Source organism: Phocoena phocoena, chromosome 13 (genome assembly GCF_963924675.1).
Source record: "Phocoena phocoena chromosome 13, mPhoPho1.1, whole genome shotgun sequence".
Taxonomy (NCBI): domain Eukaryota; kingdom Metazoa; phylum Chordata; class Mammalia; order Artiodactyla; family Phocoenidae; genus Phocoena; species Phocoena phocoena.
In genome coordinates this window covers 72,436,029-72,722,694 of record NC_089231.1, presented here as the reverse complement: position 1 = coordinate 72,722,694, position 286,666 = coordinate 72,436,029, and the positions used below count along the sequence as shown (strand labels likewise).

General features: G+C 47.7%; 6 protein-coding genes, 1 non-coding gene and 1 pseudogene across 8 annotated transcripts; 4 read left to right on the top strand and 4 right to left on the bottom strand.

Moving 5' to 3' along the window:
• Window positions 1-33,305: 33,305 nt before the first annotated feature.
• On the bottom strand, window positions 33,306-44,638 carry UNG (uracil DNA glycosylase). Its single transcript, XM_065890435.1, has 7 exons — window positions 44,442-44,638; window positions 43,567-43,773; window positions 42,764-42,859; window positions 40,113-40,210; window positions 39,375-39,463; window positions 37,613-37,791; window positions 33,306-33,446 (listed from the first exon to the last, which is right to left on the bottom strand). The coding sequence occupies exons 1-7, from the start codon at window positions 44,568-44,570 to the stop codon at window positions 33,306-33,308; spliced, it is 939 nt and encodes a 312-aa protein (XP_065746507.1). The 5' UTR covers window positions 44,571-44,638.
• A 4,025-nt stretch (window positions 44,639-48,663) lies between these two features.
• On the top strand, window positions 48,664-51,783 carry ALKBH2 (alkB homolog 2, alpha-ketoglutarate dependent dioxygenase). The gene is made up of 3 exons (XM_065890492.1): window positions 48,664-48,940; window positions 49,731-49,929; window positions 51,477-51,783. The coding sequence occupies exons 1-3, from the start codon at window positions 48,664-48,666 to the stop codon at window positions 51,781-51,783; spliced, it is 783 nt and encodes a 260-aa protein (XP_065746564.1).
• Window positions 51,784-53,686: 1,903 nt separating this feature from the next.
• Window positions 53,687-80,075, bottom strand: USP30 (ubiquitin specific peptidase 30). The gene is made up of 14 exons (XM_065889994.1): window positions 79,900-80,075; window positions 77,041-77,150; window positions 75,715-75,897; window positions 69,932-70,035; window positions 65,403-65,501; window positions 64,610-64,655; window positions 63,413-63,507; window positions 58,673-58,732; window positions 58,088-58,174; window positions 57,214-57,294; window positions 56,899-57,118; window positions 55,319-55,439; window positions 54,014-54,414; window positions 53,687-53,934 (listed from the first exon to the last, which is right to left on the bottom strand). Exons 1-13 carry the CDS (start codon window positions 79,980-79,982, stop codon window positions 54,150-54,152), a joined length of 1,554 nt encoding a protein of 517 aa, XP_065746066.1. The 5' UTR covers window positions 79,983-80,075; the 3' UTR covers window positions 53,687-53,934; window positions 54,014-54,149.
• An 8,217-nt stretch (window positions 80,076-88,292) lies between these two features.
• SVOP (SV2 related protein) lies at window positions 88,293-173,746 on the top strand. Its single transcript, XM_065889762.1, has 16 exons — window positions 88,293-88,501; window positions 109,098-109,258; window positions 112,151-112,236; window positions 113,683-113,781; window positions 118,160-118,231; window positions 124,939-125,063; window positions 138,224-138,287; window positions 141,653-141,778; window positions 143,578-143,706; window positions 147,031-147,104; window positions 159,139-159,215; window positions 162,687-162,794; window positions 166,797-166,908; window positions 167,815-167,896; window positions 170,739-170,828; window positions 172,121-173,746. Exons 1-16 carry the CDS (start codon window positions 88,467-88,469, stop codon window positions 172,325-172,327), a joined length of 1,647 nt encoding a protein of 548 aa, XP_065745834.1. The 5' UTR covers window positions 88,293-88,466; the 3' UTR covers window positions 172,328-173,746.
• Window positions 148,458-149,995, top strand: LOC136133150 (guanine nucleotide-binding protein subunit alpha-12 pseudogene; annotated as a pseudogene).
• A 5,326-nt stretch (window positions 173,747-179,072) lies between the features above and the next one.
• DAO (D-amino acid oxidase) lies at window positions 179,073-197,354 on the bottom strand. Of its 2 annotated transcripts, none has more exons than XM_065889950.1 (11): window positions 197,171-197,354; window positions 192,785-192,987; window positions 191,318-191,432; window positions 190,002-190,078; window positions 189,290-189,355; window positions 187,488-187,542; window positions 185,853-185,957; window positions 184,830-184,912; window positions 181,332-181,449; window positions 180,556-180,654; window positions 179,073-179,361 (listed from the first exon to the last, which is right to left on the bottom strand). In XM_065889950.1, the coding sequence occupies exons 2-11, from the start codon at window positions 192,976-192,978 to the stop codon at window positions 179,230-179,232; spliced, it is 1,044 nt and encodes a 347-aa protein (XP_065746022.1). In that variant the 5' UTR covers window positions 192,979-192,987; window positions 197,171-197,354; the 3' UTR covers window positions 179,073-179,229. The 2 variants fall into 2 exon arrangements, with proteins under 2 accessions (XP_065746022.1, XP_065746021.1); XM_065889949.1 differs by having other exon boundaries at window positions 197,281-197,354.
• A 14,710-nt stretch (window positions 197,355-212,064) lies between these two features.
• SSH1 (slingshot protein phosphatase 1) lies at window positions 212,065-268,895 on the top strand. Its single transcript, XM_065889871.1, has 15 exons — window positions 212,065-212,133; window positions 216,856-216,896; window positions 240,464-240,567; window positions 244,387-244,451; window positions 244,897-245,018; window positions 249,641-249,709; window positions 250,802-250,867; window positions 253,397-253,591; window positions 254,808-254,901; window positions 255,627-255,755; window positions 258,154-258,200; window positions 259,876-260,022; window positions 261,570-261,770; window positions 263,849-264,392; window positions 267,669-268,895. The coding sequence occupies exons 1-15, from the start codon at window positions 212,065-212,067 to the stop codon at window positions 268,893-268,895; spliced, it is 3,120 nt and encodes a 1,039-aa protein (XP_065745943.1).
• A 17,370-nt stretch (window positions 268,896-286,265) lies between these two features.
• On the bottom strand, window positions 286,266-286,338 carry TRNAR-CCU (transfer RNA arginine (anticodon CCU)). Its single transcript has one exon. It is a non-coding gene; the product is annotated as a tRNA-Arg (tRNA).
• Window positions 286,339-286,666: the final 328 nt, after the last annotated feature.

The following is a 286,666-nucleotide window of genomic DNA, read 5'->3' as shown; positions in this document are numbered from 1 at the left end:
TGAGAGCTTAACCATGGACAAAACTTCATTTTGTTGAATACATGAATTCAGATATTCCGATTTCTAATCCATGCCTCTGACCGCCACACTAACTCTACCCTATTAATGAACAGATAATTATTATTTGCAGGAAATAGTTTAAAAAGCAAACAAATGAAAACGCAACCTGAACGTATTGAGATTTCTGACCCAATTTTGCCATAATTATACAGTAGAAGCATTAATAAAGCGGGACCAGGGCTTCCCTGGTGGTGCAGTGGTTAAGAATCTGCCTGCCAATGCAGGGGACACGGGTTTGAGCGCTGGTCCGGGAAGATCCCACATGCCGCGGAGCAACTAAGCCCGTGTACCACAACTACTGAGCCTGTGCTCTAGAGCCCGCGAGCCACAACTACTGAACCCACGTGCCACAACTACTGAAGCCCACGCGCTCTAGAGCCCGTGCTCCGCAACAAGAGAAGCCACGCAATGAGAAGGCTGCACACCGCAACGAAGAGTAGCCCCCACTCACCACAACTAGAGAAAGTGCGCGCGCAGCAACAAAGACCCAACGCAGCCAAAAATAAATAAATTTTTTTAAAAAAAGGAGGACCACAAAACTCAAGCTTATCACTTTAGTATCTAAAAGGCATTTTCTTTTTATTTATTTATCTATTTATTTAGTTGCACCGGTCTTAGTTACGGCAGGCGGGCTCCTTAGTTGTGGCATGCAAACTCTTAGTTCCAGCATGTGAACTCTTAGTTGCGGCATGCACGTGGGATCTAGTTCCCTGACCAGGGATCAAACCCAGGCCCCCTGTATTGGGAACACAGAGTCTTAACCACTGTGCCACCAGGGAAGTCCTGCATTTTCTTTTTAAATTTCAATACAACACTCTTAAGGGAAGTGGAAAAGTTCTCAAGATTTCCCAGAACTACATGATCCAAGTACTTCTTGCACAGTTTGGGCAACAGAATTTGCTGAAATGTTGTCAGGGGTATTTTCTAGGTAATACACAGGGTCAGGAGATTTTTTTCTTTTAAGATCATCAAGTTTCCTTTTAAAAAAAAGTCAGTCAAGGGTTTGTTCAGTATCAATGAACAAACCACATTAATAGAACAAAAGGTCAGGAGATTTTTTTCTTTTGAGATCATCAAGTTTCCTTTTAAAAAAAGTTAGTCGAGGGGTTGTTCAATATCAATGAACAAACCATATTAATAGAACAAAGGGAAAAAACACATGATCCTCTCAAAGAACACAGAAAAAGCATTTGACAAAAATCCAACACCCTTGGGAATTCCCTGATGGACCAGTGGCTAGGAACCTGCGGTTTCACAGCCAAGGACCCGGGTTCAATCCCTGGTTGGGGAACTAAGATCCCACAAGCTGCACAGCACAGCCAAAAAAAAAAAAAAAAAAAATCCAACATCCATTAATAACAACATTCAGAAAAGTAGGAATAGGAAAGAACTTCAAAAGAATAAGGCACATTAATGAAGAAAAACCACAGAAAATATATACTCAATGTTGAAAGATGGGAAGCTTTCCCCTAAGATCTGGAACAAGACAAGGATGCCCACTTTCACCACTGCTATTCAACATCATACTGAAAGTCCTAGCCAGAGCAATTAAACAAGAAAAAGAAATAAAACGCATCCAAATTGAAAAGACATAAAATCATTTCTATTCACAGGTGACATGATTCTTTATATAGAAAATCCTAAAGGACCACCAAAAAACACTAATAGAGGTAATAAATTAAGTAGTTGGTGGCTACAAGATCAATATGCAAAAATCAGTTGTTTCTATACACCAACAACGAACAATCTGAAAAGGAAATTAAGAAAATAACTCCATTTATAATCACATCCAGAAGAATAAAATATCTAGGAATAAATTTAATCAAGAAGGTGAAAGACCTATAGACTGAAAACTATGAAACATTGCTGAAAGAAATTAAAGAAGACCTAAATAGGGGCTTCCCTGGTGGTGCAGTGGTTGAGAGTCCGCCTGCCGATGCAGGGGACACGGGTTCGTGCCCCGGTCTGGGAAGATCCCACATGCCGCGGAGCGGCTGGGCCAGTGAGCCATGGCCACTGAGCCTGCGCGTCCGGAGCCTGTGCTCCGCAACGAGAGAGGCCACAGCGCTGAGAGGCCCGCGTACCGCAAAAAAAAAAAAAAAAAAAAAAAAAAAAGACCTAAATAAATGGCAAGACATTCCATCCTCATGGATTGGAAGACTTCCTATTGCTAGGATGGCCACGCTACCCAAAGCAATCTACAGATTCATATGGAACTGCAAGGGGCCCCAAATAGCCAAAGCAATGTTAAAAAAAAGCAAAACAGGGGCTTCCCTGGTGGCGCAGTGGTTGAGAGTCCACCTGCCGATGCAGGGGACACGGGTTCGTACCCCGGTCCGGGAAGATCCCACATGCCGCGGAGCGGCTGGGCCCGTGAGCCATGGCCTCTGGGCCTGCGCGTCCGGTGCCTGTACTCTGCAACGGGAGAGGCCACAACAGTGAGAGGCCTGCATACCGCAAAAAAAAAAAAATGGATCAACGACCTAAATACAAGAGCTAAAACCATAAAACGCTTAGAAGAAAACACAGGGGTAAATCTTCATGACCTTGGAGTTGGCAATGGATTCTTAGATATGATACCAAAAGCATGAGCAACAAACTTAAAAATAGATAAATCAGACTCATCAAAATTAAAAACTTCTGTGCACCAAAGGGCATTTTCAATAAAGTGAAAAAACAATATACAGAATGGGAGAAGATTTTTACAAACCATATATCTGGTAAGGGTCTAGTATCCAGAACACATAAAGAACTCTTACAATTCAGCAACCAAAAGACAGACAACCTGATTTTAAAACGAGCAAAGAACTTGAATTGAAATTTCTCCCAAGAAGATATACAAAGAGCTCATGAAAACATGAATCCTTAGTAATTATGGAAATGCAAATCAAAACTACAATGTACCACTTCACACCCACTAGGATGAAAGAAGCAAGGGAGGGAGGGAGGGAGGGAGCTAGGGAGGAAGGAAGGAAAAGAAAGAGGGAGGGAGGGGGGAGGGAGGGAAGAAGGGAGAAAGAAAGGAGGAAAGACAATATCAAGTGTTGGTGAGAATGTGGAGAAGTTGTAAGTTACTAGGGGGAATGTAAAATAATTCAACTGCTATGGAAAATGGTTTGGGGGTTCCTCAAAAAGTTGAACATAGAATTACTACACAACCCGGGGATTTTACTCCTAGGCATATCCCAAAAGAATTGAAAACAAGGACAAACAAATATATAAACACACGTGTTCACAGCGGCACCCCAACTTTCCGATGCTCAAGCCTTGTTCCTACTTCTGGGTTTCTCAGTGCACTACTGACATTTGGGGCTGGATAACTCTTTGTGGTGGGGGCTATCCTGTGCATTGTTGGATATCGAGCAGCATCCCTGGCCTCTACCCACTTGATGCCAGTAGCACCCTCCTCCCTCTCAGCTGTGACAACCAAAACTACCTCCAGACATTGACAAATGTCCCTGGGGTGTAAAATTGCCCTCACGTGAGAACCCCTGGTCTTAACTCCTATACCTCTGCACTCCTTCCCCCCTGCTTCTAGACTGTGAGACGGAAGCTTCTGGGGAAAAGGTGTATTTCTTACTCATCTCTTGCATACAGTAAGTTCTCAAGACAAGTTTAAAAAGCACCAGCAAGAAAGGTCAGAGTCCTGAAATTACTGACTCACACGTGTTCTCTGGTAATTGACAGATGGCATTGCCAAAAATGGTGCAAAGGTTATCCTGGCTTTACTGGAAGTTCGACAGCTTAAAGCCCTACATCCTCCCCAAGCAGGAGGTTATGGTAGTGGATAAAGTTATTCAAGACTGTGCCGACTGGCCACTTCCCCCCTCACACCCTCTGCTGGCCACATGGGCCAAGTGCTTTCACAGCTCCACTGCCCACCCCCTGCAAGTCAGCCAGTGGGTACAGACCTCCACCATGGAAACAGCCTGTTCACTGGTCTTCCCTGGCCAACTCAGAGACCTTTGGAAACACAGACCAATTGTCACTCATTTCTGGATCCTTGTGCCCAGGCTGGTAGTGTTTGGTGCATAGTAGGTGCTCAAAAAGTATGTACTGAATGAATGATAAATCCATGCACACCCACTGAGCACCAACAGATGGCTTGAGGCAGGCAGGAATTTTGGTTTCAGGATCTCATTTCTGAAGCTGCGTTCAGGAACACCAGGGGAACGAGCTGGGTGTCTCCACGGCAGTTCTGACGTAGAGTGCCAAGCAGAAGACCTCATACAAATGTGGCCAATTTTAGGTACACTTTAAATGCACACGTTGGAAATTCTGAGAAATAAGAAATACTAAGGGCATTACATTGAAATGCTGAGCTTCCCCCTACCCTAAATAGAAAAATACTTGAGTTATTGCTGAGGAAATAAAAGAGAAGAAATATGCTACAATGGTTCAGAGTTTGGGAACCCTGAGAATGAATACTTTACATTGATTTCCATTGGAAAACCAATCAAACTATGCGATTTTGCGTAACACGAGCACTTTGGGAACTTGCTGGCTGGATGAACGGATGGCGGATGGGGACTGTGGGTGGAAGGATCGATAGGTGGTGCTTGGAGAGGGGTTGAGTGGATGGCCAGGTGGGCAAGATGGCGAGACACGTGCATGGTAAGCAACTGAGGGTTGGTGGGTGAAGTTACCAAGCTCTAAATTGGAAGTTCTAATGAATGGAGGGACCGGCAATTCTCCCCAGTTCAGCCCCCTCCCTCACTCGACAAATCCTTTATGATCTGCTGTTATTCTGATAGGAGCCAGTGGGTCAAACATCCCAAACCTACCTTGCAGAGGTTACCCGCACAAAAAACCTCAGGGTCTTTCCCTTTTCTTGGCAGTGTGATGATGGTGGACCCACAGGCCACCACATGAAAACTTTTCCCAAGTAAGTACATAGAGACAAATGGGGAACTCTCTGAGGAAGCTCCCAAAGAAACCCTCTGAGCCTCAGTTTCCTCGTCTGTAAAATGGGGATGCTGAGTCTTGCCCCCTTTACCTGTCTCACAGTTGCTCTTCAAATAACCTATATAGCATTGTGTCAATGCTATCAGAAGCATCAAAAAGCCACCAAGCATGTACAGTGCCTTCAAGCTTCCAATCCTCAGAACAACTTGGCGGATCTTACGATTGCCATGGTCTTTATTACAGTCCCATTTTACAGTTCGGTAAACTGTGGCTCAGGGAAGTTCGGTTCCTTGACTTTGCTCACATCCAGGCCCAGTGCTCATACCTTTCCCACTGCTCCACCATTGAAACTGGATAAAAATAAATTCCATAAAGCGGAGGGTGTTCCCACAAGCACCTGGCTACGACCCTAAAATCAGATACCTGGCTGTGTACCTGGAGGGTGGAGCCAGATGTGCACAGTGGTCTAGAAGGAGCACTGCGTGTGGTTCAAATCCACAGACAGTCAAGGCCAGAGAAGTCCTTCCAGTGAACCCTGTGGACATGCCATGCTGAGCTGCTGCCCTTTGCTGAAACAACCCAGCTGACCTGAAAACCCAGCGAGGGCCGAAGCTATTTTTGTTTGTTGCAAACCGAACTCAAGCAACAGCTGCCTGGTGCCAGAGCAGTCGTGGCCCTGACGGTAACGAATGCAGGAAACTGCTCGCTTCCAGCAGGTGCTGGCTGGCAGCCAAGCAAGGGCTGGAGAGGGATGGGGGTCGGGAGTTTGCTCTCCAGCCACCCGCCTCCAACACAGCCACCCATACCTGGCCTGGCCTTTGAGGGGCAGAGGAGGGCAGAATGTCAGCATTAAACCAGCCATCCTGTTCCCCACTCGGACGTTTCCTCCCGCCAAGATGAACTCCCGATTGCTCGCTGCCACTTACCGCCCCTGTGGTCACGGCCACCGGCTCCATTCTCATGTGGGTCTGACAGGCTCCCACAGGGTGCCTGACGGAACTGGGGCCGTGGAGTGTCACCTTTCAGCAGGAGGCTGGTGTCATGCATCAGTCCATGGGGAGGAGTTTGGACCAGCTCACGCTGGACACGAGTGAGTTTTCCCCCAAGTCAGGCGCCCTTATCTGTCATCCACAAATATAAGCCATTTGCCAAGGTCCTCGCCCTCCCCCCTCCCCCAGCTTCAAGCTCAAGTACTTAAGAGGCTGTGTATACTCTCTGGCCCACAGGGCCACCTCCCTCTGGCTTGCCACACTCCTGGACTTAGAGCCTACTTAGCTGCTCGTGTGATCAGCCACCCCCTTGCCCAACGCTGAGCCTCTAGAGTTTGTTTGTTTTTAAACATCTTCATTGGAGTGTAACTGCTTTACAATGATGTGTTAGTCTCTGCTGTATAACAAAGTGAATCAGCCACATGCATACATATGTCCCCATATCCCCTCCCTCTTGCGTCTCCCTCCCACCCTCCCTATCCCACCCCTCTAGGTGGTCACAAGGCACTGTGCTGATCTCACTGTGCTATGCATAGAGTTTTAAACACTCTATGAGTTTTAAACACTCCCATAATCACGCCAGCCTCCTGTTCCCATGTGTTCATCTGTAAGACACCTGCTAGAAGGGGAGCATGAGTCCCAGCAGAACCTGGGTTTGGCCAAGGTGATATTGATGGAAAGAGAAGCAAAAGCATCAGGACGAAGTTCGAGGACCCTCTGGCTGGCAGGCGACGGTGCAACGACGTTTTGCAAATTCAGAGATCATTAACATGATAGAGGAAGCTATGCCGGGCCGCCAGTGTGGTCAAAGCTGCCAGGTGGATACTTCAACCTGCACTCCAGTCCACAGGGCAGGGGGCATCACAGGTCACCCTGCGTTTCCCAAAAAGCCACTTAGCCTCCAACCTGCAGCCTAAGAGGGGGACACTTGGCGTGTCCAGTGTCCTTGCTTTGTAGGTGAGCAGAGGCCAGAGGTCACATGTGAAGTTAACGACACAGCCGTGACTAGCACCAAGGTCCCCTGCTCCAGGCCTGTGTGGGGTGATATTCACAGTAAAGAGCCACTGTCGGGCTTCCCTGGTGGTGCAGTGGTTGAGAGTCCGCCTGCCGATGCAGGGGACACGGGTTCGTGCCCCGGTCCGGGAAGATCCCACATGCCGCGGAGCGGCTGGGCCCGTGAGCCATGGCCGCTGAGCCTGTGCGTCCGGAGCCTGTGCTCGGCAACGGGAGAGGCCACAGCAACGAGAGGCCCGCGTACCGCAAAAAAAAAAAAGAGCCACTGTCCTTGGGTACCTTGTTGGGTGCCCTGATCTGGGTTCTCACGTCAACTCTGCTGCAGCGCCGGGATGGAGTTCTATGCTATGCAAAGCAGCATAAGGACGCAGCTCCAAGATGGAGTTCTCGACAGTCCAAAGTGGCCACCCATGCAGGGCGCCGAGCACAGGGCCAGGCGCAGGTCATCTTAGCGATCGTCATTAGCGATCTGAGCTGAGAGCCTCAGGCAGGATAAGTCACCGCGTGGTGACACCCTGCTACCCACAGAGTGTTGCCTCGGCTAAATCATGTCCCCTCTCTGAACCTCAGTTTCCCCATCTACTGGGTTGGCCAAAAAGTTCATTCAGGTTTTTCCGTAAGATGTTAGAAGAGGAGGGAGAATCCCCAGCCTCACCCACCTCATAGGATTACTGGCAGGATCAACCAAGATCTGTTTGGTCGCTAAACACCACCTTCCCCTTCCTGGTGAGCCAGAACGGAAAAGCGGCTGGTGATGGTGAGTAAGGGTCCTCTTCCACCAAGGGACAGAAATGGATTCACGTGGGTGGGGGCACCCGTCCGACACTGGTCAGGTGCCTGGATGGGACAGGCAGATACATCAGAAACAGTCCTTGGACTCACTTCAGCTTTTCAGCCCCGCAGGGCAGGTGCTTTCCCAAAGGGGAGGCATCTCTGGGGCTTCAGCAGCCTGCGTCAGGCTGAATTAAATTCTGTAAATTAAATTCTGTCTGTTTCCTGATCAGTGGAGATGGTCCTGAGAAGTGTGTGTGTGTGTGTGTGTGTGTGACTTTTTATGTTATTCAGAGAGAAGATATTCTTAAATGCCAATACAGGGGTTAAAAAATGGAAGAAAGGGGACTTCCCTGGTGGTGCAGTGGTTAAGAATCCACCTGCCAATGCAAGGAACACGGGTTCGAGCTCTGGTCTGGGAAGATCCCACATGCCATGGAGCAACTAAGCCCATGCACCACAACTACTGAGCCTGCGCTCTAGAGCCTGCGAACCACAACTACTGAAGCCTGCGTGCCTAGAGCCCATGCTCTGCAACAAGAGAAGCCACCGCAATGAGAAGCCCATGCACCGCATCGAAGAGTAGTCCCCATGCGCCACAACTAGAGAAAATCCGCACGCAGCAACGAAGACTCAATGCAGCCAAATAAGTAAATAAATAAATTTTTAAAAATTTTTAAAAAGGAAGAAAGGAATAGAATCTATACGAAAAAATAAAACTAATAAATGAGTTCAGAAAAAAAACAGGGGGAAGAAAGGATAAGTTAAGGAGAGGAGGGTGGTAGGGGAAGGAGGTTATCCCTCTAATAAATCAGAGGGAGTGTTTTCCTGTCACCAGCATTTTCTGGAGCTAAGAGCTTCACACACATGATCTCATCAACTCCCTGCAGCCCCTGCAAGAGGTCCCGCTTCTTCCTCCCCTGTTATAGGCTCCATCACTCCCCAGGTTCACACTTTTAGGACCCAGGTGTCCTCCCTTTGTAGCCCACACTCCTAATCTTCACGCCCTCCGCTCTCTGTGCAGAATTTCCTTCTATAAACCCTGAGAAAGGTCCTAAATCAGCGGACCTGAGAAGTGAGTGTCAGGGGGTACTGCTTGGTTTCTTAGAGCCACCGGTTTGTTTTTAAATCTCTGAGTCCACTCCCCGAAGAAACTAAAATGCAAACAAGAAGTAAGTAACAAAACTACTTCTCTAGCCTTGGGGTTTTTCTCCTGGGAAAGGCTTTGGGGGAAACAGGAGAGTTCAATCCAAAGGGAAAAAAAAAAAGCTTTTCAAATCACGATTTAGCCACCACGCAGTGGTTAAGAATCCACCTGCCAATTCAGGGGACACAGGTTCGAGCTGTGGACCGGGAAAATCCCACATGCTACAGAGCAACTAAGCCCGTGAGGCACACCTGCTGAGCCTGCTACTAGAGCCCGCGAGCCACAACTACTGAGCCCACGTGCTGCAACTACTGAAACCCGCATGCCTAGAGTCCGTGCTCCACAACAAGAGAAGCCACCGCAGTGAGAAGCCCGCGCACCGCAGCGAAGAGTGGCCCACGCTCGCCGTAACTAGAGAAATCCCACGCGCAGCAACAAAGACCCAACACAGACATAAATAAATAAATAAAATAAAGATAGGGATCTGGCCAAAGTTACTAAACCAGGAGCAGCGATTAGCAAATTGGTTCTATTGTGAAGGATAGTCATTTGTTTTCTTTAGTATTTTGGCATCTGAAGAAGAAATATGACAACATTTCGGGTGACAGGAGAGGGAGGTGTAGCTCCCTAAAAACTGAGAGACTCGAGAGGTCACACACCCCGTGTAATCTAAAAACGTCACCTTCCCCTGCAATTATGGCTGAGGGCATTGGTACAAGGTCATGTTTCCTTACCCCAGAGGAACCAATCAATGCTCAGAGACAGGAAGAGAATTGCAACCCTCACCTCTAAGAACAGATTCTGTTCTCTGTTATTCTTTAACTACAAACATTAACTAATAAATAACAACAAATACACCTCCCATTATAATGAGCACCTTGCATTCAGGATCTCATTTACTCCTCACAGCATCCCTACAAGGGAAGTACTATTCTTATCCTGTTTCACAGACCAGGCATGAGAATCCAACCAGGTGTTGAGAATCCAATGCCCAGAGAGGGGAAGTGAATTTCCCAAAGTCACACAGCTTTGGAGGTAGATAGAATCCAGCCCTGCTCTGCCTGGCTCCAAAGCCTAGATTGATAAGAGGTGGACGTGAGTGGACTATTGATTCAATTGATTAACCGGCTACCGTCTTGGATGGGGGGAATCAGAAGCCTGAAAGAGACCCAGGGAGGGTCAGCAGTTCTGAGACTTATCACCTGTCAGAACATCTAGGTCTCTGGAAAATTTTCAGCGAATACTGAAAAGCCTAAAGTAAGCCTAAAATAAAAGCCTTTAGAGTAAGCCTAAAATATCTACAACCACTTGATCCTAGAATCGAGCAGGTATGCAGCCTCAGGGGCCACCGATTTGAGAACAGCTTCCAGTAGGAAAACACATTTGAGAAAAGTCTGTGAATTTCAGTTCTCCCCCGTTCAGAAAAGGTTCAGATACCACAAGTCCCAGGGTCCTCCAGGACTGCTGACCTAGAAAGGGGCACTTCCTCGGTGCCTGTCGCATTGCAGGTGCTTGATTAACACCTGGGGAGCCAAGCCAAGCTTTTGATAGGGTTGACCTGTGCGGGGGCCCAGGCAAACCTAGCCCGAACGGTTCCAGATTGGCCCCTGCCTCGAAGAAATGTAAGAGGAGCGGGTCCCCCGCCTCCAATGGAAAACTTACTCTGCTGTCTCAAAGGCCTATAGGGCTCATGTGTTCCGAGCCTGTCTCACTTGAGTCATCCCTGTAGAAACTGCCGAAGTCAAGTGTCCCACACGCCTGAGGTCCTGGTCCCCTGCCACCTTCGCAGATGGAATTCTACCCTCCTTCCCCTCTATTCTTTCTGTGCCGGGAATTTGCGTTCTTCAACCATCACTCGTTCACCGGTGGGTAATTACTGGGCACCTGCCAGGCATGGTGCTGACTGCCATAGATACGGGACAAACAGTGCAGGAATGGTCCTGCCCACGCAGGGTTTACAGTCTCACGGGGAAGCAAGTAAGATCATGGAGGACTGTAAGGGCACGACCAGGAGAATCACCACAAAGGAGAAGCGCTTGAAGAGCCAGTAACAGAGGCCCCGGTCTGGGTCCGCAAGGGAAAGCTTTCTCAGGAGTATCTCTGCTGAGACGGAGGGAGTGTGATTTCATCAGGCGAAGGTGCCAGGGCAGGAAGGAGGAGGAATAGTGTTAGAGACAGACGGAGCAGGAGATACCGAAGCCTGGAATTGGGAGGAGACAGAACCTCTCCAAGAACCCCACAGTCGGCCTGGCCCTGAGAAAACAGTGAGGTGGGTGTGGGGCAGCAGACAGGGATGGAGACTGAGGCAGGGCCATGAGATGCTTAAGGGAGTCAAAGCTCCTTCTTGGAGCTATGGAGGGACAGCTACAGCGTGGGAGCCGAGAGTACATGCTACAGTCCGGCCACCTGGGGTGGGATCTTGGCTGTGCCACCTACAAGCAGAGCGGTTAACCCGAGCCTTAGTTTCCCCAGCCCCAGCAGCCCAACGGGGCGATTAAATGCACTCACACAGGTAGATTGCTTAGGCTGGCATACATGAAGCAGGCAACCGGGAGGAGCTGCCGTGATTGCTAGAGCAGCAGTGCTGACGGTCCCTGCCTTGGGGACCAGGGATCTTAGGCAACACTTTCCCCTGATGTCGAGCTGTTATGTGATGGGCACCTCTTCCACCTGTTGCCCTGGCTCTGCCGGCTGAGGGCCTCCACCCGGGCTAGTCCAGGGCAGGGCCATTGCAGCATCCAGACTGAGAGGCAGTGGTGTAACTCAGGAGGAGGCGTCCTCCTCCCCATTGGAGCCATACACCACCCTGGGGATAGCGGCTCTCCTCAAAGGCTGCCCCAGAGCTTCCTGCCAGCTTTGGAAATCTGGTTGCAAACGTCGGAGCAGAATCGACTGAGCCCCAAGGGTGATTTGCTCCCTAGAAAGAAGCAACCTTTCCTCTGTCCAGACGGAAAAGCAAAAACGGCTGTAGATACAGAATCAGAGAATCTGGGGATTCAAGCCCTGGTGCCATCACGAGGAAAATCTTTAATGGTTTGTATTTGACTCTTGGGACCTCAACTTCCCAGTTTTGAAACATGCCAACCTCATGGGGCTCCTGCAAAGACTAAATAATGAGAACGCTTGGGCGAGCTCGTAGGTTGCGTGGAGAGCAGTAGCAGTAGCAGTCTCGAGGGCCACTTCCTGCTAAGGTACAGCGACACAGAAAGGTCAAGGGGCAGGGAGAGGGTCTGAGGGATGGCCCAGCCCTTGGGACGCCCCCACACACCGGAATCTCAGTTTACAGTCTCATGAAGTGTAAGCAGGTCGGCCTCACTGATGGATCAGGTTTTGTGCCAACAATTAATCTAGGTCATTTTTTTTTTTTTTTTTTTTTGCGGTACGCGGGCCTCTCACTGTTGTGGTCTCTCCCGTTGCGGAGCAACAGGCTCCGGATGCGCAGGCTCAGCGGCCATGGCTCACGGGCCCAGCCGCTCCGCGGCATGTGGGATCTTCCCGGACCGGGGCACGAACCCGCGTCCCCTGCATCGGCAAGCAGACTCTCAACCACTGCGCCACCAGGGAAGCCCAATCTAGGTCATTTTTGAGTTTGAAACTAAGACCCCTATGGGCAGCACAGTGTATTGGTTGGAGCACAGGATCTGGAGGCGCTAGATTCTGCATTTCCTGTGTGACCTTGAGCAACTTTCCTCGCCTCTCTGAGCCTTGGTTTTCTTGAGGATTCAGTGGGGATGGTAAGAATGCCTTCCTCATAGTTTTGGTGAGGTTTCAATTCACTAATACATAAACAATGCAAATCATGAAAGAACGTTTCTTTTATTCATTTAACATTGGTTGCACTTTCCATGATGTATCAAGCCTTGTGCTAAGGGCTTTACCTAAGATCAAGTTCAAGCCACTGTTATCTCTCACATGGACCATTGCACCAGCCTCCTAACCCATCTGGCTGCCCGTGTCATGTCCCTCCAGTCCACTGTGCACAGAGAAACCGCAGGGAGCGTGTAAAATGTTCACAGGCTTCCCTAGTGTCCGGATTATGATTTCTAAGTATATTTCCTACTAAAAGGAACCAAGACCCCTTGGAGAAATGGCTGACTCCAGGGCTGGGGCAGAAATGGAAACACAGAAGGCACCACGTGAATGGGCTTCCCTGCCAAAGAAAAGATATTTGGGGCCGAAAAAAGATGACAACTGCAGTGGATTGAAATACATCAAATATATTTTCGAAATCACGAGGTCATAATGTTACTGAAAACAAACACAAAAACGACCTCATTGACACATTGGAAGGTTGCCATGGCACCACTTATTACTTTGGAAACTGACTTACAAAATAAGCGGTGTAATCAAGCATTTATCCTGCCTTTCCTATAGGAAAAGACCCTGTATATTTCAAGGTTACCAAACGGTGGGTGAAAGTTTTAAGTTATAGCTAATAAACGCAGAAGGATTGGTAGAGGTAGAAAACCACCATACACAATCAGCAATGAAATAAAATGTTTTAGGCTCCGACCATCAGTGGCTTGTAAAACCATCTGGTGAAAGGTTGATGGGGATTTTCGCAGTGGAGATCAGGCTGCCATCCCCAAACTCAGTGATGAGTCAACATCACTAAAAGTGGGATGACTATGGAGAGGGTGTGGAGAAAAGGGAACCCTCTTGCACTGTTGGTGGGAATGTAAACTGATACAGCTACTATGGAGAACAGTGTGGAGGTTCCTTAAAAAACTAAAAATAGAATTACCATATGACCCAGCAACCCCACTACTGGGCATATACCCAGAGAAAACCATAATTCAAAAAGACACATGCACCCCAGTGTTCACTGCAGCACTATTTACAATAGCCAGGTCACGGAAGCAACCTAAATGCTCATCGACAGACGAACAGATAAAGAAGATGTGGTACATATATACAGTGGAATATTACTCAGTCATAAAAAGGAACGAAATTGGGTCATTTGTAGAGACATGGATGGATCTAGAGACTGTCATACAGAGTGAAGTCAGTCAGAAAGAGAAAAACAAATATCGTATATTAACACATATATGTGGAATCTAGAAAAATGGTACAGATGAACTGGTTTACAAGGCAGAAATAGAGACGCAGATGTAGAGAACAAATATATCGACACCAAGGGAGGAAAGCTGGGGCGGGGGGGATGAATTGCGAGATTGAGACTGACATATATACACTAATATGTATAAAATAGATAACTAATAAGAACATGCTCTATAAAAAAAATAAATAAAATAAAAATTTTAAAAAAAAGTGGGATGACTAGACATTCTGTTCTAGTCATGTGACATGACACAATGCACTGGATTTGGACCTGAGTTGATTCAAACCTCTAGACTTAATACTTATTAAGAGGGACAGAGGATGAGCTCCCTGGTAGCCTAGTGGTTGGATTCCGGGCTTTCACTACCATGGCCTGGGCTCAATCCCTGGTCGGGGAACTGAAATCCCGCAAGCCGCATAGTGCGGCCAAAAAAAAAAAAAGAGGGACAGAGGAACACACTAAAAGACACTTGGAGGAAGCTCAATCAGCCAAATCCAGGATGGGGAGAATTCTACAGGACAAATGACTCCATTTCTTCAATAGGTTACTGGCATTTAATAATGGTGAAAAAAATAGATAAATAATGGTGGTGATTATTATAGATTAAAAGAGACAATAGGACGTTTTGTGGGTCCCAGTTTGAACAAAACAACCTCGAAGACACCTTTGAGACAACTGGAAGACTCTGAGCATGAGCTGGATACTAGATTAAGGAAATAGCATTAATTGTGCTGGAGGTACGGGACTTCCCTGGTGGTCCAGTGGGTAAGACTGCGCTCCCAATGCAGGGGGCCTGGGTTTGATCCCTGGTCGGGGAACTAGATCCCACTTGCATGCTGCAACTAAGAGTCCGTATGCCCCAACTAAGAAGCCCGCATGCTGCAACTAAAAGATGCCGCATGCCACAACTAAAAAGACCCTGTGTGCTGCAGCTAAGACCCAGCACAGCCTAAATAAATAAATAAATAATGGTGCTGGAGGTAGATAATCATGGCAATGGCTTTTTAAAAAAGTCCTTATAGGGCTACCCTGGTGGCACGGTGGTTAAGAATCCGCCTGCCAATGCAGGGTACACCGGTTCGAGCCCCGGTCCGCGAAGATCCCACATGCCATGGAGCAACTAAGCCTGTGCACCACAACTACTGAGCCTGCGCTCTAGAGCCCACGAGCCACGACTACGGAGCCCACGTGCCACAACTACTGAAGCCCGCACGCCTAGAGCCTGTTGCTCCATGACAAGAGAAGCCACCGCAATGAGAAGACCGTGCACCGCAACAAAGAGTAGTCCCCGCTCGACGAAACTAGAGAAAGCCTGCGCACAGCAACGAAGACCCAACGCAGCCACAAATAAATAAATAAATAAATTTTAGAAGTCTTCATCTCTTTTAGAGATATGTACTAAGTATTTATCTGGCTCTGAGATTTGCTTGAAAATACTCCAGAAAAACAGAACTCGAGCTACTGATATGTATACTGAAGTATTCAGGGGGAAAGGTACTGATGTTTGCAATTTATAAGAAATGTGAAAAAAAAAAAAAAAAGAAATGTGTAATTCCCTGATCGGGGAACTAAGATCCCTTATGCCGCGTGGTGTGGCCAAAAAGAAAAAAAAAAGAAATGTGTAAAAAGTGTAGGTAGAGGGCTTCCCTGGTGGCGCAGTGGTTGAGTCCACCTGCTGATGCAGGGGACACGGGTTCGTGCCCCGGTCTGGGAAGATCCCACATGCCGCGGAGCGGCTGGGCCCGTGAGCCATGGCCATTGAGCCTGCGCATCCAGAGCCTGTGCTCCGCAACGGGAGAGGCCACAACAGCTAGAGGCCCACGTACCGCAAAAAAAAAAAAAAAAAAAGTGTAGGTAGAGAAACAGACATGTGACCAAGCAAATAGAGTAAATTGGGTTTAAAAAAATTTTTTTTTTATTTATTTTATTTTTGGCTGTGTTGGATCTCTGTTTTTGTGCATGGGCTTCCTCTAGTTGCGGCGAGTGGGGGCTACTCTTCGTTGCAGTGCTCGGGCTTCTCATTGCGGTGGCTTCTCTTGTTGTGGAGCACGGGCTCTAGGCACGCAGGCTTCAGTAGTTGTGGCTTGCGGGCTCTAGAGCACAGGCTCAGTAGTTGTGGTGTAGGGGCTTAGTTGCTCCGCGTCATGTGAGATCTTCCCGGACCAGGGCTCGAACCTGTGTCCCCTGCACTGGCAGGCGGATTCTTAGCCACTGAGCCACCAGGGAAGTCCTGAGTAAGTTGTTAATGGCAGAATCTAAGTGGTGGGTTTATGGGTGCTTGCTGTAAAATTCTTTCAACGTTGTTGTATGTCTGAAAATGTTCATAATAAAATGTTGGGAGGAAAAATACAGGGGAAAAGGTGTATGTGTGACTAGGAGAAACTAGAAGAGCAGAAAGTCAATAGTTATTTTTTTTTTTTTTTTGAAAGTCAATAGTTATTGAAGGTGGGTGGTGAATATGTAGCAGCTTGTTGTGCTATTCACTCTACCTCTGAATGTGTTTTTCAAAAAGGTTAATTTTCTATACTAAAAAGTTTAAAAACGCATAAAGCAAGATGTAAGGCACCCAGCCTGCTGGTTAGAACCTCAATACCAGTAGTTAATACTTACTAATACTATGTGTCAGGTTCTGTACTGAGCATTTTCTTTCATTTTTTTTTTCTTTTCTTTTTTTTTAATTGAAGTGTAGTTGATTTACAATGTTGTGTTAGTTTCCGGTGTACAGCAAAGTGAATTGGTTATATATATATATAAACTGATTATATATAATCAGTTTTTATATACATATATATATATATATATATATATATACAGACATAAGGGAAGGGATGTCAATTATATAATCAGTTATATATATATTCCTTTTCAGATTCTTTTTTATTAAAGGTTATTACAAGATATTGAATATACTTCCCTGTGCTGTACAGTAGGCCCTTGTTCTTTATTTATTCTCTATATAGTACATATCCCAAACTCTTAATTTATCCCTCCCCCATCTTTCCCCTTTGGTAACCGTGTTTTCTATGTCTGTGAGCCTATTTGTTTTGTAAATAAGTTCATTTGTATCATTCTTTCAGATTCCACATATAAGTGATATCATATGATATTTGTCTTCGTCTGACTTACTTCACTTAGTTTTAAAATCTCTAGGTCCATCTGTATTGCTGCAGATGGCATTATTTCACTCTTTTTATAGGTACCACATCTTTTATTTTTTAATAGATCTTTATTGGAGTATAACTGCTTCACAATACTGTGTTAGTTTCTGTTGTACACCGAAGTGAATCAGCCGTAGGCATACACATGTCCCCATATCCCCTCCCTCTTGTGTCTCCCTCCCTCCCACCCTCCCTATCCCACCCCTCCAGGCGGTCACAAAGCACCCAGCTGATATCCCTGTGCTATGTGGCTGCTTCCCACTAGCTAACTATTTACAATAGCCAGGACATGGAACCAACCTAAATGTACCACATCTTCTTTATCCAACCTTTGTCAGTGAACATTTAGGTTGCTTCCATGTCTTAGCTATTGTAAATAGTGCTGCTTCAAACATTGGGGTGCATGGATCTTTTTGAATTAGAGTTTTCATCTTTTCTGGATATATGCCTTGTACTGGGCATTTTCTAATCATGACCTCACTCTGCCCTGTGAGATCAGTGTCACCAGAAGCCATATTTTATTGAGGAAGAAACTCAGGGTTAGAGAAGTTAGGCTCACCCAAGGGGACTTCCCCAGTGGCACAGTGGTTAAGAATCCGCCTGCCAATGCAGGAGCCACGGGTTCGAGCCCTGGTCCGGGAAGATCCCACATGCCACAGAGCAACTAAGCCTGTGTGCCACAACTACTGAGCCTGCATGCCACAACTACTGAGCACACATGCCACAACTACTGAAGCCCATGCTCCGCAACAAGAGAAGTCACCACAATGAGAAGCCCGCGCACCGCAACGAAGAGTAGCCCCCGCTTGCCGCAACTAGAGAAAGCCTGTGCACAGCAACGAAGACCCAAGCCAAAAAACAAAAAAAAAACTCACCCAAGGTCATGCTGGCAGTGAGCAGCTGAACTGAACTTGCACTGCTTCCCATGGTCCACATGGTCCTGGTGATCTGGCCACAGTGGTCCCCTTCAGTCCCAGAGTCGTTGGCCCATGTTCTGGAATGCTCTTCCCTTCCCTGCCTCCTTCCGCCTCCTGGCATGGTTATCTCTTGCTCCTTTATTTTTGTCTTTGGCTCCAGCGTTCCCCCGCTAGACTTGCCCTGACCCCCTATGGGTCTGTCTTATTCTCTATGACACATCCCTTCCCTTGTCAATTATCACCTGCTGAAATGATACCATATTTTCACTCATACTCTCATCCATCTGCCCCAGTGGCATGTAAGCTTCCTGAGGACAAGGACCAGCTTTGTCTTGCTCTCCGCTCCCCAGTGCAGTGCCTCACACACGGAAGGATCAGTAAGTACCTCTTGGACGCATGGATACCCGCACCTGGCTCAGGTGTGTCTGGTCGTCCAGCCCTCCTGCCTCCCAGCCCAGTCCTCCTGCCTCAAGGGTGTGAGTGCCAAGTTGAGGCGCGGGGCAACCACCTGGACAGGCACCCTGCTCCCCCTCCCTGTGATATAAGGGACTGCAGGAGATAGAACACCTAGAATGCCCAGCATCTGCTCTGCGCCCTCACGGCTCCCTGCCCTCGCCCTCCCGGCACTCATCACAGCGTGCAGTTGTGTGTGAGGTCACTGGTACGTGCATACCTGTCTCCCCGCCTTGAAAGTCAATTCTGGGAGGGTAGCCGGGGCCTGAAACCCAAGTCTACCCAGGTTTAATCTTTCCCCACCCACCCCTTTCCTAGCAAGCAGGCATCTGAAAAAATGACTCTGGAAATAGGGCTCTTCGGTAGATCCGGTGTAGACACAGCAGGAGGAACGTAAGCAGTTCTTCGAGAAACCAATGAAATTGTTGAATAATAATAAAGGCTAAATTTGTTGCACACTTACTACCTCCCAGGCATTATGCTGCATAGTTTACATTTGTCATCCCTTTAAAGGTCTGCAAAAACTCTATGAAGGATGCACTCCTGCCTTGCGAATGGAGACGAGGTGCAGAGCGGGAGTCTGTTGCCCAAGGTCACGTCATCAAGTGGCAGGTCGGGGACCCGAGTTGGGCTGTCCAGCTGCTGTGTGTGCGTGTCTGTGTGTGTGTGCACGCGCACATGTGTTTTCTCCATCCCTTCTCCTATACCCAGCTCCACCCAAAGCTGAGTTAGTGCAATCATCTGTTAGCAGATCTCCCTGTTCCAATCCATCCAGAGCCCTGGGAGCCTGAGCTCCGTATACTCAAACACACACACACATACACACACACACACACACACACACACACACACACACACACACACAGCCTTTGAACCCTGCTTAGGAGTTCAAGCCTGGAATCTTATCCTTCCACGATCCTGCCTCCCAGGATTCTTGAAAGGAAGGGAGGAAGGCATTAAATTGTTCCATGCTTCTCAAGAGGTGGCTGTGCAGTACAAAAGACAGTCCCCATCCTTGTCAAATCCCAAAGTCACATCCTGGAGGGTCCCACTGCAGGTGAGCCCAGGAAAGGCTCTGACAAGTCCTGCTGGAAAGGGTCTGGGTTCCCCACAGGCAGCCCAATGTTTCCTGAACTGCTTGGAACCAGAGGAGTTTTTCCACGTGGCACCGGTTACTCCACAGCAGGAGGGCTCCGAAAGCCCCACTTTACTGGGAGTGTGGAAATAAGAGAGCACAGCTTTCCTTATAACAGAGTGGAGGAAGCCTGCTAAGAGAGGCGTTTCCAACAACCGATTATTCTAGTTAGTACTGGAGCCTGCGACTGATTTACTTCTAAATAGAAAGGAGGCTGCATTCAAGGTTTCCCTCTAATATCACTGCCACTCGTGATTTAATTTGATTTGAACAGGTGGCACTTTAGTGAGTCCAACAGGACTGGCACAAAACCCCGGAAGAGTGTGCTTGTTTTCCTGGGACCCCAGCACAGGTCGGGGTGGCTAAATGTGTGCTGGGTGCCCCAGGGGGGCAGAGAGCGGGACTTCTGATGTGGGAGTGACCTGGGTGGAGGCTCTGACATTTGTCATCTGACTGACCTGAGCCTGTCACCAAAATTCTCCAAACCTTGGTTTCCTGCTGTGAAAAGGAGTAAATAATATCTCCTTACCAGGAGTGTCCTTGTGGGTAAACACCTGGCACATGCCAACCACTCAGTAATCCATACGTCGGTTTCCTTGCTCTACTCAGCAGCCCTGGATCCCTAGAATAATGGAACATAGACTATCTTCCTGGAGAACCATCTTACTCTATGGTCATAAGCTTACTGTTATAATAACAAAGAGATCTACTAAAACAGAATGTGAACTGTACATGATGTTTTCAGATAAAATGCAAGATTTCTGACCATGCTTCCAGGCTTCCCCAAGGAACAGATAACACTCTCCTCCGAAGTAAGATCCCTGAGTCAAAATGCGGAGGAAGCTTTAGAATAAGGTATCCCAACGTTTCTATGGGGATAAGACTTTGAGGAAACTCCATTTCAAAAGATTAAAATGTTTATTTCCCCATAAAGATCAAGTATCTCGGAATTCCTTGGTGGTGCAGTGGTTAAGAATCCACCTGCCGATGCAGGAGCCACAGGTTCGAGCCCTGGTTCGGGAAGATCCCACATGCCACAGAGCAACTACGCTTGTGTGCCACAACTACTGAGCCTGCGCTCTAGAGCCCACGAGCCACAACTACTGAGCCCGTGTACCATAACTACTGAAGCCTGTGTGCCTAGAGCCCGTGCTCCACAACAAGAGAAGCCACCGCAATGAGAAGCCCGTGCACCGCAACGAAGAGTAGCCCCCGCTCGCTGCAACTAGAGAAGGCCCGTGCACAGAAACAAAGACCCAACACAGCCAAAAATAAATAAATAAATTTATTTCTTTAAAAAGATCAAGTATCTCGTATAACGTCATAGTATAAATTCTGTCTCAGATCTGAAGGTCATTAGAGTCTGAGGGAGTTTACGTGACACCAGAGCAGGAGCAAATAAACCTCTTTTGCATGAATATAAAAAGCCTTCCGAGAGCTCTTCAAATAACGTCACGATTTGGGGATGTTTGCACCTCTGATCACCTGACTTAGGATTGGCTGGGTATTTCCATTTAAAATCTGGAGAAGTCAGTAAAGAAATCACATCTTGTAAAGATCCCCCAAGACACTGTTGGAAGGAAAAATTATTTAGAAAACAATGTCTATACCTTTCAGCTTTTAAACTGAAAGACCTGCTTCCCGGGAACTCCCCCTCAGCCCTGCTTGTTTATGTTAAAATAACAGTAATGATTGACGTGAGAGATATGATTACACAGTGAATGCCCAGAACAAAACACCTGAAGGAAACAAGTCCTGGGAAGCTTTATACCAAACTGTGCCTTGTAAAAGGTGAGGGGATAGTGCCTCCCGGGAGGAGGAGGGACAGACAGAGGACGGTTCACGAAGACGCCTCATTTTACTTTGTGCTGCTTCAAGGCTTTTACTCTGTACTACGCTTTTTAAAAATGAAAGAAAATTGTCTTTCTAGCAACAGAGGACCACCAGAAATGCTTTACTCTCAGAGTCTGCTTTTTTTAAAAAAAATGAACAACAGTCTGAGAGATTGGACATCTATAAGAAACAGAATTCTCTTTTTTTTTTTTTTTTTTTTTTTTGCGGTACGCGGACCTCTCACTGCTGTGGCCTCTCCCGTTGCGGAGCACAGGCTCTGGACGCGCAGGCTCAGTGGCCATGGCTCACGGGCCCAGCCGCCCCGCGGCATGTGGGATCCTCCCGGACCGGGGCACGAACCCGCGTCCCCTGCATCGGCAGGCGGACTCTCAAACACTGCGCCACCAGGGAAGCCCCAGAATTCTCTTCTTGAAGACAGAAGCTTTGGGGGCCAAAATCTCCCAGAATTGCCTTGTAGGTAAAACTAAAGCCTAAACTATTTTGGTGTGTGGAGCTGATGAAAGTTTGCACAGGGATCCCCAGCAACATAACCATTTACAGAAGCAAAGAAAAGGTCCTTCATCTACATTACATTTCGAGCCCTTTACGTCAGCTTCCCGCAAACAGCCGTGCCTCTGTGCCCGCATGCAAGCCTCTGTCCAGGGGCTGCCCTCACTATGTGTTAAGTTCCTATTCACATGGATGCTGGCTGAATGATCAGTGACCCCAGGGAGGGGGGGAACTCACTTACCACTATCTCTCCACCTTTTCTTTCCCCGTATCCTCTCAATTGTGCGTTCAGGCTGAGGTTTTCCGGGTTCCCTGTCAGCCGAGGGCCTGCATCTCAGCCAGCTAGTTGCTCACTGCCGTGACTGTAAATGTCACTTTTAGATTAACTGGCCCCTGCCATTTAAAAATATCCCCAGAGCGCTTAACTTTCAAGACTCTGAAGAGGAGGCATAACCCAGGTGAAGTGGGAGCAGTTCTGCCTCCCTCCTTTTAATCCCATCACTCGCTTTATTTCAAAATCCCTAGATATCTAAGCCACGGCGCAGCTAAAGTCCAAAGTCATTCTGGCCCTCCTGTGACATGCTGAAAATTAACCCCATGCAGGTTGTTGGGTGTTTGAGAAATGGCTTCTGGAAAAAGCCCACAGTGAAGGCTCGAATGGGTTAAGATGATCGTTATCAAAAACTCTTCTGGCTCCTCTCCCCGGAAGAGATTTTGTAAAACCCTGTCCAGGAAGATGCCACTTGATGAAATGTTTCCTATTTTTCGGGACTTGTGGGGGAAAAAGAAACAAAACAGCTCCGTTCCCAGCCAGGGTCAGCTGGCTCCCGCTCGGGCTGGCGGGAAAGACAGAAATCCAGCCTATGCCACAGTGACAGAGTGTTCTACAGCTCGAGGAGAGCCCGAGGCACGTAGGATAAAGGTCACGTCCAGGTCCAAGCCAGAGCAGGGAAAGCAGAGGCCACACACAAGGGCATTGCAACAACCGATGGGAACATACTGTATATCACAGGGAACTCTACCTAATGCACTGTGGTAACCTAAATGGGAGGCAAGTCCAAAAGGGAGGGGATATCTGTACGTGTATGGCTGATGAATTCTGTTGTGCAGTGGAGGCTAACACAACATTGTAAAGCAACCATACTCCAATAAAAATTTTTTTTGAAGTGGGGGTGGCATTGCATTGTGCTCCAAGAAAAGCTAAGGGGACCGCAGTTCAGTGGCTTGGCAAGTGGGCAAATCTGTAAGGGCCCTGAACTGATGAAAAAATGATTTCAACAGTGACTGTGCAGGTGCAGCCTTCACCATGCCAGAGCAGCTTCATTTCTGGGCTTGTTTTCCAAGAAGGAAGAGTTATCAAATAGTGGACTTCTTGGAATTTTCTTCATTGGACTTGTAAGCGGGAAGCATATTTCTCACCTGCTGCCGTGTCCTCTTGGAGCCTGGGTATCACAGCGGGAGCCTGGGAGAGCAGCACATGTGTTTTATAGGAGCTGGGGAGGAAATAATGCAGCTCGAGGACTCAGCCGATGATGGTGCTTAGATTATTTATCAAGCCTACTTCACTCTAGAGTAGCTCATACAATCCTTCGGAAGAAACATCTCTCGAAACATAGACGTGGTCTCCTATGTCTCTGGGGAGAGCCATCTGTGACTCAGGGAAATTTCGTTAACACTCCATTGAAAATCCCTCCTTGATGACTCCAAATAATTGTGATCTGGGCAGAGTGTCAGGAGTGGTAAGGCTATTGGGCTTTGAAATCAGGTTGACTTGAGTTTGAATCCTTGCTCTGTCACCTGTGGCTTTGGGCAAATAGCCAAGCCTGTTTCTTCATCTAATTACTTTACCACGTGGTTGAGAAAATTAAACGAAATGGTGTGCACTGAACTTCTAGCATGGTGGCTTGCTCATAAGAGGCACTTAATATTTTTTTTTTATGAAATTCCTTATTCTCAAAAGACTAGAAACACTTCCCCCTCCTGTTCCACACACACAAAGAACTCTTTCTGTGGCTCATTTCTCCCTGGACACTCTGTTTATGGCATAGCATTTTCTAGAAGCCAGATCCCCCCTTCATCACCCCAAATACCACTAACTGAGAGGGACACAAGGACACAGGGAGTACACAATTGAGGAGCAATGTATTGATCTCTGGGGATGCCCCTCTCACGAATATCTGCATTTCCAAACATACTTCAGAAATTTAAAAACTGGTTCCCACTGAGATCAAACAAGGTCATTTACCAGGACCCTCCTTCAAGTAGCCCAGAGCCCCCACCAGTTCTTTCTTGTACGCCTTGAAGCTTTGACAAGGATGAAAAGCCACTGTCACACACACAGACACCAAAAAATTTGCTTCTCCAATCCAAAACTCTTAAGGCTTTTTATACCAGGAGCAAACTGAAGCTGAAGAGGAATTTTAAGAGGGAGAGAATGTATTGTCTAATAATGAAAGCATACCCACAACATGCTACAGTTTAAAAAAAAAAATCCCCACTCCTCGTCCTTGCCCCACTGGACTTAAGTCACAAACAAGATAGTAGCTTTCACACGATTAATTTATAACTTAGGGTTCCCAGAACAACGTTTTGCATAACTGAATGTCTAGTGTTTCCAAAAGCCCTCAGCAGATAGATACTACTCTCCTTGCCTGAGAAGGGAATCATTTGTTGGCTGGGCTCTCACAGGCTCCCACAGCAAGCCACGCGGAACTGGCCAGGCAGTGGGAGGACGCAACAGATGGGCCCCATCACTGCTGCCATCTGAGTGGAAGTACTAGAGCAGGGAGCCAAAATCTACGGCCCGTGTTGCCTGTTTTCCTATGGCTCCCGGGCTAAGAGTGGTTTTTACATTTGTTAAATGCTTTATAAAAAAAATCAAAAGATTGTGACACTCACAAATCATATTAAATGCCAACTGCAGTGTCCATAAAGTTTTATTGGAACACAGCCGCACCATTCATTTACATTTTGTACGTGTAAATGAAGAGTTGAGTATTTCCCAGAGACGGGATGACTGCAAAGCCTAAAATATTTACTATCTGACCCTTCATAGAAAAAGTATGCTGATCCCTGCTCTACAAAGCCAAGAGTGCCTTTGTGAAAATTAGTAAGAGGAAACCGCAACTGAAATTGGAAGGCCTGTAGAGGGAGCTCTCACACCCTCCCATTCCTCATCAATTACCCCAAACAGGAAGACATCAATTACAGATCCCAACCAGAAGAGACATACCTAGCACTCCCAAATACAACTGCTTTACTACTCCAGCAGGAGGAAGATTTTCTTCCCGCCCGGTAACAAGCCCAGCCAATGGAAATGGCCACAGCTCAGCCAATGAGAAGCTGTTATCACCTGAACTTTTACTTTCCTCCAATGAACTTTCACTTTTCTCGTGTTGATTTCCTTGTCCCACCCTCCTTTCTATAAAAACCGGCCGTTTTGCACAACTTAAGTTCTCTCTCTGCTTGCTAGATGAGATGCTGCCCGATTTGTGAATCATTTAATAAAGCCAATTAGATCTTCAAATTTACTCAGTTTAAATTTGTTTTATAACAGATTGGTGGCAGTGAGGGGATCCAAAGCAAACTCCTGATGACATTCGGGGACAATGAGCAATGGTTTGCGTTCACTGTCTTTCTTGCGGTTTGCGAGGGCCATTGGTAAGTTCCCCTCTGTTTGGGCTCCACCCTCTTTGCGTTCAAGCTCGCAACCCCATTGGCTTTCCTTTACAGGGCAGGTCATCTTGAGCTGGCAGATGGTTCTACCTGAAGCTAAGTCCCTAGCCTTTAAGACCACAATTTCCCAGATGGAAAAATCCCAGCCCTTCAACTCCCTTCTGGATTCCACTTTGGGAACTGCTAACAGTTTAGTCTAGAATTCCCCATTTATTTGGAATCCTCCCCCAGATTCCACCTTGGGAACTCCTGGTAGCAGCTGCAGCTCATTTGTTTGGAATCAACCCACAGTCCTCATTCTTTGGGGCCTGGAGGTTAAACCCTTTCCCCACTCCCCAGATTATTAGTGAGGCTCCAAGAAACCCAAAGACTTAGCTAAAAGAAACAGATCCTTTATATCCAAAGAGGTGAGCTCACCACCTTCCAACACACCTGCTTATTTTGTCTAAGAACTGTGGTCCCAGAAGCTGTAGATATCTACAAAAATGGCAAAGTCTTAATAAAGACTACATAAATTACAATGGCCATCCTGGGGAATGTTCCAGTCAGACAAGATTGTTCATTTAAGAAATACGCTAGATAAAAAAAAAAAAGAAAGAAATACGCTAGAGAGAAAGGGATCCCAAGTTGAACAAACAGATGAGACACCTATTTCAAATGGTATGCGGAAGCTACCAAAATGCTTCAGGATTCCAAAATAGTTTCACTGGAAGATTCATTGCAAAAGGATAATTAAAACAATTAAAGATGCAAAAGTATCTAAAACAACACCTAGGCCTCCCCCTTTTCACCCTCTTAGCAGTTAATTATCAAAACATTGGCCCAGGGACTTCCCTGGTGGTCCAGTGGTTAAGACTCCAAGCTCCCAACGCAGGGGGCCCAGGTTCACTTCCCTGGTCAGGGAACTAGATCCCGCATGCCGCAACAAAGCTCCCGAGTACCCCAAATAAATAAATATATAAATATTAAAAAGAAAAAACACTGGCAGAGAGCTTGATGTCTCAGTTGTAATCACCTGGGACAGTGGGAAAGTGGTTGTCCTTAAAACTTTATGCAAATTCTTCAACATCAACTTAAATGCCCCCATATGGGCGCCTACCAAAGTTGACGGGACGCTGAGGGATTTTCTGGTAAACTGCTGTGTTATTCCCTTTAACAGCCAAGGGGAAACTACAAATACAACTCATGTTCGCACTGCCAGTAGTATTTACTGTTTGCCCTGGCTAAATCTTGACAAGATGTTTGAAAGGATTCAATAACTTTATGATCAGAAAAGTGGAAGCTGATATTCAGAGCCTGATGTAATTTTTTTAGGCTCCTCCCCTAAGTTAAAATGAACTGTGTACCCAGAGAGAAAGAAACAGTCCAACAATAAGTGGAGGGGTCTGTCCATCCTTTTTGCCAATCCCCAAACCTCCCCTATTGTAATAGATCAGGACATTATAGAACTGTCCTGCACAAAAGAAGGAAAACTTATAATCTGTTTCCATCTGTTTATATATTTGTGTACATGTATATAAAGGTATCTAGATAGATATATAGAGATAAGTAGGTAGATAGATAGATATAGATATTAAATGTGAGATATTTTTCTACTTCCAGATGGTATTGCTAAAATTATTTTGTAAAACAGCTCTAGTTGGTTTGAAGGTCAAGCACTTTTAAAGACTGGGCATTCTAAATTCTCAGAAAAATAGAAACTAACCCAAATGCCTCATGTGATCTGGGATAATCTTCAGTAAATAAAAGCTAGTTTAGAAAAAAAAAAAAAAAGCTAGTTTAAGTTTGTTGGCTTAAATAAAACAGGCATGTCTTTAGAGTTTTTAGCATTAAATATAATACTTTTATTCTACCTAGGCTTACAAATTTGTCAAGAAAAATAACTCGGTATGATGAAATTTTCATAAGTAATCTAAACATAACTGCTAAGGGCAAGTAAATTAAATAAATGTAAGATAAAAGGTTTTTTAGGTGAACTTTTCAGATAAGTTTCACAAATCTTTCCGGCAACCTGAAACTTTAGAATTTTGCTAAGTTAGATGATAGAAACTTATTGAATATTTGGATCATTCCCGTGTAAGGTAAAATATTGAATATTAATTATTGATCATAGGTTTATCTGCTTTTGAATTCCCACTGCAGAGAAACGAAGTGGATCTATTAGTAAACGTGTTTTAAGCCACACCAAAAAGCATCTTTCTATAAACTATTAAAAGTATTTATAAATTTGCCAAGCCACAGAATGCTAATATTAAAGACGGTTCATAATTACTTGCTTCTTAGTTTTCACTAAAAATTAAAGATTTCTCAGGGCTAAAAATTCTAACATATGTTATTGAAACTACTAGAAATAATAAGGGAAACAACCCTGTATGCAAGGAAAGGATGTGTTTTGGGTAAGAAAAGGCATGAAGAATAAAGATGCATTTCTGTTAAGGGAACTGAGAGTAATTTTGTCTGAACTAGAACTTCTGCTTATGAAGGACAAATTTACCTTCTGTATACAGTCAAGTGGTTTAAAATTTGGATTGCTACCAGAAGGGTTCTGGAAATAGGCTTCAATATTATGTAAAATTAAAGCTTAATTTTCTTTCATCTGCTGAAAGAACAAGTTTTCTGGGATTGTTGATCTGCTCCTGATAAAAGATTGTAAAATCTTTCTCTTTAAAAGTAATTTGCCTAGAAAGCAAAGATTTTGTGTTTTACCACAGTGATCTCCTGTGCTCTTTGTCATCAGGTCCTTGGTTACTCAGGAAAACTGAGTCTTCTTAATATTAAAAGAGCTAAAGTTTTGCTAACACCTGTATAACCTTCTATATTTTCCTGTTAATTTTATTTTTGTCACTTTGGTTAAATAGATAACTAAGTAATGTTTGACAGTAACCTGTGATCCTATCTATGCAGTGTTTTTAAACCTTTTTTTTTTTTTCATATTTTTAACAAGCTTCCCCAAATCAAATTCTAAATGAAGTCTTTTTGACCTGGAAGAAACTTTGGGATTTTCCCACAGGGCCCCTGGAACTTACCAAAATATTTGTTAAACTAATTAGGCTTATTTGATATGTTAAATTACACAAGAAGCACTGTCAAACAAGAAATAGTACTAAACCTTTTTTTAAAAAAATATTTATTTGGCTGCGCCAGGTCTTAATGGCGGCATTAGGGATCTTCATTGCCGCGTGTGGGATCTTCGTCGTGGCGTGTAGGATCTTTAGTTGCGGCATGCAGGCTCTTAGGTGCGGCATGCGGGATCTAGTTCCCTGACCAGAGATCAAACCTAGGCCCCATGCATTGGGAGTGCAGGGTCTTAACTGCTGGACCACCAGGCAAGTCCCCACTAAGCTTTTTCTATGTTGTGTTTTTACAGGTATGTAAGTGTTCCAGAAATTGTGTGAAATTCCTAGAAATCTGATAGGACCTGGTACAATGATTATCACTTGTAATTCTAGTTATTATCTTAAAATGTTGTATGACATCCTCTGGGACCCCAATAGAAAATGGGCAACAAGTAAACGATCTTCTTACTGCTCTTCTCTTACTTTCTGAAATTGCTGTCATCAAAATTAAGACTCACACTAAAAGGACTGAACCTGAGTATCAGGGAAATGTCCTGGATGACTCATTCAAAGGCAACAGCAACAGAATCTATAAAGATTGTTAACACATGTGGATGCAATCCGTTCTGCATCTGCAAAAAATCACCCCTCACTGCCAGACCTCTGCCATCCTGATGTCCTTGTAAAATGGCAACGGTCTGCTCCTGAATCAGAGAAATTAAGGTGGGTAAACAATGGCTGTAAACTAAATGAATGGTCAGGGCTCTTGGAAACCCAAGATGGCTGCCTGGTTCTTCCTGGAACCCTGGCAAATCCCTTTTTTTGTTTTTCGTTTGTGTTTACATTCCTTCATCCACCATTGTACATTTAAGATGACTCAAATTATGAATCACCATTGGTGGGGAGACGTCTACAAAACTGCAAAAAACAGACTACCAACGATTCTGATCTGCCAGGTCCATAATCCTGGAAAAAATACTCTTGCTCCTGGAGCCCTGAGACCCTTGAACACCTGCAGCTGGACTTCATTCAACTGCCACTTGGCCTGGCTCCACCCTAGAAGTAATTTCAATGGAATCCCAAATGCCACTGTGTTTAAACTGTTCCAAGGGCCCGTTTTATAAAGTGAGGGTACTAAGCCCACCTAACCTTGTTCTTTGCTTCAATCTAACCCGACCCTGGGATGGGAAAATGAGGTCTCTCGAGTATCTATATAAGAAACTCTGTGGGGCAGCCAATGTAATCAGGCCATTTGTAAGCTTACTGACATACCCATGTATCGACAGCCTTTCAATGTGTAATACTACAGTGTATGAGCCTTGGCTGAATGATGCTAATGCCTCTGTAACAATGAACGGGTCCATAGATACTGTCACTTATGCAGGAGCCTTATGCACACCTCCTGGCTACATCTTTGTATGTGCAGGTTTTGGTTTAGAACCATCTTTATGGTTCTGTGTAAAGATGGTTTTGTTATGTTGTTTTAAATTCTGCTCTGCGTACTTGTTCAGTTTTCTACCTCCTGTTTGTTGGACCTCAGTGAAAATGATGTGCTTAATGAGGTGATGCTAGCTCAGCACTTTGAGATGATTTCCAACGCTTACAACCTTGACAAAATACAGACTTGGGATAAGAAATGCCTGCGAGTTCTCCCTACTACTGTCTCTTGTTACTCAAATGTGGCCTCAGGCAGTTTCTGGTCGGTGCACTTTCCCTCCAGCGTGGGACATGACACCCAGAAAAGGTCTTTCCTGGCACCGAGGAGTGAAGGCTGAATTTGGAAAGCCTGTCTCTGGATCAGCGATGCTTTTCGAGGAAGATCTTGATCAAAAGGCGGTAACTGAAAATTAATAAAAGGAAACCTCAACTAAAACTGGAGTTGGGAGGGCCTGGAGAGGAAGCTCTTATGCCCTCTGGTAACTGACTCTGGTCAGTTACCCCAAAGTGTCAATCACAAACCCCAATGAGAAGCCACTGTCACTTGAACTGACTCTCTTCCAATGAACTTTCATTTTTTTCGATGATTTCCTTGTTCCACTCTCCTTTCTACAAATGCCTTCCACCCCTCAGAGTGTCTCTGCTAGATGAGATGGTGCTTGACTCATGAATCTTTTAATGACGCCAATTAGATCGTCATTTACTCAGCTGAACTTTTTAACACCTTTTACATATCTCTGCATACCCAGTGACCCAGTGCTATAATCATAGCAAATCTGAAAACACGTGAAAAAAAGTTACAACTACACAGCTAGAAGTTCATCAAAATTAACCTTGTTTCTAAAAAATCAGTGATCGAATTTGTATTTCTTTTTCGGGGGCGGGGGTGGTCATAGACCGTTTAAGATGCTGCTCTGTGTTCTGTTTAAAGTGTCACTACACTTCCAAGGTTCAATATAATTTCTTAAAAAAATAGTTTGCAGGGCCTTCCCTGGTGGCACAGTGGTTGAGTCCGCCTGCCGATGAAGGGAACTCGGGTTTGTGCCCCGGTCCAGGAAGATCCCACATGCCACAGAGCGGCTGGGCCCGTGAGCCATGGACGCTAAGCCTGCGCGTCCGGAGCCTGTGCTCCGCAACGGAAGGGGCCCCAGCAGTGAGGGGCCCGCGTAACTCAAAAAAAAAAAAAAAAATTACTTTGCTTTTCAATTATCTGTGGTACCTCAGAGCTTTCTGCTTCCTCCCTACTCACAGCACTGCATTAGGAAATCGGTGTTAAAACCTCACTGATAAACATTCTTCTCCCTTCTTCTTTGGATAAAGGGAATCCGTTGGAACGCTTAGTGGAGGACCCCAAAGTTACCAGAGGGAAAACTGCAAATGCATCTTCGTGCTGATTTTGCACAATGTGGGATCATAAACCCTTCTTTTCAGACATGAGAAAACTGAGGCCCAGAGGGGAAGTAATCTTCTCAAGCAAATTTCCAAATCCCTGCCCTCCTAAGAAACGTGTTAGACTGGACATTCTCACTGGATGCGGCCCTTCTTGCCCACTTAAACACGAGCACCCGCGATCCCAAGACTTCTTTATTCTTTTTGCTCCCTTCATCAGACAGCAGGGGACACCGACCTTTTCTCTGGATGTTCCACCCCAGCTACTGGAGCCAAGTGCTGCCAGGTCAGTGGGCCACCATCAGGGGGTCTTCCCAGTGCCTTGGCCTCACACCTCAAGCCCAGAGAAGAGTCTGGAAAACTAGCTGAGGGAGGGTGGGGGGAAGCTGCCCTCGCACTGTCGCAGGGCTTGGCAGGACACGCAGCCATGGTGAGCATGCCAAGATCCGTGGAGAAATGCTTTTTCCAGTCCGAAGTGGCTCCTTTAGGGTCCCAGCAGACCCCGACCCCGTTCAGCCCCCATACCCCCTCCACAGCGCCCTCGCCGACTCCTGCGCGCGCTCCTCCCGGGAACCCGGCCCAGGGCTTACCGAGGCCTGACGCGGAGGGGCGGGGGGAGAGGGAAAGGAGGAAGGGCAGCACGGAGGCGGCCCTTCCGGCCCACACTGGTTGTCATGGCGACCGCGGGCCGCCCCAAGCCAAGAGCAGCCTGAAGGGCGTCCGCCCAGGGCCCAGAAGGACCAGGCACCCAGCGAAACTTCAACAATCTTTATTACCAAACTCTCGCGGGGTTAACCCTTTAACCCAGCTAACAGCAAAACAGCGCTCTAACAGCATCTGGGGTGGAGGTGCACACCTAATAAAGACTGCCTCTTAAAAAATATATATATATATATGTACACATCTGCGTTAAGTATCTTTTTTAAAAAAGCAAAATTCACCAGTGTTGCCGAAAAAAAATCCCAAAGTGATTTCAGTCTAACCGCACCCCTACCCCCCACACACGAAAAAACATTGGCAGTGTATGCTGGCACAAACCCCAGACGAGATGCAGCTAGGAAAAAAAGCATCTTTCCTCTTAAAAAAAAACAAAAACTTTTCTCCTCCTTTCTGTTCAACCTCCATACCTTATTCCCAGAAACACCCAAAGAATTACATAACTAATTGCATAGACTAGACCCAGTTCACTTTCCCCAGCCTCCAGAAGTAAAAGTTCACACCAAGGATGGTTCCTTAGCAATTTTTGCCAGTACGACGGTCAGGAACTTGATCCCTAATTTCTGGGAACTTGCAAAAACCTGAGGCTTCCTGAGGGCTCCGTGAAAGATCACGGGCCAGTGTACCTGACCAAGACTGGAACGCCAGGCTGGGTAAAGAAAGGGGGCCTTTCCAAATAAAAACACCCAACACAACAAAACCTAAAGTCTAACCTGCCAGGTAAAAACAAGTAGAAGCTGGCTGTACCAAAAAGGTGCTTATCTCCTCCCTGCTTGAAAGTAATAACAAAGGGGAACAGAGTCCAGAGTATTTGACCTCATCTCCCTTCCAAGAACCTTGACCCACAGGCAGCATATTCCAGGCCAGAGGTCCCAGGGAGATTTTTGTGCTTCTGGCCAGGTAAAGCTGCTCCCAGGCTGCCTTCACTGCTGCTCCTCAGAAAATGTGTGCCCTTGTGCAGGGTGCTGAAGAATTAGGAGGGAAATTGTTTTTTGACTTTGACTTCGTAAATGACAGATACTTCAATCACAGCTTCTAGAAAACCACTCAAAGACCCCTGACCCCCAAGGGTCAAGGTCACAGATCCTTCCAGTTGATGGGCTCTTTGCCGGACTTCTGCAGCAGCTCATTGGTTTTAGAGAAATGCCTGCATCCGAAGAACCCCCTGTACACCGAAAACGGCGAGGGATGCGCGGTCTGCAGCACGTGGTGCCGCTTCTGAAAGAGGAGGAGACGGGGAGTGAGATTGTGGGGACACTCTCAGGACTTTAAAAAAAACCCACTCTGGCTGTGGCGCTTTCTGTCAGCTCTGCCGCTCCCCTGTGACAGCTCTAAATTCGCCCACTTTCCTCACGGTGTTGGTTTACTTGCAGCATCCACACAGGTCCGTGCGTTCATCCTCCACTGGTTGGTAGAGCCACTACCTGGGCTAGGCCCTAAGGATGCAGAGCACCCGTCTCTGCCCTCCACTGGGCACTCTCGATAGGACTCGTAGGTGCCCTTGTCCTATGACCCAGCAGTCCCACTGCTGAGACTGTTACTTGGTAAAGGACACCATGATGCACACATCTCCATAGAGATGCAGGCATGAGGAGGTGCACGGCTCCCATCAGGTAAAACCTACTATAAATCCAGTGTTATGCAACAGATTACAAATATTTTTCTAAAGTTCTGTTAACGCAACACCACACAGCTACTAGAAGAACAAGATCAAGCTACATATGCTGACACAGGGAGACCTCTAAAATATGTCAAGTGGGGGAAAAAAAGCAAGAAAAAGTGATAAGTGCATTAAATTAAAAAAAATTCTTTGGTAGGGGGGATAAGACCCAAGACACTATTTATAGTAGTTCCTTTAGGTGAAAGATTGTACCTTTCTATGCTGTTTGCATTATCTCACCACCAAAATAGAATACTTAAAATTTTTTTAAATGTCAACTGTAGTTAACTTAGTAGGAAGATTCTGGACCATTTTTGTTTTCTTCTTTATTCTTTCCTGTATTTAAATAAAAATCACCCAACAGGGCTTCCCTGGTGGTGCAGTGGTTAAGAATCTGCCTGCCAATGCAGGGGACACAGGTTCGAGCCCTGGTCCAGGAAGATCCCACATGCCGTGGAGCAGCTAAACCCGAGCGCCACAACTACTGAGCCTGCACTCTAGAGCCCACAAGCCACAACTAGAGAAAACCCGCACGCAGCAATGAAGACCCAACGCAGCCAAATATAAATAAAAATTAAAAAAAAAAAATCACCCAACAAATAATCGTCTTTCAAGATACCCCTGCCTTCAAGGCTGGGTTGAGGAGGGGCCATCAGTGAAGCCGGGCAGCCCAGTGTGGGTCAGGGCATGGAACCCCTGGCCCTGCCACTCAGCAGTGGCGCAGCCCCAGGGAAGTCACTGACCCTCCCTAGGCCACAGGTCACTTTTCACCTGTGGACTGGAAGTTAACAGCAGTGCCAGCTCAGGAAGATCCCATGAAGAACAAAAGATGGGTCGTGCGCGCAGAGCATCCCGGGAAGGGATGCAGGCCAGATGCTCAGCACAGGGTACAGCATATGGGGCAGGCCCCTGAACAGGAGAGCTGTGTGCATTATAAAGGACCAGTCAGCCAGCCTCCAGGGAAGGAAAAGACCTCTACATGCTGGACAGAGGAAGCAGGACGTTCAAAGGCAGGCAAGGGAGTAGGGGGCGGGGAGAAGTCCAGGTGGTTCAGGGGGCCTGGAGTTCACAGAGGGTGACAGGCAGGCCGGGGCCATGCCCAGACCCCAGCTCATGAGCCCAGGTCGAGGACTTCCAAGGAGAAGGCGTCTGTACGCTCTGCTCTGGGCAAGATGAGATGGGGCTGACCTGAGGCTAAGTTGGGCAGGTGGTGGTGTGGCTGAGAGAAGAAAGTCTATGTATGACTGGTTGCAGGAGGTGGGGATAGATACAAAGGGCGGAGAGGGGGAAGGAGAGGGGGAAAGAAAGGGAGGGGTCAAGAATGATATGCGATTTCTGGTTGGGCAACTGGGTAGACAGCGGTCCTTTTTATCCTTGGGCATCCAGGGGCCCAAGTTTAGTGAGGGATGGACGAGGAAAGGAGAATGGGAAAATGTTGCATTTGATGTGCTTCCAGGTCCCTAGTAAGGCAGCAGCTGAATATATAGGTCTAGTGCTCAGGAGACACCCCGGGTTACAGATGTGCAACTTGGTTTTTAATGGTCAATCTACCAGTTTTTTTTTTTTTTTGGTTGCGCCATGCAGCATGCAGGATCCTAGTTCCCCAACCAGGGATCGAACCCAGGCCCTCTGCAATGGAAGCACGGAGTCCCAACCGCTGGACCGCCAGGGAAGTCTGGTTTTTAATGGTCAAGCTACTTTAACAACTGTTTACTTTCAAACTGAACCATTATTAAGATTACAGATACACTGAGTAAGGGCGCTTCTGACCACAAACCTCCCTAAGACACAGACTGGAAATCACTCCCACACACACTTCATTACCGAGATAATCAGATCTTAGCAGTTAGTTCGTTCATGCCAGGTTTTATTCCTACTATTCCCTTCACGAAAAGAAAAACACCTCAAAACATCCTGCTCATTCACAGAGAACCTTTATAGAGAAAGCAGCTCTTCCATCTGACCTACACGCCCCCTTGCTGCTTGCATCCATGTGTATAAAGACACTGGACGGGGCTTCCCTGGTGGCACAGTGGTTGAGAGTCCGCCTGCCGATGCAGGGGACACGGGTTCATGCCCCCGTCCGGGAAGATCCCACATGCCACGGAGTGGCTGGGCCCGTGAGCCATGGCCACCGAGCCTGCGCCCCGCAACGGGAGAGGCCACAGCAGTGAGAGGCCCACGTACCGCAAAAAAAAAAAAAAAAAAAAAGACACTGGCCGGAGATGTCAGACAGTAAAGCCCAGTGCCTACCCGAGGCCAAGAAGAGTCGGAACGGATGGGGACTGGGAGGGGAGGCCTTGAAATCCTTTAATTTCTAACCATGTGAATCTACTACCTTAAAAAAGGAAAAAAGGCCTCAATTATGAAATAAAGGTAGAACTCCACTTAAGAGAAAATGGAGGAGATAACTGACATGTGAGTCAAGTCTCTAAAGCTGATGGCTGGCTTGGAACCCTGCCACCCTTGCCCGTGGGCTGGGCAGGCCTCCCCACGGGCCCGCCCAGGTGAGCTGGCTGCTCGGATCGGAGTCCGAAGCTCCATTCACCCCAAGTGGGCAAGTGACCTCGCCTCCCTGAGCCCCAGTACAAAGCGGGGTCAGCGTATCCCTCCCACCCCCAACAGCCTGCGTCGAGGTCAGGAGAGATGCTGTGTGAAAAGTGCTGGACTTGCTCCTGACACCTGTTTGCACGTATCTGATACACTATAAGCTACTGCCATGTCGCCTTGGTTCATCCCTTTACCTCACTTATGACGTGTTTATGCTATGATTTCTCCCCCACCCTCACTGCCCAATTCAGTGCCTCCCAGTAGCCCAAGCTAAACACTCCTCCTTCCTGTCTCCCTCCCTCCCAGCCCCATGCCCCCTCCTCCCCTTGCCAGTCTCCTTCATACCAGCATCTCCTCCAGTCCGGTCACAGGCATCCCAGAGAGAAATGCCAGTGCTCAGCACAGAGGAGGAAGGATTAGGATGGTTTTAGGACGGGGTTTAAGGGGATGAGGGAGGGCATTCAAGGATGACTTCCGGTTTTTAATCTCAGCAACCAAGTATACGCAGGTGGGTCGGGGGAGGATGCGGTGGGGTGGGCAGAGACTGAAGAGCTGGGTTGATGTCGGGGACCAGCAACCAGGGCCCAGGTTTAATAATTATCGCTGACGGTGTTTTCACGGGGGGAGGTTACATTTGCGATTAAGTGGAACTCTTCATGTTTTCCATATACCCTCAAACTTGTTGAAAGCAAGAGACTTACCTCGCTCATCATCTACTGCATCGTTTGTTACATGAATGCCTGGGGACGTGTGTTATCTTTCTGCGTATGCAGCAAGTTTATGCCAGTGTTACCAACTGCATCTAAGCAGAAGCTGGCCAGCTGCTCTCCTCATACACAACTAATCATTTCGTCTGAGTTCTGTTCAATTTTCTTTCTTTCCTTTTTTTTTTTTGGCTGCGCTGTGTGGCATGCAGGATCTTAGTTCCCTGACCAGGGATAGAACCTGTGCCCCTGCGTTGGGAGCACGGACTCTTAACCCCTGGACCGCCAGGGAAGTCCCTGAATTCTGTTCAGTTTTCGATGGGAAACCTAATCCTAATTATCACAGTTTTAAGGGAAAATAAGCTTCATTTTAGGACATGAACTTTCTAGGACCACATAAAGGGACTGCTAGAATTCTCTAACCTGTTTAAAAAAAAAAAAAAAAAAAAAAAAACAAACCCAAAACATACCCTATCAATGGCACTGCCTTTCTTCTGAGCATAAGAGCCCCAGAGCAGGAAGACAAGACCGTTCGAGTTCTGATTGAGCCAGGACACAACAGCATCGGTGAACTGCTCCCAACCTCTCTCTTTATGAGAATTGGCCTGATGCGCCCGGACGGTGAGGACGGCGTTGAGCAGGAGAACACCTGCGAGCACACAGCGAAGGCGGTTCAAGGGGGGCTGAAACGTGGAATCTAAAATTCGACACAAGTGAACATATCTACGCAACAAACTGACTCACAGATAACAGAGAACAGAGCTGTGCTTGTCATGGGGGGGATGAGGGAGGGATGGACTGGAAGTTTGGGGTTAAGAGATGCAAACTATTATATATAGGATGTACAGCACAGAAAACTCTTCAATATCCTTTGATAAACCGTAATTAAAAAGAATATGAAAAAGTATATGTATATGTATAATGGAATCACTTTGCTGTACAGCAGAAATTAACGTTGTAAATCAACTATATACTTCAATAAAATTAAAAGAGAAAAGAAGGGGGAGGCTGAAACGAGTGGGCCTAAACACCCAATAATGGGCTCAACGCATGACGAAACCACCCCGAGATGTAAGCTGGTGCAGCCACCTGAAATCAGGTGGTGGAGAAAGCATTAGGACGTGACCAGCTGGTGCCTCTGTGTGAGATTCATTCTCACCTCTGCACTTTCAAGACCGAACTTCTGAGTTTGCAACAGTGACCGTGCAATTATCCATCATCAGAAAGAATTGTTTAAAAAAATATACCCTGGGCTTCCCTGGTGGCGCAGTGGTTGAGAGTCCGCCTGCCAATGCAGGGGATACGGGTTCGTGCCCCGGTCCGGGAAGATCCCACATGCCGCGGAGCGGCTGGGCCCGTGAGCCATGGCCGCTGAGCCTGCATGTCCGGAGCCTGTGCTCCGTAACAGGAGAGGCCACAACAGTGAGACGCCCGCATACCACAAAAAAAAAAAGAAAAAATACCCTAACTGATATGAAATAACCCTGGAAAGTAACACAAGGAGGCCAAGACGTTTCACTGAAACAAAAACCTCACTGCAAGGAAAGAGCAGATATTCTTTCCTTATCCTGATTATAGTTTGTTAAAAAATGAGAAAGACGTCCCACAGATAGGTATTAAACACACACAACATAACCCGTGTGTCAAAATGAGAAAACTTGAGGCCACCTTCTGAATGGTCGAAGTTGAGTGGTTCAACGTAAAATATGAATGACGAGGAACCAACTTTTCCCTTTCATGCTATGATTAAAACATGAAAAACACTGGCTGCAGGATCAAAGCGAGATACATTTATTTCCACTAGGTTAGATTACTGGTTTATTACAAAGGATATTAAAGGATGCAGTCAAGTCGGGTGAAGAGGTGCAAAGGGCAAGACAGAGGGAAGGGCACGTGGCTTCCACGCCCTGTCTCAGCTTGCCTCTCTCCAATCTCCATGCGTGCACCAACCCAGAAGCTCTCCAAGTATCATCCTTTGGGGGCTTTATGGAGGCTTCATTACATAAGCATGATTGATTAAATCACTGGCCACTGGCAATGGATTCAACCTCCAGCCCATCTCCTCTCCCTGGATAGCAGGGGGTGGTGAGATACATTCTTTGACTTACATAACCTTAGCCATTTTATTAGAGCTCTCTGGTTCTTCACGGGTATCTTTTAAAAATATAAGCAAGCTAGACAGAAAAGACAGTTGAAATCCATCCAAAACACATCTAGCAGTGGCTGGTTTACCTTGCCTGGCCCATCCGGATAAATCTCCATGACCAGGATGAACAAAACCATCTATGTCTGTAGACAGTTCTTTATAAATGTTTTCCAAACTGAAAGCAAGCCAGAAGAAAAACAAACAAACAAAAAAACAGAATCTTAAGCACAATTCGGAAAGTCCAGGACCCTCCAGCACACACGCGAGTTAGTCTGCAAAGCCAGCCCTTGGGGCGGACAACAGGCGCACTGCACTGATTCATGGGAAACGCTGCCCTTCCTTTAGACAGGCACACCTGCCAAACGCCTTTACTTCGGTCAGTGCTTGGGTTTAAGGAAGAGAACTTTGGAAAACCTAAGCAAATTAGCCCAGGAGTTACCACCCCACTCCCAAGTGATGGATTTAGTTTATACCTTTAATGTTCATTATTTGTAAATGATATGTAAAATCCTCCAAGGCAGGGGTTCTTAACCAGGCATGATGTGGCCCCACAAGGGACTGCTGAAAACGTCTGAAGACATTTTTCATTGTCACAAATGGGGTGGGGGTGGGGCGTGCTGCTGGTATCTTGAGGCCAAGGGTGCTGCTAAACATCTTACCACGCACACGGCAGCCCCCCGACCACAAAGACCCAGCCCCACGTGTCAGTAGTGCAGAAACTGAGAAATCCCGCTCCAAAGGCTAGTGACGGTCCCACAAACAGGTGCACCTGTAATTTGAAAGTGATCACAATTGGAGCTGAGCCACCTGTAAAGCCTGCGTACCTGGGCGGGGGTGGCACGGGCCTTTGAACACTAAAGCAGAGCCCATGAGCTTGATTGGGTCCGTGATATGGATCCTGTCCCAGGACGACAACCTTCACCTGTGAACACCAGATGGCGAGGATCAAACACTATAGTACAGTCTGAACGGACACCTTGGCTGGCTGATAACTTATACAAAGGACTCCTTATACTATGAGGACAAGGGCAGGCCCCCACTCCCGGCCCAACTAAGAGCCCCCAGAAGGGAGCAGGTGACTTGAAACCATCACTGCATTACCCAGTTATCCTTCCCTCAGTCACCTGCTGCAGTGCCTCCTCCCTTCTCTGACCCACGTGTCTGAAACAAGCTGGGGTCAACTTTGCTTTCATCCCCTTCGTTTTTCAATTACAAAAGGAAATACGCCCTTGTCACAAGTACGTCCATCCAGAAATATATCAAGATCTCCTGGTCATCCCTACCCCGTCCTGATCCAACCATTTATAATCACCTATTGATATATAATGAGGGCCATTGTACTCATCACCCTACATTTTTGTGTTTCTCGCATCATACACTGTAGGCCTCCTTTAAGTCAACAGAGCTCAGTTGTTGATGGGCAGTCAGCTGGTTTCCCAGTTTTTTCCCTTAAAAAAATAACGCAGTAAACATCCTACTACATGTATCTTTACATACTGCTGCTTTCATTTCTATGGAATAGATTCAGAAGAGTGGAGTTGCTGGTCACAGTATTAAGTGTATTTAAAATTTTCATCGACATATGCCAAATTGCTTTTCCACGAGCTGAAGAAACTCCAGTTGCCCAGCAGCAGCACATGAAGGAGCCTGCTCCCCTGGACCGGTACGCCGCGGAGACACCGTGGGTTCAGCTCCAGACTGTCTCATTAAGCAAACATCGCGATAAAACAAGTGACATAAACTTTTTGGTCTCCTAGCGCATACACGATATGGTAGTCTATTAAGTGTGCAATTGCATGTCAAAAAAAAGTACGTATCTTAATTAGAAAGTACTTTATTGCTTAAAAAATGCTAACCAAATAAAAAAAAAAAAAAAATGCTAACCATCATCTGACAATGAAAGGTTGCCACAAACCTTCGATTTGTAAAAATCGCTGGACCTGCGGAGCGCAATAAAACAAGGTCTGCCTGTGTCCTCTTAAGGGATGGAACCAGAGGAGAATGAGGTCACTGTCACCGTCAGTGGTGTGAAAATACTACTAGGCCTTTTGATCGGGTGCCCGCCCACCCACCTCTCTTCATTCCCACACTTTTGCCGTGTTCCTTCTTAAGACTCTCCTTCCGTAGCCAACATACACTTTATCCTTCAAAATCCAGCTTCAGACGTTCCCACAATCAGGCAGCTTTCATGGGCCTCTCCATTCCTCCGGTTGGTACTCACACTGCCCCTGGCATATTCCCCAACATGAAGCAACCTGTCCGAGCGGGGAAGCTTTCTGGTTCTGGTCCCGGATAAGGATCTCAGAGGAGCCAGGTAATATCCCCTACCCTCCACATGCTCATTGGCAAAGAAGCCCCACCGGGCCATCTGATCCTCAGAAGTCTCATGCACTTTTCTTAGTCTTTCTTTACAATATTGCTCATTGGTACTCAAAACAGGACATACTTCAAACAAGGGGCAAACTAGTACTGAATTTAATGACTTGGTTTTTTTTTAACTTCATAAACAAGGAAGTGCGTTCGAAGTGCTTGCTCTGAAATGAAAATTGTGAAGTCTGCTAAGTATTAGGAGTGTCAGCCTTATCACGATGGCTTCTTCAACAATTTCACTTCTCTTTGATTTAACAGGTGCTTATTAAATCACGGGATTCCTACCCTCAGCTTACAAAATCAGTAAGGCAAAAGGAGAACAAAAAAATGGAACACCTCCAATGCAAGCAGATACTAAAACCCCACATCACAAAGGAAACCCACATCACAAATATAGTGGGGGACAGGCCTCCTTCCGGGAGGTGCCAGAGATGCCTCTAGTTGGTTTTCAAAAGACAGAAGTGAGGAGAGGGTCACCGCCCTGTCCAGCTCCAAAGGAGGAGAATGGAAGGTGGAGGTGAGGCTGGAAGCAGGAGGTGGCCGTATTCACCCTCAGCTTTCATAGTTTGCACCGTGGGAAGCCACAAACAAGCTTCTGACAGCGAGCAGCCATTGTATATACACTGAACCAAAGCAAAGGAATCTGTTAACAGGAGATGTGTTCAGGCCACAAGTCAAGAGTTTGAAAGCATCAACGGTAAAGGATGGTGTGGTCAGACAGAAAGAACACTGAGACGCAAGTCAAGGTGGGACCCCAGACAACCACTTGAAAAAGACTTAACTGCTTCGTGCCTCAGTTTCCTCACCACCACACTTTACCTCTCACGGGCATGGGGTCGGTTTAAGGATAAAATAAAATACAAGTGAGAGCATACAGACCCACGGTTTACGTACATACTTTTCTTTTTTTGCTTTATGAACGGCACACAGTAAAAGTTAAACAGGGTATGTACAGGCTAAAATACGGCCCGCCAAACCTCACAATCTCAGTATTTTATTTATTACTGAAATATGGACAGTGGCTTAACTCCAGTGTCCCTAATTAAAAACTACCATTTGAGTCCTACTCCCCTTTTAGTAAAATTCATCCACAACTTGTACTTACATCTCTTATGTCACACATTTGGGTCCATGTGAAGACTTGCTGCGGGGGTGGGTAAACAGTGTAATGTTTTCTTTCTTCTGCAACAAATCCCATAAGCTAATGTAAAGATAAACTAGATTTACAATCAGATTCTCACTGGAAAGCATAAGAATTCAATAAGAAAGCTTCTAATGCAAGCTACTGGAAGAGCTTTTAGCTAGCTCTTTGCCAAGTTTTATATCCAAATTCTGCGTAAAAATCAAGTTCCCCTCCCGACATTTTAATTCCCTTCTCCTTTCTTTGGGCTGCGTCAAAGTTGATTGGCCTGACAGCCTTGATTTCCTGCGGGTGCTAACCCCTCCCTCTTTTGTTTAAAGGGCAGGTTTCATTCAGTCGGGTTTGTGGTTTTACCAGGCCACTCTTTCCTTGGGAGCAGACTAAACAAACGGGTTAAAAGAAGCTATGAGGGCTTCCCTGGTGGCGCAGTGGTTGAGAGTCCGCCTGCCGATGCAGGGGACACGGGTTCGTGCCCCGATCCTGAAAGATCCCACATGCCGCGGAGCGGCTGGGCCCGTGAGCCATGGCCGCTGAGCCTGCGCTCCGCGATGGCAGAGGCCACAACAGTGAGAGGCCCGCGTACCGAAAAAAAAAAAAAAAAAAGCTATGATATCACCTCATAGTCTTTAAAAAATCTTAAACTGGGCAGATTCAAAACATCATGGCTGTATGTTGAAGGAGGGAAAGTAGGAGCTCACGAAAGCAATATCCTATAAACGTGGGCTTGGCCTGCTATATTTACAAGTGCCCGCAGTCTCCAACTTTACCTTAATAAAATATGGTTTCCCGAACTCCCCGCTGAGGTGCTTCTTCCAACTCTCACCAAAACCTACAGGCACATTGCGCGCTGCGAGTCTGAGCAGTGCGGCGGCTTTGTTCCTCTGGATGCGGACCAACTGCTCGGGGCTCAGTGGCGACGAGGGCGGCGTGCCGGGCTCCTCCTGCCCGGCCCGGATCTTCTTGGCGGGGCTGGCCTGCAAGTGGTCCCCGCAGAAACGGGTCACGAGCTGCAGCGGACCTCTCCCGGGAGCCCGCAGCTTCCGTCCCCAACCCAACAGCCCAGGGTAGAGGACACCCATTCTTGGGGTTTCAGCCCCGCTCGGCAGGTACGTACAAAACCGGACTCTGGAAACCCAGGGCTGATCCCAGTCCGGCACTAACAGGCCGCTGCCCCAATTTCGAGTTTGGTACCAAAACAGGGCAGGAAAAAGGTCTGTGAGCAAGGCCCGCAGCGCCTCGCTAGGGGTTCGCGGAGAAGGGGCCCAGCACCCAGGGCCCCGCCCCGCGGGTCCCGCCACTAGCGTCCCCACGTGGTCTTTTCGCGGCAAAAACCCTCCCCTCCAGGACCCACCCCCTCCCTCCTCTGATTGGAGGGTGGGCCGGGCCCCTCGCCTCTGATTGGCGCCGTGGGCCCCGAGGTTCGCCTCCATTGGCTGACCCCTCAGCATGGCCGCCGATGAGGCGCCACGGCGGCTGTTTTGAACACGTGGAGGCCCCAGTTTACTCAGTCAGCCCCATGTTCCTGCAACCCCTCGGTCGCGCGGGGTCCGCCGCCCTCCTCGCCCTCGTCGCCCTCTTCGCCCTCCTCACCCTCCCTTCCCCCTGACCCCCGGCCCCACGAGCGGTCCCCGCCGCGCCTTACCGCCTCATCCCCTCTCTCAGCTACCGCCGCCACGCCGTTCCACTGCTCGGCCGGCTCGGAGCTGCAGGCACGTCGCTTCCTGGAGGGGCTCGGGGAGAAGAAGGAGTAGAGGGTCTTCTGGCCAATCATCCTGGAGCCGAGGAGGGAGCGAACGCGCGCTGCCCGGGGACCCGCGAGCTTGGCGCTAGCCGCGGCGGTCAGCAATTGGCGCCAAGCAACCCGCGCATGCTCCGACCGGGGGGGGTGTGGGCGAGGGGGCAGCGGAGGTCCTAGTGCGCATGTGTGGGAGGGGCCGCTGGGCAAGGTCCCTGAGGCGAAGTGGGGCTCAGAAAAGTCTTTAGAGCGGGCGGGGTCCCTTAGGTCGGTTCACTCAGATGTTTACTCTTTCATTCATTCTTCTCACCCATCATACCTCTGCCTTGGGCAAGTCCCTCCACCTCTCAGCCGGTGAAAGAACTTAAAAGTACCCGCCCCGTGGGGTTTTTTGTGGGAGTGAAATTAGCTTTAAAATAGTAATTGTTAAAAAAAAAAAGTAATCGTTTTGCTTTTAGTTGTCCAATTTTCACGACCTGTTTTACTGACGACAAAACCAAGGCCTAGAAGCCTAACCTGTAAGGTCTGGGGGAGACTTTAACAGAGGTCATTAAGGTTAAACTCCAAACTAGTCATCCTCTGAAAGGCATCCCCATACACCTGGGATTCTTCCCCTCTCCCTCCCTCCCCACATCCAAACTGTGGACAGGTCCTCTTGGGTTCATCTCCATAATAAAGCCCAAATTCAAATGCTGTTCTCCATCTCTGGTCTACTAACTACAGTCCCAGCAGGTCTTCTCTTTTCCTACCTAATCATCTTTTTGAAATGTAAATTACACCATAATAATCCCCAGGTTAAAATCCTATAGTTTCCAAATATGTTTGGAATAAAATCCTTGCTTCTACATACATACAGATGGTCAACAGGCACAGGAAAAGATGCTCAACATCTCTAATTATTAGAGAAATGCAAATTAAAACTACAATGAGGTATCACACCAGTCAGAATGGCCATCATTAAAGTGTCTACAAGTAGTAAATGCTGGAGATGGTGTGGAGAAAAAGGACCCCTCCTACACTGTTGGTGGGAATGTAAATTGGTGCAGCCACTATTGGAGACCAGTATGGAGGTTCCCTAAAGAAACTAAAAATAAAGTTATCATATGATCCAACAATCCCACTCCTGGGCATATATAGGGAAAAAACTCTAATTCGAAAAGGTATATGTGCCCTAATGTTCATAGCAGCACTATTTACAATAGCCAAGACATGGAAGCAACCTAAACGTCCATTGACAGATAAATGGATAAAGAAGCTGTGGTATATACACAAATGGAATATTAGCCGTAACAAAGAACAAAATAATGCCATCTGCAGCAACATGGATGGACCTAGAGATTATCATACTAAGTGAAGTCAGAGAAAGACAAATATCATATCACTTATATGTGGAATCTAAAAACATGATAGAAATAAACGTATTTACAAAACAGAAATAGATTCACAGACATAAAAAACAAATTTATGGTTACCAGAGGGGATGGGGCAGAGATAAATTGGGAGTTTGGGGTTAACATGTACACAGTACTATATATGAAATAGATAAACAACAAGGATCTACTGTATAGCACAGGGAACTATATTCAATGGAACCTGTAATGGAAAATAATCTGAAAAAAGAATATATGTATATATGTATAACTGAATCACTTTGCGGTACACCTGAAACTAACACAACATTGTAAATTAACTATACTTCAACTTTTAAAAATGGTTTTTAAAAAAATCCCTGCTTCTTACCAGTTGGCAAGGCTGCTTCACCCTCTCACGGAAGCCCAGCTGCTGTGACATGATGAGTCTGGTTCTCAGCACAGTCACCAGGCATACCCAGCTGTCCCTTGTGTGGTCTTACACCTTGCACGCACTGTCCCCCTGCCTGGAAAACCTCAGGTCTCAGCTCGAGACCCTGCCTCTGAAGGGCCTTCTCCTCCTGCCCCACTTTCTAGCAGGTCACTCTATTTACAGCTTCTGTACTATCTAAGATGATCTTATTGGGACTTCCCTGGAGGTCCAGTGATTAAGGCTCTGCGCTTCCACTGCAGGGCACATGGGTTTGACCCCTGGTCAGGGAACTAAGATCCCGCATGCCTTGTGGTGTGGCCAAAATAAAATAATCTTATTTATTCTCTCCTTGTTTATTTCTGTCTCATCTCCAACACGTAACCTGGGTGAGGGCAGGGACTTGATTCTTGTTACTGTTGTGTTCCAGTGCCTAGGACAAGGAGCTTGATGTGTAAGAAGAAGAGATGTTCATAATTTAAAATTATTTTTAAAATAAGAAAATAAAAGCCACTGTGAAAAAGTTTGGCAGCTTTGTATAAAGTGACACATACTCTTACCATGTGCCCCTGCGATCCCACTCCTACGTATTTACCCAAGTGAAATTGGACTCTATATTCACATGAGAGCTTGTACATGAATAGATATAGTGACCTTATTTGTATTTTCCCCAAACTGGAAACAACCCAAATGCCCCTCAAGTGGCAAGCGGGTGGACAAATTGTAGGGCATGAGTACAAGGGCAGCTTACTCAGCAATAAAAAGGAGTAAACTGATACGAACAACATGGATACATCTTAAAAGCATTAGGCTAAGTGAAAGAAGCCAGACACAAAGCCTATATATTGTATCATTTCATTTACAAGAAATTCTGGAAAAGGTGAAACTCTAGGGACAGAAAACACATCAGTGGTTGCCAGGGGCTGGGTAAGGGGGCGAGTTGATAACTAGGAGATTTGGGGGAATTTTATGGGATGATAGAATTCTAGATCTTGATTGTGGTGTGGTCACACAACTGTTTACCTTTGTCAAAATCTGCAGAGCTGGACGCTAAGAAAATTCAAAACAAAGCCCCCAACCCCTTTTCATTCCATTGGCCAAGAGAGAGAGTAAATAAAAATTGGTGATAATAAAAGCTGACATTTGTTTGAAGCACAGAAGCCCTTCTCACACATCCTCTCATTTACTCCTCATGGTGTTCTCATGGCATAGGTTTTGTAGTCCCCACTGTTTAGAGAAGGCAGTTCAAGCCCAGAAGGGTTAAGTGACCTGTAGGAGCCACACAGCTACAGTTGAGGAGACAGAAATGGAAGTTACGTGGTCTGATTGCAGAATTCGTGCTCCTATCTGCGACAATATGCTGGTTGGCCCAACTCCCTGTCAGGAAACGAAATTAATCCCCAGGGAGAGATGATACCGAACAACAGCTGCCAAACCACCGGGGACCCTGCACTGCTGCGGAACAAATAACGTTACCCAGAAATACGGCGGTGCTTGCAACGCGCCCGGAGGGCCAACAGGTGGCGCCCGGAGGCCGCCCACCGCTTTGTTTTGCAGATTTACCTGGATTTTCTCCAGTTCGCGGCTGAAATCTACCCGGAAGCAGTTCTGTGGAGGGGGTAAGTGTTTCCTCTTTCCCGCAGGACCTTTCTCCAGTGTCTGGGAGAAGCGGAGCTTCGCGGGAGCTGAGATTTTAAAGAGACCCCTAGGCACCACCCACCCCCCGCACGTGTTACAATTCTTATTTTCTATCAGAATTCGGCGTGCTGGTGTATGACCACGTTTAACCGTTGTTACATTTAGATTCAGAATCTTGTCCGTGTAAGGATCGCAATACTGTTTTAATACTTGCGTGGGAGGCCGGCCAGTTATCTACCCCCCACCCCCCCCAGCCTGTCCTTTGCAGGGTGGAGGGGAGAGAGGGACATGCTTTTCTGGGTGACTTTGAGGAAACCTCTCCGCGTCTCAGTGTGTCAGTTTCCCCATGTGTAAAGTGAGGGTTTGGGTTGCAGTTTCCAAGTTTGCCATTGGCGTGCGAATTCCGGGGGGTGGGTGTTTCTTTAAAAATTCGGATATTTGCGGGTGGAGGGCAGGTACACGTGGGTGTTGCAAGCTAGGCAGCTGATTCTAATACCTACCCAGGTGTGGGAGGGATCCTTCCAGCTTTAACCTCCTCTTACTTCCTTTATGGGACATGGTGTTAAACTTTAAAATGGGAACTTAAAAACTGGAGGAATGCCACTGTGAGACCACTTTGCAGAGTGGATTTTGGCATTTGGGACAGAGCCTGGGCAATCTCTCTCTCTCGGCCTGGCCACTGGCTACCAGGTGTTTGCTTTGTGGAGACTAGATGGACAGATTCCTGGTGAAGGGGGCTGTCAGGGGCCTTATGGGAAAGAGGGGGCAAGAGCAGACCGGAGGAGGCCCAGCAGGGTTGGCAGAAGAGGAGGGGACCAGCAGGAAAAAGCCCAGGACAGCAGCCCCGGGGAATGGAGTCCACTCGGCAGGCCTCAGCTGGAGGCACATTGCAGCCGAGGGCCTGGACTGCGATTACACAGTCCTGTTTGGCAAAGCCGAAGCAGATGAGATTTTCCAAGAGTTGGAGAAAGAAGTGGAATATTTTACAGGTAAGCAGGGGACGGTGGGGTGTGTGTGGAAGGCTTGTTGGATAAAACTAGTGGTCCGTGTTTAGGGAAATCTGAACCCAGGAGCCATTAATTACAGATGAGTTTGTTAATTGACTGAACACATATTCCGGGCACCTCTGGGCCAAGCGACTTGCTGGGTGCTTGGGATACAGACTTAATAACAGGGATCTCCTGTCCGCTGAGAGCGGAGAGATGGTAAATTACCAGGTAATTCCTATGCACGAGGTTCTCAGCATCACCTAGAGGACTTTGTTGCTTGTGAGAACACCGTGGCTTGCCCTGCCCCTGCAGTCTAGTGTCTAGAGTTTCCGGGTGCTACTGATCCGGGGACCACACACTGAGAACCGCTGCAATGTGGCAGAGCACAGGGACGGGGAGATGTAGAAATGCCCACGGGAGACCCAGCCTCCATCCCAAGCTGAATTAGCACCAGCTTCCATCGATGCCCTTTGTCCCCACAGTTGGCAAAATCACCGTGCTAGCGTGTAACCTGGCTTCATTCTGCTCCAATTTCAGCCTCTATATTACGGTTCTAGTGAGCAATTGAGTTAGGGTGTTTTTATAAAAAACTTGGACTAGGGCTGTGTATCTCCAAGTGTCGGACAAGAATCACTGTCCTTACATGAACGTTTTGGACGAGCCACAATGATTTTTGAGGAGGGGGTCCCTGGTCGGGGTATTAGATGTTATTCCTCTTTTACTTCCTTTTCTGAATACTCAGGGAGTGAGTGTGGATTGTCTGAGGCGCTGCCATGTTTCCCCTGCACAGGTGCGCTGGCCAGGATCCAGGTGTTTGGGAAGTGGCACAATGTCCCAAGGAAGCAGGCGACATATGGTGACACTGGGCTGACCTACACCTTTTCAGGCCTTACTCTGTCTCCAAAGCCCTGGGTCCCTGTCCTAGAGCGCATCCGGGATCGCGTTTCTGTGGTGACTGGACAGCACTTCAACTTCGTGCTTGTCAACAGGTGACCCCCTAACTGTTGGTACCTTTTACTTTTTAGGACGGTGGACTGAATTTTATAAACCTGTCTCTTCCAAAAAGAAGAGTTTAGGATTCCACCGTACTTTACTCATTTGTACAACAAATAACTCTTCAGTGTAGTTAGGGGAGTAGTAGTGGAACATAAGCAATTAGTCTTTATGGAGCTCTCACCATGGCGGGAGTGAGAGGCCGCAAACTGATGAACAGGTGAACAAGATAACTTCAGACGTTGATAAGTGTCTCGTAGAAAGTTAAACAGGCTGATCTAAGAACGGCTGGGAGGAAGGAGTCTGGGTTTCTCAACAGCAACGCTCCTGATGCTTTGGGCCAGATGATCCTCTTTCTGGGGCTGACCTGTGCATTGCAGGATGTTGGGGAGCATCCCTAGCCTCCAGCCACCAGAGGCCAGTACCACCCTGTGAATGAAAAACGTTGCCTGCCATATCATCCAACAGAGGATGCGGGGCCATCAAGCCACTGTAGCCCTGAGGGAACTCAGGATGGAGACATACCCATTGCCAAGCCCTCAGCCCCTGCAGCCACCACCAGTGTGCCCCCTGAGGGGACTCAGGATGGGAAAGGACAGGATACTGGCCCCAGAGAGCTGAGGTGCATCTCAAAGGAATGATTTCAGTGAGCCCAGACTGTCCCACACACAGAAAGGCTCTAAATTAATTAGCTCGAGATGTCTGGTTTTCTTTTAATTATCAGTAATCTTTTGATGTTCTAATGACCGTGTTTTGTCGGCTCCCCCCTTACCTCTTCGGAGCAGTCCCCCAGAGCTGGCTGAGAGGCTGCCTCCTTTTAGACTGTGCATTCTTTTCGGGGGTCCCTTTGGTCAGAGCAACCAGAATGTCTCCAGACATCGCCTAGTGCCCCGTGGGGGGCAGAGTCACCCTGGTTGAGAACTCTGGGTTTAAGGGAAGATGGTTAGAGGAGGGTTCACGGAGGGGTGACGTACGAGCTGATAGCTAAACCAAGAGAGTGGGAGCCACACAGGCACCTGGAGGGAGAGCAGAGGGAGCTTGGAGTGTCTCGAGTGGAAATCCCGCTGGTGGTGCTGGAAAGCAGTGATGAGTTCAGAGGCTGGTGGGGGCCAGACTGTGCGAGGAATACGGGTTCTAAGTGTAGGAAGAAACCGTCTTACGCGATGAAGGTTTACACATACGAACCCTGCGGGAGAACTCTAAGACTCGTGTTTGGCCTCTGTTGGTGTGCTTTGTTTGTTTGATGGCTTGTGGGATCTTAGTTTCCTGACCAGGGATCAAACCTGGGCCCCCTGCAGTGGAAGCGCAGAGTCCTAACCATTGGACCGCCAGGGAATTCCCTATTGGTTTTAAAGCGTGTGATCAAAGAGGGCTGATGACAAAGTGAAAGGCTTGCCTCATCTGTGGACCAGATGTAGCCCTCCAGCCCCTGCAGAAACCTGTGCTCGTGGCACTGTTTCCCTGCAGGCAAACGAGGGCTCTGGGTGTGGGCGTGTTTCCACAGAGGGCTGTTCTGCGAACTCTGCTTGTTTTCTCACTGCAGGTACAAAGACGGCCGTGACCACATTGGTGAGCACAGAGATGATGAGAGAGAGCTGGCTCCTGGGAGCCCCATCGCCTCTGTCTCCTTTGGGGCTTGCAGAGACTTCTTCTTCCGGCATAAGGATTCCCGGGGGAAGCACCCCTCCCGGAGGTTGGGGGTGGTCAGGCTCCAGCTGGCCCACGGAAGCTTACTTATGATGAACCACCCAACCAACACTCACTGGTACCACAGTCTCCCCGTCCGAAAGAATGTTCTGGCTCCCCGGGTCAACCTGACATTTCGGAAAATCCTGCCTATTACAAAGTAAAAACGTTTTTAACAGCTAGTACTTCTGTTAGTTCCTTCCTTCTCTACTCCAAGAGGGAGCTGGCATTTCCTTTACCAACAGGGAACATGGAAAAGGTTGAACCCAAGCGCAGGGCTTCTTACATACAATGCTGAACTCAGAAAGAGGATGTTTGTATCGAGTCGGTGAATTATGAAAGAAGACCAGTTGATTTTTTTCCTAACAAAATGATTCTTTTATTGCTATAATACACAGCAGATACAAAAGGTACCTTTAGCAAAAACATACATCAGCAGTTATTATGGCATAAACTACGAGTTTAACTTCGGTTTTTGCAAAAAGAAGCGACTTTGTAAATAACTTAAAGCTAGAAGTAAGAGTGTTTGGCTGCTACTTAATGCCTAATGATTTACAAAAAATGAGAAAGTCACCTTTAAGTCGGGGGAAGAGACTTTGCACAGAGATCATTCACATTTACAACTGTGGCTCAATCCCTCCGACCAAAGATCTGCTTCCAACTGAACGCTAAAAGGATGAGCCCCGTTCATCTCTCTTTAACGGCAGATTGCAAAGCGTACGCAGCGGCAGAGCAGCAGTTGCTCCAAGCTACGACTTTGCCAGGCAGGTTAAGGTCACGTGATTGGGCATTTGTTTCCCCCAGACCGCGGGTACCACGGGGACGTGCCTTTCACCGTCAAAGCCGGGGTCTGTAAGAAGTCGGGAAGGGACGTCTGCCCTGAACAGACCAGAAGCTTGGTGCGGCTCCTTTCTCCCTGAGGTGTGTGGCCTGGAGAACTTCACAGTCCGTTCTGTCAATAGCGAGAGTTCCGAGTCCTCAGGATGCACGCTGGGCCTGGGGAATGGGGATCACCTGGGCCTCTAGCGCTTTCGGCTGACACCAAGGCCTTGTCTGGAAGTGTCTGCCAGCTGGTCCCCACCAGGGGAAGCACAGTCCTCAGCCTGACCTCAGGTGACCTTTTGGACGCATCTGATTCCAAATCTTATCTCTGAAGAGTCAGTCTGCATTTGTTTTTTGTTTTAAATAAAAGAGCCTAGCTAAAACATAGATACCCCTGTGTCATCAAAATTCCTTCGGCCCTGGGCTGCCTTCATTAGACTTACCTGAAGAGAGGGGAGGATGCCCAAGAGAGGCCTTTTGTATGAGGCTACTGGAAACGAATACATTTAGAATATGGACCTAGAACAGAATGACAGTACTAGATATCAGCCATAATTTTATGTTCAAAAAGTTTTTTAAACTTCATTTTTGTGGGAAGGGCTGGACTTGGATGGTCATGGAATCTAACTCATCACTTTACAGATGAGGAAACTGAGGTCCAGAGAGACAGCAGCCCCAAGGTCAGTGCCCTTCTTTCAGAATCCAGCTCTCAAATGGAGGCCAGGATTGTCTTTCGGACACAGCCCCCGGCTCCACCTGTAAACCTCAGGAGCTCTTCATGGGCAATAAATAAATAGATGAGAATAGGTGTCCACCGTGGGGTCCTTGTGTGAGAAAGGGTTTTCTACAGAGCGGAGGAGTCCTAGGTGTGGCACACAGGCCACCGAGTTCTGGCTGTTCACACAGTTATAGAATACGCGATAATCGCACCTCGGAGTCCAGGATACAAAAGATAACAGCAAAGAGAAAGCTGGTCACCTGTAACTGACAAAGCAGAGAGAGAATTTCCCCGAGGGGCGGATTTGGCACATGAGCTGTTACTACATATAAAGAATCGAAAGGTTAGAAAAAGACATATAAAAAGGGAAGGCGGGTGTGCATCAGGCGTCTTTTAACTGTTCTGTTGCTCTCTATTCGGTAACTTTGGAAGGTACAGAGCTTCTCAAAAATTGTTTAGATGATTCCCAGATGAGGTGTGTTTTCCAGAAGGGACATGCTACGAAAGCAATTGAGAATGAAAGGCACTTTTTCTTCAAAGTTGTTGCCTTTAGTAATTTCACTAATTCAACCATTTTTATGGGACTGCTTATTAAAAATAAAAGATCTATGCTGAAACTCTGGAGGATCAGACAAAGTTAACTCCCCTCTGAGAACACCTAATGTATCAATCTAAAAAAGGTGGCTTTTGGAGTCTGGTTTCTTTTAATTACCTGGATCAGGTGAGTGACAAGACACGCTCTAGACACAATGACTGTTTTCCTAGCCCGGCACCGCTGCCCTGGTACGCACGGGCAGAGCTGTGCGGGGAGCCTGACCTCGTTTGAATCGGGGCCACCAGCTCCTGTGTGGAGCCTGCTCTTAGAACACGCCAGAAGGCTGCAGGACTCTAGTGGGGCTGCTTGCACATACACACCACAGCACACACGCACACGCACACACACACAGCTTGGACGGAGCCATCAGCTCTAGCTTCGGGGCCAGGGCAGAGTCATTCTTCAGACTTGCACTCCTGACTCTGATGCTGCATCTTGGAAAGAACACGCTCGTAAAACAGCAGGTAGGCGCTGGAGGACAGCACCTCCTGCAGGCTGGCCTTGCGGACGGTGTCGTCAGAAATCCACAGCCACTGGTTGCTGGTGGAGAGAGGGTTCTTGGCCGAAGGCGGGGACCGTCGGTAGGTCACGAAGTGTCCCGAGTGCATGTCTCCGTGGTGGACAACAACTGCCACCAGCTGGAAGAGGTACGTGGAGGAGCTGAACGGTAGGAACAAATGCCAGTGGTTTACAAATACAACAAGGCAGGTTTAGAGGCAAAGCAAAGAGGAGGTCTTCCCTGGTGGTGCAGTGGATGAGCGTCCGCCTGTCGATGCAGGGGACACGGGTTTGTGCCCCGGTCCGGGAGGATCCCACATGCCGCGGAGCGGCTGGGCCCGTGAGCCATGGCCGCTGGGCCTGCGCGTCCGGAGCCTGTGCTCCGCAACGGGAGAGGCCACAACAGTGAGAGGCCCGCGTACCGCAAAAAAAAAAAAAAAAAAAAAGCAAAGAGTAAAAAATCCTAGATGTTCAACAATAGGGGCCCGACACAATGGTACAGCTATACAACTGAATACTATGCAACCACTGAAATAGAGACCTGTATTTACTGGCCTGGTAAACTGTCCATTCTGTGAGTGTATGTATGTTGTGTAGTATATGCATGCATACACACACACACACACACACACACACACACACACACACACAGCTTTACAGAGTGGAAGACAAAGATTTAACTGGTGATCTATCTTTAGGTGGTGTCCCCAAAATTTTTTAAATTTCTTTCTTTATATTCTATGTACATACTTTCATACATATGTACATGTATACACACATACACATAACATTTACATTTTATGGACTTTATAATTCTTATTTTTTTTTTTTTTGCGGTACGCGGGCCTCTTACTGCTGTGGTCTCTCCAGACGCACAGGCTCAGCAGCCATGGCTCACGGGCCCAGCCGCTCCGCGGCATGTGGGATCTTCCTGGACCGGGGCACGAACCCATGTCCCCTGCATTAGCAGGCAGACTCTCAATCACTGCGCCACCAGGGAAGCCCTATAATTCTTATTTTTAAAGCCATCAGTGAATGAGGCATATGCGTCTAAAAAGTGGCTCACCTGTAGTCAGGAACAGCTGGGAGGGGGAAGGGCATCGGGGTTGGCAGCGTGGGCAAGAAAGATGGGGAGCAGGTGCCGTTCATGAAAATCTGTGTTTTGGGGCCCCCCGGGTGACTCTGAACTGCAAGAGAAAAAGGTCGAAGGCAATGAAAGTGAGCGGCAGCTTCGGGTAAACAAGACATGGTTTGGATTAGCTTGAAATTTAACTCCCCAGTAAGGCTACAGAGGAAAAACAGATACGTGATTTTGTCCTATGCTGATTCATAAAACTTCCTTTTTGTCTCTGCCTGTTTTAATCCCCAAATAGGAAAAATGTACCCAGCTCCTAGCCTCCTGCTCACTTTGACAACTCTGTGTGTCTTTGAGATTCCCAGCCCTGTTTGCTAAAGACCTGCACCCCTGCCAGGGAGAAGAGGAAGCCAGGGCAAGGAGGTCCTGGATTTAAAACTGGGCCCTCTTCCCACCCCAGCTGCTCCCAATGTTAAACTATTGACGTTTTGAGAAAGGACAAAGCTCGGTCTCCCTGTGAATGATGTCCTGCCAGGCCACACAAATGGATGTAGGAAAGAATAATGGTAGTAAGGGGTGTTAGGTGGGGAAAGTCTGGGGTGCAGGGAAGACAGTCCTGGCACACGGGTGGCGAGTTCAGGCTCGGAGCCTTGAAAGTCGGTGAGTTTTCCTCATTTACAAAGAACTGAACATATTACATACAACACCTTTACAAAACTGTCCCAACGGGGCTTCCCTGGTGGCACAGTGGTTAAGAATCTGCCTGCCAATGCAGCGGACACAGGTTCGAGCCCTGGTCTGGGAAGATCCCACATGCCGCAGAGCAACTAGGCCTGTGAGCCACAACTACCGAGCCCGCGCGTCTGGAGCCTGTGCTCCACAACAAGAGAGGCCGCAACAGTGAGTGGCCCCCGCTCGCCACAACTAGAGAAAGCCCTCGCACAGAAACGAAGACCCAACACAGCCAAAAACAAATAAATTTAAAAAAAAAACAAAAAAAACTGTCCCAACACTTCATTCCAGTACCAGATCCCCCATCTGTTGTTTGCCCCTGGACCAATCAGCCTCTGGGAGCCTCGGTTTTCTCTTCAGTGAGACAGAGTGATAATAGCTACCTGGCTTCACTGGGACCCGATCAATAATTAGCTTCAAGGGAGGATGGTAATGGGATCAGACAAAAAGCAATTCAGCAAAGAAGTATCAACCCAAATAAGATGTTCAGGGATCTTCAGCCAGGACATTCCTCCCCACAGTTCCTGTCTAAACGAGGTGACTGTACTGGGGAGAAGAAAAGAGAAGAAATTCACTGGAATGAGTTGAGCCCATTATTGTCTAGTCAGAAGACCAGAAAGCAGCCTTTTGCTTTCCTGCCTATAGTCTTTCATTTGTCAGAGAGTTCTTAAAAACTAGACATCTCACGACCGTATCGTTTAAACCTCGTTTACAAAACCTTTCCTCTCCCACCCCCAATCCTGCTGTTCTCAAGAATTTAAGCAGCCGTCGGGTGAGCCTGGCCCTTGTGGCACAAGGAACCCGCAAATTCCAGCTGCGTGGGCCCCTCGGGCAGGCACCTGGCTTGGGGGCTGCCGGCCCGTCCTGCAGCTCCAGCGCGGGCCCCGCCTCCTCCTGCAGCTCGGGGCCGCGGCGAGCGGGCTCGTGTCCGAGCAGGCGATACTTGTAGATGTCCATCGTCAGGAACTCGCTGAACCGCACGTGCTCGTGGCGCTTCAGGGGTGTGCCGTGGCTGGACCAGCTCAGCCGCTGGAGGTGGATGCACAGACACTGGGGGAGCTGCGGGTGGGAGAGACGGAAGGAGCCGCGGGTCGGGAGCGGGACCCGGGGGGCCCTCGGGAGCAGAGCCGGCCAGGCATGCGGCATGGGCTCACCTTCCCTAGTTTTAACTGTTTGACAAACGTGGTCCTCTGGTGTTCCACCTTCTCCCCATTCAGCGTCCCTTTCGCTTCGATCTGAAATACAGGAAACATCTCTCTGCAGCAATTCTTTTCGGTTTGTTTGTTTTTTTTGGGGGGGGGGGCAGCGTTGCGCAGCTTGCAGGATCTTAGTTCCCCGACCAGGGATCGAACCCACACCCTCGGCAATGAAAGCGCCGAGTCCTAACCACTGGACCGCTAGGGAAGTCCCTCTGCAGAAATTCTTGAAACAGGACCCCTAGGGACAGCTGTGGGTCAGGCTGGCGTTACAAGTGCATTCACTGGGCACTCGACGTCCACCTGCTGAAGGAACTCAGCTGCCCACTTATCTGTGAGTTGTCTTCACTCTTTTAGTCATTAACTAGTGGCGACCGTGGAGGCAAAAGAAGTAAAGAGGCCGCACTGAAGCTGACACTAGCATGTCATTTGTTTCGTTCTGTGTCTTCAAAATTCCTGGCCCCCACAGTTCCTCTTAATTCAGGGGGTGATGTTTAATTGCTCGGGGGAGCCGGGCAGGTCGCTCAGCTGGGGCAGATGTGAAACAGGCGGGTGCGGAGGGAACTGCAGTGAATTGGAGCGGGCCTGTCCCACCTCAAAACATGGCATTCAAATTTTTTTCTTTAAACATTTTGTGGATGAAACCAAACTCATCTGGGAAAAAGATTTGGTCCGTGGGCTGCCAATTTCCTCAGCAACTTAGATGGACGTGGCTGTGGCTGCAGAGAGCCTCTGGGGGTAGTCGGCAGAGCTCAGGGCCGACGGTGTGGGAGGCGCTGTATCAGGACACGTGGGCCGGCTCAGGAAATGGCACTTGGGGTTAAAGCCATACCTTCGTACAGTTGTCACATACGACATCCCGCACGGATTCCGACGAGATGAAGTGGTGAAGGCAGTGGTCCAGGGTCAGTGGATGACCCTACAGCACAAGAAGAACATTCATGGTTACAATTCAAGGAGAGCTAGACTGAAACTGTTAACAGTGTGAAGCCCAGAGCTTTATTCTGCCTAGGCAGGCAGTGAAGCTTCACAGACACAACTGGGTGTTTCCTGAACAAATGGGGAGCCCAGAGCATCTTGGATTTGCTCTTATGGATAGATTCAAGGGTATGAGGACATAACACTGCAGAAAATTATGGGCTTCCATGTTCTTGTAGATAGCTTTGAATTTGAGATTAATGTGTGTGTGTGTGTGTGTGTGTGTTCAAAAAAGCCAAAATTTCTGCAGCAAGAGAGAAAATGCCCACCTCCTCCCCCAAAGACAGGCCATGGTACCACAGATTAAAACTAAGATGGGTTCAACCAACCATGTGTCTGAGTCATGTGTAGTAGCTGAGCTACACGAAATGTCTCAAAGCCCTTGCAGATTCAAATGTCTCCAAAACAGACCCCAAGTAAACCACAGATCAGTACATACCCATGTGGCAGCTGGAATACTTAGTGAAAGGCTATCGAAGGTATCAAATCGAACGGGACTCTGAAACACATATTGCAGAAAAACCAGAAAGGACTTAGGTTCAATTCAAAGCTTTATAGATGGGAAGACATATGCCTATAAAACAGTTTAATATTTACATGCCCAACAGTAACATAGTCAAACATAATGTACTTACCTAGACGCAAATTCTATTAAGAACAACCTTGTAAACGTAAGAACTACAATAATACTAAAGGATATCTTGGAAACACTATCCAATAGCATACCTGTCCCAGCAATTTTGGGATTTTTATCCTAAGGAAATAACCATGGATAATAAAACTACAAGGATGTGGTTATCACAGCATCACTTATGATGGCAAAATGTGAATGGGTGAAAATTCTAGGGGGTGATTAAATAAATTATATCATGTCCATATATTATAAAATGGAATACTACATTAAAAATAGTGTAGTAGAGGGGCTTCCCTGGTGGCGCAGTGGTTGAGAGTCCGCCTGCCGATGCAGGGGACGCGGGTTCGTGCCCCGGTCCGGGAAGATCCCACATGCCGCGGAGCGGCTGGGCCCGTGAGCCATGGCTGCTGAGCCTGCGCATGTGCTCCGCAATGGGAGAGGCCACAGCAGTGAGAGGCCCACGTACCACAAAAAAAAAAAAAATAGTGTAGTAGAACTACACATAATTATATGGAAAGATGTGCATGTTATATGCATGTTATATTATTAACTGCAAAAAAAGCCCCAAAACAACAAATGATAAAACAGGGTTAAGAGGTCCTGCTTTCGGACTTCCCTGGTGGTGCAGTGGTTAAGAATCTGTCTGCCAATGCAGGGGACACAGGTTCAAGCCCTGGTCCGGGAAGATCACACAGGCCGTGGAGTAACTAAGCCCATGTGCCACATCTACTAAGCCTGCGCTGTAGAGCCCGTGCTCCACAACAAGAGAAGCCACCGCAATGAGAAGCCCGCACACTGCAACGAAGAGTAGCCCCCACTCACCACAACTAGAGAAAGCCCGCACGCAGCAACGAAGACCCAACACAGCCAAAAATAAATACATAAGTAAATAAATTTATTTTAAAAAAAAAAGAGTTCCTGCTTTCGATTACGGCACAGTAGGTTGGCTAGACTAACTCTCCTTGACATAACAATTGTAAAATCTGGACCAAAACAAAACAAATTGAATAGCTGGAGGGCTACCAAAAGCAGGCGGAAATGGAGAAGTCAATTCGTGGAGAAAAAGGACCTCGGTGGGGGAGATTTGCTATGTGTGGCTTCTTTGCCTGAGGGTCCCCCCTAATCCATGCAGTTCGGTGTTGGGTGGGAAAAAGCAGCAGTCTTACTGCTGAATTAAGGTATCAGAATTAAGGTATCAGGAGACAGAGTTCAGGGCTGGTACAGAGGCTGGAGGAAATCCCAGAAAGAGAGGAGCCAGGAGAGGATAGGCCCTACAATCTGTGTATAAGCCCTGCCTGATTCCATGGCTGATCCCTAAAGCGCACAGACACGGAAGAGACTCCAGGGACTCAGCAAGAAGCTGCGGCTGGAGGCTGAGAAAACTGAGCAGAGATTATGCCGCCCAATGTTGGAGAGGGGGGGTTTGGAGTTCAAGCTCAGCCAAGGCAACTGCCTGCTAGAACAGAATTCAGTATTTCTCAGAGAGACATACCAGAATCCAGAGTCTCTTCTACAATGTCAATATTAAAAAATTACTAGACATACAGTACAAAGAAAGAAGAAAAGTGTGACCCATGGTGTGTAGGGAAGAGGAGGTGAGGACCTGGATGGTGCAATTAGCACAAGGACCCTAAAGGAGTATATTATAAATATGCCCAAGGACATAAAGGAAGAGAGAGTTATTCAGATCTAGCGGAGGACAAATAGAGGATCTCAGCAGAGAAATGGAAATTATAGAGAACCGAAAGAAATCTATAATTAAAAGGAACAATAACTAAAATGAAAAATTCACTGGACAAGCAAACAGAGATTGAAGATGGGAAAGACAGTCAGGAAATTTGAAGATAGTCAATAGAAATTATCTAAATTGAAGGACACGGAGGAGAAAGACTGAAGAAAAAAGAACCAGGCCTCAGTGACCTGTGGGACGATATCAAATGGACTAACAAGTCGAGAAAGGGGCATACATTTTTTTGAAAAACATAGTGGCCAAAAAAATGTTCAAAGTTGGTGACAAGCATAAATGTACATGAATGTAACCAAACCAAAACAACAGCAACACTGTCAACCCCAAATTCTATACACAGCCGAACCAGTCTTCAAAAAGAAGGGCAAAACAAAACCATTTTTATATAAATGAAATCTACGTGAATTTGTCAACAGACCTGCAAGAAATGTTAAAGGAATATTTTTAGACTGAAGGGAAAAAAACATCAAATGGACCTGGATCTACAGAAGGCACTGAGGAATACTGAAAATGGTAAACGTGAAATTTTTTTCTTTTAATTTCTTTTAAACACATATAACTGTTTAGAGTAAAAATTTTTATGACAGTGTTGTGGGGTTTATAATGTACGTATATGTAAATAATATATATGACAAAGCACAAAAGATGGGGTAACAGAACTATACTTTCATAATGTTCCTACATTTTACACAAAGGAATATGATATTAACTCTAAATAAACTGTGATAAGTTAACACTGCATGATGTAATCACACACACACAAAGGTAAAAAAAATGTAGCTAAAAAGCTAACAGAGGAATTACAATGGAATACTAAAAAGTATTCAATTAACCCAAAAGAAGGGAGGAATGGAGGTACAGAGAAACAAAAACTATATGAGACAAGTAGAAAACCAACGGTAAAACAGCAGACCTAAATCCACCCTATAAATACCTACGTTAAATGTAAATGGACTAAACACACCGAATAAAAGGCAGATAGGAAGCTGGATAAAAAGGCAAGACCTGATTATATGCCCTCTACAAAAGCTACACTTTAAATACAAAGACAAAAGATAGGTCAAAAATAAGAGCACAGAAAGAGACATACCATAGAAACACTAGTTAGATGGAAACTAAACAGACAAAATAGACTTCCAGACAAGGAGTCTTACTAGAGATAAAGAGGGACATTTTATGACGACAATAAGAGTCAACTCATCATAATTAATTCATGTGTATGTGCCTAATAGCAAAGTCTCAAAAGAAATTCAGCAAAAATAGAACTAAAGAAAGAAAAAGAAACAAATTCTAGCAAACACTTAAGGAAAAAGCAATACCAATATTACCCAAAGACCTTGAGGAAATAGAGGCAGGAATACTTCCCAGCTTATTTTATGAGGCTAGCATAACCCTTATAATAAAACCTGAGAAAGACATTACAAGAAAATCATAAACATAAAACACGAATAGCCTTCAGAAAATGTTAGCAAACCAAATCTAGTAATATATAAAAAGAATGACATCACAATAAAATGAAATTTATCCCAGAAACACAAGGTAGTTTAACATTAGAAAAATCAATCACTGTAATTCACCATATTAACAGAATAAAAGAAAAAGAAAGATCATCTCAATATATGTACAAAAAGCAAGACAAAATCCAATTATTAGTCATGATAAAAACTCTCAGCAAACTAGGAATAAAAAGAACTTTCTCAGTGTGATAAAAGGAGAATATAAAAACTCAAAGATAACATACTTAATTACGAAACACCAAATATTTGTTTCTTAAGATTTGAAACAAGGCAAAAGTGGAAACAACCCGATGTCCATCCGCTGATGAATGGATAAACAAAATGTGATCTATCCATACAATGGAATATTATTTGGTAATATTTGGTAATAAACAGGAATGAAGTACTGATACATGATACAACATGTGGAAGAACCCTGAAAACATTATGCTGAGTGAAAGAAGCTAGTCTCAAAGCACCATATGATTCCATTTATATGAAATGTCCAGAATAGACAAACTATATAGAGACAGAAAGTAGATTAGTGGTTTCCTAGGGCTGACAGAGTGTGGGGAGAAATGAGAAATGACTGCTAACGGGTACAGGGGTGGTTTTTTTGTGTGTGCGGGAGCAAGGGGTGGGTGATGAAAAATATTCTAAAACTGACTGAGGTGACAGTTGTACAATTCTCTATTTTTGCATCATGCTCAAAATTTTGCATAATAAAAATTTTAAATCTCAAAAGCAAAACACACACACACACACACACACACACACACCCCAAAAAACCAGCCCTAGAATCTGTTGTGTTCATCATGGGTATAGACCCAACCTTAGGACTCAAAACCCTGCCAATCACAATGGGTCTGCTGCTCTTGGTACAGAAGATGCCATCTGAGAATCAACTGATATGTCAGTACTGACCAAGGGGGGGCAGTGGGTCCACCAAGCCTACAGACCCCAGAAAAATCACAGAAGCCAGACACCAATGTCAGTCTTCATGCTCTGGATCCTTCATGAATCTTTTTTTTTTTTTTTTTTTTTTTTTTGCGGTACGCGGGCCTCTCACTGTTGTGGCCTCTCCCGTTGCGGAGCACAGGTTCTGGAGGCGCAGGCTCAGCGGCCATGGCTCACGGGTCCAGCTGCTCCGCGGCATGTGGGATCTTCCCGGACTGGGGCAGGAACCCGTGTCCCCTGCATCGGCAGGCGGACTCTCAACCACTGCGCCACCAGGGAAGCCCCATGAATCTTAACTTAAATAAAACCTTGCCAGAAAATGTCAAGTATTGGTATAGTATTTACCTGGTGCTCACAGTGTTTGCAGACCATGTTACTAGTAAGTCTTCCATGAAAAGGATGCTGGGACTTCCAGTGGCTGGATGTGGGATGAGGTGACCCTGGAATACAGAACACCTTTGGATAGGCCACCTCTAGCCCTCTGGCACCAACCTCAAAATTCACCCCCTTCTTAGTATGTGGTAGACACACCTTCTTTAGAAAAAAAAAAAAAGTTCCTGAAAAGGACACTGAAAGAGGTTCCCTTATTGAAATCCATCAAAAACACAACCAGTTCCCTTCACAGGAGAATTTACACAGGTCCTTAAATGTGGTTTCTATATAATAGGTACAGCCACATTTAAAAAGAAATGTGTTTGATAATGTCTTTTTACAAACATTGTTTCAAATGTTTGAGATGTCACAAGAATGATACCACTGGTGAACATTCCATAAAGTGAGATAAACTTCTGAAATCATCAGAATAAGCAAGTTCTGAAAAACGCGAGCTTTGCGGGGGATAGGATGGGGGCTAGCGGAATAAACACAGCAGTGTGGTGTGCTAGTCGGAACCACGGGCTCCAGGTCAGGCCAGCCTGGGCCGGGTCCTGGCTTTGCTTATTAGCCATGTGACCAGAGCCAGAGACTTCATCCCGGTAAGCCTCAGTTTGCTGGAAATGGGGATAATTATGACGCCACTATCCTCCATACCGCCAACTCCATAGAGCTGTTGGGAGGCTTAAATGGGATATTACAGTGCCTGGACCCAAAAGAGAATTGTTCTCATTACTACCAGTGTGCGAAGGAATTGATATGTCATTTTTTTTTAAGTGTTAAGAAAACAATAATTTCCTTCCAAGGAGGAAGGGATCATTTGCAGGAATAGTTGGCCAAAGTGTAAACGCTGAGGACACAGCAGTTTCCGCTTATTAAGTGCACCAGAGGACCAATTCAAGAAGGTAAAGAAAAACCCTAGTTTGAGGGAGAAATAAGTCCGCTCAGAGGAAACTGAGCAGGGCTCGGGTGTGATGGAGCAATTGAAAATGTTCACCAGGGGGACAGTTTAAAACTGTTCCCAAAACACAGGTTCCTTTCAAGTACACACACTCCAAGTCAGAATGGGTGTCACCAGAAAAACATTATTTTTAGAAAACATAAAGCAAATTATTGTCATTTCTAAAAAGTACACATCTCACGTGTTACAGTTCAATGGAAAATGACTACCTCTGGTGTGGCAGGTGATCTGTCTGGGAGTCATTTCTGACTGCTGCTGTAGGGGACGAAAAAGAGAGAGGCTGAAAACCCTACTGCAATCTCTCTGATCACCCACCCTCACCCCACTCCTAAATCTCACAAGTTTCTGTGCTGACTGCACAGTTCAAAATCAACTTTATTTATTTACATATTTCTTTACTTTTAGGCCATGCCGCTCGGCACGTGGGATCTTAGCTCCCCGACCAGGGATCGAACCCGAGCCCTCTGCCTTAGGAGCATGGAGGCTTAACCACTGGACCACCAGGGAAGTCCCTCAAAGTCAACTTTAAACCAAGCTTCCTAAAAGGGGCCTTAATTATGCTCTCTGGTTGGTTACTGTACCTGTTCCTTCACCAAATGCAATTGAACATACTGCCTCTCCGGAATACTCCCCCCCTTTTACTAATTAACTTTTATCAACTCCCTAACATTTATAATGTGCCAGAGAAATAAGATTCATTTAGCATTCCTGTGGCTCCTTGTTCTCCTGTATTAAATAGGGGTGGGGGGAAATACATTCTTTCATCTCAAGCCCAACACAGATTGCAGCAGGGAATCGTTTTTAAGAGCTCGACATCCCTAACCAAAGTCACCAACTGCCAAGTGTGACGTTTAAGACCCTCCCCCAGCCTCATCCCACTACTGGGTTTTTATCGAATCTTACTTTTGAGTTTAAAGTTACACGAAAATTACATTTGTATTCCCTGTACCTGTTCGATATGCACAGACCGCATTCATTGTATCGAGAGTGTTAATGGTTTACCTCTAGGGAATGCACGTCAAACAGATGTGTGACCCGGGGCTGGTGGTCCCGCTCATCCTCCAAAGACGAGGTAATGACATGGAATAACTCATGAGCGTCCTGTCAAAGGGCAAAGCATTCTTCAGAGTGGCCCGAAGAGGCCACGGCAACGTCAGAACCACCCCTGTGTGGACCACCAGGAAGACTCCCTATGGCTAAGGTGGGCAGAATTTGCTTCCCACCATCTCAAGGCCCAGTGCGTTAAATGGAAATGGTTACATCCTAGACATTTTCACCAGTAAAGGCCCTCAAGTGAGAGGCCCAAGGAGAGAGAGAAGGAACGAATGCTGGGTGGGCAGGCTTCACGCTGATCCAAGCCATCTCTGAGCCTGTTTTAGCTTTGCTGAGAGGGCTCTGACCTCTGCTCTACCTGACTACTGTTTTGTTTTCACTGTGGTAGAACACTCATCCAATTTAAGCTTTTTAAGTGTACAGCTCATTGGCACTAAGCACATTCACACTTGTGCTACCATCACCACCGTCCATCTTCAGAACTCTTTTCGTCTTCCCAAATGGAAACTCCACGCCCACTAAACACTAACTCCCCAATCCCCCGCACCCCTCGGCACCCACTGTTCTACTCTGCTGTCTATGAATTCCGCGTATCCTCAGATAAGCGGAATCATACAGCATCTGTCCTTTTGTGACTGACTTGTTTCACTCAGCACCATTTGCCGATTCATCTATGACGTAGCACAGAATTTCCTTCCTTTCAAAGGCTGAGTAATACTCCACTATGCACACCTATCACATCTTGTTTATCCATCAGCCATCGATGGGCAGGTGAGCTGCTTCCGCCTTTCAGCTGTCGTGAATGATGCAGCTGTGAACCGGGCTACACAAAATATCTGAGTCCCTGCTTTCAGCTCTTACGGGCGTACACCCAGAGCAGAATTGCTGCCTCATGTGGCAGGGGACTATTTTTTAAGGATCAACTCAAACGCCCCTCTCCCCAAAAGCCAAAGCCACCCCGACTCTCCTGGGATGGGCAGCCCGTCCCCCCTGAACTCTGATGCGGCTGATACTCATTGGGCTGCCACTCTTGGCTCCGTCCACAGTCACCAGAGCGATCTGTTTCTAAAGGCAAATGACTTTTCTCTTCTGCTTTCAACCTCCCGATGGCCTCCACTGCTGCAGTGAACGGCTCCCTTCTTAGCTGGCTGGCCAGCCCTGACACGCCCCGGCCCTAGAACCTTCTCCCCTCCCCGCCGCGCCCCAGCCCCCAGCCTTCTCTTGCTCCCTGAATGTGCCAAGCCGGCTCCTACCTCAGACCTGGGTCTTTCCCGCGCCCGGGTCTTCACGCCTTCACGCGGCCGCCTCTCTCTCATCCTTCAGGGCTCCTCAGGGAACCCTCCGTCACCAGCCCTCCCTGACCTAACCTCACCCCCGGCCATTCAGCAGCGGCCCCGCAGGCTCTCCCTCCAAACCACCCGCTGAATCCCTGAGGTCTCTCCACTGCCCTGCCTCAGCCCCAGCCTGAGCTGGACCCTCCCCGGCCTGGGTGTCTGCACGCCGCCAGCTTTCTTCTCTGCTCCCGTCCTGCCCCCCTGCACCCCTCCTGTACACAGAGGCCGGCGTGGTCCTGTTCACATGTTAGGTCGGGCCAAAGCGGTCCCCTGCCAATGCTCCGAGTGGCTCCCCCTGCACGCAGAGCAGAAGCCCAGCTCCAGCCCTCGGCCTCCCAGGCCCTGCAGTCCCCACAGCCCCCTCTCCTCCACTGCTTGCCCTGCCCTTCCTGCCCTTCTCAACTCTGTGTCCTTGCAGCTGCTCGAGGCTTTTGCCCCGGCTCTGCTCCTCCGGCTGGCACGCTGCGCCCACAGCACCCCGGGCCTCGCTCCTCTTTAGACTCCAGGTCTCAGCTGAAACCTCAGGTCTCTAGAGAAGCCGCCCCCTCTAAAGGAGTCCCCTTGCCGCTTTCCTCTCACCGCCCGTCCTCCCGCACTTTCTCACATCACCTTCTTAGCACATGTTAAAGTTACCTGTGAATGGTCTGCAGCCCCACCCTCACTACACCCCGAGCTCCTTGAGCACAGGGCCCCTGCAAGTCACGCTTGATACTACCACCCAGCGCCCTCAGCAGGCCCTTCCCGAGGTCGGCGTTCAATAAGCATTTGTTGCACATATAAATGAATCCCCTCTGAGGCTGTGACCAGCAGTTGGCGAGAGAGTGATGGAGTCCAAGGTAAGTAAGGCAAGGCTCTTGCCCTCAGGGACTCACAACCCAGACATGGCAGGGGCAGACATGGCAGCCTTGCTACTATCTAGCAGTGCAATGCTATGGCCCTGTTATGACCAGTGAGCCCTGGACATGGAGCTGAGGGAGGATCATCTCTTCCTGCAAGGCTCGGGGAGCCTTGACAGACCAGGCATCTGGGCCAGCCCATGAAGCATGAGCAAGGGTTCACCACAGAGAAAAATCCCAAGACAGGATGGAGTCGGATCCAAAACCTATTCTGTCACCGTCAGCCATGTGATTACTTGGCCTTGAGAAAAGGAACGGTATCGCAGAAGAGCTGAAGAGCAGCCACTTTAGCGCCAGACTGGCTTGAATCCTGGCTCTGTCACTCAAATAGCTGTGTGACTTTGGGCAAATCACTTGACTGCTCTGAACCTCAGTGTTCTCATCTGTAAAATGGGGATAGTAACAGTAACTCCTTACAGGGCTGTGGTGAGGATTCAATCAGATAATTCACATACCTGGCCCAAAGCACCCCACAGCTCTAGCTTTAGACACTGAAAAGTGGTTGGATGACCAGATCATTAATAGTGAAGGTGTGGACAAGGCCCCATGCTAGATGCTCTGGGTACCTTCAAAGAGGAACAGAACCAGAGACAGACATGCTTTCTCCTTCCCATACATACTACGGCACTCTGCGGCTCAGTGTCAGACACTGGAAATACTCCCCAGGAGCAACTGGGACTTAAGTGGGTCCTTGACAGAAGAGCAGGACTTAGAAAAGGAATGTGGGCAAAGAATGTCGCCTGTCATATCAGTAAACAAAGGACGTTGCTGGCCACCAAAGCATCAGCTCCTGCAGCCGCCCCCTACTGTGTCCTCTGAGGGGATTCAAGATGGAGAAAAGCAGGATACCGGCCCTAGACAGCTAAGGGGCATCTCGAAGGAATGATTTCAATGAACTCAGACACTTGCATCTTCCCTCACACAGAAAAATGCTGAATTCATTAACTTGACATGTCTGTTTTTTCTTTAATTAACAGTAATCTTCTTTTGTTCTGACTACCTGTTTTTGTTTTTGCTGATTTTGCAAACACTTGATATATCCTGCTCCTCCCTTACCTCTTGGGAGCAGTCCCTCAGAGCTATCTGAGAGGCTGCCTCCCGGGCTTAAGTCCTCAGGACGTCTGTCAAATAAAACCTAATTCTCAACTTGGAGGTTGTGCATTTTTTTTTCAGCTGACAGGTATCTGATGTTAAGGACTAAATCTCAGTCACTGTCTCAGTTTAGAGAAATGTAAAATGTAGCTAAATAATTCCAGTTACCAGAGGAGGATTTAAAAAGTATTCTCTAAATGGAAAAATATTTCAACATATAATGGATCAATCGAGAAGCACTGTTAAGAAAGTATAGGATACTCTCAACGTCGTGTTTAAGAAGTAACACATACATGGCTTCAGATGGAAGTAGAAACAGAGATCTCTAAAGAAGAGGGGAGAGAGGAAGCCTTCCCGCCTCACTTCTCCATTTTTACATGCCTCCTGCTTCAGCCCCACAGTTTTGGGAGCCCAGGGGCTCTGGTCCAGGGGCTCCCTGGGGGAGGCAGAAGCAGCCAACCCAACGCTGGCCAGGGCCAGCCTGGAAATGTGGCGGTGGGGATGGACCGCCGGAAGTGTACACCAACGGAAGTGGAAGTTTTGGTCCCTAGAGCTTCACTCCCTCAGCCTCAGCCTCGTCCTCTGGGGAAGAGGAGGAGGGTGGCCAGTACCAAAGAAGACAAGGAAGCTGTAGTCGTGGAAAAGGGGGGTGGGAGTGGCTGGAGGAAGGCCCTGGGACTGCATATGACAGCTGCTCAAGGTTTGCGGCCACTTTAAGCCAGCCTCCGAAGACTGATTTTTTTTTTTAATGAAGGTATAGTCTAAAAAAGAGTCTCACCCAAACCTCTGAGCCTCTAAGGTAAAGCCACCTGCTTCTCTCGAATAGGCCCCAGATGTCCCCACCATCCACTGAAATGCAAAGTCACTCAGGAACTAAAAAGATTTTCCCTCTTTGGCAGCTGTGTGCTCACGCTCTATCTTGTGAACCTTCCCTCTCCCCTGATTGCGAGAGCAGGAATAAAGTTCACAATCTGGTCTCGGGACACTAAGGCTGTCTAAAATGTCACAGAAATGTCCACGCAGGTCAGACAACAGCAAGGTCAATGCTGGCGTTTATTCTTCCCGCTGCAGCAATGCAGCTGTTTCTGGAGCTCAGGCCCCACCTCATTAGTGGGAAAGATTCTCCAAGGAAACCTGCTTTGAATGTTGTGTTCACCTGCTCTTCAAACGAAGAGATCTGCCATCTGTACATTCTTAAGACGTCCAACAAGCAGCTTGCATCCAAGACCTCTTCATCAGTGACTTCTTGGCAGGATAAAGCTGGCAACAAAAAAGGTAGCACAGTTATTAAGTGAACCAGCATGACAACGAACCAGAAAAGCTGCACAGCACAACGTGTCAAAGCTAATTAATAATGTAAGGACTGTAAAATTCACCTTGGAATTGTATCTCTTTCATTATTCTTCCTTGTAGTCTTACCCAATGCTTAGTACACTAGTAGACACTTCGTGTTTGTCGAATGAATGTAATTTTTCATGAGGCTGCACCATTTAAATGAAGTAACTGACTTTCAGATATCTGAATTACTATCATCAATACAAATTTACTGTTGCAAGATTTGTAGTGAATAAAATGATTTTAACTCACAACTCTGAGGGACAGGAGGGCCTTTAAACAACCATCTGGTCCAACCCTACACTCACTGCCCTAACTCCTCTCTACAGGACTCTCTCCTGTGGCCGTAAGGCCTTCTCTTGGATTTGTTTGCATTTGAGTTTCTGATTATCACTGCAAAGCATCAAGCTCTATGAGGCAGCCTGAAATGGTCTTCTGAGTGGTTTACTTTTCAATCAAGGTAGAATCAAGCCTAATAGACAAAAATAAAAGTCTGATGGGCTTATGAATTTATATTACAATTACATCTAGATGGGGGTTGGCAAACTTTTTCTGTAAGGGGTCAGCTAGTAAACATTTTAGGCTTTGCAGGTGTCTGTAGCAACTACTCATCTCTGCCCATGTAGCACAAAAAGCAGCCATAGACGACAGATAAGTAATATTACATGTTACATATTACATAAATAATATGTAATATTACATATTACATAGATAATATGTAAACAAATGACCATGGCTGTGTTTCAATAAAACTTTATTCACAAAAACAGGCGGTGGGACTTCCCTGGTGGTGCAGTGGTTAAGAATCCGCCTGCCAATGCAGGGGACATGGGTTCGAGCCCCGGTCCGGGAAGATCCCACATGCCACGGAACAACTAAGCCCGTGAGCCACAACTACTGAAGTCCGCGCACCTAGAGCCTGCGCTCCACAACGAGAAGCCACTGCAATGAGAAGCCCGCGCACTGCAACTAAGAGTAGCCCCCGCTCGCCGCAACTATAGAAAGCCCATGCGCAGCAACAAAGACCCAATGCAGCCAAAAATAAATAAATAAAGTTATTTTAAAAAAAAACAGGCGGTAGGCCAAATTTGGCCCAAGGGCCATAGCTTGTTAATTCCTGATCTTGACCACCCCCCGTCCCACAGCATATTATTATGGACCAGTATATCACACTGGGCCAGTACTGCTAGTGCAGAGGAGACAAAAATACAGGAGCCTGCCCTCTCAATGCAGTTTCTGGGAGCTCAGTGATTCTCCAGATAAACTAAGCCAGCCTGTTTCTCCTCCTTGATTTGCAGTCAGGGAACTTGAGAGATAGCTCTGAATACTTCAGACTCTGACTCTGGAGGGTCTGAACACTGCCAACGCCACCCCTCTCAGAACATGGCTGGTGCCGTGGGTGGTGACCTGTGGTGGAGAAGCACCAGCGTTGGCAGCCAGTAGCCAGTCATCAGTGAAAATAAACCCTGAGGTCAGACCTTTACCCTCCAGTATGAAGGAGACCCGTCAGGAGAGGTCCTGTTCCTTCCTTCTTCCTCCTACATTCCGAGGCAGCCCTTCTGTTAGCTTTTACCCTCCCAAGGAAAATCTGAATGTCCCCTTCAGCCCAATTTTGCGTAAAATGCTGTGTGGCAATGTGGCAATGTCTACGAATTTTCATATCCTACAATCCAGCAGTATGACTTTCCCAGGATCTACCTCAGGGAAAGAGGTGCCTATCTGCACGATGGGCATGTACAAGGATGTTCACTGCAGCCTGTTTATGTAGACAAGGCACCGGAAGCAAATGGCTAATTAAACCGGGATATCTTGCGATTATGGATGCTATGCAGCTGTAAAGGTGTGTGACGTTTGTAAATCACATGTTTGATAAGGGCTTGAGTCCCAAAATATATAAGGAACTCCTAAAACTCAACAACAACAAAAATACAGAAAACCAAATTAAAAAATGGACAAAAGATCTGCGTAGACGTTTCATAAAAAAAACACAAAAACTCCTAGAAATGGCCAATAAACACATGAAAAGATGCTCAACATAACCTATGATTAGGGAAATGCAAATCAAGACCACAATGAGATATCACTTTCACACTCATCAAAAAGACAAGGGGCTTCCCTGGTGGCGCAGTGGTTCAGAGTCCGCCTGCCAATGCAGGGGACATGGGTTCATGCCCCGGTCCGGGAAGAACCCACATGCCGTGGAGCGGGCTGGGCCCGTGAGCCATGGCCGCTGAGCCTGCGCGTCCAGAGCCTGTGCTCCGCAACGGGAGAGGCCACAACAGTGTGAGGCCCGCGTACCGCAAAAAAAAAAAAAAGACAATAACAAGTGCTGGTGAGGATGTGGAGAGCTGGAACATCTGTGCACTGCTGGTGGGAATGTAACATGCCAAGGCTGCTGTGGAATGCAGTATGGTGATTCCTCAAAATAGTAAACAGAATTACCATTTGATCCAGCAATTCCACTTCTGGGTCTACACCCCCCAAAATTAAAAGCACGGGCTTGAACAGATATCTGTACACCAGTCTCCACAGCAGCATTATTCACAATGGCCAAAAGGTGGAAACAACCCAAGCATCCACTGACCTATAAATGGATAAACAAAATGTAGTGTGTATATACATACATATACACACACAGCGGAATATTACTCACATCCAGCCTTAAAAAGGAGTGAAATTCTGACACATGCTACAATGTGGATGAACCTCAAGGACATTATGCTAAGTGAAACAAACCAGACATAGAAGGACAAATATTGTATGATTCCACTTAAATAGGGTACATAGTCAAACTCATAGAGACAGAAAATAGAATAGTAGTTACCAGGGTCTGGGGGTAGTGGAAACTGGAAAGTTATTGTTTAATGGATACAGAGTTGCAACATGGGAAGATGCAAGCTTTCCGGAGATGAATAGTGGTCATGGTTGCACAACAATGTGAATATACTTAATACTACAGAGCTGTTTACTTGAAAATGGTTATGGTGGTAAGTTTTACATTATGAATATTTTACCTCAAATATTTATTTATTTATTTATTTATTATTTATTTATTTTATTTTTGGCTGCATGTGGCCTTCGTTTCTGCGCACGGGCTTTCTCTAGTTGTGGAGAGCGGGGGCTACTCTTCGTTGCGGTGCGCGGGTTTCTCATCACAGTGGCTTCTCTTGTTGCGGAGCACGGGCTCTAGGCACGCGGGCTTCAGTAGTTGTGGTGCACAGGCTTAGTTGCTCTGTGGCATGTGGGATCTTTCCGGACCAGGGCTCGAACCCGTGTCCCCTGCTTTGGCAGGCAGATTCTTAATCACTGCGCCACCAGGGAAGCCCCTTCACCTCAATTTTTAAAAATGGGCAAAGGATATGAGTTGGCAGTTCACAGAAGACAAAATACATGAGACCAGTAAACTCACAAAAGGAAAAAAAAAACGGTGAATGAGGCAGAGCTACAAGTAATGAAATGGCCATTTTTCTAATACATATCATGTTATTTGGTCATGAAAAAACAAACAAAACAATATATCATTTCCGTGGGTATTTAGAAACATAGTTAAATGCACAGAAAGTGGATTGGAAGGTTACACTTATCTTTTACTTTTGGGAAGGAAGGAAGGGAGCGGGTAGTGATAAAGAGAATTTTAGCCTTATTTGTAATGCTTTAATTTTTCAACAAGAAGAATTTACTCATGAATTACTTATATAATGAAAAACTATTTCTAAAAACCAAAATAAAAGACACTGAGAAGCAGAAGCAGAGAAGGAAGAATATAATGGGAGGACAACACCTAACCCTACATTATGACACCTATGTGGACGTGTCAGTTCTTCACACAGTCTTTGGGATGGTATGTTTTTTTTTTTCAACAGGGCAGTAAAAGAAATTACTTTCAAGTTGCCTCTTTTTTTTTTTTCAAGTTGCCTCTTATACAGAAGAGCAGAACTTACTTTTCATACAGGTTTCTGTGTCAAGCTGAGATCATACCTCAGTGAAGCAATATTTAGTTGAGTGTTTTTAAAATCCAATTTTTTTTCTGACTATGTAATACACACTTATTGAAAGTTTTTTTTTTCATGTTTTTAAACTGTCACCTGCACCATGCCAAAATAGCCATGGCTAACATTTTGGCTTTTTCTGTCCAGCCTTTATCTGTGGAAATTTTTGCTTTGGCTGAAGTAAAATTATACCGTATTTCGTACCCCACTCTTTCAAACTTAATAGGATAGCCTATGCCCTCTCCCAAATTAAAAACAAAACAAACATTTCATAACGATGATTCTTAATGGCTCTGCAACATTCCACTGATTGCTTAATCATTCTACTGCTGGATAACCATATTCTTTCCTTTTCCCCCCATTACCACTAGGTGTTGGAGATCTTTGCACATATAGTCGGCCATCCATACCCACTGGTTCAGCATCCTCAGATTCAACCAAGGATTGAAAATACTAAGGAAGGGAATTCCCTGGCGGTCCACTGGTTAAGACTCCGTGCTTCCACTGCCAGGGGCCCAGGTTCAATTCCCAGTCGGGGAACTAAGATCCCGCTGCACAGTGCAGCCCCCAAAAAAGAAAATACTCAGGAAAACAAATTCCAGAAAGCTCCCCAAAGCAAAAGTTGAATTTGCCAGGCACCGGCAACTATTGACATAGCATTTACATTGGATCAGGTATTATAAGTAGCATAGAGATGATTTAAAGCTTATGGGAGGATGTACATAGGTTATACACAAACACTACACCATTTCATATAAGGGACTTGAGCATCTGCAGATTTTGGTATCTGCGTGTGGGGTTGTCCAGATGCTACAGGAGGAAACCCAGCTCTACAGTCAAAAAAAGCGGTTTCAAAATGAAGTTAGATTGGTGGCTTCCTAAAACCTTTACCAAGCCCGTGTACACTGTGACTCTCCAAGCTCGGGGCCAGTATTGGGCCATTCCCACACTTGTTTGCCCTGAGAACTCCACTGCAGGCTAGTGTAGATCATCGTCCACCAATTACTTGGTCAAACGGTACTCAACATTTTGCAAGCTATTACTATGTGGTTCCACTGTTTTCCAGAAAGGCTGCCCCAAGTTACACCACCACCAGCATTTATGAACATGTCACCCAACAGCTAGCTGGTCAGGATTGTGGATTTTCCAATCTTTGCTGACAGGCCAAAAAACGGTACCTCACTATTATGTTATTTGTATTTCTTTGATAATGGCCAAATTGCTTATTTTGTTTGTTAGATGCATTCTGTATCTATCTCAGTACAGTCTGTATTATGTCTTTTGTGAATTACCTTATTTCCTAGGCTAAGACACTTTTTGTTTTTAAACTTTGATGTTTGTGAAACCAGGGTACTTCCTACAGTCAAAATGCTTAAATGGAAGTGGATTTTTCTCCTTCCCTAAAAAGCTGTTACTAAACTGACAAGTTTTAAAACAAACGATTACAGCTTTGATTTAAAAAAAAACACCTGTCTCTAACTATTGGGCCCTTAGTGCTTTTATCATAATGATAGGTATGATCTTCTTCTACATAAAGGCTATTAACCTTTTGTCTGCCATCTGGGCTGCTGCTCTGAAAATGCACAGCACGCCCTTTACATTTCCAGGTAGGTACCTTTCAAGAGATGCAACAGTGTCAAGGACAAGCACTGGTGTTGGGGGGACTCCTCCTGACCCCTGGTGTACTGTGTGGTGAACTCTTCCAGCCACTTGATGAAGGTGGGGCAGGCAGACAGGCCTTGCAGCAGGGAGTTCATGAAGCAGGTGTTCCCCAGGTTGACAAGGCCAGGCACAAGCCCTAAAAAAGTGGGGGGAACAAGAGAACAGCGCATCGCATTGGACCATCTCCTTTATCTTCTCCCATTTGGGACCCAGAATTCCTGCACCGTGGCCTTGGATTGAAAACCCCTACCTCAGAAAGTCCTCATCCACAGAGAGCTGGGGGCCAGGCATCCTGTCCTAGCCGAGGCCCAGTCCTACCACTGCTCCTTCAGGAGACCGTAAGCCGCAGAAGGACAAGTCCGGGCCGCGTGTGACTACTGAAATGCACCAGAGTGTCTGGCACAGCCTGGTTTCCATTGAATGTTCAGAAACACTTAGTAACCTCTCTCTCTCTTTCTCTCCCTCACTCTCTCTCTTCTTTGTTAAGAAAGCAATGTTTCTCACAACAGAAGAAAACAATTGTTCTGTTCCTGTTCCCCAGGACAATGATTTTGTTCTTATAATCAGTGGGAAAGACACCACTACTGCCATTCTGATCAGTCCTTCTGCAAAGAGATCAACAAAATCTGACATACTTCCCTCTTCCGCTGAAATTAAAAAACAAAAACAAACAAAAAAAACTTTTTATTATGAGAGTTCTCAAACATGCACAAAAGAAGCGTAGATATCTAATGAACCCCAGTTACAAACATCCCCAGAATTAACAGTGATCAACATTTTGCTACACCTGTCCCTTTTATGTATTTATTTATTTTGGCTGAATTTTAATCCATATAAGTAGAGCAACATTGACAAAGGGGGGCATTTTTAAAAATAAGGAAATAGATTTTTGTGTTAGTGAAGAAACAAACTTGAAACATTTACTAGTGACTAGCAGCTATTCAGTGAAAGCACAAAGGCGTCACTCGATTAGGCAGCTGTACAACTGGAAACACAATGGCCATAGCAACGAGAACACTTAGACAACCAAGCCACTTGAAATTTTTCATTACGAAGCATGTCTCAAACTCATGACCTTAGTGCGGGTGAAATATAAATCTTTTTACTACGGGGTATAACATAATGAGTCATTAAAATTAACTTCTGTTTAAAAGAAAGTACTACTGACAAAATTGAAGATACAAGAGAACCAAAAATGTCTTCCCCTTTCCGTACTGTTTTTAAACAATAAGAGTTTGGGTCCAGTCTATAGACCATGATCCAAAGGCTTCATTCTTACCTTTTCTACGCTTCTTTCTTTCTGTAATGGGACCCCAAATAACATAGATTCCTGCTGCTAGCGCAGCGGCAATTCCACCTATAACACCCCAGTTCTTCATGAGTTTATATCTAAAAAAGAAAATAAGTTTACTGTCTTTCCTCATCACAAATGCAATATGTGTATATACAGGTACAGGTACACAGAAATAACATTTCATCAAAATAACCACTGGCCTGCCAAATACCTAGCTTTCAGATTAAAGTAATATACAGTATAGGATTATGTCTTGAAAATCACACATTTAGACATTAGGATTTGAAACCTAAGTCAGAGCACAACCTCCCCAGAGCGCCACCGGCCAGGGCTTTCCTCCTGCTCTGCCTCTCATTCTGCTGCCATACCGGCCACCACCCCGGCCACAGCCAAGCTCCCACCCCAGGGCCTCTGCACTGCGCTCCCTCTGCCTCAGATGCTGTTTCCCCAGGTCCCACTGCTTGGCTCACTCCCTCCCCATCCCTTCACTTCTAACAAACTACTAGAACCTGCACTCGTGGCCCTTTTACCCAGTTCCATGTTTTCTTTTTACCACAGAGCTCACCACCTTCCAACCTAACTTTCATTTATTCACCACGTTTATTTTCGGTCTCCCGCAACTGAAATGCAAAGTCCCCACGGGCAGGGATCTTTGTTTTACACACTAACATATCCCAAGTGTTTCCAAGTATTTAGATCACATAGTAGGTTCTTGATAATACTTATTGAATGATTGGGACCTGGAGAAATATAGAAATGGATTTATCTTTTAGGTTATTAAACGGGGTAAGGGAGAGGCATACAATAGTATAAAAGATCTTCTAAATATTTATTATATTACAGTTTTCTTCATTTGAGGCTTGACTCGAATACTGAAGTTATTCTTTTACTACAAATAAAGAAATTTCACCAGTAACTTAAAACACTGTCTTCATACATAGTTATGTATTTCCACTAAATAAGGCAACCAATATATGTACCTACATATATCTGTGCAATATATACCTATATATATGTGTTAGCTACATATATGTGTGTGTGTGTGTTTAAAATATTCTTATCCCCATGTGTGGATCATGTGAATATTGTTTTGACCTCAACTCAGTCAACATTAACTCAGGGAAGAGCCACTGGTAATACTAGTAACTCTGTCTACAACCACCAACATTTTTCCAATGTCATGGCTGATGTGATACACAACTGATGACTGAATTTCAGATAAATCTTTGTTCTCCCAAGACAGTGTCGGTAGAATGTGCACAGAACTTGGTTAAGAAAGTGGAATTCCATAATCTGGTTCACTTCTGGTTCTGCTATTCCCTATGGTGTCACTGCACCTTCTAAGCCTCAGCTTCCTCATCTGTACAATGGGGACAATTGTGAGACCCACCTTACAGAATTATTGTAAAGACTGAATAAGTGCTAATGCATGGGGTGCACAGTAAGAGCTTAACAAATATTAGCTGCTGCAATTATCAAGTATTATAGTCTCAGCTTCATTCATGAAAGTTATTCTTGAAGTTTCTTAATGCAACATTGTGCTGATTTTTACACAATAGGTATATTCACGTGAGGCCACGTGGATCTGAACTCATGTCTGTTGGGCTGCCAAGTCTGTGCTTCAAACCAGGAAGCTCATGGGGAAATTGAAGGACAGAATGTCAAAAGGATGGGAGAGAGGGCCTGCCTAGGTCCTAAGTAGGGCATGGATAAAAAACCCAGGGCCAACTCTGGAAACTCCACAACACGAGGAGAGTAGTGGGGCCTGGGAGTGAAAAGATCTGGCTTCTCCCCGCAGCTCTGCTATCAGCTCAGCTGTAGGACCACAGGCATGGCCACTGCAAGGCCCGTGTCCCAACTACAGAATGGGGGCACTGGACAGGATCGCCACTGAGGACTTCCAACCCTGGGATGATAAGCTCTTTAGACTGCTCCAGTTCCAGAGGGAGGAAGCTGACCTGAGCAATGGGTCTCAGTCATTTAGGGTCACGAAGGGGGCTTGGGGGCAGGGACGGAGCCACACTGCTCAGCTCTGAAGCCTAGAGCCCGAGGGAGGGTGGATAAGACAAGGGACATAGGGACACTGACAGGGTTGAGAACCCGTACTATTGGGGGTCCTAGCAGGAATGTGGGATCTTAACAGGACTGGGAGCCTTAACAGGTTAAGGGGTCCTGATTGGTTTAGGTGCCCTTGCAAGATAAGAAGCCACTAATTAGATTAGGGACCCATACAGACTAAGGGATCCCTGGCAAAAGTGTGTGTGGGGGGGTGTGACAGGAAGACGGGTACTGACAAAGTGCGGGTGGGGGGCGCTAGCAAGCCCGGGGCACTTTACAGGGTTGTGAGAACCATGGCAGGACTGGGGAGCTTGACAGGTTGGGGAACCCTAGCAGGCCAGGTACTGACATGACTAGGGAGCCCAGAAGGATTGGGGGTATCTTGAAAGGATGAAGGGGTACGGTAAAGCCTGCGAGGCGCTGAGAGCTCCGAGGGGGCCATTGACAAGGCTGAGGATCCCTGCAAATTCTGGGGACAATGACAGGATTACAGGAGGCACTGGCAGGCGGAGGAGGGGGGTGGAGGGGGCAGTGATAAAACTGGGAGCGCCAGCACAATTGGGGAGTGCCGACAGAATCGCCGTTGCCTGGAGGCCCTGGAGGCCCGTCGCCCTTCCCGTCCCAAGGCCTGGGCCTCCAACACTTCGGGACGCAGAAACCTCTGTAATGCTCACTCCGGCCCCTGGGGACCCTTACTGGGGCGTGAAAGGGCCGCCACAGGCCAGCCTCGGTACCCTGGTTCCTCTGGTCCCGGCCTCCCCGGCCGTCCCGCCCCCCAAAGCTCACCTGACTGCCGCCCCGGTCCGTAGGAATCGTTGGATGGCCCTGTCGGCCGCGGTCATCGCCGCCTCAGCCCGGCAGCTCAGCATCGCGGCTGCGCGGGAGGCCTGCCGCCACCCCCGCCGCGATCTCCGCGGCCGGACCCAGGGCTCCGGGGGCTCCCAACACGGCGGAACCCGCGGCCAAAGTCCCAGCTCCTCCGGGGAAGGTACACAGAAGGACGGGCTCCCTGAAGAAACGGAAGTGGTTCTCGCCGGAGGACTGGAGTCGACGGACCACCGCCTTGTTTTTCCTTTTCCCCCTTAGTCACGGGCGTCTTCGGCGGTTACTAAGGGAGACCGTGCGGCCCGGGGTCGTTTGGTTTTCAAGTTTTGCTCGGGCCCTGTTCATAGTTACACATATCCCATTTGCAGAAGGGGCCCTGGGTCATTTTTATTTTTCGGTGTAAAGAGGGCGACCCCCGCCTGAAAACGGGACCACAACTTGGCCACCGTTAGTTATAATTGTCGTCGGAGTGGAAATGGATCGCAGAGGAAGGGCCTTTAATGGGCATGTGGCACATGTCTGACGACACCTATAGAGAAACCGAGACCTTTAATAATAGCCACCAAACTTATTGTTTACTTAAATGCATTGCTAAGTACGTCACATGCATTATTCATATTCAGTCTTAACAGTTTTTACATCCCAGGAAATACAAGAAATTTAGAGAAAAAGTCTTTTGACACAACTTGTAAGTGGTGGAAACAAGTTTGGCAGGCAAGTCTGTGTGTCTCCAGAATAACAGTGTCCGATAGAAATATATGGAAGTAAACATTTTAAATTTTCTAGTAGCCACATTAAAGTGAAAAACAACAGATAAAATTAATTTTATCAATATCTTTTACTTGACCCAATGTGTCCAAAATATTGTCATTTATATGGAAAAATTATTAATGAGATAATTTACATTCTTCTTCTGTACTAAGTACTTCTCAATTTGAACCAGCCGTTTTTCATGTACTCTATAGTCACAAGTGGCCAGCAGCAGCTACTGCACTGGACAGCACTGGAGCCAGAGAGGATTTGCCCTCCCTTTTAATCACTTCCCCCAACTCCAGAGCAAGTAGTTGCAACTGCTTTAGTAAGGAAATCAAAGTTCTAGCTCAGTGGTTCTGAGTTTTTGGTCTCAGGACCCCTTTATACGCTTATAAATTATAGAGAGTTTTGTTTAAGTGGATTATACCTAACTATACTTATACTATTAAAAATTAAAATTGAGGAATATGGAGAATCCTGACTCATACACTGGGTTTCACACTTTCCTTGCTGTAAACATAATAATTGAAACCGCTTGCCAAACACTTGCTAGCAGCTAGATCCCTGTGCTAAGTACCTACGTGCACTGGCCTATTTCATCCTCTCCACAACCCCACCAAGTAGGTTCTATTAAAATCTCCACTTCTGGGGCTTCCCTGGTGGTGCAGTGGTTGAGAATCTGCCTGCCAATGCAGGGAACACGGGTTTGAGCCCTGGTCCGGGAAGATCCCACATGCTGCAGAACAACTAAGCCCGTGTGCCACAACTACTGAAGCCCGCGTGCCTAGACCCTGTGCACCACAACAAGAGAAACCACCGCAATGAGAAGCCCGCACACCACAATGAAGAGTAGCCCTTGCTCGCCACAACTAGAGAAAGCCCACGCACAGCAACGAAGACCCAACACAGCCAAAAATAAAAACAAATAATTTTTAAAAAAGATGACTTGCTAGAAAGTTGTGTTACATGTGCATAAAGTATTAAAAAAAAATCTCCACTTCACAGAATAGGAAAGCCCAGAGAAGTAAAATGACTTGGCCAAGGTCACACAACTGGTTTGTGACCAGACAGGATGTCAGGCAGATCTGTGTGGATCTAAGGTCTGTGTCTTAGGCTGGACACTTCTGCCTCAGACTAGAGTCCATCAAGATGGGACCATTACTACCCCACACTATGATCAGTATTCCACATTGTGTTGGTTTCAAGTACCCACTTGGGCACATGGTCTTGATTCCAGCTGGGGTAGTTAGGAAGGAAGCATAACTGGTTCTTACACCTTTGAAAAGATGCTCCACTTTACTTGGTAATGAAAGAAATGCAAATTAAAACTCCAATCAGAAAACATTTTTTTCCACCCATCAGATTGACAAAGCATGAAAAATACAATACACAGTGATGGTAAGTATATGGGGAAACAGACACTCTTGGGCATCCCTGTGGGAGAGTAAATGGGTGCCATCTTCACCCTGGGCAATTTGGACAATTTACAAAAATGACAAATCTTCATACTCTGTGACCTACATATTTATCACACACACATAAGAATAAAGATATTTATTGCAGCATTGCTGCTAATAATAAAAGACTAGAAGCATCTAAATACCTAGAAAAATTATAGTAATCCCGTGTAGTGGAGTACTATGTGCTATGAAAATAATGCACCAGCTCTTGTGTACTAATAAGGGAGATTCTAAGATGTGTTGTTAAGGGAAAACAGTAAGGTGCAGGGCAATGGAAGAGAATGCTATTATTTGTGTGAGAATAAGATTAAGTGCTTATAAATATAGAGATAATTAAGAGACTGGGGACACTGCTGGCCTCTGGTAAGGGAACTGTGTGACTGAGGCCACCTTTTGTCCTTTGAGAATTTTGTGCTATGTGCATGCATTATTATTCAAAAAATAATTAAAATTTTTCAACTTGAAAAGCATCATCAAAACACAGGGGAAATATAGCATCAACATTGTTACTCCTTCTGGTAAAAAATGCTCATTAGAAGCTCATTAAAAGTGAAAAAACAGGCCACCTAATAGGATAAATATGATTCCAAATTTGTAAGAAGACGTCTGTGTATGTGTCCCTGCATCAAAAAATGGCTGGAAAGCTATACCCCCCAAACGGTAACTCTGGTTATCTCTTTGTGGTAGATTAGTAGTAAGTTTTAGTTTCTTCTGAATGCTTTTCTATGTTATCTGAGTTTCTACCGTGATCATTTATTTCTTTCATAATTAGAAACATTTTTAAGAGATGACTATATAAGTCTATCTTTCTTTATGCAGTAGTTCTGAATTGTTGCAGCCTTTGTAACTCAAACCCTCCTTTTCTGATTGATCTCCAATCTCCAGAGAGATCCTAAAATCAGCTTTTAAGCTTGCTTTACCTCTCAGATCCTCACAATAAACCCGCATTTAAGCCTTCTGGGGAGCTCTTCAATACAAATCCTTTATAAAAATAATTGATTTGCAATAAGTAATTGTGGGAATTATTACCTAATTTATATGGCTGATCAGTTCATATTTCACATACATTCGTTTTCTTAAATCAGCAAGCCCATGCAAGTTTCCAAGAACTTCGATATGGTTTTTTGCATGTCTCCTCCTATTTGATGTTACTTTTTATGTTGTCAAACAGTGCCTGGATTCCTTTTTTACTTTCCAGTAAGAATGAGATTAGCTTAAAAGTCACTTCCTCCTGTTCAAACAGAAGCCCTGTAAGACTTTAGCCCATTGCTTCCCAGAACATCTTATCATAACATCTTAAAAGTCACAATTATTTATTTTTCTAATCAGGAAGGACCTTAACCGAAGAGGCCATGAGAGGCCAGCTCATCTGACTCGTGAGGAAACTGAGGCCCAGAAGAGTTAATTGATAACAGAATTAACTTCTGCCATCAGTTAAACTAGTCACCCCATTTCCTGGCAGAGACTCTTGTGTTTTTTCTCTAGTGTCTTTTCTGAGAGTTTCAAACATGGGGAACAATACAGAAGGGAAGCTGAGTGTAGTAGCCAGCCTCCAAGATATGCCCCAAAGACCCCCTTATATCCTGGATTCATATCCCACATCAAATAAGGCTGACATGTGTAACCAAAAGATTATTGTGATAAGGGCAGTATGTGAATTTCAAGGCCAGGTCATAAAAGACATTCTCACATCAACTTTGCTTTCTCCTGGACCACTTACTTTGGGAGAAGCCACTGACCATGTTAGCTGTGAAGATGCTCAGGAGAGGATCTTCTCATGGAGTCTACTTGTCAAAGAACTGAGGCCTCCTGCCAACAGTCATCACCAACTTACTAACCATGTGAGTCCGCCATCTTGAAAGTGGACCTTCCTGTCTCATTCGAGTCTTCATATGAGACTGCAGCCCTGGCTGATATCTGTCTGCAACCTCATGAGAGACCCTGAGCTACAACCACCCAGATAACCTGCTTTTGGATTCCCGACCTACAGAAACTGTGCAAGATAATAATTGTTAATATTTTTCGAAGATGCTAAATTTTGGGGTAATTTGTTATGCAGCTATAGATAACTAAGACACTAGGAGCAATGTTCCTCAAAATGTGGGCCTTACACGGCTTAGCTCAAAAATCCCCTGACTTCCTGGTTAAAAGTGTAGGCTCCTGGCTCCATCCCAGCCAAATGGATCAGAATGTATCAGTGTGATGCCCATAAATCTGCATTTTGACAAGCTTCAGCTATTTGGATAGCATCCTAAATTTTTTTGGCCATATCCAGATGTCACCTTTACTTTTAATTTAATTTTCTTTTTGTCTGTAGAAATCACTTTATTTTCTTTTCATTTTATTTTTTTATTGGCGTATAATTGCTTTACAATGTTGTGTTAGTTTCTGCTGTACAATGAAGTAAATCAGCTGTATGTATACATATATCCCCTCCCTTTTGAACCTCCCTCACATTGCCCCCATCCCACCCGTCCAGGTCATCACAGAGCACCGAGCTGAGCTTCCTGTGCTTTATAGCAGGTTCCCACCAGCTACCTATTGTACACATGGTAGTGTATATATGTCCACCCTAATCTCCCAATTTGTTTAATTAGTTTAGTTTAGTTTTTTAATCTATATCACATAAATATTTTAAAATTTCTTTTGTTTTTAGATTGTTTTCACATTTGGAAAAAAACATATTTTTCTAATATACATAAAAATAAGTATCTGTATTTGATCATTTAAGTAGGCTAAATGTTTATCCCATGTATCACCTAAAGTCATCTTCATTACACCCAAAAGTAAACACTCTATACTTGGTAGAACACTGAGACAGAGGAACAGAGATCATTTGGAAATGATGAGAGTTATAGCACCCCACATGTTCTCTGGGACTGGACCAGTTCTAAGCGCTGGCATCTGTAGCATCTCCTTCCATTCTCACCACACTCTTGGACAGCAGGCAGGGTAATGTATGATTAGTGCCACTTTTACAGATGAGAACACAGCCACATACAGGTGGAGAGGCCGGTCTAAGGTCACAATGCTTGAATGCAAGCCCTGTCTCCTGTCTTGCTGCTCGAACTTTTTTGCAAGATACACTATTCCTCCGTGGCCAAATAACCCATAGAGATCTAGAGAAAGGGAAGGACACCTAAAAATATAGAGGGCATACTATTGTGAACGAATGTTACGAAACACACAAATTTACTGGAACTCCATCATAGACCTAAGTGTAAAAGCGAAAACGATAAAACTCTCTGAGGAGTTTTTTCATAGGAGAAAAATCTTTGCAACCTTGGGGTAAACAAAGATTTCTATGTCACAAAAAGCACAAATCATAAAAGGAAAACAATCTGATAACCTCAATTTTATCAAAATTAAAATTTTTCCTCTTTGAAAGATACTGTTAAGAAAATGAAAAAGTATGCCACAAATTTCAGAAAAATTTATAATACATATATCTAACAAAGACCTGTAATCCATAACGTGTAAAGAACTCTTACAATTTAGTAAGAAGACACACAATTCCCCTCAAACTGTCAAGATATTTGGACAGACACTGCACAAGAAAGAGATATAAATGGCCAATAGGCACATGAAAATATGGTCAAAATAATTTGTCATGAGAGAAACAAAAATGAACACCACAATGCCATACCACTATACACCTATTAGAATGGTGACAGTTAAAGAAACTATCAATGCTGTGTGTTAGTGAGGATTTGGAGCAACTGGAATTCTCATACATCACTGATGGGAATGTAAAATGATACATACACTTTGGAAATGTTAAAAATAAACATAATCTTACCTCAATGACCCAGCCATTTCACTCTTCCGTATTTATTTATTTATTTATTTATTTTATTATTATTTTTTTTTCTCGCGGTACACGAGCCTCTCACTGCTGTGGCCTCTCCCGCTGCGGAGCACAGGCTCCAGACACGCAGGCTCAGCGGCCATGGCTCACCGGCCCAGCCACTCCACAGCATGTGGGATCTTCCCGGACCGGGGCGCGAACCCGTGTCCCCTGCACTGGCAGGCAGACTCTCAACCACTGCGCCACCAGGGAAGCCCCTTCCGTATTTATTTGTCCAAGAGAAATGAAAATGAAAATCTACACAAAGACTTGTACATGAATGTTCACAGCTACTTCATTCATAATAACTCCAAATTTAGAAAATCCAAAATGGTCATTAATTGATGGATAGGTAAATAAAATGTGGCATATCCATACAATAGAATATTACTCAGTGATAAGAATGCACTACTAAAACAACACAGTAACACTTATGAATCTCAAAGCCATGCTGAGTGAAAGAAGTTGAGACACAAAAGAATATGTACTTTATGCTTCTGTTTATATAAATTCTAGAAAATGCAAATTAATCTATAGTAATAAAAGCAGCTTAGTGGCTGTCTGGAGGCAGAGATGAACTTTTGGGGTGATGGAAACATTCTGTATCTTGATTGCGGTGTTGTTACACTTTTTCTTTGCAAGGGCATACGGGCTATTTATACATCTTCTTTGAAGAAATGTCTATTCATATCCTTTGCCCACGTTTAAATTGGGTTATTTGTCTTTTACTGAGTTGTAAGAGTTCTTTACATATTTTGAATGTAAATCTCTTATTAGTTATATGATTTTCAAATATTTCTCTCATTTGGTGGGTTGTCTTTTCACTTTCTCCATGGTATCATTTGCAGTATAAAAGCATTAACTTGGATATGGTCCAATATATCTGTTTTTTGTTTTTTCTGTGTCCCTTATGCTTTTTGATGTCATGTCTATGAAACCACTGCCTAATTCCAAGTCACAAAGACTTATTCCTATGAGTCTTAGAGTTTTACCTAAGAGTTGTATAGTTTGAAATCTTGCACTTAAAAGTATTCAAAACCTTTTAGGCATCTCTATGTTGGATCTGGCTTTCGGTTTGTATGGAGTTGAGTAACCAACTGTCAAGGTTTGCTTGGAGCCCAGCACTTTCCAGGACATGGAACTTTCAGTGCTATAACTCAAGTCCTGAACAAACCAGGGTGAGTTGGATCCATTACCAATAGACCTCCAACTTGCCAACCCTGATATAAATTATCCCTACTCTCTGGGGCTTAAAATAGATACTGAGTCTCCTCACTTGAATGAAAGATGTTTTCAGTTTACCAATCATTTATTGAGTGCTCAAAATGCAAAGCCCTGGGGTGGAGTGTAGCTAGGAATATAAAATTCCAATTTCAGTGTCCATAAATAAATTTTATTGTTCCAGGCCCTTGGGGTACATCAACAAACCTTTATGGAGCTTAAATGCAAAAGTGGGGGGAGACATTCTAGTGGAAGGGGGATGGGAGAGCCATTAAACAACATGAAGAGGATTTTGAAGGCAGGGATTTGGTTTTATTAATCTTTGATTCCCCAGAACTGTAGAAATCACTCACTAATGCTTGTTGAATGAATGAATGAGTAGCTTTCTCCTACTCAACGTACATTTTTTTTTTTTTGTGATTCATTTCACAAGACCTCAGCTCTGTGGGACTTCCCTGGTGGTCCAGTGGGTAAGACTCTGTGCTTCCAATGCTGGGGGCCTGGATTCCATCCCTGGTCAGGGAAGTAGATCCCGCATGCATGCCGCAACTAAGAGTCCGCATGCCACAACTAAGAAGCCTGTATGCTGCAACTAAGACCTGGCGCAGCCAAAATAAATAAATATGTAAAATAAAATAAAAGACCTCAGCTCTGTGATGACAATGTCATTTCTAACTTGTTCTCTGTCATATGCCCGGTGAGTCTTACAGTGCCTGGCACACAGTAGGTGCTCAATAAACAATGCTTCAATGCATGAGTACGTATACAATTTTTTCATTCCCTGCATTTGTTATAGCAGCCTGGGTTGCAAGAATATTATACCAGTAACAACCTTAATGAATCCCTACAAATAAACATTTAGAGAGGCTTTGTCAAGCAAAGAGTGCTCATTGGTACCTAGACAGCCATTTCACAGGCTGGTGTGCCCCACAGGCATCTCAGTAAAACACCACCAGCCACAGACAGCCTGTAAATTCCGCTAACCAGAAGGGCTCTCCCCGCCCCCTCTCCCCGCGCAGCTAGCCCTGCCCTTCACCTCCTCCTCTCCGCCCACTCTCGCCGCGGTCTCCTGGCGGCGGCGGCTTTGTCTCTTGGGCTGGCCTCTGGCGGCTCCCTCCCCGGAACAGCTGCCACCGAGGGAGGAAGCCGCGCGGTCCAGAGCCCTAGTGCTGAAGCCCCCGAGCCCTCGTCATCCACCACCACCATGTAAGGGCCATGAGAAGGGCTCGTCCTGGCGCAGCGCGGACATGGAGGAGGACTTATTCCAGCTAAGGCAGCTGCCGTGAGTATCCTGGGGGCGAGTGAGACGCAGACAGGTTTTCCTTTAAAAAAGGAAAACCTGCAGAGGGGCGTCTCAGCGTGGCTTCCTGAATTTAAAGGGAACTGTTTCAGAGGAGAGAATTAGGCCTGGAGGAGACAAGCCATTTTCCTACCCCCATCAGCTCAGCATCTGTATCTCTGACTCAGTTCGATTTTTCAGATCCGTCGGAATCTTATGGGGACCTACCCATGTTATGTTTTCCCTTATAATGGCTCTCAATCCTAAAGGCATTTTGAGGTCTGTGTTTTAAGAAAGCATTAGCTGCTGTTTTGAAATGCGGACTGAATTGATGAGTCCGTGCAATGACATCGGTCCTTTCCAGTCCTTCTCCTATGCTGTGAAATTCCTAATTTTCCTGCAAGGTCTTTTAGAAGGGAATGATACTGATGTTGCAAACTGGTTTCTAAAAAGCAGGGATTCCTTCCTAGAGAGGAGGCTTCTGCAAAGTCTTGTTGTTTATGAAGTGTGTGAATGAGAGGGCTGTGCATCGTTGCTGAAACCTCTTGCCTTCTGAATGAACGGCTTTTGTAACAGCTAGCTAGAGTGAGACTCACTGTCGGCTATCCTTGGGAACTCAGGAATACACTGCTTAGAGGATTGGAATTTTTCAGGGATGCCAAATTTGCTCTGAAAATCTTGGGGGAATACAATCAAGCGTGGCAAGTATAGGGAGCTTGTAAAGGGGCTTCCAAATGTCTCCTACCACAAGCTGATGGTGATTTGTTAAGCAAATTCCAAGAGTATGAGATGGGGCATTAAAAAGAACATTAATGGGGGTTTTGTTTTAATTTTTAGAAGTACTGGCCATTTGGATGGTAAAACTAGACACCATTTGGAATTGTTGGAAAGGATACATTGTTGTTAGTATGTGTGTATTTTCTTGACTTAAATGTTTTTTTCTGTCTAAGCCACTGAGGAATTCTCCCAAGTGACTTTTAGCGTGACTGATACAGCTCTCTGAAGCTATAAGTACTGAAGGGTATTGTAGTGTCTGCTTCTCAATCAGTATAAAATTAATTTTCATTAATATTTTTAATTAATTAAATTTTTACTTTTAAGCTTTTATTAATTGATCCTCAAATAGCATATCTTATGTAACACAGCATTATTTCACAAATGCTAAAGGACACTCAGTTATAATATCCAAACTGATGTATGAATACATAAAAATGTACATATCTGAGTGCAGATATCTCAAGGAAAACATACCACGTTCATTGAAAATAAATATCATGTTTAATATTATCATATTATATATGATAATAATATTATAATATTATCTCTAAATAAAAAATAATTCAGAAAGTAAAATATGAAATTTGGTACTCAGAATAAGAATACATATTGGAACTGCAGTTTTACTGGGATAAATTTTCAAATGCTGTCAGAGCATGTGAACTTTGCAAATTACTCAAAGATTCATGTATATTTAATCTAACATATAGACATGACACTAGAATGACAATTCCTTCCTTAATTTAAAAAAGTAAAATTAATTAGAATTTTTTACTTCAGCTTTAAATTAATTTGGTTTTTATACTAATATATAATATAATGTACTAATATAATATATAGATAGGGAAAATAGAGTTCAAAAAGAAGCACAAAAATGAAAGTAAGTCTCTCTCTTCCCAAACCCCAGTATTAAGTTTCTTGATTATTTTTCTGATCTTTATACACATAAATACATATAATATCTATTAGAGAGGCCAAATTGTGTGCTGGTTAAGAGCACTGACTCTTGAGAAGACAGACTTGGCTTCAAATCCTGACTGTGCCACTTCCTGGCTGTGTGACTTCGAGCAAGTGACTTAACCTTTCTGAGACTCAGTTTCCTTAGCCATAAAATGGGAATCATAATAGTACTTGATTCAGAGGGTTATGGGGAAGATCAAATGAGATAATGTGTGCTAATGCCTTGCACATACAAAGAAGTCACACATATTAACTATTATTATTATGACATCTGAAAAAGAATTTATAAAAACAAAATCTGTAGACTCCTTATGCTGGACTCCCCCAAAATGTAATCTGCAAACCCCAAAGTACATTTGAATGATGTCAAAATTAACCCTGAAATATGTTAACCTCCATTTATAAAAAAGAATAGAAGAAAAGGAGCAGCCATGTGAATCTGAGTGGGTTACACATCACGACATAGGTGTTTTTTAAACCACACCCTATATATATTATTCACAGATTGCTGGCAACAGACTGCCTGAGAGCAATATGGATTTTTAAAAAATCAGAGTGCCTTGTAGAGGGTGGGCAAGAGTGGACCTTGGAACAGGCTCAGTCCCACAGGAGGCCAAGTGTTAATAGATTATAAGCTGCTAAGTAGTTTGCAGGGTCAGGGGAGGGGGAAGAGGGATGAGGGTGTCTAAGAAATAGTCCTTTCCTGCTGTTAGAGGCACCTTCACACAGCTCTAGGATGGGTCATCTGAGACCACAAACAACCTCTGCTTTTCACCTGCTGTCCACTCAGGCGCAGCACCACGTACAGGAGATTCAGAAAGCTGAGATTTTATATCTAGTTCTGCCTTACTGTGAGATCTTATGCAAGTCAGATTGTCCTGGGTCTCTCCTTTCTAGGATGGTTTCTTGAAAGCAGGTTATGCAGACTACATTGATTGATTGATTGATTCATTCATTCAGTGATTTTCCAGGGTACCATCCTAGGTCAAGGGATTCTACAACCAAGTAAGATACGTGGTCTTTGCCCTCAAGGAGCTCACAGTCTAGAGCTTCAATGTCCAATACAGTAGCCACTAGCCACATGTGGCTATTTAAATTTAAATTATGTAATTAGTGTGTGAAATAATTTTCATGTATAATACACAATATAGAATTTGACTTATAAGTAAAGTAGGTGATGTTTGAAAACTCCGTTCCGTAGCTGCCTTAGCCACGTTTCAAGTGCTCAGTAGCTACATGTGGCCAGTGGCTGCTGTGGTTGCCTTGTGACAGCATGGGTCCAAAACATTTCCGGAACTGCAGAAGGTTCTCTTGGACAGCACTGGTTCGATGGGAGAAGCGGATGTAGAACACACAATTGCACAATAATTATGAGAATTGTTTTAAGGGCTACAAAGGACAAGTGCATAATGCAAGAGTAGTTCTAGACGGCGGAGGGGAGGGTCAGAGAAGGCTTCCTTGAGGAAGTGACCTTGGAGCTGAACCCCCAGACATGTGTAGGAGTCAGCCAGAAAAAGAGGTAGGATGGAGCATTTCAAATAGAGGGAATTGTGTGGGGGAAAAGCTCGAAATCAGGCCAGTGGAGCTTCACGAGCAAGTGGTGTGAGGGAAGGATGCAGAGGATGGCAGGGACCCGGCCACACAGGGCCCTGGGGTGGGGACAAGAAGTTGGAACTTCATCCTGTGTTTGCTCAATCCACTCTCTCTCCTTTCTTACCAACCCCGTCTTTCAAGACTGAGCTTAAGTCCATCACCTCCATGAATCTCCTGACATCTCCTGGGCTTCAGAAGCAGCAGGGGTAAAAGTGTGGACTCTTGAGTCAGACAGATCTGGGTTCAAACCCTGGCTCTGCCGCTTGGCATCTGGGTGGCCTTGGACTAACGACTTCATCGCCCCAAGGTTGGGTGCTCATTGGTAAAGGTGGGATAATGGCGGTATCTGCATGGCAGGGCTGTTGTGAGAATGGGGGAGGTCACCACTGGGAAGCTCCCAGTACAGTGGGTGGCTCGACGTAAGGGCTCAATCAGTGGTGCTGGTGTTATTTGTCTTCCTGACTCTGGACTTGTCTCCCTTATCCTCCAGCTTGTTCAGGTAGCAGAGTACCTAGAAGCCATGGTCTCCTTTTCAGAATACTAAGGAATGTCCTAATGCTAGCTCATGGAAGCACATGTCCAAACTTGAACTCCTGATCTCTCCTGCACTCTGCTCCTCTTTCAGCCTCACCCATACCAGTTGATGGTAACTCTGTCCATCCCATTTGGAGTCAATTTTGACCCCTCTTTCCCTCTCATATTTCACTTCAATCCATCGGGAGATTCTACTGGTCCTGCCTTTGAGCTACATCTAAACTCCTACCACTTCTCTCCACCTCCACTGCTAGTCCTTGGTTCAAGCCTCCATCACCTCTCACCTGGGTTGATTCCAGTGGTCATCTTTCTGGTCCTCCTGTTCCTGCCCTTGTCTCCCTACAGCCCATGCTCAACACAGCACCAGGGGGATTCTTTAAAAGTCAGGTCACATCCCTCCTCTGTTCAAAACCCTCCAGGGCCCTTCTCCTCTCCCACCCCCTCATGCAGCCATTCTGTCTCCTTGTTTTACCTCAAGCATACCAGGTAGGCTTCTGCCCCAGGACCCACTGTTCTCTCTGCCTAGAAAGCTCTTCTGCAGAGTATCTGCTTCACCTTTGTCAAGTCTCAAATGCCACCATCTCACCAAAGCCTACCCTGACCACCTCCTTAAAATTTGCAGCCCTCTCTCACAGCCATTAGGATGGCAACTACCAAAAATAAGTAAAAATAACAGGTGTTGGTGAGGATGTGGGCAAATTGGAATTCTTACACACTGACTGTTGGCGAGAGTCACAAATGGTGCAGCCTCCATGGAAAACAGTATGGTGGTTCCTCAAAAAATTAAAAATAGAATTACCATATGACCCAGCAATTCTACTTCTGGCTATATACCCACAAAAGAATTGAAAGCAGAGTACTGAGGAGATATTTGTACAGCCAATGTCATAGCAGCATTATTTGCAATAGCCAAAAGGTGGAAGCAGCCCAAGCGTCCCTTCATGGGGGAGTGGATAAACAAATGTGGTCTATCCATACAGCGGAATATTGTTTAGTCTGAAAAAGGAAGGAAATGCTGACACGTGCTACAACATGGATAAACCTTGAGGACATTATGCTAAGTGAAATAAGCCAGACACCAAAGGACAGCTGGTGTATGATTCCACTATATGAGGTGCCTAAAGTAATCAAATTCGTAGAGACGTAAAGTCGAATGGCAGTTGCCAGGGGCTGGCGAAGTGGAGTAGGGGGATCTGCGTAGTGGGGACAGAGCTTCAGTTTTACAAGAGGAGAAGAGTTCTGTGGATGGACAGTGGGAATTGTTGTGCAACATTGTAAGTATAGTTAATACCAGTGAGCTGTACTCTTTAAAAACATGGTTAAAATGATAAATTTTATCTTATGTGTATTTTACCATAATTGGAAAAAATTGCAGCCCGTTTCCCCCATCTTCCAGACCGTGTTCAGCTTTTTCTTTTTTTATAGCACTTATCACCTACTAACGTACCATGTAATTTGCTTACTTATTGTTTAGTGTCTGTCTTTACTTACTAGTGTGAAAGCTTCACACACGGCGGGGGTCTAATGTATCCCAAGAAGGTGGGGCATTGCCTAGATTCCATCTGATACTGGATTTCAGTATAGACCAGGCCAAAGGATTAAATAAAAACTGTATGAGGGCTTTCCTGGTGGCTCAGTGGTTGAGAGTCCGCCTGCCGATGCAGGCGACGCGGGTTCGTGCCCCGGTCCGGGAGGATCCCACATGCCGCGGAGCGGCTGGGCCCGTGAGCCATGGCCACTGAGCCTGTGCGTCCGGAGCCTGTGCTCCGCAGCGGGGGAGGCTGCAACAGTGAGAGGCCCGCGTACCGCAAAAAAACAAAACAACAACAACAAAAAAAACTGTATGAATGAAAAAATCAGAAAAATCTGTCCATCAGCTTAATCATTCTCCTTAACAGTGGGGGCCACCATTATTAAGTTTTAGCAGCTAAAGCACTGAGTCCCCATGGAAAGATCACACATAACCTTGTTTCATCCTATTTGCCATTCTGCTTCCCCATCCCCTTCCATTAAATCAGGGAGGTTGAGAGAATGCAGTTTGACTTACTGATTACATGACTACGTTCTTGAAATCGTCCCAGGCAGGTTCTTTGTGCCCATAAGGATTCATTCTTGTTCTAGGGAAGGAACTGGAAGCAGGTTTTGTTTCCTCTAAATGAGGAGACTGCTGCACAGAGACAGGACCAGAGTAGGCGGCTAAGGCACATGTGGGACTTCATGTTGGCTCCCATCCCCCTGAGGCTCATCGGGGCAAAAGGAAAGGATTCCTGGCCAAGGAGGAGAGATGGGAGTTTCATTGTCACCCACCTCAGGCAAAAAGTAGGGAGTGATTGTAATAGCCTAGGAATCCTCAAGGTTAACCCACCACAGGTTTTTAAAAACTCAAGCTCCATACAACTCAGTAACAAAAAACCAAACAACCCAATCCAAAAATGGGCAGAAGACCTAAATAGACATTCCTCCAAAGAAGACATACAGATGGCCAATAGGCACATGAAAAGATGCTCAGCATTGCTAATTAGTAGAGAAATGCAAATCAAAACTACGATGAGGGGACTTCCCTGGCAGTCCAGTGGTTAAGACTCCGAGCTTCCAATACAGGGGGCATGGGTTCGATCCCTGGTCGGGGAACTAAGATCCCACATGCTGAGCAGCAAAATAAATAAATAAATGAAAATAAAGATAATACTAAGTTTCTTAAAGCAAAACAAAACAAAACAAAAAAACTACAGTGAGGTATTCACACGGTCAGAATGGCCATCAAAAAGTCTACAAATAAAAAAAAAAAAAGTCTACAAATAACAAATGCTGGAGAGGGTGTGGAGAAAAGGGAACCCTCCTACATTGTTGGTAGGACTATACATTGGTGCAGCCACTCTGGAGAACAGTATGGAGGTTCCTTAAAAAACTAAAAATAGAGTTACCATATGATCCTGCAATCCCACTCCTGGGCATATACACAGAGAAAACCATAATTCGAAAAGATATATGCACCCCAATGTTCATAGCAGCACTATTTCCAATAGCCAAGGCATGGAAATAACTTAAGTGTCCATCGATAGATGAATGGATAAAGAAGATGTGGTGTATATATACAAATTGGAATATTACTCGGGCATTAAAAAGGAATGAAATAATGCCATTTGCAGCAACGTGGATGGACCTAGAGATTATCATACTAAGCAAAGTAAGTCAGAAGGAGAAAGACAGATACCATATGATAGCACTTACATGTGGAATCTAAAATATGATAGAAATGAACTTATTTGCAAAACAAAAACAGACTCAGAGACATAGAAAACAAACTTCCGGTTACCAAAGGGGAAAGGGAGTGGGGGAGGCATAAGTTAGGAGTTTGGCATTAGCACATACACACTATTGTGTATGAAATAGATAAACAAGGTCCTACTGTATAGCACAGGGAACTCTATTCAATGTCCTGTAGTGAACCGTAATGGAAAAAATATGAAAAAGAATATGTATATATATGTGTAACTGAATCACTTTGCTGTACACCAGAAACTAACACAACATTGTAAATCAACTATACTTCAATTTTTAAAAAAATAAAAAACAACTCTCGGGCTCAAAGCTGCTCACACCCCATCATTTCAAACACATGCCGGCCAGCTTCACCTCTAGGGAATATGTGTTTCAGTGACTTAAGTGGAACAGTCTGGAGGCCAAAGAAAGAAAATCTCCTTGCAAAGAGGCCATTGCTTAGGTGGTCTTAGGCCTTAGAGAGGGTTGTTCAAGGGCCTGCTGACCCTGACAGTGGCCTTACAGCCCAGCCAAGCTCTTCTCTGGGCTGTCTAAAAGAATAACAGATCTGAATGTGAATCATTATGTGATCTTGGGCAATTCATTTAACTTCCCTGAGACATAAGAGTGTTCCTGGGCCACCTTCAAGGGCATTTTTGGCTTTTTAAAAAAATATTTATTTATTTAATTTTATTTTGGCTGCGGCTGGTCTTAGTTGCAGCACACGGGATCTTCGTTGAGGCATGCGGACTTCTTAGTTGTGGCATGCATGCAGGATCTAGTTCCCCGACCAGGGATCAAACCCAGGCCCCCTGCACTGGGAGCGTGGAGTCTTACCCACTGGACCACCAGGGAAGTCCCCATTTTTGGCTTTCAAAGACTGTGATCCTAAGCTCTCTAGATGGATGTGTCTGGTACCATCTGGCTTATGGTGATTATTCTGGTGTCATTATTAAGAGCATCTCTTTCTTAAACATGGGGTTTTTAACCTCAGCACTATTCACATTTTAGACCAGATGACACTTTGTCACGAGGGGCTGTCCTAGACATTATAGGATGTTTAGCAGCATCCCTGGCCTCTACCCACAGGATGTCACAACCACCAACTGCCCCTCCAAGTTGTGACAATCAAAACTGTCTCCAGACATTGCCGGTGTCTCCTGGGAGACTGAATGGCTGCCCCATTGAGAACCACTGCTTGTTGAATGAAGGAGTGGATAAATAAGTTGCAAAGACAAACTGCCTGGAAAGTTGTCCCCCAGGCTTTCAGTTCCCCCAGTTAGAAGTTACCCATCCCCCCCACTGAGGCCACATCACAGAATGATTAAGTGCGTGGCCTCTCTGCTCAAGTAGACCTGGATTTGAATTCTGACTTTCCTGCTGACTTGGAAGGTAACCTTGGGCAAGTTACTTTTCTTCTCCGGGCCTCAGTTTCATCATCTGTAGAGTGGGGATAGTAATAGCGTCCACCTCACAGGGCATAAGGCTCATAAAATACTTAGTGGAGCTCCCAGCACGTGGTGAGGGCTTAACAAATTTTAACTATTATTTATTTGTGTTCATAGCCTTTTGTCTAGAATATAAGCTATTGGTCCATTATCCAGGGAACAAGCTCAATGCTATTCAGGTCAATGGGGGGTGGCAGGAAAATACAAAAAAATAAAATCCACAGAGAACTATATTTTCCATTAATTATAGACTTCTAGACATTCAGGAACGGAAAGGACCTTAAAAGTCATCACTCCAACCCCTTATACCTCATATTCTCAATTCCACGCAAGAGGGGATCCAAGTGGTGGCTTCTAAACATCTGTGGCCACCATCAACATCTTATTAAAATTCAGATTCATGGGCCCTGCTCTGCAGAGATGCAAAAGCTTTACGTCTGGAGAATGGCCAGGAATCGGCATTGTAATTGGTTCCCTAGGGGGTACTCTTGGCCTCAGAGAAGCATCTGCTACTGGTTAAGATCATGGGTTCTGGAGCTACTCAGGCCAGGAACCTAGGATACTATATATACTCTAGGGGACTTGGACCAGAGCCTCAGTTTACTTGTCTATAAACTGGGGATATTAATAACCCTCCCTCCTAGGGTTGCTGAAGAGATTATATAAGCTATACATATGCTAGGGACTTCCCTGGCGGTCCAGTGGTTATGACTCCATGCTTCCAATGGAGGTGGTGTGGGTTCGATCCCTGGTCGGGGAACTGAGGTCCCATATGCCATGCAGCGGCAGGCAAAAAATAAACAATAACAATGTGACTAAACCAGCCAAGATGACTAAATATAAGGCCACAAAAACTCAAAAAAAAAGATATATATGCTATCTATATATTTACTGTATATAAATATATACAGCATTTAGGCTTGCCCTTGGCATGCTGAGTGCTACGTATTAAACATCATTACTCCTGAGTCCATACACGTGGACACCTGCCTTTCCTAGACCTTTCATGAAGGGGAGCCCACTACCATCTAAAGTCCTTTCTCATCTCTGGACTTCTCTACCTGAGAAGCCTCCTTATATTTTGTTGAAATCTGTTTCCCTCTTTATATCCAGCAGTTCAAGCTCTATCCTCAGAGTCCAACTTGCACAAGCACCTTCTTTCACATGCCAGAAGTTCAAATATTGGAAGACAGAGGTTCAGCCCCTGAGAAGACTCTAACCAAATCAGACAGATCAGCGAGTCCCCAGGTCTTATCCTGAAGGAGACAAAGCAAGTCCATTTGTCAGTGACCCTGGCAGTTTCTCTGCTCCAGGCCCACAGCATCTAACCCCATTTGTCAGTAGGTTTCAGATTCCAAAGAAGTCCCAGTGTGATGTAGCTGAGTACCTGGGACGGAGCTAAGGGGCGCTGGTCATCAGTTGTTGTTTTTTTTTGCGGTACGCGGGCCTCTCACTGTTGTGGCCTCTCCCGTTGCGGAGCACAGGCTCTGGACGCGCAGGCTCAGCGGCCATGGCTCACGGGCCCAGCCGCTCCGCGGCATGTGGGATCTTCCCGGACCGGGACACGAACGCGCGTCCCCTGCATCAGCAGGCGGACTCTTAACCACTGCGCCACCAGGGAAGCCCTGGTCATCAGTTTTGTTGACTGAGTTCCCCAAACCTGAGGACACTTGTTATAACTCGGCCCTTTGCTGTTTAGCTTTGCAGATGGGCCTCCCTGTGTGGCTGTTTTCCTCTACTGATTGGAAGAGTGGGGGGGTCAGGGTGGGGAGGTGAATAATGAAAGCTTCAGCACCCCACTGCCCACCCATCCTGCTGTACCCCCTGGTCCGAGCCACCATCACTTCTCACTCAGCTGACCACACAGTCTGCCTGCTTTCTCTCCCCATCTTGTGTGTTAATCAGTCTTTTTATTTTCCATGTTCTGATGTTTTGACATCTTAGGGCTTCAAAGGTCCTGGAGGGCACTCCCCTCCCAGGGTTAATTAGTAAATAACTCACCTGCCAGTGTACTTTTCGTGTGCAAACCAAGCAATCCAGACCCATTAATCCACCTGCCCTAATCACTCCACAGCCAAATCCCAGACAACTGGAGACAGTCCCTACGCTCAGAGCCTGGAGAAATTACTCAGGCGAGCCAATCCTCAGCCTGGTGACTCTGTGTCACCTTTTCCTTCCTATGGAAACCACAATAAAGACTCTTGCCCACATTTTCCCCTCACTCTTGCCTCGTTATTGACCCTGGTGCTTTCCCATTTGGCTTCCCAGGTGTGGTGTACCCCCTCTTCTTGGAATCTGTGAGTATAACAGAGTCTAATCTTTTCAAAGGCAGTTGTCTCCTGATCTGTTTGCCTTGCCACACCTAAATAATAATAAAACCTGTATTTTAGGGACTTCCCTGGCAGTGCAGTGGTTAAGACTGTGCCCTTCCAGTTCAGGGGGCACGGGTTCGATCACTGGTCAGGGAACTAAGATCCCACATACTGCGGGGCCAATAAATAAATAAAAGTGTGACACACACAAAAAGTTTTTAAAACCTATATTTTAAAACAGTCTCCCCAGTCTATTCCTCTTCTTGTAGAAAAATGTGCCTGAATGATCTTCCCTAAATCAACTCTGATCATCTTCCACTGTGTCACCCCTACTTGAAACCTTTCAGTGGCATCCCATTGGTCTTAGGATAGCATGAAAAATCCTCCCTGTGGTCTCCAGAGCTCTCTATAATTCAGCCTGTTTCTCTGACCTCTACTCCTTCGTCCTACCTCTGGGTCTTTGCACTGGCTGTTCTCTCTCCTCCTCCCCTGTCTGTGTGGGACTCTCCTGGTTCTCAGACCTCAGGGAAGTCTAACCTGACTACTCTTCCCTCCAATCATTCGCTATTCCCTGTCTGTTTCCCTCTCAAGATTCATTGATTTACAGATGTATAATGATTTCTTGTTACTAGTACATTAACCATCTTCCCAGCTAGGGCGTCTACTTCAGGAGGGCAGGTGTATTTTATCTCCTATTGTATCCCAGCCTTCAGCACATAGTCAGCACTCAATAAACTTATTAAAATACTGAAGAATGATGTTGCCAGGCTCTTTGAGATGTTCTGTTAACGCCTTTAGTCTCCATGGCAACCCCGTGAGATAGGAATTACCATTTCCCTTCTACCAGCAGGAAACTGAGACCCAGAGAAGTAAAGTAGCCTAACCTCGTAGCTGCTGAATGGGGTGGGCAGGGGATTCACACCCAAATCAGTCTGTTTGCAGAGTGGGGCTCCTCTTTCTATGACAATCCCCCTCTCTTCAGACATTAAATGCTACCCTGTAATAGTCACACTTAGGTACAAGCTTCCTTTTCAGTCTGATAGATTCACGAACTCAGGGGATAAGTATCCAGAAGCTGAGATGAAAAGAAAGCAAGCCTTTACCCTAATCAAGTCTCAGACCCTAAATGAAGGTACGGAGGTGAATTACATCATGGTACAAGCGAGATCTTTGGGTTGACAGCTATTTCCTCAAGCTCTTATCTTCTTTCAATAGCAAAATTATGTAAAACAAATGTTCCCTGCTATTTTGGTAAATGATATGCTATATATACACAATAAATGCCAAGAAATTAGCCAGCTTGTTTCGAAGCCCTCATATATTTAACATATGCCACTGCTATTTTCTTTTTCTGTCATTACTTTTTTTTTTCCCTTGGGAAATCTTGGCTCCTGTAGCTGATAACTGCTTTCAGGAACCCAGCCGATTCAAAATGTAGTCTGGCTTTCGGACTATAATTTCATGTCAGAGGTCTCTCTTTACATTCGTCTTAAAACAAGTTGTAATAAATAAAGGGCCCTGGCTTCTAGTGAATTGCCAGAGAAGGAAGGTGAACACATCCTGGTTTAAAACTCCAGGGAGCTAAGCCATTTTCTCAAAGTCGAATTTCACAAAGGTCAGTGTACTCCACGCTCAAGGCAGAAAGGTGACTTGAACCAAGCTGGGTTGGAGGAAAGCCAATATTGACACCATGCCCCTCAGTTTCCCCTTCATCAATCTCAGTTAATCTTCACGGCCGTCCTGCAAGCCTGTCCTCATCCCATTTCACAGCCGAACGAGTCTGTAACATGCTTAGCTGATGTTACAAGACCAACAAGAGCTCTGTGAATAGTCGCTCTTGTGATTTATATCGATTATTTAACTAATAGATGTGCAGGTTAAAAAATGTACATATTGCAGCGGGATCCAAAATGAAAAGTTTTAAAAAAAAATTTCTTTTCCTTAAAACTCCCCATTCCCATCCAATCCTCCTTCCCAGAAGCAACCAGTCTTAGGCTTCTTAAGTATCCTTCCAGAATGTTCGACTGTAGAAGCAAAAATATTCTTGAGCCCACTTGACCATGCACACAGATTCACTAGGGACCTGGTTAAAAGGTAGATGCTGATTCAGTAGATCTGGGTCAGGGCCCGAGACTGAGCATTTCTACCACGTCCCTAGGGGAGGCTGGGGCCTCTGGTTCGAGACCACACTTAAGTCTTAGTACCGAGGACCTAGATCACGGGACCATAGTCTAGCACATTTCATAAGGAGCCCCAGTGGGAATTCCCTGGTGGTCCAGGGATTAGGACTCAGCACTCACTGCCGGAAGCCCAGGTTTGATACCCGGCTGAGGAACTAAGATCCCGCAAGCTGCATGGTGCAACCAAATAAAAGTTACCCTTTCAGCAATTTAAATTGTACAGTTAGCGGTATGAATTACGTTCACAATGTTGTGTTACCTTTCCCGCCATCCGTCTCCAGAATTTTCTTATCTTTCGCAACTGAAACTCTGTACCCGTTAACCGCTAACTCCCCATTCCCCTCCGCACCAACCCCCATCGCCTGGTGACCACTGTTGAACTTTCTCTCTCTGTGAATTTGACTATTCTAGGCCCTCTCAGATAGGTGGGCTCGTACAATGATTGTCCTTTCGTGCTGGGCTTATTTCATTTAGCACTATGTCTTCAAAGTACATCCATGTTGTAGCACGGGTCAGAATTTCCATCCTTTTTAAGACTGAATAATATTCCATTGTATGGAGGGACCACACTTTGTTTCTCCATTCATCCACTGATGACCACTTAAGTTGTTTCCACCTTCGGCTAATGTGGTACAGATCAATATAAATAAATTTTTTTTTAACATTTTCTTTAGTGGATGTGCCATCGTCTATCTAATTACTCCTTTCCTGAAGATTGCTTCTGGTTTGGTATCACCGCAGCAAAGCTGCACGGAGTGTGCTAGCACCAGAAGAGACTACAGCAGAGTGGCTGGGAGCAGGGATACTGAAATCCAATGGCTTTGCCAAAGCCTAGACACTTACTGTGTGACATTGGGCAAGCTCCCAGCCCCTCTGTGCTTGAGTGTCCTCATCTGTCAAAAGGGGACAATGAAAGTGGGAATAAATAAGATAATCTATGCACAGTGCAAACACTAGACTTGACACACGCAAGCCAGCAATCCATATCTGCCGTTATTCGTACGGTAGATCATTGCCTACTGTGCCTGTCCCCACAGTGAACTGCCTGCAGAACGCATTCTGGGTGGGAGCTCAAAGCACTGAAAAATTTGAAAGATAATGCGGATTACCTTCCCAGAGGGTTGCAGTGGTCGCTATTAGTCACAGAAGGAAGCACAGAGCCTTGGATGGTCCTGGAGGAGAGGATGTGATGAGAGGGAGAGTGTCAGGCCACATAGCCATCTCTTTCTGTGACGTTACCTGCAGAGTCAAGGGCGAGCCATGCGCCTTCCCCTCACCCCTGAAAAGCCATTGATAATGCACATAAATGTTCATTTCCTTACTGCGCTTAATAATTCTCTACATTTCTATCTTCTACAAATACTTTGGGGGACTGTTTATGTTTTTGATTTGGGAGGTTGCTTCCTGGGGACAGGGTGTCCTACTCCTTTGTTGTTCCCTCCCTGGAACCCACTTCGCACCACCCCTTCCTTGGTGGCTTGCAGAGTTGAAATGTCACCCTCCGACCCCGCTAGCCTCTCACTGCATCAGGTTCGTTTTATTTGCAGCTTTTCTCACAATGTGCAGGAATATCTATGTAGTAATATATACATCCACATGTATTATATTTATTTATTTATTTATTTATTTTTAAAAATTTATTTATTTTATTTATTTATTTTTGGCTGCGTTGGGTCCTTGCGGGCTTTCTCTAGCTGCAGCGAGCGGGGGCCACTCTTGGTTGCGGGTTTCTCATTGCAGTGGCCTCTCCCACTGCAGAGCACGGGCTCTAGGCACGTGGGCGTCAGTAGTTGTAGCACACTGGCTTAGTTGCTCCACAGCATGTGGGATCCTCCCGGACCAGGGCTCAAACCCATGTGCCCTACATTGGCAGGCGGACTCCCAACCACTGCGCCACCAGGGAAGTCCCCACATGTATTATATTTAAATACATATTTATATTTACAAATTATTTAGAAACATTAATTTATATATTGATCTATAAATGTATAAAATAATGTATAAATATTATATATACATTTATAACTATATACAAATATATATTTATATACGTATGTAATTATTTACATATAAAAATTACAAAATACATGTGGATATATACATAAAATTTTTTATTGAGGTATCGTTGATTTACAATATTATGTTGGTTTCAGGTGTACAACATAGTGATTCACAACCTTTAAAGATTAGACTCCATTTATATTATTATAAAATATTGGCTGTATTCCCTGTGCTGTATAATATATCCTTGTTGCTTATCTGTTTTATACATAGCAGTTTATATCTCAATCCCATACCCCTGTCTTGTCCCTACCCCCTTCCCTCTCCCCACTGGTAACCACTTGTTTGTTCTCTATATCCACAGGTCTGTTTCTTTTTTGTTACATTCACTAGTTTGTTTCATCTTTTAGATTCCACATATAAGTGATAACATACAGTATTTGTCTTTCTCTGTCAGATTTATTTCACTAGGAAGTAATAATATCCATGGCAGTGCTAAGGGTTGAGGGTTTGGGGCTTTTGGGGGGAGGGGAATGGCAAAATACACATAAGATAAAATTTACCATTTTAACCATTTTTAAGAGCACAGTTCTGTGGCATTAAGTGCTACACATCGTTGCGCAGCCATCACTACCGTCCATCTCCGCAAAGTTTTCATCTTCCCCAACTGAAACTGTACCTATTAAACACTAAGTCCCCATTCCTTCCTCTCCCAACCCCTGATGAGCACCATTCTACTTTCTGTCTCTGAATTTGACTCCTCTAAGTATCTCATATAAGTGGAATCATGCAGTATTTGTCTTTTGGGGACTGGCATATTTCACTTATTAACATGTCTTCAAGGTTCATCCATATTATAGCATGTGTCAGAATTTCCTTCCTTTTTTGTTTCTGTTTTTTGTTTGTTTTTTGGCTGTGCAGCTTGTAAGATCTCAGTTCCCTCACCAGGGATTGAACCTGGGCCCTTGACAGTGAAAGCACGGAGACCTAACCACTGGACCACCAGGGAATTCCCCTTTCCCTTCCTTTTTGAAACTGAATAATATTCCATTTTATGTATAGACTGTATTTCGCTTGTCCACTCATCCACTGATGGACACCTGGGTTGTTTTCACCTTTGGGCTGTTGTGAATAGTGCTGCTGTGAACATGGACGTTGTACAACCTTCACCTCTATCTAATTCCGGAACATTTTCATCACCGCAAAAGGAAATTCTGTACCCATTAGGCAGTCATTCCCCTTCCCTCTTTCCCCAGCCCCTGGCAACCACTGATCTGTTTTCTGTCTCTATGAAGTTGCTTCACATAAATGGAATCATACATGTGTGACTCTCTGTGTCTGGCTTCTTTCACTCAGCATCGTGTTTCAAGGTTCATCTGTGTTGTAGCTTGTGACAGCGATTTGAGGACTTTTTACAGTAGTTATGCTGGAGGCTGCTCACAGAAGCTCTAGTGAGCAGATTGTGAAATATTCAGAACATCTCAGAGCCTGTTATTTAACCACTGAGAGCTTAAAATCGGTCACAGTGGGAGTATTTACCCCACAGATATTGGCAAATGCTACACATCAGTATGGTTTGGGGGCTTTGAGACTCAGTTTGTAGGCACTGGCTTCAGAGCATCCCCATAATCCCCATCAGCATCCCTCCAGAGCTACCCCCAAATAAATTTTGGGGTGGCCAAAAAACTTCGTTCGGATTCCCCCATATTCTGCAAAGAACCCGAACGAACGTTTTGGCCAACACAATACATACTGTGAATAAAATGGTGCTCTTGCTGTAAAAGTGTTGCTTAAATGAAGCCCCAGATTCCAACTTCATGCCAGATATCTAAGCCTAAGGCATTCTGTCTCCTGGCCTTTGCTCCCAGGTGACACCTGCCTTCCAGCTGCAAAGGAAGCCCCAGCTCTGGACTGCAGGGATATTTGTCTGAGTCCCGTGCCACAGGGGTTCTGGGCCTCTCGGGTGAGGAGCGTAAGCTGCAGGCACCCAGCTCGGCCAACAGAGTAGGAGCCTCCGCCCCTCAGCACTAGGGGTGGGGAAGGTGGGGTGGGCAGAATTGTTTGCCTGCCTCTAACACGCTAATTCGGTCGCTGGATCAGCCAGAGCAGCACCACCTGGGAACGTGCTGGAAATGCAAAATCTCAGTCTCCAACCGAGACTTTCTGAGTCACACCCTCTTGGAGTGGGGCCCCGACTTCTGTGTTGTGACCAGCCCCGCAGGGATTTCGAGGCTCCATCCAGCTCAAGAGCCCCTGCACAAATGTGACAACCTGAAGAGCTGTCAGCCAGGCTGGAATCGAGCTGTGCCTTTCGATTCCTGCTCCAGGTCACGTCGTTATCCACCCTCTGGCAAGCCCACCCACACAGGGCAGCTGAGTTCGGGCTTCACATTCATTCCCCAGACACAGGTGAATGCTCACGAGAGGCGCTGATGCTTAGTGATTAGGACCCAGGGCTCTAATACCAAAGACATCCAGGCTGAAGCCTCAGTTCCTTCAAGCTGTGTGACCTCAGGCAAGTGTCTTAACCTCTCTGAGCATTTGTTTTCTCATCTGTACAATGGGAATAATAACATTAACTCATTCGTAGGTTGATCATCAGGGTAACTAACAGGAGATAATGTAAAAGGCATAGCTCTTAGCATTTAGTAAGGGCTCAATAAATAGCTGTATGGTTGGAGGGCTATTATTTGTAGCAGATACCTTTGGTGCCTGTCCCAGATTCCCTTTACCAGATTGATCATCCCCCAACTGCTGCCAATCATGGGTGCTCACAGCTCACAGCTGCAGTCACCTCTGGAGGGTTTCCCTCGACTGAGGGGAGCCACTTCACCTGGGGATACCTGGGAAGTTATGCCTTCCATCCCTGGGGTGGCATGACCAGTGATTGACTGATTCGAGCCAAGCCCCCAGACCTCTGGGTGGGACAATCTCCATGGTACAATTCACACTCCAGAGCTCCCTGTGGATCACATTTCATACAATGGAACATTATCCAGCCTTTAAAAAGGATGGAAATTCTGACACATGTAACAACATGAATGAACCTTGAAGATGTTAAGTGAAATAAGCCAATCACGAAAAGACAACTACTGTATGATTCCACTTATGTAGGGTCCCTAGAGTAGTCAAATTCATAGAGGTAAAAAGTGGAATCGTTCTTGCCAGGGGCTGGTGGGGAAAGGGGATTGGAAGTTAGTGTTTAGTGGCTACAGAGTTTCAGTTTGGGAAGATAAAAAAAAGTTCTGGAAATGGACAGTGGTGATGGTTGCACAATATGTAAATGTATTTAATGCCACAGAACTCTACACTTAAACAGGGTTACGATGTTGAATTCAATGTTATGTGTATTTTACCACAGGTGAAAAAAAGAGAATCCCATTTTAGGGTCTGCTTCTAAGGAATTCGACCTATGACAAAACTATTACACCTAATTTATAGCAAGGTAAACTGAGGCTCAGAGTGACTATAGGTATATTTATGCTGTGGGGATGGTAATGGTCACCACCTCTCAGGGTTATTGAGAGGGTGAAGTCCAATAACGATGCCTGTAAAGAGCACTGATCAAGGAAGAGTATTAACGATGAAAATGTGAGAGAGAGAGACTGGAAAAGAGACATGGTGGCTTCAACTGAATTATGGTCAAATGTTGGCAATTTCATATGGTTCAACCTACTAGCAGTGTCTAGTCTTTAAGCTGGACAGCAGAATCAAAGACATTTCTCTCATTGTTATCTATTCAATCTTATATTCTTTAAATATTTCAAAATAAAAGATTTTGGATGGGGGGAATGGAGTAAATGGGGAGTAATGGAAGGGTTTGAATGGTATCCTGTCTTTGGCCAGAAACACGAGGTTTTGATCAGACAGACCTGGGGGTGAACCCTGGCTCCATGCCTTTTTAGCTCTGTGACCAGGGGTAAGTACTGTGACTTCTGGGGCCTCAGTTTTCTTATCTGTAAAATGGTGATAATAATACCAACCTAATAGAGCTGTCGTGCAGAGCGAGTGCATGGAAAGCAACACCTAGAACGAGGCACAGGTGCTGCTAGACGGTGGTGGGTGTGGTGGAGAGTGCAGTGGTGGTAGTGGATGGGATGGAGTGTTTGCTCCAAGCTTCAATCCCAGCCGATCCGCCTGCAAACCCTGTGCTCTACGCTCTGCCGCGTATTTCCAACACAAGATGAGATTAACAGCTGGAGCTTTCCAAGCCCAGCCTTGCCATCAAATGGAGTTTCAGGTATTTACAAAACTGCCGTGATTTCATCTGTCTTTTCTCCAAATTCACAAGCAGGGAATGTTGCCCAGCCTTCTGGAATCTGAAGATTTACCCTTTCTATGCCAGAGTACCAGTTATTCTTGGTGAAATGTATGGAATAATGCAATAATTAATTGATGATAATGTTGATAGCAATACTTTTTACTTAGAAATGTCTCCATTTTTACCTTTTAAAAACGTTGCCCAGATTTGCCCTCCAGTCCCTCATCAGCCCTCTGCCCTTCATGCCCATGTCATTGCAGACTCCGTTTTTCAAAGCTCTGGGAGAAATGGGCATTACTCATTCCATGTGACTCTCTCCTGGGAGGGTAGGGACTCATCTCTCCTGTTGCTGCTGTCACCCTGAAACTCACCACAGGGCTGGCAGAGAGCAGGAGTTTTGTGTTTGGGGGTGAGGAAGTTGGAGGAGACATGTATTTTTGCCTCTGAGTCCCAGGTTAAGAAGTTGCTGCTCAGAGAAGTCAAGGCGTTTCCGAGTAACAAGAAGGAGCACAGTGTGAAGGAATGTATTGTGTCGAGAGTGGAGTCCACGGGGTCTCAAACTCAAATGGCTACAGAGCCAGACAAAGGGGACAAAGTGCCAAGTGAGTGGAACACAAAGCAAGTATAAAGATAAGTGGCAGGAGACTGTCAGGGCTGGAGGTTATTTGGAGAGGACAAGACTGTGGTCACCTGTGCATCGTGTGTCCCATCTAGCCCTGGTCTAGCCATGTTGGTCCCTTATTAGAATGTGTGCCCCAGGTGGCCAGATAGTCTACTTTTGAAAGAGATGTCGGGAATCTGGATTTTTATGTGAATTCTCCTAATTTTAAAACATTGGCATCCACTTTAAATTAAAAAAAAAAATACTGCGTGGGCAACTTTTGGTGGGCATAATGTTACCCTTAGGTGACCAAATTGTTACTTCCATTAGATGTAGATAGAGGAACGTAAATTCTGAAACACATGTACTTCCAACCAGTTTTTAGGTCTAGCGCAAGGATATCCTCATTCACATAACTTACCATGTGAACAGGGCTCCCCCTGGAGTTGTGCAGTGCCCAACCCATCCAACTGTACTAGGCAGCCCTTAAAGTTGTCACCCTCCCCACAGTCCAACTCAACAGAAATGCCCACCCCCACCTCTCCTCCACCCATTCAACTCTCTAGACCATGAGAGAAAAGCTTGTCACCTGTCTTGGACACAACAGCTATACAGCAAGGCCATTGAGGAGGAGTTCTAGCCATCATGACCAGATTTGCTCTGTCCTCTAGGGTGGTGAAATTCCGTCGCACAGGCGAGAGTGCAAGGTCAGAGGACGACACGGCTTCGGGAGAGCATGAGGTCCAGATTGAAGGGGTCCGTGCAGGCCTAGAGGCCGTCGAGCTGGATGATGGGGCAGCTGTGCCTAAGGAGTTTGCCAATCCCACTGACGGTGAGGGGACCCTGAATTTGGGGCATCGGCCCAGGCCACAGTCAGGGGCTCTGAGGTACCAGGGTTGCCTCTCCAGGTGGTATGCTCAGAGGGATCTTGTGAAGGGGCAGGTAGGAGGGCCTGGAGGCCAGGGGTGACACTGGAAGTGTGGGGCTGGACCTACATGGCTTTCTTCAGCAGGCAAGGTTATATCATAATCCCTGACGGTCAACAACATTGACTAACACTTGGCTGAGGATGGCAGCCACAATGATGATGATGATGATGGTGATAGAGATGATAATGATGATGATGATGAGATGGTGATGGTGATGGTGATGGTGATGGTGATAGAGATGATGATGACGATGATGAGATGGTGATGATGATGGTGATGATGATGGTGATGGTGATAGAGATGATGATGACGATGGTGATGATGGTGATGATGGTGATGATGATGAGGGTGGTGGAGGTGATGGTGATGGTGATGGTGATAGAGATGATGATGATGAGATGGTGATGGTGATGGTGATGGTGATAATGAGGGTGGTGATGGTGATGGTGATGATGATGGTGATAGAGATGATGATGACGATGATGAGATGGTGATGATGGTGATGATGGTGATGATGATGAGGGTGGTGGAGGTGATGGTGATGGTGATGGTGATAGAGATGATGATGATGAGATGGTGATGGTGATGGTGATGGTGATGGTGATAATGAGGGTGGTGATGGTGATGGTGATGATGATGGTGATGGTGATGAGATGGTGATGGTGATGGTGATGATGATGATGATGGTGATGGTGATGGTGATGGTGATGAGATGGTGATGGTGATGGTGATGATGATGGTGATGGTGATGGTGATGGTGATGGTGATGGTGATGATGAGATGATGATGGTGCTGATGATAATGTAATGATGATGGTGGCAGTGGTGATTGTGAAGATGACAGAAGTGGTTAGAGCAGCAGACACAGGCTGAGGATTACCTCTGTGCCAGGCACTGTTCTAAGCACTTTACACATATTACCCATTTGATCTTCACAACAGTTCCAACTGGAAGTATTACGATTACCTTTCCCATTTTCCAGGAGAGGACACGGAAGTACAGAAGGTTAAGTATCTTGCCCAGGGTCACACAGCTAGAACTTAGCCAAGCTGGATTTACACCCAGGAAATCTGGCCTCAGAGACCACATTCCTACCCATGACCCTGTGCTCCCTCTGCATACAGATGGTCAAACAAGAGACTTGAAGCCGTGCTAGGGGACCTGGTCTCCCCTCACCACCTGACGATGCTGATGGCTGAAAACATTCTATGCATTCCTGAAAGCGATTCCCAACGAGAGGATTAATGGCTTGAGCCCAAGGCCTGTTGTTGGCAGATCTAAGGAGGCAATGACTGGGGAGGAAGGGGAGGCAGAGGTTAGAAGCAGTGGCTTCAGGCTCAGGCTGATGTGGGCTCAATTCCCAGATCTCAGTGTGCCAGCTACGTTAACAGTGGGCAAGTTCATGTCCTCCTCTGTAAAATGGGGCTAAGACTGAGCCTTAACTAGTAGTTGTGACAGGGAGTAAATGAGATAATGTACATCAAGCTCTTAGGGCAGTGCCTGACCCACAGGGAGCACTCCATAAAGACACCATTATATTATTACTATTACTGTTCTTATTATTGATGATGTTATAGAACTCACTCTGCTTTCTCCTCAGTATTTTTACTGAAGGAAACCAGACCCCGCTGGGGTGATAAACACCAGCTCATACTTCTAGAGAAAATTATGATTGCTATAAGGGGCCCATGATTGAAATTCTAATAAGATGACAACTCCCAGCAGAGGCTGATGTGATCCTCAGAGGCCCCACAGGAAGGCCACCCAGCATGCTCCTTTAGTATTTTTATTTTTTAGTTAACTTTTTATTTTGGACTTTTTTTTTTGGCTTTGCTGTGCAGCATGCGAACCTTAGTTCCCCGACCAGGGATTGAACCTGTGCCCCCTGCATTGGGAGCGCAGAGTCTTAACCACTGGACTGTCAGGGAAGTCCCTGGATTATTTTAAATTTACAGAAAAGTTGCAAAGATAGCACAGAGAGTTCTCGTATACTCTTTTTGTCTTTCTCAAAATCTTTTTTGTCTGTTTGTTATTTTTTCATATACTCTTCACGCAGCTTCCCCTAAAGTTAACATCTTACTTAACCATGGCACACTTGTCAAAACTAAGAAATTAACACCGGTGCAGTACTATCCAGGAAACTCCAGACTTCATTCAGATTTCACCAGTTTTCCCAGCAGTGCTGTTACAGGAACCAGTCCAGCACACCACATTGCATTTAGTCTTTTCGTCTTTCTCAAAGCACTTATGAGCTTCTAAATTATATCCTTATTTTTTTCTGAGTATACAAATAATATGTGTTTATTTAGGAAGCATTCAGACATGATCGAAATGTACAAAAAAGTGAATGCTGATAGATAACCCTGTTGACAGTCTGTGGACACTTAATCTTGCTCCCCGTGGTCCATCTTGCTTTGTTTTCTTAAAATTAGCAATATATACTGTATGCATCTTTCTATATCTGCCCATTTTTAAACAGATGGGTTGTATTTCATAATGTAGATATATAAACATTTAAATATAATATAGAAAATAATTTAACCAATTCCCTGTTGATAGACATTCTGGGTTGTCCAGTTTTTCCTTTTGTAGAAACAATGTTGCGTTGGACTTTGCAGCAAGATATACCTTCTTGCTTGCTGGAAGGTTTTTCTAGGATAAGTTCTAGAAGCAGCATGCACTGCCTTTAAAGAGCTTGGCCAGGGACCCCCCCCCCGCCCCCACCTAGGCCCCACACACTAGGACAACTGCAAGGTGCACTGACTCCTTCCTCCCCCTCCCCCTTCTCCTTCCCAGATACTTTCATGGTGGAAGATGCGGTGGAAGCCATTGGTTTTGGAAAATTTCAATGGAAGCTCTCTGTTCTCACCGGCTTGGCTTGGGCAAGTATCTCTGGGGACAGTAACCTCACCTTCAGTTTCCAAGGAACACCTGTGCTGCTCAACTGGCTTTCCATGGTCTACATGGAAGGACACAGCTCCTTCCACATAGAGCCTTTGCTTGAATCAGCAGAGTTTGGGTTGAGTGACCCTGGGTGATAATGAAGGTCTGGGGGTTGGGGGCTGCGGAGGTTAGGTGTGGTTGACAATTGTCCTCAAGGAGAAGTTGAAGCTTCTGGTTAATTAAGTGGTTCTCAACCCTTTGAGGCTCAGGGCTTCTATAAGATTCTGATGTCATCTGTGAGGCTCACCCTAGAAAAACATGCACAGATCAAAATGTGCCTTCGTTTTAAGGGGCTCATGAGCCCTCGTCAAACTCCCTTAATCTACCTAAAGCAAATAATGCATCTAGACCGTTAATACAATTGAAATTGATTTTTTGTAACTAGTGCAAGACTGAGATTTAACTACATAGTTTACCAAACAGTCATCAATTTCCCCACATCATTTTTCCCACTAATTTGCAGAGCCGCCTTTATCATCCACCACATTCCCACGGCTACATGGGTTTGCTTCTTGACTCTCATTTCTGTGCCATTGCTCTGTCTGTTTAATCCAGTAAAGGTACCACTATATTTAACTACCAGGGCTTCCCAGTATGTTTTAATAATGTTAAAAGGTCACTCATTAACTATACTGACAATTCTACATGAACGATGACCAAAGAGAAACTAGTTTTTAATTGAGCTATAAGACAAAAAGGTCATTGTCTCTCTACCTCTATAAAAATGTTTTTCTGATTTTTGAAATATGATATCTTACCACTTCATTCGGGGAGTGCCCCTAAGTTTTTCCAAACATGGGAGAACACACACACACAAAGAATATTGAATGTCTAGTTGTCAATTCCTGCATGGCACCACACTGTTTTAACTACTGGAGCTTTCAGTGTTTTTTTTTTTTTTTTTTAACATCTTTATTGGGGTATAATTGCTTTACAATGGTGTATTAGTTTCTGCTTTATAACAAAGTGAATCAGTTATACATATACGTATGTTCCCATATCTCTTCCCTCTTGCATCTCCCTCCCTCCCACCCTCCCTATCCCACCCTTCCAGGCGGTGCTTTATTTCAGTGTGTTTTTAAAATTTAATTTATCTATTGTATTTTTGACCACTCTGCAGCGGCACGCGGGATCGGCATGCAGGATCTTACTTCCCCGCCCTGGTCAAACCCGTGCCCCCTGCATTGGGAGGGTGGAGTCTTAACCACTGGACCTCCAGGGAAGTCCCAACTTCCAGAGTGTTTTGATGTGTGATAGGGCACTCAGCAGAAGGTAGAAGAGGGATCTTTGTACACACTTGCTTGGGGTCGTGGACTTGGCGAGGGGCCAGCCGGCCCTGGCCCAGGCAGCATCCTGGCCTCATGATGTTTGCTTGCTCCCTGCAGATGGCTGACGCCATGGAGATGATGATCCTGAGCATCCTTGCGCCGCAGCTGCACTGCGAGTGGCGGCTGCCCAGCTGGCAGGTGGCGTTGCTGACCTCGGTAGGCAGCCCAGCAGCTCTTTCCTTTTGTGCACATTTCTGGTCTCCCCGGGGGGAGGGGTGGTTTCTGTAGGATGTCCGCCTCCTCCTTCTGCTGCCAAGGACTCAACAGAAAAGACTTAAACCCTGAATGGAAACACCATTACCTCAGATTCCTCCTCCCTTCTCCATCTCACATATCCTGGCAGCTTTGCAGCCAACTCTAACCTCTCCTGAGGGTTCCAGCTACCTGGGGGCCCCAGATATCCTGCTCAATTGCCAGGAAGCTGGAACGCACCTGATCGTATCACTTAAACCTTATAAGCCTCACTCTTCCAAAAAGATGCCAGTTCCTCCCACATGAGGGTGACTTGAGGATTGGAAACAACATAGTACATGTTCAGTAAATCATAGGAGCTGCTGCTCCCTGGAACTAAGGCTTGGAGGAGCATGAGTCAGACGCTTAATTTTTGTCAGAGATAGTTCAACGGCAATCTTCTAAAAGGGAGGGGAATGGCCAGGCTGGATAAGAGGATAAAAATAATGATACCCACAAAAGCTAATGTTTATTGAGCATTTACAGTGCAAATGGCTTTATATACACTGTATACAATATATGTGCAATATACATTGTGCTTTTTAATCCTCACAATGCTATGAGGTAGGTACTGTTATGAGCTGAGGAAGATGAGTGCAGAGAGGTTAAGTCACTCACAAAAGGTCACACAGCCTAGCTAGTGGCAGAGTCATTGCTGACTAGGAATGCCTCCCAGAATGCTGTTTTTCTATGGACAGCTGTTCAAGAATGGCCTGAGTGCCTTTGGCCTTTGGCAACAAGGCAATAAGGAACTTCATAAGCGCATACATCTGGATTTTTGTGGTTTAGTTACCTTGAGATGTGTGACCTTGAATGAGACACTTTCGGCTCTATTTCATCATCTGCAAAATAGGGGTGATAACGCCTGTTTGACTTCGGATGGTCAACAAAATCCCTAGAGTGCCTAGCACATGGTAGAGGTCGGGTAAATGATGCTTCTTTCTTTCTTCATTCTCACTAATACCTCCTAAGGAATAATCACAGGTCTGTGTTTTTGTGATGCGAGGCCTTTTTGATCCCTTGTCATTGGTTCCTAACAGCCACCATTTATCAACGAGCACTTATATGCCAGCATCTGTGCTAGGGGTTTTCCATGCTTTACCTCTTTAACCCTCTCAACCTATGAAAGAGTTGCTGTTATTACTCCTCCCATTTCTACAGGTAAGGACACTAAGTCTCAGACAGGTGCGATGACTTGCCCAAACTCACACAGCCTATCAGAGGCAGAGGCAGGATTGAAATCAAGGCCAGGCAGACTCAGAGCCCCTGCCCCCAGCTTACTGCCCTGGATCACTTTCCTATGGTATCAGGTTTGGACTCATGGGCTAGTAAAGCAGTGAAGTTCCATGGCCAAGTTTTCTTCAGAAAAGGGCACTGCAGGAGCTGCTTCAGCTGCATAAAGTACATAAGAAGGATGAGACTGACCATCGTTGCTGTCACAGGCAATACTGTGTGAGATTACCGTAATTACTGTGATATATAACCAGTACTCTGCGGTGCCTAGGTCTCCCCTGGGAGAGTGAGAATGGGGGAAAACGGGTGTTTACAGGGATGCTTGACTCTTTCGGGATGTAAGGATATCATTTAGCACATGACTAAGGCCACACTTTACCCCAAGACAGTAATCATCAAACACTTTTGCTCTCGCTAATCTAGAAAAGAATTGTGTAAAAACTATGCAGCCCCCAGGAGTCTCACAAGTTTTTAAATTGACGTTAAAACTTTAAAATTATAGTTGCAGCATATATAATTTCTGGAGTATTGAAATATTAAAAGTTCAAATAAAACTTTCATATCACTCTTCATTTTTTATTTTTTAAAAATTATTTATTTATCTATTTATTTATTTTTGGCTGCGTCAGGTCTCCGTTGCTGCGCGTGGGCTTTTTCTAGTTGCGGCGAGCGGGGGCTACTCATTGTTGTGTGTGGGCTTCTCATTGCAGTGGCTTCTCTTGTTGCGGAGCATGGCTCTAGGTGCGCGGGTTTCAGTAGTTGTGGCTCACGGGCTCTAGAGCGCAGGCTCAGTAGCGCACGAGCTTAGCTGTTTGGTGTCATGTGGGATCTTCCCAGACCAGGGCTCAAACCCATGTCCCCTGCACTGGCAGGCAGATTCTTAACCACTGCGCCACCAGGGGAGTCCCATATCACTCTTTTTAATGTGTCCAATGGAATTGAAATATTTATCTGCTACCCACCATCACCTGTGTAAAAATAACATGAATAAGCTCTTCAGAAGAATTTGGAAATTTTGCATTGTCTTGTTTTCTTCTTGAACTGGTATTTTCATTCCATTTCTCCATATAATTTTATCTTAATGTAATGTTTTATTATGCTTGAAAGTACTTCATTTGTCACCCTATCATAGTTTTTGTGACATTTTAAGTTATTGTTTTTAATTTTCTGAGATCATAAGGCTCTGAGTATTAACATTTTTCTCCTGCAGTAAGTTATCATGATAATTTTTAGTAATAAACAACAGATCAAAACAAGATAGAATTAATTTTGATAAATAATTGCTAAACATAAGTCACTTTATCAGGAACACACCTCTTCATGAGGGCTACGGAGTGTTTCCCAATTATGTCATGCATTCTTGAATCATTACTTATTGCTAAAATGAGACAGGGTTCAGCCACTATGCTACTCCTACTTTTCATATTTATTGAATGGATACGAATATGAAAGGCTTTGTTCACATATAAAAACTTTGGGGGGAGGAAACTGAAGGAGTTTTGTAATAACTCAATAAACTAATGCCACTTGATGTTTTTCAACAACTTCCAAGTCTCGTGCTGAAGAGCACACAGCAGTCGTTTATGAAAAATTATTTTTAGTGATCTAATTTGCTGACAGCTTGATTAGGCTCTCCTGCAATTTGGTTAAAAATAATAAAATGGGGCTTCCCTGGTGGCACAGTGGTTGAGAGTCCGCCTGCCGATGCAGGGGACGCGGGTTCGTGCCCCGGTCCGGGAGGATCCCACATGCCGCGGAGCGGCTGGGCCCGTGAGCCATGGCCGCTGAGCCTGCGCGTCCGGAGCCTGTGCTCCGCAACGGGAGAGGCCACAACAGTGAGAGACCAGCGTACCGCAAAAAAAATAAAATAAAATAAAAATAAAAAATAATAATAATAAAATGGAATTGGAATCAAGATGACTTGCGAAAGGATTTGTAACTGTGTCATTGGTGTCCTTCTGGAGGCATCCTGGAGGGTTTAACCTCAAAAGGTGCATTGAGAGGATGCAGTAGGGAGAAGTGGGGGAGGGGTGGTTGAGAAAGGGAGGAGGGAACTGGTGAGACCCCTAACCTGTTCTCAGGAAAGAATCTCTATGGAAGTTGAGGGCCTGGAAATGAATTCCTTTAAAACTGTCCAAATCTGCTTCTCCCTTGGAACACCTCTGTGTAGCCGGTTTGGAGCCCTCTGCTCTAGGTCATGCCTGGAGGGATGCTTTTGGGTTCAGACCACACTAAGCAGTGCCATTCCCGTCTCTGGGCCTCAGTGGCCTTATATGTAAACTGGGGATAATAATAGTACCCACTCCTTAGGGCTGCTGTGAGAATTAGGTAAGACATATGTAAAAAGCATTCAGTGTGGTGTCTGACACTTGGTGAGTGCTCCGGAAAGGATAGAACAGTGAAGAGAGCTCTAGTCGGCCTGTTTGGGTTTAAGACCTGTCTCTACCCTCTCCTCCCTGGGATGAGAGCAGGTTTCTTAAAACTTCTAAACCTCAAGCTACTCATCTATAAAATGGGTATGAGCATTTATAACTCATCTGCTCTGATCAAGGGTTAACAACGGAACAAGGACTTTACCCAGCACACAGTGAGCCCTCCATGGTTGCTGTCTCTTGCTAATGGCTTACAACTCCCATCCTAACCTCCTGTCTCCTGTTTTCATATCCTCCAAACTCTACCTTGCAACCTTTAACATTTTTTTAGCCATAAGACATTTCTTGTGTTTGATGAGAAATTGGTAAAATACTAGCTCTGCAGCCATGCAGCCTGATTCCAGCCCAGGCTGCATCACTTACACTTGTGTGACCCAGGCCATGTGACCTCCCCTCTCTGAGTCTCTGTTTCCTCATCTGTGAAATGGGGATAATAATAGCACCCGCCCCATGGGATTGTTGTGAGGCTTAAACAGTAACATGAAGCATGTAGACTAGTATTTGCATCTCAACATGTTCTCAGTAAAGCTTGCTTCATTCTTATTACAGGAGTGTGACATCACACTTTCAAATTGGTGTTCCTTTTCTCCACGATGCTCCATGTCATTATCTAACAGAAACTGTCTTTGCCCACACAGGTGGTCTTTGTCGGCATGATGTCCAGTTCTACCCTCTGGGGAAACATCTCAGACCAGTATGGCAGGAAAACAGTAAGGCAACTTCTCCTAAGCTCGTGTCCTCTGGGTTATCTTTGTGATGGCATTGACGAAGTAGCAAAACTTATGCTGACTGAGCATTTGGTGGGAGTCTAATTAATTCAGGGATACACTGAAGGGCAAAGAGAAGACGTTGCTCTGAGGCTGTGGACTCTTGAAATCACATATCCCTAGTGGGACCCAAGGATGTGCATTTCAGAACGTGGAAGATGCTGGTGGTACCCACCCCCATCCCCTTGGCGCTCAATCTGTCTGTGCCACAGTTTCCTCATCTGTAAATGGTATAATAATAGTCTTCCCCATAGGGCTGTTACGGGGAGTAAATGACCCTTGTGACAGAAAGCTCTTGACACAGAGGAAATGTTTCTTCAATTTCCATTATCCTTCCTATTTGCCAAGCTCACGGTGACAATAAATGGCAAGGCCGGTGTTAAAATGCTGGTGCATCTGGCTCCAGAGTTCACATCCATCACCTTGACCTTGGCTGCTGGGAGACATCACTGAACGATTCCCTGGAATTCATTTGATTAGTTGAACATTCATCCACCCCAAATAGATGAAGCCTGGAGGGGGCTGTCTGCAGAGGGTTCCTCCAGATCTCCTGAGCAGCTTGCTAAATACCACACCCAACATAAAGCTGGCGTGACCGGAGAGAGAGAGAGAAAGTGCCACCAGATTGAAGAGCCTCCTTCTCCCCAGCATGGAATTCTGGCCCAACCTCGTGGAGGATGGATCCGGCTCTAATTATAAAGCTTCCCCAGAACTCCTCCAGGACCAGCAGGCGAGCCAGACAGCTGGCGAGCCTTGGCAAGCTCGGAGAACCTCCTCTTAGCTCCCTGATCTTCCTTGGCTCAGCTGGGAGGTTTCTGTGAGGGCGTCTGCTGCGTGACTTTGCAGGAGGATCACATGTGGGGTTAGGACTCGGTGGAACGCTTTTCTTTCTTTCTTTCTTTCTTTTTTTTTTTTACGGTACGCGGGCCTCACACTGTTGTGGCCTCTCCCGTTGCGGAGCACAGGCTCCGGACGCGCAGGCTCAGCGACCATGGCTTACGGGCCCAGCCGCTCCGCGGCATGTGGAATCTTCCCGGACCGGGGCACGAACCCGTGTCCCCTGCATTGGCAGGCGGACTCTCAACCACTGCGCCACCAGGGAAGCCCCGAGAATGCTTTGATTCCTACAGAAGTTTATACAGCCGGGGGGCTTGTGGCAGCCGCAGAAAGGAAGGGCGACTGTGGGTGTGTGGCCTTGTGCAGATGGAGATAAATGCATCCGGGTTCATAACGTAGCGCCCCCTGTCGAGCGAGGTAACCTTGAGACAGCTGCTTTACCTCTCTGAGCCTCAGTTTTCCCATCGGCAAAATAGGGTTGACAACAGTAGGAGCTCAAAGGATTGCTGGGAGGATTAAATAAGAAAATGTAGGGCTTCCCTGGTGGCGCAGTGGTTGAGAGTCCGCCTGCCGATGCAGGGGACGCAGGTTCATGCCCCGGTCCGGGAAGATCCCACATGCCACGGAGCGGCTGGGCCCGTGGGCCATGACCGCTGAGCCTGTGCTTCCGGAGCCTGTGCTCCGCAGCGGGAGAGGCCACAATGGTGAGAGGCCCGCGTACCGAAAAAGGAAAAAAAAAAGAAAATGTATATAATACACTTAGAACAGTATTTACAGATGCGTGGTTAGCCCGTGATTAATGGTAACTACTTTTGGTTGGGACTCAAAAAAAAAAGATTTAGAATGTGATCAGGTCATCCTCTAGTTCAAAGGCTACAGGACCACATTATCTCTAAGGAGGAAAAAGAGGTGGCTGGCAGGCACTGGGCCTCTCTTTTCAATATTTTGAAGATCCTCGGGTTTCCTTGCCTGTGACTATTTTCCTTGTGCTTGAGAAAGATGGGCGAGTACCAGGAGGCTTGAGCCAGACAGTCCTGCAGGAGACTGAGCAATGCTCATGGCAATGAGATCAGCATGCTTCTTTGGGGTTGCAGGCCTGGCATCCAAGTGGCAGCAAGATGAGAGCCTTTCCAGGCTCCAGGTGGCAAACAGGTGGGCCATGAGCCAAATGTGGCCCCCAGATGCGTATGATTTATCCCATGCAATGCTTTATGGGATTTTGAATCAGTTGCCTCCGTTTCAAAAATCACATATTTTTGCATAAAAGTAAAAAGAGGTGTGGGTTTTTGGAAAGCTGCGTTATCCGGCAGCTTGGGATCCACACTCTGTGATGTTAGCTTTCGTCTGGAGCTGAGGCTGGCAAGGCAGGGCAAGTTCTCTTTCATTCACCCAGGCCCACCTGTCCTCACTGCATTTACACCTGCATCACGTGTGTATGTTCTCTGCCAGAGGTAATGGGGAGCCATCAAAGGTCCTGGAGAAGGGGAGTGGCTCATTCAAAGTACAGCTTCGGGCATTAGAAATCCTGGCTCCAGTTTTGACTCTGCTGATCCTGAACAAATCACTCAACTCTGTCGGCCCTCAACGTGCTGATTTATAAAGTGGTCATGAAAATAACGTCTTTCCACAGGCCACTGTGAGGATCCAGTGTAATGATGGGGCTGCGATTTAAGAAATGCAAATGAGAGTTCCATGAAGTCAGAGACTCTGGCTGTCATGTGGCCTGCCCTAGCCCAGGACAAAGCCAAGTGCTTAGCAAGCAGTAGGCTGTCAATGTGTGCAGAGTGAATGGATGAATGAATGAATAATGTATATTAGGACCTCAACCGCCAGGCACACAGCAGGTGCTCAATACATGTATAGTGAACAAATGAGTGAATGAATGAATGATACATTTCAGTACCTCTAGTGCTGGGCACACAGCAGGTGCTCAATACATGTATAGTGAACAAATGAGTGAATGAATGAATGATACATTTCAGTACCTCTAGTGCTGGGCACACAGCAGGTGCTCAATACATGTATAGTGAACAAATGAGTGAATGAATGAATGATACATTTCAGTACCTCTAGTGCTGGGCACACAGCAGGTGCTCAATACATGTATAGTGAACAAATGAGTGAATGAATGAATGATACATTTCAGTACCTCTAGTGCTGGGCACACAGCAGGTGCTCAATACATGTATAGTGAACAAATGAGTGAATGAATGAATGATACATTTCAGTACCTCTAGTGCTGGGCACACAGCAGGTGTTCGATACCTGTGTATTGAATGAATGAATAATATGTATCAGTATCTCTAAGTGTCTGGTATACTGCAGTCACTCAATACATGCTTATTGTTGAATGAATAACTGAATCAGCAAATTAATAAATGTATAATATCTATCCATCTATCTCTAGTGCCTGGTATACAGAGGATGCTTAATAGATATGGAAGGAAGAAAGGAAGGGAGGGAGGAAGGGAGGGAGGAAGGGAGGGAGGGGTAACAATCTAAAAGGCAGAACAGATGTTAGGTGGAACGACAACTGTAGGTGATGAGAAGCCCAAAGGACATTTCTGCAGAGTCCCCAAGCAGTGCTTAGATGGGGCTTGTTGGCACTGCTGGTGCCTTTGCAATAGCTATAACAGTACTTCCAAATGGTTGCTGAGTCCTCATTTTCTGGGCAGCTGGAAAGCCCTGGCATAGGCGGGCAAATGCAGAGCCAGCTGTACCCTGCTATGACCTGACAGGACAGATCAGCCTGCTTGTCTTTGCTGCCTGGTATGGGGGCACCCGGTGACCTCACTGGGATAGCACAGTTGCCGGGCAGCCCCGTGAGAGAGGCTTGGCTGCCATGTGCCAGTCTGGGTGCCCTCCTCTCTCCCCTCTCCTCTCCTCCTGCTGTTTTCCTTCTGTTCTTTTATTTTCTCTGCTGCTAATGATGTCTTGTTACTGATTCAAGACTTGTTGGGTTCCAAGGAAGAAAATCCCTATTAAGTTAGCTTAAGCCAAAAGAAAGGAACCAAGTATATGTGTGGCAGGTACCAATATCATAGCCCTAGGTTTAGGGGAACAGAAAGGTTGCTTTATTATTTATTAATTATTATTGTTATTCATTATTACAATAGATCCAGGTTTTCCTGGGCTTGAATAATTCCTGCTCCACCTGTTCTCTTATATACTTAATATCTTTCTTTATATCAACATTTTTTTAAATCCTTAAATGCATGTTTTTTGAAAAGGAAACTTGATAGAGAGCCTTAAATGGGAAATCAATAGCAACTGCAGTAAATAGGAAGTAGCTGCAAAAATAAATACAAAGAAAACAATGTTATAAAATTCTAGCTGGGGGCTTCCCTGGTGGCGCAGTGGTTAAGAATCTGCCTGCCAATGCAGGGGACACGGGTTCAAGCTCTGGTCCGGGAAGATCCCACATGGTGCGGAGCAACTAAGCCCCTGAGCCACAGCTACTGAGCCTGCCCTCTACAACCCGCAAGCCACAACTACTGAGCCCTTGTGCCACAACTATTGAAACCTGCGGGCCTAGAGCCCGTGCTCCGCAACAAGAGAAGCCACCGCAATAAGAGAAGCCACCGCAATAAGAAGCCCACGCACCGCAACGAAGAGTAGCCCCTGCTCACGTCAACTAGAGAAAGCCCGCGTGCAGCAACGAAGACCCAGCACAGCCCAAAATAAATAAATAAATTAATTAATTAAAAAAAAATTCTAGCTGGTATGGTTGCCCCACTGCCCTCTCTGTTAAAGTGAGAGATTAGCAGATGTTTAAAAAGGTGTTAAAGAGAGACCAGCAGCGTTAAGAATCCATCTGCCAATGCAGGGAACACGGATTCAAGTTCTGGTCCGGGAAGATCCCACATGTCTTAGAACAACTAAGCCCATGAGCCACAACTACTGAAGCCCGCGCGAATAGAGCCCTTGCCCCGCACAAGAGAAGCCACCGCAGTGAGAAGCCTGCGCACCACAGCGAAGAGTAGCCCCCACTTGCCTCAGCTAGAGAAAGCCGGCAGGCAGCAACGAAGACCCAATGTAGCCATAAATAAATAAATAAATTTAGAAAAAAAAGACCAGCACCACATGGATACTTCCTCTTGGGCGTAATCAGACAAGTGAAGGTTAAAATGAAAAGGAGATCGCCTGCTTGCAAGGTGATGCAAAGTTATTTAAAACATTCTCTCTTCCACCTAAAATCGTTTTCCAAAAGACCTGAAATCATCTGGTAGACCTCCAAATTCCCTCTCTAGTCACTTTTAATTCATTTTCATTTTAAAGCTAAAATTAGTATGTCTCACACTTTCTCCCTGAAGCATGGGGGTATGGGGAGCTGGCAGAAAGAAGGGTGAACTCAGTCCTACAGACTTAGGAACAGTGCTGCAGAGGGAGGTCTGCTCAGACCTCACGTGGCGGGTCTAAAATTCATGTTAAATTTGCATTCTACTCCATAATACATTTGGTGTTGGTTGTGTTATAAAAACTCTATTTTAAATTACATTCACCCTTAATTTTTTCTCGGTCTCTAAGGGTAATTGACACTCCAGGAATATGTACCAGGTTTGTCCTGCAGTATTGTGTTCCTAGGAGGTTTTCAACCCCATCAAATACAATGTCTTTTTTTTTTTTTGACTGCACCATGCGGCTTGTGGGATATTAGTTCCCTGACCAGGGATCGAACGCAGGGCATGGCAGTGAAAGCACTGAGTCCTAACCACTGGACCGCCAGGGAATTCCCTACAGTGTCCCCTTTATTTAAAAAAATTATAAAATTTTTAATAGTGCCCCTAATAATCCAGAAATAATTTCAAAGATAAAATAACCTAGCTGCTTACACAGTTTTAAAAAAGAAGTCAGGGACTTCCCTGGTGGTCCAGTGGTTGGGACTTCACGCTTGCACTGCCAGAGGCCGGGGTTCGATCCTTGGCCAGAGAACTAAGATCCCGCAAGCCTCGCGGCGTGGCCAAAAAAAAATTAAATGAAAAAATAAAAATAATAAAGAAGTCAGTTATAATGCTCTAACCATGATACAAGGGAGAAAATTTTTAAAGGAGGTAATTAATAAATTTACTTTCAATATGCAAATATTTACACACAACTCTGCCTAGATCCTAAAAGGAAGTAGTTACTATTTGCCCCAATTATAAATAAGTTTGGATTTAAAGGAATCTTGTCAATGCTTTTTCTTTATATCTGACGTTTTGAAATAAGATTCAGATCAATCTATTCATAGATACACATAGAAGCCCTATGAATGCAGACAGATGCCGAAGTGTTCCCTCAGTCACTCAGCTATCACATGCAGCGTTGCCATTGGCAACACGGTTTTCTGAAATGATGGACCATTTTGTAAAATTCTGGATAAAACAAAGTGTATGCTCCTTTGATTTACCTAGAAGTTGCATTCCTGAAAAATTACGTGACCCACCTTCCAAAATCCTGTTTATATGTAAACTAGAGTGAAGATCTAGGCGCTGATAACCATAAACAGTTTTCAACTGCATGATGGTAGGGTGGGAAGTTTGATTCGAGCTGGTGCAGGACACAGGGTAAGTCTTTATTAGGTCTCACGCGCTGTGAGACATCTAACATCTCTGGGATGTATCTGTTAAATGCCAATCATTGGGACAACCAAGAATGACCCACAGTTTTCCCCCACACCCCCTCAGGGTGGGTGCCACCCATGCAGAGAACCCCGGGCATCCCCTTGGCTGTGTGGATCACCCTTTACCATGACCCTATTGGTGACTTTGAACATGTGCAGGGGACATGTGACCTGGAGATGCTGAGAAGCCCTGTGTCTTCCTTCTCCGCAGGGGCTGAAGATCAGCGTGCTCTGGACCCTGTACTATGGCATCCTCAGTGCTTTCGCGCCCGTGTACAGCTGGATCCTGGTGCTCCGGGGCCTGGTGGGCTTCGGGATCGGAGGGGTCCCCCAGTCGTAAGTAAAGACCCAGCTCTGGCCACCCAGCCAGGCAGCCAGCCAACTATGTTCATGGCCTCAGAGGGATGCAAAGATGGTACATACACTAGGGCTTCTGGTATCCAGGGGCTCTGATGGAGCCAGAGAATAGTGTCATTGTCGGTATTATAATGGTTACCAACAGCAAAAGCAACACGGTAGCTGGAAGGTCGTAGATGTGAAATGATAATAAAGATAATAGAGCTAGCATTGATTGGACGTTTCTCTTTGACACAGCACAGCAGCCCCAGAAGATGTTGGGGGGACATGTTGAATTAGTGCAGTCTCCACTTTACAGCTGAGAAAACTGAGTCTCAGCGGGTGAAATCATTTGCCCAAGTCACACAGGCTGCAGGTGGAACTAAGAACCTGAGTCTGTCTGCCTGTAACATCTGTGCCTTTAACTACACTGCGTGCTGCCTCTTACCCTCTTCTAACCTAACCAGGAGGCAGGGGATGGGGCTAATTATCTGTAAGTTATGTGTTATTTTGTTGTTGCTGTTGTTATGATGCTGAGAGTAGTCAGACTTGTAGGAAGAGGTCACTGTCTCCTGGGAGACTGGGGAATCCTGAAGCAGAGGTTGGCGGGTGGTGGCAGGTGGGCCGAATCTGACCTGATTACTGGGTCTCTAAATAAAGTTTTATTGGAACACAGCCGCACCATACATTTATGTATTATCTACACCTGTTTCCATGCTACAGCAACAGAGTTGAGTTGTCTCAGTAGAGACTGTATGGCCTGCAAACCTGACATATTTACTATTCAGCCCTCCATAGAAAAAGTGTGTTTAGGAATTCTCTGGTGGTCCAGTGGTTAGGACTCTGCGCTTTCACTGCCGAGGGCCTGGGTTCCATCCCTGGTTGGGGAACTAAGATCCTGAAAGCGGCAGTGTGGCAAAAAAAAAAAGTGTGTTGACCCCACTCTCAAGGATGATGATTAATAGCCAATATTTAGTGTTTATTAAGGAGCAGGTGCTGTTCTAAACAGTTTGCCCAGATTGTCTCATTTAATCCCCCAAATTTCCCTATGAGGTAGATTCTATTATTAATCCCATTTTACAGATAAAGAAACTGAGGCACAGAGAGGTAAAGTAACTTGCCCCAGGTGACACAGCTACAAGAGGCAGAGATGGAATCTGAACCCACTCCCTCTAACTCCAGAGCCTGGGCTCTAACCATTGCATTTTACTGCCTTGCTGTGAAGGATTAAAAGGATTTGGAAAGGCCCAGAGGAGACTGGGGAAGATGTAGGATATCTCATAGGAAGGGAATTTCATGAAAAGAGGAAGCCGTAGCTGAGTCTGAGGGAGGCTAATGGTCCAGTTCAGGTAGCTTGTTAGGCTGAGATACATGAGAATTGAAAACTGAGATGGGACAGGTAGACCGGGGCAAGCTTCTTAAAGGTCTTGAATCCCAGGCCAAAGGGATTGTCTATAGACAGTGGGGAGCCACTGAAAGTTCTTGAGCAGGAGAGGTACTTTAAAAGTATTAATCTGGCAGTGGTGGGTTGGACAGGTTGGAGATAAGGAACCCTACTGCAATAATTGAGGAAAATTTTGCACAAGGACCAGGTGGTTTCTTTCTAGTTTATTCATTCATTCAACCAATATTTCTTGAGCTCCTGCTATGACGTGGGCCAGTGCTACGTCCTGGGGGTACAGCAGTGAGCCAAACAGGCACAGTTCCTGTTACAGGCTGGCGTCCTGGGAAACAGACTGAGATAGAGATTTGTGTGCAAGAGGGGGCCAGGATCAACACCTGTAAGGGAGTGAGAAAAACGGGCACGGGCAGAGGGAGAAGCTGAGTGGCAATGCAATTGTAACAGCTGATGGGGGCCTCAGCCAATCCTGTAGGGGTTCGGAAGCTGGGATGGCTTTTTAGGGTTGTTCCAAATTGAGGCATGGGGGCTGGGCCTTTGTACCCTCACATCAGCCACCTTGGATGTGGGCTGTCTGCGAGGAGGGAACATGACCTTGGGGAAGTCAGCTATTTTTGGCCAAGGCAATTCCTGCAAGGGCCTCAATTCTGAGCTCTTAGCAGGCAGTACTCCTGGTCATTCCAGAGGGACCGTATGCCTCAGCCCTGAAGGGGGAATCCAGGCGATGCATCACAGCATCCACTACAGTCCATTCCCTGGACTCTTTGGATGTGCTCGCATCGTATAATAAGTTCACCCCGTCTGGGAACAGCTCCTCCAGGATTCTGGTTGGTCTTTTCCCTGAAAAGACTTATAAAAGGATGGCTAGTGAGACAACCTACAGTCCACGCTATGGCTTCTGGCCTCATGACTGCAGCCGATGTGTATTATTCTCTGCCCTCTGCCACCTATTCTAGATTCTCCTCACCTTTGGCTAGTACCTCTGCTGATCTAGATGAGGCCCCTTGTTACCATGCCCTTCTCAGGTCATTGCTGCTGCCTGTCCGTTTAACACCAAGACTGGGCAGGGGGATTACCAAGAGATGTCCCGTGTATCACCTAGGTACCCAAGTAGATAACAGTAATCCTACCACCTCCTGATGCTTAGGATCAATTCCTGGGACAGAATGATGACTCTCTTTCATGGCTACTCATTTCTTGACACAAGGAACCCAAAGTCACTAGGTGATAGCTGTTGTTTAAGTTATTGGATTCTTGCTGCGTATCCTGGTGGAAGCATATTCTCTCTGGGAACCAGGACCTCCAGACCCACAGAGCCTAGAAGATGCAGAACGGAGGAAGCACAGACCCCCCCAAGTGGGTCACTGGGAATGATGGCAATGAAGGCCACTTCTACTTCGACTCTTAGATTTCCAGAACCATGTCTTCTTTCTACACAGCGCCATGTAATAATCATTGATTTAAGGGTATATTGTGTCCTAGAAGTTAGTGCCCCGTCCTCACAGGGTATCATCTCCAAGCTGACACCTCCACGGCACCTACAAAAGGCTGCTCCGTCACTCAGGCCAGCAGCTCCAGGGTGGCATGTTATTGGAAAGGACCAGTGGATTCCATGGTCATATACCCACTGCTGCATCTCCTTTGTTATACATTGGCTCCCTTGGTCCCATGCACTAGGGGATCCTGTGTCAATGGGTCAAATACTTGGAAAGCCCTCAGATGGTAATGCTGCCTGAGACCCTGTGGGCAGGAAAGGCAAACCAATACCCAGAATATGTGCCATTTCCGGTCAAGATGAATCACTGCTTCTTCCCAAATGGAAGATGTCCAATGTAAAAAACTCGCCACCAAGTGACATGGGATGGTTCCATCCTGAGGGCTCCATGTTGGTCTCTGTTGCTGGCAGACTGGCTTTTTGGCAGCAGAAATGGCAAGATTGGCTCTGGTGGGTGAAGATAGGGGTGGTGCACCACTGCAGCCCCTGCCCTCCGAGGGTCAACAGCTCAGTGATTGACTTCTTGAGCCTCCGGAGCGTCACGGTTTGGGGAGGCTGGGAGAGGTGATCTCAAAGGAGAATGCTAATACAGAAGCAGGGTGCTTGGGTCATGGGCTCCAAAACCAGGCTACCCTGGCCCTGTCACATAATAGCTGTGCATCCTTAGGCAAGTCATTAAGCCTTTCTACACCTCAGTTTTCTCATCTCTAAAATGGGGATAATAGCATACCTACCCCATGGGTCACTTAGAATGTTAAATGGCAACGCACGTGAAGTGCCCAGGACAGTGGCTAGCAGGCACTCAAAAAATGTCAGCACGCAGCTGACACGTCTGCTGAAGGCTTTGGTAAGAGGCTCAGGCATCAGTGAGATGGACGATGGACTCGGTGTATAATTATGGAAACAACAAATGTGGAGGAAAGGAGATGTGAGAACATGGACTTAACACAGGGACAAATCCAGACTGTCTGCCACTTAGAGGCTCTCAGTTCAACTCCGTCCTTCCCTCCCTTTTTCATTATTGATCTTCCAGGGCTGTGCTCAGTAGGCATTTGTCAGGGACTCCTGGATCTGGGATGAGCTTAAAAACCACTGGAGCTTGAAGCAGAGGCCATTAAGCCAAGCCCATTAATCTGGGCTGGCAGGGGCTTGTGGCCAATGTGCTCCACTTCTGGCCTGACTCCACGAATTCCTGTAGTTATAGCCACTGTCCCATTCATTCATGAGCCATTCATTGACTAGGGGACCATTTTCCCCTCATGCTGGAAGGAATGAGATCACAGAGGTACACATTAAATTCCTTTCCCAGGGATGCTCGGGGAGATGGCAACAGAACAGCCTCCAAACAGCCCCCTGGATTTTCTTTCCATATGACGAAAGGGAAAGGAACCAGGGATTCAGAATGTCCACAGTGATTCTTTTTCAAGATGGTGCCATGAGAAACACTCTTTTCTACGTCCTCTTCTTCCACATTTTCTGGAAGTGACATAAAAGGTATAAGAAATAAATCTTGAAGAGTGCTGGAAAGCAAGAAAAAGGTGCTATCAGCAGAACAGAAATTTTGAGGAAACTCTGGAAGACTGTAAGCAGATGGGATTCCAATGGCAGAATAACTAGAGGAGAGAAAAAAAAACATCCCCTAAGACTGTGAAGGGAAGAGATCTTCAGGCAGAGAGTACAGGACACCAGGGAAATAAAATTAAGGACACAGAGCAGCTGGAAGGGCCTTTACCCCCTTACTGATGTCGTGAGGGTTCTGAGCTTGCCTACCTGCTCCCTTCCCCCACACCCCAAATGTCTTGCCTCCCCATTTAGCTGTTCATTTACTTAATGCTGCTATAGCCCTTCTGTCTGTTTATTGAGCTATTACTTCATTCCAGGCACATGAGCATTTTAAACCCACAAAACCTTAAGACGTAGATATGATTACCTCCGTTTTACAGGTAAGAAAACTGAGGCTTTAAAGCAGTAACATGTGTAAGGTCACACGGTTAGTAAAAGGAGGGCAAATAAAAACCATGAACAAAATTACAGAAGAGGGACTTGCCTGGTGGTCCAGTGGTTAAGACCCAGCACTTCCATTGCAGGGAGCACGGGTTTGATCCCTGGTTGGGGAGCTAAGATCCCACATGCCGGCTGGTGAGGCCCCCCCAAAAAAAAATTACAGAAGAAATATTTAGCCACCCAAGAGACTCACTGGTTCCCCAGCACTTTCACGCCAGCTATTTACATAAAAATAATCATGTCTTAATTATGCAAAGCTCTTATCTAGTTATAAAAATGGCTCCCCTAAGTTCATTATTTGGAAACATTCAGTCGAAGATATTTTTTGTGTAATTAAATGTAACTAAGAGTTTCCATTCATTCAGAAGGACTTTACCCAGTTGTGCCACCTCACAAAACCAAGTGAATAAGATTTTCTATATAATTGTTAAAAGCTCAACAATCACAAGTCCTTATGAGGTACTCAGATTTTTAGTATAAATACAAATTATATTATTAAAAATTTTTAATTGAAAAAATGTTTTTCTTTCAGTTTTATTGAGATGGAATTGACATTCAACACTGTATAAGTTTAAGGTGTACAGTGTAATGACATATATCTTGCAAATGATTAACATAGTAAGTTTAGCTAACATCCACCAATTCATATAGAAATTATATTGTTAATAAGGAACCCATCCCTCTGCCCTAATTTTTGCCTTTCTAACTCCTCCTCTCCCTTTATTTCTTCTTTCTTTTCTCTCTTCCCTCAGAGTAGGTGTTCACATTGGTCCTTGGTGATAACAGTAACATTAGTAGTGATGGTGATAATAATAACGTCAGTGGAGGGCTTGCCAGGTGCGGGGCCCATGCTAAGCTCTCTCTTCACACTACCTCTTCTTGTCTATTGGACAACCCTACTATCCCCATTTTACAGCTGAGAAAACTAAGGCTCAGCGATCCTGAGGGATTTGCTTAAGGTCAGATGGTTTTTAAGTGGAATGTAGAGTTACCTTTTGTTGCTTTGTAACAAACCGCCCCAACACTTATGGCTTAAAATGGTAACAATTTATTTAACTTATGATACTGCAGTTTGGCCATTTGCTTGTTCTGGTCTCTGCAGGGCTTTTACTCTTGTGTCTTTTGTCTGCTGGTGAGTTGGATGGGGACTGGCTAGGCTACTATCGCCACAGCTGACTCACCTCTGCTCCGCAAGCCTCTCACCTGCCTTCCCCTTTGGTAACCATCAGGTTTTTTTCTATGTCTCTGAGTCTGTTTTTGTTTCGTATATAAGTTCATTTGCACCTTTTTCTTTGTTGTTTTTTTTTTTTGCGGTATGTGGGCCTCTCACTGTTGTGGCCTCTCCCGTTGCGGAGCACAGGCTCCGGACGCGCAGGCTCAGCGGCCATGGCTCACGGGCCCAGCCGCTCCGCGGCATGTGGGATCCTCCAGGATCGGGGCACAAACCCGTGTCCCCTGAGTCGGCAGGCGGACTCTCAACCACTGCGCCACCAGGGAAGCCCTGCACCTTTTTTTAAAATGCCACATATAAGCGATATCGTATGGTATTTGTCTTTCTTTGTCTGACTCATTTCACTTAGTATGGTAATCTCTAGGTCCATCCATGCTGCTGTAGATGGCATTGTTTCATTCTTTTTTATGACTGAGTAATATTCTATTGTATAAATATATCACATCTTCTTTATCCATTCCTCTGTCGGTGGACATTTAGGTTGCTTCCATGTCTTGGCTATTGTAAATAGTGATGCAATGAACACTGGGGTGTATGTATCTTTTTGAATTATGGTTTTCTCTGGGTATATGCCCAGGAGCGTGATTGAAGGATCATAGGGTACCTTTATTTTTAGTTTTTTGAGGAACCTCCATGCTGTTCTCCATAGTGGCTGTACCAGTTTACATTCCCACAAGAAGGAAGAGACTTTAATCCAAGCAAAAGAGTTAAATGTAACTTTATCATTACAAGCAGTACATTTTTGTTTTAGAAAATGCAAATAGGCACCGAAAAATAATAATCCCCTCTAATTGTACATACTGCCTCACAAAAAATATACAAGACACAGGTTGGCACCAGGGCAGATGGTTTATTATTTCCAGTAGAGGGTGCTGTGTATTTCAGGAGAAATGCGACTTACCTTTGAGATGGAAGCCTGCCCTACCTGGCATCCTACCAGTGAGTGTTTTAGCCGCTCTTAAAGATGAATACCCCAGGTAGCTGCCCACCTGTTCTGCCTTGAGACCTGTCTCAGAAGTTGCTTCAGATTGGTGTCTAGAATAAGCTGGTTCACAAATCTGTCCTTGGCGCTGCTCTGTCCCCCAAAGACCAAGCAGAAATGCCAGACGGAGATCACAGGTCATTTCCTTCCCAGGCATGTGATCCAAATGGCAAATCTCTAACTGCCAAGTGCTGTAAATGCGATTATTTGCAGTGGGGAGTTGTTTGTGCCCGTATCGGCTGCTTCTTGGCCTTGCTAATTTCACTGCTTATTCTTCAGCTCTTCAGCATGATTGTAATAATCCCCATACTTTGGGTGAAGCTCAAGTGACTCTTTCCCATCATGAACTGCTATAAATAATGGCCAAACGTGGGGCACAACAATTACAGGAAAAGATGTTCCTTGTGGCATAGGTTGCAAAAACAAGAAGTTGAAAATGATCTAAGTATTAATTAATAGGGTCACGGCTATTAAAAAATAATCTGGTAGCGCTACATAGATTACTATGGAAAGATTTCCAGACTGTCTTATCAGGAGCAGATCCTGACACAGAAATTCAAAAGCAAGGAGTTTCCTGTGGGAGACACTGCAACACATTCTCCAAATTGTCCCGTTCGAGGGACGAGGCAACTGTCATTTGTTAAGAGCTGCTCCTGGGAAGTTTAAATTCCTTGGCACTTCTGGTCTGCCACATGGGTTGGCAAAGCAAGCTTTAATGACCAGAGAAAGCGCTCAGGGAAGAGGTGCGAGTGCTGGCACTGGGAAGGTGGACTGGCATAGCCAGAGGTGGTGAGAATCGGGGCATTCGTATGGGTGGAGCACTGGCAGTATGCTGCATGTGTGAGCAGAAGGGAAGGAAGGAAGGGAGGGAGGGAGGGAGGGGGAGGGGAGGGGAGAGAGGGAGGGAGGGGGGAGGAGGGAGGGGGGAGGGAGGGAGGGGGAGGGGAGGGGAGGGAGGGGGGAGGGAGGGAGGGGGAGGGAGAGAGAGAGGGAGGGGGAGGGGAGGAGGGAGGGAGGGGGAGGGGAGGGGAGGGGGGGAGGGGAGGAGGGAGGGAGGGGGAGGGGAGGGGAGAGAGGGGGGAGGGGAGGAGGGAGGGAGGGGGAGGGGAGGGGAGAGAGGGGGGAGGGGAGGAGGGAGGGAGGGGGAGGGGAGGGGAGAGAGGGGGGAGGGGAGGAGGGAGGGAGGGGAGAGAGAGAGGGAGGGGGAGGGGAGGAGGGAGGGAGGGGGAGGGGAGGGGAGAGAGGGGGGAGGGGAGAGAGAGAGGGAGGGGGAGGGGAGGAGGGAGGGAGGGGGAGGGGAGGGGAGAGAGGGGGGAGGGGAGGAGGGAGGGAGGAGGGAGGGAGGGGAGGGAGGGAGGGGGAGGGGAGGAGGGGGAGGGAGGGAGGGGGAGAGGGGAAGGGAAGGGAAAAAAGAGAAAGATACTATGTTGTTTAAATTTATTATTACTGTTATTATTATATAATTAATTCCAGCATATATTCCCCGTACTGTACATTTCATACCTGTGACCCATTTATTTTGCAGCTCAAGTTTGTGCCTCTTCACGTCCTTCACCTAATTCTCTGCTCGCCTCCCCTCCCCACGGCCCCAGGAACCACCTGTCTATTCTCTGTACTGTATCTGTGACTCTGTTTCTGTCTTGTTATGTTTGTTCATTTGTTTTGGTGTTTAGATTCCACATGTGAGTGGATTCATACAGCATTTGTCTTTCTCTGTCTGACTTATTTCTCTTAGCATAACACGCTCTAGGTTCATCCATGTTGTCGCAAATGGCAAGATTTCATTCTTTTTTGTGGTTGATATTCTATTGTGTATATGTATATATATATATAGAGAGAGAGAGATAAATGCCACATCTTCTTTATCCATTTATCTGTTGATGGACACTTAGGTTGCTTCCACATCTTGGCTACTGTAAATAATGCTGCAATGAACATAGGGGTGTACATGTCTTTTCGAATTAGTGTTTTTATTTTCTTCAGATGAATACCCAGGAGTGGAATTGCTGGCATATGGTGGTTCTATTTTTAATTTTTTGAGGCACCTCCATACTGTTTTCCGTAGTGGCTGCACCAATTTACATTCCTACCAACAGTGCACGAGGGTTCTCTTTTCCCACATCCTTGCCAACGCTTATTCCTTGTCTTTTTGATGATGGCCATTCTGACAGGTGTGAGGTGATAGCTCACTGTGGTTTTGATTTGCATTTCCCTGATGATTTGTGATGCTGAACATCTTTTCATGCACCTGTTGCCATCTGTTATGTCTTCTTTGGAAAAATGTCTGTTCAGTTTTAAATTTATATATTCATTTACATAGAAAAGGGGCTGGAAGGTTGCAAAGCAAACTGCTATTAGTCATGGCTTTGGGGAAGGGGAATGGAAGCAGGGGTAAGGAGGAAGAGGAAAATTCATCATACACTCTGTCTTCTTGCATATTGCTAAATTATTTACAATGAGAATGCATTCATGTACTAATTCTGTGCCTAAAAAAGAAAAAAAGACCGCATGTTGTAAGTTCATTATAAAAACAAATCCTTGACATCTAAGGACAGGATTAGCTTTGCCCCTAGAATACGCTACTGCACATTTTTTTCATGGTTAGTAATTTGATTTTAATTTGGTGGGGAAAATGTAAACACGCTTCCTATTTTATTATCAGTATTGATGTTTTTAAAATAATATAAGCACACCATTTGGAGAAGAGAGTAAAATTTCCGAGTCATTCATGGTAATCCCTGTAATCTTTTACAACCACTGCAACTGGTCTCCATTCTCAGAGCTGAGTGAATGAAATTCCTCATGGTTTTTGTTGAGAGAGGCACTTGTAGGACTATACATTGGAACAACTTTTTAGGAAGCACTTTGATGATATATATCAAAAGCCTTAAAATGTGTACCCTTTGACTCAAATTCTTTTACAGGAATATACCCTAAGGAAACCACATGCAAACAGAGATTTAAGACGAAGGATGCTTATTGAAGTATTGTTTATAATTGTGAAACCACCTAAATAGGGAAGCGAGTGATGGGCTGCATAATATAGACAGACCTAGGTTAAAATTTTGGCTCTTCTACTGACCAACTTACCAGCTACGTGATCCTGGTCAAATAACAACTTATCTGACACAGATATAAAGATGAAAATAGGGATTAAAGATAGACACACACAATGGGAATTATAATTACCTACCCCATTGACTTGCAGCATTTATTGAGTGAGATAATTCATGTAAAATATCTAGAAGAATGTTTGGGCACATAGTAGATCCTCAATAAAAGGTAGCTATTATTAAGGAAAATATGGTTCATGAATATGATAGAATATATGTATAAGAGGATTTAAAATGGCATGGAAATACTATTTATAAAGTCAATAAAAATAGGGTTCAAAATTCTTGAATATGATCTCAGATAGGGGTTCAAACAGAGAGAAAGAGAGAGATGAAGAAAAGAGAGAGAGAAAGAGAGAGACAGAACACCAAAACAGAGAGAGAGGATTTACTAAAACGCACTGCGAAGTAAGACTAAATGACATTGACTTTTTCTCCATGCTTTTCTCTACATAGAATATATCTGAACTACTAAAGCCCTAGCTATCCCTCTGAGGCTCCTGAGAATTCTTCCTTCTCTGGACAGAGGCATCTTTTATCATAACCCTAAGAAAGACTTTTACCAGTGATAGAACTATTTCTAGATCTTAATGGTATTGCTGAGGCCAACATTTAAAAAGATAGATGCTTTGCAAGGAAAGGTGTCATGGGTTGGGTTTCATAGAAGCAGACAGACTGAGGCAGAGATTTTTGTACAGGTAATTTATTCAGGGAATTCTCTCAGGAGGATCTGGTAAAGGAGTGAAAGAGGCAAGAAAGGTGAAGGGAAGAAATTAAGGATGTGGTTTCAGGTGACATCTAGACTCAGCTTGATCCCGTAGGGAGCTGAAGTATTCATTGTCTCATAGGGTCTGTCCCATCTTGAGGCAGGGAATGAGCCTTTTGTACCCAACACTAGTCTTCAGCCTGCCCTGGAGAGAAAGGGCATAACTCCCAGATATCTCTGTGGTGAGGCAACTCCAATTACTCAAAAGCAATCCTAAGAGAGGGTTGCAGGTATGAGCTGTTAGAAGCAGCATCAGATAGATGGGCCCCATGATCTAGTAAAGGGATCCCAGGAGATCTAGATACACCATCTGCCTCAAAAGGGTTAATGGAAATAAGCCTCCCTCTACCCCTCCTCCCTTATGAGGAGCCAGGAGAGTAAGTAACATGAGGTCATCTAGTAGCTCGGTTGTCTGGCTTAGGTGGGAGATGAGGGGAAAGAGAAGGGCTTATCTCCCTAGCACAATGGAAGGGAGCATGGGGAGTAGTTTAGAAGTTTCCTTTTCTTCCAAGCATGCCCATTAGCTGAGCAAGTGAAAGGGAGGGGAGGAGGATGTGGAGGTAGATGGAGGAGGCAGCCAATATGGTTGCGACATTGGTTACACTGAGTAAACAAGTGAATTGATGGAGCAGATGGGAAATATTTTGAGGATAATGAGACACGGAATTCTCAATGTTGGAAAAGAAAATTGCAAAAAATGGAACTTTAAAGGTTAGAAAGAATCCTAAAGTGTTGGACTGGTACTGAAAGTATCAGTATGAACTCATTGTTTTTAAAAATACATGTACACAGGTATTGAAATAGATATAGATGTATGGTGTGCATGTGGGAAGAGAGAGAGAGCGAGAAATAGAGACACCCAGAGAAAGGATGGATGAATAGATGATAGATAGATAGATAGATAGATAGATGGATGATAGATCTCTTAGCTGTGTCCACTGGGAGGGCCTAGAAGCAATGGGAACCCCCATAGCAATGAGCACACTGAACACTCAGATCTTGGTTTCTAAACACCATCTTCTGCCAAAAGGAACCAGGACTTCTTAGAAAAATGACTGACCCCATGGTTGGGGCAAAGAAAGTACTAGATGAGCCTGGACATCTTTCTGTACAAGAAAGTAAGAAAGAGCTCAAGGAATGATGGAGACATGTCAAAAAGACATAGGAATCATCTTGAAAGGGCTTCCACTGACCAGATCTGGGACAGGCTGAGCGTGAAAATAATAAAGGCAGTAATGGATTACAACCCATTGAATAAAACAGGAATCCGCAAGTCCATACTGATGAAATGAATGGATAGGTGGGTAGGTAGGTAGATGAGACAGGAGAAAAGAAAGATCTTCCTTACAGAAGAATGTCAACCAATAAATGTAGAAGAAGTTATGGAAATAATAAATACAGTTTGTCATCATAGGGGTGGTTGATTCAGGCAGAAATAGTCAAAAGATGGAATGCTAAAGCTGGTGAGTAGAGGTTCTATGGGGAGCAGGATATTGACATAATCTCTGAATGTTCCCCCTTAAAGTACTTCTTAATCACAAATGGAAAATTTATAACTTTAGGATGGAAATATCTATCAGAAAACTTGACCTGGTGATGAAAGTTAATATCACCAATGATGGGACTACTTGACGTCATGTCCCCAGTGTGAGGCACTGGGAAGAGTTCAGCACCATTTCTGTGAGGTTCTTGCCAAGAAGACATGGGCTGAGTCTAGTCACAGGGAGACATCAGGACCCGGGATGAGAGGCATCCTGCCGTACGAAAGGCCTCTACTCCAAGACTATTCAGGACTTGAGTGATGGGGAAAATCTAAGGAACGGTTCTAGATTGAAGTTGCCCATCATCCCACCACTCTTTTTTCACCTACATTTATTGGGTTTTGGGGAATGCTCAATGATAGTAGGTACTAAATTTGAGAATCATATGGGGTGACGGGGGGGAGTTGGTTAAAAATGCTGATGCCAGGACCCCACCCCTGAGAGTCTGTTTCTGAAGGTCTGGTATGGACCCTGGGGATATGCATATTTAGCCATCATCCCCAGAAATCCTGACGTAAGTGGTCCACAGACCACCCTTGGAGGAAAGTTGGCCGAGAAATTCAGAAAACCATAGCGATCTTCCCACTCAGTCCCGACCTTAACGCCCTTTCTGTCTTTTGCATTCCCAGGGTGACGCTGTATGCTGAGTTCCTTCCCATGAAAGCCAGAGCTAAGTGTATTTTGCTGATTGAGGTAAGGAGGATGGTCTGGGATTCTGGATATTACTCAGTCTCTGAGCAGGAGATTCCCAGGTTTCTTGAGCCATAGGACAAGGAAAAGGAGTTTAAGAAAAATATAACAGATCCATTATGCAAGGATTTAAATGGATCATTTATGTTGATTTCAACATGGTTGTTTTGCAACATGGATAAATTCTTCCATTGACAAGAAATTCAATCTACTACCCCTGAAAAAAAATGGTAGCAGGCAGGTAGTATGTCCTTCCTGAACTAGAAGTGACTTTTATCTGAAAGTTGGTGCTGAACATTGTAGCTTGAGTAGACCAAACTCCTGCCCCCCCCCCACCAGATTGACTCGTGTCTTGTGTGAGATCGATATTCATGGCCACGTCTGTGGCCAGTAGGCTGCCTTAAAACTCTCTTGGAGCATCCAGTCCCTCTCAAGCCCTCCCTCTGCCAGGGTCCTGTGACCCATTTTCCAACCATGATCTGGAAGATCTCAGGGCAAATACATAGCTGCCCAACAGCCCTCCTCCATGCAGTGGCAGTATTATTTGTCCCTGCTGGACACTTAGGTCCACAGTCACGACTGTCCCTAATCACCATGATTACATGACAATATTGATCACACTGATCCACAGCCCAACTTAACCGTCCTGACTGTGTCTACCCCTGACCAATCAGGGTGGTAGTCAGCTGGTCCACACTGGTATGGATGAACCAGTTTAATATTGAAATGCATCTGCCAGATGATCCTGAACCCTGACTGGCCCTCATTGCCTGACACCCTGTCCTTTCTAAGGACGCCCTAGAGCGCCCCATGATGCAGCAACTAAAGTCTGGTGAGTGTTGGGGGAGGTGTGTGACCAGGGTTCATTCTGATTGGCCAATACTGTATGGTGTACACTCTGATTGGTCAGTTTATAAATTGTTAGCCATTTTGACTGTCCCTCTGGTTGTCAGCAGTTGAAATGGACTGTGGTTACTTTAAGCGAAAGGGGATTTAGGAAGGCTCTTGGGGGCTCCCGGATGGAGAAGATGAAGGACGATGTTTTGGAATGGACAACGGTTGTAGACTCAAAGTTGCAGCAGGAAACAACATACTCACATTAGGATAATTTGAAGAGGGTTTCTTTTCTTTTCTTTTTTTTTAAATTTAATTTTATTTTTTATACAGCAGGTTCTTATTAATTATCTATTTTATACATATTAGTGTATATATGTCAATCCCAATCTCTCAATTCATCCCCCCACCACCACCTCCGATTTCCCCCCTTGGTGTCCGTACGTTTGTTCTCTATATCTGTGTCTCTATTTCTGCCTTGCAAACCGGTTCATCTGTAGCATTTTTCTAGATTTCACATGTATGCGTTAATATATGATATTTGTTTTTCTCTTTCTGACTTACTTCACTCTGTATGACAGTCTCTAGGTCCATTCACGTCTCTACAAATGACCCAATTTTATTCCTTTTTATGGCTGAGTAATATTCCATTGTATATATGTGACACATCTTCTTATCCATTCGTCTGTCGATGGGCATTTAGGTTGCTTCCATGACCTGGCTATTGTAAATAGTGCTGCAATGAACATTGGGGTGCATGTGTCTTTTTGAATTATGGTTTTCTCTGGGTATATGCCCAGTAGTGGGATTGCTGGGTCATATGGTAATTCTATGTTTAGTTTTTTAAGGAACCTCCATACTGTTCTCCATAGTGGCTGTATCAATTTACATTCCCACCAACAGTCAAGAGGGTTCCCTTTTCTCCACACCCTCTCCAGCATTTGTTGTTTGTACATTTTCTGATGATGCCCATTCTAACCAGTGTAAGGTGATACCTCATTGTAGTTTTGATTTGCATTTCTCTAATAATTAGTGATGTTGAGCAGCTTTTCATGTGCTTCTTGGCCATCTGTATATCTTCTTTGGAGAAATATCTATTTAGGTCTTCTGCCCATTTTTTGACTGGGTTGGTTGTTTTTATAATATTGAGGTGCATGAGCTGTTTATATATTTTGGAGATTAATCCTTTGTCCGTTGATTTGTTTGCAAATATTTTCTCCCATTCTGAGGGTTGTCTTTTCGTCTTGTTTATAGTTTCCTTTGCAGTTTATAGTTTGCTTAAAAGCAAAAGCTTTTAAGTTTCATGAGGTCCCATTTGTTTATTTTTGTTTTTATTTCCATTATTCTAGGAGGTGGGTCAAAAAAGATATTTCTGTGATTTATGTCAAAGAGTGTTCTTCCTATGTTTTCCTCTAAGAGTTTTATAGTGTCCAGTCTTACATTTAGGTGTTTAATCCATTTTGAGTTTACTTGTGTGTATGGTGTTAGGGAGTGTTCTAATTTCATTCTTTTACATGTAGCTGTCCAGTTTTCCCAACACCACTTACTGAAGAGACTGTCTTTTCTCCATTGTATATCCTTGCCTCCTTTGTCAGAGATTAGTTAACCATAGGTGCGTGGCTTTATCTCAGGTTTTTCTATACTGTTCCGTTGATCTATATTTCTGTTTTTGTGCCAGTACCATATTGTCTTGATGACTGTAGCTTTGTAGTATAGTCTGAAGTCAGGGAGTCTGATTCCTCCAGCTCCATTATTTTTTTCCCTCAAGATTGCTTTGGCTGAAGAGGGTTTCATAAAGGGACTATTTACAAGGTCCCTGAAGGGGCAAAGGGAGAGAGTAATTAGCAGCCCAGAGAGAGAGAGAGAGAGAGAGAGAAAGAGAGAGTTGCATGGCAAAGGCTCTTGGAAAGGAGCTGTGACCTTCAGCTAAGGGATGCAGCCAGCGCATGACCACCCTGCAGAGAAGGAGCCAGAGGAATAAGCACCCGAATCCCTCTTTCCTCCCCATCTCCTGTGTGGCTCCCCATTGGCTGCACCCAATGTGAAACCAGAGGACAGGGGGACTGTGGATGCAGTCCATACAAGGAGCAAGGTGGAAAAGGATGGAATGTGATTCAGAGAAACAGACAGAAGATATTCAGCCCCACAGGGGAGAGACAATTCTGATAAAGGATACCGGGGCACTATTGGGCAAGGAAGATGGATGTGAGTAGACAAAAACCAATGTGTCCACTACTCTACTGGCCTCACACAATATTGATCATATTGATCTCCTTAACCAGAGCTGCCACATTGCACACTCCAGTGGGCACCATGCAAATATCATACAGTGTGGATGGTACCCTCAGGAGATAGACAACATGGAGGCCCTGGCCCAACCATATGAACCACAGGAAAAGTGATGGCCATTCTGACTTTCCTGACCCCCAAGGACCCCCTTACCAACATGGATAACATTGTCTCCAATGATCCTGAAATTGCTCACTGTGTTGACCAATGCTGCCCCATTACTGACGCCCATTCTCCCATGCCAGGTGTTCTGGGCCATCGGGACAGTGTTCGAGGTTGTCCTGGCTGTGTTTGTGATGCCCAGCCTGGGCTGGCGTTGGCTGCTCATCCTCTCGGCTGTCCCACTCCTCCTCTTTGCTGTTCTGTGTTTTGTAGGTATCCTTTAAGACATCTCAGCCTTTGTTACTTGGTCTCCTGCCGTTCATTATATTTTGGTGGGGAGGGTGTGGAGGAGGGTACCAAAGCCACTTTTAAGATTATTTCTTTGAATCAGGAAATGAGACAAAGGTACAGGGCCTGGGGTGGGCCCAGTATGGGGTGTTGGGTTTCCTCTAGGCAGACACTGCTGGGATATTCTTGAGGGAGATATCAAGGGGATGGGGGATACCTTGCTCCCTCTCCCTGCACTACAAGAGCTACACTTAAGGTGAGTGTATTTGGAATAGTTGCGATTCTTAAGTTGCAAGTGACAAAACCCAGTTCAAACTGGCTTGAGTGAAAGAGACATATGATAGAATATTAAATATCTGGCTTCAGGCATGGCTGGGTCCAAGGGCTCAAATGATCCTGCCGTCTCATCTCTGCATAAACTCCCCCCCACACACAGCGAGATCAGACCACACGTTTATCATTTCATGTGAAGACCACATCCATGAAATGCTTTACAGCCAGTGGGCCCCAGAATAAGCCTGTAGGGAGGTAGGTCTCATCTATGATAAATAACATAATAATTACTGGTAATGACAATAGGTATTAATAATTACTTAGCATAACAGTGTAGCAGGCCCTATGCCAGGCTCTTTATATGCATTATCATATTTATTCCTCCCAATAACCACAGGAGGTAGGACTATGATGAACCCCTATATTAGTTAGCATGATACCAGCTGCTGTAACAAATAAAGCCTACACATTCAGTAACTTAACACAATAGGAGTTTATTTCTCATTCACAGAACAGTCCAGAATGGGTGCTTCCATTTGACAGGTGTGATTCTGGGCCCAGAGTTCCTTCCAGTTTGTACCTCTGCCACTGTCTAGGGCTTTGGAATCTTCTACATGTAGACTGAAGAAGGGCAGGTAGAGATGTATACTTAAATAACTTGGCCAGGAATATTCTGCTCTCGTGCCATTGGTGAAAGCATGTCACGTGGCCATGCCTAGATGCCTAGGTGCTGGGAAATGTAGTTTCTGGCTGGGCAGCCATATCCAAGGACAACTCTATGCTATGGAAAGGGAAGCACGAATTTTACTGGATGCTAGCAATCTCTGCTATATTCTCATTTTACTGATGAGGAAACTGAGGCCCAGAAAGGTTGATTGACTTGTCAAAAGACACACAGCAAATAAACAACAGAACTCATTTGAACCAAATCTTCTGACTCCAAGTCTCATACTCTCTCATTTCACAGATTGCTGTTGCTTTGTTTTACGGAGAGATGTCTATCTAGTCACTTGGGGTTGGGACTCTAGTAGGCCTAAAGGTCCTTCTGATTTCTTTCTGTCTCTTAGACTGAGTTTGCAAGACGATGCTAAACACAGGCGAGGTGTAGTTTCTTGAGAGATGGGGATGATGATGATGATGGTGAGAGTGGTGGACTGTTTTTCTTTTTTGGTGGCAGTCTTAATTTAGTTCAACTGTCACCTGCAACTCAGCAGCACCAAATTACAGTAATAGCAACGGCAACACGAACAGATATATTAACCCATTCCAGGGAGGATCTATTATTATCCCCATTTTATGGATGAGGAAATGGAGGCACAGAGAGGTCAAGTTATTGCTCAAGGTCACAGAGCCATTATAATCAATGGCAGTGCCAGGATTTGAAGGCAGGCTTCTGGCCCCAGAGCCTCCGGCCTTAAGGACTCCACACACACATGAGAGTGTATGGCTGTGACCGAGCATTCTGTTCTGCCCTAACTGGCCACGTCTCGGTCTCCTGTCCTCATAGTGGCTGCCAGAGAGCGCAAGGTATGATGTGCTGTCCGGAAACCAGGAAAAGGCCATCGCCACCTTAAAGAGGATAGCCACAGAAAACGGAGCCCCCATGCCTCTGGGGAAACTCATCATCTCCAGACAGGTCAGTGCCTGGCGGACTGACTGCATGTTGCTGCACGTGCTGGGAGCATGTGTATGTGAGTGGGTGAGGGGTGCAGTGGGCAAGATCTGCAAAGGGAATTTGGCAACTTCAGTCTGTGTACTTTCACTGCCAAGTCCTAAAAGTACCACCTGGAGAAGTGATTAGATAAATGTAATATAATGTCCCATAATGGGTCCCGTAACTACTCCTGCTTCAGTTTCATCTTTCAGCACCCATGAAGTCTGATTAGCAAATGTGATTGATTGGCAAAGGCTTGACAGTAAAATCACATTAGGAAGTGCCACAACAGACTTAGATCCAAGACACCAAACCGCCCCTGTGTAGACATCCTTAATGCGTGGTGCATCACTCCCCAGGCAACACCATCAGGGAATCCACCACACTACAAATTGATGAGCACTTACTGCAGGTGCAAGTGGGGAGAAGGGAGCCAGATTAAAGGCTGCAGTCCCTGCCCTCAAGAATCAAGCATGTGGGGCTTCCCTGGTGGCGCAGTGGTTGAGAATCTGCCTGCCAATGCAGGGGACGCGGGTTCAAGCCCTGGTCTGGGAAGATCCCACATGCCGTGGAGCAGCTGGGCCCGTGAGCCACAACTACTGAGCCTGTGCGTCTGGAGCCTGTGCTCCGCAACGAGAGGCCACAACAGTGAGAGGCCCCCGCACTGCGATGAAGAGTGGCCCCTGCTTGCCACAACTAGAGAAAGCCCTCTCACAGAAACGAAGACCCAACACAGCCAAAAATAAATAAATAAATTTAAAAAAAAAAAAAAAAAAAAGAATCAAGCATGTGGCTTAGAGAAACATCACAAATACCCTTAAGCAAACAACAGACCCTACAAGGAAATTATTATTATTATTTATACATTTATTTATTTATTTTTGGCTGCATTGGGTCTTTGTTGCTGCAGCGGGCTTTCTCTAGTTGTGGCGAGCGGAGGCTGCTCTTCGTTGTGATGTGCGGGCTTCTCATTGCGGTGGCTTCTCTTGCTGTGGAGCACAGGCTCTAGGCCTGCAGGCTTCCGTAGTTGTGGCACACAGGCTCAGTAGCTGTGACGCACAGGCTTAGTTGCTCCGCGGCATGTGGGATCTTCCCAGACCAGGGCTTGAACCCATGTCTCCTGCATTGGCAGGAGGATTCTTAACCACCGCGCCACTGGGGAAGCCCTATTTTTTTAAAATAATATCATTTTTCTGACTGTTTCTATATTAGGCAAAAAGAACTGAATGGAATTTCACCAGATTGAGAGGAAGTGCTAGGCAGGGTCTGACAACATAGAAACCAGGAGACATACCCCAAATTTGCTTTGGGAAGCACAGGGTTGGGGTAGGGGGCATCCCAGAGAGTCTGGGGTGCAGGAGGCTCATTTAGTTGCCTTTGGGGAGGGACTGCATTCTCCCCTGTCCCTCCTGTGGGAAGATGCTCTGGATGGAGAAAGTATACAGTGATTTCAAGTGTGTGTTGCAAAGTGACAGTGGCAAGGCTGGATGCTCCAGTTGTGGGCTTCTCTTTGGAAAGGGGCTGCTGCCGCAGGGGCCTCTCTGTGTTCCAGGGTGCCCGGCAGCGGGGCCTGTTTTTGTTTTTTTGTCTTTTTTTATGGAGGTCACTGGGGCAGGTGCGTAGCTGATGCAGCCAGGAGCAGCCAGACCCAGAGAGAGAGTTCTCTCAGGTCCAGGAAGGCTCCAAGAAGGTGGTGAATCCCCCATCACCAAAAAGAGAAGAGAAGGATTTTCCAGAAAGCAGACCAATTCTCCAAAAGCCAATTTTTCTTGCCAGTGTATCAGTTTACCAAAAACGTGTTTTAAGGATTATTCTTTTTGAATATATTTAGTAAATAGGGAGAGATTTTTCCTATGTATATACTAATACATATATTAACACATAGGAATATATTTTTCCTGTGTTTATATTAATACATATAATATATTCCTCTAACTATATTAATGAATTCATTCTTAAGTATATTAATGAATGAATCTATTCTAAAATATAGTCAATAAATACAAACATGCTCAAATATATTCAATAAGCATATTGAGTATTGTCTTTCTATTCAAGAATGTATTACAAAATTTTTTTTTTTTTTTTTTTTTTTTTTTTTTTTTTTTTATGCGTTACGCGGGCCTCTCACTGTTGTGGCCTCTCCCGTTGCGGAGGACAGGCTCCGGACGCGCAGGCTCAGCGGCCATGGCTCACGGGCCCAGCCGCTCCGCGGCATGTGGGATCCTCCCAGACCGGGGCACAAACCCGTGTCCCCTGCATCGGCAGGCGGACTCTCAACCACTGCGCCACCAGGGAAGCCCTATTACAAAATATTTTTATTCACAAAGACAATATTCATGGGTAGATTAAACCACCTATAACCCATAATCTTTTTTAAAAAAGCTTTTAGCATGTTTAAATAAGTGAGCACTTCTCAAACTGCTAAGAGTAATATGTTCATTAAATAAATCTAAGAAGATAATCCATAGAATATAGATTCTATGAATATATTTTTAAATTATTTTTCTTGTTGATGCTTTTAAAAAATTTTTTTATTGGAGTATAATGGATTTACAACGTTGTGTTAGTTTCAGGTGTACAGCAAACTGACTCAGTTATACATATACATATATACACTATTTTTTAGATTCTTTTCCCATATAGGCCATTACAGAGTATTGAGTAGAGTTCCCTGTGCTATATAGTAGGTCCTTATTAGTTATCTATTTTATATATAGTAGTGTGTATATGTCAATCCCAATCTCCCGATTTATCCCTCCCCTGCCAGAATATATGTTTTAAAATAGAACATTGTAAAGCAAAGATTTGATAAATTAGTAAATTATATAAAATTGGCAAGTGAGTCATTTAGCTAATTGGTCTTTTGGCAAGTTGGCTTTTGGTGAATTGATTTTCAGCACATTAATTTCTGTCACCTTGACCTAGAGCTGGCTTTGGGTGGGGAGGGTGTGAAATGGCGGGAGGCATCTTGGACTGGTTGTTTGCTCCCTGGTCCGTGGGATCGCCCAAGAGGCCTCAGAGGGGCCAAGCCTGAGGGGCCTGCTTCCCAGCTCCAGGATTCCAGGTTGGGGTTGGGTGTGGAATGTCTCCATCTCTGGACATGGCTGAGTCCTGGCTGAAGGCCTCCCTGGGCTGGGGGGCGCTGAGTGCCGTGGATCTGAGTCCCGGCTTCTCGGAACCTGAGTGTCCTACCCACCAGAAACCTCCCTCCCAGCCTCGGGTGTCCACTGGTCTCAGGCTACCAACCTGTGCCCACACATCCGCAGGGGAGGAGAGTAAATGGTGTTCTTTGTCTTGAAACAGGAAGACCGAGGCAAAATGAGGGACCTCTTCACACCCCATTTTAGATGGACAACCTTGCTGCTGTGGTTTATATGGTAAGAGCTGTTTGTTGATTCTCGGGTCCCCCTCCTCTGCGCCCTGTTTTGGGTTTTAACTTGGAGGACAGAGAACTCTTCCATCTTGAGCAGCATTTGCAAAACTGAGCATCACTTTCCTCACTTCTGTGTTATCCTGTTATTATTATTTTCTTAGCCTTTTTTTTATTATTTTCTATACTATTATTTTCTTAGCCTTTTAAAAAATTTGACTCACTTTTTCTCAGATAAATGTCTTTTAAAGGGAAACTCTGTATACCTGCTTTAAGGAAAAATTTTAATTGCAGGCCATAGACAGAAGTCGCTTTAATTAATTAATTCTTATTGAAGTATAGTTGATTTACAATGTTGTGTTAATTTCTGCTGTACAGCAAAGTGACTCAGTTATACATATATATACATTCTTCTTCATATTCTTTTCCATTATGATTTATCCCAGGACATTGAATATAGTTCCCTGTATTACACAGTAGGACCTGGCTGTCCATTGATTCTATATGTCATAATTTGCATCTACTAACCCCAAACTCGCAGTCCATCCCTCCCCCAGAACTCACCTTTAAAGATAAAAAAGTGGCCCTCCCTAGCCTCGGGTTCTGTGTTCATGGATTCAACCAAACCACAGATGGAAAAAAAAAAAAAAATTCCAGGAAGTTCTAAAAAGCAAAACTTTAATTTGCTGTGCACCAGCAACTATTCACATAGCACTTACACTGTGTTAGGTATTATAAGTAATCTAGAGATGATTTAAACTATATGGGAGGATTGTGTAGGTTATATGCAAATACTAGGCCATTTTATATGAGGGACTTGAGCATCCATGGATTTTGGTATCCACAGGGGGTGCTGGAACCCGTCCCCCACGGATACCGAGAAGTGACCATACAGTAAAAAGTAGCTAGATTGCGACTTCCCTGGGGGCGCAGTGGTTACGAATCACCTGCCAGTGCAGGGGACACGGGTTCAATCCCTGGTCCAGGAAGATCCCACATGCTGCAGAGCAACTAAGCCCGTGAGCCACAACTACTGAGCCCGCGTGCCACAACTACTGAAGCCCACGCGCCTAGAGCCCGTGCTCCGCAACAAGAGAAGCCACCGCAATGAGAAGCCCGCGCAACGCAAGGAAGAGTAGCTCCCGCTCGCCGCAACTAGAGAAAGCCCGCGCACAGCAACGAAGACCCAACGCAGCCAAAAAAAAAAAAAAAAAGTAGCTAGACTGATGGTTTGCCAGGGGACAGAACCACTGTATTTAAGAGCCAGACAGAGGGACCTCGGGACGGTGGCAGCGGACGCGGCCTGAGGGAGCGGCCGGCTGCCGCCTGGCCCGCCGCAGGGTCCATGGCCTCAGCAGCCATGTCCGGTGCGGTGCGGACCCTCAGCCGTTGCCTGCTGCCGCCCGAGGCCGACGCCGCCGGCGATGCGGAGCGCGAGGCGCGGCAGCGCAGGCGCAACCGGGACATCTACGCGGGGCTTGGACCGAGAGCTGCGCGCCGTGCGGCGCCTCGTCAGGATCCTGCTGCTGGGCCCCGCGAGAGCGGCAAGTCCACCTTCGTCAAGCAGATGAGCATCATCCACGGCCGCGAGTTCGACCAGAGTGCGCTTCTGGAGTTCCGCGACACCATCTTCAACAACATCCTCAAGGGCTCAAGTGTTCTGGTTGATGCACGAGACAGGCTTGGTGTTCCTTGGCAGTATTCTGAAAATGAGAAGCAGGGGATGTACCTTATGGCCTTTGAGAACAAAGCAGGGCTGCCCGTGGAGTCTGCCACCTTTCAGCTGTTATGTACCTGCTCTGACCACGCTCTGGAGGGATTCTGGCATCAGGGAAGCTTTCAGCCGGAGGAGGGAGTTTCAGCTGGGTGAATCAGTGAAGTACTTCCTGGATAACTTGGATCGGATTGGCCAGCTGAATTACCTTCCCTAGCAAGCAGGACATCCTGCTGGCGAGGAAGGCCACCAAGGGCAAAGTGGAGCATGACTTTGTCATAAAAAAAATCCCTTTCAAGGTGGATGTGGGTGGCCAGCGGTCTCAGCGCCAGAAGTGGTTCCAGTGCTTTGATGGGATCACCTTGATCCTGTTCATGGTCTCATCCAGTGAGTACGACCAGGTCCTCATGGAGGACAGGCGCACCAACCGCCTGGTGGAGCCCATGAACATCTTTGAGACCATCGTTAACAACAAGCTCTTCTTCAACGTCTCCATCGTCCTGCCTCTCAACAAGATGGACCTCCTGGTGGAGAAAGTGAAGACCATCAGCATCAAGAAGCACTTCCCAGGGCTTCCCTGGTGGCGCAGTGGTTAAGAATCCGTCTGCCAATGCAAGGGACACGGGTTTGAGCCCTGGTCCAGGAAGATCCCACATGCGGCGGAGCAACTAAGCCTGAGCGCCACAACGTGAGCCTGCGCTCTAGAGCCCGGGAGCCACAACTGCTGAGCCCGCATGCCACAACTACTGAAGCCCCCGCGCCTAGAGCCCGTGCTCTGCAACAAGAGACGCCACCGGGATGAGGAAGCCCGCGCACCGCAACGAAGGGTAGCCCCCGCTCGCTGCAACTAGCGAAAGCCCGCGCACAGCAACCGAAGACGCAATGCAGCCAAATATAAATAAATAAAATAAATAAATTTGTATTTAAAAAAAGAAAGAAAAAGAAGAAGAAGCACTTCCCAGACTGCAAGGGCAATCCCCACAGGTCGGAGGATGTCCGGTGCTACCTGGTCCAGTATTTCAATCAGAAGAGACGGAATCGCAGCAATCCACCTCACCACTGCCATACACACGGAGAACATCCGCTTCGTGTTTCACGCTGTGAAGGACACCATCCTGCAAGAGAACCTGAAAGAATATTACGTTACAAGGAAAGAGGATGCCCCTCACTCTTGTGGTCCTTGAGCAGCCTGGCTGGCCACAGGCCAGATCTCCTCGGTGTCCCGGAGCGGGTTTTTCCCGAATCCGTGCCCTCAACACCTGGCTCAGGGATGCTGGGAGGCCCACCACGCCGCTGCGCTCTAGGCCAAAGGATGTGACACTTTGATGTTAGCTACTGAATCCTGGGGACTAGTGAAACTACTGAAAACCCCAGCGATCACTTTGGTATTAATGTGTAATGCCTAATAACACAGCTTTCTTTCTTTTTACAGAAACTCTTGCTTCTCTGACACAATGTAATTGAGGACTGCGTGTGTGTGTGTGCACGCATGCTCTGTCTTTAATGACAGAAACACAAAACCCGACGTCTTTGCAGATGGCTTTTCTCTCTAACTCGTGAGTGCTTCGTGAGGAGCATTACCTGGTGGAGGTGTGTAGGAGGTGAAAGGAGGTGAATCGCGGGCTGTCCCCGCCACCTCCCCAGGGGAGCGCGTTGCCTTTTAAGTCTTTGTGCCAGTGGGTCCCGGCTGTTAGATGAGAGGGTGGGAGTGAGAGCTGGCGGTGTGGACTTGATTTAATGTGCCCACAACCTGCGCTTTCTTCCCGCCCTGTCAGATCACCCCACGACACGACAGGACACGGGGTGGAAGGTGTGCACACGGACGCTGCCGTGAATGGCCCCCTCCCCTCTGCACAGGGCAGTGCCTGCTGCTTCTGTGCCCACCCTCCCCGCCCCTCGCCCGCCCCTCGGCAAAGACTTAAACCAACTGGCCTTGCAGAGGAGTTGTCTCCGAGAGACACCTGCAGTCCGCTGCAGGGAGCCTTTCCTTCTTTGGAGGAAGCGGAGAGCTCCTTTCCGCTCAGGGGCTTTCAAGAGCTGGCGGCATTGCCAGCAGAGCCTTCGTTAACACCGCCCGGCTCCGCGCTGCCTTCCGGTGGCTGGCCGAGAATAGAGGTTCTCATCAAGGTCTCTCGCTTCTACTAACATACACACGTCGCAGGAAAACTGTCGGACGTGATCTCCTCTGAGTGAAACTGCAGAGGCTGTGAATGTTGACGCGAGCTGGTCAATCTTGCACTCAGTTAACTTGACCGGTTACTCTGTCCAGGTGTCTTTCATTGTGTTTAAAAATACATTGCATTCCAAACTGGTCCCTGCTGTGTATTACTCTACTCAAGAGTGCCTGGCGTGTTGAGGACTCTGTCTAGCATTTAAAAGAGAAAAAAGCTTCCTCTGTCAGTGGCACCAGAATGTTCCTGTGGTTAAGTAACCGTCCCTGGGCCCCATCCCCAGGCCACACTGTTCCCGGTCCTGTGTCCCTGGTGAGTGACTCGCTCGCCTTCACCCAGCAGATAAACAGGGATCTTGTGGCAGATGCTGACCCAGAAGGAAAGAGAGGAAAAAAACTGCTTCTGAGTCAGCCTTGTTATCACAGGGTTTTAATGAGGAGACAACATGAAACCCCGTCTCTCTGGGCGCTCAGAGCTTCCGGTGGGTATTTGCTGGGGGTTCGGCTCTTTTTTTTGGCTGGAGAAAAGCTGCTGGTTTTGTACTGCTTCCTATGGCTCTTCATGAACTGAAAGGATGTGCCCCGGGATCGGGGCCGATGACCGAGGTTTAAAGGAAAAAGAACGTTCTCAATGGGCTGCGTCAGGGCGGCCCGAGACCCCGCTGTCACTGCTCAGAGGACCCTGTCCTGGGGCGTGAGCGCTCCTCACCCGCCGGGTTCCAGGTCTTACACGTGTGTCGGGACCCACGCGCTTCCTTACCAGCCTGGAAACACTCCCCGTGGCCCTGGCGGAGGAGGCGGCGGCGGCGGCGGCCCTCGCGGTCGGCGTAGCCGGTGGAGGTGCCTGAGGCTTGCTGGAGAGTTGGGGTCAGCACGGTCGGCAAGCGCCGTTTGTCCTTTAAACCTTCTGACGCGGTTGCTGGTTTGCTTTCAGAGGCGGAAGCGAGTTGGTATAGACAGGGAAGCCGAGCGGACTGGGAAGCAGGGGGGACAGCCCGAAGGGGGTGGGCCCTGCCCCGGCAAGAACTGACCCGCTCTCCCCCCTGTGGCCGGGCTCCCCTCTCTTCACGGCTCCCAGCCCTCAATTCCGTGATTGGTTGGCATCCGAGAAGAAGATGGCTCTTTGCAAGGTCAACTAAACCATTTACAGCCTTTCTACACATAGATTATAGTCACTTTTCTCTCCAAAACCTTAGGCTTTTCTATTTTATTTTAATTTCACTGTTACCCTCGATTATTGTCTTTTTTTTTTATGGAGATGTTAGAGAAGCAGGAGATAGTTGTGCCATCTATTATTACAAAAGTGTAACAATAAACTTCCTCAAACTAAGATATTTTCCTCACATAAGGACACGTAAGGACACATGTACGTTTTTTACTGAAATATTTTTTTAACCCTTCAGTTTGTAGAGAAATTGTTTCAGAGATACTGCATTGCAGCTTTGTAATTTATAGAGCTCTCTAGACTCCTTATTCTTGCAATATTTTTACTTCTTTGATAAAAATGAGTCCGTTTCTTTCAACTCCAAGATCAGGAAATAATCTTGAAACAAGATTACTAGTTATGACTGACTAACTTGGGCATCCTGGGAACAGACACTAACTTGGTATTGTGAGTAAAGGCACCGTTAGGATGAGAGCAGTCGGGGTGAACTGCTCACCGCTTACACATGGCACAGCATTTTAGCATTGGCAGGAGGGGCTGGTTTGATGATCTGACCACCTTCAGTTTCTGGATGTTTATTAAGATAAATCCTTAGTTTTCCTTTGCTTAATAGAAAATATCCACTCAGCATTTGGAACCAACATTAATTTTTCAGTCCCCAAATTCAGAGCAGTTGGATAACTCAAACCCTGATGTTCCTTGAAGGTTCATTACTTGTCGATCACAGTTTTTATTTCCACATGGGACACAGGAGTGCTGTCACCAACACTGCTGTGTGGATGCCTCTGGAACACGACTTCAGGACAAGGAACAGCGGCACATACATGTAAAGACACGTGTGTGTGTGTGTGTGAGGGAGGAATCCTGCTGCCCTGAGACCTGGGAGCCCGAGGAGAGGACCTGGTGATGGATGTGGACATGTCCAGAGACCGGAGGCTGGAGGAAGCCCAAGGGAAGGGAGGGGTGGGAACTCTTTCTCTGCAACCCCGTGGGGTGACTTTCCCCGTCACAAAACGAAGAAGCCACTGACGCAAAGTGTGAACGATTCCCAGTCAACAGAGCTCCTGGAGCTCAGGACTCTCATGTAGAAAAGGCACATGTGTATTGTCCAGTGGCCACTGCCCGGGTAGGCGTTGTGTGCGTCCACGTGTGGGCCCCTAAACGGCCCACAGTGGGGAAGGCAGAAGCGCACCTTCACCCCAGAGAAACGTGCACTCGTCGTGATCCACGTGGCTGAGGGCCGAGCTCTTTGGGTTCCAGTTTCCCCGTTTGTAAAAGTCGGACTAGATCACGATGCTTAGCTCTGGCGCTGCCAGCTGATCACCTGAGGGGCTTTGCAAAGCCCTGGGCTGAGCCGCTCGGAGGCTGTGCAGTACAGGCATCACACGGATGCGCTCTTGGTTTCCTGGGTGGTTGCTGTGCAGCCGGGCTTAGGAGCCATGAAGCAGAGGATCATGGAGGACTCCCACCAGGCTGCTGGAGTTGTGGTCCACGACGTAATGGCCCCCGAATCCTCCCGTCACCGTGACCTGCGACGTGATGCTGGGTTTTCTGTTGTGGTTTAAATGAAGAGCAGAAAGTTCGCACTAAGCTTTCGACTGTGTGTCGGGTGGTCCTTTCGGGCCTTTTGACGTCACCTTCTCCGTAAGGTACGTGAGATGCGCTCAGCAGCCTTGCTCTTCAGTGACGCCTAGAAATTTAGGGAGCTCTGTTTGAAGAAGGCAAGCCCTTTTAAAGTCTGCCTGGCAGCCCTAGGCAGCGGTGGGCCTTGTGTGTGGGATTCTGCATTTCACGGACTCGGCGTTCCGGGCGCAGGCCCTGGCGCCAAGGTTGGTCCTGGGCCTGCAGCTGGGAGGGCTGAGAGCTCAGCACCCCCCCCTCCCCCCCGCCGAAGCAGGGGCTGCTTTTACTGACTGCATTTGTGAAGCACCTCCTGGGCCTTGAAGAGGGTGGTGGCGAGTCCCCAGAGGAAGGAGCTGCTTGGTTAAGGCGGCTCAGAGGCCGGCACTTGCTGTGTTAACGGCCCTTAACGGCAGGTGGCACGTGGTACGCGCTGAGTTCAGGGAAGTGGCGAGACTCGCTGTGGGTGGAGTGGAGCCCGTGGGGCGTGGAAGGGCCACTCCGCCTCCTCGGTCCTGCTGTCGGTGTCTGGTTCCTACCTTCTGCTGGAGGAGGACTTCAGGTCACGCAAGGCCCGGCTGCTCGTGTGGGCCCTTGCTCTCCTGCCAGGTCTTGCCCTCCAGAACCCGCTAGAACTTAGAGGCTGGGTGTCCAGTGGTGCTCAAGATGGCACATCGAAATAGGTGGTTTTGGTTTCCACACCACGTTGGCATCTCTTCAGGTGAAAACTACTTTAAAGCACAGCAGGTGGCTACCTGCCCGAAGCACCCCCAGTGCCTGCCTCTCGCTGGATGTCATGGGATGCTTCATACCCAGAGCGGCTCCTCGGTGTGGACCGCACACCTGCAGGGGTTCTGCTGACCCTGACGGTGGTCGTGAGCCCCTAGGAGAGTGGAGCGCTGCTCAACGTGGGAACTTCCTACGCGAGGCTCCCACCCCAGGTCACAGCAGGAAGGAGCGCCATGTTGCCGGGCCCGAGTGAGTTCTCAGACATCCTGGCAGGATGGATGTTCCTGGGAATCGGCGTCTGAGTATAGCAAGGGGGAGGAAATGGGGTGGAACTCAGAAATAGACCATGAGAGTCCTGCCCCAAAACACAGTACTCGTAGGCAGCAGGGCCCTCCCCGGAAGCCAGCAATTAGGGTGTGGAGTAGATGAGAACAGGAGGGAACTGCTGTTGTATCCCATCCTGACCTGTGGTGACTCCCTCGTCCTCCTCAAATCCAGCAATGACCTTGGCACGTCACTGTGAGGTTCTTATTACAGGGACCCGAAGACTTTGCATCTGTTGCCGTAAACGCAGCCCTGTGGCTCGCTTCACAGAGAAGCGCACACCTGGCTCCCCCTGGAAACTGGGTTCTCCGCTTCTGAGCTGGTTATGAAGGTAGTGTTTTTATTCTGGTGGTTTTCTTTTGTGTGTGTGTGTGTGTAACACAAACCACAGTGAAACACTAGAGCAGCTACTGGGTGTTCCTGGACCAGCCCGAGTTTCCTCCTGGGCGGGCGAGCGGCCGGCACTCTGACTGCACGGCCAACAGAGCGTAGACAGGGCTGAGCCACACGGGGTCACAGTCGTCCTGGTCAGTCTGTTCCAGGCTTGTCACTCAGGCGCCTTTTTATTAACACTGAATTCACTTTATTTTGTGCTTTCCGAAGCTGATTAATTCCCCCAAATGAACATAACCCCAGCTATTCACAGTCAAGGTGGAGGTTTCCCACGGGACCGAATTTCCTGGCAGGTCGCAGAGCCAGACCGCTCTGGTGACCGGGGAGGCGTGGATCGCGCATCCCACCTGGTGAGGCTGACCCAGAGTCCGGCCGAGGGAAGTCCAATGTAGAGGCAGCTGAGAGCATGACCCTTGTGAGTCGTGGGAAACGGGCCCTCAGCTCTGGGTTCTGGTGCTTCCTGGAGCTGGTCCAGGGGCTCAGCTTTTCAGCCGACTTCAGAATTTCTCCAGTCGGGAAGGAACTGAGAACGGGGTTCCGGGAGGCCCCATTTTGTGATGCGCAGCGCCCACCCTGAGTGGTGACAGGCCCGGTGTGCCGCCGTGGCAGCCTGGGCGCTTTAAGGCATCTCACGGAGCCGCCACGTGTCCCTGGGCCCCACCCTCTCCGTTCAGTGGCCGGGCCCCCGGGGAAGCCTCCTGAAGCCTCGGGGTAACGCTGGAGGTCTCCCCACCACCGCCTGTCAAGCTGCCCTCAAAAAAGGTCGGTGCCCACGGTGGGCAGAGAGCACTGTCACCTAGGAGACTCTGGAACTCAGGTCACACACGTGGAACCAGCCTTGATCTGACAGTCGGGCTAACAAAGCCAGTTCTCCGTGGCTTCCCTCCTCACCCAAGCTTTCTGGATGAGCCCGGGCACCTTTTCCAGGTTCACCTGCAAACAGGTGGCCAGAGCTCTCGCTGCGGAGTCTGTGGAAGCCGGGGACGAGGCCCGTCCCAGGAGGGCTCACGGGCAGCCTGTGAAACTTTCTCCCCATCATCTTAACTGTTAGATTCTCTAACAAGCCTGTTTATCGAGAAATTTAAAATAGATCTCTATTGAGTCTGCCCATCTCTAGGATCTTAAAGCATTACCTTTTGACCTGTTATGCAAACGGCAAAACATTCCAAGTGTCTTTTCCTTCGCTCCAGTCGAACCAGCTAAATTGGCAGGCACGTTATCCTCTGTTGACACCACTGCAGCCAGGAAGTTCAGTGCTGTGTGCTCGGCCCCCTCCTCTCTGCCACGTCCTCCGCTGTGCTGGGCTGTGGCCCCTGTAGCACGTGGGGGACCCCGCAGAGGGTACAGGGCGGCAGGGGCAATCGGAGGTGGCGGCGGCTGCAGAAACGGAGCTCTGAGCTCTTCCGGGGTGTCTACACTCAGAAAGGAAATTCAAGGGCAACAGCTGAGTGCTGGGTCACTGGCACCGCCCCTGGGGTGTCGCTGCAGCTCCACACCCGCCCCCATCATGGCACCGACAGTGGGGAACAGGCCTCGGTTTACGGATGCTGTGTTCCAGGTTAAGAGATACACAATGCAGTGTAAAAAGTGTATTGTATAGCTACGGGGGTTAGTTTAAATGTATTTTGTATATACGACTTTCATAAATCTGTTAAGATTCGCCTTAAATTACAAAAAAAAAAAAACAGAGAGGGGAGGCGTTAGGGACTCGTTAGCCTGTAAATAAGACTGAGATACAATTAAAGAATTGAAAGGAAACTTAAAGGAATCTCTTTTTTTCACAAAAAGATTTAATACTTTTGCTGTATCCATCCCCCTCTCCATTCATATTGCCTTGGGTACCACCAGCAGCACAGGGCCAATATCTTGGGAACCACTGATTTGGTCAACATGGGCATTCTTAGAACTTCCAGTTCTTGATCCACTTTTTCTTAAATAACAACCTTGGCATTGGCTGGAGGGCATTTGTGGTGAGTAACTAACTTATAGTCCACAGCTAGTCAAATTTCAGCCCTTCTTTCAATTCTTTCTACCATGAATGCTGTAATTTCTCCAGCATTAACAGTGCACAGAATTACCCCTGTTGAGGCTATGTGTCCTGTTTTCAACAGTTCTCACTTTTCCTATTCACCTTTGAGCAGAGGTGCTAATTAGCAGGAGAGTGTCCTCAAAGAGGTCAACTGCAGGGAAGAGGAGAGGAAAGCTTTGATAATTCCAAAGCCGGGGGCTCCAGCTCTGCCCCCCCCCACATTCCTGAGAGCTGAATCAACTCACCACGCCTTTATGAAACACCTGCTGTGTGCCCAGTACAAGTACGGAGCTGGCAGGATATTTTCAAAGGTGGGGAAACAGAATTGAGGGTATCTATCTTTGAGTGCATGTGACTCTGTTGGGGTGACACTACTTAAATACTAAGCAATTAGAGACTAATTTTAGAATACTATAGAAATCACATTTGCGAGCACATGTTGTAACTCAAGGAAAGTAATCATCGGCTTCTGATTATGACTGAGCTCCCACATAACTGTACCACAGGATGAGACTATTCCGGCCCTACAGACTTGAGTATTCTGGTTCCAAGGACAGTCGGGAATTAGTTAACTGCGTCATTCTGATCTGAAATGCTCAAGAAGTCTGCAGACTCCGCATTTGACTGGGCACACAGCAGGTGTTTAATAAATGCTTGGTGAGTTGATGTAGCTCTCAGGAATGCGGGGGCGGGGGGGGGGCAAAGCTGGAGCCCAGTTCTGCATACAGTTTTCCCCCTGCTATTCAAAAGTAGAGCGTTCCGGGGCTTCCCTGGTGGCGCAGTGGTTGAGAGTCCGCCTGCCGATGCAGGGGACACGGGTTCGTGCCCCGGTCCGGGAAGATCCCACGTGCCGCGGAGCGGCTGGGCCCGTGAGCCATGGCCGCTGAGCCTGCGCGTCCGGAGCCTGTGCTCCACAGCGGGAGAGGTCACAACGGTGAGAGGCCCGCGTACAGCAAAAAAAAAAAAAAAAAGTAGAGCGTTCCAATGAAAGCTTTCCTAAGCTGAAGTGGCATAAAGAGAAGTAATCACCTGAGGACATGTCTTGCTAATAAAAGAAACAAAATAAATGGAGGTAAAGCACAGATGTTCATAGACACAGTTCAAAGCTAATGGCAGCTTGAATCTGAAAAAGAATGTGTATATATAGGTATAACTGAGTCACTTTTCTGTACAGCAGAAATTAACACAACATTGTAAATCAGTTATACTTCAATAAAATAAATTGAAAAAAAAAAGCTAATGGCAGCTTGATGCTGAGGTGCTGAGTGTAGTCCCCGGGAAAGGAGCTTGGTGGCGCTACTCTCGCTGCTTGGGGCAGGTGCTGCCTCTATAAAATAAGCGCTGGATGCTGTTTTCGCTTTTCCCTTTTTTCGTAAAAGTGAAAATCCTCTTCGGATTTCTTCTGGCGAGCAAAACCAGGTACTAATGTAGGTCTTTCGTAAAAGCGCAGTGCAGTAAAGCAAACTTTTGAAAAAGTAGGGGCTACCTGTATTATTAAATATATCTCCCTCCTCCCTATTCAACTCAACCCAGAAGCCCTGACATCTGTTGGCATCTGTCAAAATGACTGTTTTCTACCAAATTTTGGTTCCCCCATTTTTTTCCCCTCCTTTTGCCAGTTGACTGAACAGCCTTGGAGGTAGCTTTATCTGTGATAGAATTCAGTTCTTGATCTTTCAAAGGACACAGGATCACTTCCCTTTATCGCATCATTATGCTTTGTACCCACCATCTTCCTGCTCAAGCAGCCCAGGAAAGCCCTGCAAAGGCCCATTGTGGCCTGAGCCCAAAGCCTAGTCTCTGCTGCTAGAGCTGCAAGTCCTTCCAGAGGGGTTAGGGAATGGGGACCTGCATTTCTCCCATCATTTCCTTACCTTTCTTGCTTCCTTCCTGGCAGGTTTTCCAATGCATTCTCTTACTATGGATTAGTTCTGCTCACCACTGAGCTCTTCCAGGCAGGAGATGTCTGCAGCAGTGAGTATCAACAGCTCTTTCGCAGTTAACACCGTCCCCTCCCGCCCCTCCCCACTTCCAACACACGAGGTCATACACACACACACACCCCAGCCCAAGTTCTGCCCTCACAGGGCCTGGCCTTGCACAAACTCCAGGGAGAAAGTTTCTGCAAAATCTGAGCATGAAAGAGCTGGGTTGTGGTTTCCAAGACACTCTGTAGAAACCTGGACCTTCTTGTCACGGTAGACCTGACATTAGAGCGGAATCACATCTTACGTCCCCTAAAGAGGTCCATGAAGTACAGCCCTGAGTTTTATGGCTGTGACCCTGTGTAGCAATCCTCTGCATGTGCATCAAGTCTGAGAATCAGGTTGGAGCTCGATCCTGGCCACACAACAGAATCACCTGGGGGAGATTTTCAACAAAGGCAGTGTCATTTAAACAATGCCCAGGCCAATTTAATCAGCGGCTTTGGGGGGAGGGCCCAGGCATGAGTGGGTTTGAAAAGCTCCCTAGGTGATTCTGTTGTAGAGCTGGAGGTGAAAAGCACTGGACAAAAGGAATGAATAAAGAGCAAAGTCTATATACAGATGTCTGGACTTCAAACCAATCTGTCTTTAAGGGAATATTAGATTCCTAGCATTGAACCTGGGATGGGGGATAAAGGGATCAAGTTCTTGCCTGTTTGCGGGATTTGTCCAATTATCTTTTTCATATGAAGCCTCTATAATCTGAGTTAATAGTTTTGTTTATTGGTATAAGGATTTAATAATACAGCGGAATCGCATCTCGCTGGGAGGTGTGGGAGAGCCTTAACCGCCCTGAGAAGCAGTTCAGTTATAAATTCTGGGTTTGGTATTGATTGAGCCTAAGTCCTTTGCCTCTGTGGCCGAACACAAGTTCGTGTGCCTGACACACAGTGAGGCCAAACAAGCTGAAACCCTCGTAGTTTGGAGCAGAGAAAGGTTTATGGCAGGGCTGAGCAAGGAGGACGGGTGACTTGTGCTCAAAACCCCTGAACTCCCCGATGGTTTGGCGGGGGGGGGGGGGAGAAGTTTTTAGAGGCAGAATTTGGTGGGAGGGATGGCCGCAGGGTATGTGACTTTCTTCTGATTGGCTGGTGGTGAGGGAACAGGGTGATGTTCCAGGAATCTTGTGCTCAGCCTGAAGTTACCATCCTCAACCTGGGTGAGGGCCTTAGTTCCTGAAGAAGAACTCAAAGATATTGTTATGTATATTCCTTGAGGAGGAACCGGGACTCTGCCCCAAGTCTGCGCTATTGTTTCTTGACAGCTCCTCCCCTTTCTCTGCATCCCCTCCCTTCCCTGATTAGCAACTGTTTGAACCTGCCCTTTGGAACTCAGGGAAGGTCTAGGAGGCTTGAATGAAGCCTATTCCTACAAGCAAGAAACGGGGAGCATGGAAAGGATTCGTACCCAGGATTTGCCCCACAGCCTCCTGCTTGGTTTCACCGTAACAGTGGACCTGCTTAAGCAAAGCAGAGGATCCACTGGGATGTTACAGAGGAAGGGTTGGCAGAGTTTTTCTATAAACAGCCAGATAGTAAATATTTTAGGCTCTGTGGGCCAAACGGCTCTGCCATTGTAGCAGAAAAGCAGCTATGGATAATATGTAAACAAGCAAGCCTTGCTTGTGTTCCAAGGAAAGCTTTTTTTTTATTTTGGCCACGCAGCACGGCTTGTGGGATCTTAGTTCCCCAGCCAGGGATCGAACCCGGGCCCTCGGCAGTGAGAGCGCGAAGTCCTAACCACTGGACCTCCAGGGACTTCCCACCGAGGAAATCTTTTTTACAACCACAAATTGAATTTCATGTCATTTTTATGTCATGAAATGTTATTCTTTTGATTTTAAAAATCATTTAAAAATGTAAAAACCGTTCTTAGCCTGCTGGCCAGGCAGAAACAGGCAGGGGACCAGATTTGGCCTGCAGGCGGTCGTTTGCCACCCCGTGTTAAAAGCTCACTCTTGGGCTTCCCTGGTGGCGCAGTGGTTGAGAGTCCGCCTGCCAATGCGGGGGACACGGGTTCGTGCCCCGGTCCGGGAAGATCCCACGTGCCGCGGAGCGGCTAGGTCCATGAGCGATGGCCGCTGAGCCTGCGCGTCCGGAGCCTGTGCCCTGCAACGGGAGAGGCCACAACAGTGAGAGGCCCGTGTACCACAAAAAAAAAGAAAAAAAAGCTCACTGTTACACCTGGGTGGGAAAGTGATAGGGAAGGAGCAGTGGATTGTGTTATGAGAGGAACTCTGAACTTAGGGCACCCAGATCTTTTATACCAGATAATAAGCCTGCCAGACTGCAGAAAGATGCTCTATCTTCAAAGGCCATAAGGAAACCTGCCCTTTGCACCAAAGGGAGATCCTCTCTATCTTTCAAGGCTGTTTGCTAAACTAAAATCCTTGAAAAGATAGTCCAGAACAAAGGCAGTCAGTGCCTCCGCTTATAAAGCAGGCAGAGAACATGAAAGACCCATGGGTCTCTCTTACTGTAAGAGGTTACAGTTGGTTCAAAGAAGAATTCAAAACACACATGTATATAAGCAATCGGAAAAGCTGAAATGGATTTACACTTAGAGGCAAAAATTGGCAGTGTGCGTAAGGCAATAATCACATCACCACCAGACGCCGCTTGCATTTTTATGGACAAGAATCATTTGCACTGGTATTCTATAATGCGAAGTTGTGAAAGCGCTTAAAGATCATGAAAGCTGAGATAACCTATAAGGGGTCACAGGACAGGACATTTTGCCCATTTCAAAGTCTTTGACTCCGTTTCCTAACAAATGATTTGGGGGAAAAAAGATAAAGCAAGGTAAGGGATGTCAGGAGTGTGGAGCAGAGTAAGTGGCCGGGGGCAAGTCAGAGTTTTAAGTGGGGTGGTCAGGATGGCTTCAGTGAGAAGGTGAGATTTAAAGAAGGACTCGAAAGGGGTGAGGAAATTAGTCATGGGGATATATAAAGTGCAATGGAGGACGAGAGCAGCCAGTGCAAAGGTCCTGAGGCAGGAACGTGCCTTGTGTATTGAAGGGACAGCAAGGAGACCAGTGTGGCTGGAGTAGTATGAGCAGAGCGAGGGAGATTGAAGGTGCGATCGAGGAAGTAATGGGGGCCAGATAATATAGGTGGGGGTCGTTGGGGCCACCCTAGAGTCTGTCTGCCACAAAAGCACCTAGTATGTGCCAGTTCTGGGCTAAGCACATTGATATGTACAACCTGCTTTCAGTGTCTCAACCGCCTTGCCCCAGGGTTTATTAGCCCCAGGGTTATGAGGAACCTGGGGCTTAAAGAGATGAAGCTCTAACACTGCTGGTTGGGATTCACACCTGCGTCTGTCTGAGTCCTGAGCCCATGCTCCTTCCCTGGCATCCCAACCACATCATACCCAGGGAAGGAGGTGTGGAGAGCAGGAGACTGCACCCCAAGACTGCGCATGCCTCTTGCTCTTTTTCTCTCTCTCTCTCCACCTTCCAGTCTCCAGCCGGAAGAAGGCGGTAGAGGCAAAATGCAGCCTGGCCTGTGAGTACCTGAGTGAGGAGGATTACATGGACCTGCTGTGGACCACCCTGTCTGAGTTCCCAGGTGAGAGACCTGTGCCACGTGGGCTGGGGCAGGGCATCCTGGGAATGCGGCTTTACCTGGTGCCGGCTGGAAGCAAATCCCATTTTTTTTTTTTTGCGGTACGCGGGCCCCCCACTACCGTGGCTCCGACGCGCAGGCTCAGCGGCCACGGCTCACGGGCCCAGCCGCTCCGCGGCATGTGGGATCTTCCTGGACCGGGGCACGAACCCGTGTCCCCTGCAGTGGCAGGCGGACTCTCAACCACTGCGCCACCAGGGAAGCCCGCAAATCCCACTTCTAAAGGAAGCTGGGGATTTGTTTTCAACCCTTAGCTACAAGTTGGCAAGAACTGTGAAGAGGCTGACATTTTACTCTATTTGAAGGCTAACAAGTTAAGCTGCCCAGCTTCACACACACACACACACACACACACACACACACACATATCGGCAGAAGACACAAGACCCCTGGGTCAGAGACAAAAGACGATTACTCACGACACAGCAGGCAGCCTGAGTAGTATGTTAGCGCTGGCTCCTCTTGCCCTCAAGTCCCATGGGGATGATGAGGACGGGTCCAGGCGAATCTTACACGTGCAATGGATTTGCAACACAGCTCGGGCATCTCACACTTCGGGAACCCAAATCTTTTATAATGGGCTGCCGGAAACCTGCTCAGCCTTTGCCTTGGAGAGAGGCATCATCTTTATTACATTGGGCAGTAAACAGACCTTCCCCTTGCTCTAGAAGGAGGCAGTATCTCTGTCTTCCAAGGCTGTTGGCTCTACAAACAACCTTGAAATGCTAGCCTGGAACCAAAGCGCAGCTAGTGCCTCCGCTCACAAGCTGTGCAGAAATACAAGAGACCCGTGGAGAATTGTTCCCCAGCACCAGTCACACTGGAAAGGATCGGTGGGGTGTTAAAAATCCAAACCCGTACATAAAGCAAAGGTGATCTATCTTTTTCCTTTAAAAAAATAATATCATTACACCAATAATAATATCTGGTATTTACTGATTGCTTACTGTATATATATCAGGCACTGTGCTAAATATTTTACAGATATGGTCTCATTTCATCTTGTGAAGTAGTATCATTCCCATTTTACGTCTGAAGAAACTGAGGATTGGAGAGGGGTAGCAGAAATGGTTCCTGCCAATTGTAGCTGCCAATTTCTGCATCTCTGTGCCTGAGGGCTATCCCAGGAGGAATTGAAAGCCTCAGTGTCTAGAAGCAAGAAAGGTGGCTGCAGGTGCCAGGGAGTTAACACCTGGGAACAGCCTTCAACCAGCGTATAAATACCCCAATTTCCTCACCTATCAGGTAGAATTCTAAGGTGCGCGTTCCACACTGACTCCCAGAGCCCTCCAGTGGAATCCAGTAGCAATTTCCCATGGTGGTAACTTGCTTGATATGCACCCTTGTTAGTTGCATCCCTTCCCCGTTTCACTTCTCCACTCTCCCACTGGTGCTTCCTTGGATGACCTCCCAAGTAAACACCTTGCACTCGGACCCTTGTCCTGGGGTCTGCTTCTGGGAAAACCCAACTAAGACACTGTGTCCTACAGCTGGCAGAGCTAAGACCTGTGTTCCCACCCCAGAGCCCAGAGTCCACTCCTATACTACATTGTCTATCTTTCCCACATAGCTTAGCAGGTAACATTAAAGCCTCTGGAGTTAAACCCAGCATTGCCAGCTGCCATTTTCGGGACTTCAGGCATTCACCATTTCTATGATTTTACCTGTCTGAAACTCAGATTCTTCCTCCCTATTATTACATGTATTGTTTTGTTGTTTTGTTCACTGACACATCCCAAGCTCCTAGAACAGCTCCTGACACACAGTAGGTACTCAATGTATTGATTGAATAAAAGTGGGAAATGGGCTATTAGCATGCTTTGTAGAGGTTTTTTTTTTTTAACTGAAGTCTAATTGATTTACAATATTGTGTTAGTTTCAAGTATACAGCAAAGTGATTTGGTTATTCTTATATATATGTGTGTGTATGTCTATATTCTTTTCTTTATTCTCTTCCATTGTAGTTTAGAGGTTTGTTTTGATGATTGAACAAGATAATAGATGTAAAAGTGCTTGGCCCAGATTTTATTGTTATATTATTATTATCAAGCAATATGCTATACCACCTCTACTGAGGTAGAGAATGGTATTTTTATTTAGTCCTACTTCTGCAATGAAGAAATTGATGTTCAGGGAATTCCCTGGTAGTCCAGTGGTTAGGACTGCATGCTTCCACTGCAGGGGTCATGGGTTTGATTCCTGGTTGGGGAACTAAGATCCCACATGCTGCCGGGCATGGCCAAAAAAAAAAAAAGGAAGATTGAGGTTCAGAGAAGGCAAGGGACTAACCTAAGACCACATGACAGGTTAGAGGCAAGATGAGGCCTTAGAACCTACGTGTTTCTGACGCACAGCCCAGGTGTCTGCTGCCTGGTTTCAGTGAATGCCACTATTCAGGCTCCCCTTGGTGCCTGTATTAGTTATCCATTGCTGTGTAACAAATTATTCCAAAATTTAGTGGCTTAACACAACACGTATTTATTACAGTTTCTGTGAGTCAGGACCCTGGGCTTCCCTGGGTCCTCTGCTTCAGTGTATTTCACAAGGCTGCAATGGAGGTGTTGGCCCAGGGTCTGTGGTCTCATCTGAAAGCTCAGCTGAGGCAGGGTCTGCTTCATGCTCACTCCCCCGGTTGTTCCCCACTGCCTGTTGGCCAGAGACCACCTTCAGTTTCTTGCCAGGTGACCTTCTCCGTCAAGGCAAGTTCATGAGAAGAGCCAGGGAGAGGGCAAATGCCAGCAAGACAGACGTCAGTCTTGCATAAGCTTATCTCAGAAGTGACCTCCCTAGTGACATACGGATGTATGTCTTTAAGACTGGCATGAATTGATTTTAAAAAGCTGTAATCCTAATCACTGACTAAGATTCACAGATATACCTTGCAGTAGACATATAACTCAATGCATTTTTTCTTTTTTAAATAAATTTATTCATTTAATTTTTGGCTGTCTTGGGTCTTTGTTGCTGCATGCGGGCTTTCTCTAGTTGTGGTGAGCGGGGGCTACTCTTTGTTGCGGTGTGCGTGCTTCTCGTTGTGGTGGCTTCTCTCGTGGAGCATGGGCTCTAGGTGCGCGGGCTTCAGTAGTTGCAGTGCACGGGCTCAGTAGTTGTGGCCAGCAGGCTGTAGAGCACAGGCTCAGTAGTTGTGGCGTGCGGGCTTAGTTGCTCCACGGCATGTGGGATCTTCCCGGAGCAGGGCTCGAACCCATGTCGCCTGCATTGGTGGGCGGATTCTTAACCACTGCACCACCAGGGAAGTCCCTCAAGGCATTTTAAGCAGTTTGTCAGCATCTAGTTACATTAATGACATTTATGGAAAGTATAATTTTAAGTGATTGCTTTTACACTGTTGTAAGTCTTTTTGTCATAAGTATTGATATAAAAACATTTTTTTTTTTTGGCCATGCCATGTGGCTTATGGGATCTTTGTTTGCCAACCAGGGATCATCGAACCCGGACCCTCAGCAGTGAAAGCACAGAATTCTAACCACTGGACTGCCAGAGAATTCCCGATATAAAAATTTTTGACTCAAAAAAAGAAGTGGGGCTTCCCTGGTGGCGCAGTGGTTGAGAGTCCGCCTGCCGATGCAGGGGACACGGGTTCGTGCCCCGGTCTGGGAGGATCCCACATGCCGCGGAGCGGCTGGGCCCGTGAGCCATGGCCGCTGAGCCTGCGCGTCCGGAGCCTGTCCTCCGCAACGGGAGAGGCCACAACAGTGAGAGGCCCGCGTAACGCATAAAAAAAAAAAAAAAAAAAAAAAAAAAAAAAAAAAAAAAAAGAAGTGACATCCCATCACTTCTGCCATATTCTAGTCATTAGAAGTGAGTCATAAGGTCCAGCCCACTTGCAAGAGGAGGGGATTACACAGCGTGTGGTACCAGGAGGTGGGGTTATTGGGGCTCATGTCAGATGCTGCCTCCCATGGCTCCCCTGCTCCCTTGCAGGTGTCCTTGTGACTCTCTGGATTATCGACCGCCTGGGCCGCAAGAAGACCATGGCCCTGTGCTTCGTCATCTTCTCCCTCTGCAGCCTCCTGCTGTTTATCTGTGTTGGAAGGTGGGTCGTGAACTCAGCACTCTGGCCAGCAGGCTTACTTCTCAGCTCATGGTCAGGTCTTTGTGCCTGCAGACTGTGGATTACATCCCTGGGGTACCTGAAGGAACCCCCACCCCAGCCCCTCACTAAGCCTGAGGCTCTTGGCTGTACAACAGATTGGGCTCAAAGTTGGGGCCTCTGATGGGAAGGGGGGTAGGAGGGCATTTTGGTCCAAATTTTGCTCTGACACCATTGTAGACTTTTGACATCATCTCCCAGTAAGATCATACAGATAGCTGTTTAATTCATATATGGGTTAAAAGTGTTCATTTGTTCTATGGCAATATTTCAAGGTCTTGTTTTATAGTCCCCTTCTGGCATTTCTCCATTTTTTCCATCTATCAAGAGCCTCAAAATATGGAACTGGCCTGTGTTGATATCCAAGAGGCCCCAGACCGAACCACAGATGAGAGATCTGTGAAAGGTCTGGAGATGTCGCTTAGATCTGGAAATGTTGATATTCAAAGACATTATGGGAACAATGGAACAGAGGGCTGGGGGTCACGATCATCCTCATAACACTGAAGAGAAGTTTCCTTTCCCTGGTTCAGCTGGTTCCTGGCTCAATTCCTGCCCCCACTAGGTCCTATCTGGACTTTGCATTATTTACATCACTTCACCCCAGCCGTGCCCCACCCTGGGCACCACCATCTCAGTCTGGAACTTTGGAGAATGATGAACTTATAAAAGCAGGTCTTCCAAGAGACCGCTGGGATGCGTGTGGCTGCGTGCCTGCCTGATGGTGTGTTGGGTGAGGTGGGCTTTGCCAGTTTCTAGGGTGTAAATGCTACCTGGGCAGATAAAACTTTGCTGAAAGAAACTGTCAGAAAAAATACTTGCTCATCTGCTTTTTTTTTCTCTTCCCAGAAATATGCTCACTCTGTTACTCTTCATTGCAAGAGCGTTTATTTCTGGAGGCTTCCAAGCAGCCTATGTTTACACACCTGAGGTAGGAGGGATGCCTGGGAGCAGCCGGGGTGGGAAGGGGGCGGGTGTTTTCTCCGGAAACACCCGGCCTGGGCTCCTCTGAGTGAAATTTGTCCTTGAGTCTGAGTGGCGGCTGTGAAGGCCTTCATTATTTCAGGCTTTCGTTCAGTCATTGTTTTCTGCTTATAAAAGCTTATGGTCAGTGTACAAGTTCCAAATGTTACAGAACTGTATAAAACCCCCAAACTAAAGGGCCTCACATTCTGCCTTCCTAGAGACCACCTTCTTGAATGGTTCAGTGTATATTCTTCCAGATTTTTTCCTAATTTATGTTAGTGCATGTATCAAATTGGGTAACTGAGCAACTGAGATGAGTTTAAAAAAGGACGGATTACAGTTGGTGTAGGATAGGGCTTAGGGAAACCAAAAAGTGATGGAGCAGCGCCCAGAGCTCACAATGAGGTGGAGGTGGCTGGGGACACAGCTACCACCCAAGGCCTGTGGGGTGAGGAGATGGGGTGTTACAGGGTCCCAGGAGGGAGCTGTGCAGAGAAAAGCTGTGACCTTTAGTTGAGGGACACACGTGCCCTTAGGCAACCTAGACCGGAAGGAGCAGGAGAATAAATACCCTGGCCTCTCTCTCCCACCTCCCGCCCATCTCCCACTGTGGCTTCCCATTGGCTGAACCCAACTGTAAGGCAGAGAGCCTAGGAGCCCTTGGTGGTCCACAGTGGCCAGCCCCCAGGGCAGAGAATGAGGTGGGGAGGGGTAGAGAGAGGTTCTGGAGGGGAAGATGGAAGACAAGGAACACAGGACGTATGGACCTGCTTTGTTCGTTTTAATAGCTGCTGTACTATGCTATTCTGTACTGTACTGTATGGTAATCTATATACTATATTATTAGGTACATTCCTTTACTATACTATATATGCTATATATCAATATTATATACTGTACTTTGTTATAGAATATATACTTTCTATTATATAATATACTTTATTGTACTATATTATATATATTACATACTATACTATATTACATAGCATAGTATGGGCAAATCCTAATTTTGTAACAATTCTCCTACCAATGGATATTTGAATCATTTTCCAACTTTTCACTATTATGGTGTGGAGGTAGATAGCTTTACGTATCCTTGTGCACATGTGTGGTTTCTTTAGAATAACTAAGATGTGGAATTTCTGAATTAAAGCCTATAATAAACATTACAAACATTGAGAAAGATTGAAAAACAAATCAACCTCTAAAATGTTGCCTGAACTTGCAGTCCATGCAACAGCGTCTCAGAGTGTCCATTTCCCCACACTCGGGGATTATGGGTTACTTGTTTTGTATTTATTTTATCTCATCTTATTTTAGATAGGGTCAAAGGGAGGGAGAGGATAGTATGTACCAGGTGCTGTGCCAGGGGGAGAAGCCATGTAGATTGTCCCTCAGGTCTGCACAGCACTCCAGAGCCCTCACTTTGAGTCATCGTCCTGAGCCCTGCTCCCTCCACCCCACCTTCCAGGCCCAGCTCCAATGCTGCTCCTCCGGGAAGCCCTCCAGGATCCACCCCCCCAACTTCATTTTGCCCTCAGTGTCTGTGTGCCTCTTTGGTATTTTTAGTCATGCCACCTTGCTTGTCCCCCAGGGAGACTCCTACTAAGACTCCCTATGGGCAGGGCCTGGGTCTCCTACTCTGTGGCTCTCATCTGGCCTAGTGTCCCCTCAACAAAGGCTTGTGGATTGATTGCTGGAGCCTCCTGAAGAGTACCGGGAGAAGGCTGCCTGCCCTGCAGGGACTGGGAGGCCCAAGGTCTACAAGGGCAAATACCAGGGCTCAGCAAACTGTGACCCGCGGGCCATATCCAACCTGCTGCCTGTGTTTGGATAGCCCAAAAGCTAAGAATGGTTTTTATGTTTTTAAACGGTTAAAAGCAAAATCAAAAGGATATTTCTTGACATATGAAAATTATATGAAATTTAAATGTCAGCGTTCATTAATAAAGCTTTACTGGAACACGCCCCAGCCCTTCACGTGCTGTTGTTGTCTACAACTGCTTTTGTGTTACAGGGGCAGAGCTGAGTAGTTGCCGGAGACCAAATGGTCCACAGAGCCCAAATTATTTACTCTGTGGCCCTTTAAGACAAAGTTTGCTGACTCCTGGCTTCAACTAATCCAGCTGGCTATTCCTAACAATGCAGAATTGGTTCAATAAATGAGGATTGATCCTAATGATAGAATCCTGTACAGCCCATAAAAATTATGCTACTGGCGAAGACCAAATACGGACATGGGAAACGTCTGCAGTCTTCTTCTAAGAGGAAAAATTCTTCAAAGCAGCATATACAGAAATATCTAGTGGATGACATTATACCACCGCTAGGATTTGGTTTAGTGTAATTTAGGAGGGGAAGGAGGTGAGAGAGTATGATTGAAACTAACACAGGTCCTCTAGGCTTGGTCCTAGACGACTGATTACGCCATTCTACTTTAGTCTGTGCTTGAAATTCTCCATGATAGAAAGAAAGAAAAAATAGGAATTTAGTATTTATTCATTTATTCATTTGGATATAACCACCCAGGGCAGGGAGGACCCCCTTCCTAGGTTCCCACCCCCAGCTTGGCGTCTTGCCCTCCTCGTAGGTTGAGTTTCCTGTCCCCTTCGGGATGAGACTCCCCACCCTGCCCTCCCACCCCTTCTTGGTATCACCAACCCCTGAGGGATTGACCCTAATTCAGGCCCACCTGCCCCCGGGGGCAGGGGGTGGGGCGGCGGTTGGGATTCCCATCATTCCCAAGCCGGAGAGGAGGGAGGGGCCTGCATTTTCTCAGGGCGGCCACTTTGGCGGCTGTGTTTCAGGTCTACCCCACGGCGACCCGAGCTCTGGGCCTGGGCACCTGCAGCGGCATGGCAAGGGTGGGCGCGCTCATCACCCCGTTCATTGCTCAGGTAGGTGTCACCCCAAATACAGAGGGGGTGCGCGTGACAAAAGCCATTGCGTGGCAGGCTGTTACTGTACTCTGAGTTTCTGCCCTGCCCTTGGTGTGAATTACCTGATCTCATCCTAGCAGTCCATCCTACGAAGTATTGCTTGCAGATGAGAAAACTGAGGCTCAGAAGGGTCAAGGGACTTGTCCAAGGTCACACAGCTGTGAAGTAGAGGAGCTGGGAATCAAACTCAGGTCTTTCCAATGATTTGGCCAAAAACAATTTGGATGAGAATAAACAGGCCACCATGCCTTAGTGGGAAACAAATGTCCCAGGCCCTGGTTTCTGAGTTGGTTGATTTGGTATCGTTGCAGAATTTTGCAGCTCTTTGTGTCTCGAAGCATTTCTCTCCTTTTGGGGGGAGCTTGTTTGGGAATCTTTTTGCTTTTTTAATATCCAATTCATTTTTTCCTGTTTTTATCACTTTTTAAAAATTGAGGTAAAAGTCACCTAACATAAAATTAACCATTTTAATTCAGGGAATTCCCTGGTGGTAATAAAGTGAACAATTCAGTGGCATGTAGCACATTCACAATGATGGGCAACCACCATCTCTTATCTAGTTCCAAAACATTTTCCTCTCCCCCAAATAAACCTCCGTATCCATTCAGCAGTCACTCCCCAGCTCCCCCTCCTCCAGCGCCTGGGAACCACTGGTCTGCATTCTGTCTGGATGAATTTTACCTCTTCTGGGTATTTTGTGTAAATAGAATTCCAACACGTGTTTTAGCCAAGTCATTCCATCCCGGTACCGCTGTGTTTGGCCATTGAACGTCACTATTAACTAGCACTGGTTGACAGCTTGCCATGTGCCTGCATGGTGTCAAGTGAGGCATCTTCTCATTGGGAGATGGCTACTGCTCTTCTGCCCGTTCGGCAGATGAGGAAATGAGGTTTAGCTCTGCTGCGTCACGTGCCCTGGGACGTAAAGCTAGGAAGTCAGCAGACATGCTGCTTTGGGAGAGAATAAATAGACTCTTGAGCCTGATGGGGTCTGGGTTCAAATCTCAGCCCCATCCTTAGTCTTTGTATGAACTTGGGTTTGCTGCTTAATCTCTTTGAGCCTCAGTTTTTCCCTCTGTAAAATGGGGGTGGAGGACATACCTGATAAAACTGTCGTGAGGACTCCATGGGAGTCCAGTGATAAAGAGGGCTTACGAGAGGGCCTGGCGTTCTCAATATTATCTGTGTGGTTGGTGATGCCTGTGTGTCAGAAGGGATGCTCTCACCGGCGTGCATCTCCCTCCCCCCAGGTGATGCTGGAATCGTCCGTGTACCTGACGCTGGTGGTTTACAGTGGCTGCTGCCTCCTGGCTGCCCTGGCCTCCTGCTTTTTGCCCATTGAGACCAAAGGCCGTGGACTGCAGGAGTCCAGCCATCGGGAGTGGGGCCAGGAGATGGTCGGCCGAGGGATGCACGGCACAGGTGTCGCTAGGTCGAACTCGGGCTCTCAGGAGTAGTGACCGATGGGGGGCTGAGCTGGTTTTTGAGGCTGTAGAGAGCGGGGAGCTGCTGGAGCGCGGCTGGGGCACCGATCGTCACTGCCCACGTCAAGAACTCACCCAAGGGTGCCACCTGGACCAACGAGGTTTTGTGTCTTGACTGTTTTCTCATATTTATCAAGATCCATCCGGGGCTGGGGAGGCATTTGCTCTGGGGGGTTCTCCGTATATGTGTGTGGGGGTTTGTTAATAACCTGTGGATCTGCATGGGAAAACTGCCACCTCAGCAGTGCCTGGTGACGCCGGTAGCCAGCTGGACACCATCCAGAGTCAGCCAGTCACAGCCTTCGTGAACAACCGAAAGATCTTTGTAGATACACTCCAGGCCGGGACCCCTGTGAGACCTGCCACTCACCCGCTGGACCTGTTCTTAGGTTTCTCCTGCATCTCCGGCCCCAGGCTTTCTTCTTTGAAATTGCAGGTGACCTGGGTGTGGCTGAGCAGCTTTTTCTTGGGTCTGAGAAATGCTGGCAGGGAAGGGGCCCCTCGCTTTGCCTTCCCGGGGCTGAGTAGCGGAGACTCTGGCCGATGGACATGCATTTGAACTTGAGCCGCGTGCCTCCACCTGGCCTCCTCTTGGAGTTGCTGTCCCTGGCTCCAGGGGATCCAAATGTGGCCACGAGGACAGCTGGGCTTGCACTAGATGACAGCCTCAGAAAGCTTTTACCCCCAGGAATTGGGGATGGAGGCAAAAGGGAGGTGAGAACCAAGCCCACGACCAAAGCAGAGGCCCCCCCTTCGGAAGCAGCAAAAGTCGCGCCAGGGGGCTTCTTTTCTGGCCCCCTCGTTGGTCAGGCTGATTGGTGACTCTTGGGGCAAGAAAACAGTTAAGTCAGGTTTCAGTGCTTTGGAGTTTGAGTGCGGTGGGTGGCCAAATGGACCGAGAAACAGAAAGATGCTCCCCCCATCCACCTGCTCCCGTGCGGGCCAGGGGACCAGGAATCCTTCCTCCCTGGATTCTCTGCCATCCCTGCTGTCAAGGGGTGGCTTGGTCTTTCCATAGAGGCAGCTCCTGGGGTTCCAGCAATGGACCCCACGGCATGGATACCATGGGTAGGGAGGAACGGGTGGGCCCAGATGTGTGAAACGTGTACATTTTCAAAGAAAGAGAAGGGAGGTCAACTGGATTTGGGGGTTGGCCTCCAGAGGAAGGGCTGATGCTGTGTCTCAGCAGGCAACATCCACCTCCAGGGTTTGGTTTCCACGAGCCTTTTCCCCGCCATGAAGGCAGGAACTTAGGGAAGGAGAGACGAAGATGCCAGATCCCATCAAAGGCCAGAGAGGACTGACCGTCTGCTTGGAGATATCTGCTTGAAGTGAACATTCCGAGGAAGCCAAATGTGTACGTTCACCTTTATTAAAACATGCTGGTGATGGCCGTTGCAAGGGTTGAAGTTTGTTCGTTTGTCACAACGTCCTAGTGATGGTTCAGCTTAACGGTGTTGCCAACTTTATCCATGTAGGGTAAACTCAGTGCTTACATTTGCTTTAATATGACAGTCTTCCCAGCAAGGGGGAAAAGGTGCACAGTTGGCGGCCAACTTTGAGTCTATTGGAAGCAACACTTGCTTCTAATGGTGTGGAGGTCGCAGTGGGTGACTTCTTCAGGCCCAGGTCCTAGATCGACTGCAAATCATCCCACATCCCTGAATATATGTACTGCAGCCCTCTAAGCCCAGGCAGTCAGAGGGGGCAGCTTGGCAGAGCTTCCTTTCTCTGACACCCACATCTCCCTGGACCATGAGTGGCTAAAGCTTTAATTATTTCTGGTCTGCTGAGCTCTCCTGGGTAACTAAGAGCCTATGCTTGTCTTTTTTGCCTTCCAGCTGGCCAGACACTGCCGGATGAGCAAGTCCACTTGCTTCACCCTCAAATAACCTGGAGGATCTGGGGGCTGCCGTGGGGAAGGAGGGCTTGGTGCGCAGAGATGTTTTCCAGGGGCTGGAGTAAAGAGGCTTGTAGTTGTGGGTTTTCTCTTGTTGAGAAAATGACAGGTGAAAACTCTTGGCCTTCTAAATTGCCTGCCCTTGTATAAAATCGATGTTATTGAATGATACAAGAGCTGCCACAAAAGTTGCCCAAACCTCTGAAATGCGTGAGACCTTTAGCTGGAGACCTTTGTATCTAATTTTGAACTGTCCAGAAGCTGCCCTTTTCAGTACTGGAAATGTCATCTGTTTCTCTCAGTGTTAGGAAGGATTTTAGAAAATGATAAAAAGATGTTCAGTGTAGCCAGGGTTATATGGTTTCTTTCTTTCCCTTCAAGTATGCTCAGGGATACATAAGTGGGATGTGTTGGCAGTGAGATAAAACAGTATCTTAGAGATGGGCTTTGAAGTGAATATGGATGTGCATTATTTTTAAATAATGTTAAGTAACAGAGAGGCTTGAAGGATAAGATCATTCCTTGGTTATAGTAAACATCAAAGGACTGGGATAACCTTGAGCTGCAAGCAACAGTAAAACCTACCAATAGTAGTTTAACCCATTAGAATATTAATTGTTCATTTGACAACAAGCCCAGAGTCAGAGAGTTCCAGGGAAGGTTCAGCGGCTCAACAATGTCATCAAGGACCCAGCTTCTTTTTGCCTTTCCTCTCTACCGTCCTCTGCATGTTGCCCATTGACCCTATGTGTGAAACCTCATGGTCACAAAATAGCTGTCAAAGTGCCAGGCATCAAGTTTTTTCCCAAGATGTTAGAATGGGGAAGGAGCAGTCACAGAAGGTTTTCTTTCTAAAGGGTCTGTTGTTTTTGGTTGGAAAGGGAAATCCCGCAGCAGATTTACCATTGCTTTGCATTGGTCAAACCTGGGTGGCATGCCCATCCCAGCATGAGCCCTCCCCTAGGGCTGGGGAAGGAACGGCCTATCTCCCACAGGATCAAGAGATACCCACAGCCTCTTGAACACAAAATTGAGATTCTGGTAGAAGGAAGACAATAGTGGTGGGATGGGAGATAGTGGAGAGAAACCTTGACAGAGTTCTCTTCAAGGCTGTTTTAGTTGCAAGGAATAGAAATTGTACTCAGATTAATTCAAATCAAGCAGTACAGTTTTAATATAAGACTGGGAACAGTAGTTAATTTCCTGGGGACTATAAATGCGGGAAACGGAAGTGTAAGGAACAACAGGAAGAGGGGAAGGTTGTGGCAGAGTATGGGACATAGCGGGGGCTACTACTCAGCTCCAGTTGATTTTGTTGTACCATAGAATCGCCTGATTTTCAAGACAAGAATCTGGATTCTTATGTGAAATCTCCAAATTTTAGTATGTTAGATCAATTTTTTTTTAATTTTATTATGTTGGATTGTTTAAATTTTTAAATGTGTGGCTCCAATAAAATTCATCTGTAGGCCAGATTTGGTTGATGGGCGACCAGTTTGCAGCCTCCGAAAGGTTAGAAAGATCGCTGAAATAAATGGAACGGGGACCTGGAGAGCCACCAGGGCCTGAGGCAGCCCTCTCTCTGGGTCCGTGGCCCTGGTTTCTGTCCCTCTCTGCAGACTGGCTTCCTACTGACCCCTCATGGCTGCTGCATATGCCTGCCTGACTATGCATATAGCTCTGGCTCACCAGGGCTCGGCTCTGCAAACACATCTGACTCAGCTGTTCGGTGTCCCGCTTCTAAAGTCTCAGGAGAGAAAGCTGATTGGCCCAGTTCAGTGTTGGTTCCAATCCTGGTCCAATCAGTTGGGTCAGGGAGAGGTGGGATCAAGAGGCACGAACATGGCAGCTTTGGCCATGACAACTACCGGTGGCACAGACAATTAATGGTATGCCTAGAACCCACAGCAGCACATAGGTGAACTTTGGAGTCTGTTCATTATAACTGTATTTTGGGTCATGTCATGGCACGTGGTCAGTATACATGGAGTATCCACCACGTATCGGCATGGTATTTAACACAGAGGTTGCGAAAAAGAATTGAGACATGGTCCTTATCTTCATGTGCTCACAGCGTGGTGGGGAGAACGTAGATGGGTGGGACACAGATTGATATGGGCGCTAATGGAGGGATGCAGAGTATTGCGGGAGGCACACAGGATGCCAATCCCAAAGCTCTAGAACATTCTGAAGCACCTTCCAGCTCTTCAAAGATTCGGTGATTACAGCCGGATTTAGTCACCGTTGGTACTTTACTATATTCTGATTCCTTGACATTGGAACATCTGGATACATCACGTATAATCATTTTAAATTAATCAAGAGTATTTTGATGATGAACCACTTCAAGTACCCCTACCCCCACCATGCCAGAGAACAGAGCGCTTCCCAGATTCATCAGTAAGAACACAGTTCCACCCGCAATAGCATCAAAAAGGATAAAACGCTTAGGAATGAATTTAACAAAACGAGCGCAAGACTTTTGCAAACTACGAAACATTACTGAAAGAAATCAGAGATCTGAATACGTGGAGAGACATTCCATGACCCTGGATCAGAAGACTTAAAATTGTTAAGGTGTCAATCAGTACTCCCAAAATTAACCTTATAAATTCAACACAATCCCTGTCGAATTCCCAGCTGGCTTTTGGGGGCAGAAATCGGCAAGCTGATCGTAAAATGCATATGGAACTAAAAGGACCCAGAGTAGCCCAAAAATATCTTGAAAAAGAAGAGTAAAGTTGGAGGACTCACACTTCCTGATTTTAAAACTTAACTACAAAGCTACAAGTAACCAAGACAGCGTGGTCCTTGTACAGCAGAAACTAACACAACATTGTAAAGTAATTATACTCTAATAAAGATGTGTTAAAAATAAAAAGACAGTGTGGTTCTGGCATAAGGGTAGATATACAGATGAATAGAATAGAAATGAGAGTCTAAAAATAAACCCATACATTTATGGTCAATTGATTTTTCACCGAAGTTCCAAAACAATTCAATGAGAAAAGATCAACTTTTATAAACTCAGCAAGCGGCCGAGCATTCATTGTAAATATGGTTGTAGGTCACCACTGGGGAAGGAGCAGGAATGTTAAGTGAAGAAGAATGAAGACATCAAGGCAAATGTCCTACAGCGCCATGTGGATTGCAGAATTTCCCCATGCACCTTCTATTCTGAATTTTGGAACGGAATCAAGAGGAAACCACACTGCAAAGAGGTCTTTACCATTTACAAAAAGGAGGGTCACTTTGGGTCTGAATAGAGACTTTCCTGGCCATGTTTGTTTTTTTTTTTTTTTTTTGCGATAGATGGGCCTCTCCCGTTGCAGAGCACAGGCTCCGGACACACAGGCTCTGCGGCCATGGCTCACGGGCCCAGCCGCTCTGCGGCACGTGGGATCTTCCCGGACCGGGACACGAACCCGTGTCCCCTGCATCGGCAGGCGGACTCTCAACCGCTGCGCCACCAGGGAAGCCCTGGCCATGTATTTTTGTGAGTTCACTGTGTTCTGGGCCCTGTAGTGTTCCTGCTGACAATGAACCTCGAGCTGTAGGGGTCACTTTCCCTGGGGAATTTTAGGATAGGCAATCACTTTAGTCAAAAATGGTGTTCCACTCCAAGCACCAGGAAGTGTCCCTGACTCCAATCTGGTGAGAGTCCCCTGATCTTGGCCCAAATGTGGCTGTGAGGAGGAGAGACCTGGTTCCTTTACAGTGTGTTTGCAGTGGTTGGGGAGGAGGCCAACCGATTCCTTCGTAACTATATATTCCCCCCCAACCTGGGATTCAGTGTTTCATGGTGGTTGAAAGTGAGGCACTGGAACCACATAATGTCTGGCCCTGAATCTCCATTCTACCCCTTCCCAGCTGCTGGCCTTGTATTGCCTCTCTGTGCCTTGGTCCTCTCACTTACGAAATGGGAATAATAGATACTTCCTGGGGGGCGGGGATAGGTTGTAAGGGATAAATGAGTCATGTTTGTAAGAGTTGAGCACCGGTAGCCCGTTAGAATGCAAAAAATTATAACTATAATAAAAATAATAATTGTTATTACTATTAGGGCAGGAATTCTAAGATCTTGGCTCTCGTACCCTGCTTAGCTTAGGGCCAGCCAAAATCTTCATGACACATGCTCCATGAAGAGCCCATCAGGTGAAATGACATGGATATAGATGACATGGGCCAATCAAGACCCCTTCACAGCACATAGGGTGTCACTGGTCCCAGATGCATGAGGAATACTAGGTTCTGGTTTTTACCAAAGCCCCGGAGAGATTAAAATTCACCTCAGAGGCTGAGGCAGATAATTAAGGATGAAGATGCTAAGGTGCCATCTGGGCTCATTCAAACCTCTCAAAAACATCTGGAAGCCTGTTTGCTATCCCAGAGTGTGCTAGCCAGAAGGTAAGGGACACGTTCAATCTGCTTGGTGAATTTAGTTATCTATAAAGGGATTCCTTTGGGGATGACCCCCAAGGGGTCCTCCTCAAGGGTTACATAGTGCCCGTGGGGCCGCTAGTGGGCAGCTGAAGCCATTAGGAGTGCTGGATGTGGAACAGGCATCCCATGTTGCTAGTTCAATGGCTCTCCTCTTCTGTCTTCTCTATACCCCAGTTCTATGTATAAATTCCTGCAGTGAAATCTGATACCAGTTACGTCAAGTGCATTCTGTGGCCTTAGGGAACCAAGGTTGCAACAGCCTCCATCACCCAGATCTCCCTCACTCAGGGCTCCCTCACACTCTCCCTCGCTCAGAGCTCCTTCGCCACTTGGATATTCTGAGTTTTCCTTCCTCTGAGGACTCATGGGATAACAGGACTCTCCTTCAGGAATTGACCCTGTGGTTTCCTCTCACCTTGTGCTTCTTGCAGAAAGGAGTCAGGTGGAGTGGGGGGTTAACGATGGGTGCGATGATTAGTTGGCTGAGGGGAGCAGGGAGTTTTTGTGGGGGAGGCGGAGGTCACTGCCATCTTCAGAGGTGGGATGGTGGCGTCCTGAGCAAATTCCTTTCTTCCAGGATTTTCCCAAAGATCTTGGCCACCTCCAGGGCACAGCCCCAGTGGATGGTGAGCCCATAGCCTCCGTGGCCATAGTTGTGGATGACCTGGGAGAGGCAAGAGAGAAGGTCCCTAGAAGATTCAGGAGCTTCCTGAAGTATCCTAGGTAAGCCTGGTGGTACCAGAGCTCCTCTTGGTACCATCGCTGGTGGGATGTGGGAACCCCTGGAAGGGTAGTCAGGGGGAGTGTTTGGGGAGTTGGAGGTCAACACCCTAGACTCCTCTTCTGTTTACGAGGCAGACCTGCTTTAAGCACTCAACACAGAAAAAGTAGAATCACCTGGAACTTGAGGTCTGAGATTCCCCCCACCACATCAAATTATTTGAAGTTCCCTAAATCACTTTCCTTGTTCCCATCCTGCTCCAGACAGGATGTTAATAGGTAGACTCTTCTACCCACCAAAGAAAAGAAGGGGCACTGTATGGATGGACCCTGGAGAGAGGCAAGACGCTAGGAGGGGTTTTCAAAGCTAAAACCATCAGCAGGGAGTTCAACTCTGTCTGTGACTCTCCCCCCAACCCCACTGCCATACACACACACACACACACGCACACACGCACACGCACACACACATATGGCCTCTCTACAGACAGACACACAACCCTCTATGGACACATGACACATACACAAAACTCTTCTATACACCCCACCTCCAAAGGATCAGAATAAAGGAGGAAGGGTGACCTAGATTCCTTCAGCCCAGGACAACCCCTACCTTTTCAATGAGGCCAATTCCTACCCCATGAGACAGGACACGAGAGGGGAACCCAGAGAGATGATGGAGCAGCCACAACGTGGACATCTGGGAAATGGCTCTGGACTCAGATTCAAACCACATCCCAGCCTTGCCCCTCACCACTGGTCTGATGTAGGCAAGTTGACTTCCACTTCTGGGAACCCCAGTTTGCTCATCTGAAGCATGGGGTGAACAGTCCCTATCCCAAAGAGCTGTGGGGGAGATTCAGTTAGGTCATTCGTGTCATGGACACAAAGTAGATGCTCAATGAAGTCCCCTTTTCCTTCTATTCGACCACAGGCTCTAGCAAATCGAGGCACTGCCCTCTATGTAAACTTGAGCAGGCCCTTTACCATCACTGAGCTTCAGTTTCCCCATTTATAGAGGAGGGGATATTAGCCACCACTGCCCCCACCTCAGGTCAGCATGACTGTTCCCCCGAAAATGCCAGAGACTTCTTGGGAGTTGGGGGATGGCATTGCTTTCCTTGCCGGGAGAGCATACCTCTGTGTTTGAAGATCCAACATGAAGCTGTTCTCTTTCTAGTCGAACCTGGGGGCGTACTGGCCGGAAGCCAGTGCATTCACTAACAATTTTTGCATCCTGGAAAGAAAATTGTTGGTAATTCATCTCTGGGTTTTTTTTTTTTTTTTCTGATGCCATTTTTAGGTGATGGAGAGTTAACTTTTGGAACTTCATTGCCATCACCACCACCAGCACTATCATAGTCACTTTTGTTAATTACCATTAAGATCATCACCACCTTTATCGGCCACCAACATCATTACTATACTACTACCATCTCACCACCAGTTCTATCAACTATCCCATCTTTATCAGTCACCGTCCCCACCAGCCACCACCATAATATCACCTCATCACCATCATTATCACCACTCTCAGCGTTTTCATCACCATCAGCACCAACCACTACTTCCATCCTGTCTTCATGACCATCACGATTGTTATCACCACTAGCAGGCAGTTGTGAAGACTGAGATTTCTGCAACAAATACATCTGCTCCTTGTGAAGACAGACTAAGGTGTTTAAGGGATGTCACCTCAAGAGAGAGCAACTCTTAGCCATGACCAGATAGGTTTCATCAACCCACAGCAGGACTGCCCTGTACATTGTCCAATTCTGGTATAATCCAGAGTCCCGTGTTGGAATTATTTTGCCCAGTTACCCAGTCGTGATATCTTCCCATCTTCAAGTGTCCTTTTGATCTTCAAGCTGCTAGGATCCTGGTCTAGGGCACTGATATCTCTCCCCACCTTACCTTCAGTGTGGGCTCCAGTCTGCAGCAGCCTTCCCAAATGGTGTTGTGGTCCTGGATATTGTTTGTCTCACTCCAGTTCCCCAGCTGGAAGATGCCTCCAAGAGTCACTGCCTGGATCCTTGGTAAAAGTGGGCAGGGTCAAGGATGAAGGAAAACAAAGCCTTTGAGATAACGGGGGGGGGGCGGGGGAGGGTCATTGCCATGCTCACCCTTACCACCATGTTTGCCTAAATCAACTTCAACATTATCATCCCACAGGTGTCAAAAACAAACTTATGGTTACCAAAGGGGAAACATAGCGGGAAGTGATAAGTCAGGAGCTTGGGATGAACACACACACACTACTATATATAAGATAGATAACTAACAAGAACCTACTGTGTAGCACAGAGATGTGTAACCCATTGTGTAGCAATAGGTTATTGCAGACGACTCAATAGTCTGCAATAACCTATATAAGAAAAGAATCTAAAAAAATGAACATGTATATGTATAAATGAATCACTTTGCCGTATACCTGAAACTAACACAATATTGTAAATCAACTATACTCCAAAAAAATTAAAATATTAAGTAAACTTAAAAAACATTATAATCTCTGCTCATAATACCATCAAAAAGAATAAAATACCTAGGAATAAACCTACGTAAGGAGGTAAAAGACCTGTATTCAGAAAACTATAAGACACTGATGAAAGAAATCAAAGATGACACAAACAGATGGAGAGATATACCATGTTCTTGGATTGCAAGAATCAATATTGTGAAAATGACTATACTACCCAAAGCAATCTACAGATTCAATGCGATCCCTATCAAATTAACAATGGCATTTTTTACAGAACTAGAAATCGTAAAAAATCGTAAAATTTGTATGGAGACACAAAAGACTCCGAATAGCCAAAGCAATCTTGAGGGAAAATAACAGAGCTGGAGGAATCAGACTCCCTGACTTCAGACTATACTACAAAGCTACAGTCATCAAGACAACATGGTACTGGCACAAAAACAGAAATATAGATCAATGGAGCAGGATAGAAAGCCCAGAGATAAAGCCATGCACCTATGGTCAACTAATCTCTGACAAAGGAGGCAAGGATATACAATGGAGAAAAGACAGTCTCTTCAGTAAGTGGTGCTGGGAAAACTGGACAGTTACATGTAAAAGAATGAAATTAGAACACTCCCTAACACCATACACAAAAATAAACTCAAAATGGATTAAACACCTAAATGTAAGACTGGACACTGTAAAACTCTTAGAGGAAAACATAGGAAGAGCACTCTTTGACATAAATCACAGCAAGATCTTTTTTGACCCACCTCCTAGAATAATGGAAATAAAAACAAATGGGACCTCATGAAACTTAAAAGCTTTTGCTTTTAAGCAAAAGCAAACTATAAACCGCAAAGGAAACTATAAACAAGACGAAAAGACAACCCTCAGAATGGGAGAAAATATTTGCAAACAAATCAATGGACAAAGGATTAATCTCCAAAATATATAAACAGCTCATGCAGCTCAATATTAAAAAAACAAACAACCCAATCAGAAAATGGGCAGAAAAAAAAAAAAAAAAAAAAAAAAAAAGAAAATGGGCAGAAGACCTAAATAGATATTTCTCCAAAGAAGACATACAGATGGCCAAGAGGCACATGAAAAGCTGCTCAACATCACTAATTATTAGAGGAATGCAAATCCAAACTACAATGAGGTATCACCTCACACTGGTTAGAATGGGCATCATCAGAAAATGTACAAACAACAAATGCTGGAGAGGGTGTGGAGAAAAGGGAACCCTCTTGACTGTTGGTGGGAATGTAAATTGATACATCCACTATGGAGAACAGTATGGAGGTTCCTTAAAAAACTAAAAATAGAATTACCATATGACCCAGCAATCCCACTACTGGGCATATACCCAGAGAAAACCATAATTCAAAAAGACACATGCACCCCAATGTTCATTGCAGCACTATTTACAATAGCCAGGTCATGGAAGCAACCAAAATGCCCATCGACAGATGAATGGATAAAGAAGATGTGTCACGTATATACAATGGAATATTACTCAGCCATAAAAAGGAATAAAGTTGGGTCATTTGTAGAGACGTGGATGGACCTAGAGACTGTCATACAGAGAGAAGTAAGTCAGAAAGAGAAAAACAAATATCATGTATTAACGCATACATGTGAAATCTAGAAAAATGCTACAGATGAACTGGTTTGCAAGGCAGAAATAGAGACACAGATATAGAGAACAAACCTACAGACACCAAGGGGGGAAATCGGAGGTGGTGGTGGTGGGGGATGAATTGGGAGATTGGGATTGACATATATACACTAATATGTATAAAATAGATAACTAATAAGAACCTGCTGTATAAAAAAAATAAAATTCAAAGAAAAATCACTGCAATTGCCATTGTCATTACCATCAAACTTCACCACCTCCACCATCACCATTAACATCACTGTCATTGTTATCCCTTCTAATGTACAGCATAGTAACGATAGTTAACAATACTGTATTATATACTTGAAAGTTGCTAAGAGAGTAGATCTTTAATGTTCTCACCACACCCACAAAAAAACTATAGTTATGTGAGTTGATGGATGCATTAACTAACCTTATTGTGATAATCATTTCACAATATATACATATATCAAATCATCATGTTGTACATTTTAAATGTACACAATGTTATATGTCAATTATATCTCAATAAATCTGGGAAAGACATTGTCATCTCCATCAACAACATCATCTTCACTACTGCCTTCTTTGCTACCATTAATATATCACGATCAATCCCATTCACTATTTCCACCACCACCATTAGCATTGCCATTGATACCGTCATCTCTGCCACACCACTAACATCGCCATTGAGGCAGTCAGCACAGTCACAACATTAACATGGCCTTTGAGACTCATCTCTGCCATATTATTAAAAGTCATCATTGGTAAGTGTCATCTTCATCAGCACCAACTGCCACCCCCAACTCCCACTCACCACCACCATCAACACTGATCTCCTCTGCTGTAACAATACTATCTCCACTACCACCATTCCTCTATCCACATTATTATCATCAACCCCATCACCACCACCATTATTGCCATTCACAACACTGCTGGTGTCACTGCCATCACATCCACTACCTTTGTCTCCAGCATCACCACTACTGTCACCCCAGGTTATGTTCAAGATAGAAGCCAGGAACCCAGGGGAATTCCCTGGTGGTCCAGTGGTTAGGACTCTGCACTTTCACTACCGAGGCGCTGGGTTCGATCCCTGGTCGGGGATCCCACAAGCCGCGCGATGTGGCAGTTAAGGCTGAGACCTGCCTTCCCAGAGGTTTAATGGCTCAACCTCACTTAAAAGCATTGGAGGAAAAAACCTGAAAAGAAGAAAGAGCCCTGGAGCAGGCAGCGGGGGCATAAAACGAGCAGGAAGGTGCTTCCTCTTCTGCCTACAATATCAGATTTTTACCCTGGGATGATGTACGGGGACTTATAGATGCCTCTCTCTGGGTCATGGGTGATAATGAAGTGCTTCATCCATGGGGCATCCACCTGTTGATTGAAGACAGAGAAGTCTCATCAGAAGAGTTAAATCAGTGGGCTCCCATCGCCTGCTCCCCTCTATGACCAGATGTTCTGACAACAGTGGCAAAGTCATTCCTTAACCCTCAATGACCCCTCTGTCGCAAGTCTGCACCAGACTGCTTGCTTTTGTGGGAAGAGCTGCCCTGATTGAGAGCCACCCCAGTCCCTGAAGCATCACACATTCTCATCCACAGAAAAGCCCAACACATGTGTAAATGCACGTATACATTGGCCCACCTCGGGAACACACATACCTATGAATGCACTCCAGTATTCACATGGGCACACACATGCACACATACCCACAAATAGGCATGCCTCAGACACACGCACACATACACAGTGAGAGGTGGTGTGGAACAATGCTTACACACCTGGGCTCTTAAACCAGGTTACCTGTTCTAATCCCAGTTCCATCACTTACTGTGATGTGAACTTATGCAAGTTACTTAATTCCTCCGTGCCTCAGTTTCCCCATCTATAAGATGGCGATGGTGATGTGATAGAACCCATCTCAAAGGGTTGCAGCGAGGATCAAATTAATTAACACAATGAAGTACTTGGGTCTGTGTCTGGCACTTAGTAGGCATTCCATAAATGTTTGCTCTTTTTATTATGGCAGGCATATGCAGCTTCCACATACAGACAGACAAACACACACACACACACACTTTACTATTAAGAAGAACCCCGCCCCCCCCCCAAAAAAAAAAAAGAAGAACCCTGCCCAAGAAGTATGTTTGGGAGGGTCATGTTGGTTCTTCTTGTTTCTTTAACATGCAAATTCCCTGAACACTGGGGGATTCCTCTAACAGATGTCCCCCGATTCAGCCTCTATCTTTGGAGATGAAATAGGCAGAAACAATCTTTCTGTCAACAAAAGCTCATCCCTCACCTTCAGACTCACCTTAATGATCTGTCCCCGGCCTGGCTGCAGCAGGGGATCTGGTTGCAAAGCCCCAGCCCATACCCCAGTGCAGTTGACAATCACATCAGCATCTCCTCTTGCCACCTGGTAGCAACCAAGAGGGCAGGTGGGATGGAAGGGGATGAGGACCTTAGTATCCCTTGCATCCTCCCAGCCTGCAACTCTCTGCTCCCTGTGGAACAGCCAGGAGGGGACTCAGTGAGGAACCCATGGACCTGCCTCCAAATTCCGCTCTGCCATTTACCTACTGTGTGACCTCAGAAATGTCCCATCACCTCCTCAAGTTTCAGATCAGATTCCTTAACTATAAAATGGGGCCGGTAACATCTGTTCATAGTGTGCTGTATGACTCTGCCTATAAAAGTGTTTGGGGGGCTTCCCTGGTGGCGCAGTGGTTGGGAATCTGCCTGCCAATGCAGGGGATGTGGGTTCGAGCCCTGGTCTGGGAAGATCCCACATGCCGCGGAGCAGCTGGGCCCGTGAGCCACAATTACTGAGCCTGCGCGTCTGGAGCCTGTGCTCCGCAACAAGAGAGGCTGCGATAGTGAGAGGTCCGCGTACCGTGATGAAGAGTGGCCCCCGCTTGCCACAACTAGAGAAAGCCCTCGCACAGAAACAAAGACCCAACACAGCCATAAATAAATTAATTAATTTAAAAAAAAAAAAAGTGTTTGGAAAAGAATACTACGGAAGGGGGAAACCTTCTTGGAACCTTCTAGAAGAAGTCAGAAAGGACACAGAGATAGTCTTCTCCCTCCTTCTGACTCCTTTTTATTTCATTCTCTTGTCTTCTGCTCTGCCAAGACATCTGAGGAAGGCACATTGGAAGCCCCAGCTCCGTGCATTGTATGGGAAGCTCCACAGCTCAAGGATGTAGCATCATGGGCACCCAAACTCCCAGCCCAGCCCCAGTGACTCCCCTCACAGGTCAGTCCTGGGTCACACTGCTATTTTTCATGAACCAGTGTTTGCCACACTGGGCTGTGAGCCCCTTGGGATTGAGAACTGTGTCTAAGTCAAGTATGTATTCCAAGTGCCCCTCAGGGCTTGACCTAGAGCAGATGCTCGAACACGTTAGTGGCTGCAAGTACAAGAGTCTTCCATGTGCCAAGCACCATTCTGGGTACTGAGATTGAGTGAGGTCACACAGCAAAGCTCCTGGTACATTGCCAGTACCTGCTGATGGTAGCTGCTACTGTCATTATTATTGATGGTGGTGTCACTCTGGAGGTAAGTCAGTGGAGGGCCTTGACTTTGTAGGAACATCATCTCAGACGTTGGTAAGAAGCAACCAAGCATCTGGAACTTGGGGGTGTGGTACAGCTGATATTGAGAAGAGGCAGCCAGCTCTCTGGCCCTAAAACTCACTGAGGCTCAGATGTAGATATAGCCCCCAATGGCCACCATGATCCCACTGCCCCTTTGCTTCTGACACCAACATCAAGGCAGAATGCCTGAGTCCTTCTGGGATTAAAAATAGACCTAGAATCTGGGACAGACCTCAAAGGGATGCTAGGAGCCTGAGAAGGGGCCCCCCAACCCTGCAACAGGAAGCAAAGGCCTCCCCTCTTCTCCTCTCTCCCACATCCAGCCCCTTCCAGCCCGGCAGCTCACCTCCTCAAAAGACTCCACCTTCCTTAGGAGCAATTTCACTCCTCTCTCAGTTAACCTGGGATGATCAAACACATAAAAGAAAATCCAGTATTCAGTTCTCTGTCCCATCCCTGCAAGAGGATGGCGTGGGGGACATTTCCCAAAGAACCTTTTGTGGATGTTAGTCCCACGGGATGCTCCTTGAGAATATGGCTGTGTAGTCCAGTTCATGAGCACCTTGATGGACTAGTGGTCCACGAAATGTCCCTTGGGAAACCTGAGATGGTCCAAGCCCCACGTTGGGCAGATGGAGATGGGAGAAGGGCCTTGCTGAAAGTCATACAGCGAGTCTATGATGGGATTAGGACTCAAACCCAGGCCTCTTACTACCACCACCCTGCTTTGTATTATCAAAGGGAATGAGATGCAGGGTGGAGGAGGGGCAGGGTTGGGACAAAGCCCAATTGCTTCTTTATCTGAAGCAGAGCATGAGGAAGGAGGTGGGCTGGGGACACCCACCCCTCCCTAAATTCCACAGAGAAAAAATGTATGTCACTATTTAGAAATATAGTAGAAACATTAAAAGAATAGGAAGTAAACCACATGCAAGCTAAAGCATAGTATCAGGATTATTTTATCCATATGGTTTCCTCAAGATAGAAAAACTGGGAGCATTCTTTCCTGGAAGGAGCTGGATAAGAGTCATAAGTGTCCCAAGGTTAGGAGACATAACTATGTTTTAATACAGTGGTTTCCAAACCTGGCTGATAATTACAATCACTCAGGGAACTTCTTACAATACAAATTTCTGAGCCCCGCTCCAGAGAATCTGATTCAGTAGATATAAAGTGAGGTCCTGAAATCTATATTTTTAAAAACCTCCCCAAGTCATTTGATAAAAGCCACCATCCATTCCAGTTTTTAAAAAATCTTAATAAAATAATAATATATAGGAAATATATGGAATCTTCCTTAATATGAATATATGTGAATATGAGTACAAACTGTATCTCTCAAGCTAATGTTTGCTAACTTAGAACACTACAAGATTCCTATCAACATAAGGAACAAGACAGGGACATCCTCTATCATCTGTATTAGTTAGTGTTATTCTAGAGGTACAGCAATTAGACAAGATAAAAAATGAGGTATAAAAATAAAAACTGGACTTCCCTGGTGGCGCAGTGGTTAAGAATCCTCCTGCCAATGCAGGGGACACAGGTTCGAGCCCTGGTCTGGGAAGATCCCACATGCTGCAGAACAACTAAGCCCGTGAGCCACAACTACTGAGCCTGCGTGCCACAGCTACTGAAGCCTACGTGCCTAGAGCCCGTGCTCTGCAACAAGAGAAGCCGCCACAATGAGAAGCCCGTGCAATGCAGTGAAGAGTAGTCCCTGCTCACCGCAGCTAGAGAAAGCCCACGCGCAGCAACGAAGACCCAATGCAGCCAATAAATAAATTAATTAAAATTTAAAAAATTTAAAAAAAAAACCAACTTATGTTTTGTAGATGATGTAAATATATCTGGAAAACTTAAGAGAATCTATTTAAAGCTATTACACAGCCATCACAGATTTTAGTAAGGCCGATAATAAATACTGTATCACATGTAAAAAGCTTCCCAGGTGGTTCCAACAAGGTGTGGAAGCCACTGTCTTAGTGCACAGAGGCGGTCAGGAACAAGGATAGCTCCCACCAAACCTAAAGGTTTTCATCAACATTTGGCGTTGGTCAATATAAAGACAAATCCCACGAACAATCATCCACTACAACCCTGGTCCCTGGGAGGTGCTTTCCTCAAAGTGAAGCTGAAAAATCTCACCTTTCGGTCAGCCACTGCAGATACTTCCTTCCCTCCAGAATCAGGCTTGTGTTGAACCAGCCATAGCTAGAGTCACAGGAGGCAAAAGGTGGGAATAAAAGATCAGGATCACAGCTCTATTTGAAGGCTATCATATGGAGGTGGGAGCTGTCACATTCTTTGGGCCCCCAAAGGGTGGAGCGAGGACCACTGGGTGACATTCAAGGAGGAAGTGGTTTTCAGCTCGAAGCAAGGGAATATTTTCTATCAGACGAAGCCATTCCTGACATTGGGGTGTGCAAGTGGAGATCAATGTGCATCTGTAGAGAGGGTTTAGACATGGGGTGAGGTGAAGAGAGGACCAGAGAGGCATCAGGCTATAGTGAAAAGAATAGAGGGGTTTGGACTGGGTTGGAATCCCATTCTGGTCACTTAGCTGTGTGACCTGGGGAAGTGACTTGGCCTCTCTGAAGCTCAGTTTCCTCATCTACAAAATAGGATAGTGTTATGGAACTTCGGGGCTTGAGATCTATGATTCCGTATCCCCTACCTCCCTAGTCTAAGGTGCAGTTTGGGTGGGTGGGCTCTCTGAAAGAGCTGGACAGAGCACTGGGAGACCAGAGTATGGGGCTGTAGACCAGAGATGGAACAGGAAATTTGGTGCCTCCATCTTTTGGACAAGTCTGTCTGAACTGTGGGGCCTCAGCTCCTTCACCCATGGCAGTAACCTTACCTGTAATCGGGAAACATGTCCAGCTCTCTCGGAGTCAGCTTCCGAAATCCCAGAACTACATCCTTCCAGTAAGGGTCCTTTAGAAGAAGAGAAGGTGGCACAGGGTTGGATGAACATCAATAAGAATGATAATAACAAAATCTTATATAATGTTTTCTGTGTGTAAGGCGCTGTTCCAAGCATTTTACTCATACCAATCCAATAATCTTTGCAATAACCCATTGAGGTAGATACTATTTTTAGTTCCATTTTGCAGATGGGCCCATTGAGGCTCAGAGAGGTTAAGTAACTTGTCTAAGGTCACACAGCTAATAAATGGTGGAGCTGAGATTCGAACCCACACAGTTTGGCTTCAGAGTCCATGTTCTTAACCATGATGCTATATGAAGGGTAAGAATAAGGCTGAGGATGAGTGATAGGGTAAGGGTCATAAATAGGGGAGAAAAAAAGGGGCGACAGTGAAGGTCACCAAAGGATGAGAGTGGGAGGTAGCAGAGTGGAGGGTCAGACAACCTGGGGGGAGATTTTGGCCTCACCACTGACCACTTTGAATTCTCTGAGACTCAGTTTTCTTATCTGTATAATGGAGTTAATAATCACTCTTGGAAGGTAATAGATTAATGAAAGTAATGCCCTTAGCACAGTGCTAGACATTGAATAAACCTGGGAGAACTGGCATGGGATTCTGGGCACCCAGCCAGACCACCCTCTCCAAACAAGCTGAGAACATCCCCCATGGCTTTGCCTTTCATTCGAGCTGGGTTCAAATTCGAGCTTTGCCACTTAAAGCTTTGTGAGCTCAAGTAAGTTACCCCAATTCTTGGAGCCTCTAGTTTCTCATCTGCAAAATGAGGACCATGATAGCACTTAAATTCCTGGTTATGATGAAAATTTAATGAGTCATTAGTTATAAAGTGGTTAGGACAGGGCCTGGCACATAGTAAGTACTTTAGAAGTCTGTGCCAGGGTGAGTGTTTTAGTCCATCTTGATGGAAAGTCCTGGAACCTCCAGGGGAGCAGGAAACCTTTTGGCTTCAGCGTCAAGTGCCTCCCACTCCAGGATGTGTCTGTATTTCACCCATACCACTCAAGAAGGGCTAGTTTCCCTGGTTCATCAGAAGATTCTTTGGTCTCTGCCAATTTAATAACAAAGTTGAAAATGAAAATGATTTTGAAAGCAAAAATAGAAATTAAAGTAAACCTGTTTTGAACACAGGAGACTTTGCCTAAGAGACTCAAAGTACCACCACCCCCCACCCCCTGGTCTCTGATCAAGGCTCTGCCCTATGGTTTATGGTCAGGGACTCCTCACTCACCGGAACGGCTTCACGGAAGAGGTTGTAGCCTGAGACTGGGGCCAGGCCCATGTCTGCAGCGTTGGGAGAACCGATGTGGCTCAGGAGATAGTTGAAGGTCTGCTGGTTCCAGCGCCTAGAAGGATCCCCCAGATCTCAGTCACCTAATGAAAGCTCCAAGGGTTGGCTTGCATGGGGCTGTGATCAGGTTAGTGGGATGTGTCCAGATCTAGAAATCCACCATGTTCACTCTGCAGTGCCCCAAATGCTACGGGTCTTCCTCCTCCCCAAACTTTCTAATATTTTCCCATTAATAGGCTAGAGGAGAGGGGTAACAAAGAATGCTCCATCAACATAGAGAACAGTCTTGTGGTTGCCAAGGGGGAGGGGGTTGGTTGGGGGAGGGATGGAGAGGAAGGTTGGGGATAGCAGATGTAAGCTATTGTATACAGAATGGATAAACAGCAAGGTCCTACTGTATAGCACAGAGAACTGTATTCAATACCCTATGATAAACCATAATGGAAAAGAATATAAAAAAAGAATGTAGATATATGTATAACTGAATCACTTCGCTGTACAGCAGAAATTAACATTGTAAATCAACTACACCTCAAATAAAAAAAAAAAGGATGCTCCATCATAACTATTTGGAGCCTACCTCTGGCTTGGGATCACGTAGCTGCGAGTTTAAACGAAAGCTTTGACTGCTTTGGGGACTGTGAACCCCGTGGTTCAGGCTCACTCTGGGCACCCCCCACTGTAAATGCCAGTGGCAGGCATCACTTACTCTTCTGAACACTTTCTCTCCCCTCCCTGGGCACACAGCTCAACAACATTTCCTAGACTCCCTTGCAGATAGGTGTGACCATGTGGCTGCGTTCTTGCCAACTGACCCTAACGTCTCCTCCCAGGTGGTCCTCATGCTGTGCTCCTTTTACAGGCACTGGCCCGTGGCAACATCGGAAGCCACAAGGAGGATGGCAGAGCCATGAGATGGAAGGAGCCCGGGCCCCTGAATTGCCACCTACTGATCAGGAACACTGGTTTTGGAGTTTATGGGCATGAGAATGAAACTTCTGTTTGAGCCTTTACTCATTTGAGGGTTCCTTTGTTGAAGCGGCTGGTGGTTTCTAAACTGACAATGACCTCTGCCACTTTGCTAAACTTGAACATCCATCCACCCACTTAGAGGCATTCCTGATGGACAGATGCACTGAGCATCCCAGCCACCCAGTTTAGGTGAGGGATGGAGACAAAGTCTCCATCTATCTGGCACACATGGCTTCTCAGCCTTTTGGCCACGATCAAGTATAGCATCTGTCTGGCCCACAGCAGGGACAATATTTACGCGTATTGTCTTTATAGCACGTCAGGCCAGAGCCTCCACAAAAGGTTGTAATTGGTGATGGGAACCCTGAGAGGGAACATCCTCTCTGCAGACTCAGCCCCTCTGGCCCCAGGCCACCCTCTGGGACCCTCACTCACGCCTCCTGTGGGTTGCTGGGCTTGGAGAGGTAGGGCTGCCAGAGGCCGGCAGCCACATCAGTGTTGGTGAGCGGGGTGAAGCGTTCTGCGTAGACCTTCACGTCCAGCGACTGCAGGACCGAGTGGTAGCGCTCATGGATGCAGAGGGCGGTGGACAGCCCGATGACGCCCGCTCCGATCACTACCACGCGCATCGTGCCAGCCTGCGGGGGGAGGTCAGGGTTGAGGCATGCCAGCACCACCATCGCTACCATCCACTGACGGCTTAGAAGATGCCAGACACCGCCCAGCCCTTTTTATACTTGATTCCCTCAGTGGCCCTTACACATGGGAAAATTGAGGCACAGAGAGGCAAAGCAACTTGCCTAAGGTCACACAGCCAGTAAGTGATGCAGCTTTCTCTGGGGACTCTCCTCGAATACCCTGTCCCCAGGCTGGGGAAAAAAAAAGGGCCCAGCAGCGTGCCTGGCCAGCTGTAGTCTGGTTAGTCTAATGGTTAGGACAATGGGCTTCAAATCTCAGATCTCAGCTCTGCTCCCTGCTGGCCATGACTTTGGCCAAGATGCTTCTCAAGCCTCAAATTCTTCTTCTGGAAAATGAGAAAAATAACTCATGCCCTGGAGAGTAGATGGGAGTTTTCCACAAGATGGCAAACGTAAAAAGCTTAACACAGTGTCTAGTGCAGAAGAAGTGACTTCCTGACATTTGCGGAGCACCTACTGTGTGCCAGCCCCTGCACTAAGCGCTTCCCAAGCGTCATTTCGTCTAAGTCCCTCACATTCTTAGAAAGTAGGGGCTGGTGTTATTGGCCCCATTCTACAGATGAGGAAACGAAGGCTCAAAGAGGTGGAGTAACTTACCTGAAGTCACACAGCCAGTAAATGGTGCTGCCAGGATTTAATTTTAATTCAGGTAAACTTGATACACACTGCACACCTAGTGTGTGCGAAGCTGGCCGCTAGTGGATGCAGCTGTGAGCAAGTCAGATGCAATGTCTGGCCTCAGAGCTCAGATCTTCAGCACATCCCCTCCAGGCCTGCCTTGGGGTGCTTGGCTGGCTGGGTCCTCAGAAGTTTAGAAAACCTACCAGCTTTTGACCTTGAAGCTGCTTGGGACTGCACAGCAGGGAAATATTGTGCAGGCTCCTGCTAAGGCAGAACAAGGGGACTTTTTGTGCCCGGAAGGGCCAAATTCAACTTTCCCTCCTCTCTGCTCACAGCTCTCCTCCCACAGACCTCGCCTCCTGGCAACTGCGGCCCATGGCCCTGAACGGCAGGACATTCTCAATATGTCCTAGTTTTGTAAAGGGGAAAATGGCTCCAGCCCACAAGAACTGGACTCTGTTGGGGTTTCAGCAGCCAAATTGGAGATAAAACCAAAAAGCGGAAAAGCCTCGTTCCTCTGGGTGATTCTGCTTCCAGACTCGAGCCTGGGCTTAGTTGCAGGGGGACCCTCTCAGAGACCCCTCGCCTCCTCCCCCATCCTTTGCCTCAGGAGATGCAATCTCCTCAGATGTGAAATAGGGTTAACTCCATCTCATGGGGTCAGCCTGAAGGTTAAATGACTAGCCTGGTCAAAGTTCCTGGTACAGGGCCTGGCCTCCATCTGTGGTGGCCTCCTTCTGTCCCCTAGCACCTTGAAAATAACAATGGGAAAAACACTGGCTGTGGAGGAGGGGAGAGGAAGGAGGGAGAGTCAGACCTGGCTTCACTGCCGGCTTGCTGTGTGACCTTGGCCAAGTTACTTCCCTTCTCTGGGCTTTCTGTCTCTGCATATCCTCTGGAAATTTGACCACTTTTTTTTTTTTTTTTTTTTTTTTTTTTTTGTGGTACGCGGGCCTCGCACTGTTGTGGCCTCTCCTGTTGCGGAGCACAGGCTCCGGAAGCGCAGGCTCAGAGGCCATGGCTCACGGGCCCAGCCATTCCGCGGCATGTGGGATCTTCCCGGACCGGGGCATGAACCCGTGTCTCCTGCATCGGCAGGCGGACTCTCAAACACTGCGCCACCAGGGAAGCCCTTGACCACTTTTGACATTGACAGTAAGAAGGCAGGAATAGAGGGTTTTCCTGTATTTTCCAAATTCCCCATAATGAACCCAGGAGGCGGTGTGGCTTGGAGAGGTGGCAGTAACAGCCCAGGCTGGGGGTTAGACAGCCTGGCTCTGGCACACACCAGCTGTGTGATCCTGGGTAAGTCACTTCACTTGACTGAGCGAGAGGTTTCTGATCAGGGAGAAAGAGACTTCAGACCGAAGCCATCACATGGCACGTCTCCAATAACAAGGCTGTGGCAAAGCCTCTGGTTAGAAATGGTGGCACATGCCCAAGAGAAGATCATGACGGGGGGACCCAGAGCAACTTCTAGAACCAACTGGCCAAGACAAGGAGGGACGGGTGACAGCATAGGGCTCAGTTTCTCCAATGTCTAAAATTCTAAAGATAAGCAAGATGGCATCGTGCAGAAGGGGAAACTGAGGTTCACAGAAGGGGAGCCACTCAGTCAAAGTCACATGTTTGCAAAAACTCTGTAGAGTCTTGGGGTTTAAAAGTCTCTGTGAAAGAAAAGACCTGGCCGTGGGGAGATTACAATAGCAGCGGCTAGCTTTTCGACTTCTAGTATGATGTGAGTAACACAATGATGTGTTACTCATTGTGCTAAGAACTTGACATGTGGGACTTCCCTGGTGGCACAGTGGTTAGGAATCTGTCTGCCAATGCAGGGGACATGGGTTTGAGCCCTGGTTCGGGAAGATCCCACATGCCGAGGAGCAACTAAGCCCGTGAGCCACAAGTACTGAGCCCGTGTGCCACAACTACTGAAGCCCTCGCGCCTAGAGCCAGCCCGTGCTCCGCAACAAGGGAAGCCACCACAATGGGAAGCCCGTGCACCACAACAAAGAGTAGCCCCCGCTCGCCGCAACTAGAGAAAGCCCGCGCGCAGCAATGAAGACCCAACGCAGCCAAGAATAAATTAATTAATTAATTAAAAGAAATTGACGTGCGTTATCTACTTTAATCTTCTGACAACCCTCAGGGTTGTCCTTCTGCCCATTTTACAGATGAGGCAACTGAGGCTTAGGCACCAGCTGGTGAGAAGCAGCGCCCAGGCCGGCTGACTCTCAAGGCTGTGTGCTTATACCCCATGCTAATCCCACAATTTGAAAAACCATCAAGTCAAGCAGGTGAAGAAAAACAGTCAAGGCTTCCAAGTCCTGTGTTGAAAAAAAACACGAAATACGACGAGTACAGGAATTTTACTGTGTTGGTGGTAGGCATAGAATTGAAAAGGGAAAATGTGTGTCCTAAGTCAATTATCTTAGTTAAATAAATGAATCAGATTTGATACTGATTGTAGCAACCATGTGTGTGTGTCTGCATTTAACTGGAATATAAATGCATAAGGTTCTTATCAGAATTGGCAGTCAGACTGTAGGATCTGACAGACCCAGCCTCGGGTAAAATCATTCATGCGTGTGGGTAACGAACTCCTGGACTCGTCTGCACACAGCTCTGTTATCGTTCAACCATTTTCTTGCTGTTGCTGACGTTTTTATTAGTGTTGCACTTTTCTGCTTTATGCCATTACTTCAAACAAGCGTGCTTGGCGTGTGCATTCAGGAAGATGCAAACAGCTGGGGTTATTACGTGTGCTTGTGTGTGTGTAATTGTAACGTCTGTGTATTTGTGGAGTAGGAAGGGAATTTTGGCCGCCTGCCACTTGCCCGACACATATAGATGCAGTACAGACATCCTCTTACTTTATCCTCTCAACTGCTCTAAGAAGTTCTAGGGACGCAGGACTGAGGTTCCGGGAGAGGAAGTCACTCCCCCGAAGTCACACAGCCAGTGTGGGACAGCGTTCGGATCTGGACCCAGTTCTATCTGAGCTTTTCCGTGCTGCGCCATAGAGCTCTTTAGGCGGCCGGCAAGAAATTGGCGGCTGACACCTTCCGCTTACCTTTCAGTCTTGTATTTGTTTGCTTATAACTTCCCTTGTCCCGAGAGCGAACCTTGAAGCAGCTCATGCCTTTGATGGCTACATGTGCAAAAAATAGGAAAGACTTGCTTTTTTAAAAAAAACGAACAAGTCACGGGTGAGGTATTTGAATGAATGTAATCAGCTCCGTGTGGCTAACCCCTATGAAGCTTCAGAGTTTATCTTTAAAATGGAAAAGATTCTGTGAACGCTGGAAAACCAGGCTACCAGCTCCCAGCCCCCCAGACAGTAACAATGACCATTTATTGAGTACTTGCTATGTGCCAGTTCTGTGCTAAGCCCCTATAGTCCTCACCTCTTTTCATACTCAGATTAACCCTGGAAGAGGTGAGTTATGACCCTTATCTTCCAGATGAGGCAACTGAGGCTTGGAGAGGTGAAGGCACTTACCTGTGGTCCCTGCAAGGTTGTCACTTGCGTCAGGCTCTAACGTGGACCTTCTCTGTCGACACTGGGAGGACACTCAGATCTGCTGCGTCACCACCCCTGCCCCCACTCACCTGGCGTGCCAAATTTCTGGAGAAAAGAGGCAGCTGCTACGGGTGCAGGGTCCTATCTCCTAAAGGGAGGCTCCCGAGCCTGGGGCGTCCTGTCCTCAGCTGGGACTGGAGCTCAGGGTCAAAGTCTGAAGTTACAGACAGGGCACAGCAAGGGGTGGGGCTGGGCACCACGCTGCTCTCAGGGGCTGGACCTGGGCCAGGCAGGGAGACCTCACCTCCCCTCGCTCCGGTCCCTGAAAAGTTGCCTGACTTTTCTGGCTGATCCTAAGTCCCCGTGGACAGGCCTTTGGGGAGGGAGGGAGGATGGATGGGGGTTCTTGGAGGGCTGATGGGCACAAGGAGGTTTGTCTCCCGGGCCAGCTGGAGACGATCCTCTTTCTTCCCTCTTCCTGCTGCCACCCTGGGGGAGGGGAGTCTGCACAGTGGGGGTGGTCAGCCTGGCAGCCCCTGAGGTGAGGACAGAGGTATAGGACAGGGGCTCCTAGGGCCAGCCAGCCAGCCAGCCTAATGCCATTCTGGGATCCTGGGTGGATGAGGCCAAGGAGAGATTCAAGGCGATGCCTGTTTGGGCTGTAAAGATGTGTCGCTCTTTGCTCCTGTATCCCAGAGACACGAATGGCTGGACGCCAGGTCCCTCCTCTGCCAGAGCTAGACCTGGAGCAGTGATTATTAGAGCTCAGAGATCATCAGGCTTCTCACCGTATGGATGGGGAGACTGAGGCCCAGAGAGAGGGACCAACCAGCCCCGGGTGAAGCATCCTTTGGGTCAGCTTTGAAGGTCCAGCCTGTAACCCCTTACCTTCGGCGTTATCAAATAAAAACGTGCAGATGACATAAGAAAATGCACGCAAAATACTAGTGCATACTCTTTTCTCTAATAATAAAAAAATGGGGTGAACTCCACCTTTTACTTATATGCTTCCATTTCATTTGAATTTTTTTTTTTACAATAGTCATGTATCACTTTTATATCCCACAACCTTAGGGAAATTCCTTGTGCCTCTAATTCATTATGGGAACATTTAAAAGTTAACAAAAGTTAGCCAGATAACTTTATTCCCATTCCCATTCTAGCAATGATTTGTGTTTTGTGAATTTCAGTGTGCCAGTTCTAAATACCTCACCTGGATTATCTCATTCAATCTGGCAGCAGCCGTAATAGTAGGTGCCGTTATTATCAACTCTCTCTTCATAGTTGGAATTAAAAAACTTGCTCCCAGTATCCACTATAGCTAAAAATATGTCCATCCTATAACCCAGCAACCCTACTTTTATGTACATACCCAAGAGAAGTAAAGACATCCGCCAACCAAAAGGCTTGTACAAGAACATTCATAGTCCCAAAGTGGAAATAACCAAAATGTCTATCAGAATGCATAAACAAACTGTGTTTTCAGTTTCCAGTTCATGCCATGGAATATTATACAGCAAAGCAAAAATTAAATACTGCTACACACAACAACTGGGTGAATCTCACAATCGCTACACTGAGTGGAAGAAGCCAGGCAGGGAAGAGCGCGTACTGTGTGCTTCTACAGATGTGAAATCCAAGGAGAGGTGAAACTAATTGATGGCGATAAAGGATATGGGAAGAATGATTACCTCTGGGGCACAAGGACATTTTCTGGGATGTTAGAAATATGTCCCTTAATCTGGGTGGTGGTAACAGGAGTGTATGCCTATGTGAAAAGTCATCAAGCTGCATGTTTAAGATTAAGATGAATGGATTGACAAAATTAGAAAGAAAGAGTGGTGGGGGGGAGAGGGAGAAAGGAGAAGGAAAGAAAGAAGAAGGGAAGGAAGGAAGGAAGGAAGGAAGGAAGGAAGGAAGGAAGGGAGGGAGGGAGGGAGGAAGGGGGAGGGGGAGGGGGAGGGAAGGAGAGAGAGAAAGAGAAAAAGAGAGAACTTGCCCATAATAATATGGCTCACAAGCCCAAAATTGAAGCCAGGTTAGGGTTCCCAGATCTAGCAAATAAAAATACAGGACACCCTGTGTTATATCTGGCAACCCTCACCCAGGCAGTCTGTGTCCAGAGGTGGAGCACTCAGCCACCATCCTGGAGAGCTTTACTGAGAGTTAAGAAGGGTTCCAGGCACCCAGGACTCCCACACCTCAGAGCCAGAGGTGGGCCTTGGCTTCAGAGAGTCCTGTGCTGTGTGCAGAAAGCAAATTCAGTACAGTATTTAATACTGGAAGATGAAGTGGAGTGACACCCATTGTTTCCATGATCCAATCTATAGAAAGTAAAGTTTCACAGAATATTCTTGGCTCTTGGAATGAATAGAAGATATTCCCTAGGAGGCATGTGAGATTTTTATCTTTATCAGAAGGGAGCATGAGTTTCATTTTGTTTTGAAAAAAGGAGGACTTCCCTGGTGGTCCAGTGGTTAAGACTCTGTGCTTCCACTGCAGGGAGCACAGGTTTGATCCCTGGTCTGGGAAGATCCCACATGCCACGCAGCGTGGCCAAACAAACAAGAAAATGTTGAGAAACACTGAGCTGGTTGAATCTGCCCATTTTACAGTTGGGTAAATTGAGGCCCAAAGAGCGGCAGGGATGTGCACGTAGTCCCACAGAGGTGTAGGGCTTACTCAGTCTGTTGATCACAGGGACAGTGAGAAACTACTCTGAAGTCCAAAGTTCACTGATCATACTGATAGGAGGTTCCAGAAGGCCCCCAAAGGACCTTTGGAAGGAATTTCTGTGTATTTGGCTGGAGCTGTTGGAATTGAAGATTCTTCTGACCCACTGGCTGGTTGATAATGACATGGCCTTCTAGCAGCTCTGAAATACACTCAGGCCAGGACAAAAGGATCCTTGGCTGGGAGAATTCTCTGCAGGAGGCAGAACTCTGTGGAGGGCCAGGTGAAATTAGAGAATAACCAGTTAACCCCACACACCCACACATACATTCTCAGATGAAATTAGCTTTATTAGAACTTTTCTAAGTATTAACATCATCATAACCTTTGTAAATGTATAAAATACAGAAGGTAGAGAGAAGAAGGTGCTAATCACCTGCTACCAACCCCCGCACCAAGAAACAGGGGCCATTAACATTTTGGGTGAATTTCTCCAAACGTTAACATAAACACACCTGGGTGACAAAAATGGGCTCATGTTATGCATGATGTTTTGACTTCCGTTCTGTTCTGTTACCAGTATGGCATGTCCTGAACACCTTTCCATACAACTGTAGAACAACGGTATCCATTTCACACAGGTTCCCATTGTATGCGGATGTAACAATTTTTAAAAAAATTCTTGGATGTAACAATTTTTAAAGTCGGCCCCTATGGGGACTGTCCCTGTCATTTTTTGATATTACAAATATCCTAGATGCGTTTCTTGGCACACCTACTTCCCTGGGGTCGAGTCCTAAAAATGGAATCATTTTGCCAAAGCGTTTGCATGCTTAAAATATTGATCCATTTTGCCAGACAGCTCTCCAAAAGGACTCTATTAACTGACAAGTTTAAGGAGGCACACACCCTCAGGTGCCCACCCTGTACTTGCACCATCCTGAGAGTGAGAGCCTCCTTAAATTTTGCACACATCCCCACTTGCCTCAGCCTAGTTCCAGCCCTGCTAATAAGACTGCAAATCTTTTCATACATTGATGGACCTTTAGATGTATTTCTTTATAAAGGCCCCTTTTTGGCCCATTTTCCTCTTGAAGTATGTTGGCTATTTCTCTTATTAATTTGTAAGAACTCCCTTTATATTTATGGGTATTATCCTTTTGTTGCAAAGATTTCCCCCAATTTGTCTGACATTCAAAGGTTTTAGAACTTTTTGGGCAGCAACATGGATGGGCTTAGAGATTATCTTACTAATCGAAGTAAGTCAGAAAGAGAGAGACAAATACCATATGCTATCACTTATATGTGGAATCTAAAATACGACACAAATGAACATATCTACGAAACAGGAACAGACTCACAGACATAGAGAACAGATTTGTGGTTGCCAAGGGGGAGAGGGGTGGGGGAGGGAAGGATTGGGAATTTGGGGTTAGCAGATGCAAACTATTATATAGAGAATGGATAAATAACAAGGTCCTACTGTTTAGCACAGGAAACAATATTCAATATTCTGTGATAAACCATAATGGGGAAGAATATTTAAAAAAAAGAATGTATATATATATATAACTGAATCACTTTGCTGTACAGCAGAAATTTACACAACCTTGTAAATCAACTATATTTCAATTAAATAAAAACCTTTTTGGAGTCAAATCTATTCTTGTTTTTCCCTTTTATGGTTTCTGCCATTAATGTCATAGTTAGAAACCTTGCATCCCCTCCCCTCTCTGTCCCATTTTATAAATTACGCATGCAGACTTTGTAGAACTTTTGAGGGTTTTTTTTAACACTGAAATATTTGATTCATATGGAATTAATTTTGGAGAAAGAAGGGGGTTAAGGATCCAGCTTGACTTACTAGATAATGGCACCAAAACTGTTAGTTGACTCACTCATATTTTCTCTACTGATACTTCCCTGCTTTTATTATTCACTAAACTTTCCTGTGTGTTTGGGTCTATTCCTGGACTCTCCATTGATCTGTCTGTGGCTTTCTAAACCAGTGCTCATGCTGTTTTAATTTCTGCAGCTTTGTCACATGTTTTAAAATCTGGTAGGACAGATCCCTTCTTTCTATTCTTCCTTTTTGGTGACTAGTGATTAAGACCAGGGACTCTGGAGTCAGGCAGGCAGACTCAGCTGGTACCCCAACCTTGCCCTCTCTACCTGTGTGGTCTTGGGCTGGTACTAAAGGAAACCAGAGAACAATCAGGAAGGCACATGGCAGGAGGTCCAAGAGCACATGTTAGTGTCAAACACACATGAGGTCAACCTGAGCTCCATTCCTCATGGTCCCCAGAATCTCAGACAAGTCTCTTCTTGAAGCTTTATATGTAGAATTTGTGGTAGGGGGTGGGGGGAGGGAAGCTAATAACAGTTTCTTGCTATTGGAAAAATTAAATAACAAGGGACTTTGCCCTATTGTGGAATTAAGATGAAATAGTGATTGAAGATGACACGATGCACAGTATATGTTCAATAAATGTGTTATAAAACAAAATTCAACTGAGTAAAATGTTAAAGCTCTAGTTGGCTTTTGTCAACGATTTATGAATTGGGCAGTATCCAATCTAGCAGATAGAAAGGGGGGTTCCCAGGAGCTATACAAAATGAAAGACTTGTATAAATAGAAGGGAGCAGGAACAAGGAAGTTATACTGGGCAGAAAAGCAGATTGGATATTGCAAGGTTACTTTCCTTTAGGGGATGGCAGGGATCTACCAGGCAGATAACCTAACTAGTGCTGATCAGGTGATTCCTGGCTGGCTGATTTAAGATTCCATTTCTGGGAAAAACAAAACGGTAATTAAGACGCGGTTGGGTGATGTGGGGCTTAGCGTAAATGACTCCATTTGGGGCTTGTTGTCTTGTCTTTAACAATTGTCATTTCGTTCAGTTATCTCTTATCAAGATCCCTTACACCCAAAAACATCAGGTTGGGATTTTCATGGGAATTGCATTGCATTTAACTTAGAGTGATTGATAATTCTACTATACAGTCTTCCCCTGCAAAAAAAAAAAAAAAAAAAGAAAGAAAAATCCTCTCCATCTCTCCATATATGTCTTCTTTTCGTTCTTTGGTAGAGTTTTATAACTCTTCATAGTTTTCTTCCAAAACTGGGATGCTACTGTCATATAGTGATTGGTAACCTACTTTATTTCCCCAAACTTAATATTTCATGAAACTGTTTCTCCAGTAGTGCATTATATTGTAACATATTTTTATCTGGCTGCTATATTAGTTATCTGTGGCTGTATTAGTTATCTATGGCTGCATAACACATTATCTCAAAATCTACCAGCTTAAAACAGTAGTCATTTATTATCTCACATGTTTTCTCTGGGTCTGGAATCTGGGGGCAGCTTTGCTGGGTGCTTCTGGCTCAGGGTCTCTTGTAAGGTTGCAATCAGGATGTCGGCTGTGTCTGCAATGCCGTCTGAAAGCTTGATCGGGGCTGTAAGATTTACTCGCAAGGTGGTTCACTCATGTAGCTGGTAGATTGGTGCTGGCTGTGGGCAGGAGGCCTCAGTTCCTCACCATGAGGACCTCTCTCCATAGGGCTGCTTGAGCATCCTCAGGACATAGTGGCTGGCTTGATCATCCAGAGGGAGTGATCCAAGAGAGAGCAAGAGAGAAGGCACGGTGTCTTGTATGACCTATAGCCTCAGAAGCCAGAAGCTGCCACATCTGCAACATCCTAGGGCTCACACAGGTCTATTCATTGTAAAAAGGTCTCCAAAATGGCATGAATACCAGGAGATGGGGATCATTGAGGGCCAGCTAGGAGGGCCATCAGATGCACGTACCCAAATTTATTTAACCAGTGACCTCTCATGGGACGTTTAATCACTCCAAACTACAGGCTGAGATTCCAAGGCCCAGCAAGGGTCCGTGTGCTGCCTGTGGTCACACAGCAAGTTAGAGGCAGAATCAGGCTAGCCCAAGTCCTGTGAGTACACTCACTGGAGAGGGGAGGGGAGGCCTGGAGGGAGGCAGAGACTCCCCAGCTCTCTGGGGAGAACCCAAGTTAAATCAAGGGGTGAGTAGAGGAAAGGAGGCTTTCACCAACTCCACACAGGAGCGAGGAACTCGCAGCTGCCTGGCTGTTGGTACCTATCAACCCACCCAGAGAGATGCCTTATCAGGAGCCCTGGACCCCAGCAACTGCCCAGACCCGCCCTGGACGCTGTGGGCCAAGTGGCCAAAGCTTTGAGTCCCAAACACCATTCCCTGCACATGGGGGCACATCCAAAGTTTCACCTCTCAGGCTAGAAAGGCCAACTACCTACACATGGGCCCTGGGGGGCTGGTCAGCTGGGGTTCAAATCCTAGCTGTGCTCCGGACCTCAGTTTCTAGAACCAAGGAAATGATAATATTAGGTGTATTCATTTCGTAGGGCTGCTGTAACAGAGCACCACAAACCCAGTGGCTTAAACAACAGAAACTTGTTGCCTCACGGTTCTGGAGGTCAGAACGTCAGAAACCAAGCTATTGGCAGGGCTGGTTTGCTCTGGGCTGTGGGAATCTGTTCTGTGCTTCTCTCCTGGCTTCCTGTGATCTACTGACCATCTTGGGTGTTCCTTGGCTTGTGGCCGCAGATTTCCCTGTGTCTCTATCTCTGTGTTAAATTTCTCCTTTACATAAGGACACAGTCATCTTGGATTAGGGCCCACCCTAATGATTTCACCTTAACTTGAACATCTGCACAGACTGTATTTTGAAATAAGGTCATATTCACAGGTCCTGGGGGTTAGGACGTCAGCGTCTTTGGGGCAGACACAATTCAACCCATGACATTACGTAACGTCAGTGAGCAGGATAGCAAAATGTGCTTTTCATGTACATTATTGTACTCAAGCCTCAAAACCAACCCATGAGGTAAGTGGTCCCATTCTTATCCCCATTTTACAGAGCAAGAAAGTGAGCCTCAGAAAAAGGAAGCACCTGACAGCTCCAAAGTCAGGAGGCCAGTTTGAACCAGGCAGATCCCAGGACCACCACACCTCCCTGGTGGGGTTGTCATGGTGATTCCTCTGCTCGAATGTCACCTTGTCCAGAGGCTTCTCTGACCACTTGCCTAAAGAGCTCCCTCCACCACCCTCTCCCCCAGACTGATTTTTACTACTTGACATCATAGTTCATTTATTTGACACTGATCTGTGCATGTCACGTTCTAAGAACTTTACTGACAGGGATTCATTTTAAAATGACACATTTAAATATTCATATATTATATGAATATATTAGCATATGTTATAGTAAATATATTTACTTTTTTGTTTGGCTACATCTCCCACCTGATTGGACACCACCCAATTATATTCATATATTTATTTAAATATTCATATAGTATATGAATATGTTATATTTAAATATTCGTGTTTATATGCATATCTTAGCATACATTGTAGTAAATCTATTTACTTATTAGTTGTTTGGCTATATCTCCCACTTGATTGGACACCGCCCAAGGACAGTGACTCTGTGGTGTTCCCTGATGGACCCCAAATCCTAGACTGGTGCTCAACAGAGCGTAGGCACTCCATAAATTCTCGTTGAATGTACTGAGTGAATGTGAAAATGATACAATGTCCAAGAATTGCCTGGAACATATTGGATTATGACATCATAATAATTTTTTTATAGTTGTTAAATAACAAAACTTTAACTGAGTAAATTTTAAAGATCTAACTGGCTTTGTTGAATGATTCAAGAATTGGTAGCATCCCATCTAGCAAGTAGAAAGGAGCTCCAAGGAGCTGTACAAAATGGAAGACTTTTATAGCAGAAGGGGGAAAAGAATGGATTGTTTCAGGCTTAGGTAGCCTACTTATGGAGGACAGAAGGGGGCTACATGGAACATTACCTCATTAGTGCTGACCAGAAAATTCCAGACTGACCAGTTAAGACTACATTCCTGGGGGAGGTTGTAACTGCAATTAGGTTAGGTATTAAGTCTTGGTTTGCTGATGTGGGGTTTAGCACAAGTGACTCCATTTTGAGCCTGTTGTTTCTTTTTTAACACAGTATACGTGTAGGTTGGTTTTATATTCATTTTCTATGGCTGCTGCAACCAATTACCAGAAACTCAGCGGCATAAAACCATAGGAATTTATTTTCTTATAGTTCTAGAGGTCAGAAGTCTAATATCAAGGTGATGGCAGGTCTGCATTCTTTCTGGAGATGATGAGGTAGGAATTCACTCCTTTGCCTTTTTCTGCTTCTAGAGACCTCCTGCATCCCTTGGCTCACGGCCTTCCTCCCATCACTCCAACCTCTTTCATGTGTCATCACGTCTCCTACTTCTCACTCTGCTCCTTCTGCCTCCTTCTTATAAAGACCCTTGGGTTTATATCAGGCCCACGTGAATAACCCAGGATAATCGCCCCACCTCAACACCCTTAATTTAATCACATCTGCAAAGTTACACATGCCAGGCACTGGAATATGGACATCTTTGGGGAACCATTATTCAGTCTACCAGAACTTTGCTACCTCTGAACTGCAAATTAGTTGCATTAAAAAGGGAACTATCAGGAGAGTTCTCTTCCCTTCTCCCCTCCTAGGCTATCCTGGAAGAACCTCTGTCTTTGAGGTCTAAAGTAGAAGAACATCTGTCCCAATACCAGCTTCACCACTCCCTAGCTATGTGACCTTGGGTGTGTGACTAAACCACTCTGTGCATCCACTTCCTCAGCCATGAAATGAGAACCACAACAATGTGACAAGAAATAAATAAAAAGGCTCAAGCCAGGAACAAGCAGAGGGGCAGCAGGAGCATAGATAAGGGGTACCTACCTTCCAGCCTCAGGTCAGGGAAGGCTTCCTGGAGGAGGTAGCCCTGGAGGTAGACTGGGGGACATTCACATGTTAATAAACCCCTGTCCCCAACACACTGGCAAATCACTTTGCCTACAGCCTAGCAGACAGCAAATAACTCCATAACTTGCTGTTTTTAGTCCTTGCAAAACTGAGCTGAGACTACAAGGTCAAAGATAATTAAATAAATCATGATGAAAAAATAATTATGATACTGAATGGAAAGGGCTCTACTGGATGCAAGAAAACTTTGGAGCTGCCTCTTTCAGTGGGTTCCCTTCCTCCACTCCTGAAGCCTAGACCAGGGGTCTCTCACTTCTCTTTTCCCTGCCCCACCCCCTTACAGGCCACAAGTCAGGCCCACAGGCCTTTTCACAGAAGGGTTTTCACAAAAGGGTTTAGAATGACCAAAATTTTAAATAAAGACAGGGTCAAACAAAGACAGGATCAGTAAAAATGCCTTGCTGTGCCCTGCTGGAGCCTGTGGCGCTAGGAAGATCAGTAATATGGTACTGATCCCTTTTCTTTTTTTGGCCACGCTGCTGCATGGCTCGCAGGATCTTAGTTTTCCCAATCAGGGATTGAACCCGTGCCCCCTGCAGTGGAAGCACGGAGTCCCAGCCACTGGACCACCAGGGAATTCACCCAACCCCATTTAAAATGTTGACATTTCCTTCATCGAAGATTTTTTTTTGCATAAATTTTGATTCTTTAAAAAATAGTCTTTCTCTTGGTTACTGAGGTTTCTTCTTCTTGTTGTTTTCGTTGGCCCCTTATATTTTGTGCCCTCATCTTGGTCCCAGCCCAGCTCCTGAGGTTTTTCTTAGAAACCATGTGACAAGTCAGAGAGATAGTTGTGACAATGTTGAGTGACACATGCTGTGTGTCTGGGGGTAGGTGGGGGGAGAGCTATGAAATCCTCGGAAGGACGCTGAGTCCAGTCTGGGGGGCAGGGAGAGATTTTTGGAGGTGGTGTCTGGCAAGAGATAGTGTGGGAAGGAAGAGGGCCCCTCAGCTGTAAGAGGAAGTGAGAAGGGGTGGGATGGTCTCTGGACCAGTGGGGGTGGGTAGAAAGCTAAGCTGGGCCAGGGTAGAAGGATTAGGGTTTAGTGCCTTCTTGGTGGCTAGATCAGATCTTTTTTTTTAAAATTGAAGTATAGTTGATTTACAATGTTGTATTAATTTCTGCTGTACAGCAAAGCGATTCAGTTATACATATATATATATATATATATATATATATTCTTTTTTAAAAAAAATATTCTTTTCCATTATGGTTTATCATAGGATATTGGGATTTTTGGCCACGCCATGCGGCATGCAGGATCTTAGTTCCCCAACCAGAGATTGAACCCATGCCCCCTGCAATGGAAGCACAGAGTTTTAACCACTGGACCGCCAGGGAAGTCCCTATCATAGGATATTGAATAAAGTTCCCTGTGCTATACAGTAGGACCTTGTTGTTTATCCATTCCATATATAAAAGCTTACATCTGCTAACCCCAACCTCCCACTCCAGCCCTCCCCCAACTCCCTCCCCCTTGGCAACCACCAGTCTGTTCTCTATGTCCGTGATTCTGTTTCTGGTTTGCAGATAGGTTCATTTGTGTCATATTTTAGATTCCACACATAAGTGATATCATATGGTATTTGTCTTCCTCTTTCTGACTTACTTCACTTAGTATGATAATCTCCAGTTGCATCCATGTTGCTGCAAATGGTATTATTATTTCATTCTTTTTCATGGCTGAGTAGTATTCCAGTGTATATATGTACCACATCTTTGTTTTTTTTAATTTATTCTATATTATTTTTATTTACATGTATTACATAATTACATTTTTAAAAACATCTTTATTGGGGTATAATTGCTTTACAATGGTGTGTTAGTTTCTGCTTTATAACAAAGTGAATCAGTTATACATATACATATGTTCTCATATCTCTTCCCTCTTGCCTCTCCCTCCCTCCCACCCTCCCTATCCCACCCCTCCAGGCGGTCACAAAGCACGGAGCTGATCTCCCTGTGCTATGCTGCTGCTTCCCACTAGCTATCTACCTTACATTTGGTAGTGTATATATGTCCATGCCTCTCTCTTGCTTTGTCACAGCTCACCCTTCCCCCTCCCCACATCCTCAAGTCCGTTCTCTAGTAGGTCTGTGCCTTTATTCCTGTCTTACCCCTAGGTTCTTCATGACATTTTTTTTCTTAAATTCCATATATATGTGTTAGCATACGGTATTTGTCTTTCTCTTTCTGACTTACTTCACTCTGTATGACAGACTCTAGGTCTACCACATCTTTATCCACTCATCTGTCGATGGACATTTAGGTTGTTTCCATGTCTTGGCTATTATGAATTGTGCTGCTATGAACATAAGGGTGCATGTATCTTTTTGAATTAGAGTTTTGTCTGGACATATGCCCAGAAGTGGAATTGCTGGATCATATGGTAATTCTATTTTTAGTTTTCTGAGGAACCTCCATACTGTTTTGCACAGTGGCTGCACCAACTTACATTCCTACCAACAGTGTAGCAGGGTTCCCTTTTCTCCACACCCTCTCCAGCATTTGTTATTTGTAGATTTTTTAATATTTATTTTATTCATTCATTTATTTTGGCTGTGCCAGGTCTTAGTTGCGGCACATGGGATCTTCTTTGCGGCATGTGGGATCTTTTTAGTTGCGGCATGCAATGCGGGATCTAGTTCCCTGACCAGGGATCGAACCCCAGCTCCCTGCGTTTGGAACGTGGAGTCTTACTCACTGGACCACCAGGGAAGTCCTCATAGACTTTTTGATGATGGCCATTCTGACCGGTGCGAGGTGGTACCTCATTGCGGTTTTGATGATCAGATCTTGGTATGGATTTCTCGATGGGTAGGAGAGGAAGGGTATGGAGGGAAGACCAGTAAGGAGGCCTTGGCATTTGTACAGGGGGCGGTTCTCAAACCGAGGTCCCCATACCAGGACCTTCAGCATCACTAGGGCATTATTAAAAACTGAGTGAATCGCCAACTCCGGAGGGTGGGGCCTCCAAATCTGTATTGACTCCAGGGAATTCTCAAACCTTCCCATTTGAGAACCACCAGCCTAACGTTCTCGACCCTAAAATCCCACACCCCTTTTACAACGAGTGTGTGATGATTCCTTTTCTCATTGGCAACAAATTCATAGATGATAAAGCCCACCTCCACATGTAATGTGAAAAAACAAAATCTATAATGCCCTAACATAAAAGGAAAATTCATCATGATGAAACAACATCCATTTCATCATGTAAAATCTTGGGCACAACTCCCCTGGAGGACACAGGGAAGTCTCAGTAGTATGTCTGGTTTTTTCTTTTTTTTTCTTATTGAAGTAGCGTCAATTTACAATATTGTGTTGAAGTGTGTCTGTTTTTAATGAATGTGTTCAGAGTTGAGAAGTAAGATAGTCACTAGTCAACTGAATATTGCCCATAATTGTGTCTTACACTCGACATTTTAAAATAAGTGCTAAATAAATACGGCGGTCTGTCCACAAGAGCACAGCTACAGATGTCTGCTTGTTGGGTCAACTGCTCCAATATTAGGAGTGGTGTTTCCCTCTATAAACTCTTTTTCCCAAATGGTGAACAACTCCGGACAAAGCTCTCAAACAAAACAAAGTATATTCTTTCCTCTATTTAAACACAGTTGCATTTCTGAAAATTCAGTGAAAGATACTTTGTGTTGATATGTAAAATGGAATTAGGTTCTGGCTTCAGATAACTATGAACGGTGTTTTCACCACACAGGTGTCTTGTGGGAATGAAGCAATTCTCCTTGGGCGGGGGCAGCATCACTGTCCAGTGCATTGCACGACTTTTAGCGTTTTTAGCATTCCTGGCTCCTGCCCTCTAAACGCCAGAACCTCCAATAGCTCTCCCCATCTGCAAGACATTAAAAAATATTCCCACAAGTTAAAAAACAAAACACCAACAACAAAAACAAAAACCCCACGACACTCAGTGGGGGCTATAGTAACCCCATAGAGAACCACCTTTGAGATGAATGATGCTGAGGGAATATGCAGGAGGTCCCAGCCCTTGGACCTGGCGGCAGCAGCTGGAGGGATCCAGGAGGCTGTTGGGTTGCTGGTTTGGCAGTGAGACGGATGGGAGCAGGACTGGACCAGTAAATTTGCGGACGCTTGTGAACCTGCGTGGGGCGACAGAGGGGAGGGAGGGGATTTGAATGAAATTGAAGTTATTACTAAGTCAAGCCAGTACCACCTTTTTAGTATCTTACTCCATGTCCCTCTCTCCATCCCCATACTGGTCACCTCCTCCCAGGACAACAGCAGCAGCCCATCCCTGGTCTCCCTTCACCCCTCTGCCCCACAGTCCATTCTCCAAGCGGCAGCCAGAGCTTTCTAGAGTCCACCGTGACTCTCTCCCTCCTCCCTTCCCTAGGATCAGGCCTCTGATGGACAATCTCCTTCCAGTTTCCGGGCCTTTAGCTCCCCCCATCCCCCAGTCTCCCCTCCCTTCACCCGTTAATCCTGCTCCTCAGTCAGGCCTCTGAGCAAATGCCCCCTTTTCAGAGAAGCCCTTTCTGACTTCCCAAGGAGTTGGCTGGGTTTCTGGACACATAGAAAGAATTCACATAAAAAGACTGGCAAAATAATTTTTTTTAAGTGCCTAGTAATTTGACTCACTTCTGTCAAATCCCTGAGGGCAGGCCTAATCTATGTTGCTCACGGTTGAATACTCCGTGCCTGGCACTTAGTAGGTGCTCAATAAATATTTCATAGATGAATGAATGAATGAACTAATTAATTTCTGCAGACCGCTCCTCGGGGTTCAAGGCGCAGGGACCAGGGGCTCTTTATTTCCTGGTAGCTGCACCTCCCCGCCCCGAGCATTCCAGGCCGTGCGGACGCCGGGCCTCAGTTTTCCAGCCTGCGAAGGGGGCTGGCCTCCGGGGGATGGATTTGCTCGCCACCGGGCGCGCCCCCGCTTCTCAGATTGAAGGGCCGGGCGCGCGGCCGAGGCGCGCGCGTCGGGCGCGCGGGAGACGTGACTGGCCAGCCGGGGCCTCCCGCCGCCGCTCGGGGGATCCCGCGCCGCGCACGCGCGCCCCGCCCCGGCCGCTGCCCCTGCCCGCGCTCAGGCCCGGCGCGCGCCGGCGCGGGAGGCGGGAGGCTGGAGGCGGGAGGCGGGGGGCGGGGGGTGGGGGCGGCGACAGACGCCGGCAGGGAGGGGCGGGCCCGGCCCGGCTCGGCCCGGCTCGGCCCGGCCGCCCGTGAGCGGCTCCTGGAGCGCCCTGGGCCCGGCCCGGGCGGCGGCGGTGGCGGCTGCGGCTCTAGTCCGAGGCTTCGGCGGCGCCCGCGCGCCGCGCCGCAGCCATGGCCCTGGTGACCCTGCAGCGCTCGCCCACGCCCAGCGCCGCCTCCTCCTCCGCCAGCAACAGCGAGGTGAGCCCCGGGCCCGCGCCCCGGCCTGAGCCGCCGGGCCAGGCCTGGGCCGCGAGTGCGGGGCGCCTGGGGCTGCGCCAGGGCAGCTTTAAGGGGTTCTTGGCCTGCGGGGCCGCAGCCGGACGAGCCAGCCTTGGCAGCCGGACTGGGGTGACTGTGCGGGAGGCTGTGAGCGAGTGTGACCCCTGTTTGGGGGTGACTGTGCAGTGAGACTGTGTGTGCGGGTGTGACCCTCGTCTGGGGGTGACTGTGTGACCCCTGTTTGGGGGTAAGTGTGCGTGAGCCGGTGTGTGTGACCCCCATCTGGGGGTGACTTTGTGTGTGTGGGACCCCCATCTGCGGGTGACTTGTGAATTTGAGCCCCGTCGGGGGGGTGACCGTGAGTGTGTGACAGTGTCTCTCGTCCGGGGGTGACTGTGCGGGGTACTGGACGTGGGACCGGGACTCCTGATTGGGTAACTGCCTGAGATGCTGGTTCTAAGATTCAGGACCCTGTGGCTTGTCTCGGCCCTTTCCCTGTGTGCCCGGCTGAATGTATGCATGTGTATGCCAGCCTGTGTGTGCCTCTCCCTGTGCGTGAATCTGGCCTGTCCCCTGGGAACCGTGCCTGTGTGATGCTGGGGGAGAGGCTGCCGGGTGCCCCTGTGGGTGGTGAGATTGTTTCCCCCGACTGCACGCCCCTGGAGTTCTGGCTCTGGGTGTGAGTGGCCGTGTCTCTCGGGGGCCGGCGTCACCGTGTGACAGTGGCTGAGTGAGCTCAGGGTGCTGGGTGACGACTGTGTGTCATGTCTTTGTGTGTAGCTGAGTCTGGGTTTTTCTTGCTGTGATATCTTTCGGGGCTGCATGTTGCTGTGCATGTGGCTGCGGCTTACTCTGGGATTGCTGGGATTGCACCAGTGCTTTCTGGGGCTGAAAGTGCATCTTTGCACTGTGCGGGTTTCTGTGCGTCTGCGTGTGACCCAGCCTGTCCTGGACTGGCGCCTTCTTGCTCTGGGGTTACTGAGGAATTGGTCCTCTGAGTGCACAGTTGGGTTGGACCGTGCTAGTCTGGGCCTCGGGCCTCCGAGCAGTAGAACCAGTTGGGTCTAAACTCACAAATGTGGCCAGACCGAGTGCTGACCTGCAGACACCAGCAGGCTGGAGGAGGCGGCAGGGAGCTGTTTAGGGAAGGGAGAGGAGGCTGGAGGAGGGGCCCTGCAGGCCCAGGAAGTGGCCCCGCCGGCATCTGGGCAATTCAGGCCCCTTCTCCCTGGGGGGAAGTTGACTGATAACATGGAAAGGTTTGTGTGTGTTTGTGAGAGAAGAGGACCTGTTTGTGGTTTAACAGCCCTGCCTGTCCCAGCAGCTCCTGGTGGGGAAGCTCTTCAGCCTGTTTTGCTGGGACTGGCACTCTCAGAGTGGCTGCAGGGTTGAACCTCACAGCCCCCTTCTCTCAAGGAGAAGCCATTAATGAGTTATCTTGTCTACAGACAGAAGATTCTAACAGTCCCTGCTCTGCACGGTGGCCAGTAGCCTGCGGCTGAGGAGTCTGCAGTAGCTTCTGGCCTCCCCCCAGAGACATCTGTTCCCCTACATCATTTCTACTACTGCTACTGCTGTCTTGCAGTTTACAGAGTACTTCTCTGCACTTAATCTCATGGTCCCTTCTCAAAAACGAGTGAAGAGTTCAGCTCCGGGAAGAGGTTAGACAAAGAGCCTCTCAGCCTAGCTCTCTGATTCTAAACCCCACATTCCCTGCGTTACTTTGCACCTGATCTATTTCTGCTTTAGACACATTTAAAATTTTTCATTTTATTATCTCATTTTTTAGCTGAGATAGAATTCACATACCATAAATCCACCACTGTAAAGTGTACAATTCAGTGGTTTTTAGTATATGCACAAGGTTGTACAAGCATCACCACGAATTCCAGAACATTTTCATCACTCCCGAAAGAAACCTCACACCCCTTAGCCATCACCCACAGCCTCCCTCCCACCACCCCTGCCCTGCTGTAACTGACTCTAGGCAACCACTAATGTACTTTCTGTCTCTATGTATTTGCTTATTCTGGGCATTTCATATAAGTGGAATCATACACTATGTGGCCTTTTGTGTCAGGCTTATTTCACTCACCGTCATGTTTTCAGGGCTCATCCATGTTGCAGCACGTGTCAGGACCTCATTCCTTTTTATGGCCGAGTAATATTCTATGGTATGGATGTACATTTTGTTGGACATTGGGGTTGTTTCCACTAGGCACATTTTAAATTATTATAGAAAGCCTTATTTTCACCAGATGCCAGTGACCTCCAAAATAAGAATAAAACTCAACCAGCTTTTATTCAACTTGGGTAAATCATGCTTGCCCAGGGAGCCGGCAGAGGCTGGGATGTTCCCTGGAAGGAGAGGCTTTCTTCCATGTGGGGTGAGGCACAAAGATGCAAGAAGGAACAGAGAGGGTAGGCATGTGTGCACAGGATCAGGAGACGTGGGCCAGGCCGGCTGTGCCTCTGGTCCGACCTTCCTCAGGTTACTTCCCTTCTCTGGGCCTCAGCTCATCTGAAAGGGCTGGCTTCCTTCTAATGTGTGTTCTTTGGCTTTCTTCTCTGGAATAACTGACCTTGTGTTGCCTTTCATCCTGAGAATCTCAGAGAGTGAGCGAGAATTAAATGATTTTGAAGCCTGTATCCCCCCCGCCCCCCATCATTTCCTTACTCCTCAAAATGTGCATCCTTCGTTGAGTCAGAGACACTCAGGGCATTTCTTTCCTTCCCCAGCCCGTGGTCCTGCTGCACGGCGTGGGAACTAAGGGAAGTCACAGCCCGACCTGCAAAGCAGTGCTTCCCTCTTTTTAAGTTTTGTTCCTTCCCCCCCAGTCTTTTTTTTTTTTTGCGGTACGCGGGCCTCTCACTGTTGTGGCCTCTCCTGTTGCGGAGCACAGGCTCCGGACGCGCAGGCTCAGCGGCCATGGCTCATGGGCCCAGCCGCTCCGCGACATGTGGAATCTTCCCCGACCGGGGCACGAACCCGTGTCCCCTGCATCGGCAGGCGGACTCTCAACCACTGCGCCACCAGGGAAGCCCCTCCCCCCCCCATCTTTAATTATCTCATTAATCTTGTCTCATTCTTTTGTGAGAACAGGCAGAGAGCCCAAGAATAGGTAAAGCAGTAGCTCTCAGGAATGGGTTGTAATGTTGTGATTTTTTTTTTTTTTTTTTACGTTGTGGTTTTTGACAGATGTTCAAGGTGACTAATTTTCATGGGCAGATCTCCAGTCTCTTTGAGGTGGCGGGGTTGGATCAGGGTTGCTCAGCCCCAGCATTGCCGATGTTGGGTGAGCCGTCTGTTGCAGGGGCCCGTCCTGTGTGTTGGAGGAAGTGTAGCAGCACTCTGACCTCTACCCACTAGATGCCAGTAGCATCCTCCCAAAAAAGGCTCCAGCCTCGCCTGGCGTCCCCTGCTGAGATCAGTTGCCCCCAGTTGAGAACCACTGGGTTAGACCCAGCAGTCTCTTCCAAGTTTGTTCCTGCGGTTGTGTAAGTTGTTTTGTGTATGTCTCACTTCGGCACCGAAGTTGGTGGCCCTGTCGTCAGCAGAGCTGTCCCCGATGTTTCCACTTCTCCTTCGTTGTCGGGTAGGGAGTGTGAGAACTAACTGATGGTCTCTGCCTCTGCCCAGTGCGTTACATACATGATCTAATGACAGCGTAGGACCGGGACCCTCTGCCGGACTCATGCCTTGGTGAAATTGACACCTGTGGTGTGTGTCCCTTCCTGCCCAGACCTCTCTCTACATGATCTCCGTAACCCTTTGCCCACCACCGCTGGCTTCTGTCTGGTTTCTGTCCTCAGTCAGCCTTGCATCTCTTCCAGCCATCACTGCTTTCCAGGTTTCTCTCTTCCCCATTCAATGGGCTCCTCTGTGTAACATACAAAACATGCCAAGTCCCAGCGGTGCAGAGTTGTTGGGATGTGTGTTTTCTTCTCATTTAAGTTTTCTCCTTGAAAGAAAAAAAAAGAAAAATTGCAGTCAGGGCTTAAATCGTGGTTACTCTTGGAGCCTCTAACCCTCTTGGCCTTGTAACATTTAGGAAATATTAAATGTCCCTTTCTTTCATGTCTATAAATAAACCAATAGCCTAGAAAGTTTTATATTAAACTTTGAGCCTTTTTGAGAACCACCAAGAGCTTCATGACCCACAGACAGCCTGATCCTGGCCACGTTCCATTAAGAAAGACTTGCCTGGAATGGTGGTGGTGGTGGTGGTGGTTTTATTTATTTTTTTTTTAACTTGTGTGTTGTGGCTTAAAATGGTGTTGATCACTCAGCTGTTGCCTAGCTTGAAGGGAGGAAACAGCCTCTTAAGACATTGCCCCCTCCCCTTAAAACAGAAAAACAGGATATGCTCCAAAGCAGCCCTGGAAAATGGAGAGCTCAGGGCTGAACAAGCGTGTGGAGTAGCAGCGCCGGCCAGGAGCGCTCTGTTAGCAGGCATCCATCTGCGATGCCTTGGAAGGCATGTGGGGAAACATCAGGAAACCTGAAAATTCCTCCGCGGAAATTACTCAGGGGAGCAGCAGAGCAGGATTGGTAAGGAGAGGGTGCGGCTCTTTGGAAGGAACCAGGTTTCCTGGACATCTGTATCTTTTGCAGACACCAGAGCAGGAAATGTGAGCCTTGTGTCTGAGGCTTGTCGATAGCGGCATCTGGGCTGTGACATTCTCTTTCTTTCTCTGCAGTTGGAGGCTGGCAGCGATGAGGATCGCAAGTTAAACCACAGGTAAGCAGACTTAGTGTTTTCGTCCTGAAGTCTTTCTTCCAAGCAGGTAAGAAATACTCTTGTGGCTTTCCAAAAGGGAGGACCCTCGAGAAAGACTACACCAGCTTTTTAGTAGTGCTTTAAAAACGATCCAGAACACACAGACAGAAGGAGAGCTTTACAAGTGATCTAGACGTTTAACTGTAAACAGCTTTAATAACATTATGTAACATTTAGAGAAGAAAAAAAAATGATTGCCAGTGTTCCACCCCCCTGGCTTTACCGTGATGATGAGTATCTTTATAAACTTCCTTCCAGATTTTACTTCTGCTTTAAAGAAAATAATCATTTTAGTATGTTCTCACTTTTCCATCCTGCTTTTGGGAAGGTATTCCTTTTGAGGTAAGTACATTGCTGATTTGAAACAGACATTCAACCCCTCAGTTTATTAATTCAAGGTGTTTTGTGTGTGTGTGTGTGTGTGTGTGTGTGTGTGTGTGCGCGCGCGTGCGTGTGTGCCAGTGAGAAATCTTTACGTAAACTCATTTGAGAAGCTTCTCAAGCTTGTAGCCCTCGGTTGCTGTATTCATGAGTAGACGCCAAAAGCACGTTTGTTTTTCTTTGCCAAAAATTGGGTGTTTTGTTGGTTTACAGAAGATTTAGCGCTTCATTATATAATGTATTCTTCTGCACCGAAGAACTAGTCTTAAACTCTGGCTCTTAGAGTGTAAAAAAGTAAACATCTAGATTAAAAAAAAAGAATTAAACAGAATTTAAAGGATTTTTTTTTTTTGATGTCTGTTTCATCTTGGGAGGAGGAGGAAAATTAATTGGAAAAGGAAATATGTGTTCAGAAACTGGGGTCAGCCGTTCATTACCGAGAGCAGGCTATCCTGGTTCAACTCACCCGCGGAAGTGGTAGAGCTCTGCCTCGCCTGTCTTTGAAGTTTTCTGTGTGTTTGAGGGAAGGGAGGCACCATTTTTTCTAAAGCTCATATGTGTAGAGAAATAGTTGTCTTATTACAATTGTGGGTCCTTGTTTTCACGTTATGCTGGAGGAAGGAACAGCGGCAGTGACACGTTTGCTCTTCAGACTGGGGGTGTGGGTTGCTGAGAGTCTCGAAGGCTGGAATCAGCTGGATTCCCAAGTGGGGGAGGGGGGAGGGGAGGAGTGGAGTCTGCTCTGGAGACTGTGGGGGAGGGAGAGCGGGGCGGAGGGCCTGCTGCCCGCCTCGTGGGGCCCCATCCCCGCACCCCCAGCTCCTCACCAGCCCTTACATGGACTTGGACTCTTCTCCCCCTCAAGCCGATCCTTTTCTTCCAGGCCTCTTGCCCCAGAGATGGCATTTAAGCCTCTCACTTAGATGGTCTTCCGTTTTTTAATTGCCCTTCCTGAACTGACAGCACAGTGTTTTGAATTGTTTCCATTAATAAAGAAGTTACAAATAGCAGTGGTAGGAAAATGTGTATGTGCTGCTGGCCAATAAAAGGCCCCTTTCTCTGCACAGCTTGGAGCTGGAGAGGACCGTACAAAGGGAAGTGATGGCAGCTCTCTGCATTGCCAAATTTAACCCTCACAATGACCCCGGGAGGTGGGGTATTCCCCCCAGGTCGCAGGTGAGGAATCCGAGGCCCAAGGTTGCCTTCGAAGTGGGGCCTCCGTTGCCCGCAACACCTGAGTTTGTCATAGGACACCACCTTTCCGGGGACCAGTTTCGTGGTTCAGTCGAGCAGGTGTGTTGCACGTACAGGCGTGGGAACTTGCTGAGCTCGCCCAGGTGGGTAGAGGCCACAGCAGGGCGAGAACCCAAGAGCCCTGCTGACTTGTGATGGTGCCTCCTAGGAAGTCAGATCGCCCTGGTGACCACCGTGAGTCCCTCTGTGCTGCTCTCAGTGGGTCCCCAGTGCCATCGTGAGCTCTGGGAGACCTGGGCTGCGGGGGGGGAACCTGGTCTCTGAGCCCATCCTCACAGGCTCCCCTTTCCTCCCCTCTTCCTTCACCTTGATGTCCACGCGCCGTTTTAGGCAGTGGACACCGTCCTGGTTTCTAACCCTCCGAACCAAACAAGAGAAGTCCTGCTGTCCTGGTGTAAGCTTTGACTGAAACTCATTGGCATCTGCATGTGGATTTGCATTTTCAGGCCTGTGCTCTCTAAGCTTCTCCTGGAGAAAAAAAAATGTGTGGAATGGTCCCTCATTGGTTGCTTGTCTTGGGGAGGAGGGTTGGGGAGAGGAGATTTCTCTTTGCTTCACATTCATCCTGAAGGTAATCTGGCCTGGTTTGGTTTCTGAAGGGCGCTGGGGAGGCCGCAGGATATGCCTCTCTCTCTGCCCCTTTGTCTACCCTTAATTGACAGTTTCATCTTTCGGGTCCTCCAAGAAGTGATCTTAGACCCACGTGTAGCCAGTAAATTGCTGAATCCGTGGGTTGGATCTTCTGTCTCACCTGCCCTTTTCCTCCCCTGTACCCCCCTGGTGGCACCATCAGTCAGGTCCTTGAACCTCCCCTGATCCACTGAGGGGCCACCCATCAACCCATCGCTCTGCGTCAGTTTATCGTCCCCACTGTCAGAGGGACGCCAGTCTGGAAGTGCCCGTGCTTCTTCCTCCTGGTCGCCACGCTTTTTTCCTCCTTCACCCTCGTCACTGGCCTTTCGTCAAATGAATGTGCCATTCTTCAGTCCTACCCCTGCTCCCTGACCAGGCTCTTTCTCTAAGCCAGTTCCCTTTCCAGTTGGCCACAGTCCTCATGGCCAGCTCAGCATGCTCCCATCCCAAACCTCTGTGGCTTCCCTCTCCTTGGCAGGTGGCTCTTGATTTCTCTCTGTGCTGGGTACCATACCTGCCTTCCCTGGCAGGTACCTGTGTTTTTGTCTCGTCCCTAACTGCTGGTGACATCTTAGTGACAGGGTCTTAGTTCTCTGCCTGCACATAGCACTTCAGCAGTTTTAAACATATTAACTTTGTTTTGATTCTGCAGCGAATTGCATTCACGTGTGAGAAAGATGTGTCGAGGAAAGACGTGGGCTTTGGAGTCAGGCAGATCTAGCCTCGGAGCCTGGCTTCTGCACTAGTAGAGGTGCCAGCATGCATCTGGGAGTCACTGTGCCTCTGTGGGTCTCCGTTCTTCCATCTGTAAAATGGATATAGCTATGACCTTTCAGGGTTGGCGAATACTTTGTGTGGGGCTCCTTGCACAGAGCCAGGTCCACAATGGGCGTGGAGGACAGTGGCTACGTTTGGTCTTCAGAGGATGGTGTTCCTATCAGTGTTAGGTTCACAGCCCAGAAGTAGAGGCTCTGACCCCCAGCAGGTGCCGCGTCCACTGTGTGGGGCTGAGAGGGCCACCCCCATGGCTGTCCTGTGACTTGGACCAGCCTGCGTCCTTTACCCAGTGACATCCCTGTAAGATGTAAACAGGAACGCACCTTCTGCAGAATCTTTATTGTCATCCGGATGGTTTCTCCGAAGACCTTCTGGCGGACATCTCGAGACCTGCTTACCGCCCGTCCAGAGGGAAGCTGAGTGACGCAGAGCTGTAGACCCAGCTCTCGCTCCCTCTGTCCTGCTCTCTGCGTGTGCAGATGGCCGCCGGCCTCCAGCGATCCCCTTTGGGAAGCTGTGCTGTTCAGACTGTGGGAACTGGTGAGCTTATGGCCTGCTGGCAGCAGCTCCTGGCTCCCTCACCATCCTGGGAGTCGCCTCTGTCTGGCATGAGGCGTAAGTGGTTGTGTGCCAGGCGGGGCCCTGGGGAGGGAATATGGTTGTGTTCTTTCCAGAGTGTGGATCAGGAGTGAGTGTTTTGCTGTTTTTTTTTGTTTTTTGTTGTTTTTTCGGTACGCGGGCCCCTCACTGTTGTGGCCTCTCCCGTTGTGGAGCACAGGCTCCGGACGCACAGGCTCAGCGGCCATGGCTCACGGGCCCAGCTGCTCCGCGGCATGTGGGATCTTCCCGGACCAGGCACAAACCCGTGTCCCCTGCATCGGCAGGCGGACTCTCAACCACTGCGCCACAGGGGAAGCCCTGCGGTTTTGTTTTTTTGGGGGGGTTTTTCATCCAGTATTTCAAGTCAAGCACGTGAAAATGATCATTAGCGTTCTTTTAATTTATTTTCTTACTTGCCCAAGCAAACGTTTGGGCCAAAGCAGCAGGACTTTGTCTTCTCTGTTTTATCTGGTTTCAGTGGTAAACTGTGAACTCCCTTACAACTCTGCCTTTCCCTCTACCCTCTCCTTCTTCCGGTCTTGACCTGGAAATCCCCAGAGGACCCCGCTCTCCATATTAGCTTTTCTCCCTCTCCGACAGCGTTAGGAAGGGGTGGTGGTTGGTGTGTCCTTGCTCTTCAGATCACACTTCCCAATCTTTATTCACGACCTCTTCTTCGAGGCCTGTCCACCCTTTGAGGTTTCTCTCTGCCTTTCTTGACGGTTTCTTAGCCGTCAAGACTTGACTGTGACTGTTGAGAGTCTGTCCCTTTAAGTCCCGGCAAGAGGTGTCGAGCATTTGCGGCATCCAGGCTCTGTGCAGCAGGCCACTGTATCAGCTGTCTACTGCTGTGTAACAAGCTACTCCAAACTCAGTGGTCCAGAACGACACACGGTTATTTCCTCACAGCTCCTGTGGGCCAGGAACCCGGACGTGGTTGAGCTGTGTCCTCTGCTGGGTTGAGCTGTGTCCACGTGGCTGCAGTCAAGGTGTTAGCCAGGGCCGGGATCTCATCTGTGGCTTGGGTCCTCTTCCAGGCTCACACTGGTTCTTGGCAGAATGCGTTCTCTTGCAGCTGTAGACTCCACGGTTGGTGGCTTGCTTCAGGACCGACCGGAGAATCTGATGCCATCAGGGAATGCCATCAGGAGAGGGACCATCCCATCACCTTTGCCATAGGGTATAACCTAACGAAGGGAGCAGCTCTCCCATCCTGTTCCCTGGTCCCAGCACACTCAGCATAGGGGGCTCATCCAGGGTGCCTGCCCCAAGGCCTGGGGTCCTGGGCAACCTCAGAATCTGCCTACCAGTCTCAGTCCGTGGGAGTTCTTGAGATGCCCCAGTCTAATGTAGAGAAAACAAGACACGTAACCGAGTAGGTTTCTGTACAGTGTTACAGATGTGGCAGGGTGTAAAGGCATCACTTATATAAAGGCATCACTGGCTGGTGGGAAGAGGCCAGGAGCCCCAGGGAGCCGGCAGGAGTCGACCACATGCCAGCGACAGTCATTTTCTCCACTCAGCACCTGTACGCTCCTTCACACCTGGAGGCTTGGCATCTCTTGTTTGCCCCATGTTGCATACTGACCTCTGCAGTAACACCTCCAGTGACCCTTAGACATTTTTTCCATGAGCTTTGGCCTTGGGGAGGGACAGGCCTGGGTTTGGCTTCCACCTCTGTCATCTGTCACCTCACCTGGCTGTCATATGACCTGGGCAGGCCTCATTTTCCAATGGGCAGAATAACCTGTGGCATCATAGACGTTCCGACAAATGCCCCGCCTCTGCCTCCTTCAGGTCGCTTCCTCTGGTCACTTCTGACTCTTCCTTTTTTTCCCCACAGGCGTTTATCTCTCCTTAGTATTTCCTTGAGACTTGGGACTTGTTGTGTAGTATTTACCGAAGTACATAAATGTTCTCTGCTAGGAGGATCAGCTGTATAATTTGTGGAGCCCAGTGCAAAATGAAAATTGTAGATCCACTTTTTAAAAAGTGATGAAGAATTTCAAGGTGGCAACAGCAGAGCATTAACCAAGCTCGGAGCCCTTCTGAGCACGAGGCCTTGAGCCACTGCCCAGGGCGCCTGCCCACTTGACCATGAGCCCACCCTAAGGACAGAGCCTTCCCCACCTCTCCCATCACCTCTCCTGGTGCCTGGTGTGCACTGGATGGGCCATCGAGGTCTTGTAAATTGAATTTTCCAAGTTCTATCTCATGGTGAGGAACTCAGAGTGGTCTTGGACAACACACAGGAAGCAAAGGACAGAGAAATTTTTCCTGCGATTTCCCCCTGCAGTTTGGCAATACAGGTGCTGTTAGCGCAGTCTCAGCAGCCCCGTCCTAATCTGCTTACAAGCCATTCATTCACCAAATCCTTACTGAGCACTTACTGTGTGCCAAGCACTGTCCTAGGAGCTGAGAATATAGCAGTGAACAGAGCACAGAAATCCCTGCCCTTGTGGCTGACTTTCTGTTGGGGGAGACAAGACAGTAGGTAAGATGAACAGGTACATTAAGTGTGTTAGCAGGTGCTGAGGAGGAAAAGTCAGCCAGGGACGGAGGCTGTGGAAGTGAGCCCTTCAAACGTGCTGTGCTCTGTGAGTTGCCTCATGGGCGTTGTTTTATTTAGTCTGTGTAAGGAAAGCACCACTTCTGTTCCCATTCTCTGGATGAGAAGACAAAGCCTCAGGGAGGTAGCTGGCCTAACTTCAGTTAGTAGGAGGTGATGGAGCCAGGACCCTCATGCTCCGAGTCTCTGACTCCAAAGCCTGTGCTCTGAGCCCCAAAATTCGAGAGCCATCTCCGCAAGCCCGCCTCCCGTGGCTTTGCCCTCCTCCCTTCTGGCCTGAATCCCAGGGGCCCCACCGTGAGCCGTGTGCCCTGTCCTGTGAGCTCCCTGACCTTGACCTAGAGTGAGACTTGTAGTCGATGCCCCTTCCCATGCAGTCGCCTGGACGGGTAGCAGGGGAGGGTGAGGGGTGCTCCTCGTGGCTCCCGTTCAGCGGGGGCCTGTAGGTGCAGGCACTGGGCTGGGAGCTGGATGCAGCTTGTCTCGTTTCTGTCACCCCCACAAGGTGCCTGCCTCATTGTAGGAAACTGCAGTTCCCAGGGGCCGGAGCCAGGGTTTAGATGCAGGTCGCTGTGACTCAGAAGCCTGTGTCCCTTCCTTGCTGCTCCTGTCCCCACAGGGCACCTGCAGGTTTGTGTTCAGCTCATCCCGTCCTGTCCCCACCCGCGTGGCTTTAGAGGCAGCTACCTCCCGTCGACTCCCAACCTGAAACACTGGGGTGCACACGTGTGACGTCCTGGGGCCGTTGTACCATTCTGCCCGTCCTTTCGGTTTAACTCCGGTATTCTTCCTGGCAGTTGGTTGGAACGTTTGATGTTAAAATCAGAATTCGCCTTCAGCATGTGTCAAATAGATTTTGTTATCGTTAGAAAACTCATCCTAGAATGGGGACACGTGAGAACAGAGGTGAAGAGTTAATTTGATTCTGTTGAACGTAATTAAAGTTATTAAGGTTAACTTAAAATGGATTTTGCTCAGAGTCTAGTAGGTTTCATTAAACTTTTGAAATACCAGTGCTTAGACTTCAAAAGAAGCCTGGGGGCTCCCCTGGTGACGCAGTGGTTGAGAGTCTGCCGGCCGATGCAGGGGACACGGGTTCGTGCCCCGGTCCGGGAAGATTCCCACATGCCGTGGAGCGGCTGGGCCCGTGAGCCATGGCCACTGAGCCTGCGTGTCGGAGCCTGTGCTCTGCAACGGGAGAGGCCACAACACTGAGAGACCCGCGTACCGCAAAAAAAAAAGAATGCCTGGAAGCCCTGGTCTCATTCTTCCTGTGCACTTAGCACACCAGGGGAGCGTGTTTGCACACCAGGGGAGCATGTGTACACACCAGGGGAGCGTGTTTGCACACCAGGGGTGCCTGTGTGCACACCAAGAATGCGAGCTCTTTCTTCCTGGGTGATCGTGGTACCCGATCACCCTCGTGGTAAATGGAGCAAAGCTGTGAGTGGGAGTCAGAAAACCTCGGTTCTGTCCTACAATGTGTCATCTGCTGTGCAACTTTAGGCCAGTCACTAAAGGTCTCTGGGCCCCCACTGCCTCCTTTGTAAAGTGAAGAGATGAGATTAGATTATGGCTTCCAAATGCAAGAAGGCAAGTCCTCACTCACACCCACCAGTCTAGTTCTGTGTTACCTTGTTAACACTTCTAAACATTCTCGGTAGCTTTCTAACAGGCCGTCCAGAGTTTCTCCTTTCTTCTTAGGCTGAGAGCAAGGTAAGCCCTGTGTGGGGCATCTCGCCAAGTCACGCTGAGATGGAGAGAACTGGTGTGGCTGCTGAGAGGAAGTGGACCCTCTGTTCGGACCCACTTCCCCCTCAGTGAGCATCAAGCCAGGCGCGCTTCACCCCGGAGCAGGGCCACACGCATGGCGGCGGCCGTCTGAACAGAAGGGACTCCCGCCTTTAGAGTTCATCCTTGGCGTATGTTGTGCTGTGGTCAGATACCCTGGATCTGGACAGTGTAGTGGGAAATTCCTAAGACTAGGAGGATATCCACGGGAGTCTTTCTGTTTTGAGGAAGGCTGCAGGAAGAAGACAGGATTCATCAAAGAGGATTAATCGAAGTCTGGAGTAGCCACTTGCAGGGCGTGCTGAGTGATGGGGCTGGGGGCTGGGGGCAAGACCACGCGTCTGGCCCACAGGGCTCCCACTCTGGGGTGTGGAAAGCCCTGGCGATGGTCCCCACTCCTGCGGCAGAGGCAATGTGCTGATGAGAGCACCCCCCGGCCGTCCTGCCCCGCCGTGCGGGGAGAGGATCAGCAATGCCCAGACTGCCGTGTAAATTACGGAATTGTGCCGTTGGCTGTGCCTCGATGCGGTGGGGCTGCTGGGTCGTGTGTGTACCCACCCCCTGACCGCCTGTGTGACTGTGACCTCGGGCCAGCCCCCTGCCCTCCCCGAAACAGGAAGGGTCCTCCTCGGTTCAGGGGGCTTGTATGAGGCTGGGAGGGCGTCTTGTACAGTGTGTAGTGTCTGGTCCTTGCTAGCCACAGGGCACCGGTATTTTCATAGATGGTGGGAAGCGAGAGTCCCTTCTGCCGCCTTCCTGACTGTGTTCTCCCCCAGACCAAAGACCAAAAGGTCAACTGAGTGGAACCCAAGGGAAAAAACAGCCAACGCCTGACCTGTTTCCCTCCAAGTTACACTGAGCCTGGTACCAGGCGAAGCATCGTGTCTTGTCTGCCTTTATTTATTTATTTGTACAGGTTAAAAAAAATTTTTTTTCTCCTTGAATGGCTACTTTTGAAGCTATTTTTAAAAAGACTTTGTTTCAAAGAAGGCCTCAGAGGCCCCGCCTTAGGAAATGTCTGGTGCCCTCCCTGCGGGGGGCCTCCCCGCGCTGGCAGAAGTGATTCCCACACGCTTGTCTTGTCGAGAGTTCTCAAGGCATGAGTCCCCAGATCGGGACCCACGAGGGAGGGGACTGTTGGCGTGCTTCGGAGAGAGCCGGGCCCGCTGCCGCCTCTGGAAATTGCTTGTCCCTTCTTCCCAGATGTCCAAGCCTGCTGTTCCGTGTCTTGTCTGAAGCAGCTGGTAGTTGGGAGGGGCTGTTCGCTTCTGGGGAGGAGGCCGCTGAGCCATACGGCAAGGGGGCTTTCTCAGGAGCCCGCTCCCCAAGCCCGGGCGCCCTGTGCAGGCCCCGCCACACGGAGTGGGAGGGAGATGGAGATGTGTCGCTTATGAAGCAACCTTGTAACGGAGGCAGTTTTTTTTTTTTTTTTTCGCGGTACGCGGGCCTCTCACTGTTGTGGCCTCTCCCGTTGTGGAGCGCAGGCTCAGCGGCCATGGCTCACGGGCCCAGCCGCTCCGCGGCACGTGGGATCTTCCCGGACCGGGGCACGAACCCGTGTCCCCTGCATCAGCAGGCGGACTCTCAACAACTGTGCCACCAGGGAAGCCCAGCAGTTTTTATTTAGAGTTATATTTGCCTTATCAATCCAGCCAGTGTATTGGGTTGGCCAAAAAGTTCGTTCGGGTTTTCCATAAGCTGTTACGGAAAAATCTGAACGAACTTTTTGGCCAACCCAGCATGTTTGGTGCCTATATGTGTATTGGGTTCTGTGCTGAATGCTGGGGATTCCATGTTAAATAAAAAAAGAGTCCTTACCCTCCAAAGGTAACATGTGTGCTGTGTCTACCATAGCTCTGCCCAAAAGCGATTTGAAACAGCTTATAACATTCAAAGGGAACAGTATGATTTAGAATTGGAAAAGTGGAACATGGTGAAAACATAGGGGAAAATAAAGCAAAGTGAGGAGAAGGTTTGTATGTGGGATTCAAGGCATAATGTTGGTATAGTTACCAGAGTTTGGCTACACATCTGACTTTGAGCTTCCTGGGAGTCAAAGCAAAGAGAGAAACAAGATCAGTTGCTTGACTCATGGTGTCCTTAAAATACCGCCAGGTCAGTTTCTCTGAAGAACTGTTCCTGGTAGATACCTGCGGATGGGTATTCGTGAGGAGACCCAGTGAGATGGGCAGACAGGCAGGTTGTCTTAGGTTTGGCCCTGAGGCCCACAGGGAGAGCTGATGCCACGGGCCCATCCCACCAATTAACCTGGGTATTTGTTGTCTTGAGAGGTGAGGTCAGCTGCAGCGCTTGGTGCCAAATCTGCTGGCCACCCCAACCGTTGAAAACAGGATGCTGAGTCACATCCTGCAGGTCTGCAGCGTCCTGACTTCGCGTGCCTGTCACAATGGGAGGCTCACCCGGGCAGGTTGGCCCCCCACTTTTCTGAAAGTGTGGTCTCAGAGCAGGAAAACGCTAAAATTAGGTCTTACGTGGGCCAGGGCCATGTGTGTGCGAGGCTCTCGAAATCTGGACAGCCATAGACCAAGAGGAACCCAGAGAGGGGAGCTTCCCATCATCCTCCACTGCCTTAGGCATGAAGCGAGGCTGCTGCTGTTATGGAAACACAGAGGGGAAATGGTCCTGAGGCAGGGAGAGATCTCAGGTGCTGCGGGTCAGAGCATCCAAGAGGGAAGCAGGAAGTCAGGGCGTCTGCCAGTGATGATGACCAGTGAGAGGGTCTTAAGTTTTTAATCACTGGCCAATAGAGAAGAATTAAAAGGAGTGTGTTTGCCAAAATCCAGTTAAGTGGAATTAAAAAAAACTTTTTAAAGTAATTTACAAAATTCAGAAACAAAAACGTAAACGTACATAAAAGTTGCAAATATAGTACAAATAACATTTTTCTAATCCTCAGACCCCATTCAGGGTCCACCATTTGTCCCAACGGTGTCTTTTGTAAAGGATCCAGGTCAGGATCGCCTGCTGCATGTAGTGGTCCTGTCTCCTGACTCTCCTTCAGTCTGGGGCATTCCTTAGTCTTCCTTTGACTCTCGTGACCTGGACACTTTGAAGGGAGAGGCCTGGCAGTTTGTAGAATGTCCCTCAGTTTGGGTTTGACTGATGTTCCCTCAAAATTAGATTCGGGTCGTGCAAATGTGTCTCATCACCGGTGATGTTCACCGTGGTCCTCAAGTGGCTTTGCCTGGCTTCTTTACTGCACAGGTATTCTTTTCCCCCTTTATCAAGAAGTGTTTCTTGCGGGGGGAATACTTTGAAATTAGGTCAGTACCCGATGCCCCCTCAACTTTTCCATTTATTTATATCTGTGTGGACTCCTGTTTGTCTGTTTCATGCATCGGTTCATAGTCTGTTAATTGTGTTCTTGACTTCAAGTTTCAAATTGTCCCCGATTTAGCCTGTGAGGTCTCATTCAAGCTGGCTTCCCTGTCCCTTGACGTATCCACATCTCCCTTGAAGCACTGCCTTATTTTCTGACGCCAGATGGCAGACCTCATCTTGTACTTTCCATCCCCCATCTCTGGAATCCCTCATTTCTCCAGGGAGCCCTACCTAGTTCCTTTTAGTAGAGAATGGAATTTCAAAACTGAGGCAGGTGGTGATTATTTTGTGAATCACTGTCTTGTACACCTGGAACTAACAGTGGTGTTAGGTCAATTATACTTCAACAAAAAAAATTTTTAATAAAGAATTTATGAAGCATTTTAACCCCTGTGAATAATAATTGGAAGGGATAATTGATGGATGAGATTAGGAGCTGGGGCTGGACCTAGAAATCTGACAGTGGAATGCAGAACATGGAAAGTGGTAGATACAGGTTGTCACGTTCCATTTATTTGGGTTTTAGTTGATCCATGGGCATATCTGAGAACTAAATGTCCACTAAGTTAAAAAAGCAGAAAATATTACATTTTTTTTCATGTACTCTATATAAAGATTCCTTGAAGCTCTTTCTACTCTCTAAAAACAAACAATATTAATTAAGGACTTTTCTTTTGAAGAAATAAAATTATACCAAATTAATCTGGAAAACAAAAACAAAGAAGCTGAGGTAAGTGTACTTATTATTACTGTCGGGGGCATTGCTCTCCACAGGCCCCTTCAGTGGGCAGAATTAGGGGATATGTGGAGGTACGTGCACACGGAAGCACACACGTGCACACACACGTTTGCATCTGTATTTTTTTCTCTATTTAAATATATCGAAAACCATGAATTCAAGCTAATACCTTCAATTCTGATCCAACATCTCTGGGTTCATTCTAGTTTTTTCTCTCTCCATATTTGTAATCCCTTTTCTTTCTTTTTTTTTTTAAATAAATTTATTTGTTTTATTTATTTTTATTTTTGGCTGCATTGGGTCTTTGTTGCTGCACATGGGCTTTCTCTAGCTGCGGCGAGCAGGGGCTACTCTTTGTTGTGGTGCATGGGCTTCTCATTGCGATGGCTTCTCTTGTTGTGGAGCACGGGCTCTAGGCGCACGGGCTTCAGTAGTTGTGGCTCGCGGGCTCTAGAGTGCAGGCTCAGTAGTTGTGGCGCACGGGCGTTGTTGCTCCGCGGCATGTGGGATCTTCCCGGACCAGGGCTCGAACCCGTGTCCCCTGCATTGGCAGGCAGATTCTTAACCACTGCGCCACCAGGGAAGCCCCTGTAATCCCTTTTCTGATAGTGAGGAACCTGGCTCCCATTGTCCCTAAAGTGTTTACTTGTTTGATCAACCCCCCTACCTGCAGCCACCTCTCCGCTGCTCACCACACCCTTTCCCTAACCCAGAGGCCTGCCTTGCTCTGCCCACCAGATGGTTTTCGGCCTGAATTGTTGGGGAAGAGAAGCAGACTTACTTTCTTCACTCTCTGTTTCCCCATGGTGTCAATTCGGCAGAGGTTCGATGCTTACAGGTGAGACTCCTGGTGTCTTCTCCTGCCTTTTCCGCTTTTTGGCCACGTGAATTTGGACAAGCAACTTGATGTCTCTGAGCTTCAGTTTCCCCCTAGGTGGATGCTGAGGATTAGGTTAATATGTATGACACGCCCAGTATGACACACAGCAAAGATGTTTCTTATCGGTTTTATATTTACTGAGTGCACATCTGAGGGGCGTCCAGAGACGGAGATCGTAGCCTTGGCTCTCAGGACTCCAGTGATGAGGAGAACTTAGTTGTGTTGTTTGAAACACTTGGTTGCCAAGAGGACCTGACTGTAACTGCATTTATGCAGTGAGTCTTTTGTTTTTTCCAGAGGTTGTAATGCTTAGTTAGAGGTGTCTGATAATTGATTGAAGCTTGAGAACTATTTTCCCAGGTTACATGTTTTATTTGAGTAATAGGGCATCTTTTTAATTTATTTTTTTATTTTTTATTTTTTCTGGTACGCGGGCCTCTCACTGTGTGGCCTCTCCCGTTGTGGAGCACAGGCTCCGGACGCGCAGTCTCAGCGGCCATGGCTCACGGGCCCAGCCGCTCTGCGGCATGTGGGATCTTCCTGGACCGGGGCACGAACCCGTGTCCCCTGCATCGGCAGGCGGACTCCCAACCACTGCTCCACCAGGGAAGCCCTTTATTTTTTTATTGAAGTATAGTTGATGTATAATATAAGTTACAGGTTACAATATAGTGATTCACAATTTTTAAAGGTTGTACTCCATTTATAGTTTTAAAAACTATTGGCTATGTTCCCTGTGTCGTACTGTATATCTTTGCAGCTTATTGCATAGCGTGGTAGTTTGTACCGCTTGATCCCCTGCCCTTATATTGCCCCTCCCTCCGCCCGTCTCCCCACTGGTAACCACCGGTTTGTTCTCTGTTATCTGTGAGTCTTATCTGTCCTGTTCATCCTGTGTGTGCTGAGCACCCAGTGTTGCAGCTGCTCAGAGATGACCAAGGTGAGTTGGTCACAAAATGCTTTGAGGCTGGAGAAGGGTACAGCTCGGCCAGTTGATGAGTATTTACTTCTGAGTATCGACTCTGTTATATGTCAGGCAGGGAGGGAGACTTAAAAAATTATGTGTCCTGGCCCTGGAGTCCCATCGTGAAGTTAAAATATACTGGTGTGAAGATAACATCGCCACCAGTTAGTAGGTAAATAGGTCCAGGAACATAGTTTGGGGCCTTGGGTTCCTATCCCTTTCTAAGTATATGACCTCGGATGAGTGACTTACCCTCTGAGCCTCAGTTTCTTCACCAGCACGGTGAGAGAAGGTGCTGTAACATGTCGAAAGGGAAGAGCATGGCTTGCAGCTAGGGTGGTGAGGGAGGGCTTCCTGGAGAAGACGTGAACGTTGGAAGGTGGACGGGACGTGGGGAGGCAATCAGGAGAGAGGAGACTGTGCTAGAGACCCAGAGTAGAAGAGTTGATGATGACAATGACATAGACGGGGATGGAGCAGAGATCGCATGGAGTGTGGGAGGAATAGTGTAAGAGCTGAAACAAGGAAGCTCTTTATTATAAATCACTTTCGCTGATTGCATTAGAAGCTCCCTGAGGTCCGAGAGTGCCGGATGACTGAAATTTAGTTAGTGACATGGCGTGGCTAACTGGCTGCCGTACAAAGCAAGCACAAGGACTCTGGGTTCTACAGATGCTGCATCATTGGAAGTTCTGGAGCTGGGACGTAATGTAACAAGAGCAGTGGCTGGGAACTAAGGCACGGGGTCCTCTGTTCTCTGCCCTGACTCTCATTAGGCTGCAAGCTCCCGGTACAGCTGTGCTGTCCCGTATCATAGCTGGTAGCTGCACGTGGCTAATTCAAATTGAATTAAAATCAAATAAAATGACAAATTCAGCTCATCAGTCACACTCATCGCATTTCGAGTGTTCAGAACATGGGCCTCTATGGCCGGTGGCTGCCGTATTGGACGGCACAGGTGGAGAAGATGTCTTTTGTCTTGGAAAGCACTGCCCTGCAGGGACCCTGAGGACCAAGCACAGAGCCGGGCACACAGTGAGGGGATGTCGCATGGCTTACGGGGCTGGGGGACTGGAAAGGAAAGGGCGCCCTGGAAAGGTTAGGACTTGGCGATCCATGAATATGGGATGGGCTGCATCCCAAAGAAAGGGCCGAGAACCGGGGACAGTTGACACAATTCGTTCTTGGAATTTTTGAGTTATTTCAAAAACATTTCCTTCGTGTGCCTGTTGTTTCTGGCTGGCTAGGTTGCCTCTGCTGCCATTGCGTTTCCTGCACAGGGTGGCCTTTCTCCCTCTGCGCTCACGAAGGGGGCTTAGATGCCGGTGTACCAGACGCTCACGGGAAGATACACCGGCTCCGGCTTCCACAGACGGGGCCTGAGGGCTCTTGGGGGCCATCGGGGAGCTATCCCAAGGTTTGTGAAGCCAATCCAAGGTGTGTTATTTGCTGTCTCGCTTTTCCGGGGTGTGGGGGGGGGCAAGTCCCGATTCTGCGAGCTTGTTGGTATATTCAGCTGCTTGCTCCTACCCATTGGTAGGAAGGAGTGCTGTGTAGCTGGCTGCAGAGAATGTCTCTTACTGTCCAAAATACTTCTGGACATTCCTTCTCTCTGAGAGAAGCCTACGCCTTCTAGCCAAACAATACGTGCCCAGCAGCAAAGACATTTGTAACAAGCCCTGCCAGCATTTCTTGCCAGTGACCCCATTCCCTAAGTATAAGGCCCTGCAGAGCTGGAGTTTCCCTGTTGTCAGCATCCTGCGTGGAGGGGAGCTTTTGGGGGGCTCTAGCTGATCAGCGTGTCAGGTGAGTTGTTTGCTTAGGCCCCGAAGAATGGCATATGGGACAAGGCCTTGCTGAATGCCCCGTAAAGGACAAAATAAAAATAAGGCCTCGGCACAGCCCGGGGTCTTTGTGACTTTTGAACTTGAGTTGAAAATGAGGGAGGCACCCATGGGAGAACAGTGAAGAGAGTTTTCCGTCTCCACCTGCAGGCCGCTCACCTTACTTCGTGTACAGGTCTTCCGTCTCCTTTGCATCTTTACCAGCTGCATTTTGGTAGGAAGGGGGTTCTGGATCCATCTAAACCGTCGCCAGGAGTGGTTTTAAGGTAGACTTGCATCCATCCAGCTCTACCTGCTGCTCCTGCGGCTGCAGGTCACAGCGTCCTGCCGTCTGACCTCGGGATTCTACAGGAAGAGCCCTGAACTTGAAGCCTGTCAATCTCGTCCGGCCCCTTATGGGCCGTACGACGGCAGACACGTCGTCTATCTTCTCTGTTTTGGTTCTTTCATCAGAAAAGTGGCACTGTAAGAATTAAGTGAAGAAACGTAGGGACAAGCTCTCTGTAAATTATGAAGCCCCATTCGGATTGGAAGTATCGTTGACTTACTTAAAATAACCCTCGATGAGTGGCTACTAGGCCTTCGGGTGCTGAGCACTCCTGGCTCAGCCGCTCACCCAGGGTTTGATTCTTAGCTTTGCACGTTCTGAAACTGGAGTATTAGTTCACCCAGGGATGATCAAGTTCTGAGAAACCAACTCATGCTAACCAGACTTATAAGGAACTGACTTATAAACCTGAATAGACATTTATGAATTCTCAGTGGAACCTCTTACCACAGAGACCAGATCCTCCTCCCCTGTTCCCTGGAGGGCACGTGTAGCAGAATCTTCCTACTCTCCTGCTCCTTGCTCTCTTTGTCCCTGTTTATAGGTCCTTCAAGGCCCAGCTTGGTGGTATTTCAGGGAGATCTCCCTGGACCCCCCGCTGGGCTGGGCATCCCTCCCTCCTGTGTGTGTGTGTGTGTGTGTGTGTGTGTGTGTGTATGGCACCTTATACATCCCTGCATCGTGGGACCTGCTGCGCTACATTGCAGGTACTGTCCTGCGTCTGTCTGACCCACTAGACTGTGCTGTTGCTCCGGGGCAGAAACCGTTTCCGTTTCACTTTGAACTCCCAGAGTTTAGCACTGACCAGGCACGGTAGGGGCACAGTCAGTATTTAACCTAGATGGAATTAATGGAACCTCCTCTTGGGAGTGTTCACGGGCACCACCTTTTCTGTAGTGACAACTTTATATGCATTCCATTTTTTTCTTGAATTATCGTCAAGCCCACTGGACAAACCAGTCTACTCAGTAATCACTGGGCAGAGCTGAGTGCGATCGAGAGTTAATTCTATCCATGCAAAAATATCAATAGTTCAGTTTGTTTCAACCAGGCCAGTCAATTTGAATCTTTTTTTTTTGAAGTATAGTTGATTTACAATGTTGTCTTAATTTCTATCCTTTTTTGAGCTTATACTTTTTTGTGTGTGTGTGGTACGCGGGCCTCTCACTCTTGTGGCCTCTCCCGTTGCGGAGCACAGGCTCCGGACGCGCAGGCTCAGCGGCCATGGCTTACGGGCCCAGCCGCTCCGCGGCATGTGGGATCTTCCCGGACCGGGGCACGAACTCTCAACCGGACTCTCAACCACTGCACCACCAGGGAAGCCCGAGCCTATACTTTTATGCTCATTTTCTCTGGGTTTTTTTTTTTTTGCAAGAGGTAGCATCAGAAATCCTAAAATCATAACCGGTTAATAACTTCCTGTTTCGTCATCTGTAAAATGAGTATAACAATGCCTGCTCAGCCTGCATGGGAGAGCTTCATGAAGATCAAATAGGCTGACAGAGTGCTTTGTCAACAGCAGAGCTTATCAGAGGTCTGATCCCTCGTTATGATTGTCACCTCAGATGACTGTAATGCGGGGCTGCCTTTCAAGGGCAGGAACACCTGTGAGTCTGAAAGTATTGGTAGAAGAAGGGCACATGCAATTATCTGCTAACCTGTTTTGCTGCTTCCAAGGAGGGTATTATTTTGTTTTTTTGACCTCGTGTGACCTCCCTACATTGCACCTGATTGTGGTAATCTCCTTCCGAGAGGACCACACGTTTTTATTGGTGTTATCTTCCACCAGCAGAAACATTTATCGTGTACCTACTGTGTGTAAGGTACTCTTATGAAGGCCACAAGGGGAGCCAGTTTCCTCTGTGTCTTCTGTCATTGTTAAGTTCAGGGGTTCTTAGCCCTGGATGTGCATCGGGACAATTTCTGGGACTTTTAAAAAAGATGCTGAGGACTTGTCACAGACCTTCCGAACTAGAATTGTCTGACGTTAGACCTGGACGTGAATATGTTTTAAAAGTTTTGGGCTTCCCTGGTGGCGCAGTGGTTGGGAGTCCGCCTGCCGATGCAGGGGACACGGGTTTGTGCCCCGGTCCGGGAGGATCCCACATGCCGCGGAGCGGCTGGGCCCGTGAGCCATGGCCGCTGAGCCTGCGCGTCCGGAGCCTGTGCTCCGCAACGGGAGAGGCCACGACAGGGAGAGGCCCGCGTACAGCAAAGAAAAAAAAAAAAAAGAAGGAAAAGTTTCCTCGGTTCTTCCGATGTATGGCGAGAGTTGGAAATGAGGAGCGTTAGTGTCATATTCTGTAGTGTGATGTTTCTGCACCTGATGTTTCCCTTCTTCAAGGAATTATGTTTCTGAGTGGCCTGGCACACATCCAAACTGCCCAAACATAGACCCATCCCTTAAGGCTTGGCTTAGCGTGGTTCTCCTTAGTCTGCAAATATTTGGCTATTCGAATGAATGAACAGAGAGCCCTGTAAGTGAATATCAGAACATACCCATAATAGACCAAGCATTAGAACCCAGAAATATGGATTCCCAGACCAGTGCCTCGTATTTTCTTAGAACTTCCATGTGCACCAGAGTCACCAGGGGCCTTGGTTGAAAATGAGGTTGCCCAGGCTCTCCCCGGGACGCTTTCAGGAGCTGGACTGGCTTCCTTCATTTTTCAGAGAGGAAAGAAGGCCTTCCCCGCAGAGCTTGGGAATTAGACGGGGTGGCACAGCTGAGAGCCTCGTGTGGCCTCTACCACGTGGTGGGCGCTCGGGCAGTGGTGGTGCTCTTGCTGAGAAGCAGCTTCTTGACCAGCATGGCTGTGCTGCTCCCCCCCCCTCCAGCCCCCCAGGATTCCCATTCAGTCCAGAAGGACCGATTGATGTGTCCTATCCCGTTACTGTGATGGTGGCAGCCCTGCTGCTTGCCCCCCGGGGGCTGATGCCCAGTCTTCTCTCTCTGAGGATGTTTCCCTGCATCTTTCCCGTGCCTCTGATGCATTCACGTGCTGGGAAGGAGGACTGGGGATGGGTCCTGTCCTTACTCCTTGGTGATGCTGAGCTCGGCCGTCAGGGCAGGCAGGGCAGAGGTGGCTGCAGGGTCTCCGCTCTGATTCTCACTCTGGACGGGCAGGGGCGAGGGCGTTCCAGGGGTTAAGAAGGTGGGCGTGGGCCCGAGAGAAGTGGGTCTCATCCCATCTTGTAAAGATTACGCTCCTGCAGCTGAAGTTTCCTCAACTGCAAAATAAGCATACTCGTAGTGTATGTTTCACTTAATCCTCTTGTGTGAGGATTAATCGATCGTTTGGGAGCTGGGAGAACCTTCCAGACGAGGCCCTCCCAGAAGTCTGCTCAGTGCCCTTCCTTCACAGAATGTTCCAGAACCCATCACTTAGACATTTCCTTTTCCCAGCCCTACAGGGTTCCTTTGGCAGGGGACTCATCCCATCCTGCCCTGCACTGTGGTTGGTTGCACGCTTACTTTATTTCCAGCTGCTCCTACTGGGTGGGTTTCGGGGTCCCGGCCCACACCCTCCAGGGCCCGCACCTGCCTTCCCGCTGCAGCCCGCCCTGCGCCCCTTGTTTGAGGTTCTCAGAGCACCTCCCGACCTCTACCTGGAATGCCATCCCCCACACCCCAGATTTGCCTCCTCCAGGAGTGATTAGCACGACTGAAGGATTTCCAGACGAAACGGTCCTTGTGAAAACACCCACTAACTAACGGTGGTCGCCGCCCACGTCACTGTTGGGTGAATGGATGGTGATATGTGACGGTTTGAACAAGGATGGGGTCCTCGTGGCTCGGGGCGGATTACTGGGCCACCAGCTGTTTTTCCTCGCGGTTTCTAATACACACCCTGCTGCTCATTCCCAAGGCCCACTGCAAAGCTGTAGGAGTAAAGTGATTAGAGGAACTTCAGCTGTTTTGCTCCCTGTGAATGGCCCTCTTTCATCAGGATGTGCAGGGACAAGGGCCTTTTTAAACCCAAATATCAGGGAAGGACGAGAGTTCCACCAGAGCCATTTGCCATCTGGGTGGGAACGCCGTCGGGACGGGGACTCTGCTTCCTTGGACGGCTCCGTTCAGCCTCTTCTTCAGACGCTTATCCTTCTCTGGAGGGCGGGAAAGGCAGGGGCTGGGGGCAGTTCAGTTCATGATGTGACCACGGCAGTCCCGGACCTTTTCTGTTGTACTGACGTCTGCACCTCCAGCCAGCCAGCTCCCTACTTCTGCTCTTCAGAGGTTTCCAGCCCAAGTTAGTAAGTATCGCCACCGCTGATTTCTGCCCCCCCTCACCCCCCGCCCCTGCCATGTCTTGGTTTCTGGATGACACTGACTGTTGCTGCTCTGAGGGCTGGGGTTTTCTGGAGGATCCTGTCTGTCTGCAGTGCCCTGCAGAAATTATGAGCCCGTGTCATCTCCTAAAACCGGGGTCTGAGACATATCTGTATTGTGGAGATAAAAGCGGTGAGGATGGAGGAGGGAGGCCAGGGGCTGAACTTGTTCTTAATCCGCCGTCAGGACTTTTCCATTTTGTTTGCCTGGGTCTGACCTCCTGGAGCTTTAGTCGCTCTCTTCAGGGCACCAGCATCTTTGGGCAGAAGGCTGATTTCTCCATAGTTGGGATGGGTGGTTTGTGAGTTGGTTTCCTTGTCCCCAGAACCTAGTAAAGTACGAGTGCCCCCCACCCTCAACCCCGAAATGGATTTCGTAAGGGACTTCCTTCCCCGGCGGGGTGTCTTGAGACTGATGGATTGAATCGGGTTCTGCGCCTCTCGTATCAGAGCCCTGGCCCCTGGCTGGGAGAGAGTGTTCACGTCAGCCGCCCACAGGGCGCAGGAGGCTCTGGGCCCAGAGTGAGCTCAGAGCAGAAGACGGGAAACAGGGTCATAAAGAATATCTGTGTCTCGTTTTCCCAAGTCCCATGACTGCCGTGCTCTGTGGCCTCTCGCCTCCGAGAGTCATCCAGTGAGGTTTTCCTCGTGCTGTATCTGCTTACTGTCTCTGCAGATGCAGGACCATCTCACGGGCTTGGGATGATGTGTTGTTCTCTGAGCTTCCCTGCAGCTTCAAATCTCCTCTTTACAGTAAACGCCTGTGACTAATTTCGGGAGGAGGACAGAGGCACAGTGTTCAGGGCCCCCGTCCACACAGCCCCCTGACTTCACGTGTAGCTGGGAGGCTGTGATTCTGTATTGGCCTCAGGAACACTGAGGAGCAACTGGCCTTGTAAGTGATCACGGGATAAAACCAGCCTATGCTTTTGCATTGTTCCTTTTTTTTTTTTTTTTCCCCAAGGAAATGTAAGGGAAACCAAGGGGAATTTTTGCCCATGATTTCCAAGGCAAAGGTCACCGTCAATGGCTGGCTGTTTCCAGAGGGCTCAGGTTTCTGGTCAGTATGGATTTTTTTTTCCTTTTTTTTTTTTTTTAAACTCATGAACAAAAAGAGGTTGATGATGCCTTGCAAAGATTTTTTTCCCCAACTGCTTCGATGAACTGATTGTTGTTTGAAGTTTCATGTGTTTTGGAGTCTTTTAGACAGTGATGAGAATAGGTAGTAAGTGATCCGTGTCTATCTAAAACAGCATAGTTCTGAAAACAAACTCAGTTGTAGGGTTTTAAGGAAGGAGTGGGTGATAAGTTTCGGGGGTGGAAAAGTGTTGAGTAAGTCTGCAATTTGCTAAAACTAGACAACCTGGATTTTCTGTTGGCCAATGGATGCTAAGGAGCTTTTTGTCTCCCGTGGGTAAGTGAGACTCACAGAAAGGATGCTTCTCGTTTCTTCCATTATTTATAGTCCTGGGCTCCTCAACACTTGAAACTTGCAGCACAGATACGGGACTCACAGAGTGGAAAGGATGACTTGGCAGTACATGCATGATGGTAGATGCAGAAGTGCTGTCCATGTGTAAAGCGTTGCCTTTAGGAAGGAGAGAAAGCCAAGTTGTCCGTAACTCAAAGGCCTGGCTGAGAGGGGCAGAACTGAAACCTTCATATTTGGTATTTGAGCCGTCATGATTTTTAGCATGAGAATTTAACCAGAAAAATGAACAGATTTTATTGTGGACTTCATAGTACAGAAGACAACCATTTTTCAGTTCCAGGAGCTGCTGGCTTAAATGCTAGTCCATGTGGTGAGTTTTCTTAGCTCCTAGGGTTGTATTTTAGACTTAGCTGAGTTTTTTATTCCAGGATGAGAGTGTTTAACTACTTACATTAGCTGTCTGGGGCAGTGGTGATTTTGCTGTTTTATATTACAGAAAATGTCCTTGTGTTTCTGTCAGGAATTGCTTTGCTTTCTATTAAAAAAAAATAGCACTCCTGTTACTTAGAGATTTTTTTTCAAATCAAATTGTTTATTGGTTGCTGAAGAGAGAATGAATGATTTGTATAGTTCCCTATAATTTGAACTGTGATCTTCTTTCACAAAATTAATAAACATGAAATGTTTTTGCATTGTAAAGTATAGTACATGTTTTATATTACTTTGAAAATTAAAAAATCATTTATAAAAGTTAATATTTGCTCAATATAGTAAGTTTGGAAGATGCTAAGAAATAGAAGATAATTATAGGTGGTACAACCCTCCCCCCACAGGAAAAAAAACACTTAATTTTGGTGTATCTTACGTATAGGTTTCAGAGATGATGTTATTTTTAAATAATTCGTGGTAATTAATAGCTAATATAGTCCATTGGTTTATACAGTCTTAATTTCTGCATAAGATAAAGATTTTGTTTTGGTAGCCAAATCGTGAAAGTGAAATTTTTTATTGTAATTTTTAAAACTATATGTTGAATATAAATGTGATTGCTTTTATTAAAATAACAAAGACCAAAGATTCATTCTGCTGAGAAATTCATTGGGTCAACTTGAGATTTTCTACAGGTTTTCCACACAGCAAGCTTGACTAAGTTAAACTGGTCAATAGCCACCCACTTTTCTTAAGATGCAAACAAATAGTGAAAGTTGATTTCATCTTCCTTGTATTCTGTAAAGGGAAGACACCAAGAAGCAGTGAGGTTGTTAAAAGTTCAGAGAGTTAGAAGCAAAGATCAACAGCAAGAGTACGAAAGATTCAGAAAGGGGGCCACCCTCTGCTCATCAGAGAGTTGGTCTCTATTTTTAGAAGATGTTGTATTACAGAGCGGTCCCTTTACAGCATCCTGCAGGATGGGGCTCCTAGCTCTGGAGGACCCCACGGAGAACCTTGGGTGTTTTAGCCGAAACATTATTTTATCACGTAAACTCTCCAGCAGCAGGCTTGTAGCAAAGGTTTGGGGGGAGTATGGTGTGAAATTACTATAGAAGCTATTTTATCCCATTTGCATTTTACATGCCACTGTCCAGCCTTTCCTCTGCAGCATGTCTCTGCCCATTCTCCTCTGTGAATTCCAGCCTAATTGTGCTCTGGTTTTTTCCCCCACAGCTTAAGTGAGAGTTTTTTCATGGTGAAAGGAGCAGCCCTCTTCTTACAACAGGGAAGCAGCCCTCAAGGCCAGCGGAGTCTTCAGCATCCCCACAAGCATGCAGGTGATGGCTCTAAATTGACGCTCTTACCCTGGGACTTATTTTCTGGGCCACAGAGGATCCCTCCATTACTGGTGGTGAGCACTTTGCTGGTTTTCAAGGCCAGGGAGATAGTGGAGCACAGGTTTATAATGACAGGTGCAGGTAGAGGCTCTTGAGCAGGCCACGCACGTTTTCCAGATGGCACCGGGAGCCAGCGACCCTTTGACCACGGTGTCTACGTAAGAAGGTCAGCAGCTTTCTGTTTGGATATGAAGATTTCCTACTCAGTGTATCAGTTAACTGCAGATTTTAAGTTACAGGATGACTTTTTCTTTTTTTTTTTTTTTGTGATACGCGGGCCTCTCGCTGCCGCGGCCCCTCCCGTTAAGGAGCACAGGCTCCGGACGCGCAGGCCCAGCGGCCATGGCTCATGGGACCAGCTGCTCCACAGCACGTGGGATCCTCCCGGACCGGGACACGAACCCGTGTCCCCTGCATCGGCAGGCAGACTCCCAACCACTGTGCCACCAGCAAAGCCCCAGGATGACTTTTGAACAAATGCACCAGAAAGCCTTATAGCCAGATATGGTCCCCTTGAAAATAACCACCCTGGGGTCCTAGGTGCCTAGTCCGTCATTTCTCTGAGCTTTTGGAAAACTCTCATTTGGGGAATTTCTTTACGAGCCTTGGGCACGTACTGGGGTAGGAAGTCTTTATTCTTTAACGGTGGGTTTTTTTTTTCGGAAGTAGACAGAAGTGATAAAGTGGGGATCAAACTGAGTATTAATTGAGGTCCAAAAGGAAGCAAATAAGAGATGCCTGCAAAGTAACAAGACTGGTTTTCTTAGGTGACTTGACTCTGAACCTGAAGGCAGTTTGGAGAGAGGAGTTCAGGAAACACTTGCGTACAAGTGGATCTTTGTAGCTGGTGGGGAGCCTCTGCAGGAACTTCTTGAACGGGCAGCACGTGTCGGAGTAGGAGCTGGAAAGGCCTCTGCCTTTTCAGAACAATGGCAGGTCAAAGCAGCTAGCAGTTGGGGCCAGTTTTTTTTGTCACTTGGATCGTCTTGTTTGTCTCACCTCAAGTCATCCAGCCTCATTTGGGAGCTGAGTGCTTAGGTTAGAATTTCCTATCTTGCATTTTATAGCAAACACGAAGGCTCAGTCAATATTTTCACATACTGATGTTTATAATCAAGATTTAGGTCTGTTTTAAGCTAAGGAAACAATCTTCCTGCCCAAGGAGGCAGTGTGTTTCATGGAAAGAATATTTGCTTTGGAGCCAGACAGAGCTGGCTTCTGATCCCAGTTCTACAGCTGTACAGAACCTTCATAGTCAACTTCTAAGCCTCGGTTTCCTAATCTTTACAACAAGCATCAAGTATTGGTAACTCAGACGTCGTGGAATTTAAAATTTACGCACATAAACGGACTTACCCTCTCTTAGGTGCTCAGCGTACATTGCTGTAGTTATTGCTACGGTGACTGCTGGTACAACACCACTATAAACAGAACCTTCGTTCTTGAGTTTGCTAACGGTTCTGCCCTGTTAAGAGTGTAACTGTTGTTTGTGTCTTAACCATAACCCGTAAACAAAGCCAGTGCTCAGCTTTGTTCCCTAAGTATGAAACGTCTCCTTCCTCTAATTCAAAGAATATTTTCGTACTGTGTGTGAGCCTGGGGAAAGTGACTGCAAAACCGTCGTGTAAAAACCCTAAGTCCTGCTGGTTGGCACATCTCTGGCATGTACACGAGAGTAGGAAGGAAGCCTAGTGTGTTGGCTCTTCTGCCCTAGGGTCTAGGAGGGCTGGTGAACTCCAAAAGACGGGGGGCGCCCACTGTCCACAGATGCTCAGTAGACGACCCTGGGGCAGGCACAGACTAGACTTCACGTCCCCTGGATGACCCACAGTCCCCTAAGCGAACCCCCATGCCGAGCCGAGTACAGTGGAGGGTTAACTCTGTCCATGGCAAGTAATTCAGCTCATGTCAGGCAGTGCGGTCAGGCTGAGCCTCTCTCTCTCCAGGGCTGACCTATGCTTTAGGCTCTCATTCTCTGCCTTTTTTTTTTGCAAGTGCTTACTGAACACTTGAACGTAGAGACTGTGTGTGGCTACCAGGCCGGGGTTGGGATTTTTCTCTGTCAGCAATTGCACATCTCAGCAGACAGTCCCACTGTGTGGAAAACGTCCCTTTCACTGAGCCACTCATCAGTTAAGGGGTTGGTTTCTGCTTTCGTCTGTGCGCTGCTGCGATTCGGAGTGGCTCGTGGGGGTGGGGGTGGGGCCCAGGTGGGCCCAGAACCAGCCGTGGTGGTTGTGTGCCCTCCCAATCACGCTGGTGACACGACAGGTGAGGGTGCTGTTGGGGACAAGATGGGAACAGGGACCGTTACTTCCAAGTCATCCCTCGTAGGACGTGGTGCCAGTGTAGGGTGTCTTCCACTGTGGGATCCTGTAAGAGAACAGACGAGGGGGCACGTTTCCAACGACCTGATTCCTCTCTGAGGCAGGAAGTACCATTTGGACATCATTTGTCAATCTCCCCTAAAATTCAAAGGACGCTTTTGCAAAAGGAACCCATCCAATGGATTGATCCCTCTGGGGTTCTAATTGTGATCTATAGGGTAATTTTTTTTTTTAAAGATAATTCTCTTTCTTCAGGGTGTTGCACAAATTGAAATGAATATGGATTTTCTATGAGTTACTCCCTGCACTTTCTTCTAGATCAGCATCTTTACAGATGAACCATTTCTTCAGAAAGAACCCCATGCAGACACTTCCTTTTTGAAATACACATAAGCTAGGAAAAAAGTGGCACTAGAGCCACCCTCGCTACTTGCTAGTTACGAAGCTCAGGTACGGGGGCCCCTGTGCCTGGGGCACACAGCCCTTCTTCGGTGAGGTGGATCCTGTGTAGCTGTGGAGACTCACTGCCTCAGAGAACCTTTCCTCCCGTCCCTATAGCCCAGAGGCACCCCTGGGACCCTGGGGCCGCTCAGAGATGTTCAAAAGCTGACTCCGGATTACTGCCTCTTTTTTTTTTTTTTTTTTTTTTTTTTTTTTGTGCTACGCGGGCCTCTCACTGCTGTGGCCTCTCCCATTGCGGAGCACAGGCTCCAGAGGCGCAGGCTTAGCGGCCATGGCTCACGGGCCCAGCCGCTCCGTGGCATGTGGGATCCTCCCAGACCGGGGCACGAACCCGTGTCCCCTGCATCGGCAGGCGGACTCTCAACCACTGCGCCACCAGGGAAGCCCCATTACTGCCTCTTTTAAATAACCAGGGAGGTACAAAAAAACGAGTACATAATTGTTAGCAAGAAGAAAATGACATTGCTGTTTAATCAAATTATGTCTCTGGGTACCCAGCACATACCTGCTCGCTATGGAGTCACTTAAACATTTCCCCTCCTGGTTGTAGAAGTCATGTCTCTCTCTTATGGAAAATGTAGGAGTTGAAAGCAGGAAATGACCCCCAGTCCTTTTTCCTTCAGACCAACCCTTAGCAAATCCCTGTCTTCAGCTGTGTCTATAGTTTCTGCTGCCCCCCACCCCGCCGCAAAGTCATGTTTGCCTGAATTTAATAACATTTCTCCTCTAGACTTGTCTGCATTTTCAGATTTTCAATATGCAACCCGTATTGCAATTATTTCAGAAAATAAAAGCAACTTTTAAAAACGTGGCAATAAACTGTCTCACCCATCCTCATGCAGAACATTCAGGAGTGGACTAAGGGAAGTCCAGGTCTTCTTTCAGACCCTTGGAATCAGCCTATTCTAACCTATCCTGCCTAGAAAGTGGGTGGGTGACCTTTTTTAAACTTTCTTCATTGATCCAACAGGGGACCTGCCTCAACATCTTCAAGTAATGATCAACCTTCTGCGTTGTGAAGATAGAATCAAGCTGGTAAGAAGAGACGCGAGTGGCAAGTTTTAATTTTTAATTGTGAAATTTGGTAGGGACTTATTGACGAGCAGGGGCTTGGGGGGGTGGGGCTCTTACATCAGAGCAAGTTCTCCCAAACCGTTCTCAAAAGCCAAAGCCTGCTCTGCTCCTCGGTACCCAGAGGTACAGACAAAGGGGGTGTCAGGTCTCTGGGTCAGTCTGTGCTAAGCTGGAATCATCATTCACTGGAATTTATTTGTTAACCCCTTTAACAAACTTTGGGGGTCTCCTCTGAGCCAGGTACCATCCCTCATGCTGGGGATATAAATGAGACGTAGGAGTTTTCATCTAAATTCCTAAACTCACGGGGGAAAGGTAGAAACAAAAGTCTTTGGTCTTGGATTGGTGAAGGAAAGGGGTGACCATCTGGCAAGGCAGGCCAGTAAGAGCATCTCTGCCTGTCTAGGCCGTGCGCTTGGAGAGTGCCTGGGCTGAGCGGGCCCGCTACATGGTGGTGGTGGACAGCAGCGGGCGCCAGGACACGGAGGAGAGTATCCTGCTGGGAGTCGACTTCTCCAGTAAGGAAAGGTGAGTCTGATGGACGGCGGCTCCTTTCTCTGATGGGGGCAAGAGTTGCTTCTGGAAGAAGGTTTTCAGGGTCCCACATCCACGGGGGCGGGTGATGGTAGGTGATGGGGTGATCAGGCCCTGGGAACGGTGGAGCCCCTGATTTTAGCTCTTGTGTGCCGAGTGCTGTGCTAAGTCCAGTCTCTGCTCTCAGAGAGCTCAGGGTCTGCACTGTGCTTAGAGATTTAACCCTGGGTCCTATCAGGGGTGCCCTAGAGGAGGGCACCTTAACCAGGAGGGCTTCCTGAAGGAGGTGACGGCTGTGGCGAACACCCCAGGACAAGCAAGAGCCAGCCAGGTAAAGCAGGCAGGCGCCCTCCAGGCCGACCACCCCATGTAGAAGTATGTGATTGATCGGCATTGTATCGAGCGCCTTATGCAGTATTAATATCCCGTGGATTCCCAAGTACTTGTTGATGGGTCCTGGGTCAGAGGCTTGAGGAGAGGTTTGGAATTTCCCAATAACTGGAGGCCAAGTCAGTTGTATCATAGACCCTGTTATGTGTGCGAAATGAAGGTGCACGACTCCCCTTACATCTAGGATAAGTTAATGCGAGTGAGCTCGTTGCAGAACCTGAATTTGTTAAAACTGGATTAAAGCAGACGCCCTTTATTCATCATTCATTAATTTTCTCGTTCACTGAGCAAACCATTCATTTGCCTTCTCCTGTGTATGAGGCAGTAGGCTCAGCCCAGGAAAACAGAGAAGCAGCAGTAACCACGGTTCTCGGCCTCAAAGAGCCTGGAAGCTCAGGGAGGGAGGGAACCATCACCAGAACCTGGGGTGATGGGCCCAGTGATGGGGAAGCGTGGGGTTCGTTCCACACTCGTGGCCAGGACTCCATTGCTTGTCACAAGTAAATGAACTACAAGGGAAGGTGTTTCCTTTATGACCTCGTTCCCAGTACATAGGAGCATTCTGAGTGAGTTTCTGCAGCGCACTTAGGGACATGAGTCCAAGCTGGCGCCCGTAACCTCAGCTGGTGGGGAAGTCTGGATCTGGAAGGATCTGTGTCAGGGCGTGCTTTAAGGGGTGAGCTCCGAGGAGCCCCTTGGAGACCAGAGGGCTCCGGGCTGCAGGTTGGGATGCTCCCAGGCAGGTGCCCTCAGAAATGGCCGGGGCTCCATCCGTTGGTCACGAGGCAAAGAGACGTTCAGCGGTGTTACGGTTATGTTTGTTCTTGGAGTGGCTGGCCGGCCTTTCTGAGGGCCTTTGGGGGCAGGACTTCCCCCACCGTGTGTCATCCATCCCAGCAATGCTCTCTGGCCCTGAGCTGAAAGCTGCCTCCCTGGAGAATGTGCCCATCGTCTCAGCCCGAGCCACCAGGGCCTCATAGGAGGCTGCCCCCCGCCCCATCCAAGTCATCTCTGTGGCTTTGCTCAGAGAGCACAGAGCAGTTAATCCGATGCTTCATACGCATCTCGCCCCGCGGGGTAGGCGGTCCTATGACTCACGTTTTACAAACAAGGGGTCAGAAGCCCAAGAGGCTGGAGTGGTTACACCAAGGCCGTCCTAGTAACAGAGCTGGGACTCACAATTGGGTTTTTATTGTAGACCTGTGGTGTAGACCCACTCATTCCCTTCCCATTCGTTGTCCCCTGTGCCCCCTCGTTCACCAATCTGTTCATACCGTCACGTGGCGTGCCCTTGTTCGCACACGCTTTCAGTGTGCCAGGTGTTCTGCCAGGCGCCCTGCCAGGCATGGGGGCTGCATCGGTGGGAGAGACCGGCCTCTGCTCCCCTGGAGCTCACAGTCTAGATGGACGGGGTTTAGACACACGAGCACCCTGAGACGGCTCTTTACACACAGGCCCACGTGCTCATTTTCACCCACTCTGACGCGCCCTGCCCCTCCTCTGCCCGCTGGGCACCAGCCTCAGTTCTCAGCGTGTCCCCGCTCCCGGGGTCCTCTCGCTTCTGCACGCTGCGCTCCGGCCAGCGTCCCCTCCGCTGTCCCAGCCTGCGCCACAGCCCAAGCACAGGCGCCAGCTCCAAGGCCAGTGCTGGTCTCCTGTGTTGGGGAGATGGGTCAAGGGGCTTCAGAGGGTGAGCGGGAACCACACGGACCTTCCTGTTGTCGGGCCGGATGCAGCGTCCCCCACGCCCAGGCATAGGGGCCGGGAACTGGGCGCTTTTATCCATCTCCAGCTTGAAAACAAAGCCCTTGTCCTTACAGAAGCCTTTGGCCTGCTGAGAGCATGATACATTTGTTTTTCTAAATTCCTGCCATGAGATTTTGTTTCCTTATTCAAAACAAGAGAGAGATGAGGTGCCCCCCGAAAGGACTCCCCGCAAGGAGAGGGAGTCCAAATGCAGTGTCAGGAGAGAGCATGGGAATGACGCCGGCCACAGCGGGCTCACGGGTTCTCCCTTCGAGTCACATCTGCACGTGATTCCTCTGGGGATCAGAGCAGCTGGCCTGCAGGGGCCACCTGGGGTTACTTTGTCTCAGATTCGGGAACACCGTGGGTGCTGTGAGCACGAACACCGTCCTGCACTTGTTAGTGTTCTGCAGCCCGTAAAGGACAGGCCTGTCTCCTTCCTACACCTCCAGCCCCCGCGCAGGCCCCGCCCGCCTGTCTGTCCCCGCCGCACCGGCCCTGGGGACCGGGGACCGCTTCCTTCCCCTAGAGGTACCCCCACCCACCCGTTTTATCCTTCAGGGCTGTGCTTCCTCTCAAAAGACCCAGTTTCCCTGACCACGTGTCCCGTGCCCACTTCCCATATATATGTAAACCCACAGGCCCTCCTTCACGGTAAAAATCTCACTGTCACCCACTACAGGACTAGTGGAGACTCACAGCAATAACGGATAAGGGGACGTGATGGAATTGGCACAGTTGTTACAGTCGTGTCCTGGTCTCTGGTCTGCACTCTTGACTCCAGGTTGAGACCCTGAGCGGAAGTCTTCCGTGGCCTTCTGCCCACCGTGTGTAGCTCTCACCAGGCTCTTCCCCATCTCTGCACTTAACGGAGGAGGGCAGTTTAGATGCTGCCCTGGTTTCCTGAGGACCGTTTCGTCTCCGCCTGCCCCGGACCTGGGCCTGTGGCTCCCCAGTCTGTGCTCCTTGTAGCTCTCTGTGCCGTTTTCTCTCCTCATTTCCAGTCCCTGGTGTGGGTCGTCGGTGCTGAAAAAGGGCGAGTGTCCAGGTCTGCCCACACCCTCCCAGGGCACCCTCCAGCCTGGGCTTTCTACATGTCTGTCTTGGGCTCCCAGCGGCCCCCTTCTTGCCTCTCCCCAGTGCGACACAGCTGAGTAACGCTGGGAGCTCCGAGTCTAACGTCAATTTTATTTTGCAGCTCTACAAAGGAAACATCATTAACCCATCAAGAATGGGTAGGACAAATGTAAAATAGTTAGCTAGTGGGAAGCAGCCGCATAGCACAGGGAGATCAGCTCGGTGCTTTGTGACCACCTAGAGGGGTGGGATAGGAAGGGTGGGAGGGAGACGCAAGAGGGAGGGGTTATGGGGATATATGTATACATACAGCTGATTCACTTTGTTATACAGCAGAAACTAACATAACATTGTAAAGCAATTATACTCCAATAAAGATGTTTAAAAAAACAGAATGGGTAGGACTGCAGGGTGGCACCAGAGAATTTGCCCAACACAAAAGGCTTATTAGCCCACTTTGACCCAAAGGGCCTGAAACTACCTTCCCCACAGATACAGAAGCAGAGGGTGGAAAAGATCCCCCGTGGCTGCCAAAGCTCTGGAGGGAGAGTGGGTTCCTTGAACCCCAGAGCTGCCCGTGCGCACAGTCGCGTGTGTGTAACTGTACTCCCTGGGGGGCTGTTAGGCGGTAGCAGAGATGTCAGCACAGAATCCCTGGAGATTGTCTGAGCTGCCCTTGGCAGTGACGGCTGTTTCTCACGAGCAGACTCTTTTTCAAATGGCTGCAGAGTTTTCATAGTGATCCGAGGAGACCCTCCGATAAAGCCCTTTCTTTTCCTCTGTGTTTCTCAGCGGCAAGTGGTCAGGTGTCATTTCACTGTTAGGATGGGCAAAACAAAAGCAGATTAAACTAGTTTTTAAAACAGCAGCTGCACAAAAGGTACAGAAACAGAGGTCCAGAAGTGAACTCCAGTCATGGTGTTGGCACTCTCCCCTCCCCTGTCACTCCAGGACAGGAGGCTGGGGGTGGCTGCCACGACCTGCCTGTGTCCCCTGGACTGTATGTGGCCTTGTGCCAGGCGTGTGCCAGCCATCAGCGGCTTCAGCCCTGCTGCAATGTGGGCGTGTGGTCGCTGGTTACTCCTGGCCCCCGAGAGCCGCAGCTGAGACCTGGCATTTATGTAGCTGCAGCCACACCAGAATGCTGGGGTCAGAGTTCCCTGTGACTGTCTCTAAGCTGGGGTCACTGGCCATCCCAGACCCACATCTTCTGGAATTCAGTGGTGAGCGGTCCTTGCAGACAGCCTTAGAGCTTCTCCCAGATACACACCTAGGCAGCTGGACGCAGGGCAGGTGGTGGGTCCCCCATGAGCTGGACAGGCTGGGCGGAGACACAGCGAGGGAAGACCACGTGCAGGCGGGTGGAGCCTAACTCTAGGCGTCTTCTCTTCCCTCCCACGTAGTAAAAGCTGTACCATTGGGATGGTTCTCCGACTGTGGAGCGACACAAAAATCCACCTTGACGGAGACGGGTAAGGAGATCTCTCAGAAGGCTTCTTTCACTGTAGACTTTGAAACATGCGTGAGTTTGGGCATCGTTGGCTAATCATTAACAGCAGAGTCACACGTGGGACATGTTTACCACATCAGGAGAAATAACATTGCCCTCCCATGAGCCACACAAGGCAGGGTACATTTGGGACATGATACAAGGGAGTTGGGTCACGAAGTACCAACAGAAACATTTACGGGATATCTGCTGCTGTATGAAGTTCAAGAACAGCAGTGAACAGACATTCATCCATTTGCCTTGGTTTGTTAAATGGACGCTCGCTGTGTGCCCCCCGCGGGCTGGTCCCTGCAAGTTCACAGACAAGTATGATGCAGCAGGAGCGCCAAGTCTCTGAGGGCTGTAGGGAAGACACACAGCCAGCAGGTGCAACAGTGTTTGAGATGCCATTTGGGGGGCTGCAGAGGAGGAATCATCTAGGTGGGCCTGGGCAGGTAGACCAGGGCCATGGGGCCGTCCGGATTCTGGGGGGAAATACTCAGGTACTGTCATGAGTAGGAAGAAGCAGGAGAGGAAATGATCTCTACTTGAATTCTAGCAGTAGAAGTTACGTTGCCTTGTAGATAGAACGGGGAGGGAAAGATAAGAATTAGATTTATTGACGACATGGGCTTATGGTTTACATTTTTCCTTTTTAAACTTCTGTCTTCCACTAATGTATTTTTTATGCAAGTATAAAAGACACAGATGGAGTGTGGGGGACAGGAGGTAGGGGACGGGGTGGGACAGTGCAGGCAGGTGAAGCGAGATGGTGTCCAGTGCCGCTGTTGCCTCACACCCTTTGCTGGGCTTTTAGTTTTTGGCTGACTTTGTATTGCTGGGTTAAAAGCCAGTCTTCCGGATTTAAGAGCCTATCTTTTTTTTTTTTTTGGACTTTTGGCTTTTGGCTTTTGGCATTTGCCCTTGTCTCTGTGGCCTGTGGTCCCTCATCACACAGCGTGAGACACACTTGTCCTCAGGGTGTCCACGATGGGCTGTCCCCCCCGCCGTCTGGCAGGGATGTGGTCGGAGGGTCTGACTTCTCACCACACTGTCCTTTGTTTTTCATTCTCAGTGGATTCAGCGTCAGCACGGCAGGAAGGATGCACATCTTCAAGCCCGTGTCTGTCCAGGCCATGTGGTGAGTGTGGTTTTAGGGACTTTTAACTCCTTAGAAATATTTTCCTAGCTGACAGCACAAATAAAAAAACCCCACCTACTTAGAAGCACATTTAGGTATGTTTATTTTGTGTGTGTGTGTGTGTGGCAAAAAATATGTATCGATAACAAAATTTACCATTTTAAGGACACGATTCAGTGATATTAAGTACATTCACAGTGTTGCACACCCATCACCCCTATCCATTTCCAGAACTTTTTCATCATTCCAAACAAAAACTCTGTACTTATTAAACAGTAATTCCCTATTGCCCCCTCCCCCAGCCCCTGGTAACCTCTATTCTACTCTCTCCCTGTGACTTTGCCTATTCTGGGTCCCTCACATAAGTGGAATCATACAGTATTGGCCCTTTGGTATCTGGCTTCTATCACTTATCATAATGCTTTCAGGGTTCATCCGTGTTTAATACTTCATTCCTTTTTAAGGCTGAACGATAAATTTGTTGTATGGATGTACTACTTTTATCCACTCATCTCCTGGTGGACGTTTGGGTTATTTCTACCTTTTGGCGACTATGAATAGAGCTGCTGTGAACATTGGTGGACAGAGTATCTGATTGAGTCCCTGCTTTCAGATCGTTTGGAATTTCTAGATCATGTGGTAATTTTGTGTCTAACCTTTTGAGGGACCACCAGACTGTTTTCTGTAGCCGCTGCACCATTTCACATCCCCGCCAGCAATGCACAAGGGTTCCAGTTTCTCCACATTCTAGTCAACACTTGTTATTCTTTGCCTTTTTTTTTTCATAATAGCCATCCTTATGGGTATGAAGTGGTATCTCATGGTTTTGGTTTTCATTTCCCTAATTAATTAGCCTTGAGCATCTTTTCATGTGCTGATTGGCCATTTTGTATATCTTCTTTGAAGAAATGTCTATGCAAGTCCTTTGGCCAGCTGTTAATTGGGTTGTTTGGTCTTTTTGTTGTTGGAGGTACCTTGTTTTTATGTTTCTACCGTCCCTGCTGACAAAATGTCATTTTAGCATAAATTCACTGGTCCCTTGTCCCTGGCACACCGAGGGTCATCAGTTTGCTCCATGGAGGCAACAGCAGTGCTCTGCTAGGCATTGAGCATCTGCGGAGGCATAAAACGGACATAATTCCTGTCCTCCTGGAGTTTAAAGTCTGTTGAGGGAGGTGACCATAAACCCAGAGCAAAGTCCTATGTTATACTGAGGGGTGGGTGCCGGGCTGTGGGATACCTACTGCAGGGTGCAGGGGCCGGGGCAGGGTAGGGCCTCCCTGGACACCTGCATGGGGGGTGAGGTAGCTGTGGGTGAAGACTGCCTTCAACTTCCAGACCTTCTCTGAACCCGATACACATTCTAGAGCCTCCTCATCCTTGGAGGGCTGCACAGACCACTCATACAGCAGACTCCACATGGCAGTCTCCCTCAGATAATCTGGAAAAGACTCAGGAGAAAGCCGGTGGCCTCTGATGAGAAGAATTCTGCCCTGTGTTTCAAAATAATTACTCTTTTCTCCAGGACAGAGAGTGATGCAGGATCCTCCCATGGGCCACGCGCTAACATCGTTGCTTCGTTTTTATGTCTTCTGTTCCTGCAGTCAGTTCAGGATCATTTGGGGAGAAATCACGAACTCATCATTCTCTAGACGTCCCAGATGTTCCTTTGTGGCCCTGGATAATTTGTTATCTCTTTCTCTACGATCGAGTAAAAAAACAGGCCCATGGGTTTTTCCAAAACTGCAGAACGAGAATAAAATTTCGTAAATATTCAGCTCAAGTTTCTTCCCTCCCCCAGTCTAGAGCTAGGACAGATGTGGACCACTGGGGAAAGTGAAGTGGGTTGCAGTGGTTTTTACGCCGTGGTTGAGCCATTGATTCTCTGATAACTTCTCCATCCAAGGCCTCGCTCGTCCACCCTTCACTGATACCTGATTCACTGAGAAATACTCAGCCCATATTTTTGTAAAAAGAAGTAAGAAAAGGATAAGTAAATTAGCTGTTACCAATGTATACGTTTTCAGTACTGTTTTTCCTGCCCGACTCTGCCTCCCAGAACTTCTGCAGTTAGTTCTTGTGAGTGTCTCATTTCCTTACGCAATCTAAGCGTCTAAGCTGTTATGACATTGATGGGGGGGAGCTAGAAATTAAGTGACTGGGAATGCAGTCACATATCTCTCCTGCATGTTGAGGATGCTTTCCTTCTAGCTGCTCGGCTGCATTGTGGTTCCCACATTCAAGGTAACCACAGCCTCAGAAGTGAATCTCAGTTCCTGGGAGTTCATTGGCGAATGTAAAGTGACCCGGGAGCCTGCCCGATTGGGAGCGTTAGAAAGCTTTGTCGTCTCCTCGTTGGGGATGGTGACAGGCGCCGTCTCTGCTCTTGGCGTCGGTGCCTGTGTCCCAGAGACCCGCGGTGGTACCTGGCGGCCACGTGTCCCCCTCGTAACCTCAGATGTAAGAGCGACTCCAGCCCAGCTCCCCTCGTGCCTCCCGGGCCTGACCCTCTTCCCCTCCTCACCCCAGGTCTGCCCTGCAGGTCCTCCACAAGGCCTGCGAGGTGGCACGCAGGCACAACTACTTCCCCGGGGGCGTGGCGTTGCTCTGGGCCTCCTACTACGAGAGCTGCATTGGCTCCGAGCAGAGCTGCATCAACGAGTGGAACGCCATGCAGGACCTGGAGTCCACGAGGCCCGACTCCCCCGCCCTATTCGCGGACAAGTGAGTGCGAGTGCGGAGCCTCCGACCCCGCCCCGGTCCCCGACCCCGAGCCTGCCCGCCGACCCCGAGTCTGCACGGCTCACAGCCCCATTGTCTCCCAGAACCAGCATCCCACGCAGGGCTTCCTGACCTGCAGCCCGTGGGTGTCTTTGGCTGGGGAAGGGTCTGACCACCGCCGCCCCCCCCCCCCGCCCCCACCTTTTAAAATGATAGACAAATTCGGGTGTGAATGCATTTCTGGGGAGCAGCTCCGTAACGTTCATCAGCTTCCCTGTACCGGTGCCCTGGTCCCTCCTCCTCAGGTCCAAAGTCTTGATTTCCAAAGCCTCTTCCTCTGCTTATAAGAGTGTGATGAATGTGATATCCGGTTCCTTGGGTCCCAAAACACAACTGCACGAAGGCAGGCCGAGGGCGGCCGGCTCTGAGGCGGCAGCGCCGGCTCTGAGGCGGCAGCGCCGCCCCACGTGGCCCGAGGCCACGCTCCATTAACTCTAGTTCCAGAAGGAGGGAGCCGCTCTCCCCTTCTCTCCTGGTCGGGACCCTCCTCCCCAGAGCATCATGTTCCTTGGGGATACCACACGTAGGAAGGCTGTGGACCGAGGGGGGCCCCCCGAATGTGGGGAGGACCGGGTGCCACGTAGTATGAGGCCTCAAGGAAGCTACGAGAGCATTGGTTAGGATACACGCCTTTGAACATATGAAGGGGCGTGACGTACAAGAAGGATTGTCGCGGTCCGCGTGGCCCCAGGGTTAGAACCAGGCTGATGCATAGAAGTTGCAGGGAAACATAGATTTTGGTTCCGTGTAAGCGTGTAAGGAGGTAACGGGAGCCGGATGCAGCTGGGGCCATGGGCTGCCTGAAGCCACAGTGATGTCCTCAGCAGAGTCTAGGGGGTCTGGGCCATGGGGATGTCGCATGGCGGTTCCAGCATCCGGCCCTGAGAGGCTGAGGCTCTCCAGACCCGCAGGACGAGTCCGCTTCCCAACCACTGTTTGCCCCCTTGGTCTGCCGTCCCCTCTGGTGGCCCCTGGGCGACTTCCCTGTCCCTCTCCCCTTCTCGCTGAGAACGTGCCCAAGCCGTGCTCCGTGTAGCCCGGGAGCAGCTGGGGTTTCCGTGAACGCCGACCGCAGGCTTCCTGTGGCTTCCCGTGGCTTCCCGTGGCTTCCCGTGGCTTCCCGTGGCTCTGCGCTTTCCTGAATGTGATTTCTCTCCAGGCCAACCGAAGGGGAGAGGACTGAGCGTCTCATCAAAGCCAAACTGCGGAGCATCATGATGAGTCAGGACCTGGAGAACGTGACTTCCAAGGAAGTAAGGGCGCTTCCCTGCTGGGTGGGCCGGAGGTCACGGGCATCCCTGCGTCCTGTTGCCCTAGCGCAGCCTAGGTCGGGTAGATCTAAGAGGTTGAAGTTGCCTTTCTAAAAAGCCATATACAATCTGTTTATTAATTAGTGCATGTAAAAAAATCCTATTGTGATACCTTCCAAAGCAAGACGAAACTGCCTTTTAATGTGTTTCTCGATTACTTTTTTCTTTTTTCTGTTGCCCTTTGTCCAAGGAACGCAATGAATTGTAGTAACAGCTTAAACTAAGTAGATCTAAGAGGTTGAAATTACCATTTATAAAAGCCATGTACAATCTTTTTGTGAATTAATACATAATAAACCCTATCGTGATACCTTCCAAAGCGAGGTGAAATTGATTTTACATTTTCACGGTGATAGATTTGATAGCTGGAAAAGCGTAAGTTTTTTCAACTCGGTAGAAAAGATCCCAAGGGAATCAAATTCCTTCTTTCAAATGATAAACGTCCCACAGTCAGATTCACATTGAGGCCGAGTAGCCTGCATTCCCACCACCCACGCGTGTGTGCAGCGTGTTTAAGTGCATACGTGCTTACTCTGAAAAAAGCCCAAAGAACACTTTTGAAAACAGTCATAGTTCATGTTGTGACTTTATTACTTCTTTGGAGAAACTGTTTTTTGTTTTTGTTTTTTTTAAACAAACGCCCTTTCCGAATATTTTCCGCTCCGCAGATCCGTAATGAATTAGAGAAACAGATGAACTGTAACTTGAAAGAATTCAAGGAATTCATAGACAACGAGATGCTCCTTATCTTGGGACAGATGGACAAGCCCTCCCTCATCTTCGACCATCTTTATCTCGTAAGAGGCACAGCGCACGGCAGGGTCCGGTTTGGGAAACGTAAATCAGACCTTGATTTGTTTGGAGTTTGCAGCAAGTCATAGAGGGGGAGAAACTTAAGTTCCTGGAGCCTCCGTCCTGACTTTTACGGGAACTCCCCTCTTGACCCCTTTTCTCTGGCCTGCAGCCTACGGGTTTGCTCGAGAGCCAGATGTTTGCGCCGCAGCTCCCAGCTGAGCTGCGGGGAGTTGGTTGAAAGCTCTCTGGCTGGCAACCGTTTTCAGATGCACACCACCCTCCACCTTCATCGGTCACTAACAGAAACCCCCTCCAGATGGTCTGCGAACTAACAAAACCCCAGTTACTAAAGGGAACACCCGCGCCTAACCCCAGAATTATGCCTCCTCGTCCCGAGACATGAGAAACAGCAGAGGAGACAGACCAAACGCCTGAAACGCAGCATCCCTCCCACACACCCCCACTTGTCCCCAAGCTGCCCCCTGCCCTGGTGGGGCCTGCACATCCCTCTCTTCACTCCGTCCCTCAGTCAGATTTTCTTAAAGCTGTAAGTCTCCATAGAAGGCAGCTGGCAAGTTTTCAAAGTCAGGGGATTATAGAGGAAGGCTCGCTACTAGTTAGTGAGGCAGCACCACGGTGCGATGGAAACCGGACCCACCCAGCAGGTTCCCACTCCCCAGCCTGACCAGCCAGGTGCCCGGGGGCAAGTCTCTTGGCCTCTTCTTTCCTTCATCCTGTACCTCAGGGGATGAATATGAGGATTAAGTTAGTACATATTTAAAGCACCGAGTGCAGTTTCCATAGGCACTCAAAAATGGTACCCATCGTTAGAGCAGGAATCACATCCTTGGAAAGTCGAGGATGTGTATTTGCTGCCAAAGGCATGAATGACTGTGTTTTCTGCCTGTAGGAAGTAATCAGTAGTTCCCCAAATGTGTATGTCATGATACATGTTTAATGTATTAAATATATATTTAACGCATTTATATATATATTGATCTATATACATAGATCTATAAATGTTCAATGTATATATATTTAAATGTGTATAGATGTGTGGATTTGAAGCCTGAATCTTGAAAGCAGCCTCGGCTCTAAATCCTCTCTGGGAAGTTGATTGTTTTCCCTGGTGGACACAGAACTGAAGGCACCTTGGCCCGTCTCTCCACTAGGTGGGGATCACGGCAAGAGGATGCTCACAGGCTTAGCAGAGCTTTTGTTATTTTTTCAGTGTGGTTTGGTGCTTTATGTCACTTTTTCCATGAGAGATACTAAAGGAATTTTTGTGTTTGAGCCTCTCCCTCCAATGTGAAAATCCAGCTAGTGCCCACATGCTGCCAGCTCCATCGGGGCCCCTGCAGCCCCTGCATCTGGAGCGGTCCACCCTCTTGGGAAAGGAAGCTTATAGGGAGACCAAGAGGGTGCTTTTGTTTTGTGACTCTGTGTCGATTGCATTTCCTAAGAGCAAAGTGATGTTTTTTTCTTCGTTTTTCCCTTTTGTGTTCTTTGCCTGCTCAGAAATGGGGGGTTTTGGGTTTTTTTAAATACCATTTTTAAAGTATGAAGTTAAAACATGTTACAGAAAGTTAGGAAATATAAGTTGAAGGAAGAAAATTTAAAAGCATTCTCAATTTCACAAATCCAGAGGCAGTCACTGGTAGCACTTTGGTATGTTTGTTTTTCTATCTAATGGGTTCTTTTTTAATGCATTTATAGCTTCTTAAAAAAGAAGGAGAAAGAAAAGGAAAGAACTGTACTGTTTGATTATATAGTTTTGTATCCTGCTTTACAAATTTTTTTTTCATTATGTGGTATTTCCCTGTGTCATTAAATATCCTCCAAAAGTATGATTTATTTTAACGGCTCCATCATACGATTTCTTCTTGTCGGACCTTTGGGTGGTTTCTGCTGTTTTGTTATAAATAACCGTAAATATCCTTGTACATATACCTCTGTGAATTCTGGGTGTTTCCTCCGGGTAGCTTTTTGTAAGTGGAATTTCTAGGTCAGAGGGTGGGAACTTTTTTAATATTGCTAAATACTTCCCAGAAAAGGTAAACCAATTCCTGCTCTAATCAGTGGTATGTGAAAGCGCCCTCTCCTGCGTGGGAGGTCGGAGGTCACTGCCTCTGGTGACAGGACCCTGCTGGAGTCTTAGGAAAGGGAGTGATGAGAGGGGGCAGGGTTTCCTCGACCAGCCCCTTTCCCTGACAGTGCCACGAACTCCTGGGGAACCTGCTCTGATATCGGCCTCTTTGTATCAGCTTTCTTATCGGCCTCTGAGTCCAGGGGCCCATGAGATAGCCATCACCGTCAGGGCTAGCGCACACCGTGCATCCCGTAAGCAGCTCTGAGGCTGACGTGTGACACTCACGGGGGTTTGTGTGATCTGTCCCCCAGGGCTCTGAATGGAATGCATCCAATCTGGAGGAACTGCAGGGCTCAGGGTGAGTCTGCTCCCCTTGTCTTCCCTCATCCTTCCAGGCAGCTTAGAAACACTCAGCTCAGCCGTCCATTCGAAGCCGAGCCCTGGCGCTGCCTGCCTGCCTGGAATTGCCCACCCCAATCTCCAAAGCAGCTGCCAGCCTGATTTGCATAGCTAAACAGATGTGCTTCAAAAGGCCACCTCCTGAATAATTCATGGGTTTTAGATTTTACTGGGGTTTAGAAATGTGTGTGTCAGGGAGAATGATTCTAAATCACCCTCAAATAGTATAGGACAGCCTGGGTGCTGATTCGGCCACGAGCCCCCCCTCCCCGCTCCCCTGCCCTGCAGAGATGCTGAGAGCACCAGTGTGGACACATTTACCGGTGGGCCAGTCAGCAACCCTGCTCCCCGGACCACTCCTGGTTCTCTCTGTGGTTGTACTTTTGAGCCTGGTGGGAATCTTGCAGCGAAATGCTCAGCGTTGGCCAGAAACACATGCCTGTCTCAATCTGAGAAAGACTGGGCAGCAGGGATAAAAAATGCTTAAACCTAGACCTTAAAGAACAGATGTCTGGACATTTTTTAAAAAAACAACACAGCCACAAAATCACCATCCTGTGGGTCTGACATGATGGCATTCTTGAATTACTGCATTTAAAAGTGAAGACTAAACAAAATCTTAAAATATATCTTTAGAACTACTGGTTAAGATGTGTTCTTTCAAGAGAAAGTGATCTTAAAGTATAGGGTGATGCTGTCTATGCTTTATCTTGCTGGGAGTAAATAAATGATTTTAAAGGTTTTTCTTTTTTTTCCAAAGCATTTATAAGTATTGCTCTTATGAAATCTATTTGAGGTGTTTTCAAACTCCTGAAGTTATGTTGGTCTTCCAGGAATGTAAGTATTAAGGTTAGAGAACTATAGAACCTGAGTTAGCTGGGTTAGCAGACCCTCCCAACTATTTATTTATTTACAGCCTGCCTTGTTTCAAAAAGGAGTTAAGGCAGTTCCCAAGGACATAAAAAATGGATGGATATATTCAGCTTTTTAACTACTTAAAAGTGGAGACGTTGGTTTTATTTATTTATTTATTTTTCTTTTGCTGTACGTGGGCCTCTCACTGTTGTGGCCTCTCCCATTGCCGAGCACAGGCTCCGGACGTGCAGGCTCAGCGGCCATGGCTCACGGGCCCAGCCACTCCGCGGCATGTGGGACCTTCCCGGACCGAGGCACGAACCTGTGTCCCCTGCGTCGGCAGGCGGATTCTCAACCACTGCACCACCAGGGAAGCCCTGGTTTTATTTTATTTTTTAAAAAGCCTCTGTATACTCGTAATAGTTATGAATTTTGAAACTTTAAAGGAGTTAAAAAATGTATTTCGGTAATATGTGTGACTACTTTCCAGAATTAACGTTACTTAGCAATGCTTTGGATGGAGCTTTCTTTTTATAAGTTTTTTAGGCAGAAATTTGTTTTTTATCATAAATATAATGTATTCTCATCAGTAGAGGGTATTTAGAAGATACCAAAAAAAACCCCAAAGACCACCACTATGAAGTCCTGCCATAAAAACACAGACCCTTTATAAATGTGTATTTAATTTTTTCTCTGCTCAGTTTGTCGTTACTTTGGTTTTTGTCGATCCACATTCTGATTCTCCAATTTGTTCTTTTTTTTTTTTTTTCTCATTGCAGTGTTGACTACATTTTAAACGTCACTAGAGAAATAGATAATTTTTTCCCTGGCTTATTTGCGTATCATAACATCCGAGTCTATGATGAAGAGACCACAGACCTCCTCGCCCACTGGAACGAGGCGTACCATTTTATAAACAAAGCAAAGTAAGTGGGCGGAGAAGTCAGAGAAACCAGGCTGGGGAAGAAGCTGACCGGCAGCCGCAGGGTGGGCAGACATTAATGGTGACCCCAGACACAGCTGCCTCCTGGCTTGAGGGGCCTGTGACGTCTGATGGGCCTCTGGTTTTAGAGTGCTGGACCCCAAGCATCGAAAGGGCCAAGTCATTGATCTTCTCCAGGGGTCCCCAAATGAGCTCGTTCTCTTTCACCTGCTGTGACATTTGACCCCCGTTTCATCATTAGCACTGGCTGCAGGCAAGGCCCCTGTACCAAGCGGACACTCTTGGGAGCTCTGTGCATGGGAAGTCACAGAGCCAGAGGAGAGAGGAGGGCGGGGCGGATCGTACATGACTCAGAGCACCTTTGGGGCTGCTTCCCTGGAGAAATCTACTCAGAAATCTACTCGGGCAGATGCCCTGAGCTGTGGCCCACCTCCACCTGAGTTAGTGTGACTCCTGTTCACGTAGAATGGGATGGACCATCAGAGGTCCCCACTGCCCCGAGCCTGTCACTGCTGTCACGTGTCTTTTGTCCTCACCTTATTCTCCTGTGGAACAGCTCTGTCTCACTGAAGTCAGGACCAGAAAGAGACAACTCTTTGAGATGCTCTCAAGAGACACTTTCTCTTCTGCTTTGCACCCAGGTCAAAGCTCCATGATGTAGGACCAAATCTTAGTTCCCCTGGGTTCCTGGGGGATAGACTTTGGCAGTCCAAAAAAAACCCTGAGGTTTGAGGACGAACTTTAAGCTTGGGGTATAGGAAATGAGCCTGCTCCCACCGAGCAGGTGTGCTGCTTCTAATGTAAACAGACAGGCTGGCCGGCCTACCTCCTGTACAAATAAACCTTCACAGGTGCAGCCCTCGCTAGCCTGGTGCCCCTCACCTTTGTGAGCAGGCGACAGCTAGAGCAACAGTGTTCCTGGCCTTGCCATGTCTGTTAAATCAGCCTCGCCTGGGTTGGTACCGTCTCCCTACAAAAAGCCTATCGGCCCATCTGTTTCCTTTGGCTTTTTTCTCTGGTGGCCACGTCAAGTGCTGCGGACTCACGCTGGCTCCTTGACTCTCCTGTCTGCCGAGGCACTCTCTCTGCCAGGGGCCTGGTGGCTTTCAGTTCGCTGACCCTGTTTCTCTACAGTAACCTGCTCCCTGTCTTCATCTGCTCTAGCAGCTGAGTGAGTAGCTTGTGCAAATACCCCTTTCGCTGCCCAGTTGCTTCATGCCCGAGGGGCTGTGGTCTCCCGGCCGATCCCAGCCACCTGGGAAGGCGCCCGAATGGGGAGCTTTCTCCCTGCAAAACTTGGCCAGGCCAGGCCAGATTGATCTCGATTTCCCATTGTATGCTAATTGATTTTGAAGTGAAGTTATTTCCTACTGAGGGTGTGTGGACATCGGCTGCCTAAAACATCAGGACCTCAGAGGGTTTGGGCAGTGAGATAACTTCAGGGTTTAAAAAAAAAAGATCCACTGTGCCAGACCTGAGAGAATGCAGTTATATCAACTTTTGCCTCTCCCCCCACCCCCACGGCTGCAGGAGGAACCACTCCAAGTGCCTGGTACATTGCAAAATGGGCGTCAGTCGCTCTGCTTCCACGGTCATAGCCTACGCGATGAAGGAATTTGGCTGGCCCCTGGAGAAAGCCTACAACTACGTGAAGCAAAAACGCAGCATCACGCGCCCCAACGCGGGCTTTATGAGGCAGCTGTCTGAGTATGAAGGCATCTTGGACGCCAGGTGGGTGCCTGTCTGCAGAGAAGAATTGGCAGAGCCGAGCTCCAGAAGCCCTGCCGCCCAGCCGGCCGGGGCTGCCGGCCACATCCCAGCCGTGCTCCCGTTTGGCCCAGCGGTGGCTTCCACAGCCAAAATCCTGCCTCTTGGGGTGGGGGGGAGCCGGTTTGAGAAAAACGATTGTTTGGGGTTTGATCAGTGGTTTCCAGGAGGGATCTGTGCTTATTGTGTTGGCACGTAAAGCTGTTTTGCGGCTGGAGGGAGCAGGGCACGGCTTCTAATCCAAGGCAGGACTCCGTGTGAGTCTCGGCCCGGGGCTGCCCCGTTTCCTGAGCACTTGCTCTGTGCCAGGCTTCACCGCAGGGCAGCTCCAGGGACTGCAGAGGCAGCCCCGGGCCCACCGCTGACGAGCTGGTAGCTCAGGGGAAGCTCATCAATCTTCCCCCCACCCCACCCCCCCACCCCGCCTCAGTCTCCTCTTCTGAGTTAAGAACTAATCCCCCTGATGGGATTGTTGTAAAATTTCCATGAGCACCGTGCAGCTGCTTCGCTAGACCCGGCTCACGGTCAGTGATGACACAGCTGCTTTGTAATTCTCTACCCACCACCTCCACCCACCCACCCCACCATGAGAAAGGTCTGCAGAGGACAGGGGATCCCCCATTTATGGGGAGTAAGGAACTGACGCTGGAGGTTAAGGTGTCCCATGTCACACAGCCAGTGGGCGGCCCAGGGATCGGGGGGCACGCCCGGGTCTGTCAGCCCCTGGAGCTCCCGTGCAAGGTGATCCTGCCCCCATGGAGGGGTCCCCCAGTGACCCCAGGTGGATCGCCGCTGGACTTAGGGACTCACTTTCCCCCTGTTCCTTTTCTGTTCAATCTGTCCAAGGCCTCCCTGGGTTGTTTCCGCCCGGTGTTGTGAGGAGGCCACAGGCTAAGTCCACCAGCTTCTTGGCCACGTTTGGGGAAGCAACTGGCGGGTCTGGAGAACAGCTCCAGACATCTCTGGACTCCTTCACTGTCAACCAGAGAGCGGCTGGACAGGTGCTCAGGCAGGGCCGAGGGGGACAGCGGGGGAGGAGGAAGGGGCACATCCTGCTCTCGCCTCCGGTAGCCCTTCAGTCATTTGCTGCCATCAGGGGTTTGCAGGCCAACCAGGGGTTGCCAGGCCAGGTTCACAGCAGTACAGCACTGACCTTGAGTTACAGCCCCGTCTGAGGGCCCACTTGGCCTTGCGCGGAACGTGCACACAGAGCAGACGGCCGTGAATGACCGTGTTGCTCCCTCGCATTGAAGAGCAACAGCAGACCCTTAGTTTGCACGTCCTTCTGTGTTTACTTCTTTCTCCTCTTAACCGTCACAACCCTGGGATGTTGGTGATCCTCTGAGGTTAATGGAGGTGACTCATTTACCCGATTTCACTCTGAGCCTCTTCTTTTTTTTTTTTAACCCTCACGTTTAAGAAATGTGTCATAAAAGTAATAACACAGCATTAGAAGACTTATTTTAAAAACTGACCTGTAATCTCTCTGACCTACACAAATATTTCCAATTTTCTGGCATCTCCCCAGCTTTATTCAGGTGCGTTACGTGTTTACATGGTCACGTTAGTGTGTATAAGTCTTTATCGACTCTCTACTTTGATCCGCGTTATTTCCCTACGACGTAAGTAGGAGAGGGTGGGGTTTCTTATTTGACAGATGGGGAAACACAGACGGAACATCCGTGGCATGACCAGGTTCGCCAGGAGAGCTGGGACACTAGGACCATGATAGGATTCCAGGTCCAGACCCCCTTCCCATGTCTACGATATCCTCATCACATGACAAAGTTGTTTATGTGATCCCACATGGATCATACGTGCAGGATGCCATATGTACGGGAACCATGATGACTTAGGGTCCTAAGGCTATTTCCGTCATTCTCAAATTTCTTGGGGGTAAATGAACCGAGAGAGGCTTTACCCAGGTGAGCCCCTGGTGTCCACCCGGGCCTTGGACTGCCCCTTGCTGGCTCCCCACCCCCTTCCTCCCAGGACCCTTGGGCACTGGCGTCTGCTGACCTTCCCCTGCCTTCCTTCCCCAGCAAACAACGGCACAACAAGCTGTGGCGCCAGCAGCCTGTGGATGACCCAGCGGGGCCTGGGGACTTCCTGCCAGAGACCCTGGACGGCACCCCGGAAGCCCAGCCACCCTGCCTGGACGCCGCCGCCCAGCCTGGGTTCCCAGGCAGCGGGACCCCGGGGGGACCCGCTCTCCCCTGCTGTCTCCGGCGACTCTCAGACCCCCTGTTGCACTGCCCCAGAGACGAGACGGGCGGCTGGGTCCACCTGGAGGATCTGGAGAGGGATGCTCTGCTGGAAGAAGCCGCTCAGCCGGCAGAGGCATCCAAGCCGGCCGGACACGCCCCAGGAGGTCCTGGACTCTGTGAGAAGGAAGTGAAGAAGAAACTAGAGTTTGGGAGCCCCCACGCCCGGGGTGGCACGTCGCCGCAGGTGGAGGAGATGGAAAGGGAGGAGGCCCCGGGAGCAGGGAAGTGGGGGCAGCCTGTTACTGAGCTCGATAACCTGCTGAATTGGGAAAACCTAAATAACAACAACAGCAAGAGGAGCTGCCCGGACGACTTCGAGGTAGGCCTGGGGCCGCGAGGGGGTGGCGGCACGCACGCCGTTTCTGCCCCGGGGGCAGCCCCCCCAACAGCTGCCTCTGCCAGCTCAGTGGGTGGCTTTCCGCGCGATTCTGCAGGCCGATGGGGATGGTAGACGACGGAGGACCCGGGACCCCTGGGGAATGGTGATCATCCCCCATGCCCTCCTCACCCCGGTGCCTCATTCACGTCCGAGGCAGAGTTTCAAAATCTTTCCTTTTTTCTTATGTAAAACATAAAACACGTAACTTATGGGAATTTCCTGGCGGTCCGGTGGTTAGGACTCCGCGCTTCCACTGCAGGGGGCCCAGGTTCGATCCCTGGTCAGGGAATTAAGATCCCGCATGCCACAAGCCATGGCCAAAAAACCCCCACAAAACATAAAGCTTATCACTCAGCTTCAGCCTTTACCAGTGTATGGCTTTTCTTCCTTTCATCTCACCCCCATCTGCGTTCCCATACCCTGGATTCTCCTGAAACAAATCAAATCCCAGATCTGTCGTTTCCATCCCAAATGCTTCCGTTTATAACCTAACCATAACACCGTTGCCACCTTGAAAAAGCCGACATCATCAAGCATCTAGTCTTGCAACTCAGACTCTAATGCTTAATTAACTCCAGCAGTCCCTTGTAGCTCTCACACTTGGTGGGTTATTTGCCACAGGGCTTTTGCCTCAACCTGCCGCTTGCTCAGAAAATCAAGAATTCCTCCAGCCTTTTTCCTCCTCCAAGTGGCCCACGCGTGGAGGCTGGTTTCGTGGAGGGACGTCCTCTGTTGCCTGGTCTTGGGTTTTGCCCTCTGCTCTGCTGCTGGCTCGCCCTGGCCCGGGGGCAGGAAGCTTCATTTCCCGTGGCCTTACCACCCACCTCCTGGGCCAGCTGTGATTCTCTAGTAAGAGCACTGGGGAGGCAGATAGAGGCATCCCCTTGTAGAGGGAGTTCGCCATCATCACGTTATAATGCAAACAAAACTGGGAAGTTAAATCTCCCGTACTCCAAATCAGGACCCAGATTCCAAACTGAATAGTAATTACTCTCGAATTTTCCTCACCACTCACCTTCCCTTTAAAGAGCAAATGCCCATCAAGATAGATGATATAAAACCTCTCTGTCCGGGACAGTGGTACCTCAGTTGGTCCGAGATGACGTAGCTGTGAGTCGTAGAATGGGGACCACGAGAGAAGCCTGGATAAGAAGATAAACGAAGGACCCAGCCTTCCTTTTCTGGCCAGAGTGTGGATGGGTGACATTATCTAGGGAATAGGACCTAGAGACAAGCATCCATTCACTTGTTCAAGTTGTGTTTATTAACTCCGGGGCCAGATTGGTGAGGGGGTACAGCTGTAAGGTAGCTCAACACACGTGGTCTTACAGGGAGATGGGAGGTAAACATGTAAGGATGTAACAAAACATACAGGTGGTGCTCGGTGTGGTGACACAGGTAAGGTGGGAGGGGAGGGGATGAGATGGAGCTGGCCGCGCAGAGAGCCAGGAGGAGAATCTTCTGGGCCCCAGGCCCCTGAGGGTGGAAAGCTTGGCCTGGTTGAGGGGCAGTGGCTGAGGCGCAGTTGGGCAGGTGGCCGGGCACGCGGGGCCTCGGGGCATGATGTCAGGGCCCTGCGCGTTTCCTCCCAGGGCGCTGGGAAGCACGGGAGGGCATTAGGTGGTTGGTGACAAGGCCCCTCTGGCAGTGGTCTGCAGGCAGACTGATGGGGTGAGATGGAAGCCAGGCATCTGAGATGGGGGTGGCTCAGAGGATGGGACAGGGACCGAAATGCACAGCTTAGGAGGCATCCAGAGACAGGGCCCTCGGAGGGCAGGGACTGTCTTGCTCGTAGCCCCTGCGCCCAGTGCAAGGCCTGGCACAGGACAGGCGCGCTCCCTAAGTAGGAGCTGGATGAATGAATTCCCTCCTCCCTTGTCTCCCCATGAGCTCTGAAAGGTGCTCTCAAATCTCCCACCACGGTAGATTTTACCACGGTTTAGAACGTTAGATTCTAAAGGTTTTAGAAGAAACAAACATATAGACACGTTGGTCAAAGCTTCAGGAAAATGTCTGTGTTTGGTCCTCACCACAGGGGTGACCAAGCCCCACTGGTCGACCTGGAAACCAGCCCCAGGAATCCTGACCAGGATAGGGTCCCGCAGGAGACCCGGCCCCCTACCTGCCCCACCAGGCGCTCTCCACACGCCCCCTTGCAAGCCTCCAGGAATCGGGGCTGGGTTTCCCATTGACTCCTCCAGGACTGGACCGGACCCTGACTCCTTAGCTTGCGGGGACCTCGGGCTGCCACATAGGATGGTATGAGTCCCTGGCACGACAGAGGAGCAGGGAGAAACCTTTTGCCAAGAAGGCTTGGTTTTCAACTGCCTCAGGAGTCTCACAGTGAAACAACTCGCGAGGGAAGAGAGTCACCCTCTTGCCTCCACTTCTGCGGTTGTCGACTGGGTCTCGGCCCAGAAGAGCAGCCCTGGTGCCTTTCGATGGGCGCATGAGGGAGTGAGGGCTTGGCCTGCCCATCAGGAGGAGGGCGGGGTGGAGAGGCCCACGTTGAGCTCACGGAGACCCCCAGTGACCAGAGGCGGGGCGTTTCTTGGGAAGTGGTGCAAACGTGCTTTCCGCTGGTGTATGAAACCCACCTCTGCCTGGCTCCCTCATCGGGGTCGTGGGCACCCGTGTTTGGGTCTGTATTAGAGTCTTTCCCGAACCGTTTCTGCCTTTTGCCACCTCTCTGTGAAGAGCACAGTTAGATGGTGGTTCCTTGGAGCCATGCTCTGTTGTACCAGACAGGAAGGGTTCTGTCTTCAGGCTGCAGACTCCAGACCCTTTCTGAAAGGAAGACAGTTACTGTGCCAGAAATGTTACTTCACTAATTCCCACGAGGCCGTGAGGGGAAAGGGTGAGGCGAAGTCACTCTGGTTTCCAGGCAACACCAGAGGCTGGAAAGGGTCATTTGCTGCAAGTGGCGGAGGCGGAGTTGAGAAGGGAGGCCCTTGGAGGCCCTGCTCCTGGCCATGTGGCCGAAGGTTTGCCCAGGATCGTGGGCTCGTAGCTTCCGGGAAGTTCGATCCAGTGTCTCTAACTCATCCCCGACCTGCATTAGTCACGGTCATATGGGTTCCGAGAGGGCGGTATCCCAGCCCCAGCTGAAGCGAGAGCACTGCCAGCCCAGTGCCTGCCCCAGCCCCGCCTCCTGCCCTTCTTGTACTTTTCGGGCTTCGGCTTGTGTCGCCCTCACGATGTTCTTGTCCCTTTCAGCATGACGCGATATTTGGGATCCTTAACAAAGTGAAGCCTTCCTACAAATCCTGCACCGACTGCATGTACCCTGCAGCCAGCGGGATTCCCGAGGCCTTCGGGGAGCGATGCAAGAACCCCAGTGCTCCCGCCATCTGCACCCAGCCCACCTTCCTGCCCCACCTCACGTCTTCCCCCATGGCCCATGTGGCCAGCAGGTCCCGAGCTTCAGAGAAACTGTCCTCTGACCCAACCGAAACTCCCCCATTCCTACCACCAGCAGGCTCGAGGAGGCCAGACATCAGTGGCCCTGGGGCCGGGGCTGCCCCAGAGCTACCAGCCAGCCTTTTGGAACCTTCCAGAGAGACTCACAAAGTCCTACCAAAGTCCCTCCTTTTGAAGAATTCTCACTGTGTTAAGAACGCTCCCAACGTGGAAGTAGCGAAGGACGACTTGCCACCCAAGAAAGATCCGAAGCCAGCCAAGGACCTGCGGCTCCTGTTCTGTAAAGAAGCCGAGAAACCGACAGCCAACAGCTACTTGATGCAGCACCAGGAATCCATCATCCAGCTGCAGAAGGCGGGCTTGGTCCGCAAGCACACCAAAGAGCTAGAGAGGCTGAAGGGCACGCCGGCCGACCTGGCGGCCCCCTGCAAGGATGGCCCCGCCAGCAGGCTGGAGGCCAGCATCCCCGAGGAGAACCAGGACCCGGCTCTGCCTGGCCAAGCCCAGGGCGACGAGAAGCCCGAGGCTGACCCCCCTCCGTCAGAAGGAGCCCCACTGAAGAGCCCCCCGCTCTTCCTCTGCCGCCCAGACCACACCAGTCACTTCTCAAAAGACTTCCTGAAGACCATCTGCTACACCCCGACCTCATCCTCCATGAGCTCCAACCTGACCCGGAGCTCAAGCAGCGACAGCATCCACAGCGTCCGTGGGAAGCCCGGGTTGGTGAAGCAACGCACGCAGGAGATCGAGACCCGGCTCCGGCTGGCCGGCCTCACGGTCTCGTCCCCGCTCAAGCGCTCTCACTCCCTCGCCAAGCTCGGGAGCCTCAACCTCTCGACGGAGGACCTGTCCAGTGAGGCCGACGTGTCCACCGTGGCTGACTCCCAGGATGCCAGGTTGAGCGAGTCTTCCTTCTTGCATGAGCCCCCAGTGGCCCCCAGGAACCCAACTGCAACCTCTAAACCATCAGGGAAATCTGCCCCGGAAAACTTGAAAAGCCCTTCGTGGATGAGCAAAAGCTGACCCGCCTTTGGCTGCGTTTGGACTTCTGTGATCCCTCCTTTAGTTTCACTGTGGATTTTGGTCCACCCCTTCTGTCTTGAGTTCCTTTAAATAATTGGCGTTATCCTTACTTTTCCTCCCCTCTTGCGGCAAAGGGGAGAAGAAGAAACAACAATACCTAACATACAGCACAAGAAGAAAGGGGAGCATTGGTTTTGTGGCCTGGGGGAACCAGCAGCTGTTGACCAGTAGACTCTGACTCCAGATGAGGTGTTCCGGGTGCTTCTCGTGTGATAAGAAGAGCATTTATACAGCGATGCACACACATCAAAAATCCTCTGGCACAGGGCTTCCCTGGTGGTGCAGTGGTTAAGAATCCGCCTGCCAATGCAGGGGACACGGGTTCGAGCCCTGGCCCGGGAAGATCCCACATGCCGCAGAGCAACTAAGCCCGTGCGCCACAACTACCGAGCCTGCGCTCATAGAGCTCACGCTCTGCAACAGGAGAAGCCATGACAATAAGAAGCCCGCTCACCGCAGTGAAGAGCAGCCCCTGCTCGTCACAACTAGAGAAAGCCCGTGCACAGCAGTGAAGACCCAACACAGCCAAAAAACAAACATCCTCTGGCACAACCTGCAAAGGAATAGCTGTGGCATTGGCATCGCCACCACGGCACGTGTCCTAGCTCATTCAGGCCCTTCTGGGAAAGCTCCTGGATGGCAGTAGAAGTCCTACCTCTGATCCTGCTCTGCTTTTTATTTTTAAACTCCAGTAATGACCAAGGCTCATTCCAGGGAAAAATGCTGTGTCAGGAAAGATTTTTCCGAAAGAGAACTTTTTGTTGTGCGGTTGTCAGGACCCCAAAAAGTATTAAGACTTTTAAGGTGCCTGCACCAAACACACTGCTAGTTAAAGTGACACGAAGGCGCGAATGCTGTTGTCAGACCAACTCCAGGGTGAGTGGAGGTCCTTTGAGCGGTTGACTTGCCTGTCCTGGCGTGTTGTCACAGCTGAGTGACGTGTGTCTGGCCGGCCCTGGGGTGAGGTGGGGGGAAATGTGTGTGGGGTCCTCAGTTTGTTGCTAAAGGTCAGTCTTCAGTTGTCCCCCATCTGGGGAGAAGGACCCACAAAGTATTATTGAGTCTTATCTGCTGCGGAACCCAATGCGGTCGTGTTGTGGTTCGTAGGGACTCAAGTGTCTGGCGGGGCCGGGGATTCTGAGATGTGGGTCACCCCGTCAGGAGCCCCAGCACTCAGGTTCATTAGGTCACATGTACTCATGTTTGGGGAGGAAAAGGAGATTTCAGCAGTGAGGAACGCTCAGTCACTCTCAAGGAACAACTTAGCAGCAGCTTCTCTGAGAGTAGCCCAGGCAGGGTCTTCAGGAAGAAGGCTAGTCCGTATTTCAACTAGTGGGTAGAGCTTTTGCAAAAACCCTCTCTCCGGAAACTTTTTCTCCCTGGCCTTATTTTTTTTATTAAAGTATACGTTATTTTACCCTATCGGAATTTGTTTTCCCACCACTGTCAACTGAAATCAGCTTAAAAGGTGATTATCCACTTATTGCGGAAAACCCAGTTGGGTTTCCTCCTCTCTCTCAGCCAACAAGAGCACAGTCTCAAAAAATATATCAGGTTCAGTGTTTTGCCAAGTTAAATTTCACGTGGTGGATCAACTTTTGTGTCAAAATAATTCTTTAAATTTGATGATGCCAGGTTTATGTTGGTTTTTTAACCATGCCTGGGTATGATATAGTTTCGAAGACCTTAATTTTGAAAGCCATAATTTTTCTTATCCAGTTAAAGGGTGGGAGGAGGATTACGAATACTAGTGGGTCTTTGGCTTTTGGCAAAGTTATCCATTCGCTGTCAGGAGCTAGTCTGTCAGTATCTAAACAGACCAGGGCCCAGGTGCCCATCATCAGAGCAAAATGAAGCATTCTTGATGGATGACACTGTAGCCTGGAGAAGAGGGTGAAGGCTTTTCTCTGAGACCCAGATCAGTGGCACACAAGCATATGGCAGATTGCTATTTTAAATGTTATGCTAACAAGACAAGAGCATTCTCCCAGGCTTGGAGACACCTTGGCAAAGACAGATTCATACCGGTCTCTGAAAAGACAGCTTACACCATAAGCTGCGCCACATCTTGACCAATGCTTCATCTGCAAGCTTAGCAGATGGGGGAGATTCCGAATGTAGGCGGCAGTGGTTTATGCTGTGAAAGTCATTGATTTTGGTGGCCGCCATCTTCGTGGAATGCCTTTGTCGAACTAGGCGAGAACAAAAGCTTTCTAAATAAGCTCAATACCCTGTGAATTCAGCTGCATTTCCTCTTCCACCTCACCTTTTCCTCGCTTGCACTCTCATTCACGTGGCATGCCAAAATTAGAGCGAACTCCTCTAGGTCTTCCTCTTGCAATGATACAGGGAGGTCTTCTCATCAAGTTTTGTTGTGTCGAAGAGGAGAGGTGGTCACAGAGAGAGGGGAAACCGTGCTGCCCTTGATCGGGACCTGACCTTGCCGATTTCCACGTCTTTGTCTTGTAGCTACTTCAGGGCCTTGGAGCAATGTGCGTCATTCCATGAACTTCTTGACAACAGGGTTCTTGCCCCCAGTCTCACCTGCCTCCTTGGTCTCAGTGCAGGCACCAGTGCCAACCTCTCGGCTGCCAGACAGCTCTCTGCTGGGTGGAGGCACCCGGTCCATCAGGCGAGCAGGTTACTCTGTCCAGCTCCCTTCCGCTCCATCCCACCCTCTCCAGCTAAAAAGCATTCCAGCCCTTTCTAAAGCCTTTTCCCTCCTGGATAAGCCCAGAGGATGCCTGGGATGGAGCCACAGAGGCCATAGAATTAACATCGTCAGGACAACCCTGTACGTCGGCACTGTGCACGGGTGCCATCCCAGGAGGCTGATGGATCCCCTGCTCCCCTGGGGCCCCTGCTCCCTAGTGAGAGGAAATGCTGTCATGTAGTCGAGAGCATGTGAGTAACCTCACCCAAAGTGTCCGAAGAGCTACTTGCTGTCTGTTGGCTGGAAACGCTTGGTGCCAGAACACATTTCCCAGAACCCTGCTCTGGCTCGCCACCCGGCAGGGCTACCCCGCACCCACGCGGCCGGCACAGTGACGGCCGCCCCTTCACCTCCGGCAGGGGGGCCAGGCGGGCAGGAGATTTGTGACATCGGGACAGCGTGGTGCAGGGTCACCGGCTGCTGTCCCACCCCCAGCGTCTCCCCGACGCGGCATGCCAAATGAAGGTACTTATGGACCCCCGTGCTCAGCTACTTGGTCTTTTTACTGTCTGCTCTGCAGTTGAATACGTATGTGTACGAGTTCACTCTGCACAAATATATATATTTGAATCTGTCTGTCTATCACTTGAATCAGAGCATCACGTGCATCCCTCCTCCCTCACGTACACGCACACTGTGTCACCCGAGCTATGAAGCAGGTCACCTTGAACGGTCTGGAGCGATGCAGTGCGGTGCTGCCCTCGGTGGGTGTGGATGTGACCACCTCGTCTTTGTCTTGCGGTGGGTGCTGCAGCCCCGGCCTGTGTCGGTCTCTTAGCAGGAGTCTTAGAACCAGACCCCCGGTCCTCTGCTGTCCTTTCTGTCGGCCGCGCTGCTCACGGAGATGGCCGCTCTCCCTCCCTGCCTCCTTCCTGACACTGTAATTTACAATCGAGTGCCTTAATAATAGTTTACAAATACTGTGTATTTATGGGCAACCGTTAAGCTCTCGCCTTCTGTGATTGGATACTTTGCCTCGTCAGTGGTGGTTAGCGTTTTAGGGCTGGAGCTTGCCTGCCCCGTACTTGTGCTGGTCTGTTGTGCGGCGTCTCGCACCTGCCCGCAGCCAGGCCGGGAGCGTTGCTAGAAACGGCGCTGGCGGTTTCTGTTGGCAAGGCGGGCACGGTTTCAGCCACGGCCCGGTCCGTAGTAAGCGAGGAAAGAACGGGATTGGTTTGCTGGCCAGCCGGGGGTGGGGGGTGGCGCGGTCCAGGCTCCCCCTGGACCGCAGCCCAGCCCCTCCCCTGTTCCCCCCATCACGCATCTGTACTCCTGTTCAGTAGAGTTTTTATTACCACCTAGGCCCCCCCCGTTTTCCTCTCTACTGGTGTCCTGAGCTCTTTGCAACAAAATGCAGGTACAGACCGCCATCAGGAGCTCCACAAGATGGGCTGCCCTTTGGTTTTCAGAAGCCGCCAGTGGGTTCCAGTGTGTTGTGTTATGATATCAATGATTTTTTTATTATATTGTTTTTCTTCTTGTTTTTTTTATATTATATATTTAAAAGGCAGTATCTTTTGTACTGTGAATTTGCAGTAGAAGATGCATAATGCACTTTTTTTTTTTTTACTTCTGTTGGTGTGTACTGTATATAGTCTGTGTGCTTCTTGTGATGAAAATAAACTTTTTCTTTATAAATGCCTGATGACCTCCAAACTTGTGCCGAAAAGCAACAGCCTCTTCAGCCCTTGCCAGGAGACTTGGTCGCAGCTTCGTCATCATGATGGCCGGTCTTGACTGAGCACCTGCCGTATGCTGGGCCCCATGCTAAACACCTGGACATGTGAGACCAAAGAAAGAACCAGGGGAAGAAGGTCAGCTCCTGCAGGAATCATCCTTTTTCCTCCTGATCTTGCCAGTAAGGAAGAGCAGGCCCAGTTGTGGGTGGTCACTCGTATACCAAAAAAACCTGTCCCGTCCCTCCACCCCACCACCCAGGGCGAGACTTGGACGTGGGGTGGCATCTCTCCCTGCACAAGCTCTAAAGCTAGAGGTGTGCTCAACAGAACCACCTTAGCTGCTCACACGGGAGAGGGGGCAGTGGGAGCTCACTGCGGCTAACGGCCAAGGCAGGAACCCCAGGGAATCCCAGTCGCTGGACACAGCAGAGGCTCATCTCGTGCTCAGGTCACAGTCCACGGCAGGTCAGAGCTTTTGGTGGCTCTCCTCCCTTGGTGTCTAAGCCAAGTCAGGCTGCTTCCAACAGAGAACCCTGCCTTCTTGGAGTTCTGTGCATCTAGCCGTGCAGCAGGGTAAAGAGCATGGGACTCACATTCCCTCTCCACCGCCTTTGGGTGCCACACATTACATTCCAACGCGCGAGTCACATGGGTGAGCACTGACCATCTGCCACTAGTGCCTTGACGTGACCATGAAATTCCAGTGCCTGTGGATCCAGAAAAGACTTTGTTTAGTTCACCTAGACTTACTCTGCCCCTCACCTGGACTCACAGGACCAGAATGCAAGTTTTTCACTTTACAAAAAGAATTAAAACCGTCAGGCGGACCAGATTACTCTCATTTGCCGATTACCACATTGAGCCCTTCTAGGAAAATCTACACGTGAAGCCAAAGTATGGTTAGGAATTGCTTATTCAGTAGGAAATCAAAGCAAAAGCTGAGTGGCGTGACTGTACTCGTTGGTGCCACCAAGCTGTAATGCAGCCCTCTCTGTAAGAGGTTTTTGGAGCTGAACCACTGAGGGTCATGGTTCAGGACGCTCATCCTAGGAAAGGCTGGAGACACCTAACAAATTCTCTTCGGGCTGCAAACGTGAAACAGAGGCTGAGGATGGGGCCCAGCACTCTGTATGATTCCCATGGATTCCCTGGGAATTCTGATGCCATGTTTAGAAACCACTGAAATAACGTGGTGCAATTGAGTAGGCTTTCCCTTTGCTAGTTACGGTCACATTCCACACATGCGTCCTGGAGACAACACCCACCCACATCGCCCTTGCAGAATGTGGGTGTTCCCAGATCATCAGATACTCTTGCACTCAGGTCCTCGGAGAACCTTCCTATAATTGACTGCTTTGATCCTGATTTCGTCCTCCTAGTAGCAATCCTGAGGTTGGATGTGATCCCAGGTCTCGCCGGCAGGGGGCGTGGTTGTGCAGGGGAGGAGCTGCATGCTGGGGGGTGGGGGTGGGGGAGGCCCCTCTTGGCAAGATGCTTGGAAGAGGTTCCAGAAAGCAGACCGTGGAGGACAACGTGGCATTTCAAAAGGATTCACTTCATGGTAGGAAAGCCCTTTCCAAAGATGTCCAGCCGCAGTGCACAAAGTGAGCTCTGCCCAGAAAACACCACTCACCCACCCCTGCGCCCTCAACGAGGGAGCAGAACCACACTTCTGAGCCTTCCGCGTACCCAGCACTTTAAAGAATCCCGTTGAATCCTCCAAAGGCCCTGCTGACTTTACCCTCAGTTTACAGTTGAAGAATCAGGCCTGCAGAGTGTAAGTCATTTGTCCAAGGTTACATCTAAAAAGTGGTGCAGCCAGGAGGTACTGCTCCTTCCCCACCTGAAACCCTCTGGGAGCTGCCCCCCACCCCAGAAGTAGAAAGCAGCAAGCTGAAGCTGCATCTGATCTCCCTGTAGGTACCAGCAAGAAAACATCCGAGTCAGAAATGAAGCCTCCAGCCCTTGGGAAATCTGACCCACTTCGTGCTCCGAAGGCTATCCGGGCGGCACAAGGTGTGTTTCCCTCCCCCAAGTGGGATTCATCGTATTTTGCCTTTAAAGGGAAGCTGCTTATGCACCCTGAAGTATACTTGCAAAGGGTCCCGTTTTAGCCCCAGATTCCTTTTTTTGTAAACGGTTTCAGCAAGTCAAGTGTCAGCATTTGCGTGAGCAGAAACCGCAGCACAGAAAAGGATGCACGGGAATCTGACCCTAAGAGACAGATTCTCCCACAAGCGGTTGGAGGTGCCGAGCTCCCTCTGGTTTTGAAATAGGATGTCGCAACGGGTGAAGGACAATGCTACCTACCTCAAGGGGGCAATAATTTGAGAATTAGCTGATAATGTATGCAGACCTCTTCTGCCTGGCACACCACTTGCCGAGTAAGTCAGTGGCAGCTCTAACTGTTGGTACTGGCAGGAGGGATGGAGGGGAGGGAGGGGAAAAGGAAGTAAACTGCACTGAGCATCTACTACTCGCAGGTGTTTCATGTGTGTTGCTGAGTTGATCCTCACAGTAGATGTGACTGTTTTACAAACGAAGAGGTGGAAGCTCAGAGAGCTTAGGTCACCTGGGTAAGGGCCACACAGCCAGGAAGGGACAGAAGCCTGGGGTGCCTGACTCCAAACTCATACACTTTCTCCCCCACCATCTTCTCTCCAAAGAAGACAGCCCTTAATGTACTTAGTGCATAGTAAGCACTCAGTAAATATCAGATGAGAGTAAATGAACGAAATATGCTGTGAAAATGGGGCCCAAGTTTCATTCACCAAGGCTGGGAAAGCTTGGGGACACCCATGACCGCCTAAACCGCGTTCTCCCGGGACAGGGACATGAATCAGACACCTCTGGGGCCCCAGCACACTGGGCTTGGCACACTGGACTGAGCCCTAGTCAACACCAGGCATTTACTATGCAGGAATCAAAGAATCCTGAGTTTTTAGAGACCAGAAGAATCTGAAAGTTCATCCAGACCAGGCCCCTTTGTAACATCCATCCATTCCGTCATCCTCTCCCATTCATGTGCTCCTGCCGTGTGCCAGTTGCCCGAGACAAAGAGGAGCCCGTCTGTTTCACCCCCTGGCAGTCCTGATGGAAAGCCCATCTGTAAAAGCTAGGAAGGAAATACACCACCTGCCGACAGCAATGGGGTTAGATGGGGAGGATTCGAGGGGGACGTTTTTTGCTTTTATCTATTCCAAAATCTCCGCAACAGGATTATTATGTTACTTTCATACTTAAAAAGGAAAATGTAAAGATTTAATAAAAGGTTGCTTTGGCATTGAGCTACAATTTGCCCTCCAAGCTCCCAGGCTCATGGTTCTAGGGAATTCAGCACAGCATTTTGCGGGGAGGGTCTCTTCTCCCCTCTGATGGGGTAACATGGGCCCCCTGGAACAGAAATTGCGCTCAGATCACTGAGGCTCAGGGGTGCCAGGTGGGGGCTCACTGTCCTGGCGTGTGAGCTTCTCCAGGCCACAGTGCCCACCCCCACCCCCTGAGCACTTGGGGCCTGGCTTCCTGGGCAGCTGCCCAGGACTCTGAACTCACAGGGGCCCTGTGATTGGTCGATGCTCTGCTGTCACTGTCTTTAATTCTTTAATGAGGGCCAGGCCTTCTCATTTCCCATTGGGCCCTGCAAATCATGTTGCCGGTCCTGGCAGCGTCATCACGCTGATCAAGGGCTTTGGAGAAAGACAGCCCAGGGTCATGCTCCCTAACTCACCCACTCTGTGACCCAGATCACTAGCTTAACCTCTCTGTGCCCCCTTTTCCTCATTTGAAAAACAGGAATGACCTCATGGCGCTGCTACAAAGGTTAGCGCTGTGTCATCAGCACACAGTGAAGGCGCGTGAATGTAGATATTATTTGCTAGATGAAGTACTGAGCACGAGTCCCGACACAAAGCACTCCCTCCGTGAGTAGTTGCTACAATCGTGGGAAAGACAGTGATCCGATGCCCACAGACCAGCCCTGCTGACGGCAGCTGCTCTTCCCACGCTGCTTCCTTAGCATCCTCTGAAGGCCAGAGGGAAGCCGACACGAGCCCACTGGAGGAGGGACTCAGCTGGGCTGTGCACATGCGTCCTCCTCCTCCCCTGCCACTGACCCCTCAGAGGATGCCAGCTCTGCCTTTCTCCTGATACAAACACCATTTGTCCCCGACCTGGACCCAAATCGTTCTTTGCAACAGGCCTTTGGGGAAGGGAACGGTGTGGGCGGCCTGTGAGTGCGGGCTTGTCCCTGTTGCAATCCAGAGGTACATCCTGTTCTGGCGTTGCCATGGCACAGCCAAACATCTGCCACAACAGATGGCTGAGGCTGGCGGCTGGCAGCGGGGCTGCGGACGGGTGAGGGCCCGGACATCGCCCCACCCCGCCGCCACTCACACGTACGCACAGACTTGCACCCACACGCAGGCACACGCACCCGCACACACGCAAGTTGGCCTCTTCCAGGACAGATAGATTTCCCATAGAGGAGAGTTCCCAATTCTTGGTTTTCTTCCTGGAGGTCCTGGAGAGCAGCCCTGGCAGGACCGGGCCGTCCCGAATTCTTATCCTGGTCCAGCCCACAGCCAGGCTCCCAGAGCTGCCCCAGGCTCTGGCCTGCTCCCCAAATGGAATTTGCTTTCCTGGTTGTTATTGTCATTTTTCCTGATTCGGAAGTCAAGCGCAGTCATTGTAACACAGTCACGTGATGTAGAGGAGTGACGATAGCCGCCCTCGTGGTGGCAGGAGCGCGTACCTCTCACTAAAGATACCCAGGCAGAAAGTGCGTGCAGCAGTGCGTGACTCACAGTGCGCGCTGGACACACGTCTGAGAAATAAAACAATTGTTAACGTGATCTGATTCCGTCTGGCCATGCAGGGATTAGAAACACGTTTTCTAGCGGAGAAAGCTGAGGCTGAGAGGTGCCGTCCCCTGCCTAAGGTCCCATAATGAGTGCCCGATGGGATCTGAACCCAGGTTATACCAACACTAGAGCTCTAAGCCCAGAATCTTCCACCCTCCCAAACCCCCACCCTCTGCTGCTTCCTGAACATCTTGGGGGGTCCCTTCCTCCCATCTAATCACAGGGCCCCAGCCCTGACCTCATTCCTGCTGGAGGTCCCAGTGGTCCCCCCGAGGTCACAGACCTGGCCCTAGACTCCCTGCAGCCACTCCCTGTCTGAGGCCTTTGGGGTTTCTTTTCACTGGTTTGCCCTCTGTTCTTAGGCTCCCAGGGTCTCGGCGCCCTCTGCCTGTCCCCAACCAGGGCCTAGACCTCAATGGTGTCACACCCCTTCCCTCCCTGCCCACTTTCTCTGCCCTGCCATGAGGGCTCAGTTGGGACCATAATGTGAGTAATGACAGCTGACATTTCTTGAGCCACACTGGACAAGGTGGACTTTGTCACCATTTTTCAGATGAAGACACTCAGAAGGTAAATGACTTTGGGGCCAGGTTGCCCAGCCAGAAGGTAGACAGAAAATTCCAGAGCCAACTCCAGGAAGCCATCCCTGGCAGCACCTCCTCCCGCCCCAATTCTGGAAGAGGTGGCTCTTCTGTCCGAGTACCCCATGGGCATGCTCAAGACCATGGACCCCCTGAGGGCAGTGGCTGGGGCAGGTTTATTGTGATCCATCCTGTGCCTGTACCTGACAGAGTAGATGCTCAATAAATATTTGTTGAATGAATAAACAAATGAATGGTGGAGCTGATCTCTTTTCCCACTCTCAGGCCAGGAGAAGTTTGGGAGAATCAAGCCTGAGTTTGAATCATTCCTCTGCCACTTCCTGGCTGTGTGATCTTGAACCAATTACCTAACCACTCTGAGGTTTCCCTCTGTGGGGAGGGTTGGAGATGACCTACAATGACTGCACATAGTAGATGCTCAGTAAACACTGTAGAGAAACAATTGAGGCTCAGTAAACAGCACTGTAGAGAAAAAAAGGATTCAACTCTCAGCTTCGAAATGGACTATCTATGTGACCTCAAACAAATCACTTTCCTTCTCTGGGCTTCATTTTCCAGATACATCCTGTGGGGATGATAACAGCACCCGTAGCTCGGTGGTGGTGAATGAAGGGACATAGTGAGTCCCCTATAGTAAGTGAAGTAGCGGACGGCTTGTGTGATGGAGAATGAGCTCTTTGGGGGCAGGGATGGCTCCTACTCTCCCACCCGCCCCTCGGGCCCCGCTCAGTGCCAGGCACACAGTAGGTGCTCAGATGCCCGAAGGAACTGAATCTTGTTTCAGTTCTTTGTGCTGCAGCCCCAGAGAGCCAGCGCCAGCTCCTGAGCGCCCTCCCCTCCAGGCCGACTCTCCTGTGTTTTTCCATCCCATTTCCGATGAGGTGGAGCCAGAGCACCAGCCCTGCCCTTGCCTCTGTGCTGAGCCTGGTGGAGGTGGGGTGGCAGCTCCTCCTCCAGGGCACACCTCCCAGTGGAGGCTGGGAAGGAGGGAGGAGGGAGGGGGAGAGGAAGTCCCTCCAGAGTTAGCCCTGCTTTCCCAGGGGCCCAAGGTCCTCAGACAGGAGAGTGAGGCTTCAAGCCCAGCACCCCTACTCCTAGCTGTGTGACTGTGAACATGTCACCCCAGCTCTCTGAGCCTCCCTTCCTGTACAATGGGGCTGTTGCTGACACTGGCACCCCCCTAGGGTTGTTAGGAAGCAGGTGAAGTGTGGAGTATACCGTCGGCACTCCATAAGTGCACCAGGCACTGCTGTCTCTCAGTTTTTACAGCTCCTGTCTTGCAAAGATGGGGAAACTGAGGCCCACAGAGGGCCAGTGTCTTGTCCAACGTAGCAGAGCCTATATCTTGCTGATTACAGCTCTGGCCTTAGCCATTCTCCCTATGCAACCCCAAATAACCAGCAGGGCTGGGCGTCTGGGTAGACCAGGCAGGGGGCTCCTGGGTTGAGGGGCTGGGGGGAGTGGAGGAGAGCACAACAATAACAGACTCCCTTGCTGAGGGCCTACTTGTTTTCTCATCAAATCCTGAAATACCACGATGAAAGTGGTATTACTGTCATCCCCATTTTACAGATGAGTAAACTGAGGCTCAGAGAGGGGCAGTCACTTGCTCAAAGCACACAGTGGTGGGAAGAAGGGTCTTGACTTCAGCCTCAGATCTGTTTGTTGAATGCAGGAAGAGGCAGTGGACAATCGAAGGACACTGAGTTCCGTGGTTTGGGGAGTTCAGTCGCCTGCCCCACCCTGGGAGGAGAGGTAGGGGAAAGACACAAGGTCAGTAGCATCTAGGGTTGGGCTGTTATTAGATGCTCACAAAGTATGGGGAGGGGGAGCCCTGTTACCCTTATCCACCTACCCCCGGTCCCAGAAGCCTCCCAGGGGTGGCAAATGACCATCAAGGAGCCTTCTGCAGCTCCCGGAGGCGGGGCGGGGCGGGGCGGGGCGGGGCAAGGCGGTGCTCGGGGAGGTGGAAGCGGGGCGTTGCCTCCCGCGGCCCCGCCCACAGCGTGTGGCTGGAGCCTTGCCGTCCGAGCCCACGCAGACGCCCACCGGGACCCGCACTTCGGGAGAGTGCGCGGTGCGAGCCCCCGGCCTCTAGCGTGCCTGCCGGCCTCCAGGTGCACCATCTCCAGTGCGCCCCGCAGGGGACCTCGGGAGCCATCTCTGCCTCCGATTCCCCACGGAAGGACCCACTAGTTCCAAGGTCCGAAAGGAGGAAGGCAGAACCCCCCCGCCACTCGAAAAGGTGAGCACCTTTGGGGGTGTCCCTCCGCTCCATCGGACCTGCAGACTGGACAGTTATCCCTCGGGGGCATCCTCACATCTGCATTTTCAGTACTGCTGCCCACTTGCTAGTGACTTAGGCAAACTCCTGGCCCTCTCTGACCCTCGGTTTCCTTATCTCTGCCACCAAGGCTTGGACTTTGACCTTCCACCCATAAAACTCAAAGACAAGACTTCATTTTGTGAAAGGTTGCGGGATTATAATAACACTGCCTGGTCCATACAAACCTCCTTTCCCTTATTGAATTCTCACAGTAACCCTCCCCGGGAGGTGTTGTTACCCCATTTTATTGATGTGAAAATGAGGGTCCTGGGACTTCTCTGGCGGTCCAGTGGTTAAGACTCCGTGCTTCCAGTGCCGCGGGCGTGGGTTCGATCCCTGGTCCGGGAACTAAAATCCCGCTTGCCACACGCGCCGCTCCCCCTCCCCCGCAAAGAAAAGAGGGTCGTGAGTGGGTGGAAGAGAGTTGCAGAAATAGGGCCCAGCACACCCGTCCCCCTGCTGCAGGCCTGAGTTCAAAGCCCCTTGCTCTTTCCACTGAAACACTGCCTCCTCAGATCATCTCCTTGAACCCTGCAAGGGCTGGATTCTCAGAGGAATGGCCAGGGGGTCCTTGCTCCTGTTTCTGGTCACCACTTTCAAGTCGCTGAGACCACCTTTCTGCATTATCCCCGGGGAACATCCTGGGGAGGAGGGACAGCTGATGTGGACATTGCATCACTGGCCCAGCCTGTCTGTGACCCAAACCTTCCACACACGATGGAGGAGGGCCCCTCACACAAGTCTAAACAGGGACCCCCGATTTGGGAATCAGAGTGAGGTGAAGAAGTGGGGGTGTGTGGGCAGCTTGGAGGTGACAAGTGTTCTGGGCAGAGGGAGGTGCTGGTGCAGAGGCCCAGAGGTGGAGGCCAGCACTCTGGCTTCTACAGACTCTAAGCAGTCAGTATAACAGGTAGAGCCTAGAGTTATGGGCCAGGTGCAGACCCTGCAGGGACTTGTGGACCATTGTCAGGGGTCTGGACTCCATCCCAAGGGAGCTGGGGAACCAAGGAGGTTGCATACTGTGGAAGGACATGGTTGGTTTTCCCTCCTGAGCCACACTGTCTACTATGGTAGCCACTAGCCACATTGTTATGGACTGAATATTTGTGCCGCCCTCCCCCAAAGTCATGTTGAAGCTCTAAGTCACTACGTGACTGTATTTGGAGATGGGGCCTGTGAGGGGAGATAAAGGTTAAATGAGGTTGTAAGGGTGGGGCCCTAAGTCTATAGGGCTGGTGCCCTTATAAGAACAGGAAGAGACACAGATCTCTCTCTCTCTCTCTCTCTGTGTGTCATGTAAGGACACTGTTTACAGGCCAGGAAGAGAGGTCTCACCAGGAACTGAATTGGCTGGCACCTTAAATTTGGACTCCCCAGCTTTTGGAACTGTGAAACAATAAATTTCTTTTGTTTAAGCCACCCAGTATGATTTTTTTATGGCAGCTCAAGCTAACTAATACACACATGGCTCATTAAATTAAAAATTCAGTTCCTCAGTTGCACTAGCCGCATTTCAAGTGTTCAGTGCCTACATGTGGCTACCATATTGGACAGTACAGATATAGAACATTTTCACCATCGCAGAAGGTTCTATGGACAGCACTGTGCTGGAGAGATCACTCGGGGTTCTGGGTAGAAAATGTTTTCGGAGGAGGAGACCAGTGAAGATGGGGTGCCGGGAATCCAGTGAGAGATGCCAGTGGCCAGCGCCTGACATGGTGCCAGAAACACCGCAGGTGCTCGATAAAAACCCACTGAATGGATGCATGGGCTGGATGAGAGTGAGGTGATGGGGATGGAGATGAGGGGATGATCTCAGGAGCCCGGCAGGAGGCTGAATTGATAGATTGTGGTGACTGGTTCAAAAGCCAAGGATGGCACCTCTGTTCTGGCTTGGGCAGCTGAGTGGATGGCGGGGCTGTTGCCTAAGATGGGAACCTAGGAGGGAGGCAGGTGGGTGTGGGGGACGAGGACGAGCTCGTGTCTGGGGTGCTGGTGCAGTGGCCACACGGAGGTGTCCGGGAGGCCATTGGATATTTGGACCCGGAGGCTGGCAGTGAGGTGTGGGCTAGGCGGAGATTTGGGAATAGATGGGCACACCTGAGAGAGGATGCAGATACAAGAAGAAGGGGCCGGAGGAGGGCCCTGGAGATGCTGACATCGGAGAGGTTGCTAGAGGAGCAGCAGCGAAGCCAGGGGTGAGCAGTGCCGAAAGGGCCGGGATCACCGGGCACCTGTCGACCAGGACCAGCAGGCCCTGGATGCAGCCAGGTTGCCGGTGACCTCGGGAAGAGAAGATTCGGGAGAATGGGAGGGAGAGAGAGAAGAGGACAGCGACGGCTGGCCTGGCCGACCGGAAGTGAGAAGTAGGCCTTATAACTCTACCCTTTTTAAAGTGCTGCAGGGGAGGCAGAGAGAGACAAAGTGACCTGCCCGAAGTCGCTACAATTCTTGAGAAGCTTGTTGGTGAAAGAGTTAAGGCTGTTACTGAAGGTGATGCTGGGTGGGGGGAAGGGAAATTTTTCCTGGAGATGGGAAAAACCCTAGCCTGGTCACAGGTTAAGGGGAAATGGGGATGGGGTGCTAAAGACTGGGGGAAGAGCAGGTGCAGTTAATTCAGTGAGGTCCAATAATTGGGGTTTGAAACCTGTTTGACCGTCTACACCAGATCCAACAGTTGATCTGAACGTCCCAGCAAGGTGGCTGTGTCTTATTTAACCCCATTTCGGAGGTGAAGAAACTGAGGTCAGGGGGGTTCAGCAATCTGCCCCCGTCACTTTGGGCACCTTCTCCTAATTCCACAACGGGTCCGCCTAGGCCGGCAGGGCCTGGTCTTGAGTCCAGCCCCCCTGGCTCTGACTCCAGGGTGCGTCCCCCACTCTTCCTCCTTTGGGGCTAAACAAACCACAAAGTGATAAACAAGCACCATGATTTCCAAGTGGGAATAATTTAGCCAGAGAGAAGGAGCAAGGAATGCCACTCATTTAGTGCTGGTATTTCCAAACTTACAACACATATATCCTGTCGTCACCGCATTCCCGAATATGGTGTCCTGTGACTGTATAATCCAACAGTATAATCCTGACGACCATTCACTGTGCTCTCATCGTGTGCCATACACTTTGCAAGGCATGTAAATGTGATCTCGTTGCACCTCACAGCACCCATGAGAGGTAGGCCTTATTACTCTACCCTTTTTAAAGTGCTGCAGGGGAGGCACAGAGAGACAAAGTGACCTGCCCCAGGCCACACAGCACGTCTTTGGCAGAGACGGAAATCAAAACGGGGTCTGTCTGCTGCCAAAACCTGTGCTCATTTGCCAAACTGCTTCATCTGTGTCCAGATTATAGCAGGAAGGCTTCTTCGTTTTCTCTGTCGCCTCTGGTTTGCTGACTGAGGCAGAGGAAGAGTTGGCATCCAATTCTCTCACCCTATCAGCCTCTTCTTTAGGGATAAAATTGTCCCAGGCTCTGGGATAGGACTCAGTTTGATCTGCAGGGAGACTGCAGCAATCTGGCTGGAAGAAACCTGTATTTGCCTCCACTAAAAGCTTTTTGAGATCCAGGAGCGGTAGGGAAATAGGGACATATGGGGCCATAGATTTCCAGAAATGGTCTCATTTTCTTTGCTATCCCTGGATAATTAATGTGTCGGGGGATCAAGAAAATGGCTGATCATTTTCCACTGAACCGGTGGAGGGGGAGGGAGCAGGGGATGAACGGCTGTTCGTAATTAATAGGAGAAGGGGTCTCCTATGGCCCTTCCTGCCCTGGATGCTGGAGAGGACCCTCAGTGTCTTAATTGGTGTAGGTGACAGAGAGGATTAGAGAAGTGAATGAGAGCTGACCCCTGACATCTAGCTGGGCAGTCTGCTACTTGGGATTAAACCCTATAGCTGGCTGCTAAACCTCTGTCTGGAATGATAGCCTGGTTAAGAGGGTGTTTCAGCCACACAGGTACTCGGAAACCAAGGTGCTCAGCTTCAATTTTCTGGGGGTGTTGAGGAGAAAGAACCCAGCAGGATGGATTTATAAATGAAGAGCTAGCTTCCTTCCTACTTCACTCAGTCCCACATTGGGACACCCTGAACCTCAGTTTTCTTCCCCTATGACTCAATCCCATGCCCGCCCACAGAAATAACCATTGCTCAAAGTGGGATGATGTCTTCCCAGTTTTCCTCTGGGCATCTGCACATATGTAATCATTATTCCGTTGTGTGGCTGTGCTGAAGTCGACTCAGCCAATCTCATGTAGAAGGACACATAGGTTGTTTACAAATTCTTACTATTGTAAACAATGCTGTGATGAACATCTTCGTGCCTAAAACATTTGTAGCACCTGCCGTCTTTCCTTAGACCTGGTTCTCAGAAATGGCAGCCTACCTCCAAGCAGTGGGGGGAGCCCAGCGATCCACACCTCCTAATATTCACACCCTTAATGTCACCTTCCATACTGAATTTTGCTGGCCTGAGTGGACAGAAATAACAGTGTGTGACTTTCAAGGCTAAGTTATAAAAGGCATTGCAGCTTCTGTCTTGGTCTCTTGAATCTCTCAATCTGGGGAAGCCAACCGCCATGTCTGAGGACACTCAATCAGACCTGAGGAGGAACTGAGGCCTCCCACCGACAGCCCCACCTGCTTGTCAACCATGCAGGTGGACCAACTTGGAAATGGGAGTGGGGTCTCAGGCAAGCCTTTTGCTGACTGCAGCCCTGGCTTTCATCTGACTGCAACTTCATGAGAAGCCCTGAGCCAGAGCCACGCAGGGAGGCTGCTTCCAAATCCCCAGCCCACAAGACATGATAAATGATTTGCTGTTTTAAGCCAATATGTTATGGCTGATTTGTTTCACAGCCGTAGATAACTAATCTACTAAACCGAAGACTAGAGCATTCTTTAGAATCATGATGCAGAATGCCATTTTTTTCTTTCCTTTTTATTATTTTTTAAAATTTTTATTGGGGTATAGCAACCACATACTTTATTTTTTTTAATTTAATGTATTTATTTAGGCTGCACTGGGTCTTCATTGCGGTGCACGGGCTTCTCTAGTTGCCGCCTGCGGGCTGTAGGGTACACGGGTTCAGTAGTTGTGGCGCGCGTGCTTAGTTGCGGTATGTAGGATCTTAGTTCCCTGACCAGGGATCGAACCCGGGCCCCCTGCATAGGGAGCAGGGAGTCTTAACCACTGGACCACCAGGGAAGTCCCCAGCTTTCCTTTTTATATTGCCAGATTGTCAGCACTTACTTTGACATGTAATTGACCTGGTGGTCTAAAGTGACCTCTTGATAGGAGATCCTATCAGCTCTGGGCATGTGGAGTACATTTGGAAAGCCCCGTACGTGACCAACAGCCCTTTCCAAACTGTTCCCATGTGAAGATTGGTTTTTGATTTGTGGCCGTGAGCCCTTCCAGGGAGAGATGTCCACAGCTTGCTTCTGTGGCCAGCTAAACCATCTAATAACCTGAGCCGGGCAGCAGAGAAAGCCCAGTCTGTTGTCAGTGAATTGCTCCTTGCTTTCTCTGAATT

Coding starts and splice junctions, on each gene's coding strand:
- USP30 (XM_065889994.1), bottom strand. CDS start 79,982: ATGCTGAGCTGCCGGGCTGAGGCGGCGATGACCGCGGCCGACAGGGCC. Junction 70,036..75,714: donor ACTGTTGCATCTCTTGAAAG/GTACCTACCTGG, acceptor TTTTGTTGCCAG/CTTTATCCTGCCAAGAAGTC. Junction 64,656..65,402: donor TTGACGTGCATTCCCTAGAG/GTAAACCATTAA, acceptor CGTCCCCTACAG/CAGCAGTCAGAAATGACTCC.
- SVOP (XM_065889762.1), top strand. CDS start 88,467: ATGGAGGAGGACTTATTCCAGCTAAGGCAGCTGCC. Junction 88,502..109,097: donor TTCCAGCTAAGGCAGCTGCC/GTGAGTATCCTG, acceptor TCTGTCCTCTAG/GGTGGTGAAATTCCGTCGCA. Junction 143,707..147,030: donor AACTCATCATCTCCAGACAG/GTCAGTGCCTGG, acceptor GTCTTGAAACAG/GAAGACCGAGGCAAAATGAG.
- UNG (XM_065890435.1), bottom strand. CDS start 44,570: ATGATTGGCCAGAAGACCCTCTACTCCTTCTTCTCCCCGAGCCCCTCC. Junction 37,792..39,374: donor ATCCGGATGGGCCAGGCAAG/GTAAACCAGCCA, acceptor GTGTGCTCGCAG/GTGTTCTCCTGCTCAACGCC. Junction 33,447..37,612: donor AAGGCAGTGCCATTGATAGG/GTATGTTTTGGG, acceptor CTCCTCTTTCAG/AAGCGGCACCACGTGCTGCA.
- SSH1 (XM_065889871.1), top strand. CDS start 212,065: ATGGCCCTGGTGACCCTGCAGCGCTCGCCCACGCCCAGCGCCGCCTCC. Junction 212,134..216,855: donor CCTCCGCCAGCAACAGCGAG/GTGAGCCCCGGG, acceptor CTTTCTCTGCAG/TTGGAGGCTGGCAGCGATGA. Junction 216,897..240,463: donor GATCGCAAGTTAAACCACAG/GTAAGCAGACTT, acceptor TTTCCCCCACAG/CTTAAGTGAGAGTTTTTTCA.
- DAO (XM_065889950.1), bottom strand. CDS start 192,978: ATGCGCGTGGTAGTGATCGGAGCGGGCGTCATCGGGCTGTCCACCGCC. Junction 185,958..187,487: donor AGGTGGAGTCTTTTGAGGAG/GTGAGCTGCCGG, acceptor GGTTGCTACCAG/GTGGCAAGAGGAGATGCTGA. Junction 181,450..184,829: donor TCCCCGTACATCATCCCAGG/GTAAAAATCTGA, acceptor ACTTTTACCAAG/GATCCAGGCAGTGACTCTTG.
- ALKBH2 (XM_065890492.1), top strand. CDS start 48,664: ATGGACAGATTCCTGGTGAAGGGGGCTGTCAGGGGCCTTATGGGAAAG. Junction 48,941..49,730: donor AGAAGTGGAATATTTTACAG/GTAAGCAGGGGA, acceptor TCCCCTGCACAG/GTGCGCTGGCCAGGATCCAG. Junction 49,930..51,476: donor AACTTCGTGCTTGTCAACAG/GTGACCCCCTAA, acceptor TTCTCACTGCAG/GTACAAAGACGGCCGTGACC.